We start from the raw sequence: 288,358 nt of genomic DNA on the forward strand, positions 1-288,358 counted from the left end.
TCAGCTTCAGCTGATAAGCCCCACTGTTCAAGACCATAGGAAATCACTGACTGAATTAAACTGTGGTATAAAAGCATGAGAACATCAAAAGAGACTGTTTGTTTCAACCTACGAAGTAAATATATATGTTTACTGAGCTTCAGTTTGACACTATCAACATGGAAACTCCAGGTAAGTTCATTATCAATATCAACACCCAAGAATTTAGTACAATTAACTTGATGTAAAGTTTCATTATTTAATCTTACCAAATAGCTTTTATCAATAGTTATATTTTTAGTAACAAAGTTGAGCATTTGAGATTTGGCAGAATTTAGCAGCAGACCATTTGAAGAACACCACTCCTCAATTTGATCAGTTACTTCATTAGCTTTGACAATTACTTCGGACATAGTTTCCGCAGATACCAAGATATTAGTGTTATCCGCAAAAATTATAATAATGGAAGCTTTCGAACAAAATTTCGGAAGATCGTTAATAAAAACCAAAAATAAAAGAGGTCCTTAAACAGAGCCTTGAGGTACCCCTCTTACTATACATTTACTTACAGAGTTAATTCCATTCACACAGACCAGTTGACTACGGCCAGGCAGGTAAGATCTAACCCAATTCAATGCAGGACCACGTATACCATAAAACTGCAAACTGCAAACCCGGAAAATAGCGACCCTGTACATGACCTCCGTAACTTGACTTTCCTGCCATAAATCGAGTGACAAAATCCCCGTAGAAGGGTACAAATCCTGCTGTACGACTGTTTTAGTCAGCATATTCAAGCAGGATGCCGTCCAAGCATTCAATCGCTCTCGGCGGAGCTGTAATTTATTACATCCAGGTATGCCATGACTCCCGACCCTACTACCGATACGCCGACGGATAAAAAGTGACGTCGCCAATTTAATAAAAGCTCGGGGAATGCTGTGATAAGGACACGTATTGCAAGATAAGCTTTTCCACGGTGGGTTATGTAGTGACACATCGCGGTGTCCGGATTGAACGTTGTATCTGGGAAAATTCACTGAATATTGGTGGATATTCCTTGAAAAATTATTTTTTTTGGCAACTGTCCGGGAAGAACCCACTTTCCGAACGCTTTTTCTCTGAAGAAGTAGCATTTTCCCTGTTTATTCCGGGAACTACGTGCTTTCCGGACTATATAGGCAGGAGAGAATGACATTGATGTGGACAATACGAAATGAGGAGTGCGAACTTTAACGGAGTTACTCGAAAAACAGTTCCTGAAAATGAATGAAAATAAGAGTAATCAACAAATAACAAAGTGTCGTGTTCCTCAAGGCACGATTTTAAGGCCTACAAATCATGACGGTGATCTATATTCATATGCATATGACACTGTATATGTAGTGAATGGAGATAACTGGGATGAGACCATATCAAAGGCTGAAGTGGGCATGTCAATATTGAAACATAACTTATTTCAAACAGCTTTTCAGTAAACCATTAATTATTGTTCCACCATCGTTATTCATAATAATATTATGTTAACTTATTTCTAAGCTTTCATCGACATCTATAATATGCCTGTTGTTGTCAACTTGTCTAACTAAACAATCAATCAATCAATCAAACAAGATATGCTTTATTGTCAGAAGAACATAATTCTCGTAGACAAAGCTATACAATGCGATATGGTCAAACAATTAGATTACATCTATGTAAAAAATCTCAATATCTGAATCCTAATACTAATATACATAAATTAAGATTAATATATGTTTTACAACTCTACAAATGATTTTTATATTCCTATATGGATACATGCTGAGATGTTTTATGAGCAGCCCACGCAGTAAACATACAGTTATTAAGATAATTAGTCAAAAGTGGAGGAAAAATATTCATTAAGGGTATAAGGTGAGATTTCAAACAGTAGTTTTTTGGACGATTTTCTGAAACGGTTAATGCATGCGCTGTCCTTTATAACTGTCGGAAGATGGTTGTAGATTTTAATCCCATTATAGATGATTGAATTCTTTATTAAATTGCTGGAGGGGATAGGTAGTCTGAAGAGAGAGCTTTGCCTCGATTCACGAAGATTCAGGGATCTATGTAAGGTATGTCTATTCTTGTGTATGAGGCTCACCGTCTCAAGTATATAAAATGATGTTACTGTTAATATTTTATGATGCTTAAATAATTCTCTACACGAGCATCTTCGATCCACTTTATATATATATACCTCAATGCTCTTTTTTGCAGAATAAACACACTATCAAATAAGTAGGTACTACAAACACCCCAGAAGGCGATTCCATATCTCATGTGGGATTCAATCAGAGCGAAATAAGCAGTTCTGGCCGTGGAACTACCCAAGTCATTGGAGATTATACGAACTGCGTAACAACCTGATGCAAGTTTTTTACACAAAGATTTTATGTGACATTCAAATTTCAATTTATTGTCAATTTCGAACCCAAGAAATTTCGTTTGTGATTTATTAGTTATTAGTTCATTTAACATTGGTATATCAGGAACACTGCAGCGGAAAGTGACTATGCTAGTTTTATTTAAGTTCAGAGCTAGAAAGTTTGAGTCACACCATTGTTTTATTTTGCACATATCCTTTTCTATTTTATTAAACAGTTGCTGTGGTGTTTTACTGTGCCACAGTACAGTGGTGTCATCCGCAAAGAGGGTAATTTTTGCTGAGATGTTCAATTTAGTGATGTCGTTAATACTGTCCTACAGTAAGAAAAGTAATGGGCCAATAACCGAGCCCTGAGGGACGCCATATTGTATGTGTCCTACTTCAGACTCCGTACCATGTCGAACGATTTGTTTGCGCTGTTCTAAATAAGCTTTTAGCCATTTCAAACTCCCATTTCTGACTCCATAGAATTCGAGTTTTTGCAGCAGAATACCGTGGTTCACACAATCAAACGCCTTCGAGAAATCGCAAAATACTGCAGCGGCACACTCACCTTTATTTATGTTATCATACATGTTCGATAAGAATGAGAAGAGGGCATCGTTGGTTCCCTTATTTGGTTGGAATCCGAATTGTTCTTCTGTTATTATATTTTTTGATAGTAAAAAGTTTTGTAGTCGATATTTCACTAGTTTTTCTATTAACTTCGCTAAACTGTTTATGAGCGATATTGGTCTATAGTTTGAAGGGTCGTTTATATTTCCGCCCTTATGTATAGGAATGATAACTGCATTTTTAATAAAGGGGGGAACTATCCCAGTTTTGAATGAGTGGTTGATTAGCACTATTAGAGCATCTAAGGCTGAATCTGGCAAATTCTGTATTACTCTTATTGAGATATCATCAATTCCCGAGGAGTTTTTGAGTTTAGTATTGTTGAGAATTTTTTTCAGTTCGGAAAGATTGGTGTCGTCCAAGTAAAACTCTTCTGTTATGCAGGTTCCGCTCATGTAATCTAAAGCAGAGTGAGGTACAGAAATTGAGTTAATTATCTCACGTGCTATGTTGCAATAATAAGTATTTAGGTCATTGGCGTCTATTGAAATTTCTTGATACTTTTTGTTTTTACCTCTCAATTCATTAATCACTTTCCAGCATTCTTTATTCATATTATTTGCACTGTCCATCCTACTAGTATAATGATTTGTTTTTGCTGCTTTGATGACATTTCGGTATATTTTACGGTATGCCAAGTAATACTTGTGGAAGAACGGTTCCTCAGTAAATTTATGAATCAGGTGCAAGGATCTCATATTTTTCGCCGCTATTTTGATGCCTTTGGTTATCCAAGTCTTTAATTTCTTTTTGCGTTTAATTTTTTGAATAGGGAATGCTTTTTCAAAGTTGTTGCGGAGTTTTTCATAAAATTCCAAGAATGCATCGTTATTACGTAATTTAATTGCCCAATCAGTTTTATTACAAAGCTGTTGAAATACATTATAGTTTTTTTTGCTATAGAGTCTTCCTAATTTTACCTTTTTATCTTCTACAGGAGGGTTATCATAAACTGAATGGCTGAATGGAATGGTTTTGTTGCAAAACATGATAGGTGACTGCTTCTTCTGGTCTTTCATATGTTTCCTATGTTTCATTGCAGAAGATCTTTTCATCTGTCCATATCATTTTGGCTTCCGAGTTCTCGGCTTTGTCCTTTGGATTTCCTAAAATGCTCTGTAGTATATGACTGGTTTTAAAAATCACTTTCATACCTAGGCCCTTGAAAATCTTTCAAAGTTCTTCGTGTATTGGTGATATAGATCTAAGATTCATCTTGGTTTTTGTAGTTTCTGAAAGTCGAAATTTCGTTCATTCTGCTCTTTCCTGTATCGTAATTTTTTCTTTCATAAACCTCTCATATGAGAGAGAAAACGTCAAGAGACGATGCACTAGAAAATTCTACCTAGTACAGTTTGCTGTCCACAGTGATGTGAACTGTTACGAATATACCTGTAAATGCTTGTTTTTTTCTAAATAGGTCGTAGTCTAGCTTTCCACATTGACTTCTCATTACCAAAACGTCAAGAAATGGAAGTCGTTTTCTCATTTTCTAACTCAAACGTAAATTTCATTGAAGATCTCCTTATTGAAAAACAAGTCTGTGGAAAAGTGAACATGATGAACAAATGGACGAACTGCGGAACTTGTTCAGTGACAAAAAAAAAATCAATCAGTGGAAAACGTTTATAAACAAGCTTCATCTACATATTCTGAACAGACGAAAATGAGTGTTTCCTTCACTTCTGTGAACAACAAAGTCGGCTAACAAATAACAAAAGTCGATTAACAAATAACGAAGGCAAACCTCCCACACCACACAAGTGCTCCTTTCCTTCCCCCTTGCGATTGAGAAAAGTAGGTTTCGTAAAGAAGTATCTGAAAGCTTCTCTAGCAGAATTTTGATTTGAATCAATTCATCACATCACACAACTTATATGAGATTCACCTGTGTTGATAAGCACTAATGTAATATGTAAACTGAGCTTGATATGAGTAATTCTGGGAAAAATATATGAAACTAACTATTTCGAAATTGAATATCAAAAACTTCAATTAGATTGGACAGACATTTATGCAGGATACCTCACGGAGTTCCCTTTCAATGACAATATTTTCCTCTTTTCCATTTCCAAAATAGATATTTCTCATGATATAACCATGCATTAGCGATTTGCTATGAGTAAATCAATCTCTTTGCTTCACGTGAGACGTTATCTGGAAAGTGGGCAATCATGAGAACTCTGCTTACACATTAAATCAAACACCGAGTTTACCCTCCAAACAGCATTTCAGAAAGGAATTCACGCTCGAGCAACATGTAAATTTGTAGGATCACCTATTTCAATTTCTTGAGTGCAGGCATATTGAAATTAGCCTACTTACTCATCCCATCAGGTTCATATCATTAGGCATAATGTATTCCGCTGCAAATAAGCCCGTGAAAGATGTATGTTTTCGTTTGAACCCCTACATCACTTTTGTTTTGCCACGATTCCGCTCGTTCTGGATATAAAACGGAGGAGCTCCTTCGGTTGGGATTCGGTACAAAAAAGTGTTTCGTGATTTGTGATTCCGTTTGCAGATGAAAGAGTCGCGTAATATGTTGGTGGTTCAGGTGAAGTGGATCAGGATTATAGATGAGTGGGATGCTCACTCGAATCTTTCAGAAGCTGAAGGAATCAAAAAGGAATGAGGAATTTGGTAGGACAACTGTCATTCAAGAGTACACGTGAATTCAATCTTTCATAGACTCATGTTAAGATACGATCTAGTGATTCAAAATTCCATAATCGAAGCATGATATACAGGGTCAGTCTGGAGAAGAATACATAGATATCTATATAGAAGAAATACGATACAGCAAAAAGTTCAAGGAATTTTTTGAATGAGGTGGGTATGGAATTGAATCAATTCTAACACCAAAAATAAATAATCGGTTTTCGAGCGGTCAACGGTGAAATGTTTATAAAAATCCACTGTGGTTTTTCGATAGACGCTTAGTTAGAGAAATAACCGCTTAGCTAATCGAAATATGATTTTCCTTGAACCACATCGTAAGTGTGGCATTTGACGAGAGCGACAGAAAATCAGCGACCATCTTAACTATGGCGGGGCTATAGGCTAATTAATTATCAAGGTGAAACAGAAACTTCACATTCCTATTCTGACTTCAACAAAAAGCATTAAAATATACTGAACAATTCAAATGATTTGAATCCCCTCGAAATTAGCAATTGCTCGAATTTTCATATAAATATTAATATAAATAATAATTGGAATGTTCTTTTATTCGAATTTCTATACTTTGTACAAATAAGAATTTATCTGTGATTGTATTTATTTTCATTTGTGAAATTATAAAACAACGATATAGATAAAAATAACAATAAAAATTAATTGGCGCTCCGGGGCGACTTCATTGATTCCAGTGGCGCATTTGCTTTATCAGCTGCAGGAAAACCCGGAAAAACCTGCAGAACCGCATCATCTGAAGATCTTGATCTGCCAATGTCCTCTCTCTCATAAAACAAAATATAGGGTGTCTCCAGAGGCTCCAATATAATCAATACATCATCAGAACACTTCGCACTTCGTGACACGACTCTGGTCAAACTCAAACCAGAATTGAAATTTTTGAAATTTCGTTGTACAAAAAAAATTTATCAGCTTTTTAAGCAAATTATCATTGATTTTTAGAGTATTTACACCAATCAAGTTGTATTTGTGAGGTGTTACCATCATATCATCAGCAAAGGGACTCAAGAACTCACAGTTTTGAATATTTTATACCAACGAAAGGTGTCAAAAATATTCTACATCGTTTTTTGAAAACTGTCCATCTTTTGCAGTTACAAAATTTTTTGATGATCTTTCTCTGGATATGAGAAATGAAAAAAAAAACATTTTCATAGTCAAACTGAGATACTTTTTGATTAATGGTTGCTTTTACAGTACAGTAAAATATTTGAGCCAACATAAGGAGTGATAATGTAAGAGTTGCTAATGAATTTTGATATGTGATATATCATACATATGTAAATGTGTATTTGTATATATGTGTATGTATTTCAACTTCCATGTCTCATCACTATTCTGTGACCTATCGAAGGCATTCGATACGGTGTGCATAGAATTTCTTTTCAAAAAAATAGGACAATATAATTTCTCATCTAACATCATGAATTGAATCAAATCCTACATGACGGAAAGAACTATTTATGTCTCTTGTAATAATGTACTTTCTGATTCTCATGCCGTAAAACTTGGTATACCTCAAGGATCTGTTATCGGACCCCTACTCTTTCTCCTATATGTTAACGAAACGCCGCAACATATAACAACAGGTTATGTTACAATGTTAGCTGATGATACTACCATTACCGTATCAGGTTGAACTGTTGAACAACTTGCTTCCAACATGAAGACCGTGATCGATGATTTCAGCTCCTGGTGTCAGAGAAACAAATTAATCCTTAACACCTCGAAGTCAGTGGCTGTGAAATTTTACAGGAAATGGCGACCCCACAACGTTATCGAATTTGAAGACTTGCACACGTCCACAAAAATTAAATTCCTGGGTATTCATTTCGACGCCAACCTAAATTGGGCAAAACAAATCAATCATGTATGTGCAAATCTGAACAAAGCTTTTTATGCTATACGGCAGATGAAGCCCAGTTTAGATAAAGCAGGCTCACTAAATATCTACTACGCAATGGGTCACTCTCGACTCAGTTTAAATATCATGGCTTGGGGAAGAGCAAGAGACTTAAATAGAGTTTTTGTGGCTCAGAAAAGAATCCTTAGACTTATATTTAATTTGAATTTCAGGGATAGTTGTCGGCCTATTTTTATAGAAAAAAAGATTTTAACCCCCATATCCATTTATATTTTAAAATGTGTTTTGTTCGCAAGACATAACTTATCGGTTCTTGCGAAAAATGGATCTGAGCACGAACATAATACACGGCATGGAGCTTCTTTAAGAATTCCACAGCACAGAACCTCATTATATGAGAACTCCCCACGGTACAATGTAATCAGTTCTTACAATAAGTTACCAAATCAGCTGAAACGAATTGACGATGATAAGGTATTTCAAAACAAAATTTAAAATTTCTTACTTAGAAAGTGCTATTATAGTTACCAAGAGTTTATAAATAATAATTTGACTTACCATATGTACTTAATGTACCAACAAACGGTTAATGAACTATAATTATTATTATTATTAATTATATCCTGATCATATTCAGCGTGTCCAAGCACTTACGCTACGTGATTTACAACCACGTATCGAATTTGCTTCAAAGAAAAGTCGAACAACATCCGCTAATTTCATCGAGAATCCTCTTCACAGATAAGGCTAATTTTTCAAGAAATGGTATCATGAACTTCCATAACAACCACATCTGAGCGGAAGATAACCCACATGCAAAAACGCAAAGTAATTTCCAAGACAAACTCTCTTTTAATGTATGGGTAGGCATGATTGGGGATTATTCAATTGGGCCCTATTTTCTTCCCTTACGTTTGAATGGAGATGCTTACCTACAATTTTTGGAACAATTGCTTCCCTAACTTATGAAAGATATTCCCATTGGTCTCCGAAATTACTCTTGGTTCATGCACGATGGAGCTTCTGCTCATTTTAGTGTGATAGCAAGAAATTTTTTAGACGTAGCATATCCCTAACGATGCATAGGAAGAGAAGGCACTGAGCATTGGCCCCCGAGGTCACCGGACCTCAATCCCGTCGATTTTTTCTTCTGGGGACAACTCAAATCACTAGTTTATGCTAGCCCTATTGAAAACGAGGAAATGTTGAGGGATCGCATCATAGCTTGCTGCGAAACGATGAGAAACACTCCTGGCATTTTTCAACGGGTGCGAAATTCTTTGATGAGTAGAGCAGAAGCTTTTATTGCGGTTGAGGGATCGTCACCTTGAACAGTTGTTGTAATAGTTGTTTCGTTCAATTTTTATATGTTTATTTTCCTAATAAATAACGTAGTACTTCTCCGAATTGCTTTGTTTACAAACTCCGATATGCAGCTCTTTCTAATTGAATAATTAAACCTGACAATTTTTTTTAATTTGGCTTGAATAAGCAATTCGATAATGCTAAGTTTAGAAGAAGTCTGTACGGGTATACTGCGTATAAAGTTTAATGAAAATAACTGAAATTGCAAAAAACTTATGACAGAAACCTACTATGTTTTGAAAAATATCAACAATCTGTATTTCGAAAACGAATCATTCTTCGTTGAACATTTTATAGGAAAAAGTTGTTTCTTCTGACGAGATCTACCACATACTTAATTTTTGTGATGTTTTCAGCAACTCCACTCAGCGCCCTAGGAGCTGAGTAATATGTATCGATATAAAAAATTGTAAATATCTCGAAAACGATCACCTACAGCGTTGTTGAGGAGGTATGTTTTCTTTACTTGGAAAAGGTGTGGGAATCAGGTTTTTTCATGAAAAGTACCAAAAGTTTACTGTCAATAAAGTTAGGGCAATTTTAAATGAAAAATGACAGCGTACGCAGTGCCCTCTAGATGTTACATGAAAATTAATACGAAATTATGATTTCCCACTTCAAAAAAACCCGGGGTAACGAATTTCATGCAAGTAACTCAGTTTTCATATTATATTCATATATATTCATCATAATATTATTCATATTATTAAAAAGTATCACACTTACTTTGCTATACCCCTCTGTCGTATATTAAATTTAATCTTCGTAGTAGGAGAAATGCCAGCCTCCTTCAAAGAATCAATTACAGTACCAATTTTTAAGTCTGGGGATAAAAAACTAATTAATAGACCTATAACACTCATAAACAATTTTGCAAAAATTTTGGAAAAATGTATAAAAAAAGAATGGTGCATTTCCTAGAAAATAGTAATTTTTTTTCTGAATGTCAATTTGGTTTCAGAGAAAACAGGTCCACTGAAAAAGCCATCTTTGAAGTAGTTAATATAGTTAACAATTCTTTTCAAAATCAAGACAAAACTATCACTGTTTTTTTAGATTTAGCTAAGGCCTTTGACACGGTGGATCACAATATACTTCTTCAGCGTTTCTATGATTCGGGTATAAGAGGAGTAGCATTAAACATCTTTGAGGATTATTTGTCTAATAGGATTCAGAGAGTTAAAATAAATGATTCAATTAGTGAACCTCTATTAATAACCAGGGGCGTACCTCAAGGAACGGTGCTTGGCCCTATCTCATTTCTAATATACATGAATAATATTTTTTCAGTGAGGGACTTCGAAGGTAATATAACTTCTTTTGCGGATGATACAGCATTAACTTTTGTCGGGACCACATGGGAAGAAGCTCATAGAAACGCGGAGGTAGGCATAAATATAATTTTCCACTGGCTAAGTAATAATTTATTGAGTGTTGACTTCAAAAAAAAAATAAATTTATTACATTCTCCTCTACAAAGAAGGATCAGCCCACTATTACAGAGATTAAAATCCATAAACTTACTTGCCAAAACGATAGACTCTCTTGCACTTGTCCCTTCATAGAAAAAACTGATACAATAAAATACTTAGGGGTCCTAGTGGATCAGTGCCTTCGTTGAAATGATCATATTGACTATACGGTGAAAAGATTACGTAAGCTCACTTACAAATTTTATCAACTCAGAAATATAGTCAGTAGAAAAATGTTGCTTACTGTATATGATGCCTTGGCCGAGTCCATTTTACGGTATTGTCTAATAATATGGGGCGGAATATTCAAATCTTCCTTACGTAATTTAGAAATGATCCAAAACTCACTCATAAAAATTATGTTCAAAAAGAATAAATTCTATAATACTCAAGCATTATATGAAGATAGTGGAATATATAGTGTAAGAAAACTGTATACTTTTCGTTGTATATTATGGACAGCCAATGTTACGAGTTCATTTGTTCAGAATATATATAATACTCGTTCACACACTTCTCAGATTGCAAAGGTTTCACGATGCCGACTTACTCACAGTCAAAAATTTATCACATACATTGGACCAAAACTCTACAATTCTTTACCACCGTCACTAAAATGAATCAGAAGTTATTATACTAAATTGAAAATTGAATTGAAAACATTTATCAATCACAACTACCACAGATTGGAAACAATACTGGATAGTTGACTAATTCTCCATACTGCAATCACTCAAAACAATGTCACAAGCTTTGTTTGAAGGTGATTGACAATGTTTCGTGATGAATTTCACTACTTCGGACTTCCATTGTCTATTATATAAAATGATTTGAAATCCCTGAAACAAGTAAAAAAGAATAATTAAAAAAGAATAGTTGAAAATAACAATTATATTAAGCAACAATAAACCTGAAATGAAATGATAGTAAAATAACCTACAAGTAAAAATATAATAATTGAATAAATAAAAATTAAAGGAATGCAAAAAGAAAATAATAAAAATAAAAAAGTGTAGAGATTCCAAGTCACGTTAGTTCACGACGTTTCGATTGTTGGTATCTACAATCGTCTTCGGGTGATGACGTTGAATACCCGGTACGGACCCGGAACCAGCGACTTATTCCGAGGATATGAGAAGACTATGGTCAAGCTTACAAAGGAAGAAACTCACCTCAGTTTTCTGTGCAGAGCCAGAGACAATAACATCATCCCCAAAGGTTTTCTACTGAAATCGCCAATCCCAGGAGAGAGAGCTAAACGCATATTGGAACGCGCCAGCCGAGCACTGATAAGGTCTCAAATCAATTATCACCGTTGGAAGAGGTCAACTTTGCTGCAGGATGCCACAGAACGATTCGAAGAAATAAGAAGAGAGACATTGGAAGATGATCATGGACCAATCTTTGCCAAGATTGAAAGGACGTGCTTGAAGATCCGCCAAGACATGGAGAATACCCACAATAGAAAGTGGGGGAAGTTAGTGAGGAAACAATGCCAAAATACAGACCGAAAACAGGACAACTATGAAGCCACCAACGTCATCAACATGAGTTCCCGCCCGCTCACGGGAATAGAGGAATCCTTGTTGAGGAAAGGCCTGAATTTTGCCATTACGCCAACATCTGTGCCCACTTTGGAGATAATTACTGCAGTGGAATCCACCAGTTCCCTCATTGACCAGACCGAGGCAGAAGAGTTCAGATGGAAAATTAGAGAACAGTTGGATCGAGAACCAGTTCCAACATCTAACATCAGCAAGGAAGAACGTAGAGCTCTGAACGGCCTACGTAGAGACAACACCATTAAGATCCTACCTGCAGATAAAGGAAACGCTACTGTGGTAATGGATACCGTTCTCTACGAACAGAAGATCGAAGAGGTTCTGCAGAAGAGACGATACACAAAGATCGTACGGGACCCAACTGCATCAATCGAAAGGAAGTTGTACCAGATTTTGAAAAAACACCAAGTCTATTTTTCGGACAAGGAAAGATCATGCCTAACACCGCACCACAGTAAGCCCCCTCACTTGTATGGTCTACCCAAAATCCACAAGAAGGACGTTCCGCTTAGACCGATCATCAGCTCCAGAGATTCGGCTACTCAAAACTTGTCTAGATTTTTACTTCCCTTAATACAACCATTACAAGGGAAAACATCGTCTTTTGTGAAGAATTCAAGACATTTTGTCGAACTACTAGGGTCAATTGAAGTCACACAGGAAGATCAACTAATTAGTTTCGACGTGGAAAGCCTTTACACCAACGTTCCGGTCGAAGAAGCACTCCAAATCATACAGAGAAAGCTATCCGAAGATGGGAACCTGAAAGAGAGAACGAATCTACCTATAGAAGTAATTATGGAATTACTACTGTGTACGAAACTGTTATTTCCAACTGAAGGACGAATTCTTTACACAAGATGAGGGACTGCCAATGGGATCGCCACTTTCACCAGTCATAGCCAACATATATATGGAGTGGTTTGAAACTCTGGCCATTGAAGAAGCCCACAAGAAACCTCGAGTCTGGTTGAGATATGTTGACGACACCTTCATAATACCCAGTCATCACCCGAAGACGATTGTAGATACCAACAATCGAAACTTCGTGAACTAACGTGACTTGGAATCAATGTCACAAGCTGTTGTTTCTGTTTCTTCTTTCGTTTTTGATGCTCTAGTTATGCTAAAAGACTGCTCATTATTTTGGTCGTCCTTCTAGGACTTTCCAGAACTATTTAGTAGGTTCATCTTAGTTTGTAAATGTATTGTTTGTATTGGATTCGTGGCTGTAACACAAGCTTGTCTTAGATAGCCACGATCCTTCATAGATGTAAGTTGTCACGGTTTATATTTTATATTAATCTGAATTGAATAAATTTTGATTTGATTTGATTTGATTTTGATTTGGCAAGAATATTTAAAAATAATTATTTTCAAAAAGCGAACAAAACCATTCAATTTCGACACCCCGTATCTCCGAAACGAAGTATTTTTGGACACAAAATCATATAGACTTTTTTTTCAATTGTCTCAGAAATGGCAACAATAGGTCTTCAAAACGAATAAAAAATTTCCATGGTATCTCACATACACTTTGTTTTATCCAAATCTTAATAAAGGAAGCGTTTGATGAAAGACCCTGTGTGAGACTTCAAAAACAGAGTCGTGATCATGAAGACATTGCGCTGTCGAAGGAACCACACTGTTTCTCTCCAGGATCCATCGCCTCGCAACAGGAGACCTTTGGCATTCACCCCAAGAAAATAAATTCGGAACTATAGCGATTGTTTGTTGACATTCGACATATTACATGCATTAGAGAAATTGATCGTTTGTTCTCTGTCCCAACTAACTTAAAATTGGTTATTGATGAGGAAAACTTTCGGCCGGTCCTATTTGGAACGTTGCTGTTTTTCGGGAAAGTTCTCTGCGAGAATTTCCAGTCTGCGAATGCGGCGTAGCGCTGTCGTACCGATAACAATATCGATATATTATTTTTATGGAGGTGTATGTAGGGCATTCGAGTTTGGGCCACATCACTGAACCGAAATTTAGGATTAGTCGATATTGATACCGCAGTCAATAAAGCCGTTTTGGTTATGGAAAAACGACTGGCGGCTCATAATATTTGTAATTCCGAGCAAGCGTTGTTTTTATTGAAAACTGCTGCCCGAAACGGGGTTAGTTTTTCAGAGCCTGATTGCATTGCTGAAAAAATGCCAATTTCTACAGCAACTGTTCGATATCCATCAGTATCAGTTTGAAATATGCATTTTTTGGGAAAGAAAGTTTTTGGCTTTCTACTACCTCCATCTTGATGCAAGAAACAAGGATTGATTAAATTAATCACTCCTAAAAATATAACCCCTTCAATTCAAATAAGATTCCTCTTGGCTGGGATTAAATCAAATAGGTGAATGAATGTCATTACGATGTCATCGATGACATAAGCAGATCAAGCTTATTCCGTGACATTGAAAAATCGTAATTCATGAATGAATCGTGTGTATTTTCTATAATGTTATCCAATTTAGTACTGAAGAGCCTTGGGGCTAGTGTCTTGAGGCGAAACATCGGTGTATACCAGTGAGGGTGACAGTGTTCCATGTAAGTGCAATTTATTACCATCCATTCAAATTAGAACTCATGTGAATGATATATGATTTTTATTCCACAACGAAATACGAACTGAGTAGAGAAAAGTATCTTCTGTATAATTCAGTGTTCATATAGAAGTATTTGTTTCGAAAGAAGTTTTTTCTTTCGTGTATTTCAATGTTTATATGAAAGTAGCTGTTTCATGAGGACTTTCTTTCAGTTTGTGTCTGAAAGTTACTTCTTTGCATGATCTACACATCCATGTATAGAGTTACTTATTTTAAAACGGATTACTTCCTTCCTTTCCTTGGAAGATTCCCTCATCCTTGTTTTTTGTATCAAGATGAAGTAGTAGAAAACCGAAAACTTTCTTTCCCTAAAATTAGTCACTCCTTAAAATATAACCCCTTCAATTCAAATGCATTTTTTATATTTGTGGAAAATTTCATTGACATAGGAAAATAGCCCAATTTGAACATTTTTTAAAGTTAAGTCACTTTGAAAAATTTTCATTTCGGTAATTTTTCAAGATGAAAATGCAGTGGATATCACGAGCCAACAGTGAATATTAACAATAAAGTTTGAATTGGAAAGGAAAAATTTTAGAAAAAAATTGGCTCTACATACCTTCTTCAATATGGGAAGATTTCGAAGTAGAAAAACCAACTGAAAGTTCCTTTCAGATACACAATAGAAAAAAAATTCCACGCAAAACAGTTACTTCCACATGAACATTCAATCACAGCAAAGAAAAAATCTTTTGAAAAAAAAACTTTCATGTGAACACTGAGCTAGCTACACAGAATACATTTTTTTCAACCAGTTTGTACTGTAACATTCGTTATTGAATTCAAACTGTTTAATTTTCGTGGGCAACGTACATTCGATTAGCGATTTAATTTTTTTATATTGGTACACTCATTTTGAACATATTTTCACAGTTTCAGCTGTTTGACATGTTGACTTTGTTGTTGAGAGGCATAAAAGTGTTTTTCGTGCTCGGCTATTTTCTGCTACAGATGAAAATTGATCTGAGGAATTGCATCAAATCGACAAATCATTATTAGAAAAATTGCTGAAGAAGTCGGCATATCGGTGGGCTCATGCCACGCAATTTATTCAATTATTTTGGGCATGAAGCATGTGGCAGCAAAGTTCAAAATCAAAATCAAAAATCAAATCATAAAATCTGTATTTCCGTGGACCTAGGAAAGGCTTGGAAAAAGTCACATAACTCAGTACAATTACAATGAGGTCACAATCATAAAACAACATAATTATAAGACATATTATATAACATTTAGACCATGAAATGATGAAAAATTATGAAAAAAATCATCAAGCGAATAAAATACTTATCCACATAATAGGTTTCGAACTTTTTGTTCAAAGAGCTTTACACTAGTTATTTTTTTAATGGATATTGGGAGCTTGTTGTACAGTTTTATTGACATGATATGAGGTCCATTAGTCACCTTGGCTAACTTATGACTAGGAATTAAAATGTTATAGTTTTTTCTCAGGGTGAAGCCCGAAAGAAGACATGTATCTTCGATGTTCTGAAACTTGGAGCAATTTGATTTAACGTAGATTACGCAAATAAAAATATACATGCAAGTAATAGTTAATATATTCAACTTTGCAAATAGTGGTTTTCAGGAATCGATTGGTTTTTTAAAACAAATTGTTCTAATCTTTTTCTGGAAAATTAAAAAGTCACTGATTCTATTGCAGTTGCCAAAACAAATAATACAGTAACTGAGGGCAGAGTAAACATATGCATAATAATAACTTTTAAGAATTTCAATAAACACAAAATTACGCAGATTCCATATAACGAAACAGTGTGTCGCTAATTTCTTCAGTATGAAATCAACATGATGATTCCAATTGAGTTGGGAATCAATAAAAAATCTCAAAAATTTTTTAAACTTTACCTGTTCAATACTTTTAATCTCAAACCTAACCAATACACTACAATCAGTTTCCTGAATTGTAAAGAGAATGGTGTTGGTTTTAAGATTATTTAGAATAAAGCCATTCTTAGAATAATAATTCTGCATGTTGGATACAGCATCATTTGCTCTTACTGACAATGTTTCACATTCCGAACCACTGACAGTAAAAGATGTGTCATCAGCAAATTGTATAGAGCACTATGGATGATTAATTTTTGAAAGGTCATTAACAAATAAAATAAATAGTGTAGGCCCCAAAACACTAACTTGGCGCACACCTGTAACAACATTTCGAGATTCAGAGAAAAATGACCCAGTCTGAAGCCTAACTTCAACAACCTGTGTGCGACCAGTTGAATAGGTTTCAATCCATTTCAGACTTGAACCACGGACGCCCATGTCAAACAGTTTATCAAGAAGAAGACCATGATGTATGGTATCAAACGCTCGTGTCAAGTCGAAAAGAACTCTAAGTGATATTTCACCGTTGTCGAAGTTTGATAGTACATGATTATGTAGAGAAAGGATGGCATCCTGGGTTGACAAGCCCACTTGAAACCCATATTGGTTGTCAGATACGATATTGTATTTATTTAAAAAGGATACAAGTCTGTTTCGATATGATTTTTCAAATATTTTCGAAAATGGAAATAGTAAAGCAATACCTCTGTAGTTCGGCATTACATGCTTATCGCTTTTTTTATAGACTGGGATGACCATTGCTTGCTTAAGCCTGGAAGGAAAAATACCTTCAGAGGAAGATAAATTGATTAGATAAATCAGAGGTTCCATTATTTTCGAAGCAGCCTTTAATAAAACATTGCCTAGCAATTCATCAATCCCACTGGAATTTTTCGAACATACGAATTTAATGATTTCCACGAGTTCAGTTTCATCTATTGGATAGAGGAAAAGACTCTCAGTTTTTACACAACGATTTTCAATGCCACCAGGTGCAGTATTTTTTACTAATGACTCCACTGAATCGACAAAATAACTACTAAATGCTTGAGATATACCGGGACCATCGTCAACAATTACACCATCGCCAATGTCGATACAGAATCGCTGATTTTGACCAAAAATCCGTCGAATGAGCATCGATCAGGAATGAGGTCAACGGCGATATAGATTTGCTCAAAATGGTCATAACTGGTGACGAATATGACGAATGTATTGTTACGACATCGAAATCTAAGTAAAATCGTCCACCAGATTTTGCCCTCTGCAACTTTTTTCTGATCCCACTTGTGGTGGACTCTGAACTTTTGTTTATAGACCACCACAAGAAGGGTGAAAAAAAACTGAGTATGCTGGCAAGAAAAATGAGAAGGGCGGAACATTGGACTAAGGAAAGAATGTGTCAGAGTGATATACAAAAGGGTAGCCAAGCCTGCAGTCATGTATGGGGTGCTAGTGTGGGGGAGCAGAGCGCATGACAAGACAAGAGACAGCTCAGCGTGGCCCAGAGGCCTTTTCTGATCGCCTCATGTGTCGGAGGCGCTTAGCATGATCTCGGGTTTCGCGCCACTTCACGACGAATTTAAAGCCAGATATCATGAATGGAGACCAAATAGGACAAGAAAAATTGAGGATTGGGTGGAAGGAATTGATACTTCCCTGGATGCAAGGGATGCTGCTGGAGGAAGTGGAGGACGAGGGTACACCCTAGGTGTACGTGGATGAATGGGCATGGGTTGGGCTTATGAAAGGAATGAGGGTGAATGGATACGAGGAAATGAACAAATCACCGGACAGGGCATCGTGAACAAGACAGAATTGATTTCAATAGAAAAAGTGATAGGTACATGGAGCATGAATGAGAGTATGAGAGTGGTCAGTAATTCTGCCATGACTGTGGAGGAGATGAATGCGATACGAGTTGAGAATAAAAGGGACATGATTCAGAGAACGACTGAAGCAAGGAGAGCATGGGACACGAACCCAAATTGTATGGCGTAGGGGACATCAGAGCGGCAACCTTGGCCAAAGAAGGCCCATGGAGAGGCAACTCGAAGCCTTACCTCGAAAGTGTTACTTGGAATGTGAGGAGAATGGATAGCAAGAATGAGGAGAGAAAAAGAATAAGAGAGTGCATCAAGGAAGAATGGCAGAGGGAATGGAAAAACAGAACGACTGGGCGGCTGTCATACAGATACTGTAAAACAGTCGGGTTTGAATCTCTGAATCTGTCGAGGAAGGCTGTCCAACTGTTCACGTAGCATGAAAACTTCCCTGGTTACCTAGCTAGGTTCAAGCTGGGACCGGAGGTTCAGTGCCACTGTGGTTGGGGGGAGTCTGAAACGGCAGAGCATGTGCTCGAGAGAAGAAGAGGAAGTTGAATGCCGCGAAGTGAAACAGCGATTTGAACAAGAAAACGGAGGGATGCAACTTAGGGGTGTGAATGGAAAGAATAAGGAATGGATTTGCGCCGCGAATGAATGGGCAGAGAGTGTTGTGGGGCATGAAAAGGAACAATGAGTGGCAAGCTGTTAGAAGAACCTGTGCGATGGTTCACGTCCCAGTTCTGGCATACTACTGAAACTTGGACTAGGTGTGTGAATCTAGATTGTGGATATTTCCTGAAGACTATTGTAGCAAGTAGTTTAATGTCTGTTTCTTTTTTTTTTGTCATTAACTAGTGTGTTTTAGGGGAATAGTCAGTTGATTTCATGTTAAAGGATGAATTGGATTTCATTTCGTTGGAAACTAAAGGAAAATGGGTGTTCTACTCCGCTGGTTTCATCCCTTCGTGTAGTCGGCGTTACGTGTCGATTGCATGAAGGAGGGTGAGTTCAGAGGAGTAAGGGTTTCCCTGATAGTGGTGGCGGTAAATAGAGGGAAGCTGCCTAGTTGTAAGGCTTTTGAGCCAGGTCAGGAAAGAGCGATGGCATGTTCCCACGATTGAAAAAAGAGAGAGCTCAAGGACATACCAGAAAGTACATATCAGAACTGCTTAGAGGATTGGAAAAAACGTTGGGGCAAGTGTATTGAATCTGAGGGAGACTCCTCCTTTTTGGCCAAAATTACGAACGTATCGCTTTTCGCAAGCGGTGCATAACTTCAATAAGATAACTTCATGTGGTAGGATTTCCTGATACACTACGCCAAGGTAATCGAAGTTGGAATCAATTCGATCTTTTGATGACGAAAACACACATTTTTTGACTTCATGTCACGGAAGAGACATGTTACCTTCGTAAGAGACATATATTCTGTAGAGATCGATTTTCGTGAAAAAAAAACTTTGTGATGGGAATCACATCCGCATGAATCTCTCACGTATTGTCATCGATACATGAGCAAATTGGTCTCTTCCGGTGACGTAAATTGGTGTTGGGCAAAAAATGTATGTTTTCTTGTTTCAAAAGTTCAAATAGGTACTGACTAGGCATTGACAACAAGTATTTTCTACCCAAAACTTCAGCGGATCAGGGTGGTTAAATGAATATATCAATGACATGCTCCAGGTTCAGATGAAAACACCTTATCCCTTACCTCTCATGTAGACCTGCGACATTGTAGGTACGTGTGGCAGATACCCAAAGGAAAAACAACAACAAATAACCCAGCTAATGCCGCGCAGAGAGTAAAAAAACCAATAAGTCGGTTTTGGGGCATTTGCCCCGTCATCAGTACCGGGTATGGTCTCTTCAGAACGGTGTGAACCGTCTGAGTATCACGACCAAACAAATATAATTCCAGCTAGTCATGAACTTTTTTGTCAGTTGATTCACTGGGATGTCTACTGCGCCACCTGCAGACAGAGCCAGCAAACAATTCCACAAAAATACTCCAGGGTGAAAGTCGGAATAACGGTCAATATTTTGGATAGGTCCAGGTCCAGGTGAAAACACCTTACCCCTTGCCTCTCATGTTGACCTACGCGGCATCAGCTGGGTTAGTTGTTGTTTTTTCGTTGAGTATCTGCCACACGGACCTACAAAGTCATAGGTAGGCATAGGTGTTTTTACCTGAACCTGGAGCATATCACATGCACCTATCCGAAATATCATTCACATATATCTATCTATCTATCTACTTTCATTCATTCGTTCTTTGTTATAAATTTTCATTCCGCTCATCAGATGAATCATTATTAGAATTCCGCTAAAAATCTCTCCAACCGATCTAACTCGGTCCCAAGAGGAAACGTGGAACTTGAAATGTGAGCCTCTTTCGATTGATTTCGCAACCCCCACCAGCCTCCCTCCCGCTTTACATGCAAATGTATATAGACTACCATGATCGATGTAGCACTAGCAATTACCAGCAGAGCGGTGAGAGCTTTCTGAGCCAAAGTCAGTCACCGAGCACGTCGTAATCAAGGGTATTTGTTGCACGTCAGCGAGCAGATCAAAGCTCATTGTAGCGGTTGCGGCTTTGGTGGAAGTTCGCTGCCCGGCCCGTTTTGAGTATTTCCGGAGATTCCCAGCACGTACGTGCCCAATCCCCGATGGCTTCGCTCGAGTCGGACACCCCGTGTGTGCCAAACAACGCTAGAACATTCACTTGACAAATCTAAAACAGCCCCTGCTTTTCCACTCGACAGAATATTTCAACGCAAATTTGTCTCTCCTGCGGCCTGGCTATATGTACGCTCTCGCTGTGATAAAATTTACAGTGGGTTGCCCCAGAGAAGGAACACTTAATATTTGATTTCAGTATACAGCGCTAGTCATGAATTGCATAGAGAGAACGCGCGAACTGTTCGGGTACCTGAGTTACTACTATTTTCCAGTTAATTTTTACACATTTTATATTAGCTTCACCTGTATGTATGTATGTTTGTATGTATGTATGTATGTATGTATGTATGTATGTATGCGTGATTGTTTGTATACATGTTTGTGTGTAACTTTCAAGATCGGGATCTGTATTGACAGAGTTATCAGAAAGATTGCTTAATCTATTCGCGGGCAGATGGCACTATTCAGATGGCACTGATTTGATATTAGTGTATTTACATATAGTAAAACCAATAATGATTGAGAGTAAAGCGCGTTGTCATATCTAAATTTTACGTTACCAGTTTATAGCAGAATCAAAATATAGTAAGCAGTAGAGTTATAGGTTATGGCAAATTATAGATAATACACATTACTAGTACGATTAAAAGGTATTATTTATGACAAAAATCAGTAATGAGCTTGTAATGAGTAATACTTATACATTTCCTGATTACTGATCAGTTAAAATTCATTATTTTCTGTATGATGTTAGATATTTATTACAACTAGTGGCAACGCTGTACGCAACGATATTTCTATCTTTGTCACTTTACCGTAACTTCCATCTCATCGTTGCAGTCCTCACTAATGTACTTGCAGCCATGAGCGTATCATTGGTTTGTGAATTATACAGCGTGAATTGTACGTTTTACAGTTAAGTTAGTCAGCAATCGACGTGTTGTGATAACAATTGGTGAAAATAATAGTGCTAATAAGTGTTTAAGCGTTACATAATTATATTTCTACACCGTTCTCAAACTACTCAAAAAATTGGAGACATGGTCGGGCCTTCCACGTCGAAAAAGGTAAAACGGTCGGAGTCTCGGTCAGTAAGAGAAAAACAAATTGTACTGCGAGTATTTCACTGTCTTGAAAGAGATCATCAGCCACCAAAAGATGACTTTGTGCATATGTGCTGTAATTCTACGTGTGTACCTCCGAATAACCAACCGGGCATTTCTACATCATTAAGTTCTACAATTACAAAAGATATATTAGTTGATATGTGCTCTGATTATACCTGTGTACCAAAATCATCGATTTACAAAATACTAAGAGAAGCAGAAATTCATGGGGACGTACAAACGCCAAAAACTAGTAGCGGACGAAAGAAAATCGCAATTGATGAAGAAGCCAAAACCAGTATACGCAGAACTATTCACAGTTTCTTTTTCAGAAATGAGCTGCCCACACTACAAACAGTTCTGGAGGCACTTAGCGATCATGAATTGGTCCCAAAAATGGGTAAAGAAACTTGTACACGAAATGAAATTTACGTACGGAAAAGTTGACAGGAAAAACATTCTCATTGAACGTCAAGAAATAATAGCATGGAGAAGAAACTATCTTAGAAAAATTGACGAATTTCGGAAGCTCAAAAAAAAATTGTATGTACTTCATGGACGAGACATGGGTTAACCAAGGACATACGGTCAAAAAAGTATGGCAGGATGGTAATATAACAAGTGCACGACAAGCCTTTATTGAAGGTTTGTCAGTTGGGTTAAAACAGCCATCTGGAAAAGGTAGTCGTCTGATAGTTACGCATATAGAAAGCGACAGTGGATTTTTACCAAATGGTGAATTAATATTTAAATCTAAGAAAACAGGCGTCTATCATGAAGAGATGAATGCGGAGGTGTTTGAAAAATGGTTTGAAGGCATCATTCAACTTGTGGAACCTTGGTCTGTCATCGTCATGGACAATGCCCCATACCATAGTCGACATTTAGAACCATTACCGAAACAATCATGGAAAAAAGCAGTAATTCAAGAATGGTTAATTAATAAGAACATCCAATATAACAAAGATAGTTTAAAGGCAGAACTACTTCAGCTAACAAAATTACACACAGACAAATATAAAAAATTCGCAGTGGATGAAATGGCGTTAAGTCGTGGAATTACAGTTTTAAGGTTACCACCATACCACTGCGAATTAAACCCAATAGAATTAATCTGGGCCCAAGTAAAAGGATATGTGGCACGAGAAAACAGAACATTTAAATTAGTGGACGTGCAACATCACCTACAAAAAGCTATTCGAACTGTTTCTGCAGAAGACTGGAAGAAATGCATGCAGCATGTTTTGAAAAAGGAGCAAAAAATGTGGGGCGTAGACAACCGTATTGAACACAATATTGAACCAATCATAATTCACTTTGATGATAGCGGTAGCAACAGTGACGAATCTGAGGTTGAAGATTAGACGAAAATTTGTACATTTACATTTATATTATATTCTATTATCAAAAATTTGTAATTTGTATTTTCTAGTACCCCTGACAATGAGTTTGAGTTATTCGAAAGCTTGAGAATAGTTATAAAGAGTTCACTTATCAATTGCTGCAACCCAATAGTGAAAAAAAGTTATTACTCCGTTTTCAAAAGGCCCACCTAATGACTACAACGATTAGGTAAATTACGATATTGCAAAGTTTTAATGAAATAAATAAAAAATGTGTATGAATATTTTAATTAATTGTACTAAGAATTTTTCTTTCATTCCTAACCCTCTCAAAAATTAATAAGCACGCCCCCGATTTGCTGTCAACTGGGCTTACTTCTACTCTCAATCATTATTGGTTTTAGTATACATAGAATAAAATAGCCTAGTGTTACTTGGCGGGAAACCGGCACGTAACACAATCGTTCAGTTTTATCAGAAGATGATTGTGTCATACGGTGTGAAAAGCTCTGAAAACGTCTATGAATATACCAACTATCGGTATTATTCCATAAAAAGCACTATACATGATTGAAGTTAGTTTATAAATGGCGTCCTCGGTGAACCTGCTTTTTCTAAAGCCGTACTGATATTCCGACCATATACTAAGTTTATTCAAAAAATTCTTCAGTCTAATTTTTAATAATCTTTCCAAAATCTTAGGAATACCAAAAAGTAGTCCGTGAAACGGATAATCATCACCAAAAACAGGCGGTGAAACTCCAAATAGTCCCGCAAAACAGTGGAGTAGCGAAGATGGGGGTACGGGGTCCGGATCTATCCTCGAAATTTTAAGATGTATTGAAAATTAATTGAGCATGGAGCAGGTGGGAGAAAGAAAAGTTTTCATTACTCTTTTCCACAAACATTAAATTATCATACATTGTTGGTTTTTCCTTTTGTTCAAATCATGAATTTAAAAAAGATCCCTTCGAAATATGAAGTTTTTTCGATTGAGAAAAGTGTTAAAATTTGTTCAAAACCTTCTATTCAGTAGCCTGTTTTTCAAAAATTTTCCTGGGGGAGTACCCTCGGACCCGGTGGAGGGTCGAATAAATCTACTCACTTTGGACCTGACCTAACCTAACCCCCGTACCCCCCGGTTTTGGACCCCCCCCGAAAGAAACTCCTGCCTACGCTACTGCCGCAGAAATTTCCCAAATTCGACTTTCACTCTACTCCTGTCTACGCTACTGCCGCAGAAATTTCCCAAATTCGACTTTCACTCTACTCATTCACACAACACGAAACAAAACCTACCCTGGAAAATATTCAAAAGAGCAGACTCGATCTGAGTATGCACCATCAGATCTAGATCACTCAAGTCAAATCACGTCCGTCTGTGATACAAGGCCCTCTAGATTCTAGAGCCGGGAATGGGGTATCAGCGCGAAAGCCTAAGACAACACATAAAGCCCTATTCAAGTCGGAGAGTAGACGGTATCGGGTACGGGATATAAAAATTTGCGAATGCAGAGCACAGATCAGATTGTTTCGTAGACGGAATATTTTCACTGGATACGAGTATGAGAGTTGATATCGCGAGGTGTGAAAGGCAACTGTAGTGAAGATATTTTAATTCATTTTTCAGTCTGAGATGTTCAGAATGAAATAATAATAATAATAATAATAATAAATTTCATTTACATTCAATTACATGGTTCAATATAAACATAAAAATATTTCAGAAAGGATGACAAAACGAAAAAATATATATACATATGAAAAATAATGAGAACAAGAATGCAAAATGGAGTGGGAAACAGTTTGAAGAAGTTCTAGTTCAGTCCCAGTTTATAAGTATTAATGAATATTATCTGTGGAAACATACAAAAGACTTTGGCTGAAAGACAGCAGGAGCCTCGAAAGGAAGGTAAGCCGTCACAACCAGTGCTTGCACTTCCCTACATCAGAGGATTATCGGAGAGGATAAGAAGAATTGATTCCAAGTACAACATCAGAACCTATACGACCTATAAATAGTCATCTCTCGGAGGAATCAGTCCAGTCATCACCCGAAGACGATTGTAGGTACTAACATGATTGTCGTGAACTAACGTGACTTGAAATCTCTCCACTTTTTAATTTCATTTTTCTTTTTTGATTTCTTTATTATTTTTTCAATTGTTCTATTTCCACTTGTTTTTCATTTGACTATTATTTCATTTCAGGTTTGCTTAATATAATTGTTATTTTCAGCTATTCATCTTCAATTCTTCTTTTTTGTTGTTTCAGGGATTTCTAATCATTTCATATAGTAGACAATGAGAGTCCAAACTAGTGGAATTCAGAGCTTAGAAATCCATCCTCTTCATGAGTAACTCGTGCATATAAAAATTACATTTTACATATCATAGCAACAAATTCTAACTTTACAGGAAAATTTAATTGCAATATTGAAAAATCAACAAAAAAACTGGAAAAACTCTGTTCCTGCATATTTCAAAATTCATGGTATGCCTCTGCTTCACCCCCTAATGTTGATTATTCAAGAACAGATGTAGGCTAGTGCCTCTTCTCGGCCTCTGTGTAGCTCAATCAAGTTCTTGCTGTTGGGTGTTTATGTATGATTACAATTGTTTCGCCCTGTGTTGGTCGAGTTAGTGGGCCTCTTGTCGTTATTTAGGCATTGCTGTTTTCGTGTATGGGTTGGGTTATCCTTGGTGAAGTTGTTCGGGTACAGCTGCAGCTGGCTCGTTCGTCGATTCGGGATCTGGTGAGTCGTGATGGATAGGTGGAACTATTTATTTCTGGTCTCTTCTTTCACCTGATCGCCAGCGGGAACTCGTCAATAATGTCATGGAACCACTCCGGGATATCCTCCAGAGCTCCTAGGAGCGTCACTTGGGAAAATAGGAGCTATTTCCTGAGGATTCTCCTCAGGAGGTGGCCAGCGTCTCAATTGCGGTGATGTTGCTTCTGATTGTTCTGGTGATGTACACAGTAAAAAGTATTTCTTTGGAAGGAAATCATAGGTTGCTTTAAAATTTTTATATCTATTGGAAAAACTATTACTTTATGCCAACATCGCCATGTTCCACCAGAAAATCACACTTTTTTCAACAAAGATATCAAATTTCTTGGCCTTTCAACGACATCATTCGTTTGATTATATCATTGCGAAGATGAACTATTTTGAATCCAGAAAGTATAATATCATCTCAAAATCCACCACCTATTTGAAGGGAAAAATAAACTGTTTCAAATGGAGAGTAATATCAACTTGATCTGAAAAAATAGTATTCGTTCGAATTCAATACTGTATCCCTTCAAATAACTCTATTCGTAAGAGTTTTGTGAATCTACATATAAAACTATATTATGATCGACTGGAAATAACAGGAATTTTGTATAGAATGAACAGGGTTTCTTTCAAAGAAGTATTTCATTCATTTCAGTTTGAAAAAACCTGTAGTGCTCTGGTCTTTCTATGACCCTCTTAAGTGAGAGGGGAGCGGGGAATTCCGTTGTAAGCATCGCGTACGCGCCAGTATGTGTTGGAAAGTGATGTTGGTGTGTTGCGATTTTGAGAAGGAAGTGTCTGTAGGCAGTGCAATTTCTTTCCGATTATTTTGTATCTACCATAGTGGAACAGATTTTACAAGACTAGGGTCTTGCACAGTTGAAAGATATTTTCATGGATGAGTATTATAATTGGAAAAAACTCCGTAAGTACCGCATTGTATACGTAGTACCGATTTGCCTTCATTTTGCAAAAATTATACCAATGCTCCGTAAGTTTTCACACATGCATTATTACATTTGCCGAGCTCTGTGAGTGTATATTAATTTAAACTGAAACATCCTCCACGTTGATTCAAATATGCCAATCTCTTGTTTTGAACATACATTTTATCTTGTTCCAAATAAGAGCATTTTTTCGAAATAAAATTTGATTTTCTCTTAGACCGAATTCATTTTTTATTGAAAGAGGTACTTATAGTTTCGACAATGAATTATAATAAAAAAATACCAAAATAGGCACCAATAGTATAAAAAGCTTCTATATGTGACAGCCACTTTCTGGTTTCAACATGTAAATGTTTGTTGAATTCCAAAACGTCTTTGCTTTCTGTAATCACTTTAGGAATATTTTTATGTTATTCATTGGGAACAAATTGAATATACCCTACTCAGCTTGGAATTATTTGATAGATTTCCTTTAGGAATGGAAGAAATACGTAGAAATATCACCAAACTCACTAGAGATGAAATATGAATTTCCAAAAACGTGAAAAGAGTGAATGCTGTTATTTAAATAGCGAATCATATTTCTTTGATATGTTTGAATCATCATGAGTTACATTTTTTCAATGAAACATTTTATATTTTTCATTGATCCCCTAATAATACTCACACGACACTTCGAATTCCTATAACGGTTCCGAAAGTATTATTTGAAAGGTAGTTTTTCTGTATAGACTTCTGTCCACTTCAGAGGGATTTGAAGTACGTCGTTTGAATTGATTATTTATTTCTGATCAAATAATGTTTAAGCACCTTCTAACTTGCTAGGAATCGTATGTTGAATAATAAGACCTCAGACAAGTTTAAAATTGTGATGGTTGTCATTTGCATGCGAACAACAATTGGTTTGGTTAACAGAATAAACACACTTAAACAGTGTTTTCTTGAAGAAATTTTTTTTTTGATCAAGTGGCTACTGTTTTCATATTTTTACTTTTCTATATATTTGAAATAGTGACGAAAGATGATGTGCTGAGTTCTTCTTTCGTTTCAGAATCCAAGTGATGTTCCGGCAAAAGCAGAATACAGAACTTGATCGACGATAGTGATTTTCATAAGGTTATTTACCAGAATGGCATCTAGTTTTAATGATGGTTATTAAGACACGAGCATTAACCGGGATACGAAACGAGCCGAAGGCGAGTTTTGTATGGTATATGCGAGTGTATTAATAACCATTACATGAGAGTTGCATACGCTATTTTTTCTAAACCCGATAAATAATGAAAAACTATAAATATTATATTTGTAATGAACACATTTACAGTAATTAACTCATATTTTTAAAAAAAAAAACACAAACTTAATGGTATCATTATGGATATATGAAAACTAATTTCTAATTATAATTATATTGAATATAACAACTGTAATTAATCTGATCTTTTAAAAATATTGAAGTCGATGGTATTCCTTCTATATCGCTGTTTTCAGACATTTTGATGATATAGGTAGGTAATATGAAAACTGATTTTGACAAATAAAGCAATTAGTTACTTAGGTTAGAATCTAGGACAAACAAAGGAACAGGATTCTTGATTGAAAAATTATGGGTTTCTATTGGTTGATAATCTGTATCGTTATGAAACGGATTATGGTCATATAAGTGTATTGTTAGAGTACGGGTGTAGAAAAAATTACTAATAAATTAATTCATTTTCTTGTCTGAGTTGTAATGTTGTTTATAGGCTTCGATTTCATTTTATTTGTCAAGAATATGTCTCTTTTTCATATATGTTTTCTTATTGAATATTTATTTATGTTATTTGTATAACTGTATGATCTCTCAAAAGTGTGCAGTTGGAATACGATATTTAAGCAAAGATAAGCAAAGAAAATTTAGTTCTCTATTAGGTTTTGCATGCTTTTTCAGGATGATATTTATTGATCATAATTGCAAATCATAATTGCAATTTATGATTTGCAATTATGATTTGCATAATATATAATGTATTATTTAGTGTCTTTCCTTATCACTTATAGCTGTTCATATCACAGATGAGATACTTTGGATTCAAGTAACTGAATACATCCAAATGAGAGGGACAGTTTATAAATAGAAGCATAAGTTCATATGTGATGAAGTAAATAAGTTTATTTGATTTATACAATCAGAATGTTTCAATGAAAAATGCTTCTCTTCAAAGGATAACAATTGATTTCTCATATGGAGACATTCAAATAATGTTCCAAGTAAACTTATCATTTTTTCAAAACCCAAAACAGTTTTGCTTCGAAATTAATTCTGCTCAGACTGAAGAATGCATACTCACTTCTCTTGAGCTAATGTAATTATTTCTATTGAAATGTATGCACAATATTGGTGAAATATTTTTTTTACTTAAAAGAAGCGTTTATTCGGTCCATTGAAAATAATGATTCAAATTCAACTTGAGAGAATATATTTCTCAGTTTAAAAAAATATTTCTTCATGAATATAGGAGAGCAACATTTTTTAAATCGAGATAATGTTCTTCACTTCGAGATTTTTATTTTTACTCAGAGTTCCTGAAATCTCAAATTCATAGGGGTTAGTTTTGTGATCGTATCCTATCAAATGGTCTAGATATCAACAAAGTTCATTCAAAATCTTCTACTTGAGTTTTGAAATCCAAACTTTTCACCCCAGAAATGACTGAAAGGCGTTTGCGAGTAGGCAAATTGAGACCTTGGTGTAGTCATATCTTCTTGAAAATGGCTGCAGAGTCGAAACCGAAACGTCGAGCAACAGAAAACACTAGATGCGGTTCAACCCACGTATATGACAAAGCACATTATGTCAGTTTATTCTCTGCAGATATCTAAAGAGTCATTTTCGAAAAAATCCATCATATAGAGAATTTAACACGACACAAATGAGCAGCGAGACTGTAAAAACAACAATTTTATTGTAGTTCAAATTGTTCCATATTTCACGGCAGCTGATGAATTCTAAAAATTATATGTGCTCAACGATTTCTTGAAATGTATTAAACGACTCTGGCAACAGTTTCATCTTGTTTTTACGACAACAATTCCTTTCGTGAGACGTTTCGAAACAACCATTTACCATTTCAAACTGCACAGCTACAAATCACGTCCCAATCCAACACGCATCCTTGTGCTTGAAACTCGTGACAGTATGTGGAGTATCAACAAATACGTGCAATCCAGAGATGCACTTACACCATTTCTGAATGTGAACGGCCTTCTATTTGGAGAAGATTTGTAAACAAGCAATCAATTTATTCTTGCTGTCTAGTTTCATGGATTATATAAATCAATCCTACAGTGAAATGTTGCGTGAATGTTTACGGGGGTTGAAATAAAGGTATTTGCTAAGCATATGAAATAACAAGTATCATGAAAAATGTTTTCCTAGTTCATACACTCAAAACAGAAGCTTCTCCAACAGCTTTAATTTTCCATTAGTTCGGACTTCCATTGTCTACTATATAAAATGATTTGAAATCCCTGAAACAAGTAAAAAAGAATAATTGAAAAAGGATAGCTGAAAATAACAATTATATTAAGCAACAATAAACCTGAAATGAAATGATAGTGAAATAACCTACAAGTAAAAATATAATAATTGAATAAATAAAAATTAAAGGAATGAAAAAAGAAAATAATAAAAAAGTGTAGAGATTCCAAGTCACGTCAAGTCACGCCAAGACATGGAGAATACCCACAACCGAAAGTGGGGGAAGTTAGTGAGGAAACAATGCCCAAATACAGACCGAAAACAGGACAACTATGAAGCCACCAACGTCATCAACATGAGTTACCGCCCGCTCACGGGAATAGAGGAATCCTTGTTGGGGAAAGGCCTGAATTTTGCCATTACGCCAACATCTGTGCCCACTTTGGAGATAATTACTGCAGTGGAATCCACCAGTTCCCTTATTGACCAGACCAAGACAGAAGAGTTCAGATGGAAAATTAGAGAACAGTTGGATCGAGAACCAGTTCCAACATCTGACCAGTTCCAACATCAGCAAGGAAGAACGTAGAGCTCTGAACGGCCTACGTAGAGACAACACCATCAAGATCCTACCTGCAGATAAAGAAAACGCTACTGTGGTAATGGATACCGTTCTCTACGAACAGAAGATCGAAGAGGTTCTGCAGAAGGGACGATACACAAAGATCGTACGGGACCCCACTGCATCAATCGAAAGGAAGTTGTACCAGATTTTGAAAAAACACCAAGTCTATTTTTCGGACAAGGAAAGATCATGGCTAACACCGCACCACGGTAAGCCCCCTCACTTGTATGGTCTACCCAAAATCCACAAGAAGGACGTTCCGCTTAGACCGATCATCAGCTCCAGAGATTCGGTTACTCAAAACTTGTCTAGATTTTTACTTCCCTTAATACAACCATTACAAGGAAAAACATCGTTTTTTGTGAAGAATTCAAGGCATATTGTCGAACTACTAGGATCAATTGAGGTTACACAGGAAGATCAACTAATTAGTTTCGACGTGGAAAGCCTTTACACCAACGTTCCGGTCGAAGAAGCACTCCAAATCATACAGAGAAAGCTATCCGAAGACGGGAACCTGAAAGAGGGAACGAATCTACCTATAGAAGTAATTATGGAATTACTAGGATGCTGTGTACGGAACTGTTATTTCCAACTGAAGGACGAATTCTTTACACAAGATGAGGGACTGCCAATGGGATCGCCACTTTCACCAGTCATAGCCAACATATATATGGAGTGGTTTGAAACTCTGGCCATTGAAGAAGCCCACAAGAAACCTCGAGTCTGGTTGAGATATGTTGACGACACCTTCATAAAATGGAACCATGGGAATACTGAACTAGACGCCTTCCTGAAACACATCAACAGCGTGAGACCATCCATCACTTTCACAATGGAGAAGGAAATCCACAACGAATTGCCATTCTTAGACGTTTTGGTGAAGAGGACCGACACTAAGTGGGAAACATCTTTATACCGAAAACCCACTCATACGGGACAGTATCTGAACCACGGAGGAATCAGTCCAGTCATCACCCGAAGACGATTGTAGATACCAACAATCGAAACGTCGTGAACTAACGTGACTTGGAATCTCTACAATTTTTTATTATTTTCTTTTTTCATTCCTTTAATTTTTATTTATTCAATTATTATATTTTTACTTGTAGGTTATTTCACTATCATTTCATTTCAGGTTTATTGTTGCTTAATATAATTGTTATTTTCAGCTATCCTTTTATAATTATTCTTTTTTACTTGTTTCAGGGATTTCAAATCATTTTATATAGTAGACAATGGAAGTTCGAACTAATGAAATTCATCACGAAACATTGTCAATCACCTTCAAACAGAAGCTTCAATTTTGTCTTTAGTTGATTTTGAGAAGAACTTTGTTTTGACAATGACGGGCTGGTCAGACAGGCGCCCTTCACCCAAAAGCTTGTGGTATCCAGCTTTAACAATGTCAATAACAGGTGCCTTCACCTCAAAATGGTCTTTGTACTGCAGCCTCGTCTGTTCACTAACGAGTGTCCACAGTTTGTCCAGATTCATTGCTGGGGACCCTTTGGAGTGTCGCCCCAAATGGTAGTTACACATACCAGGCTTTCCAAAGTATCCAGGATGGTACTTGTCAATGTTTATCCTGTGGTGATGCATACCACCAGCATTATCACAACCTCCGGGTTGCTTGCGGTGCTTACAAATACGATCATGTCCATGGCTTACGTGTTCCCTTAGTTTTCTTGTCTTTTTTTTGCGGGGCGACATTTTGGTAAAGAAAAATAATGTAGATACCCATTGCAATTGAATCAATGAAATATAGCAACTTGCATAATTTCATCCTGAGAAGGAAACAATATTTTCTCTAATCTATGAACTATTTTATTGTTTCTGCATTGCGATAAATTTTCGAAGAACTCGTTGAAATACAGCGATTTTATACAAGCTTCGAACATCAAGCATCTCAAGCATCAAACCACCAATATAGAAGTTGGTGAGGATGTCGGCAAATCGTTTGGCTTATGCCATACAATTTTTTTTGGAAATTGTGGATATGAAGCATGTGGCAGCAAAATTCGTTTCAAAATTGCTGAACCGTCGCATGAGCATCTCTCAAGAATTATTGAATGACGTCAACAGCGATCTAGATTTGCATAAAAGGTTCATAACTGGTAACTAATCATGTGTATATGGTCATGACATCAAAACCAAAATCCCAATGGAAGGGCCCAGGATAGCCAATACCAAAAAACGTACGCCAAAAACGTACGATCCAATGACAAGGTTTTGCTCACTGTTTTCTTCGTTTACCATAGCGTAGTGTACCAGAAGTGTTTGCCAAATAGTCGTACCGCCAATAAGAATATTTATTGTGGAGGTATGCGCCTCTTGTGAGAAACAATACGAAAGAAACGTCCAGTATTATGGAAAAACAATAAATGACTGAGCTGAGGTTTCTTCTAACTCTAGAATTTTTCCTATTAGAATAACTTGTCAATCAGCAGTAGACTTGAAAGCTATTTAGGAACATCAACTCAGCATGGCTTGTGAAGTGAAGTGTAGCAGCTGATTAGTATGAAACAGGAAAATACTGGAAAACTAACTGGTTTTGCAGATAAAGCAGCTGGTTGAAATGAATTTGGAAACCAGAGTTCAGGATGAAGCAGTGGTTCGACCAAGAATTATTGACAATCAAAAAATCTGTTAAAATCAACCTGGAGCAAATCTACCGGCAACAAATGAACAATACTCAAACTTGAGTTCAATAGAAAGGAATACAGTTTGATGACGATTCATCATACCCTCACAGAGAAAAATTTGAATATTCAGGGGTTATAAACGATGCACACTTGCTAAGGGATGCCCATATTCAATCCTGGGCCGAAAAGTCCCGGTCCTGGAAAAGGAAGCGCGTTTTTATTTGTTCAAAATTGGGGTCGTTTTTCTGCAATTTTGGCCTTCCAATGCCACAATAACGCTATATGATATTCACTTTTAATGGTATTTCACTTCTCAAGATAGTCGATGGTAGTTTGGTGTGCCTGAGGCGTCAGAAATCTCTTCTTGAGGCATCAGAAAAAAATTCCAAAAATCCACTGCCTTCAAACCCGGAAAATAGTGACACTGAAAATCACGGTCATGAAATCCTTAACCATTTCGATGAGATTATATATGTACCTCTGACGAGGATCCAGTAGTCGCGTTTCTTCTAACAGGAACATTCATCAGGTCCATTATTTATTGTCCTCATTGTTTTTTCAAATCTCAATGTTTTTCAGGTGTGTGGCTGTTACAGATCCCTAGAATAGGACACCATATCGTAATCGTGATTCCACCAGTGCATAGTATAGTATTCTGAGATTAGTGAAGCCTTATATATTTCTGAAATAATTGAATTTGAATACTAGTGATCTCGAAGTTTTTGTGATTTCGTTAATAAGAGTGTCCATCGTAGATGCACATCAATAGTGACTCCTATAGACATTTGAGTTCATTTTTAGCCTTTATTTTGATGTTTCGATAAGAAGCATTCATGTATAGTGCTCGGAAATTGGAAAGATTGCTCTTACAACTGGAGATAGGCATGAAATTCGTTTTAAGTAGTTGACAGTTTGTTTTTCATTTCGAAACCAAACAAATATTTCAATTAGGTCCTTTTCTGTATGCTTAAATCTTTTTTCATTCAATTGTTATAAATACATCAGACACGACAGGAGTAACAGTAATCGCATTGCGGACTTTTTAGCCAAAGAAGCGGCTGGACTAAGAATTTTAGAATCCAGTGACACCTACGACGTGATCATTCCAACAATTGCGGATAGCCAAATGTTACAGGACAGGACAGGATGGACGATGACCTAGGAGGACAACTCTTCGGGAGGATGTACAATGGGTCATATATGGCCTAAGTGCTGTGGACCTACACTGACCCTCCCTGCACCACAGATACAGAAACATATCTTGTGGTCTGTTCAAATATATTACGTCACATTGCACGACATTTTCATCTGGAACTGTTCGTTGCAAATGGAAGAAATTATTGTAATGCAGTTTTTCATTTCGACATATCAATTTTCACAGACATAATTTTATATACTAGTTTCAAATTTCCAGCAGATGACTAAATAATCTTCAAATCTACATTTCCCTATCGACTGTAATAATGTTTCACGCACGTGCGTACAAGATTACGAGGATATTCAAAAAGGCAATTCCAGTGCAACCTAGCAAACTTTAACATTGTTATTCAAAGCCTATTTAACTCATAAAATTTCCTTGTGCCCCGAGGAAAAAGATGAAGTACCTGGAGAAGGAAGCAATGATGGCGATAACATCTTATGGCGGAAATTATTTAATTTCCGAACTTTCACTGTGCCACTTGTTCAGAGAGGAATCGTCTAATTTGAGCATGGCAATTAATGAATCCAATATTACTGCGAAGAGGAAGCAATATCATGTGCTACTTATGGGAAATTTACATAATGGCAAATCAGACTCTCGCCAGCTTTCTGGAATATAAAATTTTTGATGAGATTACCCAGGTCAATACAAAAAATTCATTCATATCTCCCTTTTTCTTGGTAACCTATATGATGATATAATTATGTAGGATGATTCCTAATGTTTTTGGTTTTTCAAATTGGTCAAAATGGAAATTTTCAAACACAGATTTCCGAAAAGACATTAAATGTAATCTGGTCGGTAATTCTAGATTCCAAACTGACCTGGAACCAATACTTGGTCAGAATAAAGAGGAAAGCGGAGGTAGCACTGATCCTCGCCAGACGCACCAATGGAAAAACATGGGGGCTGAAACCAGGCATGGTATATTGGCTATATATGATGATGGTTAAACCCATGATAACATACGCATCACTGGTCTGGTGGCCAAAGATGAAGCAGGCGACTGCTATCAACAAACTAGGCAAGGTGCAAAGACTTGCATGTTTGGGAATGACGTGAGCAATAGAAACCACCGCAACAGCTGCATTGTAGACTTGAAAACAGATCGGACCGAACAGAAATTTCGGAACATGTGGAGGAGCACATATTGAATATGTGCTCCTTCCTCCACATGTTCCGAAGACACCGAAGTACACCTTCACCACGAACTTCACGGCCAAAATCATAAGCCGTGAAGACCATTACTCATCCCGAAAACATGAAACATACCGAGCGGATAGAAATTTAAACTACAGTTATCCACTGGAACTATACACATCCTTCTTTCAGGTGAAAGTGTATGCTATCTTGCAGTGTGCAAGGCTTATTAAATTTAGACCTCGAAGAAATGAGCGGATCAATATTTAAACAGAGAGCAAGAGCGCACTAGGGGCTCTGACAAACCCGAAGGGGTGACATCAAAACTGGTCTGGGAATGCCATGAAGAACTGAATGAACTTGCAAACAGGAACAAATTAAGTTTGTACTGGGTGCCAGAACATTCAGGAATCACAGGTAATGATAAAGCTGATAAATGCGCTAGACACGGATCATCAACTTCATATATAGGTCCTGAACTAGCTCTGGGGGTACCAAAATCATTGGTACGAAACCAGATTGGGACATGGACCATAAAGAAGCACAGAGAGTACTAAACAAAAGTACCTGGTAACAAACACAGTAGAACCTCCATTAGGGAACCGTCCGAGAAAAGAATCGAAAAACTACTTCAATATAGTAGGGAACGGCTCAGAATAATCACAGGGTCACTAACCGGCCATTGTCCGCTCAGAGGACACCTGAATAAAATGGGTCTCTACAACGGAGACCCCAGCTGCAGATTATGCAATGGAGGGATAGAAACAGCATAGAAACAGCTCTACACATCTTATGTGAATGAGAGGCACTGAATCACAGAAGGCAGGCAATATATGGACGTAAGAAACTACGTCCAGAAGAATATGACGAACATCAAATACGGAACCTGTACAAACTAGTACAGGGAACGAGACTGATGGAATGGGTGTCATGAGAAGATGGGAGAATAAACGCAATAAGTCCAAGAGGCTGCAGTGTTTTCTGAAGACTTGGACTAAATGGACAAGTCAGACAGCTCCCAAGGGACCAAAAAAAATCTGGTCGGTATTAGGTCTGTCACACTCTGGTTTTAGCTGTCTCTGATGATATTCACCTTTCACCTACCGAAATAGCATAACGTGATATTTCAATAGTCCCATATATTGATAGTTATATTCTAATAACACATCGTAGTGTAACTTTCACCAAACAGCTAACAAAACCACATTACATGTTTCGCTATACAACAGAGTCTTTGAAAGTTTTCATTCTGACTAAAGTCTACCTATTTATTGCTAATTTCCCAAAAATTTGAATAATACGACTTACAAACCTAATTGATGAATGATAATCCTACTCGAATTGAGGTGAAAACTGATCAAAAATTCAAACAACATCGAATTAAATTCTACCAAATCATTGAATAGGCAAATAATATACTATTTACCAATTTCCATATAGAAAAACATATTCAGAATCGGAAAAGAATCTAATACCATTTGATCATGCAGTAAGTTCATCATTGATTTTCAAGCGTTTCAAAAAAACTGTTTTTTCAAAAAAAACTACTCCTATATTCTTTTATTCTTTAGGAAAACGTCCTCCCCATTTGACCGATATGACGTTTTGGTCAAGAAGCGCAAGTTAACTTCTGTACTCCTGATCTACCCGACACTGAATTTCCGTCTTTATTTTTCATCACAAATCTTCTTAAGTATCATTTGGGTGGTAAGTCACATCCAAGTCTGTCATTTTGAAATGATGAGAGATGTTGGTGGTGTGTTCATCAAAGTATAACGCTTCATGACCATTATCAACAGTCTTCTCAGGTCTATGCAACAGCTGAACGCTTGTGCTCTTGTATCCTGGCGTTAATGCTACGTTTGGTAGTTACGATGTAAACTGAGCCGCAGGACCAGAAACTCTCTTTTGTCTTTGGTCGAACTGATAGTATTGCTTTGTTGATTTGTTAACTTGTGACATTTGACGTTAGTTTCCCAATCAATTTGCCATAACCCAAACCACTCGAAACTGTTCAAGATAACCTGTCATGGTCAGCTCACATTGATATCAAAAATCATGGAGAAAGTCGTAAATCACCATATCCTCAAATATTTGGAAGACTTCAACATCTTGAGCGATCATCAATATGGCTTTGGGAAACAAAGATCAACAGGCGACCTTCTATCGTATGTCACCCATATTTGGGATAACGCAATCGAGTAACATGGAGAATCAAGAGCTGTTGCACTTGACATTTCTAAAGCCTTTGACCGTGTGTGGCACGAGGGGTTGTGGCCAAACTTCGATGTTATGGTTTGTGTGATCATTTTTGTGTATGGTTCTTCAGCTTCCTGAAAAAACGTTCCCTGCAAGTCTCCGTCGATGGATATCTCTCGAATAGTTCCACCATTAACGCTGGTGTTCCCCAGGGATCCATATTGTCTCCAACCCTCTTTTTATTGTATATCAAAGACTTATTGGAAATAACCGAGGATCCAATGTATTGTTTTTCTGACGACAGCACACTTGTCTTGTCATTTTATTTGGATTCCAGGATATCGGCTGAGGATGCACATCTTCACTGACAGCAGGAGGTTGCATATCTCCAGTGACATATTTATATGTCACTGGAGATATGCAACAGATATAGAACAAACTGCAAATTTGTGGTTTGTTCATCGATTTTTCTAGAGCATTTGACTGTGTGGATCACTATGTACTAATCCAGAAAATGCATCACTATGGGGTTCATGGAGTTGCCCAAGATTGGATGAGGTCATACCTAGAGAACAGGTCCCAAACAGTGAGAATTCAAGGTATTCACAGTCAGTCCTTGGCCTGCAAGCAAGGAGTTCCACAGGGGTCTATACTCGGACCACTGCTTTTTCTCATTCATGCGAACGACTTGATACAATACCTAAATAGTCTTTTAAAGGTACATATAGTTGCATATGCAGACGATACAAATGTTCTGCTCACTGATTGTAATACATTAGCACTAGCAAAATCAACAGAATCCATATATGAGAAAATAATGGAATGGGCTGAAAAAAAATCATTCAACACTAAATATCAGCAAAACAGCATTAGTCTAATTCACAATGCAGAACACCACCGAAACTCTCAAAATACATGAAAATAGCCAACTAGAGGTAACATCCAAACCAGAAACAAAAATGCTAGGTCTGATTCTAGATCATAAACTGAATTGGTGTCCTCATATAGATTCACTATGTGATAAACTATGAAAGAACTGTTATGCACTGAGATTTATGTCGAATCATTGTGGAAGAAAGGTGCTCCTAAGTCTGTACTATGCAACTATTGACTGTCACTTGCGCTATGGAATCTTGAATTGAGGTATGAGCTCCTCGGCTGAAAGGGTATTTATATTACAAAAGCGCGCGGTCAGAATAATTGCTAGTTTAGGATGGCGACACTCATGTCGAAGCTCATTCAAAACAAGACCACCCATACGCAACTAAAACTAGAGGGTTTTTGATAGCGAATCCTCACCGAACCTCCCTCTATCAAAAGAGTCACCTATACCTTGGACCCAAATTGTATAACAAGCTAGATGTTTCTATTAAGGCTTCAATAAACATCTGCATTTTTGAAAGACAACTGAAAAAATATCTTATCGAAAGAAACTGCTACACCGTTGACGAGTTTCATTAGTTACTCTCGATGAAAAAAAGTGTTAATGACCTTCATATGTACAGTTTATTTTCTCCGGTGTTTTGTTGTTTTATATTTATATACTTATATATGTTTTTAGTTATACATTGACGTCTTCCTTGTTACGGTATGTAAATGTTTATTGTAATGCTTTCATACTGTTCGACAAGTGGAATATCAATGTCACAAAAACCCAGGCATCGATATTCTCCAAGAAGATAAATGTCTCCAAACCGGATATAATAATGTACCGTCAGACAATTCCGCTTTCTGCTCCGATAAGTTTGTTGGGAGTTGAAATGGACAACATTATGTTTTGGCACAATCATGTCACGGGAATTGCAAAGGCTGCTGTAGGCTGGTTCTGCCGAACCAGAAAACTGTAGACACCTCAGCAAATGTTGATGTTTTATAAAGCTCAGATCAGACCTTTGGAGTAAAACCTACACTTTTCGTATACTTTCATGAAACATTTTTGGAAATCCCTTAGGCGAAACAATAGCATCTCAGATCTTTCGAAGTACACAGTCATGATACTAAAAACCGCAAATACTTCATGAAATCCAGATTTAGCCTCTACAAATGTTGTAATAACTTCGTCAATCTGAATCTCAACATTAATTTACATAAAGGCATGGAATTCCTTGTATTTTATCAATTCGGACTTCCATTGTCTAATATAATATAAATCAATTTGATAACCATGAAAAAAAATCAAAAAGATTAACCTAAAATAACAATTTCATCAAACAAAAAACTGAAATTATGAAGAACATAAAACAACAACCAAACAAATGAAAATTGAAATATTAATGAATGCTGGAAGAATTGAAAAATTAAAAATATCATCAACAAAAAATGAAAAAAATTAAAATTGAAAGATTTCAAACCAAGTTACGTCATAACGTCTCGATTGTTAGTACCCACAATCGTGAATACAACAGTTATCACCCGAAGACGGGTGATAACTGTTGACTTTGTAATTTCAGTTTTTTGTTTAATAAAATTGATATTTTAGGTTAATATTTTTATTTTTTTCAGGGTTATAAAATCAATTTTCATTATATCAGATAATGGAAGTCCGAACTGATGAAATACACCACAAAACATTGTCAACCACCTTCAAACAAATGGAATACCTTGACTTGAAACCTTTCAAGAAGAAGCTCCAGCAATATCTTCTGTGCCATTGATTTCATTGATGAGTTTCTTGTAACATCTTCCATGAATTTGATTTCTTCTAATTTCCCATTGCTCAGGTGAACACATCGATGGATCCAAGTTTAATCCATAATACACTCCAGATATATGTAATACTAGATGAACAAGACAATTCGTCACGTGTGTTCAGGTTTTTCTGCCTGACTTTTCGTTCACGACTGCGGTGAACATAACGTGGCAACAAACAAATTACTCTAGTTATTCAGATATCAAACTCTTGGATCAGTCTGCCATCAAATTTTATAACTCACCCAAAGATACTTCTTCAATTCAAACCAGAAAAAATGTTTCCGAAATACTGATATTTCCCACCGAAACGGTACATGAAATTCAAATGTCATACCGAACTTCCATATCCTTCTTTTGAAGTCTGGCCCGAAGAATATACGTCTAACGAGAAAAAAGGTATAATCCTGGAGTCTCCAGAGCATTGCCTCGACTTCCGAGAAACACAAAGCTGTAACGGAAAACAGTATTAACATTTCAGTCCTTTGTGTCCCAGCGAAAATATAAGCCCAGCTTAAAGGATGAAATGAAATTAGAACACCGATTGGTCTTTTGCCGTGCTGGAACCGAACAAATGAGGGTTGCATTCGTTCTTTATCACCTCTACGGGCTGCTACAGATCTAATTTCTATTCGAGTGCTTCGGCTTTCTGAAGGAGAGACTCTGTTACTGAATTCCGATGAAGATGGGACACTAGTGCCAAGATTGTCTCGGCCTGGAATGGATCACTTTAAACACAATAAATACAATAATACAGTTATTCTTAAGATACTGAGCATTAACATCGGAAATTAGGTGAATTGAATGATCACCATTGAAGGAAGAGTATCCAAGTGGTGGAGTGAGTAGTTTTTCCTACTCACTTAATCAACTGCTATGTGGAACGGTGATTCGAGCCCAAAGCCCAGACGATCGGTTTTCACTGCCGATCGTCCAACCAGTGGGATTTCAGATCGCTCAGTTTCGACTTCTGAGGGTTTTCGTCATTAACAAGACATATAGTCAAAGAAAATTCAAACTTTTGCCAGAATTATGGCATATATATGCCATAATATACAGCGTGACTCACGATCGATGATAGGTTAGACGTTTCTGGAAAACGCAAAGCATGATTTTTCTGAAAATTCCACCACTCATATTTCCTTACCTGTTCTATCGATCTCAAATATGTTAAGCATTGCGGCATTGCCACTTCTATCAAAAAGTCCTAGCAATTATATTTTTTTTTAATGGAACACCCCATTTATTAATACATTTTTGAAATCGTTTTAGTATTTTAATACTCTTTTGTCAATAATGTCCTATACCTATCTCTATTTGTTTTCGAGACAAGATGATATACATGTCCCTATACCTAAATCGTCAAGTTTTCTTAATAAAGCCGTTTTTGTAAAAAAATAGTTATTCACGTTTTACAAGTGTTGAAAGTGGCATTTTATTTTGTGAGTGGGGATTATTGCAAAACGAGCATCAGCAAGTGGAGCAAACTCACGAGCAAAATAAAATCACTTTCAACAAATGTATCATACAAATTTTTTTGTATAACGTTACTGCTGATAATAAAAAAAATTATAGGGTCCATGAGATTTGAACACACGATCTTTGGATTACAAGGCTTATGTTACAACTATATACGCCAACTCACGTTATTTTAAGGAGGATTATTGGTTAGTCATGAAGGACTTTCTACAGTTGGACTGAATACTACTTCGTCATCGTCAGTAACTTCACAGGAATTTAATATTACCAATATCACGAACTGCATGTGTGAACTACTCTAAATGATTTTTTGGTAGGTGTTCTGATTGAAGTGTTTCTATCAAAGAGATTTTCAATAACAGCTGTACAAAAAATAATTTTTAAAGAATTTGATTTCTAGGTAGCCGTGGAAATATCAAGCTTATGACAGTTTGGTGACTTTTATAAGTAATTGATAAATGGTTATTGACGATGTTTCAAAAAATCGCCAAAAATGAAGGCTAATATTGATTATTCAAACGAAGTTCTTATGAAATTATTTATTATACACGGACAGTGTGATCAAATCATTGCCAGAACTTGTAGAAAATCCAACCAAATGTATCCTGAATTAACACCAATGAACGAGAGGAAGTTTGTAAGATTACAAAATGATTTCCTTAACTATAGCTCCATGTTAAAAGCGCCTTCAACATTACCAAAATCTGTTACTTCAAATGAGGACAATACTGTTAACGTTTTGGCATATTTTTATGCATATCCAGAAGCTTCCATTCGCAGTGCAGAAAAAGATTTAGGTGTATCACATGCATCAGTACAACGAATTTTGAAAAATCACGGAATGCATCCGTATACATTTACCAAAGTTCAAGCTCTAAAAGCAGAAGACTTCGAACGTAGAATGCATTTTTGTGAATCCCTTCTGATTCATACACAGGAAGATCGAGAATTTTTGTCAAAAATAATTTGGAGCGACGAATCAAAATTTACGAGGAATGGTATTTTCAAAAAAAGGAATAAACATTTTTGGGCTGATCATAATCCTCATGTCACAAAAGAAATGGGTTTTCAAGAAAAGTTTGACCTGGATGTTTTCTGTATTCTGAAGAACAATAAAATTAGCTCTTTGATTTATGAAGACACACTGAATGCAGAGAGATATCTCCAAATATTAAGGACGACTGTAACCGATTGTCTTGAAAATTTGCCTTTAGAGGAATATAGGAATTCGTGGTTTCAACTGGAAGGAGCGCCAGCTCATTCCACCCAGGAAGTTTCCAGGAAACTTGACGAACTCTTCCACGATCGTTGGTTCAGGCGTTTAGGGCCGTGGGATTGGCCACCGAGATCACCAGATCTCACGCCACTTAACTTTTTTTATGAGGTGTTTTGAAAGGAAGGGTATACAGTACTCCAGTGCCTACGAAAGAAGAATTGCAACGGCGAATAGTGCGCAGTATTGAAGATCTGGTTCCCCAGGAAATTGAAAAAGCAACCACAATTCATGTACAGAAAAACATTTTAGAGTGTTTGGAAAGTAATGGACAATATTTTCAGCATTTTTTGTGAAAATGTGATATTTTGTTTACAATTTTGTTATTTTTAATCATCCTATTCTGTTATTGTCTGTACTTTCACATATTTTAGCCCACAAAATCTTACTTTTTACCTAGGAATGACTGATTTTTGGTACAGTTGTTCCCTGGAAACTTTGAGCCATAGTTAAAGAAATTATTTTGTAACCTTACAAACTTCCTCTCGTTCATTGGTGTTAATTCAGGATACATTTGGTTGAATTTTTCCCACGTTCTGACAATGATTTGATCACTTTGTTCATGTGTATAATAAATAATTTCATAAGAACTTCGTTTGAATAATCGATATTTGCATTCGTTTTGGAAGATGATTCGAAACACCGTCGATAACTCTTTGTAAAATACTTATAAAAGTAACCGCACTGCTATAAGCTTGATAATTCCACTGCTACCTAAATCCAAATTCTAAAAAAAATAATGTTTCTAGAAGAAGCGACTTTATTGAGAAAACTTGACGATTTAGGTATAGGAACATGACATATCATCTTGAAGCATTTTTCACCATCTTTCAATTTACCGAGTAATATACAGGGGGTTTCATTAAAAAAAATGAACTTTTGCCTACTTGTATGCACAATGGAAATAGTAGTAATTTTAGAACGCCCTGTATGATATGGAGTCGATTTCTTGTTGTTATTTATATATTTCGAATTTGTCCAAACTATCATCAAAATATCAACTTTTCATGAATTGAGGGTACTATGTACTCAATTTCAAATAAGGCTATGTCTTAGACCATATTTAGCACAATTTATTTTTTATCTCGAAAACAGATAGAGATAGGTATAGGAAATTATCAACAAAAAATTATTAAAATACCAGAGCGATTCCAAAAATGTATCAATATACGGGGTATTCCATTTAATAAAAAAAAATGCAAGGACTTTTTGATGGAAGTAGCAACGCCGCAATGCTGAAAATATTTTAGATCGATAGAACAGGTGAAGAAATGTGAGAGGTGAAATTTTCAGAAAAATCATCCTTTGCGTTTTCTAGAAACGTCTAAACTACCATCGACCGTGAGTCACGCTGTATAAGGAAATTTTTGGATAAGAGAGGGCAACATAAGTGTTTGGACCATTAAAATTACATTAATGTCATGCTGATATTCAATGTGGTTATTTTGAAAACCATTTTGAGAAGAAAAGTGTAAAAGGACCCGAAGATATACATATATATATATATATATATATATATATATATATATATATATATATATATATATATATATATATATATATATATATATATCCAGAATATTCCATGACCTACCGAAGTCGGTCCTATTTCCCACTCCTCTAACATTAGAGATTTGTTGTTTTCCACCTCCTTTGTGCCCTGTTTTTCCTTCCGTGAAAAGCCAACATCTAATTCAACACTTTAAATTTTCGATATCAGAAAATCGAATGGAAATGGCGACGCGCCGCCCGATTTTCTATCGAAAGCGGTTTTGTCAATTTAATGACGTCATTTTACAAGGGACTTACCAAGACACCCTAACCCTTAACAGAGGTGATATTTTCCCTAGGCGGTATCGTAAATATATTCCGAGGTTGATAAAGGCAGAGCCGCGTTTGTGTGATTTGTGGATCATGAGGCTAGAAGAACAATGGAATTGTTTCAATATATGCGGGAGTGGAGTGGAATAGATGAAGCCAGAGGCAAATGAATCAGTATTTGGATAAAGTGAGAGGAAATCAGAAAATTATTTCGACGATGTAACGTTCAATATCTTCACATCATGATATTGAAATATAAAAAGCGATGAGGAATTTAGAAATATTCCACGTTTAAGTTTGATCAATATGGTGTTCCTCAGGATTATTTTCCGAAACAGTCATTTCATTTGAATACAGGTGTTCAGAGAAATAATTTGAGTACATCTGAGGGCAATCTTTTTGTGAATATGACGATTGACTTCTTCACTGTATTTGACAATGATTTCGATCACCCATTTAGAACAACATCATCATCAACATAATCAACAATCATCAACAGATTTGATATCATGAAGGAGATAAATGAATGGAATATTGAAAACCTCAGACTGAAACAATGAGATAGATCAGTTGGGAAAACCATCCACAATATCTGTCAGTTGAAATTATCAGAATGCACCAAATGCTTCACGAAGAACTGATGTGATGTAAGTTATTCCTGTTGGTAAAGGGAATACTACCTTCAATTTGGATATCGACCAGATCGACAAAGATATTCTACAAAAGGAGCAATACATGGAGCTAAAACATCCCACTATATCGAGATCAAATTTTCTGGTTATGAAAAGGAAGGTCATACCAGATACTACACATCAGCAAGCCTCCCCTTTTGTGACCTACGCGTGATTCACGACGAAGTTGTTCGATTCAGATCGATCATCAGTTGAAGAAATTTAGCCATTCATAGTTTCTTGAAAGTTCTCCTTCCTACCATTCAACCACTGCAGAAAAAATATTTATGTAAAATTTCAGTTACTGAGTTATTGAAGAACGACATTGTCCGATCTTCTTTAACGTATAGCTGCCGTAGTCATAGCTGGCGGGAAGTCCCTTTCTCGAAATGTGCAGTAGATGTGTGTGGGAATACGTTATCAGTCTATTTCAAAAGAGTGTAGAGTAATAAATCATGAAGTGTCATAAAATTTGCCTGAATTTCGTTGTCGTCCATGGGCGTAGGCAAATCTTAGGATTATTAAACTTAATAATTAAAGTAAATTAAAAATTACAGACATAGATAATAATAAAAGGCCATTTTTGGGAAGTAATTTGGTCTAAAACTAAGTACCTACATGTATTTAGGTAAGTAAAATTTCTTAAAAAAAGATTAAGATTAATTTTAGTGGTTCTTGTAAACTTATTTAATATGCAATTTGGGTTCATATACTTGAGCATGATTTCTCAAAAAAGGGTTAACACTTAGTTCCGAGGTGCCATGTCATTATAATAATCCCTTTTTGACCCTGCCCACCAATCATGCAATACCTATTAAACCCAGGTAATTAAGAAAAAGGGTTTAAATATATTGTAATGGTGTCTTAAACATTCGAGTTATAATAGTAATTGTTACTACACCAATTAAACGTACAGTGATATTGTGATATAGAAATAGTGAAAAAGTTATAAAATGGGGACATTTACTCCAAAGAAAAGAAGTGTAAAAAATTCTCCGCTATCTGTTTGCGAAAAAGTTATAATTTTAAATGTATATGATTGCATAAAACACGATCACCCTAGTTTGTCTGTGCAAGAAAGTGTTGAGCGATGTGCCCGAATGACTGGAATTGGACAGTCCACGATTTTTAAATTATTGGAAGACCAATAAAAATCTTAGATGAAGACACCAAATGTGACATTCGAAGAAAAGTTCATTCGTTTTATTTTAAAAAGGAAATACCCACTCTTGAAAAAATATTTATCGAGATAAGCCAAGATAACGATATTCCTTTGATATCCAGAAAACTTTTATGGAAAACTTTAAAAAGTATGAATTTTGCCTGGGAAAAGCACAATCGAAAGGCACTATTACTGGAAAGTGATGAAATTGTTTGCTGGAGACGAAAATATTTGACAACTATAAAGCAGTACCGCAGAGAGCAAAAGAAAATTTTTTATCTTGATGAGACGTGGATAAACGAAGGTTATATAGTCAAAAAATGTGGCAAGATAAAAATATAACAAGTTCTCGCCAAGCTTTCATAGAAGGCCTTTCGACGGGTATTAAAGTGCCTTCGGGAAAAGGGAAGAGGCTTATAATTGCTCACATTGGAAGCGAAGACGGAGAAATGTTAAAATTTCTTTCAGCTGATTCGGTCGTGGTTATGGATAATGCAAGCTACCATTCAAGGCGCTTAGAGAAGGTACCAACTTCAGCTTGGAGAAAGCAAGAAATTATTAACTGGCTGTCAAAAAAAGGTATTCAGTTTGAGACGAATTCAGTAAAGGAGGAACTACTAGCCATAGTAAAACAACATAAATCTCGCTTCATGAAATATGCCGTAGAAGATGTAGCAGAAAAGTATAAAGTAACTGTGCTGCGCCTACCGCCATATCATTGCGAATTAAATCCTATAGAACTTATATGGGCACAAGTTAAAGGATATGTTGCAAGGCACAATACCACATTTAAAATGAAAGATGTCAAGGTATTGTTTGATCAAGCCATTATGGAAATCACATCAGAAAACTGGCAAAAAGCAATCCAGCATGTTTTAGAAGAGGAAGATAAAATGTGGGAACTGGACAACTTGGTCGATCAGGTGGTTGACCCTATAATTAGAACACCAGGGGATGATGACAGTTCTTCGGATGAAGACTATACTGATGTAGAATAATTTAATTGAATTGTAAATATACTGTAGCGGGATAAGCAATCTGGACAGAGACCAGTGTATCAGTGACAGTGACACTTTTGCTTAGGTTAGGGTTTAGAATTAAGGGTAGTCTGAATAATTATTTTCTCGGAAGGTTCTCGAAAATTGTACCTAGTAATCTCTAGAACATTCAATTAGGGTATAAATAGAGTGTTGTTAAACGTTAAGGGAAGTTCACAGTTTTAGTATTGTTCAAGTGTCAAATTGTAATAACGTATCCAGTAAAGTTCTTGTCGTTTTTGTGAATAAATTGATTTAAAGTCCCCACAAGTGTTTCAATACGTAAAGTTCGTTCGTGTGTGTTTGTGAGTATTTCCCGATTTCGGTTCGTATATATTTTATTGTTACATTTTATATTTTTTCAATAACACTGTTCTGCTGTATTAAATTTTTATTTCCTTTAATATAATTTTTATGAATGCATATTCTTTTGGCAATTATCCCACTAGCGCGCCTCTGGCTCAGTATTTATCCGTCGATAACAATGGACAAATCCCTTAAAACAGGGTGATACCTACCTGCTCTTTATGAAACGACATAATTTTGCAATGCGGACTAGGGAAGTGACAGAATTTATTGACGGATCACCCTGTAGCGCTTTTGAATACTTAATGAGATTTTATTACTCTACACTCTTTTGAAATAGACTATAGATTATTTGAGCCATAAAAGTTTTCATTATTTCTAATACTTTCTTCGTCAGACACCGATCCAAATCTTACGCAGATACGATTTCTCCCCCGAGCATGATTTAATCCGGTAGCTGTAGGAAGTCTGAAAATCAACAGTGATTTTAAAAAATGCACCCACTTTGGATCATACAAAAGAAGATTTCGAAGCCAGAACGGGGTTACTGATAAAGGTGATTATTGAATTTTTTGTATCCTGCGTCTGAAAGAGATATTCCCAACATGCACAAAATTATCTTCAAGATGATGGACTACCAACAAAAACTCTGATCCACCAAACCCTCCTAATAGCTTCAACCGAACTAACTGAAAATGGTTGACCACTGAACTAACTAACTGAACTTATGATGGTTGTTCACCGTACCATAATTTTAATATTTTTTTTTTAACTTCAACTTAGTTGACTTCATAAAGTTTCACTAGCTTTGTCGATAAACATTTCTTGGACAATAAAGCATGATTGATTGACTTGTGTCTGACTCTCAATACAGTTCATGTAATCAATATTGGAAATTTTCAAAATACATAATAACTGGCTATTTACTTGAAGTGTTGTATTGTGCTAAGTAAATACAAACTGTTAACTGTTATCTTTTTATGTCCTATTTTGTTACATATACATATATTCAGTACCTACTTGAAATTTTATATTATTGTATAGTTTATAGTTTAATATGACTAAGTAGCAATAGCTCATATAAGTATTTTGTGTGTTTGTTTTTTTTTAATTGACTAATTCAACCAAGCTTTGTCAATAAGATATGAATCTTCAGACAACAAAGCATATTTTGATTGATTTGATTAACTGATTGAACTGCAAACCCTTGCTTGGTTGTATACTGGCACCCAGGACATATATACAGGGGTGGATTGACCAGAGGTAAGATGTTACTTTATATTGCATTACCATTATATTTTATCAAATATACCATCTGTCATCTTCACAGAATTTCGTGCATGAAGAATATCTTGACGCTCATTACAGTTACCCCCCTCATTCATCGTATTCATTTGCCCAGCATACCTCTACAACTCTGCTCTGATTGCTCTTTGAGCAATCAAACATACTTGCTACCCCAGTCGACGAAGCAGACGAAAACTACACTACACAGACGGAAACTAAACACCTTTCACAATGGTCAATAGTAGGGAGAATGTTCATTCATTACAAATGATAGTGAAGTTGATTTCAGTTCAAACTAACAATTGGGGGTTAACACTCTTTGTTTGAAGGTGGTTGACAATGTTTGTTTCGTGGTGTATTTCATCAGTTCGAACTTCCATTGTCTATTATAATATAAATTGATTTGAAATCCCTGGAAAAAATTGAAAAGTATAAAAAGATTAACCGAAAATAACAATTTTATTAAACGAAAACTGAAAATTACAAAAAAATAACATACAAGCTACAACCAAAAATTAATAAAAAAATTTAAATTATGATAAAAGCTGGAAATCGAAAAATTAAAAATTATCATCAAACAAAAATGAAAAATTTAAATTGAAATATTCCAAACCAAGTTACGTCACGACGTTTCGATCGTTAGTATCCACAATCGTCTTCGGGTGATAACTGGGATTTCAAATCAATTTATATTATATCAAACAATGGAAGTCCGGACTGATGAAATTAACACTCTTTGTTGTATCAAGAGATTATTTCGGTTGTTTTGGCAGTTTTTCAATTTTCATGAGTCTACGTCCAATTCAATTGGAATAGGCTTCATTTGAATCAGTGCTGGCGAAATTAATACGAAGCAATTAATTCCGCCAGTCTTAATATTGTGGGCTCGGATTCCGACGAAGTCGATGGAGGCCGTTTCCGCCTGCTGATTGAGTTATCGAAGTGAGGGGAGTCTGACGGGTGGGGCAGTAGTCATCCAATCCGTTTAAGACTCTTCTGTGACGGTTTTGTCTAGCTGAAAAAATTTATAGTGAATCACACTAACCGCTGACCTCTGAACGTCTACTGTTATTGTAGAGGATCCTCTTTTCATCACATGTGGCGATCCGATCTGAAGAAGGATCGATTTGGTTGTGCGAAAACAAAAAAGAACATAATTCGAAACGTGACAATTTCTGTTGATCGTCTAAATCGTGGGACACCTTTTTCGAGATCTTTGACCTCTTCAATACGTTTTGAGACATCAAAAACCACTCAAAAGCTGACGCCATCCCGCTCACCGTTTGTGATAGGTCAGTCTCCACCAGGGTCCTCAAATCTTCGTCCTGGATAACTATAGGTCGACCACTTTGGGGCTCATCTTCGAGGCTAAAACCTCTGGAACGGAATTTTGAAACCAACAATGCGATCGTTGCCAAATGATTGGTTAATTTTTTGGCAGCGCTATGGTTCCATTTTTATTCGTAGAGAAGAATTGGTCGAAAATCGACCAACGTCATCATATTGTAATGAGCTGAGAAGAGGCAAAAATTGAATTTTGAATTCAAATGAACAGGAATAATGTATAGAGGATAAAATTCTTTATCGATCAGTAATACCACATTACAATTAAACTAATATTTATTGATATAAGGACCTACGAAAACACATAACATTTAAACCCCATGTATTTTATTAAATATTCTCATTGACTCATCATAACGGCCTACTAGGCCATTCATTCTTGAACATGTTACTTCTCCCACAATCAAATGTATTTATTCTTCACAAGACCCGTCCCTTTCAGACTCCACTAATGAGCGTTCATGTTATAATAACTCCACTTCGTGTATTTCAAATCTGAACAACACAATGCTTTTCAGTTTTTTGAGCCCTGATATTCCTTTATTTTTTGGAAACTCCGTCGTCATGAAAAAACTCAATTATGAGATTTCACCATACTACTCGTAATTAGGTGAAGTTACTTTTATTGTACTGTCACAGTTTTCAATAGATATATTCAAAGTTAAGCATCGTGAAACTCATGATATCAACACGGATTGAGAAATAGGTACAAACCTTCAGAAAAAGCTGTTAAAATTTCATTATATTCTGTACACATGAGTTTGTGCTAAGAGTGACACTACTTTTGTTATTATTAAAACAATGAATCAAAAACAATTTTGTATTTCAATTTAACACTGCATTTCGATGGCAAAAAATACCATTCAAGCAAAGCAATGGCTTGAAAAGTGTTATAAGGACTCCACTCTATCAAAAACAACAATTAAACGTTGGTTTGTTGACATCAAAGGTGGTCGTAGCGACACCGATGATGTAGAATGGAGTGGACGTCCAAATGAGGCATTAGAAAATCACAAAATCATTTTGAATAATCGGAAAGTGGAGTTGCACTGACACCTGTCGGATATTGTAACGAAAATTTCGTTCCATTTCTAATATTCAATATTTTGCATCGAAGTAATGCCGGGACAGTAGTCACTCCCTCTTTCAATTTCGAGTGAATACCGCTTGCGCGGAAAAAGATCGGAGAAATCGATGGATATCGAGGAATTTTGCTTCCGACGAGAGAAGAGAGGAAGGGTAGCGACCGTGAACGTGAACAGGTGTGCGGAAAAAGTGGGTAGAAGGCATTTTTCTGGTAAAAGACCTAATTATCTGATTTATCTTTTATTAATTTGTGCAGAAAGTAGATTGAATTGAACTGAACGTTAAGATAGCTCGTTGAGTAAATTATTTTGATTTACAGTTTCCAATTTTCGGTTTTTTTCCGAGACCACGAGGATTGAGGTTAAAATCCAAATTTCCGTTTATTTAAAGAATCATTGGAAGGAATCAAATTTCAGTGCTAATTACTTTTTAGGAAGATTCCATTGGAGAATATCGATAAGATATTTTTGGTTATTCACTGAAATTTGGTAACTTTCAAGGTTCAACTTTTCAAATCTATCGAAACCGTGTCTACTCAGAATCACAACACAACAAAGTTTTTGTTTCGGGGTTGAAATTAGATGATTTTAATGTATTTCCACGTGTTAAAACCGAAAGTGACCATAAAAATTATATATTAGCTCTTGTTTTCAAGATATAGTATCATTATATTATATATATATATATATATATATATATATATATATATATATATATATATATATATATATATATATATATATATATATATATATATATATGAGTTTTCAACAAATGAAATATTTCATCACCAACAGTTGGTACACATGTTTGTTTACATAACACCCCTCTCATCAGCTGTTCTTAAGTAGTAAGTCAATTGTACGCACGTGGTTGCTATTGAAATTATCGTGTGAAGTTGATTTTTAAATTAATTTAAGTGCTGATCTGAAATGCCTCGAAAGTGTGTGAATTCTGTCGATAGCTTTTGCTATATATGTGGTGAAATAACATTTAAGGCTCAGAAACGTAAAATGACACCTATCGTTAAGACAGCCTATGAACATTATTTTGGTGTGAAAGTTGGGGACCAAGATAAATCATGGGCTCCTCATATATGTTGTAATTCTTGTTCCGTCATATTGCGAGAGTGGCTGAAAAATAAAAACCGGGCAATGGCTTTTGCAGTACCTATGGTTTGGCGTGAGCCTACCAATCATTCAGACGACTGTTATTTCTGCTCAACTCCTCCCATTTAGCAAGGTTTATCTATGAAGAAAAGAGGAACGGTTAAATACCCTAATCTCCCATCTGCTCTTCGGCCTGTACCACACTCAGACAATTTGCCAGTCCCTTCTCCACCCCAAAACTATGAAATTTTAGAGGAAGGTGATGAAGACTGTTTAGAAGGAGTAACCCATCCTTCTACATCCTATGACCCTGATTTTGAGGTAAGCGATAGGTCTAGTGATCCGCACAGAATTAGTCAAGCAGAGTTGAGTGACCTTATAAGAGATCTTCGCTTGTCTAAGGAAAAGGCTGAGCTTCTTTCATTTGTCAAAACACTAAGAATAATGTTTTTTTTTATTAATTTTGTACTTAAAATATTCTTAAAGAAACATAACAATATTGTTTTATGTACTTTCACTTTTCACGTATAGTATAACTACTCTTTAAGATTAAGTACTGTGTATCTCAAAAACCAGAGCTAATAAAAATTTTTCATTGTTATTTTCGTTTTTATTACCCCAAAATTAGTAGATATTGACTAATTTAGTGTAGGAAATATTCAAAAAATATTTTTTTGTTTTGTTGTGATACCTTTTTCTGATAATAATATCATTGTTCCGGGTACTGATCCTTAGTTAGGAGGTCTGAATGGCGACTGGAGGACAAGTACGGTGCTGACTGCAGGTACAGCCGGACAAGGAGCCAACAGGGGAATTCTTCAGGTGAGCATTTATTTTCTCTTCATTTGTTCATTGTTAATGATATCTCTGTGAGAAATAAATGCGAACCTGAGAGAGTTGTTCTTTGTTCTTCCGAGCTGTGCAGTAGTTAGCATTGTAATTTCTTCTCTCGGAAATTCAATCTCTGGTCTGTACAACTCATTGCTCAGGTCTACCAGATAGTATCTTTGGCCTTTACCATTTGTATCTGCCACCCCTGTCAGCGTTGAAGGTAGCTCTATCTGAATCCAAAGTTATCTGACAAAATTTTATTTAGGAATTGTCACCCATAATTTATCTTCCTTTGCATTCAGAATTATTTGAATCGCTTATCTTATTATCTTATCGCTTTTTCATTATTTCTTACTCTTGAATTTGCATTGCATATCCTTACGATATCCTCACAAATTATCAAAGATATTTTTTCATTATATTTAGATTCATTTAGATTTTCAATAAAGTTCATAGGGAATTCATTTAATTATCAATTTTATTGCCTGCCACTTGTAGTGGAAGTTAATATTCTCCATTTCCTTAGGAGAATCCTGGCTGTTCTAGTTTAATTTTTTCAATTTATTTTATTATTAACCTTTACTTGGTTTTGAAAGTAAAATTTTGTTTAATAAAATTCAGAATATACCCTAAGGTTCTAAGGATATCCTTCGTTCCCTGAACTATTGTTTTTTTTTCAATTCTGATTCATTCCGTTTGTTTCGCATAACCTTGAGGAAGCCAAATACTGGGTAGAGGATTGGTGTTACCAGGAGGTCCCCTTGCTGATAATTTATAATCGAAGAGGCTCAGTTAACCAGAACCAACCATTGTCCTGCTTTATAGAGACCATTGAGTCGTCCTCGTCGTCAAGGTACTGTTAGCCAGTCGATTCCAGCCCAACAGCATTTCGCTAGGACCAGCATCGTCAAACCACCCACCCAGGTATTATCCAACCAGGACCATCTTTGAATCAGATTGACAACTTGTAAATATTCTGAATTTAAATAGCCTTCAGCTTTACAAATTTTTGGTTGTGACTAGCCTTCAGCTTATTGTTGTTTCTTTTTATTAGTAATTAAAGTTGTTAATTGTTCCTGCTGGTTTATTCTGCCTTCTCCGCCAAGATAGAGAATTTCTTTGGTAGTAATTATCTTTATTTAATTTTCATTTGCTACCTGGCGCCCATTTATCGAGCCGGTCAAGTCAACTTTGTTATATTGGTAGTAGTCAGTTTCAATTTGCCTTCGACTATTACCAATCATAGTTGAAACTTACTCACACCCTCCCCGTAACAATCTGAGCAGCCTATAAGCACATAAGTGATAACTTCCATATTTCAAGGTTCAACTTTTCAAATCTATCGAAACCGTGTCTACTCAAAATACCCTCCCCGTAACAATCTGAGCAGCCTATAAGCACATAAGTGATAACTTCCATATTTTTAACTTTGAGTTTTCACCTTTGAACGTTTAAAATTTGGAGGGTTACAATATAATCCAACGCCCTTCGTAGTATTAGCCAGGGACGTAGTTGTTTTCTGAGAGGTGTCAGCCCATTACAGTGTAGGAAATGTAAACTGGTCTGAACGAATTGCTCCTTTAGATGATTTGTATTTAAATGTTGGAGAGGCACTGGAATGATTGTGTGACTCTTGATGGAGATAACGTTGATGAATCAAGCCAATTTTGTACAAAGAAACATATTTTCCTTCTCAGACCCGGTACATTCCAACCAACTCGTCCAAATATGTCGATTCTAGTACTTTCGATATTTCAATAATTTATTTTCTTCTAGTTTCCAAATCTGTTAACTCTCTTTGACACAATAGAATTCTTCAAAACTTGATATTGCTATATTGTAATTTCAATATCCAATTGAAATCATGTGACGTATCGTCTTCCAATCCTGTACAATCGCACAAGCGACTAGAACATTCCGTAACATGGTATTAAATTCCAGGGACAAGCTACATGTCAGAACGAGTCAACACGCCTCGACCCTCATTGTGCTCTATCGAACAACTTACTAGGTGCAATCTCCAATTATTGGCTTCATAGAGACTCGTCGGTGTCCATGTTATTCAGGTCGGAATAGTTGTCCCTTACTTTGCTCAAATGGACCGTGGTCAGTTTGCAAGGATAGTCATTCGTTGGAGTTTATGGGATCGTTAGTCACTGAGAAACAGTGCATTTGGTGTATCAGTTGAAAGTTTTGGATGAATTGGTTTTATTTGTGGTAGTTGGCACAACTGCAAACTGCAAATTATTGATGTAAGTGAAGCAGAAACTCCTCATATTTAACAAAAATATGGGACAGAGTCGGTCCAAGATTAACATTAGCATCCCACATTGAAAATTGATAATGGAACTTTATTTGTCGTTTGAACTGGAAAATGATCATTCTCAGTAAAGATTATCATTTCAGCAGAAAACTTTTTGGATTTTTACATCTCCATCGGTGAAAAAAATTTGGAAACTAACAAAAAAGGAAAGATACAAAATAAGAAGATACAGAAGAAATTAATCTATTCACTTTTTCTCTATCTATTACTCTCTCACTCCGTCCCCACTCTGAATTCTGTTGCCATGACGCCATCACAGCTGATCACAGAGACTCGTTCGTGATGAAGATGATGATTAATTAATCAATTAATTGATGAATGTAGCCGTTACTACGTGGTAGTAGCCGTCCTTCTAGGACGAAACTGCAGTAACGTTAGTTACAAATAAAAGTTGTAAAAAACATAGACTTCTTCGATTGACGACTTGTTAATTTTGTAGAAATTCATGTTCACTGAGAATACACTACAAATACACACTTTTGTCTATTTTCCACTATATTTCTTTATTGTTGACCGGTTTTGGCTATTACACTATGGTGGGAATGGTGTAATAGCCGAAACCGGTCAACAATAAAGAAATATAGTGGAAAATAGACAAAAGTGTGTTTTTGTAATGTATCCTCAGTGAAAGAACATAGAAAGTTGAATTTTTCTTTTCTTCATCAATTAATCAATTGATTATGAGAAATTAAATATCTTTGAGCATTTTTTTAAAATTATTTTCTGATAAATACAAGTATTCTACTCAAAAAATATATACTTATTTGCATGCTATTTCCTGAGCTTTTCAATTAATTAAGTATAATGAAAAAAAAATTGAAAAAAATATTGTTTTTGTCAGATTAAGCGAACCCCTCTAGATAATCGTCAGATTATGAGACAGCACGTCTAAAACATAAAGATGAACCATATATATCTCAATCTGACGCGCTTGAGTATTTCAAAACGGCGAATTTTCTTTGCACATTATAATATTGGCCGCGAGTTTGCGTCAGATGGAAACCGTCACATTATTGAATGAGAGTTTTTTTTTGTTGCACTCAACACCCCCTTAGAAAATCTGACGCGCTCAATTAATTTTTTTTTTACACTGTCAACCCTTACGTATAACCACCCACATCATGCAAACGATTAGATTAACATACCAAAATTATTAAAAATACGTAGGACATTGATGCTATCAATATCTGACGCGTCCGAGTATGTCCTTGCAACAGTATTTTCTTACATATTTGAAAATCTATAGCCGTTTCCCCCACCGATGAAAAGTTATATATTATATAACATTTTTTCCTCTTATCATCTAAGCTTTGCAACCTGATATGTCAATGACGCTCGAGTAAATCCCCATTTTGCATCGTGGGCTCCCCTGCTATAATTGATGCTACTGTACTTGACTATATTGTGTTTCACCTGATATAATCTTTTTTATCAGAGAAATTAGTACCTGATTGTCAACTGCTATTTGTTTAATCATCTTCAGTTCATCTTGGAAGTTCTTTTCTAGTAAAGGGATTCCAAAAGCTCTGTGTATCATTGACCCAAACGCGGATAACTTATGTGAGAGTGGACTGAAAGAGTCAAAGGGAATTAATTGTACAGTCTGTGAACGTGTTTTCCCGGTAAATATTGAATTGATAACCATTATTAACTCTTGAAATATTCAAATTCAAGAAGTTACTGTGAACTTAATTTTGTTATGCAGTTCAAAAATTGATTATTTTGTCTGTTTGAACCATCAAAACCAACCAGTATGTCATCAACATATCTGAACCAAAAAATGGTGAGACCATAGAGGGACACCTATTTTGCAGGTAGAAACTATTATTATATTCGAAAAAAAAATTGTTTCAAACATGTATCAAGGAGATTGCAAAATTCGGTAGTTATATATGTTAGGAAACATGTTTTTCACGTTGAAACGATACTAGTTTTTTTTGATATTCCGATTTGATAATTTGTCAGCTTAGTCTACTGAATTTAGAACTGTTTGTGAAGGATTGAGTTCTGTAAAGTCTCTGAATCTTGAATTCAAAAATTTTCAGACTTTCTGATTCGAACATCTATATATGATACGCGGGTCTGGCTGGATGTCCTTCTTTGTGGAGTTTGATCAAGCCATACAACTCTGGAAGCTAGGAGCTCATGCATATCATCTTTTTTATATCCCATGATGTGAGAAACAGCATTGTTGATTCCTCCATGACCATCTTAGCCTACTGGGAATACATTTTGGTGAGATCATTTCTTAAAATGGGGCATCTAATGTATCCACCACTTCTTGCATTTTCTAAAAGTATTCTTTTTCTTCTATACATACTATGGTGTTTCCTTCATCTGCTTTGATGAAAATGAGTTTTTTACGGGTTATTTTTTCCGTTAAGTCCTTCAGCGTGTCTTTGATATTCCTGCAATAGCTGTGTTATTGAGTATTCTTGATGATTTCTGCTACTTTGTGTTTGAGAAGAAGTGGGTTCTCCAGTTTTCTGGCGTTGTTTGAGATAGCTAGTTCAGCTTGTACCCCTATGATGTCTTTCATGTTCCTGTTGTCTGGGAGAGCAAATTTTGGCCCGTTTTCTAGCAATTCTCTCTCTTCATCATTGAAATCGGGATTAGTTAGGTTGACAAATCTTGGGTAGAATTTCTGATCCGAATATTGAATGTATTGTTCTTTCATCGTTGGCTTTCGTTTATTGAGGAGCACCGCTATCCATTTTTCAGCTCATCATATTTCTCTTTCGATAATTTACTAATTTCTTGTTTAATCTTGTCCTCCAGCCAATCAAATTCCACGTTATGGTGTACGTGTCTTAACTCGTCTTGGACTAATTTCAGGTGAAGTTTTAAGTTGTCTCGCGCTCTATAGATACTTTTAATTTTTTCCTTCAATCATATTTCTCAAATTTTTGATTGTAGCCTGAATGTCGTTACGTTTTCGATGCAGAACTTGAATTTTATGTAGTTGGGTATGATCTTCTTTTTCACACACTCCTTATCAAACATCAGGTTCAAAAATACCATAATGTATTTCATTTGTAGTCTATAATACATTGTCATCAGTGTTGCAGGACTGGCTGATCTGATATGTGTGATTGATGAAGTTATTTTATTTTTTTCAGCAAAATGCAATATTTGATCATCCAAGATTCTGGAAACGCGAAACCTAGTCCTTTCCACGGAATGTTGAAAAGTTTTCAATTGCTCCAATGTCCTCCTTCTTTGCAGTGAAATATAAAAACGTACCACCAACTCCCTTTCCCCGTCAAAAAAACCCCCAACCTCGGAACGAAGCTCGTAAATTCCACCGAGAGGACACTGTACAACTCCGGCGATAAGATTCGCTAAGGTCCCTTCCGAGTTCAAAACATTAAAACTAGGATTACAAAGTTAAATAATAGCTATGCAGATAAAAGAGCATACAGTTCCAAAGTCCGGAATAAAAAAGCTGCCGTATTCATAAGTTATCGCCATCCATAAAAATCCTGCGGAGCGATTAATGTTCCTTGGCGCTTCCGTGCTACAGCATTAAACATTCGCCCTCTTGAGCAGATGCATTAATCAGACCGAAGGTTCAATTATCTACCTGCACCGACGACTAAAAACAACGAATTGTTTGTTTGTTTATTCATTACTCCGGCAGAACGGGTTCGCCAAATGAAGGCAGCAGGAATATGGGCGGGAAAGTGCAGACTGGATGGGATGAAGACCAAAGTTCAAAGTCGACATGACTAAGGCATTCATTTTCATTATTGCGTTTGATAATTAATAAATCTTCTGTGATCAATACATGAGTAAGTAGACGCTGTGGTGACAAAAACAAAAGAATGATCAAGTGACAGATGTGACAGTTTGGCTGGGAAAGTATCAAAGATGGTGGATTCCACTTGAACCCGCGAGGTTTTATCTGTTTAAAATCTGTTTTTCCGTTAACCAGGTGTCGCACCCCTACGAACGACAACCCTCAGAAGTCTAAACTTGTGCGAGCTGAAAATTAACGAGGTCCTACCTTTTAACGTGTGATTCCTAACCCGGGTTGGACGGTAGCGAGTGAAGATCGATCGTTCAGACTAGGGCTTGAACCACCGACCAACACGACAGTCAATTCGAGTGAGTGAACAAAGCACCCACGCCGAACCGCTTGGCTACCGACCTGTTCAAACTCCAAAAATATAAATAGAACTATGAAAGGACCTATACAGAATCCACCAGGAGTCCTAGTCTCTTCAAAAGATGTTCCATACAATAATGTTCAGAAATTAGGCATGTTAAAAACAACTATTCCGTATATCGAAAACCCACTCACACAGGACAGTATCTGAACCAGAAATCTAACCACCATCAATCGACTAAGAGAGGAATCATCAAGACTCTACTAGACCGTGCCGTCAGGCTCTGTAATACAAAGGCAGGTCCCGAAAGGGAACTAGGCATATCAAAAACGACCTTCAACGAAATGGTTACAACAGAGTGATAGAAGAACAGGCTTCAGCTAGAAGACAGCAAGAGCTCCATAAGGAGCCTCCACAACCAGTACTTGTACTTCCCTACATCAGAGGATTATCGGAAAGGATACGAAGCATTGGGTCCAAGTATAACATCAGGACCTGCTTCAGATCTGGGATCACTATCCGTAGCAGTCTCACGAAAACCAGGCCATCAAACGCGGACTGCGATTCCAAGAATTGCATTTACCGGAGAATCATACATCGGTGAAACTAAGAGGTCATTGAAAGTTCGCATTGCTGAGCACAAAAAACACACACAGCAAGGAGAAACCAGCAAATCCGAAATAGCAGAGCATGTTTGGACTCATCAACATAATATCAAGTGGGCTCAAGCTGAAATCATTCACAAAGAGGAACACTGGTTTAGGAGAAAATTCAAAGAAGTCGCGTATATGTTGTCCAACAACGCATTTAGTCAAGCTAGCGTAGAGATACGTAACACATGGAAACCTCTAATCAAACGAAAAACGACCAACTCCCGCCAAACGGTCATCTCCCGCTAAAACCAATGAAGCAGAGAAAGAGAAGAGGGGATAGGTGAAAGCACTCGAATGGCCTGTGAATAGTCGTATCTCGGAGGAATAAGTTCATTTATCACCCGAAGATGATTGTGGATACTAACAATCGTAACGTCGTGACATAACTTGGTTTGGAATATTTAATTTTTATTTTTCATTTTTTGTTAATAATAATTTTTAATTTTCAGCTTTTATTAATATTTCAATTTTTATTTTTTTGGTTGTTGTTTGGTTGTATATTATTTCCTTGTAATTTCAGTTTTTTTGTTCAAATAAAATTGTTATTTTCGAATGAAAAGAGAAATGAAAATTTTTATGATTTTTACCACTTTTATTTGTAACTCACGTTACTACAGTTTCGTCCCATAAGGACATTCTCGTACTTATACAATAATCTAACAATGATTAATTACATTCGCCAATATATATCATCCCTGTAGGTACTAATAGAAATAGAGGTACTTGACTTGATTTCGATATTCAGTTTTTTTCAGATATTTCCGGAAGTACTTAAAATTTTTCAAGTTTCAAAACCGTATTTTATCGAGCACAATAAAACTTTGCTCCAATTAAAGCTTCGACGTATCTTTTGTAGTTTAGGAGATCCCAATGGTGGAGGTCTAATTTGAATTACCCTGTATAACTCATATTCCACGAAGTTATTTGGACTGATGAAAATGCAAGTTTTTTCATTCGATGAACATTTTGTTTTTCGATCGATGGATTGGAATATTTGAAAGTAGAATATTTTATTTTTCCAAGATTAAAGAAAACAAAAAACAATAAATGAAATATCAAAAGTTGTTTTGTGATCATATCAAAAATATCATCACTGAACTACAGATGAAAACTATCATTTAGATTTATTTTGAGACGGCTCATACATTTTATGTGTTCATGACTGTCAACCGAAAGACTTTGTGTAGAATGTTTGTAATATGAATATTATGTTAATTCTGAAATATTCAATGACATACTGCTTAAGTTCACACCAGATGAAACCTTTTTTCAATAGATTTAGCCGTTACTCCATAGTAGTTTCATAATAATTTTTAATTTTCAGCTTTTATTAATATTTCAATTTTTATTTTTTTGGTTGTTGTTTGGTTGTATATTATTTCCTTGTAATTTCAGTTTTTTTGTTCAAATAAAATTGTTATTTTCGAATGAAAAGAGAAATGAAAATTTTTATGATTTTTACCACTTTTATTTGTAACTCACGTTACTGCAGTTCCGTCCCATAAGGACATTCTCGTACTTATACAATAATCTAACAATGATTAATTACATTCGCCAATATATATCATCCCTGTAGGTACTAATAGAAATAGAGGTACTTGACTTGATTGAGTACCTGAATTTACAGTTCACAATGCGAATGTGCCAATTTTAAAACCGCAAATCGATTTAATTTACTCTCCGGTTTTTAAATTGGCACATCCGGATCGTGAACTGTGAATTCAGGTACTCAATCAAGTCAAGTACCTCTATTTCTATTAGTACCTACATGGATAGTATTCTTCAATGGCCATTGAAGAAGCCTCTGGCCATTGAAGAAGCCCACAAGAAACCTCGAGTCTGGTTGAGATATTTTGACGACACCTTCATAATATGGAACCATGGGAACACTGAACTAGACGGACTACACCAGAGGATTATCGGAGAGGATACGAAAAATTGGTTTCAAGTACAACATCAGAACCTACTTCAGATCCGGTAACACTATCCGTAGCAGCCTCACGAAAACCAGGCCACCAAACGCGGAATGCGATTCCAAGAATTGCATTTACCGGATATCCTGTGAGCACGGTTTAATAGAGTCTTGATGATTCCTCTTTTTGTCGATTGATGGTGGTTGGATTCGTGGTTCAGATACTGTCCCGTATGAGTGGGTTTTCGGTTTACAGATGTTTCCCACTTAGTGTCGGTCCTCTTCACCAAAACGTCTAAGAATGGCAATTCATTGTGGATTTCCTTCTCCATTGTGAAAGTGATGGAAGGTCTCTCCATCACTTTCACAACCACCATCAATCGACAAAAAAAGAATCATCAAGACTCTATTAGACCGTGCTTTTGGGCTCTGTAATACAACGGAAGGTCTCGATAAGGGACTAGACATCATCAAAAATGATCTTCAGCGGAATGGATACTCCAAAGCGATGGTAGAAAAGACTTTGGCTAAAAGACAGCAGGAGCCTCGCAAGGAAGAAAAGCCGTCACAACCAGTGCTTGCACTTCCCTACATCAGAGGATTATCGGAGAGGATAAGAAGAATTGGTTCCAAGTACAACATTAGAACCTGTTTCAGATCCGGTAACACTATCCGTAGCAGCCTCACGAAAACCAGGCCCCCAAACGCGGACTGCGATTCCAAGAATTGCATTTACCGGATACCCTGTGAGTGCGGAAAATCCTATATTGGTGAAACTAAGAGGCCATTGAATGTTCGCATTGCCGAGCACAAGAAGCACACACATCGAGGAGAAACCAGCAAATCAGGAATAGCAGACCATGTTTGGACCCATCAACACAACATCGAGTGGTCCCAAGCTGAGATCTTGCACAGAGAGGAACATTGGTTCAGGAGAAAATTTAAGGAAGCCGCATACATGTTGTCCAACAACGTATTCAGCCAGGCCAGCGTAGATATACGAAACATATGGAAACCCATCATCAAACAAAAAATGACCAACTCCCGCCAGAACGGTCATCTCTCACGGAATCAGTGAAGCGGAAAATGGAAAGTAGAGAAAGTGAAAGTATTTCAACGACCTATAAAATAGTCATCTCTCGGAGGAATCAGTCCAGTCATCACCCGAAGACGATTGTAGATACCAACAATCGAAACGTCGTGAACTAACGTGACTTGGAATCTCTACACTTTTTATATTTTTATTATTTTCTTTTTTCATTCCTTTAATTTTTATTTATTCAATTATTATATTTTTACTTGTAGGTTATTTCACTATCATTTCATTTCAGGTTTATTGTTGCTCAATATAATTGTTATTTTCAACTATTCTTTTTAATTATTCTTTTTTACTTGTTTCAGGGATTTCAAATCATTTTATATAGTAGACAATGGAAGTCCGAACTAGTGAAATTCATCACGAAATATTGTCAATCACCTTCAAACAAACGTATAAATATTCATCTCTCAGAGGAATCAGACCAGTCATCACCCGAAGACGATTGTAGATACTAACAATCGAAACGTCGTGAACTAACGTGACTCTCTCTCAATTTTTCATTTTCTTTTTTCATTTCTTTATTTTCATTAATTTTTGTTCAATTGTTCTATTTTACTTGTATTTCATTTCACTATTATTTCATTTCAGGTTTATTTTGCCTAATATAATTTTTATTTTCAACTATTCTTTTTAATTATTCTTTTTTACTTGTTTCAGGGATTTCAAATCATTTTATATAGTAGACAATGGAAGTCCGAACTAGTGAAATTCATCACGAAATATTGTCAATCACCTTCAAACAAACGTATAAATATTCATCTCTCAGAGGAATCAGACCAGTCATCACCCGAAGACGATTGTAGATACTAACAATCGAAACGTCGTGAACTAACGTGACTCTCTCTCAATTTTTCATTTCTTTATTTTTATTAATTTTTGTTCAATTGTTCTATTTTACTTGTATTTCATTTCACTATTATTTCATTTCAGGTTTATTTTGCCTAATATAATTGTTATTTTCAGTTATTCATTTTTAATTCTTCTTTTTTAGTTGTTTCAGGGATTTCAAATCATTTTATATAGTAGACAATGGAAGTCCGAACTAGTGAAATTCACTTATTTGTTACTTTGTCCTACCCCATAACTGATAGATTCAATTAGTTTGATAAGTGGACTAATGTAACCAAAAACGATCCACACATGACAACTTTTCCTGCCATTTTTGGTTCGGAAAAAGAAATATATCTGGTCGAGTAGCCATTGTGCAGAAATTCCCCTTTGGCTGTATCGCATTACACCACTCAAAGTTGTTTCTTTTAAAGTTGGGAACTCACAATTCATTCGATATTTATCATTTCCTTTCTCAGAAACATATTTTACAGCAGTTGGCAAAATACTTCCTAAGTTTAACTCGTGACCCCATTTTTTGCCCTCGAGATCGCACATCATTTTTATGTGAGAAGGAAACATTACCCAAATATGTAAGGATATTCCGAGAAAGTTCTGCTCCCTCCGCAGGGAGCGTGTTTCGAGCGACGTGACTGCACACTGGATGGTGGTTGAAGCGAAAATCAATTGAATCAATAATGGGATTCGCGGAGTGTTCTGAGATCTTCAAAAGAAGACGGGAATTGAAAATTGGAGGAAGCGGAATATTAAATATGTGTCTTTTCAAATATATGTCACTGAAATGATGTGTATTTGCAAAACATCTTTCACATGGTGGTTCTGTAAGATATCTGCAGCGAACACTGTAGGGGAAATGAACAGGCAGAAGGTAACAAATAAAACCATTACCATTTTCTCTGACAGCCAGGCGGCAATTAAAGCGCTCAGCCCATTTCAACTCTTCTTAAGCCTGATGGGAAGCTGCCTGAGCTCAAGAAGCTGAGTACCCAAAATAGGTTCACTCTAGCTTGGGTACCATGACATGAGGGTCACAAAGGCGATGAGGAGGTCGATGTTCTAGCCCGTGAAGAGCATCCAAGGCTATGATCAGCCCCGAACTCTTCTGCGGGGTAGCGAAAGCATGTATAAATATATCCATAAATTCATGCATGGAAGCCGAATCGATAGATTGGTGGAATAAGCGCCCAGTAATGAGGCAGGCAAAGAGTTCATTAACAAACCTCCGCCCAGATTTCAAAAAGATCTACTTAACCACAACAGTGAGGTTGTAAGGGTAGTGGTGGGTCTACTGACGCTGCATATCCGGCTCAGGAAATATATGAATAACATGGATCTGATAGAAAGAACCCAAGATGCGGGAAAAAAACCAGAGGCTGCCAGCTATATGAAGGAGTCAGTGTCAAAGCTATGGAGCTCATCAAAGGGATAAAGCTAGACAATGAGCTCTAACAACCAAGGAGCTTCACAATAGATCTTAAGAGGTTGCAGTGAATCAGTATGTGGGCTAGCTCCCCGACAATATAATCTAAGACACCTGCAGATAGACCAAAATAGTTGGAAAAAAATACATTCGTGATGAGATGATCACAGGAACGATTCATAAATTATGTTTACTACATATTTTTGCGGGGACTACCTACCACTTCTTTGTATGAAGATGTAGAAGTAGAAAGCCAAAACCTTTCTTTCTCCAAAATTATTCTCTCCAAAGATCATACCCCTTTAAGTTCACACACAGTTCACTACAAGCGTTAAAGTTAAATATCTTTACTGAAATCCTGAGAAGCAAAGGCAAACAATCTGACTGCAAGAAAAATTCCCTTGAACAGAATGAAATGAAAACTACTGCCGCTAACATAAAACCGTCGCTTTGCGGCTGTAATATGTTTATAAATTACTTCAACCGCCTCACTTCTATACATAGATATAATACTGTCTGTCTCGATAGACGACTTCCTCCCTCCGGAGCCACAAAGTCAGGGAAATTTATTTTCCGCGCGCACTGAGAGATATCTTCTCATTCTTAACGAAGTTTTTCTAGAATTCAGTCTGAAATGCAAATGATACGCGAATTTATGTTGCTAATCGAGATGTGAGCCATATTTTGGAATATGAAAAATATTCGGGAGATGGAAGCCTCAATTATTATTCTGTGATACGATATGAAACAGTTGTGTTTGATAATGGAGTTTGGAAATATATTCTTTGGCGACTTTGTTATTGGTGAAATCATCGACGTCAAACTTTTTTCTACAGTAAAAAATGACTCACCATTATAAGTGATGACCTAAATTCAGATATCATGAACTATCTATAGAAACTTTGAGAAATGATGTAGATCATTCGAAAATTCAACTCCTATGAATGAGGATAAAACAGTAGATCCATTCCGAAACTGAATCATATTGAAATATCATTTTGACAATCCTCCATTCAGAAATCAGCAGTCTTCATCGAAAAAAGTTACATACATTGAAAATATTTTCATGAAGCAGCTCAGATTCATGGCATCTGTATCTGTATAGGAAGATATATGGAAGATCTAGACGCATACTTAAATAGTTTACATAAACAAAACCTTGAAATATATGTAGGGGATATAAATATCGATATTTTAAAAAAAGGATCAAACAATAGCAATAATTATTTAAATATCATGAATTCAAATGGTTACATATCCTACTTAAACAAACCAATGAGAGTTACAAAAGACATAAAATCTACAATGGACCATATTTTCGCCAAAATACAGAACAACTCAAAAAATGAAATTGAAATTGAGCCTATCATATTTCTAACAGACATGACAGACCATTATACACCTTGTTTATACTTTCACCTACCTGGATATGAAATCACAGAAGAGAAAAGCGCTACCAAAACAAGTTACATAAACTATGAGAAATTAAAAAATCTTTCAGAGGGAGAAAAATGAGAAAACGTTCTTCAATCAAACGAGTCGTCACAATCCTCATACCAACTCTTTATTGATGAATTAAATGAAACGAGTATAAAAAATTCGGACGGTTATCAATGATATAACAGGGCAGAATTAAAACAAATATATTCAATAAATTTTTCACAGACTTGGGTATAAATATGTCTGAAAAAATACAAACTAGTAATATGAAACAAAACTTTCCTGAACGTGACAAAATTGACCCAACCATTTTTTTCGAACCGGTAACGAAAAACGAAGTTATTATTCATCTATCAAAACTAAAAAATAAATGTTCCACGGGCCCAGATAAACTCTTTCTATAAAAACTATACATGAGTACACACTACACCCATCAATCCATAGAATCAATTCATTCCAAAACAATGGAAAGAATCACTCATCACTCCGATTTTCAAGACAGGTAACCGTGGTCAAATAAATAACTACAGGCCAATATCCGTCATCAACAATGTAGCAAAAATCTTTGAACAAGTAGTTAAGAAAGATTGACGGAATTTTTGTGCAGACATAACGTCATTACTGACAGGCAGTATGGTTTCATCCAAAATTCAAACACCAAAAACGCAGTAGTTGATTTTCTGGAGCAAACAGTCGAGGCCCTGGACAAATCATCGAAATACATAGCAGTTTTCCTAGACCTCGCTAAGGCCTTTGACACAGTATCACACGAAATTCTACTAAACAAATTGAGTCACTACGGCATTCGTGGTCTCCCACAAATTCTTATGTCCAATTATTCAACAAATAGAGTCCAGAGAATGAAAATTGGAAATGAGGTTAGTACGGAGTCAATAGTGACAATCGGGGTGCCTCAAGGAACAGTGTTGGGCCCAATACTATTTCTTGTGTACATGAACAATATGGCAAAAACAGATGGTCAAGGACACCTTATTTGTTATGCTGACGACACAGCCTTCATCTGCGCGGGAAAAAATTGTGAGGATGTTAAACACACCACGAAAACAAATTTACAGAATATATATGCATGGTTGAATTTGAATAAGCTCATCCTAAATATTGATGAGACTAAATTTGTTGCCTTTACACCAACGGTCATTAGTCAATCACTTAATTTGTCTCTGAAACTACACTCTATAAACTGTCACAAAAATGTATGTGGGTGTTCTACTATTAAAAAAGTATCAACAATTAAATATTTATGGGTGATCCTAGACCAACATATACGATGGTCTGATCATATTATGCATGTGAACAAACGCCTCAGAATACTTATACACGGTTTCTATTCTCTAAGAGACATCCTCTCCAGAAAACACCTCATGATGCTCTTACTGCATCGCAATTGGAGCTTTCAACAACACACTGAACATTATACAAACAACACAAAACACACAATTAAAAATTATCCTGAAAAAAAAAATAAACGTTTTTCCACCGATAAGCTATATCAGGAAGCTAATATACTGAATGTTAAACTATTATACACTCATTAATGTTTGAAGAGAATGTTCATAAATCAAGAGAAATTCAACCAGAAAAATTTTAAGATAAATAGGTCTACCACAAACATGAATGTTAATGTCCAATACTTAAAAAAAAACATTAACACAAAGAACTTTCTTTTTTTTCGGTCCCAAATTTTTCAATGCCTTATTCTTGAATATTTTCATGGAAAACAACGGTTGTTATACTCAGCAGACAATTCTCTCTCCGGAAATGCAGTTATTTCTCTATCGATATTAAGGATTCCCTACTACATAAGGAAACGAATATGCCATAAAGACATAAAATCAAGAATAGAGTTACTTCAACTTCTGAAACATCATACAATACATGAAAGAAACATGACAGATTTTCAAAATACAAGATATCCAGTAGATAACAATCAAGAAAATAGAAACGTTCGACATTCTGAACAATATAATTGAAATCAATGTGATGAGTTTATTAACAATGAAGAAATTAAAAATTTCGAATCATACACCGTATTTTCTTCTTCAAATTCAGAAAATCAATTGAAAATATTATGTGACACTGGATCTGATATTGATGTCATCAGTGAAAAAGTAAAAATATTGAACTTACCATATTTCAATACTGATGTTAATATCAGGAGTTTACCTGGCATAACGAAATATTATCATAAAACGATATTTGATTTGAAAATCATAGTCGAAGACATTCAAATTGATCCTATCATTGTGGAACATTTGTCATTTGACATATTATTGGGCAAAATTACATTGAGAAAACTCGAAAATTAAAAAATTGAAACCATATAGATTTTCTTTGAAGAAACGAGCCTGGGTCAAGGATAAAATCAAAGACATGCTAAATCATCGTATCATAAAAAAATCCACTTCACCTTGCGTTATCAAAACAAAGAAGGATGAAAATTATAGATTGAGTATTGATTTTCGACAAATTAATATTTGTAAATGAATTAGATCCTTTTCCACTTAGAATGATAAATGATTTGATGGAAAAATTTGGTGGTTGTAAATATTTCACTATAATAGATTTGAAAGATGCGTTTTGGAATGTGAGCCTTACAGAAAATAGCAGAGTTTACAGCATTTGTAACGGAAGAGGGACATTATGAATTTCTCAGGTTACCATTCGGATGGAAAAATTCAAGTGCAACATTTCAGAGAGTCATTCAGGATTTATTGGACGGAAATGTAGTAGTATATATCGATGATATTATTTGTGGAGGTTACATTTTGAAAGAATGTAAAAATATTATTTTGAAAATTTTGAGAAAATTTGATGAAAATATACTTTCTGATATTTGATTCTTGAAGTCTGGTCAATATATCTGTCGTTTGTAGTACAATCCTATATAGAAAGATATTGCTTGTATCAAATCAAACAATGCTTTCATTATGACACGATGTGAATTATCGATGCGGTGCTGCATCATTTTGCTGGAAGTATGGACTCATATTGCTCTCAATAATAAATTACCAATAACAATCAAACGTTTAATAGTAAATTGGGTTTTATTTCCGCTATCGAATCGATTTCGATTATGGTCGACATGGTTTGGATGTGTGATACTACACAAAAGCTGTTTGAACTGGGTTGGAATTATGCAGTTTATGTCTTTGGCACGATTTGAATCAACATCGGTCCTAGTGCAACTAGTAAATTCAATTTCAGCGGTGATCTTTACAACACATCACAAAGAGCTTGATAGGTACTTCAAGAGAAAACGAAATTTTCTGTATTCAACGAGATATAGATTTTCAGAAGCAGATGAAGTTTATTTTAATCATCAAGTTCGATCGAAATGTTGAAGAAACTCAATTGCTAAATTGTCGACGTATCCAATCGATCTCAAGGTCACTTGAAGATGTTCCAGTTCACCCTTTGGATGCTCTGATCCTCATATTCTCCGAGCCCGTTCCGTTAGAGTGGAGATGGTACACTTTGTGGGTTGGTCCAGCACCGCATCGTCAGATTAGTACATCTAGGATTGCTTTCCGCTGATCCCATTCAGTCTTCATGGTAAACTTGATGTTTAAGTGTTGAGAGTTCAAGTAGTCTAGGAAAAGGTTCAGAGCGTCCCTTCCATGTTTCCAGATGACGGAGGTTTCATCCACGTAACGTCGCATGACGAAAGGATGCATGAAGTAATTCACTGGGCTGGAAAGACTTTCCATCGCCATGTCATCTAGTTGTCCATAGGAGTTTCCCCTCCCGACAAAATCGCTTGGAAACAAGTAGGCTGGCCCCCTCAGAGAGTCTTCCAGTGGTAAACAAGGACACCACATCGAAGCGGACCAGAATATTCGTCGGCTTCAGAATTATGTTTCTAATTTCACCAACGGAGTTTGTCAAATTCTTGACGAAGGAGATTGTCTTTCCAACATGAATCTGGAGGAGCGAGCATCTGAAGGTTCAGAAAACGGGATAGTATTCACCAAATAATCATCTGGATACTTCATCGCTTGGAAACAAGTAGGCTGGCCCCCTCAGAGAGTCTTCCAGTGGTAAACAAGGACACCACATCGAAGCGGACCAGAATATTCGTCGGCTTCAGAATTATGTTTCTAATTTCACCAACGGAGTTTGTCAAATTCTTGACGAAGGAGATTGTCTTTCCAACATGAATCTGGAGGAGCGAGGCTGGATACTCCGCCAGATAGTAGGCACTGTCTATTGGTCTCAGTGGTATGTTAGTTTTGTGTACTTTCGGAAAACCGTGGAGTCTGGGTGGAACGGCTTCAGTTCTGAGATAGGTTCTCTGTATGGTTTCCGACTGCGAGAAAAAAATTAATGGGTTTGTTAACGTTCCTCAACCTTGATTGACCATCTAACCATCTTGACCATCTGATCAATAATTTCTACTTCCTTCCCAACTCCCAGCCATATTCATTGGACAGTCAATACATAGGAAGCTCCTAGTATTTCTTTTTTTAAATTCGATATTTGCATCGATTGTACACGATAAAAACAATCCTCCATGACATAAAATCGTCGGAATACCCCCTCGATAGAAAACATCCCCATAAAGCACATAGACAACCACCACAGTTTCCGCCTAGCTCGAGAAAAAACCCATGCATCTTTCATGACAGTGTTCTCTTTTACTTTGTTTCAGAGTTAATCTATTCGAAAAAAAGAACACACCGAGAATGACACGGCTGCACCGACATGCCAAAAGAACGCCATTGTAAAACGGCGTTGGATCTTTATAAACGTCTGAAGAAATGATTTATTACTGCGAGGGTTTCGGAGAACGAGATCGTAATGGATACTTTTATTATTCTGACGAGGCTATTATGGAGTCACAATATAGGGCAATATAATCAATCATCCCAAATTTGAGAGTCGGTTTTGAGCATCATTCGAACATCGCACCCACTCATCGTAAGATACTTATCGACTCGGTTGTGAGTGTTTCTCGAATCGATTTGATTTATCGCTGGTCTGCGGGTGATTGAATGTTATTTGAATTTTCAAGTCCTCTTGAATCTCACTGAAACTGAAGACTGTTACACAATATTTTGGAAGCTGCTGGTCGAATATTTCATTTGAAATCAGCAATTATAAGTTCATACAGTGCACAATCAAATTCATTTCATCAGTTCGGACTCCCATAATCTACTATAATATAAATTGATTTTAAATCCCTGAAAAAAATTTTGTTTAATTCAGAAGATTACCCGAATATACTAATTTTATCAAACAAAAAACTGAAAATTACAAAAAATAACATACAAGCAACTACCAAAGAAATTAAAGAATTGAAATAATAATAGAAGCTGAAAATGAATTAAAAAATATCATTAACAAAAAATGAAAAATAAAAATAAAAAATATGAATTAAAAATTGAAAGATTCCAAACCAAGTTACGTAACGACGTTTCGATTGTTAGTATCCACAATCGTCTTTTCATTCTTTGTTAATGATATTTTTTAATTTTTTTCAGCTTTTATCAATAATTCAATTTTTTTATTTTTTCGGTAGTTGCTTGTATTTGTGATGTACTGTTTGGAACCTTTGGTGTAGTAATGAATATTACTGGAGTTTTTTCCCAACACCAAATCGTTATTTTTACACCTCGACACGTGTTTCGATCACCAAGTGATCATCTTCAAGAGGAAGATAAAACTAAAAACTACTCAAAACTAAAGCTACTTATACTAATCAGGTACATCATACAGGTAGGTAATCAGTAATACCACCCATACAAGTGTACCACCCTAAATTATTTATACAATTGGCCTTTCTATCATTTACAATATGTCCTTATGTATGTTTAAATGTTACAGCTATATATAGAACAATTTTCAGCTATATAAAATTAGTTTCACAATATTGCCTATCTAAATGTATTTACAATGTGTCTTTTTGTAGTAATCAGTAAACCCAACAATATTATATCAACAAGCTATAAAGTATGCTATTTGGTATTGGTCCGTTATCGCTATTCATAATATTATTATGTTTACTTATTTCTACACTCTCATATGCATCTAGTTGCCTGTTGTTGTTAACTTGTCTAACTAATCTTAAAGAACTGAAGTCTATGGATAGGTTTTGTTGCAAAATATGATGGGCGACTGCTGATTTTTCAGGTCTTCCATATTTTAAGTGTGCTATGTGTTTCTTATATCTCACTTCAATAGATCTTTTTGTCTGTCCATAGTATTTTGCATCGCAGTCCTTACATTCAATTCCGTAGATTCCAGACTTTTCCGAATTCTCAACTTTGTCTTTTGGACTTCCCAAAAGGCTCTGCAGTGTATGACTTGTTCTAAAAACCATCTTCATACCTAGTTCCTAGAAAATCTTTCCAAAGTTCTTTGTATATTGGTGGTATGGAACTGAGATGTATTTATCTTGGATTTGTCCTTTCTTCTTTTTACCAATTATATCATCTACAATACCCTCGGGAAACGTTTGTGACTGCTATTTCCTGTATTGTACGTTTTTCTTTTGTGAACCTATCATGTGTTAGAGGGAAAGTCAAAAGACGATGCACTAAAAAATTCAACCCAGCACGTTTGTACTGTCCACAGTGATGTGAACTGTCAGGAATATACCTGTACGTGCTTGTTTCTTCTCTAAATATATCGTATTCTAACCCTCCATTTTTGCTCCTCATTACCAAAACGTCAAGAAATGGTAGTTGTCCCTTATTTTCTACTTCATACGTGAATTTTATTAATGGACATCTATTATTTAAAAAGGAAACAAAGCCCTCGATATTTGATTTTTTGGTATCGAATACCGCGAAAATATCATCCACATACCTTAGCCAAATCCTAGGATAATACTTTGACTTTTCTTTAGTTTCCATTTCGAATTTGCTCATGAACAGGTCTGCCAGGTAGGGGGACAAGGGATTTCCCATAGCCGTTCCTTCTTGTTGTTCATAAAAGCAACCTTCTACCTGGAAACGATTTTGTTTCATACACAAATTGGTGACAGAAACGAGTTCATCGACTTCGTTGTTATTGAAATTATTTTTCTCCAGTAGTTCCCTGAGGTATTGCAAGGTCTGTGGAATTGGGACGCTAGGAAATAATGAACTAACATCAAAAGAAATCAAAATCTCACCTTGCAGAACCATGTTTTTTGTATGTTTTATGAACTCTAAAGAGTTTTTGGCATCTCGCCTTCCGAGAAAGTTCTTGAGGATATCGTTGCTAGTGTTGAAAGTTCGATTCAATATATGCCCGATTCCTCGAAGGGACTAGTTCGAGAAAAGGTCAGGAATCAAATCTCTAATAACATGATAACAGATAAACGGAAGCATTCAATAAACAACGAGAAAAACCAAAAAAAACTTATCAAACGATTGAAAGACAAGAACGTTTTTTACTTGAAAGCCGACAAAGGTAACAAAGTAGTAATTCTGGATAAATCGGACTACTACGAAAGGGTCAATACTCTCATTACCAACGGACCGTATGCGAAATTGTCCAGAAACCCGTTACCAAAGATGATTACAGAAGTAAAAGACGTCCTAAAGAAATGCGACAACATACTTACCCCTCAACTGAAACGGAAGTTACAAGTTTCCAACCCAACAGTGTCGTAACTATATTGCCTCCCAAAAATCCATAAACCGGGAAAATCAATGCGCCCCATCGCGTCAGCTATTGGAGCTCCTATCTACCAAATAGCGAAGTGGCTCACTAAGGAATTTGAAACCTTGTCTATTGCGGAACCAGGTTTTAGAATAAAAAACTCTTTAGAGTTCATACAACATACAAAAAACATGGTTCTGCAAGAAGGTGAGATTTTGGTTTCTTTTGATATTAGTTCATTATTTCCTAGCGTCCCAATTCCACAGACCTTGCAATACCTCAGGAAACTACTAGAGAAAAATAATTTCAATAACAACGAAATCGATGAATTCGTTTCTCTTACCAATTTGTGTATGAAACAAAATCGTTTCCAGGTAGAAGGTTGCTTTTATGAACAACAGGAAGGAACGGCTATGGGAAATCCCTTATCCCCCTACTTGGCAGACCTGTTCATGAGCAGATTCGAAATGGAAACTAAAGAAAAGTCAAAGTATTTTCCTAGGATTTGGCTAAGGTATGTGGATGATATTTTCGCGGTATTCGATACCAAAAAATCAAATATCGAGGACTTTGTTTCCTTTTTAAATAATAGATGTCCATCAAGAAAATTCACGTATGAAGTAGAAACTACCATTTCTTGACAAAGTCAAGTCAAAGTCTGTTCCACCATCACTAACCATTTCGTTGAAGATCATTTTTGATGATGCCTGCTTCTTATTCGTGACCTTCCTTTGTATTACAGAACCCGAAAGCACGGTCTTCCAGAGTCTTGATGATTCCTTTCTCAGTCGATTGATGGTGGTTGGATTCCTGGTTCAGATACTGCCCTGTGTGGGTGGCTCTTTGGTATATAGTGTCGGTCCTCTTCACCAATAGGTCTAAGAATGATAATTTGGTTTGGACTTCCTTCTCCATTGTGGAAATGATGGAAGGTCTTACGTTGTTGATGTGCTTTAGGAAGGTGTCTAGTTCTGTATTTCCATGATTCTATATAATGAACCACAATAATAATGCACAATAATAATGAAACATTCATTAATACAAAAATTGTATATCAAAACTAATAAATCCAGTATATCGCCTACTTTCTCCATCATTCAAAGGATAACACGCCGTGATAAATTTTCATTGGAAACCCTTAATCGTTGTAATTAAAGTAACACGAAAAGGTTTATAAATTTAGGATCCAACGACAACGGCTCGGAAAAATTATGGCCTCGGGCGAGCTTTGCACAAGCTCTCGACAAACCCACTGTCACTTCAATACCGCACCACTAAATCAAAGGGCTGTTTCGACCGACCTTTCTCCAAAATAAACACATTTCCGAACGTTTTACTTCGCATACCATGACGTCGAATAATGAATACGGCCATTTATTTGGAATCGCAAAGTTTTCTCAACTATCGCCCGTTTACGTCCACCTGAATATACCTCGATGGAGGGATGCATATTTCATCGTAACGCGGGGGTTTGTAGATCAATGGAAACAGTTCTGTACGGGGGGAGTCAATGAGTTTTCGAGAGTTGATTTTCGTGACCCATTACTTGATGAAAATTTTTAATACTATATATTTTATTTTCAACAGGAGTATCTAGTTGCAGGGAATGCTATTATTACAGAGTATATATGAAATAAATATTAAAAATAATGAAATATAGAAACGTATAAAAGTGAATGCTAAAACAACGTATATATAAAATATTCGTATACGTAGAATTTCAGAAGAGAAATGAAAAATTGAGTATATTACACAAAAAGTTACAAATCATGCAATGTAGCAGTACTGACACAAATGTTATTTATAGTATTATTAAAAGTGATTGTGAATACATGATACCAAGGCGTTCAGAGAATCGAAATGAATATCGCAATGTTCACAGAGTTTATTGAAGCTACTGCACATAAAATTCCATGGTGATCGTAGCATAACAGTTGTGCGTGATGCTTCGCAATAGAATGTCGACCTACACTTCTTGGTACTAAAAAATTGATCTCGGGTGAGAGAACCGTAATGCCAATATTGTTGTTTAGTAATTTATGCAGGAATTTCATGCCAAGGATAACTTTCCTATTTTCCAAAGACGTCATACCAAATCGTGTCAACAAAATGTTATGATCGATGCCTCTCGTGGGGTATTGCCAATCAACTTTCAGACATATTTCAGGAACTTTCTTTGCACGCTCTTAATTGATGTTTTTTAGCAGTCGTAAACTAGATTCCATAACACAGAGCCATACTCTAACTTAGATCTGGCATACGCAAAATATATCAATTTTAAGGTGGCAATACTTTTGAAGTTTTTGCCATTTCTGTAAATGAATTCAAGTATCCTATTCGTATCAGCAGTCACAGTCCTTACATGTGTTGCAAATCTTAATTTACTGTCGTATGTTATACCAAGATATTTTTTCTCATGTACGCCAGTGATTATAGTACTGTTGATTGAATAATCGTACATTAAAGTTCGCTTTGTCGTTGTGAATGATATCATTTTACATTTGGGTACGTTCAGTTGTAAACGATTATTATCACACCAAAGTTTGATTACATCTAATTCATTTTGTACAGATTGGTAGTCAATAATGTCGTCGATTTTATAATATAGTTTCAGGTCGCCTGCAAAGAGTAGGCTAGGAATATTGTTAGAGGTTGCCAAGTCATTGATAAAGATGAAAAATAAAAGAGGTCCAAGATTGGAACATTGTGGTACCCCAGATGTAACTACGTACTGGGCCGATTTGAAAAATGCATATTCGATGAATTATTTTCTGTTAACTAGATATGATTCAATTAGAGTTAGCAGTTGGTTAGAGAGTCTCAATTTTGTCAATTTTTATATGATGATAATTGTACAAGTTTCTACCTATAAATATGATTCAAGAGAGGTTCCACTACATGATTGTTCCATCAATTGAACTGGTTTCTCAAACTCATTCTACAAAGTGTTCTATACAGGCGGTTTTTTCTAGCTGATCCCACTTTTGATATCTCTAAAACGGTAAAGCCTACAAGGTAGGTTGGAGTCACAAAAGTTTTCTGTTGTGGAGAACTAGAAAGATCTCTTTCCAGATCGAGAATAGCAGGTGTTGTTTTTGAAATATCCACCAAAAACTAGAATTGTCAAATATAGTTTCATGGCTCTACCGTCTCCTTTTCGCATGATATAAAAAAGGGCAGAGAAACTTCCAACCACAAAAATTAGTTGGCGCGCCGGGGCGGCTTGGTTGATTTCAGTGGCGCATTTACTTTTTCAGCTGCAGGAGAACCCAGAAAAACCTGCAGCGCCACCAGCTTCAACGCCAGAACAACAGGGAACAATGACTGCATGAAGCTTGAAGATTATAATAGTGATCTGCTAGATAGAAGTGTTCATCTATTTCGTACTTTCGTAAGAGTTACTATTAGATTGACTGGTGCCTCAGTTATACTTGTTTTCCTATAATAGTCAATTGGTTTGGCGCATATTTGGCAATACAGTTGATCATCAAAGCTTGTCAACAAGCTTTGCACGGACTGGTTATTAGTCATATTAGGAAACGGTAGTTGAAGTTTCAGAAAATCACATACATTTTTGCTACCTCTTGAACATTCACTACAAAGTGACCAAGTGAGGATATTTTCAGCAAAAGATCTACAAACACAAGATGAGATAGAATGTTCATACAAAAAATAATAATAATATTCATCAAGAGAACTTTGACAAATATTCATATATCTAGCAACACATTTTCACACACAGTTTTCAATGTTTATGTAATGATGAAAATGTTGATATTAAAATTTGGCGAATGAACTGGTGATAGTTATTTAATATTATGGCGGAAGCAAAGGTATTTTCGTTTCACGTTACAAAATTTAATATTTACTATTTTCAAGAGATTATATTGAAGAAAACAATTGAAAAAAAAACACACAATTCCAATAGGTTGAGCCTGTTGCAAGGAACGTTTTTGTCAAATGCAGCAAAGCTGATGCAAAAAGCAAACGGTGCATTCCAGTTTAAAGAAGCTACTCAGAATTGGTCATTCGGTATTATATGACCTAGCTTGCTATTTTCTCATTCTAGTACGAAAATAATAGTATTGCCCGGGTGGAAATGACTGGCTCTCAATTTTACGGAGACAAGGGTGTGGTTTGACTTTTGATTTTTACAGGAATTCAATGAGAATATTGAAAAGGGGCCCCCAAATTCACCCGTTTCATCTGGACGCCTTTGGACTGGGTATTACAGAAATATTGTACTTTGTTTTCAATAATCGTCATTGTAGAATAACTCTTTTGCATTCAAACTCAATAAAACCACTTAATAAAGCAGGGTCATCTGTTGTTTTAGTAGAAACAAAAATAGGAATACATAGAACAATAATTGCCAATACACCAATAATACTCACTTGTGAACAAAATGTCTTTTTGGTTAAGTGTATTTATTCCATGTTCACTAGTAAGTATACTTGATGTGTTAGCAAGTATTGTTTTTTATATTCAAACGATAACGAAAAATTAGAAACATCCAGTGAAAAGAGAGTTATGGCAATCTGATGAAAAAATGAAAATTTGTGAATTCCATAAATGGATATTAAGTATTTATATGGGATTTCTGTATAGAGTCTTTCAACAAGGACCTATGAACTTTGATAATCGATAACGGTCATCTTGTTGAAAGTACATTCACTGTCATTTATTTCGTCTGTTTTATCGAATCACCGCAGATGGATATAACATTCAACGACACTTCCAAATGATGATATTGTTCATCGAAAATGGGTGTTCTGTTCAGTCAACGTATCTCACACTTCGATCATTTCATCCAATGTATATTATTTTATAGTGTATAGTTTACGAGAACATAACTCGCATAATTATTACAAGTAGCGATAGCTACTAAGTGTGAATTTATTCATAATCCAGTCATTTAAGCTTAAATTAGGTAAGAATCTCGGAATTCGAGATACCCAGCTGTAAGTCTGTAAATACTTGTATATTGACACCCTAAAAGTTGTCTCAAAACCTACATATGGTAGGGTGTGAGCAACTATTAAATTTCAAGGTCAAAGGTCACAAAAATCGGTTTTTTGCGCTTTTTTTGGAAATATCTCATTTCCTATGGGTTTTTTGCTATTTGTATTCATTATCAATATTGTAGAATACAAAATTCTCTACAAATTTTGTTCGAAAAAATTGTTTATACGGTGAACCGTTTTCGAGATAGAGGGCGGAGAGCGCGCGGTCACAGCATCACTTCAGGTCATCCGGTGCCTCCGGTCGAAAACGCGCCATATATAGTTGATGAACTATCGATAAATCAATGATTATAAATATTTGTCAATTTTCATTAACTATTATATTATATTTCATCATTTTCTTCATGCATTAAATCTATATCTATTCAATAATACTGATAACCGTTTACTAAAATTAAAAAATAATTAAGAGAAAAACATTAAGTGGCTGTGACACAACTTCTAACTTTTTAAAAAGGGAAAAAAATCATTTTTAAAGGTTTTTGAGGAACTGACAAATTTGGATGAACTAGCTGCAGCATTTGAGGCCCAGAGATCATTAGAGAGTGGAACTCAAACCTTATTGGCAGTCTATAATACTCCGAAATCTGTGAAAAGTCTCGATCATCTTCGTTATATGCATTACGTCAAGTCTACAAAACTCAATAAACCTGTGCAGCTTTCAAATATTCCACCAACAAGTGCAGCTGCTTATCAACATTTCAACCGTGTATATTATCAAGTTCAAACTTGGTTAGGACATGATTTGGAACCCCAGGTATGGGGTTGGGCAATGCGAAACGATTTTCTGGAGCCTATCATGACAATTTTACCACCTGCTCTAGAAGATTTGCTGAATACAATTTTCTGCAACTGCAAGAGTGGTTGTGGTTCGCGATGCGGGTGCAGGAAAGCGGGCTTGCAATACTCTTTAGCTTGTGGCCAATGTAATGGGCAAGCTTGTCTCAATGCTCTACCATATCAGAGCGACATTAACGAAGATGGAACCTTTGACCCCGAAATCATGGAAGAACTTGAGACAAATGTCGTTGAAGACGATAATGAAGACCAGTTTGAAATTTACCAGCAGCCAGAAGACGACCATGAAGAAGAAGATGATTGAAATTATAAATTGTAGTTTTTGTACCCTCTATTCCATTTCTTTACTTTCAATAAAAATAAATGTATTCAATGATATTTTTCAATAAAAAGATTAATTCATAATTTATTTGTTTTTTTTTGCATCATGTAAGAAGTTATGAATATTAATTAGGTTAAAATTCAAATATAATTCCTATATTTTCATTAACAATTCTGCAATTACATGGGCAGGTAAGTGTTGTTAAATAAATTAATACTGAATAAAAAGTGGATAAGTTAGGAAAAAATCATAAAATATAATATAATAGTTAATAAAAATTGACAAATATTTATAATCATTGATTTATCGATAGTTCATCAATTATATATGGCGCGTTTTCGACCGAAGGCACCGGTTGACCTGAAGTGATGCTGTGACCGCGTGCTCTCCGCCCTCTATCTCGAAAACGGTTCACCGTATAAAAAATTTTTTTAAACAAAATTTGTAGAGAATTTTGTATTCTACAATATAGATGCCGAATACAAATAGCAAAATACCCATAGGAAATGAGATATTTCCAAGAAATGCGCAAAAAACTGATTTTTGTGACCTTTGACCTTGAAATTTGATAGTTGCTTACAACTACCATATGTTGGTTTTGAGACAACTTTTAAGGTGTCAATATACAAGTATTCACAGACTTACAGCTGGGTATCTCGAATTCCGAGGTGAACTTACTATAATGACTGGACTATCAGTTATTATTTTAACCAAGCTTTGTCAATAATATGTTGAAGTTCAGACAATGAAGCATATTTTGACTTTGGCTTTATGTAAAACTTTTTCCAAGTGAGCATTCCAGTTGAATTTTTTATCAAGGACAATGCCAAGATATTTCACACCCGTTCCAAATGGAATGTCCTTACCATTAGGGAAAAGTGGTGTAAGATCGTCCAATTTTCTCCTCTTGGTGAAAAGGAATATCACATTTCTGCTGGGGTTGACAGAAATCTGCTCCCTCAGGCACCAACTGTGAACAACGTCCTTCGTATTTCGGAGGATATTACAAGCTACCCGTTCCGACGTGGACCTTACCAATATGACAAGGTCATCTGCATAAGCTTGTAGATCTACTTCTCTTCTGTCGAATTCATCAAGCAGACTCTCCATTAGGAGCAACCACAAAAGAGGAGATAGTACCTCATCTTGAGGGCAGCCTCTGGTGATCCTGAACATAATGGCCTCGCTTTGAAGAGTCGTAGTTGAAGTTCTATGCAGTTCTACCAGCATGGCATAGATCCAGCCAGTTATGGTTGATTCTATACCTCTCCTAGCCAGAGATGATCCAATAGGATGAATGGGTATGTGAACAAATAACGTCGATGGAGGTCAATGCTAACCAACTTATTCTGGCCTGAATCGAGAGATCTGAACATCAACGACATGTGGTTCCAACAGGACGGCGCTATGTGCCACACAGATCATGCCACATTCAATATTCTGCACGATTTGGGGGCATGGTCATCTCCCGTAGAGGTGATGTGAACTGGCCACCGATTTCGTGCGATTCGACGCCGTTAGACTTTTTCTTGTCGTGTTTCCTCTAGTCTCAGGTATATGCTAATAAGCTGAAAACAACATCGGTCCTCGAAGCCATCATAACCTATACCTTCGGTCAAATTCAGCCTGATTTATGCCCTAGAGTCATGGAAAATTTAACGTTCCCGATGTGCTTCATTCGGAGAATCCGTGGGCGACATTTGAATGCTGTTATATACCACTCATAATGGCATCAATAGGTCTTTCGAACGAATAAAATTGTCGACAATACCTCACACACACACTTTGTTTTATTTAAATTTCAAGATAGGAATCGCTTAATGAAAGACCCTATAGAAAATCTCCTGAACAACAATTATTTTCATTATTTTGCGCAGACTTCAGAATCATTCCGCCCACTTGCTCCCAAAAATGAATTTCATCAGATTTTCTCAGCACGTCGTTTGAACTCCCATCACAAATACAGACGAATAGCTTTGTGGGGCACATCCTGTGTGGCAGAGGAATGAAAATAAATGCAAAACGAGGCGCGCCACGGCAAAAAGACGCTTCTGGCGGTCTTGTTTTGTAATTAAAATTTGCTACCCTTGCTGCGAAACCACTCATTATTCAATGTTGTTTTATTCAACTTCTCATTGTCATATCAACGCTGAGTGGTCCTTCTCTTGTTATTCCGCCATTCGCGTGTATTTTCAAAGATCATGGCTCGTTCTTTGATTCAGCGATATATAAATTGAACCGACATTTGTAAGTGATAGAAAAAGGTGGGTGGTTGAGCATCATAAAAATGTGAAGAGCTTTTTCGGCTTATATATATATATATATATATATATATATATATATATATATATATATATATATATATATATATATATATATATTTTATGTGACAGGCAATATCTGATTTGTTGAAGGAGATACACAAAAATGTTTCATACAAAAGTTTTAGGAGTTCATGAGAGCTTTATTTTGATATAATTTTTAAATATACAGGGTGTTTGGTGTAGGTGCTACAGACCAAAATTCCATTTTTCCATCATTACATTACATCATTACATATTCAGATGCTACGTTGAATTCCGATATCATTTCATGTTTGGTTTTTGAAATTCGGTTACGACGTTGTTGAGTTATTGCACTTTTCCTTAAATATAAAGTTTCAAAAAAACTTATTTACTCGTACACGAATCCAGTCTATATCTTTTATTAAATTGAACTAGACTACTACTGAATACAAACCATTATTCTCACCTCTACGATACGATATCGATATCAGTTGAATATAATATTGAAATTCTTGAGAATGTGACTAACTTGAGGGTGAATTGCTTTATATTGCACAATTTCATCAAGTAGCTTATGCTTGTTGATGCCATAGTAACAAATGTTGTTGAATTGTATCTACTAGTCAGTTCGATTCAGTGATTCTTTGCAAAACAGTAGCTGTGTTCTTTGTGCGAAAACTCCAGTATGCCTTTCGCGTTTAGTCCAAGTGATTGCATTGATATGTTATTAATTTTTGGGGAATGTCAGAAAAACTGCCGTCAAGCACAAAGTCTATACCAAGAACGTTTTCCAGACAGACCCATTCCATCACGAATGACTTTTTCGGGAGTTGTAGAAAAACTGCGAACTGGGTCATTTCCTTCTACTATAAAGCATCGTCATCATATGAGATCTGTTAGAACTGAAGATTTAGAGATCAATGTGTTGGCTTATATTATTATTCATCCACATGTTTCTATCCGTACTCTTGCAGAAGAAGTCGGTGTGAGTAAATCTAATGTACAGAGAATTCTGAAAGAAAATAAATACCACCCATTCAAAATTCAGTTGGTACAAGGTTTGAAACCCACGGACTTTGAACGACGACTTGAATTCATTGCTTGTATTCAGGTAATATTACATGAAAGTCTTAACATATTCAGTCAAACTTTGTGGAGCGATGAATCGCGATTCCACAATAATAGAGTTGTGAATCGACATAACAGTCACTATTGGTCCCAAGAAAATCCCCACTGGGTCTGCGAAAGTAATTTTAAAACTACTTGGGGTATTAATGTATGGTGTGGATTGTTCAATGGCCGCATCATAGGACCATACTTTTTCAATGAAAATCTCAATGGATTGCGATATTTACATTTTCTAGAAAATGATTTGATCCAGTTGATGGAAGATATTCCCATAGCAGAACGACAAGGAATTTGGTGGCAACAAGATGGTGCTCCTCCTCACAATTCACAGGTTGTTACTGAATATCTGGATAGAACGTACCCAAATAGATGGATGGATGTAAATCTTTGCCGCCAAAATTTTTAAGATAATTCTGAAGATAATTTTATGTACAATACTAATAGTTTTATTATTAGAAACACACAAATAGGCAATTACGCTTAGGTATGTTTTACTCAGAGAGCAAATCTAACCCCATTTCGTAAAAAAATTGTAATATTTTTTTTGAACATGCAATACTTGAATAAAACTTGACTTTATATATAAAGAACCACTCATGGAATTCAATGAAAGAAACATAATCTGGAAATTACTGATAATGAATAGTGATATATCAGAAATCTGTTCATCATAATTACACAGGCGTTCTCTACAAGTGGTTGAAACTTGCCGCAAATCACAAAAAGATTCGATAAAATTGAAACACTCACTTGCAGAACACTGATAGAACTTGTATTGTTTTTGCGCCTTTTCTTTCGACCCGTTGTGAATGACCGCTCTTACCATTTCAATGAATGCCTGTCTGAATTCGATTCTATGTCTTTTCTGAGATCCCTTTTTCAGTTGAAATTTTCACGTTGAACCGATGGAACTCGCAAGAAATGCCACCTGCGGATTATCCGTAGCTACTAAACTCTGTGAGTCAATAAGTTTTAATTTACAGGAGGTTGTTTGCTATCCGAAACGAATATTTTTTCACTGGTTCATCTCCTCATCACAGATACCTGAGGAAAAACGTTGGTAGAAGGTATGAAAATAATATCAATAAATATAGTTCAAAAAACTAAGAAAACACGCTTTTAAAGAACATCGAAGTGAAAAGTTGAAAATATTTTTTTAAATGAGCCTAAAACAATAATGAACGAAAAATAATAGTATTATTGTGAAAAAAGCGTAAGCGCCCACGCTTATTTTTGTATATTTTTGGCATATTTTTTGTATATCAAGCGCCCGTCGCTTTTTTTCAGAATAATACCTGTATTTTCCGTTCGTTATTTATTTGAGATTATTTAAAAAAAATATTTCAACTTTCTAGTTCGATGTTCTTCAAAAGCGTGGTTTTTAGTTTCTTAAACTCTATTAATTTTTCATTTTTTAGTTTCGTATGCAATAAAAACGTTTTTGTACTCTTTTTAAACCGTATATTGTATGGAAAAATGACCATTGAAATTTTCCGATTCCGAAGAGAGAGCCTGAAAATCAGCTACCAACCCCCAGGCATCAGGCGCGCAAAGGAGGATTAATAAAAAAATACTTTTTTCAAATGAAGAAATACATGTGAAATGACGTCGAGTTATATCAAGGAGCTAACTCGGGACTATACAAACTTGTTTTGTCTACAAACTTTGTTAAATTTTATTTTTTATTGTTATATTTCATCTATTAGATCTGTGAACTGAGTTTTGCTCGAATTGGGTTTCTAGGTATTTGTGTTTTTGAATTGTTTCTTTTCTTTTATTCTTTGAAGTGCTATACATACCAGATTTTTCAACGAGCTTTGTCAATATGATTGTATTTTCTTGGACAATAAAGTATATGTCTATCTGTATCTATAAACTTGATAGTGGGTTAAAACCCGAAACCGATCGTGAATATAAAACAACTAGTGGACATGAGACAAAAGTGTTTTTATCCATTTCATTTAAGTTTATCATTTGTACAACTTTTGTCTGATATTTCGAGAGTTTGAAATTTCATTCCTGTACTATATGTACAACTCTGTAACTCCTTCGAATCAAAGAGACCCAACTCAAATATATGCAGAAAACGTCACTGCTGAACCAAACTCACCCAACTATACTGCGAGGCACCCCTCGGGTAATGCATATGATTACAAACAATTATTAGCTTTGACATGTCTATTTACATGCGAGTTTCACATTAAAACTCTGTTATGCTGATTGCAATAACGTAATGTTCAAATTCAGAGGGGGCTTTATCTAAATGGTTTCTCTGCTACAGTAAGAGTTGTTTATGGAAAGTTGGAGACTTCGGTACTTCCCACTCATTTGGTTAATAGTTGATGTGTCTGGTATTTCGAGTTGAAGTGAGTTCTGAGCAAAACTCATGTATAGCTTGTCAAATCTAGGAAACGACTTGTAACAATCACCACCTGCGTACACTACTGACGGAAAACGCATTAGGGTGGAAAAGGATGAAATCTAACGTGCGACTTGGTGCGCCTATTTGGGTTTCAGACTGTCATGAGAGTAGAGTTGCCGTCTGCTATAGCAATAAAGGTGGATAGTTTTTTAATTGATGGTCAATTAATAGTTCAGCATGATAATGCGGTATTTACGTGATTGAATTTAAATGAGTTTGTTTTTTAGCAGTCTGTACTGCATTTGCTTTCACGTTTACTTGGAATAGGTAGAAAGGTAGAAATAGGGGGGTAGTTGCTGATCGCGGGGGATGAAGTTTTCGTTGGAACGCCCTGTATATTTCCACGAGAATTAGAAAGTTATCAACAGCATTTGAGAAAACATTACACAATTGGATATTAGATATTACTAAAGAAATTGAAAATTTGCTAAAAATAAACTAATTCACTATAACAGATAATTCATTTCACCCTTATTCATAATTAAACACTATTTTTGATGAATTTCTTCATTTCAATTTATTCTTTTTTTTTTCTCATCAGTAACATTTATATTCATTACTTTTTTCGTTATTCATATTAACAGTTGACCAAATCTTCATTCTTCAACTAACCCAGTCAAACACAAGTGATTACAATGTGTACAAATATTATGTTGATTTATTGAAATACAACTATAAAAATGAAAACAATAATAAAAATTAATTGGCGCTTCAGGGCGACTTCATTGATTCCAGTGGCGCTGGAAAACCCGGAAAAACCTGCAGCACCACATCATCTGAAGATCTTGATCTGCCAATGTCCTCTCTCTCATAAAACAAAATGTAGGGTGTCTCCAGAGGCTGGTCTGCTGAATTGATATGTTCATCTATTTCGAACCTTCCAAAGAGTTTCTTGCTTCCTTCAGAGGTTGAGTCTTGTTTGAAGGTCATCAGTGTTATTATTAGATTGACTGGTGCCTCAGCTATACTTGTTTCCTTATAATAGTCAGTTAGTTTGGCGCATGTTTGGCAAAACAGTCGATCATCACCTGTTAAAAATTCTATTTTCAGATTGTTTAACAATAAGCTTCGCACGGACTGGTTATTAGTCATATTAGGAATAGCTAGATGAAGTTTCAGAAAATCACATAAGTTTTCGCTACCTCTTTAACATTCACGAAAAAGTAAACAAGTGAGGATTTTTCCAGCAAAAGATATTTAGAAAAGTTGTTCAGCAAAAAAAATGAAAAACATCTAGATTTAAATTCATGGCCATCTAAGTGAAGTTCAATTTCTGAAAACCATTTTTTGAATGAGAACTACGAAAAAAATTTGCTAAAACGATAAATAGACGACATCCTGTATTAGACCGTTTATTTTCAAAGCCTTAAATATTACGAATTACACAACTATGGTGTTGAACACGGTCAATTTTTTTGAAGAGTAAAATAATTTTTGAAGTTTATGGTGCAAAAGTTATTTTTATTTTTTGTCAACACCGAAAATTACCCAAAATTGTACAGTATTGTAACAACAATTCAATATTCAATAATATCAAATCACAAAACATCAAAATAAAATAAGTATTTTGGAACAAACTCATTGATTTTTTAGAGATTATTTTGAAGAATTATTTTTGACAAGAAAAACTACCGAAATTCAACGAGTTTGTTTCGAAATACCTATTTTATTTTGATGTTTTGTGATTTGATATTACGGAATATAAAGTTTTAGTTACAGTACTGTATAATTTTGAATAATTTTCGGTGTTAACAAGAAATAAAAATAACTCTGCACCAAAAATTTTGAAAATTATTTTACTTTTCAAACAAATTGACCGTGGTTAGTACCATAGTTGTGTGATCTGTAATATCACAGGCTTTCAAAGTAAACCCTTTCATACAGGATGCTATCTATTTATCGTTTTAGCAAGTGTTTTTTTTTGTAGTGCCCATTAAAAAAAATGGGTAAAACGAAATAGAATTTCACTTAGATGGCCATTTTTTCAAATCTGGATAATTTTTTGAGGCTGAACAAATTTTTTGAATCATATTTCTCGAAATTTTCCAAAATAAGAGTTTTTACATTTGTCTCAAAATCAAATATTTGAAGGCTCCTCGTATATTGAGTGTATTTTACTGTATTTTGTAGGTGCATGTTCAGTTTTAGGTGATGCACAAACTTTTACCAGGAAAAACTTTCTGTCGAAAAATACTTAATAAAGAAGTTTCTCATATAGTGCCATACTTTGGGGATTACCCTGTATAGAGAAAATAGAAGATAAAATATGACTTGGTTGCAAATATTCATCGATGACATCAAAAAAACGTAGAAACGTCACTTGAAAGTAGTGTATTCATGATTCGAAACTTTTCCATGCCAATACAAATTAAATCAAATCAAAATATACTTTATTGTCGAAGATGAAATCTCATTGACAAAGTGTTACTATTCTAAGAAATAAAAGATACACAACTTGAAAGATATTGTCAAAGATGAAATATTATTGTCAAAAGTGTTATTATTTTAAAGAATATAAGTTATACAAATTGAAAGTAATATTTGAACATTTGGTGATTTCAGCATTATGGGGTGAAAGTCAGGAAGTAATAATATAAATGCAACATATTGAAATAAATAATAACACAAAGCCACTAAAAACGAGGTGATTAACAATAGATATAAACAATTGAAACAAACATATAAGAAGATGGTGGAACACTCTAAAACTGATTATAATAATGAAAGAATTTGTAGAACAGGCAACGTATTGTTATAGACAGTCAGATCATCACAAATCAAACAGGAATATGTGACGAATTTCTGAAAGTTTTTATGAATATACAAAGTATTGACCCCAATTTCTATGAGGTAAAATTAGAACATTTCTCAAGCATTACTTTCTTCATGACTCCAACAACTCCACTTGAGATAAAAGAGACAATACATAAAGTGTGTTTCTAAAGAAGCCGCTGGAATTGATGAGATAAATGGTAAGTGCTTGAGAGCTGTTAGTGACGCAGTATGATATCCTTTGTGTCACATAATCAATGAATCATTCAGTACAGGAAAATATCCTGAAAAACAAAAAGTTTCAAAGTCAGTACCGATATATAAGAGAAAAGGTTCCAAGGAAGACATCAACAACTACAGGAATGTATGCTTACAAAGTCAACTAGCAAAAATAATCGATTATTGCTTCAGTTACCGTCTGAGAAATTAATAAATTAATAATAATAAGAAAATAATAATTAATTGAAAGGATCTCAACATGGATTTCGGGCTGGAAAATCTACAGAATCAGCTATGAACGAATTATGTAATGTATTGGAGTTCCTGGAGTAGCGAATAGATTTACAAAATAGAAGTCAGATTGTCATGATGAATTCATTCAAATCAAAGCCAACCAATGTTTCTATGGGTGTACCACAAGGGTCAATACTTGGTCCACTGCTTTTTATCATATTTATTAATGACATGATTTTGTCATGTGGTTCCCCGCAAAAAACCATAATTTATGCCGACGATACAAATCATATGACGTCACAAGATAATCTGGACAAAAGCATTCATCTGAGCAATGTATGCGCTGGGGAATTCTTTCAATGGTACCTGAATAATGGATTGATTTTAAATGCTTCAAAAACATTCTTCATGGTTTTTCGACAAAAAAATATCAGCAGTGACGCAAGCCCTCTTGTTAAAATAAAACATTAGTCAATTGAGCAAGTATCAAACATAAAATTTCTGGGTGTAACAATTGATGAGAAACTGACATGGAGAACTCATATCGAAAATCTGGTAGGGAAATTGAGGAGTATGAATTTTATTATCAGACAACTGAAGGACACTGTGTCTATAGTGGTTCTGAGAATGGCATATCATGGTCTAGTGTCGTCGGCACTCACATATGGCTTGATCTTCTGGGGTATTTCAACACATATTGATAAAGTATTAATTGCTCAGAGGAAAATCATAAGATGCATGATGGGAGTTCGAAATAATGTATGTTGTGAAGCTTATTTCAAGTCACTGTCAATTCTAACTTTACCATCACTTTATATCTATCTTCTAATTATGAATATTAGAAAAGAGCAAGATAGCTACATGAGAAGTAGTGAAATTCACCAACACCAAACACGGAATAAAAATGACATTCGCTTACCATTCTCTAGGCTTAGTGTGGGACATAATTCTCCAAAATACCGAGGAATTCTATGTTATGACCGTTTCAATAGGATCTTTGGTGAAATAAAAAATTTTAATACCTTCAAAACAACATTATTCAATTACCTTAATGAATAGAGGAGTACCTCACTGTTTGATGCACTGTCTGTGAGTTTTTCCTATTTTCTTGTGAGCTCTATAATGTTTTTATAAGTTGTTATACTATAATATGTTTTGACTAGTCTGATAAGTTTTGTGCCATTGTGTAAAAAACTTCAATGATGAATAAATTATCTGTATCTGTAATAATAATGAGTATTCTCATGCAACACATAATTGTGAGTATGAGAATATAAAAACTATAAAGCATAAAAATATAAAAGTAAATGCATAGAAAATTACAGTATCAACTTCGTAAACATTTTCAACTATACAGTTCAGAGCTAAATGTAAACATTAAACAAAAAGTTAAAAACGTCACATAGTTTAAATACCAGTACAAGGTACTGAGGCACAGTAATTAAAATCAATTGATTTCTTCGAAATCAGAAGCTTTTTTACAGACTTTCCAAATTTATTGGTACATGTTATGCCTTTTAATCTCAATTGGTAAATGGTATACAACTGCCAATAGTTCTTCATTCACAACCAAAAACTTCTTGTGAACAGTAACAGAATCACCAGAAATTAGAGCCCCTCTCGTGCTCTCAATGCAGCCGAAGCTAGCGCCTGCGCACTACGTGCCTCCTCCAGCTCAACCTCGTTCAGCGTGACTCTCGGTCCAGCGCTTCTTGTCTCCACTGACGACGGTGGTCCGACGCGGCTCGACGCCCTCGATAAACGCTGCCGACGCCGCTTTCATCGAGACCGTTTTGCGCACTTTTGAGGTTAGCGTTTGAAAGTTTTTCGCAGTGGTGTTCGGGTCGAGTTGCCGCTCAAAAATGAAGTGTTTGTGGACTTAGAGGGAGCCTGCAGGTGACAGACATGTTTTCGGAGTTTTTCCTCGTTTTTTGGTTGATACTTCTGGGAGAAGGTGAGTGGCGGAGGGAAGGGAATTGTACGTTTTTATGAGAATGTAAACCACGATGAAAATTAACATTCTCTTGTCCCATGAGGAGATAATGCCACGCAAAATAGTCACACAGAATGATCGTGAAATCCGGGTTTTCAGAGTCGTATACTTCTACCTTCATTTTGAAAAGCTACTCTTCACCAACACAGTAGCTTCTTCAACAGTGATTTGAATAGTACAAGTTGCTTCATATGTTGATATTCATTCACCACAGGTAACTACAATTGATACTACCTCCATCAAATTACCTAAGCCACTACAACTTTTTTAACACAGGTCTGAAATGAAAAAATTGTAGGATATTTAACTAGTTATTTTAACAGTATTTTGTGTGCAGATTACGGAGAAAATAGTAAATAAATTCCATCACCTATAGATAAGTCACAAATTTCACCTGAAATTTCCTTATCATATGGGTTTTTAGGTTCGATATGGGTTAGATGTTTCTGTATTATACAGGGTGATTCAAAAGTACTTTGACAAACTTCAGGAGGTGATTCCTCACAATATTCTAATATGAATTGTCCGAATAAATAAATGTCCGGAAACGTTTCGTTTCCAAGATACAGGATGTTGAAATTTTATTTTCGTTTCTTTCAAATAACTTTTGAAATACTGAACTTAATCAAACGAAACTTGGTAATAGGAGGTTTTTGAGGTGTCGAATTCGAACCTGATGTTCTTATTGCTCTTACTCGTAGGGGGCGCCACCTACACGTCTTTATCTTTTTTGAAGATTCATAACTTTTTTGGGCGTACTTCTAGCACATTTTTCAGTAAAAAAATCGATTCCTCTATCATATCTACGCAAATAAGCTACCCTTGTTACTAGTCGCTGTAAGCAACCATTTTCTAAATATTTGGACTTGAAAACTTCAAGTCGATCATTTGATAATCGATGCATGTTGAAGTTATTACGAATATTTTGCATTTTTCACAAGAATGCTTTGGAAATAAATTTGACGTTTGTGAGTAGTTTTGGTAAATTACATATTTTGTGACAGTTAGACGTTTTGTTGAAGTTTCCGTAAGTGGAAGTAGAAAACACTTATTTTGAAAAAATGGATTATTTAAACAATAGAGCTCATTTAGCCGATATGCATTTTGTTTATGGCCTTGCGGATGGCAATGCGCGCGAAGCAAGACGTATTTACCAGGAGCAATTTCCTAATCGAGTACTGCCTTCAGCTCCAACATTTGCTAGTCTCCACCGTCGTTTGGCAGAAACAGGTAGCTTTAAGAGGGCAGCTCATATTATTGGACGACCACGAGCAGTCCGAACCCCAGAGTTGGAAAAAGCTGTTTTGAACGCTCTCGAGGAGAATCCAGAAACAAGCACAAGAGTAATTGCTGAAGCTGTCAATTCTACTCAGTCCACAGTTTGGAGAATTATCCACGATCAACAGTTTTATCCATACCATATTCAAAGGGTACAAGCTCTTTTGCCACGAGACTTTTCCCAACGCATTACTATGTGTCAATGGTTTTTGAGAAAATTGGCTGGAAATCCTCAATATTTAAGATCTGTTCTCTTCACGGACGAGGCAAACTTCTCCCGAAATGCTATCACAAACTTTCATAACAACCATGTTTGGGCTCTCGAAAATCCGCACGCAGTTAGTGAAAGGCATTATCAGTATCAATTTTCTGTAAATGTATTGGCGGCAATAATTGATAATTACTTGATAGGTCCTTTCTTTCTTTCGCTCCGACTGAATGGCGCAACTTACAGACACTTTTTAGAAAATGAATTGCCGGGACTTCTTCAGAATGTACCATTAGAAATTCGTATTCGCATGTGGTTTATGCAGGATGGGGCTCCGGCCTATTTTAGCGTTGTAGCCAGGGAATTCTTTAACACAGTCTATCCAAATCGATGGATCGGTAGGGGTGTAGAAGAACCTAACCAGGCGTGGGCACCAAGGTCCCCAGATCTAAACGCGATAGATTTTTATTACTGGGGACATTTGAAGTCACTAGTTTATAAGACTCCAATAGTGAACGAGGAAGATCTAAGAAACCGAATAGTAGACTCCTGTGAAACAATAAGAAACACACCAATAATTTTTGAGCGGGTACAAGATTCAATGACTAGACGACTGACTGCCTGTATCTTCGCTGAAGGTGGACACTTCCAACAATTTATCTGAATACAATTTGGTTTCGTTTATTTTAGTTTATTCTACATATTCAAAATTTCCTGAAATAAAATGTTGACATTTCTTGCAAATTTTATTAAAACAAATACTGATAATGCACCCTTGATACAAAAATAACTATTTCGCTTAAGGATGTCATGAAGGAACGTACCCAACAGTAATTACCTCTTCAAACGAGTAAAACGTCAAATTCATCTCCAAAGCATTCTTGTGAAAAAAGCAAAATATTCGTAATAACTTCAACATGCATCGATTATCAAAAAATCGACTTGAAGTTTTCAAGTCCAAATATTCAGAAAACGGTTGCTTACAGCGACTAGTAACAAGGGTAGCTTATTTACGTAGATATGATAGAGAAATCGATTTTTTTTACTGAAAAATGTGCTAGAAGTACGCCCAAAAAAGTTATGAATCTTTTAAAAAGAAAAAGACGTGTAGGTGGCGCCCCCTACGAGTAAGAGCAATAAGAACATCAGGTTCGAATTAGACACCTCAAAAACCTCCTATTACCAAGTTTCGTTTAATTGAGTTCAGTATTTCAAAAGTTATTTAAAAAAAAAACGAAAATAAAAATAAAACTTCAATATCCTGTATCTTGGAAACGAAGCGTTTCCGGACATTTATTCATTTGAACAATTCATATTAGAATATTGTGAGGAATCACCTCCTGAAGTTTGTCAAAGTACTTTTGAATCACCCTGTAGAGTGGTAAATTGAGTCTGAATTGTGGAGCGTTTATGATGAAAAAGTTACTACACAATGTGAGTGTTGGAAATTATGATATACAGTGAATAATCATTATAGGGATAAAAAATGTAAATATACGAATACACATAAATAAAACAATATATAAACCATTACATATAATATATAAATAAATCATTACAGATACTTAAGCATCTAAAATACTGAAAGTTAAAATACATTATCGTAATATTCCTTTAAGTCGTAGTAGGCTTTTCACAGAAGCACTCCTTCAACTAATTTTCTTTTTTTTTAAATTTACTATTTCCCTATAGCACATTGGAAGGTGGTTGTATATCTTCTTGCTCCCATATATAAAAGTGGTTTGCAGCGGTCTTGTGATTCGTGTTGTCATCCGTAAAGAGTGTGAACTTTCCTTTATTGTCAATGGTTACCAGATCATTCACATGAAGTACAAAAAGGACCCAGAACCGAACCTTGTGGTACACCTGATGAACTATTCTCAATATGCGATGTATTTCCTTGGAGTTTTACTAACTGCTTCCTGCCTGTTAGATAACTGTAAAGCATGTTATATGACAATCCTCTAAAGCCATAGCACTGAAGTTTAAATGGTAGTGTTTCATGGTTCACGCAAATAGTTCTTGTTGGTCTGAATATTGGTTTTACGTCGTGATCATCTGAAATTCTTCTAAATCCGGTCTGTAATATTTCCAACATAGGAAAGGAAAAATTTTTCAATGACTAGCCTAGCTGAGGTTACTTTTACATTCTCTCTCCTTCGCTATACGGATTTCCTTTGAAGGCATCATTTGGTGATACAAGTATAGTTCCCCAGAAAGACCCTCAGGTTCATAGATATGTGGTGCACTCTCAAACAACGTTTCAACTAACTCCCTCTCATGTTGTGGCTGGTGGTTATAACTTTTTTCAGGTGTGTACGTGTATTAGTTTCTTGTACACTCTGTTGGTCATTGTACCATCTACACATCTGTTGACAAGAACATCCAAGGAGGCTAGAGGCTCTTAGGTTCCTCGTCCCACTGTGAATTGTATGTTTGGGTCTAAAGACTTCAGACATAATACAAAATGGTAGTGTCTCTTCATCATCTTGCCTTACCACGAATATGTCACCAACATAACGCAGCCGGTTGCTCTAAGGCCCGTTGTTTAAAAATTTTTATGAAAAAATTTGCCACTGCCGGACTTAAAGGACTGCCCATTGTGGTACCACCCGATACGTTATAAAAAACACCATTCTTCTGGAAATAAATTGACGATGAACAATGAGCGAAGAGGGCAGTTAAATCAGTAATTTCCTTCGAGGAATAAACTCTCGTCAATATTAATTCAAAACGAACCCTCACTGACTTGATGAAATTCCTTCCATTTATTGAAGTGACCGATCTGTCCCTTCATCACTTGTCTTTTAATTTGCTGCCTGCCCGATGTTCCCTGTTTATGTATGAAACATAATTTCAAGCGTCTTGGGAATTTATCCGGATTCATACATTTATTTATGAGAATCCGCCTGGGACATCCCTTCGGATACAGACACCCTGCAAATTGCCTGCACTTACTCACCCGTTTCTGGTTTCATTTCTTCCTGTAAACTGCCACTTCGACAAAGTTCATATGTAGTTGTCAACTTGGGTTTGCAGGAACTTTTGCTGGGGAAAAAGGAGTATATTGATAAACTGACGGATGTTTTTTTCGCGAATCATATTAGTCGCAGCATTCACAATTGGTTTCCAATGATAGTTAAGTTTCGAAAACCAAATGAGAAATGTTTTCAAGAATCAATCCAATTTGAATTATAATTTCTCCGTCATTCATTCATTCCTTCCCATTCGGAATATCAGAAAAACACTTAATTTTGAAGGTGATTGACAATGTTTCATGAACGTATTCTAAAAACACTTTATTGTGTGATTTTCACTAGATAGTTTTACAAAAACGCAACACGTGTTTCGCCATACAATGGCTTCTTCGGGCATGTCTTAATAACTAATTCTACACATTTAATGATATATATATATATACCATATTCTACAATTTGAAGTACCTGAATTTCAAGTACCTGATTTTTTACCTAAGTTTGTAATGAATTAAATTACCTGAGCTCATGTTCCATTTTCCACGTTTGAAAAAATATTCAGTAACGGAGAGTTACTCAATTCTAATTGATCATTCAGTAAATTACCCGAATTCCTGAATCTATTGATTTCTGAACATTCTAGGAGATTGAGTTTCAAACTCTTCTCTTCTGAATGTAACACATCGTATTCATGATTGAACTCATGCCCTTCTGCTGAAAGGTGGTTTGCAATTGTGTGGAACAAAACTACTTCTATGTTTTTAATTCTTTGGCAAAATGTTCTTCCTTTTTGGCCAATATACAGTTTTGAACAAGAGCCACAAGTCAGCTTATATAGTGTCACCGATAAAGTCCGCATCAAATGGGAAACTTTTTTATTTATCGTTTTATGTGAAATTTGATTTCGGCAGTAGATTTTGCTTAAGAAATGATGTCAAATGGCGTCTACAAAATAGGTCACGTGATTTCCTTAACCTGTCAAAATTGACATTTAAAAAAAGAAACATCGAAAAATGACATTATTCTTTAAAATATCCAAAGATATCAGAGGATAAAAACATTTTCTTTTGTAATTTTATACCCACACACCAAGTTTCAAACCCATAATAAGTATTTTATATTTTCACTATTTTTCCGCATTCCTGCTTTTTCTACTTATCAAAATTTAAGCACACCTGTACTAAATCATTTATTTTAACTAAACTCGTCACCGAATTTCTTTTTTTTTTATATATAATAATATTTTAAGAGCCTCTTTGATGTTGAAAACAAATTTTGAAAAATAAAAGTTGTCAAACTTGATGCAAAGTTCATCTAGTTTCAACGGGGCTTTCCAAAATATACAGTACTTGAGTATTTTTATGAGCAAATGGCCTCACAATATGAATTAGAACAAAACGGAACATTAGGAAACATCATTTCGTGATGTGACCTATTTTGTAGACGCCATTTGACATCATTTCTCAAGTAAAATCTACTGCCAAAATCGAATTTCACATAAAACGATAAATAAAAAAGTTTCCCATTTGATGCGGACTTTATCGGTGACACTGTATATTCCTGATCTATCCGACACCGAAGTTTTGTCTTTATTGTTTTTAATACATTTACTTAGATGATTATTCGTTCTGTAAGCTACGTTTACGTCTTCTTTCTTGAAAAAACGGGCAATATTTCTGGTTGGTTCACCCACATATGCCAATGTCCTATAACTGACGTTATCGCATTTCGAATATGGGTAGACCAGGTCCATGGCTTGCTTTTGTAGTGTTTTGGAAAAAATGTTTCATGATGAATTTCACCAGTTCAAACTCCCATTGTCTGATACAAGTGAAAATAGAACAATTGAGAGATTCCAAGCCAAGTTACTTCACGACGTTTCGATTGTTAGTATCGACAATCGTCTTCGGGTGATGACTGGACTGATTCCTCCAAGAGATGACTATTTATGGGTCATTCGAGTACTTTCACTTATCCCCGCTTTCCTTTTTCTGCTTCACTTGTTTGGTGGGAGGTGACCTTTTGGCGAGAGTTGGCCATTTTTTGCAAGATGATGGGTTTCCATATGTTGCGTATATCTACTCTAGCTTGATACAATACGTTGTTGAACAACATGTATGTGGCTTCTTTGAATTTCCTCCTAAACCAATATTTCTCCCTGTGGATGATCAAAGATTGGGACCTCTCGATGTAATGTTGATGGGTTCAAACATGCTCTGCTATTCCTGATTTGCTGGTTTCTTCTCCCTGATGTGTGTGTTTTTTATGTTCGGCAATGCGAACATTCAATGGCCTCCTATTTTCACCAATATAGGATTTTCCGCACTCACAGGGTATCCGGTAAATGCAATTCTTGGAATCGCAGTCCGCGTTTTTTATTCCTTTCAGGGTTTTCAAATCAATTTATATCATATCAGACAACGGAAGTCGAAACTAATGAAATTCACACTCAATTTTGTTTGGAGATCCGTAGAAATTGAGTAGAAAATGTACGTTCATCATTATGGGTCTGATCGTTGCCTATTTGTCTGTGCGTGTATCACTGATGTATTATTGGAAGCTTCACATTTTTGTGTTTGATTCATTTGAATTGGTTCATAAATGACAAAAATATATCAGTTTGAAAAATCATGTCAAGCATTTGTTGAAAAACGTTACTATAGAGATACTTGTTACGGTACCATGTAATTCTGAATAAAATACCAACACAAGTTTGATATTTCAGTGTATTTATTCTACTATTACACAAAATATATACCAATAATTGAAATGCATCCAATATTGATAATGATTACAATTACTTCGTACAATAAATTCGTAGTAATCACCCTGTATGAATATTCATTCTTTCAGTTGAGCATTTTTTGTTATCAAATTCCATGTTCTTCAGGGTAATCAGATAAGATTGTGGAATATCATTGACTTTAGGTCGATGATGGTCACTATCTTGCACTGATGAGTGGCTAATAAACCCGAAACTGGCCTGCAAGTGTGCCGTTTCAGAATTGAAGGTCGACTCTTTCAGTTGTATTGCCAATTGCATATGCAGAAAATTTTCTGTGAAGATTCCTGCACTGACGCCTGTCGCATATAATCCAACGCCCTTCGTGGTATTAGCCAGGGGAGTAGTTGTTTTATGATTGGCGTCAGTCCATTAAACCTACTGTGTAGGTATATTGAGACTGGCTTGAACGTTCAAAGTTGATTTGCTTCAGGTTCATTTATTACTGTCTTGTTTATGAATGAAATAGGCCCATCATTTTTTAAATCGAGGAAGGCGATGATAGCTGAATATATTCAGTGTGTATTTGTTTGTGTTCGACATTCAATCAAAAGTATTTCTCATCTGGTGAACAGACAAAAACTCTTTTCTTTCCAAATCTTGTTCTATCGGTCAAGATATTTGTGAATTAGAAAACCCCGTGAATTAGAACTCATAATTTCGAAAAACTCATCATTGTGATGCTATAAATAATTTTCAAAATGTTATTTCGACGTTTCTTTCATGTTCAGAAAAATATGTTTATCGGACTGAATTCTACAAATCAAGGAAGGTGTCACATAACATATTCAAGAATGTTGCAGACGTATATTTGCTACCCAAAATATTGCGACTTATTAGGGTTCATTAATCAAAAAATACACCAACCCCTAGTAATTACCGTTGATAAACAGCCTCTTGGAGTAAATTAAAAATTGCACGCCCTCCAACTTACGGAAACTTCTGACATAACGAGATTCTGAAGATTTGTTCCCTCGTATTTTCCAGAAAGTCTGGAAAGATACAGGTACAACAAAGGATAAATCCCAGTAATCTCATAATTACTCGTCGTCATATCATCTTGGCTTCTCGAAGCATCTCATTAGGCTGAGTTAATATCTTCGAAAACAATGTAATAAAAACGGAATTAGGAAGAGCTGCTCATGCGGTAGAGAGAATTTTAATAAGACGATCTCGGTTTACCGCTCCTAAGTTTCGACACGAAAATGAAGAGGTGGTTGTATTTTTTCCAGGAGGATGAACGTGAAAGGAATAGGTAGATTATTATGTGTTTATATTCATGTAGGTCAGTTTTGCCAGGCTACTATTCTTGGATTTAGTGTATAATAAAAACCGTAGTTAGTTCTAGATGTACGTCATGCGGATTACTTAACTGATAACGCGGACTCGGTCTTCTTGAAAGAGGGATACATAGGAATTCATTCGTTATAGAACAGTGAATCAAAGAAGTCATGAGTGAGTTCTGTCTGTAGAGTAGGGAGGAAGAGTGTAATCCCACAGTATTTGGGCCACTTGTGACCCATTGTACATCCTCCCGAGGAGTTGTCCTCCTTGGTCACCTTTCCAGGAAGGTGAACAGGTCACCTTATACTGGCAGGTGTAGGCCAAGACTCGCTGAACACATACTCTCTTTGGCAACCTTGAGGTGTTTCACGGTAATCTCCGCGAAGGTTTTGGAAGGTGCAGCTTCTTCAACCTTCTTGGGGTTCCCTCCGTGGAGATGCAGAAGTAAGAGAGCTTTCCTGCAGGGGCAGCCGGTTCCTTGCCTCAATTCAAGGCGGAGCTCTCAACGCCTGCCGCAGGAAGTGCCCTTGCTGTTGAAGGTGGAGTCGGGGAGGAGGGGGGTGCACTTATAGTTGCTGCCACTCCTGCATCTTTCGCTCTCTCTCTCTCCTTTTGGCCTCGGCGCCACAAATGCGCTTACGCCTCAGCTTTTGTATTACATCAAGAGGTGATCTGCTATGTTCAGCCTCATTCCAAGCTGGAGATATGGGTGGACATTTCTGTTCATCCCCAGCCACCGCCTTAGATTGAGGTGAGCACTTCTGTCCAGCCTCGGGATTGGTTTTTGGTTTGGTTATTTCTATTTTTGTGCTTGTTTCATTCATGTGTGTTCCCACGAGTAGCAAGGAAAGAGTTGGTCACCTCTAACAAAGCCCCGCATTACCAGAGGAAGGCTGATCACAATGAGGTTTCGTCCAGTTCCCCAAGGAATCGTTCGTGACCGCATATCACCCTGCAGCCATTCAGCTGTCGACACGATTCCTTTCACCTTAGGTTGGGTAGGCTTGGCCACGGTAGCATGTTCTGCGAAAGCTTTTGGAGAGTTTTAGTTCCCCACACCCTACTCTCATCCAACATATATTTACAAAATCATAGAGGCCAACAAAATTGCTAGAAAAATCAAAATTCTTCTTCGCTATATTCGGATGAGGTGGAATCATCATCGGGTTGAATAACGATCGTATTCATGGAACTTTGCACATAATATTTGTTCTCTTCTTTTATAACGTGGGCCACACAGTTCTTCCACATATCACAATTACCTACTTCATGCACCACTTGCCTTATATTGTTAAGCACTACAGCATTCAAAGTCGGTGACTGATTACATTTCCGCAAGCTTTCTTTCGTTGTGGCCCAAACCATTTCAATTGGATTGAAAACACAATAGTATGTAGGCAAACGTAAGAGAATATGACCACGTGTTTCACACATCGAATCAATAATATACTCTTTTTGGAAATTACGTTGTTTTATGGTCACCAGTAATACCTTTTTCGTTGGGATCTTTTCGGGTATTTCCATGTCATGATTTCGCATGAAATTAACAATATCTGCTTTTTTAGTGTTATTGTTTGGTATTGTAGTCAATAACCAAAAATGATACGAAGCGTTAACCATAACAATAACCGAGTTCGGAGGATTATTTGGGAGAAGCTGCTCACTGAAACAGGTTTCGAATAAAGCCGCAGTCATATCTTCGTGGTAACCAGCAGACAAATTTTTTATATTTTTGGCCGACGGAAGCAAAGCGTTAGTTACGAATCCACTTTCATTCCCGGCATGCAAAATTATAACAAGTTTTCCCCTTGAAGAAGGTGTGTTCAAAGCACAATACTTGGTTTCGTTTACCCAGCCATATTTGACAACATCATGGGTGTCAAACCAAGTTTCGTCGAGGTAGATTATATGTCTGCTGGATTCTCGGTAGCTTTTCATTCGCCTCAAATATTCTTGTCGGAGTTGAACAATGCGTGTCGATTCCATTATAACCATCCGATTGTTGAATTTTTCATATTTGAAACCACAAGACAATAAGACACCTCATAGAGTTTTTAAAGATTTGTATTTGTAATCGAGATAGTCGAGTAATTTAAACCAAATCATTTCCAAGGTTGGTACTTAATTTTTTTGGTATACACCATAAATTGTTCGCCGAATCACATCTTTTATAGCACCATCAACGTTTGCGAATTTGTTGTTCCTTTGTTTTTGTTTCATTGCATGGTCAATGACATCCCCTATTTTAATGACTCGAAGAACTGCCGAACGAGATAGTTTCGTTAACTCGCATATTCTATTCACAATAGCATTCACTGTGAAGTGTGACAGTTTTCCTTCTTCAAGCATTCATGAATATTAAAAATTACTCGCTGAACTTGAACATGCAAGTCCTTATTTTCAAATTCCGGATCCCTGTCGGTTGACACAGATTCCTCTCAAGTAATGTTATCATTTGTTTCAAACGGTCTCCAGAAAGCCATATTGATGAAAGTGCCCAAAAACACTAAGATTTTCACAAAAATGGGTTTGAACAATGAGATTGGAACCTTTGCTGTGAAAGTTGAAAACTATTTCTAGAGATCAATTACCCTAACACCAAACTGATATTTTTGCACTCGACGCGCGTTTCGCTAACAAGGTTAGCATCTTCAGGAGAAGCAAATTAATACTGAATCTAAAGACAAGGGTTAGCTGTTTATATACCTGAAGTTTTTTGGTCCTATGTGAACTTTGTTTGTCAAATGATGATTATCCTAATTGATTTTTCGGTAATTAACTAGTGGAACCACTACCTGCAAATTAATTTGTCCGCTTTTTAATCTATTGTTGACTTAACAAACCAAGTCCGCATCGGATCAAAAAACTTTAGGTATATAAACAGCTAACCCTTGTCTTTAGTTTCAGTATCAATTTGCTTCTCCTGAAGATGCTAACCTTGTTAGTTATTATTAACCTTGTTATGTTATTATCTGGAGCTAATGAGCTTCCGACATGCTTAATAAGATCTATTGAGAGGTTTGAATTTTTTCATCTTTATACACAAAATGTAGGAATCTTTTCCTATTTGGGACGGGTACAATTAATCAAAAAGGCATACTTTGCTTATGTTTATGTTCATGTTTATGTTCATGTTCAGGTCTTAAATTTATTTTATGATGATTTTTTTCATTCGACTGTGATATCCAGGATTGCATGAGAAACTGATAAATTATTTCCAGCAAGATACATTCCTTCATAATGAGCTAACTTCATTCATTAAAACTGATTCTTGAAAACTATTGAATAATATTCCACTTGTTCGATATGTAGAACTGAAACTTCATCCAATGTTCCACTTGTTCGATATGTAGAACTGAAACTTCATCCAAAGTTCTCATTTATTATGATTAGTGACAGTAAAGTTATCATATCTATGGAATATAACATATGAAACGTGTTTCTTGAAACATGTCATAATTTTTCACCCAGTTTGACCCACGTGTATACAGTTAGAGCTTTTCTCATAAATTTCAAACTCATGTCTTCAGAATCATCTACATTTACTTCAATAAGACTTATACTGCCAAAAAGTGAATTTGCTATATGGTGTTTCAGAATCTTACGAATACAGTTAGAGTTATGAAATATCTGTAAAGATTTTGCGGTTGGAGTTGCTGATTGAATCATCTGGGTCTATGTGTGGCAATTAAAAAACATTTCGAAAAAGTATTCGGGATAATTGAGAATCGAAGTTCAACTTTTGTGATTTCTCAGTAAGGGCCAAATAAGGGAATCATTGTTGAATTCCATACTATTTTTTATACAGGTCAACATAACGTTTCCTAATGTTTATCTTTATTCAACTTCATGGATCACATGAAGTTGAATAATCACGGTACGTGATGGAATTACCCTTTTCAGGGTCAATCAGTTGTTCTTTCAGTTGAAAATGTTCAAACCCTCCCATTTTATCTCCCTGTTAATATCAAATGTCAACAACTTTGAATTCCATTGAATTTTGTGGTAAAATTATCACTGCTCTGATAATCAAAACAGGACAATTGAAAATCAATTCAATAGAGTAACCGGAATTCATTATTTATTGTCCACTCTTGAATTCATAGAAATATCGGTGATGAATGAACTTTCGAAAATACAACACGTTCTATAAAAATGAAACGAACTCCATGAGCTCAAAAATCCCACTAATGATAGTATTGTTCAGAGCTACCCCTGGATCAATAAAATAAATTTGCCTATTATGAAGAAGGAATTCGATGAACTGCATTCGAATCACGAGAATCAAGTAACTGTTTTGGCTGGTCGGATCATTTTTGTGTATGGCTCTCCAGCTTCCTAAAAAAACGTTCCCTGCAAGTGGTCGTCGATGAGTATCTCTCGATTACTTTTACCATCAACGCTGGTATTCCTCAGGGATCCATATTGTCTCTAACCCTCTTTTCATAGGGGTTAAAATGGACACCAATATGTCTAGGCACAATTGGCTAGAATTGCAAAGGTTGCTTCTCGAAAACTTGAAACACTGTTTCGAACCAGAAAAATGTACTCACCTCAGCAACTTCTGATGCTTTATAAAGCTCAGATCAGACCTTCTTTGTAGTATTGTTCGTAAGTATGGAGCTCCGCCCCAAAGCATACCCTGAAGCTGCTGGATGCCATCCAGAAAAGAGTCATCCACCTGACTGGAAACACGAACATCACTCACTTGCAACCTTGAGAGTCTGGAGCATTGGAGAAAGATCAGGGATCTGTCTCTCTTCTATAGATACTTTCACGGAAGGATTTCAAGCACATTTGATTCCTCCAAGAGCGGTTCATATCAGAAATACGCGACGGACTGTGGCTGCTCATCCTTAGTATACCTACTAGATCTTCACTGTTCAAGATTTAATCTCCACCGATTCAAATCCAATGTGAATCGCTACTTTTGCACAGGCACTGTCTTCAGGACGCCTCAAGGATTTTCTTGTAGTGTTGGTGTTTTGTCCTTTGAAAAAATTAGTGAAGATTATGAATGCAAAAGCGATGTTGAACAGTCAATGAATAAAGACGTTCAACGTTGTTAATTGTGTAGTCGAATAATAATAGAACTTGGAAAACTCTGAAATTTCAAAAACAACTTGAGAAATATCAACAAATTAAAAATTCACGGGTTATATTACCCAGGTTCTGTTTTGCATATTATGGAAATTGAGATGAATATTTCAAATTCTCAGAATACATAGACGGGCATTGAAATGGTCCACTTGTTGATCTGAGAGGATATGAATATTCATCGAAGTAAAGAAAGTTGAATTTTTTATAAAATACTGTCCAGTGTCGTACTGACAAATATTCAGACAATATCGACTTCGACTTTATTCATCTTTGTAAAGTACAGCAAAAGATACAATATTTACAGGAGTGATGAATAAATCACAATACCACTGAGGAGTATACCCCTGTATGTGGTTGAAATAAAAAATACATAGGTAAAAAATACAAAATACAATTAAACAAAAAATTTAAATTCACATACACAATAAGATATACATACACATACACATAATATTAAATAATGCATGAAACATTGCATAAAACATTTCTAAAATTAGGTATATACAGCAAGAAAATAACATTTTGATTTGTAGAAAGAATCAGATGTGTTTTCTACAATGACAATTTGATTTTCAATTACGAACATAGTTATATTTTGCAGTATCTGTAAACACAGACGGTCTTCCACGGCTCCTCTTTGCAGAGTTTTTTTTTTCAGAAAAGAAGTGAAGCGGATACCAATATAAAACTTACCATGGTCAGTATTATTGAGTCTCAATAAGTTTATGGATTTGTTTTCTATCAATTGTTCTTAGGAAATTTATAAGTTCTATTTTGAATTGTTTTAACACCGTTATTGTTTTCAAGATTCCCGGAATGAAATTGTAAATTTTGGGAGCTAAGTAATGATAACCTTTTTGTCCTATTGCTTTATTCATTCGTGGAACGATGTACTCATTTTTTTTTCTTCTAGAATGGGAGTGAGTTGTCACATTCGTTTCGATTCCATTAATGTGATGTCTAATACATACTTGTTTGAGATAAAGCTGTCTAATATCTAGCATTTTTGTTTCTGAGTAGAGAGAGTCACTTGAGTATCAAGGTCCTTTATCACAAATCATTCGGAGAAATTTTCTTTGAGACACTTCAAGTATATTAAGGTAAGTTCGCGATACACCCCCCCACCCGATTATTCCATGATTCAAGTGCGTTTCCACCAAACTTTGGTAGACAATTATTTTTTGTTTGTAAGCAAGGTACGATTTGATTTGTTTGAATCGAAATAGAATACAACGCAACTTTTTAGCAAGATATGAAATATGTTCGTCCCATCTTAGGTGTGGGTCAAGGATTATTCCCAGATATTTTAGTTTGTTTTCAGGTCGAATCGAAATATCTTGCTGTATTTTCAAGATATAATTGGGCAGAGATGCTTCTCGACTACTGAATGGTAAGTAAAACGTTTTTTCAAAATTTATGGACAAAAGTCTACTATCGAGCCAATCTTTTAAATTATTCAAGTCATTTTCAGTTTTTGTTTTCAAGTCATGCCAGTTGTCAGCAGTATATATAATGACTGTGTCATCTGCAAAGCTGAGTATTTTCCCTTCTTTTTCTTGCAAAAATAGATTATTTAAATATATCGAGAATAATAAGGGTCCCATTACTGTTCCTTGAGGAACTCCACAGGTAATTATTCTTTCTGAGCTTATATCGCTTTCAATTCTAACTTTTTGTTTTCTATGAGTTAAGTAGCTTTCGAGTAAATTATATGCCATTCCCCTTACACCGATTTCATGTAATGTTTCAAGTAGTATATGATGGTCAACTGTATCGAAAGCTTTCCTCAGATCGAGAAAAACTCCTATTACTGGTAAGTCATTATCTACACATTCATAAATGATGTTTGTCAGCTTCAGGATGGCATCTTGTGTGGATTTTTTCTCTCTGAAGCCAAATTGGGATGATGATAGAAGATTATATTTGTTTGAAAAACTATTGAGTCGCATTTTCATTATTTTTCTATTATTTTGGTCAAATATGTAATGAGAGATATTGGTCTGTAGTTCGTGATTTTTTGTTTGTCTCCACTTTTGTGTATTGGAGTAACAATTGATATTTTGAAAGCTTTAGGTAAATAGCCTAATTCGAATGATTTATTTATGATGCTTGTTAGTGGTTTGCTTATGTATTTTGAGAGTAACTTTAATGTTTCTCCTTTTATCCCATCATATCCAGGTGCTTTTTTATTTTTCAATTGATGAATGATATTTTCGACTTATCTTTCACTTGTTGGCTCAAAAAATATGGAATTTACTGTTATGTTTTTTTTACTTCTATAGTTTTGCTTTTTAATAATTTTTTATGATAAATTCTCTCCTACACCTACAAAAAAATCGTTGAATAATATAGCTTCGAATTTAGTTTCCGTAATCAAATCGCCGTCTTCATTTTCAATTTCACCTATTTTTCTGCAATTTGGTATTTTTAGAATTTCGTTAACTGTATTCGAAAGTCTAGTAGAGGCATTATTCTCTTCTATGCGTTTTTTAAAATATTTTATTTTCGCTTGATTAATTGATTGTTCAACTTTTTTCTTAATATCCATGTATTCATTTTTCAAAATTTCGTTGTTTGGATCAAGTTTCCATTTGCGGTACATATTATTCTTTTTATTAACAATTTTGATGAGTGATTTTGTGAGTGATATGAACAATTTTTTTCCTCCATTCCGATTGCAGCAAGTTGTTTTCAATATCACTGATGGACACACTAACATACAGAAACGTATATCATTTTGAAACACGTTTATTTTGAACTCGTTTATGTTCAGATACGTAATGAAATTCACGTATCAGTACGGATGAACGATTCTAAAAATAATCCCTTTGTGAATACATGAATCAGTATCGCTGTTAAATTAATTGAAATATGAATATATCTGAAAAGAATAATGAGCACAGGATTCGTTTTAATCGTATCCAACAATCGATTGGTATTTTGTATTGAAAAATTGGAAATGCGTATCTCTCATTCCTCATAATGCTGGCATCGGCAAAGTCATTTGATCTCAGTTCGAGAATTGGATTGTAATTTCAGTTCATACAACCAAAATTTTAATAATTTGATACTCACCACTTTCATATTTGAAGAGATAGGAGTGATGAAAGTTTGCTCTATACATAAATACGATGAAATTTCGTTAAAATATGAGTTTGTAGGAAGATGAATCGTTATTCAAAGTTACTAAAAAAACTGTTGGAAAGTTGGAGACAGATGTTTTCACTTTCCAGAAGTCAACATTTCTAAGTCAAAATTTTTTATGAATCTCTGTTCAGATTTTGCATTCAGTAGCATTTTCATGAATATCTTCTTTATTTCTTTTGTTTAAATATTTGGGAAACTATCCATCTCAGATGAATATCGAAATGAAACGTTCCTAAATTCATCAGCTATTTTGTGAATTGCCAAATCATTATTATTATTGTGAATCAGGTGCATATTGCTAGTTGAGAAAACAACTCTTTTTCGTGGATACTTGAATAATACACCTCACTCATTACAACAAATTTCAACATGCCTCGTTTTGAATTCTCACACAAAAATTTTGCAGTGTGAATTTAATACGAATTTCAAATTTGTTAAAGTATATGAAATTGAAACGAATACTTCTAAATAGTTTCAAGAGCATTTGAAAAAATTAAAACCCGTTGATTTTTGCACATCTTCACATACAAAAAATCAATATTGAATTTTCAGTGACTATTCTCACTATAATAATAAAAATAATATGAATCTTTTCTTCAAAATAATCATTTTTAAAGAATGGTTACTTGGAATTCAGTTTAAAATTTCAAAATACGATGTCGTTTCTCTCCATACGATTCGTTACTTGTTGATAAGCAATTGATTTGCAGATGAATGTGAAAATCGCTCAGATGCAGAATTCACTTTTTTATGGAATATTTTTCATGAAATAGATCACAAACCACAGCTACTGTTGTACCACAGTGATACAATTTGAGACTCTTGATACTATTATTCTATTTCTTATATACTTACTGTTGTAGATCATGCCCTAAAGGAAATAACGCCGGCCGCCACTGGCATCCATAAACCAATTGTGACGTAGCCAAGAGCGCGTGAATGTTCGATGTTCGCTGCCGTTCTAGATGTAACGGGAATAATGTTACCGGCTTAGATGGAATTCCGATTTTAATGTTCCAGGGCCTTCGATTGCCATCCACTCGCCCATCGAGATAGTCAGGTGGAAGTGAAAGTGCGGTACGCGGAGCGATCTAATGCGATAGACATTCGAATAATAGTTGAATTTTTTTTCGAAGTGTTTGTTGTATCTGAAGTGAAATAAAGTCGAGTTTGATAATTGTTCAGAGTAGTCAATCATTGGTTAACTCACGGGGAAAGAATGTAATACTCATGAACTGAATTATGCGTATCTACTGAGATACTGAAGTTTTGCGTATGTCTTGGAACAAAATACTCCTGTAATTGAATGATTCATTCATGTTTCAGGAGCAGGTTCTTGTTTAGGATTCATGTATAAGAACTAAAATCGTACAAGAAGTATGTATTTTTTGCACTAGTGCCAAAAGCAAATTAACTCATGCTATGCTGTTGCCCGCTTGTACTACACATTGCAAAAGAATGAAATGTCCCAAAACTGCATATTTGAGCATATTTCCAGGCTTTTTGACACACGTGTTTCATATAAGTTGAAAACGACCATCATACTTACAGGAAAAATCGAAGAAACTCAAGCATTGATCTTATGTTCGCACTATCCCATGTTGAAAGCTACACTTTCAACCAATATGAATATGAATATTTGACGTATTGACATATTTACTTGTGTATGAGGTTGGATTGTTCCAATATCTCAGAATACAATTCAATAGCTTAAATTTCCGCTTGGAATACAGTCGCATACGTTCCTGGGCAAGCTGATATCTCTGTCCTCGGTCTGCTACTGAAAACACCTCCACCGAAACCGGAAGGTCCATCTTCGAACCAAAAACTATCAGCTCTTGAAATTTCCTTATCCCAGAGGATTCAGTCCTCTCTACTCGGAAACAGTACTTTATAAGATAGTTCGTAGTTGTCAGTCGGAGGCATAAAGTCGAAGGTCATTTCCACAATGCTGTGACTTTCGATGTGCACATCGTTGTGGCGATGTGCACAGTCCATCGCCTCTCTCTCTAGGAAAATGTGGACACGGATCTCCATGGCCGCTGACGATGTGGTACTGATGGCACCTCTGATGGCCCAGACAAGCCTGTCTCTGTGAGCCAGAGACCTTCGCCTGGGCCGTTTCCTCTAAAGCCTTCGGACACTAGGCAATTGCACTATGAGTGATCATTGGTCTGACAATCATCACATAAATTCAATAGATTTGTTCAGAACGTAACCTCAATTTTCAACACAAATCCTTTGACAGGTCCATACGGACAGTCAGGCTTTGTGTGAAACTTTCTCCAAGTAAACGTTCCAGGTGAGTTTTTTATCAAGGACAAAGCCAAGATATTTCACCTCCATTCCAGATGGAATGACCCCACCATTGAGGTGAAGTGGCGTTAGATCGTATAATTTTATCTTTCTGGTGGAGGGGATTATCACTGTTTTGCTAGGATTGACAAACATCTGTTCCCTCAGGCACCAACTGTGAACAACATACAACGTGCTTTGAAGGATATTACAAACTACCCTTACCGACGTGGACCTTACTAAGACATTGCCAGTTCCTAAAGAAACTGAGATAGCGAGTCAGATTTTGAACAGATATCCTGGGAATTGAACCTAGTAGCAGTACTGTAAACTTGAACACAATTCGTTGTAAGCAAATGCTACTTTATATTGAATACTTGTAGAAAAGTTACCGATATATTGGCTCTGATGATGATAGATATTCATAAAATAAGTTCTTAGCTACAAAATGCTCTTCAATGAGTAATATTATATATGTTTACTATTGAAAAGCACAGAGAAAACTGTCAAGTTTTCCAGCTCTAACTGGAGAAAATCCACGTCAGTCACTTTTATTGAATTGAACGGACATGGTGCATATCGCCAATTCATATTAAACTCTTTACATCTGTATCGTGTTACTAGATGTAAAAACATAGCGACTTATTCATGGGTTCGGTGCCACTCAACAAATTGAAATACCAGACAAACATTGAAGTGTCCCTGAGGTATTTCAATTTTCACACGAACTGACAATAAACGTTTTTTGTAACATTTTTCTCTAGATTAAATAGAAAAGGGTTCGTATTGATGAATCCCTCAAGGGAAGGGAAGGGATATCATGTGCATTTATAACATGATAAAACACGCATCTATCAGAATTGGTGATGATGAAGGAATTGCAAAATTGAAAAATAGTTAAAATGACAGTGCTATTCTATAAAAAAATAAGTGTCCTGTGTCTGAACTGTTTAGTCTGAATTTTGGCTTTTGGCTTTCATCTATAAAACAGGACTTACTTTCGTTAGAATCCGACCCAAAGTACCTTGCAAATATTGTTTTCTCCAAATGTGAATTCTGTTGAAGCCAAAAAAATATCTACAAGTCATTTTTGATCTGAATTCAGTGAAAGTTGATCTTTTGGTACCAAATTCGATTGTATACGAGTAGAAACAGTCAGCAGATCAAAGGAATCCAGCTTCTGATAAACTGGTGAAAGTTGGACTCTGCGATCACTTCGTCAGATACGACACAAACTCGATTTGTGAGTCAGTTGTACCTGGTGACATATCAGATTCAGCCATGCCAAGCCCTTCCGCGGCTAGTTTGTATGGATCATCGCCTTGATTCTTCCTTTTTCTGATGCAGATTTTGCTCTCGCTGCTCAAGAGCTTGATGAAAGGTAGATTTATGATATCATCGCCTTGATTCTTTCTTTTTCTTATGCAGATTCTGCTCTTGCTGCTCAAAAGTTTGGTGAATGGAAGATTCATAAAATACATTGCTCTTGAGGACACAACAAGTTATTTTCAGGCTTCTGTATCGACAGCATCGAGGACTGGAGGTCTGATAATCTCTTGATCTTGATTCCACAGAGGTAGAACAGTTGATATCATTAAGTCTATGCCTGTTTCTTTAATGAAATCAGAATTGGATGCTGAGTTCACAGAGATCCATGGTCCAACAATTCACACGAATAGCCAGGAAATAGAGAACCATTACAGTGGTAGTTCGTATTATCAGGAAAAGATCTGTACGTCCAGGAGATCTGGCACCTCGAAGGATCTGTAAGTGGGCTCAGAGTCGTACATCCTTTCGACACGAATGCACACACCCCAATATGGGATCGTCATTTAGGAACACTCATTTCTCCTCCACCTGGCAGAGAAATCTCAACACTTCCACTGCAGATCGGTGGTTCAGGATATCCAGCAGCTTCAGGGTATGCTTGGGAGCGAAGCTTCATACATGGGAATGATATTCCAAAGAAGGTCTCATCTGATCTTTATAAAGCATCAAAAGTTACTGAGGTGTGTATAGTTTCTTTGATTCGGAACTGTGTTCCACGATTTTGAGAAGCATCCTTTGTAATTCCAGTGACATGATTGTACCAAAACATATTGATGTCCATTTCAAACCTCGACAAACTTATCGAAGCAGAAAGCGGAATTGTCTGTCCTGACATTATTATATCCGGTTCGAAGACATGTACCTTTTTGGAGAAAACCGATGTATGAGTTTCTATGGCATTGAATTGAACCTGGTTACTTGTACCTCTTGGGTTGTATGGCCCGCTTTAATGCTCCTCTGCTATACGGATTTCCTTTGATGGCATTTTTTGGTATACGAGTATCACAGAAAGACTATCAGGTTCATAGATACGTGGTGTCATCTCAACCAAATTTTCAACTAACTCCCTCTTATGTTATGGCTGGTGGTTAGAATTTTTTCTGGTGTGTATATGTGTGTGGGTTTCCGGTACACTCTGTGGCCCAATGTTCCACTTTCACCAATTGATCCAAGGAGCAATTTCAGTGACATGATTGTGCCAAGACATATTGATATCCATTTCAACTCCCAACAAACTTATCGAATCAGAACGCGGAATTGTCTGTCCTGACATTATAAGTGAAACCATTGAGTGTGCTAGACATGGATCGTCACCTTCACATAAGGAAGTTCTATCAGCAAAGAGGTGTAAAATTCAGGAAACGGACCGATGAGCAATGGAAAGACCACTAATAGAAAACCTGGAAAAGTACATTTGAAAATCTCCCCGGAAGACCATGTTCGAGAAAACCGAAGAGTAGCTTTAACAAAGCTTCAACAGAGCTTTGGTAGTTTCACTACCCCCAAATATTTTATTGATATTTTTCGATAGATACCGGACTCCTGCGCAGTTTTTTTCCCACTCCTTTCCATACTTTGATATACTTCAGTTATTTTTTTCTCATACACCTTGTTTTTCTTCTCAACGGTATTACCACCATCACTTCTTTTTCTTATGTGCAACGATCGAAATTCGTTCTGTATTACATTTATAGTGCCTCATAGAGTAAATTCAACATAATTCGTTATTGATCATTCCATTATTCATGTTAACTAATTATAATAGTAAACAAATGGATGAATGAATAAACTGACATTTGTTATTGTGTTTGACGATGTGAAAATGTTTTCGAATCCATTTTCCTGGAACGCCTCTGCATCGTGCATGTTCATAGCACACAATAACATAATGGCGATATTTCACGGTGATACATCATTCGCATGTTTAATTAAATTTCACCGGAGTGGATGAAAAGCTTATACAATTGCAGGTTTTACGGTTTTTCTAGTACACGTCTAGTCGTTCTATTTCGAGCATGATCCAAACGAGAACACAAAACGCAGTTTTATCACCTTCAATAACAGCGTGATTCGGTTGAACGTAGCATTTAGTTATGAAAAGACCAAATAGGTTTACGAGTACACGTCGATTCATATATGTCTAGTTGTTGCCCGTGGCTTGGCCTGCGTAGAATTAGATTTGTCACATTTAGTTTCGTTGCAGACCATTTCAAACAAATAGTTACAATATTTTTTCGACCCAAAACTCCAGGTTTCCAACTGCAAAACTGAAAAAATTCAATGTTTCAACCTCTATGTTTTCCCCTTGGGGGTGGATTCCAGGAGTCTAGATCCACTGATGATGCAATTGAATCATTGACTACAAAAATATATCAAACGCTTCAAAAAAGTCACCCCTCTCTGTGCATATTCGTGGATTTAGCAAAAGCTTTTGACACAGTGTGTCACCTGAAACTCCTAAAAACCTTTGAAAGTGCAGGGTTGAGAGGCAATATATTATATAAACTGATGGAATGTTATCTAGAAAGAAGAAAGCAATGCGTAAAAAATGACGGCATACTCAGTCACCTTGAAACTGTGGAATTCAGAGTCTCACAAGGTACAGTACTAGGCCCCATTTTATTCAACATATACCTAAATGATTTATACAATGTTGATACAGAAGGCCACATAATCAACGTCGCGGATGACACCGCAATCTTCTATTCTGGTGAAAATTGGCAACAGTTGTTTGGCAGAGTCGAGAAAAATTTTCTCAAAATGAAACAATGGTTTGACTCCAAATTACTCACGATTGATTTCGATAAGACAAAATGTCTTCCGTTTTCAATCACCAAAACCAATTTTCCGGATAATTCACATCTATCAATCACCGACAATAAAAACACCTTCACTATACCCATAATCAAAAACATAAAATACTTGGGAGTCTACTTAGATAGTCACATGAAATGGGACACTCACATAAAAAAGCTCACTTTCAAATTGAGAAGCCTCATAGCAAAGTTTAAACATATCAAGAGATTTCTTGACAAAAGATACTTGAGAATTGTATACTTCGCACTGGTGGAATCACAAATGAGGTACGGAATAATAGCTCGGTGAAGTGCCTACAATAATCAAATAAACGGACTCGACGTACTTCAAAAATGGATACTGAAGATAATATACTCGAAAAATCGATTACATTTCAGTGATGGAACAATCATCAGTGGATAGGGTACAAAATTCTCCACTGCACAATATATGATACGACTGCATCAGCATCAGCATAGTAGTATATGTCACGCAGTATATGTCGCGCAGTATATGTCACATAGTATATGTCACACAGTATATGTCACGCGGTATATGTCACGACATAGTAGAACAGCATCAGTATCAGTATCATCATCAGTAACAGCATCAAAATAGTAGAATAGCATCAGTATACAGAGTACAATATTTTCTACCACGCAGTAGAACAGAATCAGAATCAGCATAGTAGTATATGACACGCAGTATATGTCACGCAGTATATGTCACGACATAGTAGAACAGCACCAGTATCAGTATCAGCATCTGTAACAGCATCAGTGACAGCATCAGAATAGTAGAACTGCATCATTATCATCATAGTAGTATATGTCACGCAGTATATGTCATGACATAGTAGAACAGTATCAGTTTCAGCATCAGTAACAGCATCAACATACAAGAACAGCATCAGGATATTGAATACAAAATTCTCTACTACGCTGTATATCTGTATATGATACGATATAATAGAACGGCATCAGTATCAGCATAGTAGTATATGTCACGCACTATATGTCATGCGGTATATGTCATCCAGTATATGTCACGGACTATATGTCACGCAGTATATGTCACGACATAGTAGAACAGTACCAGTATCTGCATCAGTGACAGCATCAACATAGTAGAACAGCATCAGTATATAGAGTACAACATTCTCTACCGCGCTGTATATGATACGACATAGTAGAACAGCATCAGTATCAGTATTCAGCATCAGTAACAGCATCAGCATAGTAGAACAGCATCAGTATATAGGGTACAAAATTCTCTACCGCACAGTATATGATACGTCAGCATCTGCATAGTAGTATGTGTCAAGCGGTATATGTCATGCAGTATATGTCATGCAGTATGTGTCATGTAGTATATGTCACATAGTATATGTCACACAGTATATGTCACGCAGTATATGTCGTGACATAGTGGAACAGCACCAGTATCAGCATCAGTAACAGCATCAGCATAGTAGAACAGCATCAGTATATAGAATACAAAATCATCTACCGCTATGTCATGACATAGTAAAACAAATATTTATTGAGATGTTTCATTGAAACGGACAAAACTTTCGAAACAATCTGATCATCATGAATACTTCAAAAATGAACAGTGTTAATTATTTTAAAAAAAGGTTGATTGGGTAGCAGGATCAATTTTTTCCTTAAAAAAAACGATTGTTTTTTTGCCAAAGTTTCGAATTTAATAAAATTCTTCAGGTCTCAACGGTTTCATGTCGTTTTGTGTTGGTGTTGTCGCGAAAATTTTGGTTGTTGCAATGCTTTTTATTTTTTTTTAAATATGTATCTAATATGTCTGATGGTTTTCAAAATAGTAATATTATCAACCCGACAAAACTACTTTCAGAGCCCTGAAGAAAAATTTATTCAAATTCGAAACGGCGGCAAGAAAACAATTGTTGTTTTTTGGAGAAAAAATTGATTCCGTTACTCAACCAACCTTTTTTCAGAAAAATTATTGAATCACTAAACTGATTAACTGAATATTAATCATCCATACTAAATATCGAATACATGCACAAACACAAAGTTGTTCTTGAAATAATCTAATCAAAATATTCTTGAACAGGCATATGCGTGGATTGCTTGACGTCGAAGCAACCGATCGGTACCTCTACAACATCCAATATAGCTGCAACAAATTAATGAACTGATCGGCGGCTTCATGCAACAAAATCACATCGAATATCACAGGCCCTTCATGAATTTTGATACGATCGCCTAATTAATCATGCATCACGTGAAATAAAGTTGATACGCGGTAACACAATAGCATTCGGTAATGGCATGTTATTTCGCGTTCATGGAAGCCACAATACCGATTGGCTATCAAAAATTGACAGCATGGAAAAGTCCACACAGGATTTTCCTTTATCGAGTACAACAATCGATCGAGTTACGTTGGCAAGTCGAATGTATCCCAAAAATTTTGATACATATTTTTGTTTAACACACATTTTCAGCTTCACCTGCATGTATGTATCTTTTTTTGTTCGCTTCTTTGTAATTCTCAAGCTCGGGATCTGTATTTGGCATAATTATCGACATTTTTGCTTGATCTATTCGCGGACAGATGGCGCCGTACGTGACCTCCTTGATATAGTGACATTGTTACTTGATCTATTCGCGGGCAGATGGCACTGTACGTAACTTCCTTGATATAATTCGAACTCACTTTACATGTATATCTTCATCTGAGAAAAGTATTTTTTTATCAGCGCCTGCTGCGCAAAAGAGGGTTACAAATAAGGTTACGATGTTCTTTGAAAGAGTGTCTTCCAGTTTTTCAAACTATATTTATTATTCGAGAAGTTTTTCTTTTCCATGATGTTCTCGCAGTGAAATGGTGACCGATTGTTCAGCCAATGAGAAGTTCGTTAAAATAATTCATTGCGCTAGATTATTTTGTATTGTTCGTTAATTTTTTTCAAATCTTCTGGCCTCACTGTGCTTTTTCTGAAGTTTCATGGCATCTTTCTCAACATCATTGTTTTCAAAATGATTTGTTCGGGTTTTTCAAAGGATTTTTATTATTTTCTTCTGAACTTCACCTCCTAAACTTAGTTCAGTTTCTCTGCTGGACCTAACATCTGTAAAAAACATGATGAAGAGTCTCTTTTCCTTCGCTGTATTATTAACAATTGTATAATCGATCACAATTTACAACAAAATGTTCTTGAATTTTTTTTATTCAAGCCTCAACCGTTAGGGTTTATTGGCTTCACAGTAATTCACATGATAACTGTTTAAAATCTGTTTTTCCGTTAACCAGCTGTCGCACCTCTACGAACGACGACCCTCAGAAGTCGAAACTTGTGCGAGCTGAGGATTAACGAGGTCTTACCTTTTAACGTGTGATTCCTAACACGGGTTGGATGATAGCAAGTGAAGATCTATCTTTCAGACTAGGGCTTGAACCACCGACCAACACGGCAGTCAATTCGAGTGAGTGAACAAATCACTCACGCCGAACCGCTTGGCTACCGACCGATATGTTTTTTTATATTACATTGACTACATGAAGTGAATAGGTAACTCATATTTTTCGTAGAAATTTGATGTCTTTCAGAAATTTTATTAGTTTATTGTTTCACTGATTGTTCAGTAACACTTATTTTAGATCTTCTGTCATTTCATTTGCTCATCTCTTATCTGCATATAGCTAGACACACGCTTCTTCAGTGTGCATGTACTGGCGGAATCAAAAAACTATAGATCTGTAATCTAATTTAGATCTGATCAACGTCTTGTAAATGTGATTCAAAGTGGAAAAGTCTGCTCTTCATTCTGTGTGGGGGACCGATTTCATTATATCAAGACCAGCTTGACATGAAGGACGGAGATTATGCGAGATGAAATTGAACTTGTACGCCTTGTTGGAGCTGATGCTCTTTCGGCAAGAGAAGCTGCCAGACAATTTCATAACAGACATTCTGATAAACTTTTGAACTAGAAGATGAAGAGAAAAGGTAAGAATTTTTGGGCTTTTGGGCTCAAAGAGAATATTTGAATGATTGTGTAAACTTCTTCAAAACAATTTTGTTTAGTGATGAAGCTGAGCACACTAGAAATAGAGTATTCTCGGCCCAGAATTCAAAGTAGGGGTCTGCGGATATTCCTAGTTGGTTTATAAACGCAAGAAGGCAATATTAAATAGATGTGTATGTGTGGAATAATCTATGATAAGATTATCGTTAAATTTTTCTTCAAAAGTATTCTGAATGGAATTATATTTTTCCAGAAATGAATTTTGCCACGCAATATAGTAGAGGACCACGATCAGATGGATCTTTTGTACATAGAGCAGCTTGTATGAGCCTGTGGGTGGAGAATGAATAGTTTCATTTATCTATCCCAAATTTCATACCGATAGCATGCGTGTACTTCATAATTATCATCATTAATATTATTATCATTGTCATTATCATTATCATCATTGTCATATTTTTGATGCTTCCTCATCCAAATCATTGCCAAATTAATTTATTTTCTTTTGGTGTCGCCAATTTTAACGTTTGTGTTAACATGGTTAGAAAATAATTTTCATCAACGATTTCATTTTGCAGTTTTCAGGCTTCGATACTGAAACCCCTTTTTGTTTGACTTTTCCTTCCACCTCAACGAAACTGTCCACACCTCCGAACGTTTCATTAGTTTGCAATTGTGCCAAATCACGAATCAAATTAAAATATTCCATTCCGCCATAAATTAATTGTCGTTTCTCTGATTGTACTTTTAATTGCTCCTCACAGCGTTTTAAGTGACAATTCCGGCCCTAATGACGTGTTACTGGCGCATTTAATTAAAGAGGACAGCTAATGGGCCAATGAGAGTGAGACGTAAATTGGAAAAAGTAAATAAAATGGGATCTGATATAAGGCTAGGCAGAAGATTGAAATTCGTCAAGAGAGTCATTTTGTAGTCGTTAATGAGTAAAGGAGATTGAATACAGTTCCATTTTGGTGTGAACGATAAGATTTTATAGACTTTCTCAATGATTTGTGATATTCGGCTGAATTTTCGATTCGGTTGACAGAATGCATAATTGGGACAGGGTTACTTTTTGGGACTGCATCGGTAGATATTACAAAAACCTAACCTAAAATTAACCTAACTAAAAAAATATGAACATTTTATAGTATAGAAATGACTGAAAATTTCATTAGTTCGGTCTTCCATTGTCTCATATTATATAAAATGATTTGAAATCCCTCAAAGAACTGACAAAAATCTGATGGAATGATAGTGAAATAAAATACAAGCAAAAATAAAACAATTGAACAAAAAATAAAGGATAAAAAAAAAGTCAAGAAATTCCAAGCCAAGTTACTTCACCAACTACCAAATACCAGGAACTACCAGCCCAGGAACTTTTGGTATGAGGAACGGAAAAAAATTATCAACTTTTTGTACCCCAGTACCACTGCTAAGTTCATTTTATTCTCCTGTTCATACCACATATCGCTCACCGAATACAATAGTGGCACAACTCAAAAAGTGTAGTTTGTGGGAAATGAAGAAAATAAATTAGGTGAAATATATTTCATCTATCATCTACGACTACGATATATATTTGTTTTTTTTCATTCGGTGTTGTATTGAACACACTACTAACTAGTTATTTTAATATCAGAGTCTCCAATAAAAATTTGTCTTCTTATGAATTTGAAAGAAAGTTCTTTATTGCTCAAACAATTTTCGAGGTGATACAACTCTGCTCACTGCAATAAATAGTGGCACAACTCAAAAATTATCGGCTTTTTGGATGTAAAAATAAAAATAATAATATTCGCATTGTGTAGTCATTGAAATAATAGCCTGTAAATACTTCACTTTGAACTTTTCTATTGTTAGTATTGAAAAACTCAAATAATAAGTAGGCAAATCATTGCCATCACCAATGGAAGTTTATAGAAGAAATAGTACCAACTGATATACATTTATTGCGTACCTACAACAAACTAAAAATACATTTTTACAACGTTTTATATTGAGTGCACTCATTCATAATTTAAACCATTGAAAAACTGTCTATGACAAGTAGGTATTGTTCCAGCATGTACCATAGATTGTAGATCGTCAAATTTTTTTTTTGAAATATTTTGAGGTTCTTGATAGGCCTTCTGCAACTTCACAGTCTGTACTGGCTTCAATGATTTTCTTGTTTTTTTTTTCGTTAATGTTAACAGAGTTGAAATGTGCTTGCTTGTATGATGTCTTAAACAGAAATTCGTGCGGATTTGTTTTCTCAACTTCAATGACACAGATATCATTAAAGTTGAATTTCTTACCATCCTTGTCAATACTGAAATTGACAGAAGTTTCATCAGTTAATTAAAGAGTGACAACAATCACCCTCATTTTGTGTGTGTCCCAAACCTAAAAACTTGTGACAAATAGATTTGATTTTAAAGTGGGTAACTGCGTAAAGATATGCAATTATAATGTATTTGTTTTTCCCCTGTCCACCACAATTATCGGAGTAGAAAGTTATTTCAAGATTTTCATCGTCAGTAGAAGCAGCTGCTTCTTCTAGATATTTGAGTAAACAGGAACCTATTTCAGTTGCTCCCTTCTTACCCTCTCCCTCGTGCCAAAGATAACTATGAACTTCGTCCAATCCTTTTGTCTGAAGGCTGCATACATTGAAGTTATAAGTAGATAATTTACTTTTATAGTAGAATGTGGAAATTTCTCCCTTTGGTGTTGGTAATGCAGCCTGCAGATCAAAGCAAGCAACAATGTGTAACTTATCAATACATTTCTTATCATTATATTTTTCAATTCTGCTTGACTCCTTTTCTTCAAGATGAGTTTGGTATTTGAGTTCAAGTTTCATTTTTTCATCGCCTATCAAATTTTTGTATACCTCACAGGTCTCACATAAATCTTTTTTTGGTTTGAAGAACTCAAGATTAAATTCATAGTTAAATATCTCTCTGTACGTGGAAAATTTTGCAGGTGTTCTATTTTGTGCTTCACATTAGGACCTATAATCTCTGTGTAACTGTGCTAGTGTTTTCCTCCTTCTATGTAAGATTTTGAAGAATTAGCACGTGTATAGTGGCTCTCCATCACAGGTATACTAGAAATATGTGAACGAACACCTGTCTTAATATCTTCGGGAACTGTGAGATGGTTGAGGTGTTTTCCTCTCCTGTCATTTTCAATGAAACCATCTTTAGATTTACTGAGAACGGTTCGGATACATCGAATAGAAATGTCCAGAGTTGCTATGAAAAAAGTCTTACAAACCCTCATTTTTCCGTTGTCTTTTTCCAAAAAAAAAGAATGATTATTTTGACGATTCGTTCCTTCCTTCAAAACGGGATATCTGTATCTCGGCGTAAGTATTTCAATAGAATTCATAATAAAAAATCTTTGTTTGTTGATATCCCCTAAATCCCAAAATTCTTCAAATATTTTCAGACGTTCATTTTCTGTAAATTTACTGGAACATTTCAGTCTGCAAGTTTCTCCACAAAGAGACCGTAGGTGTCGCGCACTAACTATATTATTTTTCTTTGATTTATATTCTTGCCCATAGTTTCGTAGGAACTTCCTTTTATTTCTTTTCCATTGTGACGGATTTGCTCGTCTCTTTCTACTTATAATTTTTTTTTCGACTTCGTTTTCTTTTTCCATTTCAGCTTGGTTGTCGACTTCTTCAGCCGAGGTAGAACTCGAATCACTAGTTGATTCTGAGGACAACAAATAATCTTTGTCGGCATCCGAATCATCAAACTGTGATGAAACGCTATCGTCACTCGCATCATATGCTGATAATAATCGTGAACCACTTGGTTGGTCCAACAAAGATTCATCATTAAATGCAACAGGTGTCTCCTCATACGTAGAAGTGGATGCAGCATTATTGTGGACTCTCCATGAGCCACTGTCATTTTTTTCTAATCTACAAAAATTGTTTAATAAAATCAATGTGCATTGTAATAATGTCATTAACTTGCCTTATTCCAACCTTGGCTAGTATTTGGGCACCTCTGCCATTAACTCTATTCTTTGGCTCCATAATAAATCAGCTTCCTATGACCAATTTCGATTTATATCATTTGGGTCCAACTCACAATTGATTTGCAGAAGAATGCAATACTGACCCAAATCAAAATGTGTCACTAATGCACAAACATTTTCTATACATACGCCTTGGTCCCTGGCGGCATACTGAAAATGAGCCAGTATTGCATCACAATATATTAGAGTAATGGTAACGGTCTATAGCGACACTTCTGCCACCTCCGGCATATTTTTGCATTTTGAGTTATGCCGGTATTGTTGTAGGTAGGTAGGTGGTGTAATTTTCAATTCCCGCACAACGATATCTCAAAATCGATATTTTTTTAGTTGTGTCACTATTGCATTCGGTGAGCGATATGTACGATGTTCTCTCAACTTGACACTCTTTTTGTTCATTTTCACTACGTCTTCCATTATCCTCCTCCCTATTCGTTTCTCCTTCTTCAATTTTTTGGTGCTTCAGTTGTATGACCAACATAAATTGATCTCTTTCTTTTGTTTCCAGGTTTTCTCGTTCTCCTTCTCATTATCATAATTGTGTTTTTCTTCTGTTTTCGACTTCAAGATCACCCTCTTCTTAGAGATTCATCATACTCAGATATTTCGTGGGTTTACATACGTATATACTTGGAGAGAAACCCAGGAAATCATTTTTATTGAAACCACAAAGAAAAATTGACATCGACCTGCTACTCCGAAATGATATTGCATCATCCTGCATGAGTAATAAATTTCCCGACTCCATTTGTTAGGAGCAAACATGCAATGCGATTCATATAGCGCGAAAACACAAAGGAAAACTCTAAAATTAATATGAAAATGGGACTCATTAATTTAATAGTAGCAGCAAGTTTTGTTGAATACAACACAAAAGGGGATTCTAAATTAAATTGGTCTAGGGATGTTCATGTGTTTACAGGGTCGCGAAGGATTAGCGATATTTATATTTTTTCAGTGGTAGGACAATTTTTGTTTGAAATATCCTACCAAAAAAAATAGTGATATGCGTTTTTTACGATGAGTTGCTTGATCAATATATTCTTATATATGTTACCGGCCAAACCCGATTTTAGGCCAAACGAGTTTTACCTAGGCTAAACTAGTTTTACCTAGGCTAAACTAGTTTTTCCTATATACGATCGGATAAACCGGTACAGACTGGGGGAAACGGGTCTGTCCTAAGGATGATAGGAGAAACTAATATAACCTAGGAGGAACTCGTTGGGCCTAATATGAATAAGTACACTTCAGGATAAACTAGTTTGGCCTAGGATGAACTGGTTGGGCCTTTTATGAATAGGTACGCTTCAAGATAAACTAGTTTGGCTTATGTTTGAAGGTGATTGACAATGTTTCGTGATGAATTTCACTAGTTCGGACTTCCATTGTCTATTATATAAAATGATTTGAAATCCCTGAAACAAGTAAAAAAAGAATAATTAAAAAAGAATAGTTGAAAATAACAATTATATTAAGCAACAATAAACCTGAAATGAAATGATAGTAAAATAACCTACAAGTAAAAATATAATAATTGAATAAATAAAAATTAAAGGAATGCAAAAAGGAAATAATAAAAATAAAAAAGTGTAGAGATTCCAAGTCACGTTAGTTCACGACGTTTCGATTGTTGGTATCTACAATCGTCTTCGGGTGATGACTGGACTGATTCCTCCGAGAGATGACTATTTTATAGGTCGTTGAAATACTTTCACTTTCTCTACTTTCCATTTTCCGCTTCACTGATTCCGTGAGAGATGACCGATTTGGCGGGAGTTGGTCATTTCTCGTTTGATGATGGGTTTCCATATGTTTCGTATATCTACGCTGGCTTGGCTGAATACGTTGTTGGACAACATGTATGCGGCTTCCTTAAATTTTCTCCAGAGAGGAACATTGGTTCAGGAGAAAATTTAAGGAAGCCGCATACATGTTGTCCAACAACGTATTCAGCCAGGCCAGCGTAGATATACGAAACATATGGAAACCCATCATCAAACGAGAAATGACCAACTCCCGCCAAATCGGTCATCTCTCACGGAATCAGTGAAGCGGAAAATGGAAAGTAGAGAAAGTGAAAGTATTTCAACGACCTATAAAATAGTCATCTCTCGGAGGAATCAGTCCAGTCATCACCCGAATTCGATTGTAGATACCAACAATCGAAACGTCGTGAACTAACGTGACTTGGAATCTCTACACTTTTTTATTTTTATTATTTTCTTTTTGCATTCCTTTAATTTTTATTTATTCAATTATTATATTTTTACTTGTAGGTTATTTTACTATCATTTCATTTCAGGTTTATTGTTGCTTAATATAATTGTTATTTTAGTTTGGCTTAGTCTATTCTATGCTAGCAGGGAATAATAAAATACCAGAAATACGAGTAATAAAATCAAGATGTGTGTATTAATTAGATCAAAATCAAATTCACTTATTTTTGCACGGTGTACTCTGATGGCATTTAGAATTGCAGAGCACCATTTTTTTTGCATTTGCACTTGTTTGTCAAACATTTTTTTACGCAGCTGCATCTTACGAAACCTTGGCCTGAACCAACTGAATGTTTAGTGGCTCCAGTCCACAGAGATATTTCAGTATCTTGGTCAACATCACCTACGTTTAAAAATTTCTGAATGCAAATATCGAATTCAGTTCTGAAAGAAAAAAACAAATCAAAACTAATATTTTTCAATCACCAGAAAAATATGGTAATGTCGACATTGAAGTATAAGTCTGTTTAAAATAAGTATTATTGTGAGCAAAAAATCTGTACCTGCAATATAATTTCTGCAATACACCATGTTTGGTGCCAACTTTATAAAGGTCCTCATTGTTTTTCCGAAGAATGACCCCAATAATGTTTCTGAGGTCACCTCTGCCTTTGTCTACGTCTGGAATTGGTATACTTACATTGTCTCCAATGTTGGCAGGTGGATGGAATTTGTCGGAAGAAGCTTTCATTTTTTTTGCTCGTTTTTTAAGATTTTTTGCCGCTGTTATTCTAGCATCTTTAATGTTCTGTTTAACAATTTTCACAACGCCGCCATCTCCATCTTCACTATGGTTACTATTTGAATCATCTTCGATAACTTTTCTGAGGTCGTCCTCATCCTGAAGATCATTTATTATTTCTTACGGTAACGATGAAGCCGAAAGTCCTACTCTAGGCTCTATCCCGAATAAGGCCTTGTAAGGCGATTATTTCATTCCTGAGTGAAAGGCACGGTTTTTCATGAACTGGACATATCTTAAATCCTTCGACCATTTCGTTGAATTGTTGTCCTTCAGCCAAGAACTTATCATGTTCTCTAAATCTTTATTAGCGCGTTCAACGGAACCCTGACTTTGACTGTGCCTTGGTTTTCCATGCACAATTTTAAGTTCTGGCCAGAAAGTTGCGAGCTCATTAATCACATTATTGACAAATTCTCTACCATTGTCAGATTGGAGAATGCATGGTGCTCCTATGGTTAGAAATATATCATTCAGGTAGTAGGCCACTTCTGCCGCTCTCTTAGATGTTAACGCACGCAGAAAACAAATTTTGTTAAATGGTCTTGGTAAACCATAATAAATTTGAATTGTTCATCAGGTTGTGTCTGAAAATCGATCAAATCCACCTGGCATCTGCTATTCATTTCAGAGTGAAGAATCGGCTTTGAAACTAGTCCTCTCTTCTTTTTTGTCTTCTTTTGTTGACATACATCACACATTGATAAATAGAGGCTCATCATTCCTTTTGTGATATTAGCATATTTTTTTTGATATCTCGGCTAACATTCTGTCACGTCCTCCATGTCCAACCGCCACATAAGCTGCGTCAATCACATCATAAAGCTCATCAGCCTGTAGATAGTATTTTATATTCCCTTCCCTCCGTGCTATTAGTTTTTTTACACCTCCTATTTTTAGCACACCAAATCGTTTGAGTCGTCTTTGTTGTAAAGGTGTCCTTTTTTTCGACTTTTCAGCATCTTCCAGTTGTTCAACCAGTTCCGAATATTTATTTGATAACAACACATTATAATGAGAAGACTTTTTCTTTTCACTTTCCACAATTTCTGCCACAAACTTTTCTCTCCACTTTTTTTGATCTGCTTCTCTACTAGATGTAGAAGGCTCATCCATGAAAACATAAAACAAAATCGAAAAAATATACTTTCATCTTTTCAAAACACGAGTATCAACTAACACGTCCTCAATTCAAAGCAGAATGAGCGTAACTGGGCAAGCGACGACGTGACAAATACGATCGGGGGATCCCCGAATGCACAGGTCTCGACACGTACCTACTCGCTTAATTTGTCCCTGTTAGCATAGAATGGACTAGGCCAAACTAGTTTATCCTGAAGTGTACCAATTCATATAAGGCCCAACCAGTTCATCCTAGGTCAAACTAGTTTATCCTGAAGTGTACTTATTCATATTAGGCCCAACCAGTTCCTCCTAGGTTAGGTTAGGTTAGGTTAGGTTAGGTTACCGGGTTTGGCCGGTAACATATACATTCCGACAAAAGAATTTTTTTTCGTCAAACAGCATTCTAGTGTTCTCAAAAATATTTTTGGTTGGCTTTTTTCATTTTGTATCAATGAAAGAACAAAATATCTCCTTAATATTTTTTCATAGATCGGAGACACTCTGTTTTTCCATGTCTTCTAAGTAACCTTAAAATACTTCAGCAACATGAACTTTTTCTTCCCATTGTAAATGCATTTTAACAATTTTGAACTGTTGGAAATGAAATAATAGCGAAATAAAATACAAGTAAAAATGAAACAATTGAAAATAAAAATCAAGAAACACAAAATGAAAATAAAGATAAAAATGAAAAGTTAAGAGATTTCAAGCCAAGATAGTTCACGACGTTTCGATTGATAGTATCCACAATCGTCTTCGGGTGATGACTGGACTGATTCCTCCGAGAGATGACTATTTATGGGTCGTTCGAGTATTTTCACTTACCCCCGCTTTCCATTTTTTCCGCTTCACTGGTTCAATGGGAGATGACCGTTTGGCGGGAGTTGGCCATTTTTCGCTTGATGATGAGTTTCCATATGTTGCGTATTTCTACGCTGGCTTGGCTGAATACGTTGTTGGACAACATGTATGCGGCTTCCTTGAATTTCCTCCTAAACCAATGTTCCTCTCTGTGTAAGATTTCAGCTCAGGACCACTCGATGTTGTGTTGATGGGTCCAAACATGGTCTGATATTCCTGATTTGCTGGTTTCCCCTCGCTATGTGTGTTTCTTTTGCTCGGCAATGCGAACATTCAATGGCCTCTTAGTTTCACCAATGTAGGATTTTTCCTCTTGGAATCGCAGTCCGCGTTTGGTGGCCTGATTTTCGTGATGCTGCTACGGATAGTGTTACCAGATCTGAAGCAGGTTATGATTTACTTGGAACCAACTCTGCTTATCCTCTCCGATAATACTCGGATGTAGGGAAGTGCAAGCACTGGTTGTGACGGCTTCTCTTCCTTGCTAGGATCCTGCTGTATTTCAGCCAAAATCTTTTCTATTATCGCTTGGGAGTAGCCATTCCAATGAAGATTATTTTTGATGATGTCTAGATCCTTTTCGAGACCTTTCATTGTGGAACAGAGCCCGAAAGCACGGTCTTATAGAGTCTTGATGATTCCTCTTTTAGTTGATTGATGGTGGTTGGATTCGTGGTTCAGATAATGTCCCGTGTGAGTGGGTTTTCGGTATACAGATGTTTTCCACTTAGTGTTGATCCTCTTCACCAAAATGTCTAAGAATGATAATTCTTTGTGGATTTTCTTTTCCATTGTGAAAGTGATGGATGGTCTCATGTTGTTGATGTGTTTCAGGAAGGCGTCTAGTTCAGTATTCCCATGGTTCCATATTATGAAGGTGTCGTCAACATGTCTCAACCAGCCTCGAGGTTTCTTGTGGGCTTCTTCAATGGCGAGAGTTTCAAACCACTCCATATATATGTTGGCAATGACTGGTGAAAGTGGCGATCCCATTGGCAGTCCCTCATCTTGTGTAAAGAATTCATCCTTCAGTTGGAAATAACAATTTCGAACACAGCATTCTAGTAATTCCATAATAACTTCTATAGGTAGATTCGTTCTGTCTTTCAGGTTCCTGTCTTCGGATAGCTTTCTCTGTATGATTTGGAGTGCTTCTTCGACCGGAACGTTGGTGTAAAGGCTTTCCACGTCGAAACTAATTAGTTGATCTTCCTGTGTGATCTCAATTGACCCTAGTAGTTCGACAAAATGCCTTGAATTCTTCACAAAAGACGATGTTTTTTCTTGTAATGGTTGTATTAGGGAAAGTAAAAATCTAGATAAGTTTTGAATAGACGAATCTCTGGAGCAATAACTCTTTTAATATGAATGTGTTTGTTTTATAGTTGTATTTTATAAATGTATCTGATATGTACTGACTTGTCCAATTGCTTCTTTTAGGCTCATTTTAATGAATCAATTAAATATCATTATTATCATTATCATTTGCAATAGTTCACTACTCGGTAGTGATTTACATTTCTCCCTGGTTTGAGACGAAAGACAACAATTCTATGAATTTCCCGTTTAATCTACTTGGTCACGTCCATGACTATAAACCAAAGGCAAAACGATAACCGGCCATTCCTCTCAACCACTCGTCCCAAAACTCCCTTCAGGGTATCTTCTCGTATGCAAATTCGCTACAAATAAACCCTTCAATCGTCCGTATTCCCAAATATAAAATTTGGCCGTAATTTCCGGATAAACTGCAGTATATATGAGCAGTAAACATAAAATAAACATGAACGTCCAGAACTTCTCACCATTCAGTGCGATAAAAATACTCTGAGGGAGATATAGAAAAGATAATATTACTTTGGAAGGCACCGGGAGTGTTTTCAAAGACAGACATATTGGTTATTGGAGTTTTCAGACTTGGTTACTGCTTGACGATGGAGTAGTGACCAAACTAGTAGGGATATGATATTTTTATTTTTTCTGTCGCAATGAAGTGTTTCTTACTCGGAAACTGGGGCAGATCTCGGGTTTTTGTTATGATCCAAGTGCGATTTTTGCTTCAAGAAAATTCACCACATTTTTATTATAATTAGAATATTATGAATACATAGACCCGAGACTTGATGGAAATTATTAACACTTTCCATGATAACAATTATGGAATTTTCAGAATTATTATTATTCAAAACACCACCAACTATTAAAAATTCATTTATATATTTATAGAAATAAGGGTGTTTTCTGAATAATTTCAAAAATATATTCTAGTTTGAAATAAATCTCAAAATGAATTATTGAAAGAGCTAGGTAATATTTTACCTAACTAGCGTATTAATTCAAGATAGATAGATAGATAGATAGATAGATAGATAGATAGATCCGTGATACTTCTTAGAAAAGGAGATAAAAATATAGAAAATCCTTCATCGTATAGACCCATTTGCGTATTAGTTTTACGAATATTTGCTATTGAATCGGCTAAATGAAGAAATAACACGAACCGGTGGCTTATCAGAACAGCAATTCGGATCCAGAAAAGGGCGACAAACTGTAGACGCAGTCAACGTCGTATTAAGAATTGCAAATGACGCGTCAGTGAATGGTAATATATGTGCGACAATAACCCTTGATGTGAAAAATGCCTTCATGGCAGCTGATATTAGAAACGTTGAGAAGCAGAGGAATTAAAGAAAGCCTTATAGTTATCATAGCATCTTATCTATCTGAAAGAGAAATTATCCTGGAAACAACTGAGGATAGGAAGTTAGTACGCATAAATAGTGGAGTCCCCCAGGGGTCAGTGTTAGGACCAACATTGTGGAATCTGCTATATGATGAGCTCTTCACGATCGAAATTCCAGATAGAGTTAACTTAGTGGGCTTTGCAGACGACGTTGCATTGGTAGTAACAGCAAAAAAAGAAGAACTTCTGATGAATCAGGCAAATAGGGCGCTATTGCGCGTATCAAGATGGATGAAATCCAAGCGTTTACAACTCGCTCCCCAAAAAACGGAAGCTGTCCTACTAACCAGAAAGAGAAAGCTGAAAACAATAAAATTTGACGTCGAAGGGATAATAATTTCCCCCAGTAAGTCTATTAAATATCTCGGGGTATGGATCGATACCAAGCTGACATTTACAGATCATGTGAACAAAAGCATTCTCAAGGCAGAAAAAACCGTCAATGCATTATCAAACCTAATGCCAAATGTTGGTGGCCCTAAGGCATCGAAGAGGAGACTCTTGTCAAGTGTAGTCCATTCTCAGATTTTGTATGGTGCGCCGTGTTGGTATACAGTAGCCCAAAACAGGAAACTGGTACAAAGACTGAGAGCTATCCAACGAAAAATGACAACCAGGATCTGTAGTGCCTATAGGACAATATCGGCTAATGCAGCATGCGTAATCGCGGGCGTACCGCCGATAGAACTGCAAATAGTCGAGAGACAGGAAAGGTATGCAGGCATATCTGCAACAGAGGCCAAAGAAAACCTCACGCGCAACTGGAAAGCGCTATGGAACAATGAACCATATGGAAGATGGACTTATAGACTGATTCCCGATATCGATACTTGGGTAAATCGACCATATGGTGAAGTTGACTATTTCCTCACACAAGCCCTGTCAGGACATGGCTGTTTTCGTAAATACCTACACGACCGTAAGAGATCCGAGACCGCAACATGCACCTACTGTCCCGAAGACGACGATGCTGCACACACCCTGTTCGTATGTGCAAGATGGGAGGACACTCGCACTGCATACCAGCAAGGAACTGGGCGTATATTCACGCCACAAAACATGATGGAAGATCTATCATCAGGAGAACACACTTGGGGTCGTAGCTATAAAACGATAAGATCCATTATTGAAATTAAGGAGAGAGAAAGCAGACCATAAGTTGTAATGCACAAAAATTGACACTACTAGTTTTTCTGAACTGAGCAACGGCCCGCGTATTGAAGTAATGCGAAAGCGGTTCCGGTACGTGGTGCTTGGAGAGAGGAGGGGTTTTAGTCGGTGAGAATCCGACACTCCCGGCTTCACCGGGGTCTTATGCAAGATTTCCCCTCCTCACAAAAAAAAAAAAAAAAAAAGATAGATAGATAGATAGATAGTTAAATCTGAAGTTTTCACGGATAGGACTATGCTGAACTGTTTTTCCGGGTATTTGATCCGTGTATGTGATATTATCTTCAATTTCACCGACGTTTCGACAAAATCTCATTTGTCATTATCTAGGTGTGCTGTTTCGTGTTCAGAAGTTAGTTGACCCTGCTCGACTAGGTAGTAGAGCGTTTATGGACACTCCATCTCTGAACACGTAACGAATACCATTTTACCAGTATAGTAAGAAGTGAGTCAAGCAGGGTCAACTAACTTCTGAACACGTAACAGCACACCTAGATAATGACAAATGAGATTTTGTCGAAACGTCGGTGAAATTAAAGATAATATCACATACACGGATCAAATACCCGGAAAAACCAGTTCAGCATAGATAGATAGATAGATAGATATATGAACACTAAGGAATGCCATAAAAAAATCAAAAAGGGACTGCTGGAAAAACCTATGTGAAGAAGTAGATAGAGACATTTGGGGCGATGGGTATAAGATAACGATGAAGGGGATGCTGGGATTTCCTCCCAAACTAAATTTAAATATTGATAAGATGAAGGAAGTAACAGACCACTTGTTTCCCATCCATGAGGAAGTCCGTTTCACCTGTGATAAGGACGAGAGTTTCATTAATTTTACGAAGGAAGAACTGCTTAATGCTTCCATGAAACTGAAAACCAACAAGGCCCCTGGGCCAACAAATATCCCGTTGGAAATAATTAGAGCAGTGGCCCTACAAAACCCGAATGAGCTACAATGAGCTAGCGAAGCAAGGAAACTTTCCAATTTAATGGAAGAAAGCTAAGCTTGTGCTTTTGAGAAAAGGCAACAAACCCCTAGATAATCCTTCGTCATATAGACCAATATGCTTACTTGATTCAGAAGGTAAACTATATGAGCAACTCCTGCTTACACGACTCAATGAAGAACTAATACGTACCGGAGGACTGTCAGATCAGCAGTTTGTATTTCGAAAAGGAAGACAAACTGTAGACGCGATCAATATGGTAGTGAATATTACACAAGGAGCTGCCGCTCAACAAGAACTATGTGCGTTAATCACTCTAGACGTAAAAAATGCCTTCAATAGTGCATCGTGGCGGGTGATACTGGAGTCACTTAGGATTAGGGGAATTAATGAGAGCATGATTACTATAATGGCATCCTATCTATCAGAAAGAGAGATTCTTCTGGAAACAAAAGAAGTGATAAAACTTGTTAGCATCACTAGCGGCGTGCCTCAAGGCTCAGTTCTTGGCCCTACTTTGTGGAATATATTATATGATGTTCTATATTCTATAAAAATGCCCGAAAGAGTTGAATTGGTCGGCTTTGCTGATGATGTGGCAATGATCGTTGCAGAAAAAAGAGAAGAACTTTTAATAAACACTGCAAACAGAGCACTTATGCTGGTGGCAGACTGAATGGAGAGTAACCGAAGCAGTATTGCTTTCTAAAAGGAGAAACTTTTGATCTCTGCAAGGCACAGAGATAGTACTGAGCAAAGCTGTTAAGTATCTTGGGGTATGGCTTGACACGAAGCTCACCTTTGCCGAACACGTAACCCAAAGTATCCTCAAGGCAGAAAGAACAGTTTTTGCGCTGGCCATACCGATGCCCAATGTTGGGGGTCGTAGGTCCTCCAAGAGGAAGATTTTGTCTGGAGTAGTACACTCCCAGATTTTATACGATTCACCATCATGGCACACAGTAACGCAAAACAAAAAATTGGTACAAAAACTCACCGGCCTACAGAAGAAATTAACAGTTAGAATATGTAGTGCATATATAACTATATCTGCAGAAGCAGCATGTGTTATTGCTGGAATTCCACCAATAGAGCTCCAAGTCATCGAAAGAAAAGAGAAATATGCAGGCATTTCAAAGGGAACCGCTAGAGAAAATGTGATAAATAATTGGCAACAAAAATGGGATAGCGGTCAATACGGTAGATGGACACACCGATTAATACCTGTGATAGAGAGTTGGTTGAATCGAACCTACGGAGAAGTGGACTATTACCTCACCCAGGCACTGTCGTGACACGGTTGTTTCCGTAGGTACCTATATAACCGTAGGAGAGCCGAATCTCCAGATTGTCTTTACTGCAATGCAGACGACGACGTAGAACACACCCTTTTTGTCTGTGTAAGATGGAAAAATGCGAGACTTCTGTATGCACGTGAAACAAACACCATATTGAATGCCAAAAATATGATGGAAAGTCTCTTACGTGGGAGACTTGGAACAAAACCTATATGACGATAAGATAAATCATCAAAACTAAAGAAAGAGAGAGCAGGTGACGAGAAATAAGCTCAAGGAAACTTGAGAGACCAAATGTGATAGCTGCTAAAAGTTCGTGATAATAACTGTGATATTTTCTTTAAATGTATATGTAAACGTCCTATAGTTCTTGAATTAACTTTTAGTGTTTCGCACAAACACTGTCTAGGGCATACGTATCGAAGTAATGCGAGAGCGGTTTCCGGTACGTATTGCTGAGCAACGGGGGAGGGGTTCTGGTCGGTAGGAATCCGGCACAGAGTCTACGAAGATTTCCCCTCCTCCTTAAAAAAAAAAAGATGATAGATAGATGGATAGATAGATAGATGGATAGATAGATAGATAGATAGATATATAGATATATAGACAGATAGATAGATAGATAGATAGAATATCGAAGATAAGAGAAAATGTACAAATATGTTATCAATAAAAAAATAATTGATATAAATCGTAACATACATCGTGGTATACTAGAATTTGTATGCAAAATACTCTTCCAAACTGTAGAAGCTCTTTCCCAAAACAAGGTTCTTTACTGATTTTCTGACTTCTTTAAGTTCATTAATTGATGTAATATGTTTTGGTAGATGATTATTTATTTGTCCACTTTTATAGATTTGAGGCTGCCTGGTCAAAGATGATGTAGGCAGTAGAAGGGCAAGTTTTTTATCGCTACGCGTAGACCTTTCTGTGCGGCTTTCAAACTTTTCTTTATGTTTGTGAAGTAAGCAGACATTCTCTAGAATCAATATTTCAAATATTCTTAACATTTTATTCCTATAGAAAAGTGGCCTATATGAGTCAAGCATCTTCAATTTCAATATTATTCACAAAACTCTTTTCTGGATAACGAATATACGCTGTATCAAAATCTGGCTGCCTGAGCCCTAGAAAGAAATTCCATACCGGAGATGACTCTTCATAAGAGAATAGTTTGCATTTATTGAAATTTCTGGGGAAGCAATCAGAAGATTATTTATTTTTTCAAGCAGTAATTTGCGTATTGCGTATAATTGAAAGAGTCGAAGGGAATTGTACAGTCTGTGAACGTGTTTTCCCGATATATATTGAATTGAAAACCATTATTGACTCATATTCAGTCCACTCTCACATAAGTTATCCGCGTTTGGGTCGATGGTACACAGAGCTTCCGCAATGCCTCTACCTGAAAAGAATTTCCAAGATGAACTAAAAATAATTAAGGAAATTGTAGTAAACAATCAGGTAATCATTTCTCTAATAGAAAAGATAATATCAGGTGAAACTCAAAACACAATGAGTAAATTATACCCAACTGCCGAGAACACAATATAGTCAAGTATGATAGCATCAACTACTCAGATAAACTTTCAGAAAATATTTAAAATTATTTTTCTGAATACAAAATATCAACAGCTTTCATAAGTAATAATAATTTAGGTAGAACTCTGTTTGATGCAAAACGGGATAGAATGAAGAAATCATATATATATAGAATGGAGTGAAACGATTTCACCAAGATATCAAGAAGATGAAAAAGATACCAGCGAAGATGGAGCGGAGCATCTCAATGATGGCAGACTACCTACTGTTGGACCCTCAAGAAAGACCTTCCAGATGCTTCCTACAAATGAAAATATACCAAAATGAGTCTCACTGTGAAAAATAAATGTGTTAAGCACTCCAAATCATACAGAGAAAGCTATCCGAAGACAGAAACCTAAAAGAGAGAACGAATGTACCTATAGAAGTAATCATGGAATTTCTAGGATGCTGTGTACGTAACTGTTATTTCCAACTGAAGGACGAATTCTTTACACAAGATGAGGGACTGCCAATGGGTTCGCCACTTTCACCAGTCATAGCCAGCATATATATGGAGTGGTTTGAAACTCTAGTCATTGAAGAAGCCCACAAGAAACCGCGAGTCTGGTTGAGATATGTTGACGACACCTTCATAATATGTAACCATGGGAATACTGAACTAGACGCCTTCCTTAAATACATCAATAGCGTGAGACCTTCCATCACGTTCACAATGGAGAAGGAAATCCACAACGAATTGCCATCAATCGACTAAAAGAGGAATCATCGAGACTCTATTAAACCGTGCTTTTGGGCTCTGTAATACGAAGGAAGGTCTCGAGAAGGAATTAGACATCATCAAAAATGATCTTCAATGGAATGGCTACTCCAAAGCGATGGTAGAAAAGAATTTGGCTAGAAGACAGCAGGAGCCTCAGAAGAAAGAGAAGCCGTCACAACCAGTGCTTGCACTTCCCTACATCAGAGGATTATCGGAGAGGATAAGAAGAATTGGTTCCAAGTACAACATCAGAACCTGCTTCAGATCCGGTAACACTATCCGTAGCAGCCTCACGAAAACCAGGCCACCAAACGCGGACTGCGATTCCAAGAATTGCATTTACCGGATACTCTGTGAGTGCGGAAAATCCTATATCGGTGAAACTAAGAGGCCATTGAATGTTCGCATTGCCGAGCACAAGAAACACACACAGCGAGGGGAAACCAGCAAATCAGGAATAGCAGACCATGTTTGGACCCATCAACACAACATCGAGTGGTCCCAATCTGAGATCTTGCACAGACAGGAACATTGGTTTAGGAGAAAATTCAAGGAAGCCGCATACATGTTTGTCCAACAACGTATTCAGCCAAGCCAGCGTAGAAATACGCAACATATGGAAACACATCATCAAGCGAAAAATGGACAGCTCCCGCCAAAACGGTCATCTCCCACGGAACCAGTGAAGCAGAAAATGGAAAGCGGGGATAAGTGAAAGTACTCAAACGACCTATAAATAGTTATCTCTCTGAGGAATCAGGCCAGTCATCACCCGAAGACGATTGTAGATACTAACAATCGAAACGTCGTAAACTAACGTGACTTGGAATCTCTTCAGTTTTTTTTTTTATTTTCTTCCTTTTTTCATTTCTTTATTTTTATTTATTCAATTGTTCTATTTTTACATGTATTTTATTTCACTATTATTTCATTTCAGGTTTATTTTGGTTAATATAATTATTATTTTCAGCTATTTCATTTTTAATTCTTCTTTTTTAGTTGTTTCAGGGATTTCATATCATTTTATATAGTAGACAATGGAAGTCCGAACTAGTGAAATTCAAGTGTGTTAAGTGCTTAGTACTGAACGTATTTTCACGTGTTTTGACAAAATGAAAGTCATTTTCGGATGCAGCAAACCCAAAAACGAAAGCATTACGAAAAAAACACACAGCTCTCAATATTTTTTTCGTCGACTTGTGAATTATATGATAATTGGAAATTCGAGCATCGGAGCAATCGGAAATCCGACTAGAAAGTCTAGCATCTTTTCAATAACACCGATAAAAATAATGACTTTATGATGTTTACGACAGAATTAACGGTTGCACTTAAAATCCGGGCTGCAATTCCGGGGCAACTTTGATACATCTGCTATCTACGGTTATAGTTATTTACGTAAGCATATACCGCGATGTAAACTGCAGGAAAGCCGTGTAGGTGTGCATCTGAGAGATTTATGAAACGTTTTGAATAACGGCCTTTTTATTTACTCAGCTCTAGCGGAATGTAATGGAATGTAACAGCTAGGGTGGAATTGCGGTTTTATGGGAATATCAATTTAGGTTTATTCAGGTTGGCAAGGAAGAGCTGCCGTGCATTACGCGATGCGATAGCCTGTAGAAAATTGCAACCAACTTGGGTTACTCGAATAACATGAATGTAATGTTATCCATAACGGTGCTTATGAGGTGATAGGCAGGTGTCTCATGCCGAAAAGTCCGCCATTCAGAATGATAGTGTTCCATGTGAGTGAAATTTCATGTGGTGACACTTTCATGTTTTATTTAGTTTGAAACACTTAAAATGGAGACACCCCTGAATTTCAGTCATTTTTGAAAGCGGAGATTTGATTTTTGGTACAGGCGAAGACCTTCTTGGTCCGCACTTTTCGCAATACTCAATCGGAGATACAGCCTCAAAGCCAGGCTATGAACTAAATAGTGATAACATTAAAGATACCTCCCATATATTGTTGCAGCCTCTTTCTGAATTGATAAATGTAGTATTCACAAGTAGTATTTTTCCTGACGGATTTAAGCTATCAAAAGTTATTCCTCTGTTTAAAAACGGAGGCATTTCTCCTGTTAACAAGTATCACCCAAACAATTGACAAGATTATAAAACAACGTCTTCACGCAAATTTTGTAAAATATAACTTATTCATCTCAGTTTGGTTTTCGTAAGTACCGCCGTACAGCAGAGGCAGTTCTCAATGTGGTGAATGAAGGAGTCGACAATCTCGAGCAAGGTAACCACACAGCTATTACGCTCTGCGACGTCTCTACGACGTTCGACTGCGTCTCTCACGACATATTTTCAGAAAACTATATTACTATGGCGTCAGGGGAGTATCTCTATCCCTCATATCATATCCCACATTTGTTGAGTAGATACCTAGCAATCAGTAGCAATAATTGCATTTCGAACATAAAAACTCGTCAAACATGGTGTTCCGCAAGGATCAGTATTAGGACCACTTCTATTCATAATTTACGTGACATTAGTAACTTCATGCATCTATGTAAATCTGTTTTGTTTGCCGATGACACTACGTTTATTTACTCTGACAAAAATTATATTGAACTATCTAGAATATCACAGCAAGTCGTTGAGAAGGCGGAAAGTTGGTTCGTGACAGGACGACTCAAACTGAATACAGACAAGACGCAACAGTTACAATTCAAATCAATTTCTGCCGCTACATCAAGTGCAAACAGTATTGAATTACTTGGGTTAGTTGTCGATAGTAATCTCACTTGGACCTGTCATATTGACCAATTGAGTAAAAATTATCTAGAACTATTTTTTCATTGCGTCAGTTGAGAAATATAACTAGTTTCAATACACTGAAAATAACATATTTCTCCCTCTTCCATTCTCACATTAGCTATGGTGTTATACTCTGGGACACCTCGACTGGGGCTGTGAAAATTTCTAAATCACAGAAAAAACTCTCAGGATAATTACTAATTCTGGATATAGGGATCATTATCTACCTATGTTTTTGAAATTGAGAATAATGCCGTTACCCACATTATTTTTGTACAACGTTCTCATAGAGATTCATAAAAAATCAGACCTTCACGACTATGCTACCAGACATTGTAACAAATTTCGGACAAACCGCTATCGTTTGAGTTAAATCACAAAAGAACACACTGATTTTAAACCTCTACAACTATCTTTCCGATAGTTTCCAAATTCTTTGTATGTCCAAATTCGAAAAAACAATACAAAATCATCTTTAAATATTCATAATGTCAACATACATACTCAATTTTGTTCTTATATTTTTGTATTTGTGTTTCTCGTTTGTTTTTATAATATTTTGATTGTTAACAAATTACTTTCACGCTATTTTTTATCTTGCTACAAACATTTTATTATGTAACGTGGTGAAATAAATTATCTTATCTTATCTACCGCGATCCTAAGAAAAACACAATTTCTATATATTTTGCTTCGCATTGGAGATCAATTTCGACCCTACATACCGAATTTCAATCCAAAATTCGAGCTTCGAATTTTTGAAGTGATAACTTCTTATGGGAGAATAAACCGTTTCGTTACGTAACGCGTAACGGCGCCAGTCTATCTGGATATCCTTTCTCCTCACTGCAACCCACAGCGCTAGCCATATTTCTTCTGTTATGTTCATATTCGAGTCCAATTTTCAATTGATGGTTCCGAATAAAAAACTCCGGCGCATGAATTGGGCTGAATTTGAACGATGGCATGGGGTTTGTTGACTTCGAAGACCGCTGTGGTTTGTAGTTTATTTGCTATACCTGCGACTCAAGAAAACCACACATGAAAAAGTCTAACGGGTTTAAATCGCATGATCCCGGTGGCAGTTTCACAGATCACCTACACGTGAGATAACCATACCCTCAAGTTGCTTGAGCAAAATATCCAAAGTAGCATGAACTGCGTGACACGTAGCGCCGTCCTAGTGAAGCTACATGTCGTTGGTGTCCACATCATACAATTCAATCCAAAAGAAGTTGGTAATCATTGACCTATAGTGCTCGCCGTTGACAGTGATGGTCTGTTCTCAAAGAAATATAGACCGCTGATGCCGCCAGCCCAAAATCCGCAACAAACAATAACTCTTTAGGAATGCATTGGACGCTCTCATATGGATTGGTATCGTCCCAAATTTGATCATTTTGTTTGTTCAGGTACCCATTTATCCAGGAATGTGCTCCGGCGCTGAAGATGATTTTCCGATGATCGTTGTCTATGATCGTTTACCTTCAGTTCCTGGGTCAGTTGAATTTTGTAATGGGTGCAAGCCCAAGTTCTGCTCTGCGAAAGGCCACGTTCTTGTGAGCTTCGCTAAATCGACTGCTTCGTAATCTACTGGACACTCTACGATCGTTCGACCGTTCGATGATTTTTCGATGATCGTTATCTATGGTCGTTTACCTTCAGTCATGAATGGGTCAGGGGTAATAAATAATGCCTTTGGCTTCATTGTCATAGCCCAAAGGCCTTACAACTGGCATCTTCCCTCTGTCTAGCGCTACCACTGTCAAGGGAACTCCTACTCCTCCGAACTTCCCCTCGCGTACCTCCGGCGCATAACTTCGGCCGTAGGGAGGGACAAATCAGCGGGGTAGGTAGACCCATTTTCTTCATTTCCCGATCAATAAACTACAATAAACAACAATTCCTTCTTTTAACCGTAGTTGAGAAAGAAACAAATATAAGTAAAGAAGAAAATGAATGAATCAACATAATAGAATCTTCCCCAACATGTACCTCAATGAACAGAACATGAACAATGGCACATTCTTCGGAGCTTTCCACAATTTGACAGATTCATGTCCTTCCCTGACTAGGAAGACCACGTAAACCCCCCCAAAAAAGTCCTTTCTATTCCTGTAAGCTGGTAACTTTCCAGCTTACAGCACACTGTTCTGTGTTACACCACACTGTTCTCCCATTCATTCGCGAATCGTATCCATTTCACCATCTGCCTTTCCATCCTCTCCTTCCACTCGTTTGCCACTATTGATCACGTGCTGTGCCGTTTCAGGCTCTCCATAGTTATTAGGGCAGGAAATCTCCGAACCCAGGTTGAATTGTGCCAAGTATCCCGGAAAATTCCCATGCCCCGGTAGCAGCTAGATAGCCTTCCGCGACAGATTGAATGATTCATATCCGACTGTTCTACAAAATCTGTAGAACAGTCACCCAGTCGTGACATTCTCCCATTCCCTTTGATATTCTCGCTTGGGTCAGTTCAATTTTTTATTCGGTGCAGGCCTAAGTTAGGTTAGGTCTAAAGTGAGTGGGTCCATTTGACCCTCCATCGCAATCCACAAGGGTTTATTGTGACTCACACCTATTCACACTCGACCCAATAAACCCAGCTTCTTAACAAAACCGGTTAGTTTATATGGTGATGAGTCTTTCATGTCAGATGGTGAGAGTATGGCTCTGCCGAACTTTTGAAACCTGATTCGGTTCCCAGCGGGGCAGGCACAAAGTATATGCTCTGCTGTTTCATCATTTTCCAAACAGAGACGGCATATGTACTGTAGTCCATTAACTGTTTGGTATCAAGCTTCGCAGGGTGAATAAACGCTATCGAGTGGGCCAATCCTGGAAGATTCTGCCAGAAGTCCATGAATCTTCTTGCCATCCAGGTATTCAATGTTTGTTTGGCAAAGCCTAAAGCGATGCCGAAGACAGATTCTAGTTCGATGAAGCTACTTGCAGCACCCACTTTTGCAAGGGAGTCAGCAGCCTCATTGTCTTACAAACCAGTTTGATCAGGAATCTAGACCAGAGATAATCTGTTAAGTCTTCCTATCGAGGAGAGTGGTTTTTGGCAATTTTCTTCCAATTGAGACGTTGCTTGGTAGGATCCAACGCCGCTGGACTGTTCAAGAATAATTTTATTGACTTGTGTATGAGGTTTGATTTTTACAATCTCTCCGCACACAATTCAATAGCGTAAATTTCCGCTTGAAATACAGTCGCATAAGTTCCTAGGCAGGTAGATAACTCTGTCCTGGGACTACGACTGAAAACACCTGCACCAGAACCGGAAGGTGTTTTTGATCCATCTGTGAAGCAACAACCACTGCTATCTGCAGGCCTAAGTCACCACGCAAAATTCACTAAGTAGTGGTCTGCGAACTGCCGAGTTCTTGTGAGCGACGCGAAATCGACTGTGTCGCTTTATCCTGTACAACGGCGGTGTTTTCGGTAGATCTTGCGTTTTGTCGATGTAAGTACTGATGTTGTTTGACCGTTCACTGAACCAGTGGAGTCAAATATATCCACCACATTGTGGATAATCCTTAAAGCGACCGTAAAATGGACGAAGCGCGCGGTACGTTTCCAGAACAGAACACCCATTTTGATAAAACAATTTCACCATGTGCACGGTCTGTTGAATACTGTACCCGTCTATGGTGATCTGACAGAACAGACTGAATCAATGACAACTAATTTCACAGATGTAGCTTCAACAAGATGTCCGTTATCAAATTCCAAAGTTCGGAAGTCACTATTGGACAACCCTATATCATTATTTCTTCAGTTTTCCATCAAAATTTGAATTACTCACCTCCACCACCGGTCTCCAGTCCCCCAGAAACCTTTATTCACACAAAAAGAACTGTTCGGCTCCTACTCTCTTTATCACCAGTGCAAATTCAATTCTCCGAACTCGCGTCTATGTAATACGTGTCTCTCGGGTGGTTTTTCCGATATAGCCGTGAAAACACCCGCGGAGAGTAGAAACCTTCTGGGGTTTCGTTTCACATACTTTGAGGAGCACACTAACGGGGGGTGTTAACGCGACAGCCGAAACGACATGTTTCACGCTAGTCATTTTGGAAGCGAAAAAGTATTGTCAAATATGCGATGAATTGGTGTGCAGGAATGAGTGAATTTCATATTACTTTTCTGTTCGAGTGATATGTTTCCGGAAGTGACATCCACTTTGGAATTTATTTGGTGGTGAAGTGTAGTTTCAAATCCAAAACAGCTGTCATGAAATAGTTATATTTGTAGGTTAGGGTAACTCAATCAAATAACAAACTATACTCCAATGTCAATAGGAGAGCATTATCGAAAATACTGTGAATAGCAAGAATTATCTTAACCTCACTAATATGGTTAAACCTCTGAAGAAGCTAGCCACTCGCGCCAGCGAAATGTCAGGAAATAATTTCAAAAATCCACGGCTTTCAAACTCAAAAAGCAATGACACTGAAAACCTCAGCCGTGAAAGTCTAAACCTTTTCCCTGCAGCTGAACCTTTTTCCTGTAGCTACTCGTGATCCATTATGGAGCATGAAATAACCAAAACCCCGATCCTGAGACTACAGAGAAAATGGAATTCGACAGAACGACCCTAACTGTCCCTCCTGTAAGGATCCAGAGTAGGGGCTGCTCCAGCAGTGAAGACCAAGGTGGATCATACGACTTCAAAGGTCCTTCCTGATACATCGGATAAAGAGCCGGAGCTCATCCTCAGTCCTCCAGTCCATGAACAAACCTAGACAGATATCAGCGAGGAAGTGATCTATCGCTTTCTCAAAACACGGGTGATACTTTATAAATCTGCATTGCACCAAATTAATGAGCAGCAGCAGCAGTATCTGCATCCGAAGACGGAACAATCTCCCCCTGAAAAGATCCTGCAAGTAAACTCAGTCTATAGAGGTGATTGATGTCGACTGAATGACCCCAACTATCCCTTTTGTAACTAAAGATCACGGGGAAGAGCTACTCGTTCTCTTATGAGTTGAGTTTGCAGAGGAGATGGTGGTTGGTCGAATGATCCCAACTACCCTTTCTGTAAGATCTAATCAATATCAGAGGCTTCTCAGTTCTCCAGCTCTTGAATAAACTTCAGAGGCTAGGTGGTGCAGATAGGAAGCAACTTATCGCCTATTAAAGAGCAGGATATTTCATGAATCTGCTTCGCACCGTATTCTTGAGACGGAGCAATCTTCCTCCAAGCAAATCCTGCTAGCAACCTGAGCCTATAGAGAAGATGGAAGTCGATCTAATCACCCCAACTGTCTTTTCTGTAACAAAACATCAGGGGCAAAAGCTTCTCAGTTCTTCAACATCTAGGGTGAGATTACAGAGAAGAGAAGGGTTGATCAGAGGACTACAATTGTTTTTCCTGTAACAAAGGATGAAGAGAAAGAGCTACTCGTTTTCTGACTTGAGTTGAGTTTTCAGAGAAGATTATTCAAACAATCCCAAGTGTGCTTTCTCTGTAACATTGAATCAAGAGCACTCGCTTCTCAATTCTCCAGCTCTTGAACAAACCTAGGAGGCCAGCGGTTTAGACCTTTTCCAAAACAGAATCTGCCTTGCACCAAACTTTCGAGCAGCAGAAACATAATCTGCATCAGGAGAGGAAATAAGTTTCCATTGATCAGATCCTACAAGTAGACTGAGACAAAAAGGAGATGAACGTCGACTAAATGATCTGAACTCCCCTTTCTGTAAGGATCAAGAGAAAGAGCTACTCGTTCTCCGGCTCTTGAGTTGAGTTTGCAGAAAATGTGCAGGTTGGTCGAACGATCCCAACTATCCTTCCTGTAGCATCAAGTCGATGTCAAAAGCTTCCCAGTTCCCAAGAACTTGAACAAAAATAGGAAGCTAGGTAATGCAGACAGGAAGCAACTTATCTTCTCTTCAAGAACAGATTATTTCATGAATCTGACTCGCATCACATCTTCGAGTGGCAGAAGCACAATCTGCATCAGAACAGGAAATCTTCTTTTTCTGAGCAGGTTCTGCAAATAACCTGGGTCAGCAAAAAAATTAGACGTCGACTGAATGATTTAAAACGCCTCTTTGTAACGAAGCATCAAGAGAAAGACCTTTTCAGTTCCCCAGCTTTTGAGTCGACTAAAAAAGAAAGCATTCAGTACTATGATCTGAAACCTTGGAGGAGAATTTCTAGGAAATGAAGAGAAGCGCGTACTCTCTGTTGGACCTACCGCGAGAAGGATCAGGTTTTCAGGTCTTCAGTGCCCTACTGTTGCTAGCTGACTGGAAAGATCACTCACCAAATAAATGAGTCAACTTCAATGATATACTGGATTCATTTGGTGGAACTTGAATAGTTGTGGGCCACAATAAACTATCGCTGATTGCAGTGTAGGGTCAAAGAGGCTTAATTACTTCTCACCTACTCTACCCCGTTACAAACAAGATGGATGAATTCAAATATCATTTCAAATATTTCTAATAAGAGCACTGATTTTCACAAGGGAAGCCGCACAGTGTACGAAATTTGTCCCTCCCACATGTGAGTCGAACCCTGTACGAAAAAGTAACAGCTGTTATCCATATATGATGGATCGGTATATATAACTTCGTCCCCTGCAACAACGCTACTTGTGTAATCAATCTACAAGGGTAAAGCAAATATTCTCATCCACCTGGCCCATTTCCGGGAGATATGTGATCCACCCCGATGGAACTGCATATAATTTGCATATGAGATCAATTTGCCGAATTAATTGATTTCCAATGGAAATCAATTTGCGCTCGACAGTGACATCGTTCAACAAACTGTTTGTTCTCCGTTGAAAGAAAATGGCGTTGTGGTTGAAACTCGATTATTTTCCAGCCGAGAAACTATTTTGGGTTGATTACGTAGTTGCAAATTAAATAAAATACTGAATAGAGTTTGTTCTGCATGTTGTTGATGATTAGGAAAACAGGAAGTACAATTACTGGCAGGATTTGAGTGGGTCATGAACTCACACATAGGGTGATAGTTGTTTTCAAAGTGTAGTTTCTTTTACTGTCGAGAAGATCACCGATTTCAATATAGTAAAAGACTTTTTCTCTTTTATGAATAATATCGATACGATGGCATCTGCTTGAAGTAATGAAACCAAGTTTGTACTCGAATTTATGATTTGAAACTAGGAACTCCGCCTTCAAACTTGTACTATGCTTCAAATTTGACGTTGACATAGAAGAGAAGTCAATATTTCATACTATTCATTGGTTTATTTCTCCATCGAATATTGAATACAAGTTCAGATTTTCAATTCAGCAGATTTTAACAATGTACCTCACAATATACCATCATCTGTAACAATCATGGGAAGAGAGAATTTCGAATTTTTCCCTGCAATCGACCAAACATAACAATGAATTGATACTCGTGATGCACTGTTTGGAACCTTCGGTATATAAATGAATGATACTGGAGTTTTATTTTTTCCCAACACCAAACCGTTATTTTAACACCTTGACACGTGTTCCGATCACCAAGTGATCATCTTCAAGAGGAAGATCAGACCTACCGTGAGCCATATCAGGTTTTTCTGGCTAAAATTACGTGACACAATCATGAACAACCTTTTTTTTGTTGGTGGTGTTTTGTAGTATTCTCCTATTGCTATTACGCGTGATTTTTTAAGAGGTATAGAATTTGATTTTCAACAACAAAAACATTTGAAAAAATTCATGAAATTTTTATTGAAATCGATAGAACGATCAATATGATTTAATGTTTGAAGATGATTTCATGCAAATTTTGTCCCAGGCTCCGCTTTAGATGGCCCAAGCGCAAGGTCCAATATTGACACACTCTCTCTTGCATATCGACCGGTATTTCACATATAAATGCTTCAATACTGGCTTCCAGAGCATCAGTCGTTGCGGGTTTATCCCTGTAGACAAAAGCCTTAACATGACACCACAAGAAAAAATCCAATAGCGTTGAATCACACTATCTAGGCGGCCAATTGACGGCCGCCTAGAAGAAGGCGGATCTTGATTGGGTCATTGTTTCGCGTGCCTTGTGGAATGTGGCACCGTCTTGTTGAAACCACATATCAGGCATGTCCAATTCTTTCATTTTCGTTCCGGCCATTGTCCTCTTTGAAGAAGAACGGCCCGATGATGCCACCGACCCATAATCCACACCAAACACTGACTTTTTCGGGATGCATCGGTAGCTCTTGCAATGCTTATGGCTAGTCTCCACTCCAGATGCGGCAATTTTGCTTGTTAACGTATCCATCCAACCAGAAATGAGCCTCGTCGCTGAACACAATTTATTGATAATCTTTGCCGCCCATTCACTAAATGTTAGGCGTTGTGGGAGGTCGTGTGGCTTCAATTCTTGCACCAGCTGTATCTTATAAGGTGTCACGCCCAAATTCTTTCGCAAAATATTCCACGTAGTGAAGTAACAGAGGCCCAATTGCTGCGAACGGCGGCGAATCGACATTTCACGGTCATCACGAACACTGGCGGGTACAGCCGCAATATTTTCTTCGGTCCTCACTCTACTTATGCGTGTGGGTGGTTTAATGTCCGATAATATAAACTAGGTTCGAAATTTAGACACAAGCTTTCAAATAGCTCCCTCAGTAGACCGATGAAACTGCCCATAAATTGGAAAAAGTGCATAATGCACTTCCTTCAGCGAGCATGGATTTTGATACTGAAACTAAAAATTTGCAAGAGTTGTTCATTCGTAAGTCGATTCATGGTCAAATTATGGACCCAACTGAACAAGTTTGACAATGACACAAGACACGATTCTCGCGTGATCTGTCAAAAACAGTGTTGCCAAAAAGATACCCTAAAAACAAATGTTGACGCGTTCCAAAATTTCTTCATAGCCTCAGTATCAACTGACGCAATCAGAGAGGCTCATTTTAATTGGAAAGCACTGTTTATATGCTATTGGTACTCATCCTACTACAACAAATACTCATCTATTCCACATCGAAATCTCCCAGTCCTGGCTATAATTCAGGACAAGACTGCTGCACAATTTCTATATTTCATCCCGGATGAAATATGCCTTCCTATTGCAATTAATAAATTTTCCTGTTTATTCTCTTATCGACCATCCTGGCCCGAAATTTATTGGAGCTCGTTAACAAGATAAACGATTCTCCACAATAAATAAGGACTAAATACCTAGGTAATTTTTTGCTCGAGTAGCAATGTTGATTTCGAAATCGGACGAAAAATTAGAGTGGCGTATTTTTGGGCAGTGATTTTAAGAGATTGCGAGAGTGTTCATCTTCAATCAATGACCGGTGTTTTACACAGTGTGGCAGAAGTGGAGAAACTTGTACGACTCAAGGCCTAATGAGGACTCACCTCTTAACTAGAATGATTTTTCTGCAGATCAAGAATATCAGTGATTGTTTTTGAAATATTTGCCAAAAACTATAATGATCATATTTCGATTCCTGCCTCTGCCGCCTCTATTTCGAATTATACATATTGTTTTCAATCTTATGTAAACTAATTTGCAATGCGACGTTACGTTCATTGGATTCCATCATCACCTTCAGTTATTCAGATACAGAACTCAAGTTTTTTCATATATTTTTGTAGTCTTTGTAATAACGAATTCAGCTATGTATATAGCCCGTATTTGCAAATTGTTTTGATTGTAACAAATATGAAACACTATTGAAAGTTCTTCTGCCTTTTTCATATCATTCGAAATTGGGGCTGTGGAAACCACAAACGAAATTCAACAATTTCAGTGTTTGGCAGATATTTCAAAAACAATCACTGATTTTCTCGACCGATTTTGGAATTTCAACATTATTGACGCCTGAATTGCGCTTCCAAATTGTGCAACTTGTTTTAGCATGATCTCTTCCACTTCGTTCTTTTTTTCATTATTGTTCTTCCATTTATCCGTTTCATCTCATTTCCTCTTCTTCATGGTTTTCTTTAACCATGGTTTTGTTCAACCATTCTTCCTGTCACCAGTTTTACGTCTATAAAATATTATAGCTACAATCATCCATGACTGAATTAAACTGACTTTTTCTGTCACTCTTCAAGGTTGAATCGATGATTTTGGAACTTTGGAACTGACATCCTCTCTCTAAAATGGTTTTGAGTACTATTGCTCATAATATAATCTGCAGATGTAATTATTCTGATGTAATTATTGTAATGTGATATTAGTGCCAAAATTTTCCTTTAATCTGATATAAATTTAATGTTTTAGGAATGTGAGTTGAATGAAATTTTTTTCCACTTCAAATTGCTCAGTCTTTGGTTTGAATTTTGAATCTTCTAATATAAATAATTTTTAGATTTGTATGTTTTTATATTTGAACAAAATTAGAGAATATTTGTATTTAAATGATGTTCATGTTAGATGTTTGAACGGAGATTCATTTGGTTTGTTATTAAATCGTTTAGATTCACATCCTTTTATATTTAAACAGATCTGGTGAACATTCGTATTTTAGATGATTATTCACGTTTAATTTTTGGACAAAGATTTCAAGCCACGTGCGGATTCATTTTCTTGTGGTTTATTTCTGTTTTGTTCATTTTATGATTGGTAGAATTAAGATATGTAATGAAATAGTACGAATGAAACATTATTATATTATTATTATTATTATTCATACGATTGCCTTCAGTATCATTCATTTCAGCACATGCATTTACCGTAGTTATTGGATTTTCACATGTTTTACCTGAATCTTGATGATGATTTACCATCTCACAAATTCAATAAAAAAAGTTGTTGGGGAGGTTTCAACATTTGTAGAAACTTCATGTTCACCTCGTAGTTACTGCCTTAATCTAAAATATTTTTTTTTAAGATATTGTTTATAAGGAACCTAATATATTGAGTAATTTTCATCATTGAAATAAAATTTAAAGATCCTATAGAAGACCAAAATCTAGCCCATTCTTCAGAGCTCTCTTCCTAAATATTATCTTTTTCCACAGTCCTTTACAATGTAATCTATCGAGATGAATTATTATTTTGTCCTTTCTCCACATATATGAAGTTTTCCCTCGAAATTTTTCATATTCTGAAACATGGAAATTCCTGGGAAGGTCAATAAAATCTGTGATTTCTTCTCAAAAACTACTGTCTTTCGATATTTATTGACGTCTCCAACTGATCCAGAAATGTTTATCAACCAAGCGTTCCACATTACTCGAAACTCACAATAATCAGTGCATATCAAGAAAAAAAAAGGAAACTTCATCCGTCACCAGCGAACAATTAATCCTTGGAAACAGCGTCTTTGTTTCAACTGAACTTGATGCAATTCTTGGACAGTAAAACGAAATTAAGTGCTTGGCTTGCCTTCATTCCACGAAAATAACTAATTGGATTGCTCACTTCAGTGCTAGTTTCTCAAAAGATATGCACAAAGAGAACTTTAGATTCCATTGTCTTGGTAGTTTTTTCAAACTGAAGAGACCTAATATTTTAACGAGGAGTAAATGGAGAAATATAACTCGAAATACAGCATTCTATTCAAATATGTCAAATCTGAACAAATTTTCCAAATTCCTAGTTTTAAGTGAACATAACTTTCAGATGTTCCTTTCACAGATATTGAATCTACCGAATAAGGTTCTTCGTTGCTGAATATTACATTTTATTTAGGAAAAATACAGTAATCGAGATGACTGATCGAATTATCCTCGAGATTACCAAATTGGGACACAAAATAATGTTATGGTAATTTATTAGATCACTCAGTAAATAAAAATATTATCGAGTGAGTTTGTTTCAAGATTGTCTACTAAGAGATTGTGGAAGAAATGTTCCTTTCGAATTCATCACATCTCAATTTTCAAGTCAAAATATATAAATCAACTTCACAATTACATCACGAATAAATAAACCTGGAATTATTTAGGTTTATTCATTTGTGATGCACGGTTATCTTCCAGAACTTTCAGTTGGGCTTGAATCGACATATATCAAGTACCTACATCAATGACTGAATAGACAAATGTCAATGTTGAACAAAGATCCCTGAGAATGTCTATTTCAAAGCTAAAAGTCGACATCATCATGCATAATTATCCTTCAAAACTCTTAATTAGGCATGAATCGAAATATATCGAAAAATATCAATGTTAAACAAAGTTCCGTGAGTATGTCTACTCCAAAGCTAAGAATCCACATCATCATTCATAATTATCCTCCAAAACTCTTGATTAGGCATGAATCGACATATATCAAAAATTATCAATGTTAACCAATGATCTGTGAGTATGTCTATTTCAAAGCTGAGCATCGATATCATCATGCATAGAATCATCCTCCAAAACCTTTAATTAGACATGAATCAACATATATCGAAAAATATTAATATTGAACAAAGATCCGTGAATATGTCTATTTCAAAGCTGAGCGTCCACATCATCATGCAAAATTACCTCCAAAACTTTTAATTAGACACGAATCGACATATATCAAGTACATCAACGACTTAATCAACAAATGTCAATGTTGAATGAAGATCCCTGAGTATGTCTATTTCAAAGCCAAGCTTCGACATCATCATGCATAATTATCCTCCAAAACTCTCAAGTAGGCATGAATCGACATATATCAATCACATCAACGACTGAATCTACAAATGTCAATGTTGAACAAAGATCCCTGAGTATTTATTCAAAAAAAAATCTGTTTTTGAATCTGTTTTTCGGTTAATCAGCTGTCAAAGATAAGAATCGACATCATTATGCATAATTACCTCTAAAACTTTTAATTAGACATGAATCGATATATCAAGTACATCAACGACTGAATCAACACATGTCAATGTTGAACAAAGATCCCTGAGTATTTATTTAAAAAAAAATCTGTTTTAAAATCTGTTTTTCCATTAATCAGCTGTCAAAGCTGTCAAAGATAAGAATCGACATCATCATGCATAATTACCTCCAAAACTTTTAATTAGACATGAATCGACATTTATCAAGTACATCAACGACTTAATCAACAAATGTCAGTGTTGAACAAAGATTCCTGAGTATGTATATTCCAAAGCTAAGCATCGACGTCATCATGCATAATTATCCTCCAAAACTTGTAATTAAGCACGAATCGACATAAATGGAAAAATATTAATGTTGAACAAAGATCGGTGCGTATGTCTATTTCAAAGCTGAGCATCAACATCATTATGAATAATTATCCTTCAAAACTCTCAAGTAGGCATGAATCGACACATATCAAGTACATCAACGACTGAATCAACAAATGTCAATGTTGAACAATGACCCCTGAGTATGTCTATTTCAAAGCTTAGAATAGACATCATCATGCATAAATATCCTCCAAAACTCTTAAGTAGGCATGAATCGACATCTAGCAAGTACATCAACAACTGAATCGACAAATGTCAATGTTGAACAAAGATCCCTGAGTATGTCTATTTCAAAGCTGAACATTGACATCGTTATGCATAATTATCCTCCAAAACTCTCAAATAGGCATGAATCGACATATATATCAAGTACATCAATGATTGAATCAACAAATGTCGATGTTGAACAATAATCCCTGAGTATAGGTACTTTCAAGGCACTGTTTGGAACCTTTGGTGAAGTAATGAATATTACTGGAGTTTTTTCCAACACCAAATCGTTATTTTCAACACCTCGACACATGTTTCAATCACCAAGTGATCATCTTCAAGATCAAGATTGAACTATGAAAGTATTAGCTGATTTGTGGTTTTTACCAAAAAATTCAAATTGGCCAAACGGGGAGAACCTTTTAACAAAGAATGGAAGAACATAAATGAAAGTAGTATTCCAATGTGAGGACTAACTCCTTTTTGAAAACCATTTTTACAGAAAAGCATTAATTTTGAAAAGTTACTGAATGACGAAATGTAATTAAGTTCATCCCACGTTCTGAATCTGTTTCATAATGTGGAAAAATGTGTAATTAGTTGGTGATATTTTCTTTCATGGTGTTTGAAATTCTCAATTAGTTTTTCCGTGAACTCGGGTGGAATTATTAGAAAAATTGTAAATAAATAGAAGGTGATATTATTTCAACTGAGGCACTGATCACTTGGAATTTAGACAGTATGAAAAGGTTTGAAAAAGCAATTGTGAAGCAAAACGCGTGTTGAGGATTTGTAAACTGTCCAGTGACAATTTCATAATAGAGGGACACTTGAATGAGTTATGAATTTTCATCAAGTATCGACCAATTCCATCATATACTGTTCAATTGTGGAAATTTCTATGTTCAGAGCAGCGATAACTTCTACTCCTTCCAAAAACAGATATTCACTGCGTAATATCTCCGGGAACTGCAAAACCCCTATCAGGACGCAAGATGGCAAATCTTAATCCCTGTTTTTCCTCGGTAATTTATGAATATGACCCAAGCCCCCAAAACTTAACGCTTGATTAGTGCTACATTATTAAATGCTATTAGCAGAAAATCTCCATTTCCTGAGTAAGCCCCGTCCAAGCGAGTTATTTGCATATGAAAATTTCAAGTGACCAGTTTAGTTGTATCTGTTTTGCTTGAATTAGCTTAATAGCCAGAGGACAGTCCGGAATGCTAATTTACTCAAATTCGAGGCTGAACGGCAACAAAGTCTGACCGAAACAAGGGAGTTAGGATTAGGTATAATGCAGCCACAACGAGTAAGGGTGCAGGGGATTTGTGGTTACCGTAGCGGTGTGATGATATATCGCTAGGGAGAGAACTCTGCTCATATTAAAAAATTCCGCAGACGTAGGAGAATAACATGCCGGCAGCGAATTGACTTGTAATGCAAAATATATGGTTTCATGAAGAAAAGGTGGCAGTCTGAATCACTGAAAAACATTTTCATGTACATTTTATATTGTCGTTGATTCCAACATAAACCTGATCAAAAATTTGATACAGTTAATAATTGAAAATATAAAGATCAAATAGAAATCAGCAGAACTCAGTCATATGTATATGTGTCCTCACTATTTTATTATATTGGACTTGGACTAGGATGGCTGGGTCTGCGGCATGCGATGGCTAACGTGTTGTACAAACTACACCAGAAGAGTTCAGCTTCTTAATGAAGCCTATCGTTTTTTTTAAGGTGGTTGACAATGTTTCATGGTGTATTTCATCAGTTCGGACTTCCATTGTCTAATATAATAGAAATTGATTTGAAATCCCTGAAAAAAATAAAAAGATTAACCAAAAATAACAATTTTATCATTAACAAAAATGAAGAATAAAAATAAAAATTAAAAGATTCCAAACCAAGTTACGTCACGACGTTTCGATTGTTAGTATTCACAATCGTCTTCGGATGATAACTGGACTCATTCCTCCAAGATCTGACTATTTATAGGTCATTCGGGTGCTTTCATCTATCTCCTCTTTTCTCTTTCCGCTTCATGACATCGGGAGATGACCGGTTGGCGGGAGTTGGTCGTTTTTCACTTGATAAGAGGTTTCCATATGTTACGTATCTCTACGCTAGCTTGACCAAATGCGTTTTTAGACAACATATACGCGGCTTCCTTGAATTTTCCTCTAAACCAGTGTTCCTCTTTGTGGATGGTTTCAGCTTGAACCCATTTGATATTATGTTGATGAGTCCAAACATGCTCTGCTATTCTGGAATTACTGGTTTCTCCTCGCTGTGAGTGTTTTTTGTGCTCAGCAATGCGAACTTTCAATGGCCTCTTAGTTTCACCGATGTATGATTCTCCGCACTCGCAGGGTATCCGGTAAATGCAATTCTTGGAATCGCAGTCCGCGTTTGGTGGCCTGGTTTTCGTGAGGCTGCTACGGATAGTGTTCCCAGATCTGTAGCAGGTCCTGATGTTATACTTGGACCCAATCCTTCTTATCCTCTCCGATAATCCTCTTATGTAGGGAAGTATAAGTACTGGTTGTGGCAGCTTCTCTTCCTTGTGGAGCTCTTGCTGTCTTCTAGCTAAAGCCTGTTCTACCATCACTGTGGAGTAACCATTCCGTTGAAGGTCATTTTTGATGATACCTATTTCTTTTTCGAGTCCTTCCTTTGTATTACAGAGCCCAAAAGCACGGTCTGGTAGAGTCTTGATGATTCCTCTCTTAGTCGATTGATGGTGGTTGGATTTCTGGTTCAGATACTGTCCTGTGTGAGTGGGTTTTCGATATACAGATGTGTTTCCCATTTAGTGTCGGTCCTCTTCACCAATACGTCTAAGAAAGGCAATCCGTTGTAGACTTCCTTCCCCATCGTGAAAGTGATGGAAGGAATTACGTTGTTGATGTGCTTCAGGAAAATGTCTAGTTCTGCATTCCCATGAAGGTGTCGTCTACGTATCTCAACCAGACTCGGGGTTTCTTGTGGGCTTCTTCAATGGCCAGAGTTTGATAGGCGTCAGTCCAATAAACCTACTGTGTAGGTATATCGAGACTGGCTTGAACGTTTAAAGTTCATTTGCTTCAGATTCGATCATGGAATTACTAGGATGCTGTGTACGAAACTGCTACTTCCAACTGAAGGACGAATTTTTTACGGAAGATGAGGGACTGCCAATGGGACCGCTACTTTCACCTGTTATAGCCAATTTATGGATACTTATATTGGATGGATATTTATGTGGATACTAACAATCAAAACGTCGTGACGTAACTTGGTTTGGAATCTTTTAATTATCATTTTTATTTTTCATTTTTGTTAATAATATTTTTTAATTTTCAGCCTTCAATAATATTTCAATTTTTATTTTCTGGTTGTAGCTTGTATGTTATTTCCTTGTAATATCAGTTTTTTGTTATTTTCGGTTAATCTTTTTAATTTTTCAGGGATTTCGAATCAATTTATATTATATTAGACAAGGGAAGTCCGAACTGATGAAAAATGACTATCGTTTTGTTTGGTGAAAGACCTTTCAGGTTCGATGACATGAGTGAAACACTGGTTAACATTATTCAGACCGCAGCAATGACAGCGATGTGCATAGCTGTTTCATCATCTTCCAAACAGGATTAGGTAAGTTAGGTTAGGTCAAGAGTGTGGGTCTATTTGACCCTCCACCCGCAAGGGTTTATTATGTCACACCTATTCGCTCTCGACCAAATGAACCGAGCTCCTTAACAAAGCTGCTCAGTTTATTTAGTGAGTAATTTCTCTTGTCAAATGGTAAGAGTGCGACTCTGTCAAACTCTGGAAACCTGATTAGGTTCGCAGCGGTGTAAGCACAATGTATGTTCCCTGCTGCTCCATCATTTTCCAAATAGAGGCAACGCAACAACTGTTTGCTTTCAAGTTTCGAAGGGTGAATGAACGCCTTGGAGTGAGCCGATCCTGGAAGATTTTTTCAAGATTCCATAAATTTTCTTGCCATCCAGGTGTTCGAAGTTTGTTTGGCGAAGCCGAAAGTGATGCCAATGACAGGTTTGGGTCCGATGAAGCTGCTTGCAGCACCCTCTTTTGCAAGGGAGTCAGCAGCCCCTTTGCCTGCCATGCCAGTATGACCAGCAATTCAGACCAGAGGCAATTCGTTTAGTCTTTCTATTGAGGAGAATTGGTATTTGGTAATTTGGTACCAATTTGGACGTTGCCCAATAGAAGCCAAAAGCATTCAACGCCATTTGGTTGTCAGAATATTTTTATTGACTTGTGTATGTGGTTGTATTCTACCAATCTCATCGAAATACAGTCGCATAGATTCCTAGGCAGGTTGATATCCCGGTCCTGGGTCTGCAGAAGATCCTTAAAGTATTTTTGTCAACAAGTATCCAAATAGGTATGTTACGCTGGAAATTATCCAAATCTCTTTATATAATGATCCAGACTCAGCTCATTCATTCCGAAATGAATGAAGAAGTCCACATAGAAGATGTTATGATACTCATGAACCAGACAAAGCTCAGTAATCGTTATATGAGAAATTTGATTGGAATCAATAGAGTTTTCCATCAGTAAAAAGCGTTTGCTGACTTTGCCAGTATAGTTCTGGTCATAATGATCGTGTATCTCCTCTTGAAAACTTGGAACTCGGATATTCAGTAAAATCTAACAAAATACTGATGACGGACAGGGAACGTTCTTGGGTTCAGTTACAGATAAAACAAAAAACCATATTAAATTGAGTGTTAAATATTCAAGTATGTAACCCTCCTTTCTTGAATACTTAACACTCAATTTAATATGGTTTTTTGTTTTATCTTCCAGCTGTCAATTACTGAAATATATTACCCACCTTCACTGATTAAAAAAGAATTTTACTGAAGATGCCTCTGGCCAGAGGCGAAACGTTCAATTGAAGTCTTTCTTTTCGTATATTTCAATTTAACATGTGCCCACTCGCATTTCACTCCTTGTTCTGAGTATTTTATCACCATAAGGATTATTTTCACAACGTTTCGGCAACGTCTCATTTGCCATCTTCTGGTGATATCTGGTTGAAAAAACCAGATATATTTATGCATATGAATATGTATATAAATTCATTTGTTTAAAAAAACAAATTTTAGTTATATTAATGAATTACATGAGTTTTCGGTATATTAATACATAAAGAGATCATAACTAGATACTAGATAAATGAAACCCCACGTGCAATCTATGATTTTTGTGGGTAACTAGTTTATTCTACACCAACATTGTATGTAACTTGTGTAATGTATATTTGTATATTTTTTCAGTGTGAATGAACGTTATGAAAATAAACGTGAAGCTAGGTTTCAGTCCATTTGAACCGCTCAAAATATCCGTTTTTTATTAGCAATAAGGCAACTTCATTACATTCCAGAATTGTGGGGTCAGGAATCTATACCAAATAAGCTATTATGATATTTATCATTCAGAGAAAAATGCACTAGTTGTTATGTTTGAAACTTTGATTAGAATTAGTAAGTATTTTTGTCGAGGGACAATAACAACCCTCGAAGGATGAGCTCTTGGTGACTTTGCCACTATTGTTTTCCTCATTATACCAGTAGTCGTGTATACCTGTTTAAAATCTGTTTTTCCATTAATCAGCTGTCACCCCTATACGAACGACAACTCTCAGAAATTGAGGAACTTGTGCGAGCTAAGGACTAACGGGTATTACCTTTTAACTTGTGATTTCTAACACGGTTGCAGAATCATCCCAGCCTCAACCAGATAAATTCTCTCAGGAAAAATATTTGGTCGAGGCGGGAATCGAACCCACGGCCTTCCAATCGTGAGTCGGGCGCACTACCACCGCGGCCAATTCCACAACCTGTTTTTATTATAGGGTTCACCAGCAGCGTTCGTCGATACCTCTTCTCCTGGACGTTTTATCAAGTGTGTCATCAACTTGATTTTGAATATTCAATCACTTCTCATCAGATTTGCAACCGTCGAATCATCCCATAATCCATTCTATCAAAGTTCGGAAGTTCAGCTCGATCCTATTAGTCCTCTGTGATCTTGTTCACGCCTGGTATACGATACCATATACCTTGCACCGGAGTTAATTGTCACCAAGAGAGTTATATTAATAGTTCCACTTGATCTGGCGTAATAAACAAACATTCCCTTGATTTATGGTCGCTTGAATATATTCCAACTCCACTATTCCCAATCACTGTGGATTAATGTGCTTTTGACATCTGAACGTGATGTCATTACGTCGTAAATTTATGCTCAGCCTCGTCCTCAATCAGTAAATTGTAACGCGGTGCTTTTTCAGGAGTTGTCTGAAAAATTCGTTCGACGGATGGGCCGATTATCGAACATTTCAACGGGGAAAATTAACTTTGGAGCACAGTCAGATTTCCAGGACAGTGCAGAGTTATGGGAAGCATCCGTTCTGTTAGCTGGATTGAAATTGAAACGGATATGTTTGATTTAGTGCAGAAATTTTTTTAGATTTGGTAGATTTTCCTCTGAACATAATAGAGAGACATAAAGTTTTGCAGACGTAAATCTGAGGAATCTGGACGAATATGGTATTGGGGGATGATGAGGAAACTGCAATTTTGGTAAATAATCGATTTCTTCAAGACAAAATCCAAGCAGTACTATAGAAAAATCTTTAAGGCGCTCTAAGACCGGTGCCTGTACAATTATAGCGATTTACGTTGGATTTGAATCGCTGGGAGCTTATTCCACATAAACACAGATCTCCAGATGGAAGAGGAGTTCTCAAACGGTGAACTTGGAGCACTGAGTGTACTGAGTTGAACTTCGAAAGGATAAGCAGTCACAGTCCGTCCCATATTTCTGATATATACCGCTCTTGGTAGAATCCAACTCCCGTGGAAGTATCTATGGAAGAGGGATGAATCTCAAACCTTTCTTCGATGTTCCAGACTATCAAGGTTGTGATATTCGTGCCTCCGATCAGGCGGATGGCTCTTTTCTAGGTATGCACAGGGGCGAAGCTCCCTATATGAGAACAATACTTCAAAAGAAGTCTGGTCTGAGCTTTGTAAAGCATCAAAATTTGCTGAAGTTTTCTGGTTCGGAACAGTGTTCCAAGCTTTTGAGAAGCAGCCTTTGCATTTTCAGTGACATGATTGTACCAAAACATATTGGTGTTCATTTTTATCCCCAACAAACTTATCGAAGCAGAAAGCGGAACTGTCTGTCCTGACATTTTCATAGGTGGTTTGGAGACATTTATCTTTTTGGGAAAACTGATGCCTGGGTTTTTGTGACATTGAATGGAACCTGGTTAGTTTCACCCCGATACAAAATTACCTCTAGATCCTCATTAAGATATGCAACCTGATGATATCTGTGATATCTAACACACTGTGTTTAAATAAAATTCAAAAGTAGGGCACGCTTAATGTAAGGCCCTATATGTATGTTGCAGTATCAACAAAAATGTTCACAGTAGACTTGTGAAAATGTTCTAGATATTCCTATTGTTTTTGTTTCCGTTCAGTTTTATTATTGCTTTTATTCACATTTCATGACGATATAGAAGCTGTGAAGTTTTATTTATTCATTTTGTCATTCAAGGTTTACAATTTCCATAAACTCCACAATGCCTGCCAGTTCGCTGCCCCTTCGTCAAAATATTTGATGAAGTCAAATATTTAGGATTGGTTCAAAATAATCCACTACTTAGTTTTTTATAATTCATCGAACACACTTTTCTCATATTTTCATCAGTGATACCCCATTTTGGTGACGTTATTATCTGAAAAAATACATTTTGAATTGACAACAAAACTCTGCACGTATATAATCCACCGTACCATAGACATATCTTTTCGTTATCACATTAGCTTTTCCAGTTTCAGAAAGACCTTGATCCGTAATTTATATAGTGCATTTATTTAATGTCCCCCCTTTTATTTTTCGACCGAGACAACTCATAAATTGAAATTTGTGATAATGAAATTAATGCATGAATATTTTATTTTGAAGTGAAATTGACAGATGAAACTGGGAAAAAAAATTAAATGGAAAAGGAGGTCTTGTGATACATCATTTTGAAGCTCCTGATGAATACTTCACAACCCTAGAATATATTGTTGAAATCTTCAACTACTACAAAATGGCGGAACTTCAAATGATTGCCTGAAGACAAACACATCAATATCGATATTTCTAGAAATATTTCCCGAAATAACCCGATAAGGTTTGTTAAGTCATTTTGTGTTTATGACACGGAACATATGTACCAAATATGCCAAAGATGTCTAGAAAATTATCTCAGTTATTATTAAAAAACTGATTATTTTTGAAAACTTTGCCACCCTGTATCTCAAAAGTTAAGGCGTTTAGGACATACGTCCGTAGGAAGATTTTTTCTTAAAATGGGTCTAAGAATTACCTCCTTGAATATTAGCATGTGTTTAAGGAACACCCTGTATAGAAACACAACATGTGGTGAAACAATAGTTGTAAGATTTTGTGTTGGAAATCATGGGAACTTGTTCAGTTCGAACAGAAACAACTGATGGTATTTTGCATAACCCGTCAGCGATCAACATTGCCCTATGTATGATTTCAGAGCAGTGTTAACCAACTAAGCTGACATGAACATGTGTGGTAGGCAGCTCAAACCAGTTGATATTGCAATTCTCCTGATAGCTTTTGAATTATGTACACATATCACGTCAATGTTTGTATTATATGTGGCTACGTGGGTAAACTAATTGTAATTGAATATGACGGAGCAAACTCCAGACAATGTAATGCGAAAATGTCATCAACTGAAAAATATTATATTCATGAATATATTTGTTGATAAAATTACATTACGTACGATGAATCATTGTAACTATTCTACAAGAAGTGAAAAATTCCTAACAAGAAGTATGAATTTATAAATAATGGAGAAAGAGCAACCTATTATGTGAACAGCTTTTTCCAAAATCTAACCATCCAAGTCGTGCGTATCCAGACAGTGAGCATTTCAGGTATCATTTCAAAGTCAAAATCATTTCATCATTTTTGATACATGAATGTATATATGACACGTCATATTTTACAAAAATGTTGATATAATATCACTTATATCATTAACGACACATGTTACACAAAAATATTATTTTTATTTGAATTGATGGGATTATATTTTTTAGGAATGATTGATTTTTGGGAAAGAAAGTTTTTGGCTTTCTACTACTCCATCTTGATACAAAAAAAGAAAGATGAGGGAATCTTCCAAAGAAAGGAAGGAAGTAACTCTATACATGGATGTGTAGTTCATATAGACTTTCTTTCAGACACAAACTGAAAGAAATTCCTCCTGAAACAGCTACTTTCATATAAACATTGAATTACACGAAAGAAAAAATTCTTTCGAAACAAATACTTCTATATGAACATTGAATTATACAGAAGATACTTTTCTTTACTCAGTTTGTATTTCAAACATTCGTTGTGGAATAAAAATCAGATGTCATTCACATGAGTTTTACTTTAAAAGAATAGTAACAAATTGCACTTACATAGAACACTGTACACCAGTGAGGATAATTTTTATTCCACAACGAATGTTTGAAATAGAGAAATTGAGTAGAGAAAAGAATCTTCTGTATAATTCAGTGTTCATATAGAAGTATTTGTATCGAAAGAATTTTTTCTTTCGTATAATTCAATGCTTATATGAAAGTAGCTGTTTCAGGCCGACTTTCTTGTGTCTTGTGTCTGAAAGTTACCTCTTTGCATGGTCTAAACATCCATGTACAGAGTTACTTCCTTCCTTTTTTTGGAAGATTCCCCGATCCTTCTTTTTTTGTATCAAGATGGAGTAGTAGAAAGTCAAAAACTTTTTTCCCAAAAATGTATCACTCCTAAAAAATATAACCCCTTCAATTCAAATAAAATTCCTCTTGGCTGGGATTAAATTAAATAGGTGAATGAATGTCATCACGATGTCATCGATGACATAAGCAGATCAAGCTTATTCCGTGACATTAAAAATCGTAATTCATGAATGAAGTGTGTGTATTTTCTATGATATTATTCAATTTGGTACTGAAGAGCCTTAGGGCAAGTGTCTCAAGGCGAAAAATCGGTGTATACTAGTGAGGATGGCAGTGTTCTATGTAAGTGCAATTTGTTACTATTCATTTAAAGTAGAACTCATGTGAATGATATCTGATTTTTATTCCACAACGAATGTTCTAAATACAAACTGAGTAGAGAAAAGTATCTTCTGTATAATTCAGTGTTCATATAGAAGTATTTGTTTCGAAAGAATTTTTTCTTTCGTATAATTCAATGTTTATATGAAAGTAACTGGTTCAGGAGGACTTTTTTTCAGTTTGTGTCTGAAAGTTACTTCTTTGCATGATCTACACATCCATGTATAGAGTTACTTCCTTCCTTTCTTTGGAAAATTCCCTAATTTTTTTTGTATCAAGATGGAGTAGCAGAAAGCCAAAAACTTTCTTTCCCAAAAATTATTTTTATATTCTGTCAGGGAGTGAAAACAACTTGTTACCAGAATATCTTTGACTTTTTTCTTGAATTTGAGAAAATTTGTTTCACTTCTAATGCTCTGTGGTAATAAGTTGAAATATTTTGCCCCGGCGTAAAGTGACAAACCTTTGAACTCATTACGGTTAATTTTTTCCTGATGGAAGTCGTTTCTCCGTCTAGTTCAATGAGAGTGAATTTCCTCATTTCTTGTTAATAAATAGGAATGTATATCAACGTAACTTATATTAAGCATAGAATACTCTAGACCATAGTATATATCCAAGAGATGATGTCTTGAAAAATTTTATTTCATTGTTAGAAAGGCAAAATACGTTTCAGGGAAGTGCACAAGTATTCGAATTATATATATTCTGTTGTTTCGAAACCCAGATTCATTTGAAGAGGTCGCTGATACTCACTTGAAAACTGAATAGATATTGTTTCATCTTTATTATTTATCAAATGATTGTTTCTACACCAGCATTCAAATTCATTGATTACTACTTTCGTTCTATTTTCAATTTCATTTAGATCTGCGGACGTCACAATGATTGTTGTGTCAGCGGCATACATTCAATCTCTTTTATGTTTTGAAGTGGTTCATTAACATAAAGTACAAATAATAGTGGTCCAAGCACCCCTCCCTGTGGGGTCCCCAGATTCATATCAAATTGATCCGAATAATTGTCTTTGAATTTAACGACTATTTTCCTTTTACTCACATAAGGTTCAAACCACTGATTGATTGACCCTCTTAGCCCCATTTAATAGATCTTTCCACTTAAATACTTCGGGTTGATTGTTTCAAATGCTCGGCATAGATAAAAAAATAAACCAACTATATAGTATCCTTTCTTTATGCCATCAAAAATATATTGGATCATATCAGTTGATGATGTTTCGGTTGAATTTTTTTTGTAAATCCGTGTTTGCAAAAACTTCAAATGGAATTATTTTGTTGCAACAAGCTTACCGTTCTGTTCCAAACTGCTTTTTCCATTATTTCCGAGATGGAGCTCAGAACTCATATACCACGAGATTTTCCATAGCTGTGGGATTCCCTTTTTTATAAACTGGTAGTTGGTTTGGAAAAATACCTTCCTCTACTGATTTTTTCACCAAGTTAGCACAACTTCCAAATACTTCCATAGGAATCTCGTCAACACTTGCTGTCGTTTTGTTTACAAAAGTCATTATTATAGTTTCCATTTCCGAGTTACTGAAACTTCAGTTTCATGGCCTTGAAACTTAAGAGTTTCATGGTCCAAAATGGGGGTGGCTGAAATGGTTGTAAATGCGTATCTACTATACATCCCTAGGGTCACAGGCAGAACTGAAACTTTTGGGGATATACAACATCAGAACGGTTTTTAAACTCGCCAAGAAGATTCATCAAAACCCCAGGTCGGCTGGAGACGGAAGGGGTTCACTATCAGCAGTAGGGGTATATCGATTACCGTGCAATTAAAAAAACACCTGTTTTTATGTTAACCAGCTGTCGCACCCCTACGAACGACAACCCTCAGAAGTCGAAACTGGTGCGAGCTAAGGATCAACGAGGTATACATCGAAACCATCAAAAGATCCATGGAAACAAAGCTGGAAAAGCAGAGCCGGCTGTAAGGAAGCACGCACTCAGTGAAAAAAACTACAGGATTCGGCAGGACTTTAGTATTTGGGATAACGCCCACCAGGGGGAGTGGCATATCAATCGAAAGGGGACGATGAGAGGAACACAATGGTTTGGGTTTCATCGCGAGGAAATGACAAAAAATATTTTTTATTCATATTATTCTATTACATATATTTTGGTTTGAACTGACTTTTTATACATTCAATGAGTTCTAAGAAGGGATCCATCTTATTGTGACGGACTTCCCGACGCCAGAGATATTCGCACATGTGCATGGCCAGGTCATCAGCACTGTAACCACGCTCTTCCAAATCGTGTTTCAACCATTTCCAACTTCCTTCTATTGTCTGAGTGTGTGCACCGGTTTGTTGATCGACGAACCGTCCTTTGCCTTTCTTACTGTGGTTAACGGTTTTGTGGACATATCCTTCATTGGAGAGGGATAGATAAGGTTTCCACCCGTCGGTGTGAATTTCAGTGCCCGGAGCCACGTGCTTCTTGATCAGAGGTATCAGAACATCAGCGGTCCTTTTGTTTTCAGGGCAGATCTCTAATCTATAGCCACCCTCTCTATCGATCATTCCGAGTATCCAATGGCCTTCTCTTTCACGACCTCGGTTGTACGTTCTTTTTCCAACTTTGGTTTCATCGATCTCTACTATATGACCGACACCTCCGATCTGGCCTTTTTTGTAGACCTCGTTCAAGGCCACCATACAGACTTCTCGACAATAGCTGTATCAATCAGCTACAGTGGCACTCGATGTGTCGTAGTCACGGATATTACTCTCTTTGATGGCTTTCTCGTAATCCATTTCATTGGCGAAGCAGTATATCAATGTCACGGCCTTTTCGATAGGCATCGACAAGTGCTCGAAGAATGTCTCGGCTGATGCGCTTTGGTTTATTATGTGCTTCAGACACCGCCATCGACCTAAACCATGATCTGCCTCCCACATCATCTTCTTCGTTCGACAACTGCGACATATTCTGTCTTTTATCGGCGGAAGCAATTCTTGATCTCTTAACCATTGAAGACAAGTTTCCCTGTCTTTAACGACTTCGTTCGCCAATCGTATCAGATTCATCTGGAATGAGATTCACATTACTATCATATATATACTTCACCGTTGTGTTCTGTTGTTTGTGTTGTTCGTGTTGTGTGCGCTAAATAGCCTGCCCCAACCGGGATTCGAACCTGGTACCTCAGCCTCGACAAGCAAGAGCGCTACCACTGCGCTAATGAGACTGAGGTGACAGACAAAAATTAAAACTTGTATTTGAATTTTCAGTTAGGTTAGGTTAGGTTAGGTTGGGTTGGGTTAGGTTAGGTTAGGTTAGGTTAGGTTAGGTTAGTTCATGTCAGAAAATTTTGAAATTTTTTAAATTTTTTTCCTCTTATTTCCTCGCGATAAAACCCATACCATTGTGTTCTTCTCATCGTCCCCTTTCGACTGATATGCCACTCCCCCTGGTGGGCGTTATCCCAAATACTAAAGTGCAGCCCAGGATTCTGTTTGAGAAAACGAAACTTATTGCCCTCAACCACAGTACCATGACTGACTGGTACTGAAGGCAATATAGATCCACAAACACTCAGATAATTTCAACAGAAACGAAGAAGATATGAAAATAAACAGAATATGGAATTCCATTTTAAGAAGTTCAGGAACAGCAAACAACATGACGACAGGTGGTAAAGGGTGGAAGGATGTTATTGACATTTTACCTAATCCAAGACCAGATATTACCACTCTAAACTATCTGAGTCAACATAAGTACGCTTTACGCAGCCGTAAAATTAAGTCAACGGAGATAAACTCAGGATGTATAAACCACTGGAGAAGCTAGCCACTCGCACCAGTGAAATGTCAAGAAGAAATTCCGAAAAATTGACGGCCTTCAAACCCGTGAAATTGTGACACCGATAAACACACTACATTCGTTAATAACGCTATTACTTTCGCATCGAACATCCTACAAGAAATAATAAGCAATTTGTAATTCAAAACTCGAGCCATCTTCTATCTGAATCCGTCAATCTCTTCCATCATGTTTATCGAGCGTTCTTATCATAGTAATATATTCCGGTTCCCTCATTCGTTTTTATATGAGATGCGAAGGAGTTAACTCAACTTCCCATAACTTCTCTCGCAGAACTCATACGCTTTTTGCCGCAAGATTCGGAAGTGAATTTATGTTGCTTTCCCAGGATCAATACGAAAATCCCTTTCACATTTTTTTTTTGGTTTGTTCAGAGTCGCAAATAGAAAAGAAATCGTACTCATAAAAACAACATACAAACAAGAAGATATATGTGAGTATTTGAAAAGTTTCATTTCGCGACCCTGGAAGATGTTTGCCAATGGAGCTTTGGGGTTTAGAATGGTATGAATTTCAATTGACGGACGTTCTGGAACTATTTTTTTTTATGCTCATGTCATCCCAACTAGCCGATTTGTATTTTTTAGAGTTTTTCTAATTTCCATAACATATGATGGCATGAAAAAAACGTCTCTGAAACTGATTTGTCTTTAAGAAAAGTCAAGGGATTAATATTGGAAATTATGTGCCACAGTGCAGTATTATTTGTTATTAAAATCAGATTTTAGGTCAGTTTTCGTAGGAGCAATAATCTTTTTTTCCCTGAGGTCATTGATGATTGCCCAGGTTTCTTTTTGTTTGTTTGCAGACCTTTCTATTTTTTTCTTATAATGAAGATGTTTTGCAGTCCTTATAGTTCTTCTATAAATGTTTTTGTACCTATTATATAGGGAGTTGAAGCCTTCATTATATTTCCGAATTAAATATAGTCACTTCGAAAGATGAGTATACAGTTGGTTGTGTTGATTTTCGTGACTCACAAGTGACCTCGGGAAAATTTGTTTTCAGTTGGGCTGACATATCTTGGAGTGTGGTTACGGGATCCACTCTACATACATGCAAGTAAACAAATTTCGAGAAGAACTCAAAAGAAACTCATTTCACCACGTTATCATTTTGATACTATGGAACCACTTTCAAACGAATGTGATGGAGAAGTTATCCACACAATTGCATATGCAGATGACATAGTTATCTTGCAGACGGACACATTTCCGAACACACTGTGCGATAGAGAGCAGAATGAGCTCAAATCAATAGAAATATTGTGTGAGAAACACTCACTGACGATCAATCCCAAGAAGACTGAGATGGTCGTTTTCACCAGGAAAAAAAGTTTATCGGGCTTAAAATCTCCCAAAATCTTCAAAAGCAAACTAAACTTCTCTGAAGAGGTGGTACTATCCTCGACAGGAAGCTAACATGGAACTCCCACCTACAAAGTAGAGCAAAAAAAAAGATATGTGGCTTATGAGCAATGACGGAGGACAGTGGGACGCGCATGAGGTCTTTCACCCCTTGTGGTTACCTGGGTCCCGATGCAATGGCTCAGAACGAGAGCCATCGCAACGGGACCGAAAGTTCTACAAGCAACAGCCATCCAAAAATCATAACAAATACAGCAACTGGCTTGCTTGAACATCACAGGAGCCATGAGAACAACACCAACCGCGGCAATGGAATTGATTAATTCCATTGCCGCGGTCTGACCCCTCTGGACCTGTACGTTAAGGAGGTTGCGTCAATGGCCATGTTACGGCTGGTGTAAACCTTGAAGTAGGAATGGGTCAATTGAGGCTGAACTTATGGCAAGAAGTGCTTACTGCCTAACCTCTGCTGCAGACAACCAATGATGCAGTTGAAGCCAGGATTGTGTTCAATAAATCCTACAAAATACAAATAAAACAGTCAGAGTCAGATGCTACAAATGCAATACTCATATATACAGACGGCTCAAAAACCAAAGAAGGCTCAGGATGTGGGGGTACTCTAGATCACTAAGCCTAAGGATTGAGTCGTGGTCCAAACAGAACTGACTGGTAACTCAATCGCCAGAAAAGAAATAACCAGAAAATGAATTTCTAGCAAAACATAACAATTTGCACTGTTAGCAGACAAGCCCTATCAGCCTTGAATAGACAACGTGTTACCTCAGGGCTGGTACTAGAGTGCCACCAAGATTTAGCCAAAGGTAGATAACATTATCCTGAGGTGGGATGGAGGGCACGACAGGTGTGAAGATAATCGCATTGCCGACTCTTTAGTCAAGGAAGCGGCTGGACTAAGAATTTTAGAACCCACTGGCACTTATGACTTGATGACTCCGGCAATTGCGGAACTAGCCAAACGTCACACCCATGCTCAACCCTGAAGATATGGGATGGAATCAAAGGATGCAATCTTGCCGAGATCACCATGGGCGACCCTAGGAAGCTGGCGCCGAAGAAATATCTGGCGATGACCAGGAAAAATCTACGATTAACAGTAGGATTTCGGACTGGCCACTGCCAACTGAGGAAACTCCTCCATAATATGGGGATAGTGGACAAACGTCTATGCAGGATGTGAACAGGAAGATGTAACTGTCAGGCATGTCCTATGCAAATGTCCGGAGTTATCGTCAATGAGAGAGTGTGTGTTCGACGAGTCTTGGCCCACACCTGCTGATATAAAGAGATGTCTCCCAAAGACCTATCCACCTCCTTGGAAAGGACAGGATGGACGATGACCTAGGAGAACAACTCCTTGGGAGGATGTACTATGGGTCACATGTGGCCTAAGTCCTGTGGATCTTCACTCACCCTCCCTACTCTACAGATACAGATCCACACTGTACATCATTACATCACGTTCATGACTGAAAGTAAGAAGCCTTTGAATTTTTCAATTTCATTCTCAACTTCACGTAATGAATAAAACGCGAATTTATAAGTTGTACTCAACTTCAATATTCTAAAACAAAAACACTCAGTATTCAGAATTCCATCCAAGTTCATAGACATCAAAATTGATACGATCACAGGATATAGAAATATAAAACAAATTCCAAATACGCAAACTTTGCACAGATTGCATAATGAACAATTTACTTCTGTAAGGCGTATAAATCTTCACAAATATTAAGCGAGATGAAGATCATGAGCAGACAGTATTGATAAATTCATTCAGTATCTATTGAACTTCAAGAAAAGGTTCCAGCAATGCAGCACATCTTCTCCTCTTCGATCCTGCCGGGTGGCAGTATAATGTAAGTTTTTGGTGATTTCTTGTATTTTTGATTAACATTTTAGTGTAAGTTCATTCCTGAAGTATTTTCCCGTTTCGTTTCAATGAATTTTCAATTAAGTTTCCAAATGAGTTTTTTCTTATTTGGATGGATGATGAATGGGTGAGAGAGCGAATAAAATCCTCTCGTTAATAAGCCAAGCGAGTACTGAGTTGCGATAATGTGAAATGTATTCTCTTCATTTGTGAGGAATCACACGTTGAAAGGTAAGACCTCGTTAGCCCTTAGCTCGCACAAGAGTCGTCGTTCTTAGGGGTGCGACAGCTGGTTAACGGAGAAAACAGATTTTAAACAGAAACAGAACAGTTACAGGGTTCTTTCAAATCTTGTTTTTAGAGCCTGGAATGCCTTTCCATCTGGTTGTCTTCTTTCAGGGAACTTCTCTTTGTAAATCTTAGATGCAAGGAGGCAGTTTTCGTCACTTCACCCCAAAGCATAGTCCATTTGCACCTATCTTCCAATACATAATAATGAAAATGATTCAGTCTACACGCGAAAGGATCTTCAATACATGGCGTTGTTGACAAATTCCGAGATTGATTTTTTGATATCAGTCATGGAAAACTGGGTTTTCGAACCCAGGTTTTTCTGAAATAACTTGGCAGTGCCGCAATGGAAATTCAAAACCAAAAGTTTACAGATAGCTGAAAAAATATTAAATCAAATGACGTATTCATATAATGGGTGTTCAATTCACCCAGTATGCGAGAAAATAATTTTAGAGGATGGAATTTATCTATATGACTGCGGAAAAAAAATTGAGCAATTCGAAAAGTTTTTCCTGATACCCCTGTACTTTCATTATATCCAATATAATTTTCAATATGTCTTTTAATCTGTTTGTATGAGCAATTCGTTTCTTCTTTTTTATTGTTAATTTAAATTTGATGTTATTATATTATGAGGGCATTTGTAATGCATATTTTTATGATGTATTTCGTTGTTTATTTATGTGAACTTGGAGAAGTAAAGAAATAGTACTAATTTTGAAATCAAATGTGAGGTTTCTGGAGAAAACAAACATCAATTTTTGTTATCGAAAATGAATTGAACCAAAATATATGATTGATATTTCAGCTATTCTTTCTAATTTTCATTAGTTCTTTCATAGATTCCGAATCATATCAGACACCAAATCTTATTATCCACACCTTTGGATAACCTGATCAATCATCTCAACAATAATGCATTTGCAGACGCACAATTGCATCAGATGACATATGATGATTTATGTTGAATCTTCAGTTCACCCTACTTCAACACCTGTCTTAAATTTCAATCCGCCTCAACCTTACCTTTGCACAGCTCAAGTTGATGATTTTCAGATTAATACTTCACGAGATTCGACAATATCTACACATGCACGTTATTTACTCTCTTCAGTTCATACTAAATTACAATTCGTCCTAACCTTACCTTGACACAACTCAAGTTGATAATTTTCAAGTTAATACTTCACGAGATTTCACAATATTGTTTATCAAATGCTCGTTATTTAATCTTCTCACTCCACAATACTTCAGCACCTGTCTTAAATAGATTACAACATCACGGCTTTTGGCCGTTCACACACACACACAGACCCTACTTTTTAATATGGAACAGGTAGTTTGGGAAATTATTCAACCCACACGAGGGTGGCGATGACTGAATTTCATCTTTAATGCCAGATAGTATTGGGTCGAGCGCGCAGAGTTATTTTATTTTTATTTCCAATACAGTGGATCGTGCGACATCTGAATGGTGTATGAAATCTTGTGGATCTGGGGAAATCTGGCAACAGTGTCTTATGGAGGTTCCCATGTTGGGACAAAAATTTGCAAAACGGAGCTTGGCTTTTTACCCCAAAATTACATGGTATTTCCCATAAGGCGGTGTTGCCATTTGCCCCGTAATCTCTCAGTTCCTCTACTGTCTACACTCACTGTCGATCAATTCTAAGAAGACTGAGATGGTCCTTTTCACCAGGAAAAGAAGTTTATCGGGCTTAAAACCTCCCTGAACTTCTCTGAAGAGGAGAAATACCTTGGTACTTTCTTCGAAAGAAAGTTAACATGGAACTATCCCCTACAGACTAGAGCAAAATAAAGCATATGAAAGCATAAGATGTACTCCATTTTACGATTTTCCGTCGTAATCAAAATGACTGAAAGACATTTCAATATCGGTTCTTATCGATCCACCTTTTCACCAACATCAATTGCCTGGAATCTTCTATTTCCAATCAATATTCCCGACTGCACTGAAAAAAATCCATCAGTAACAAACATGAATAATATTCTTTCCAACCTTCGAAAAGATGTACTTGCTCCAATATTCTCAGAACGTGTCTGTACCTTTTCTCAAATCAAATTATCTTCAAGAAAATGATTTCCTCCTCTCGAGAGAAAAACTGCGGAAAATTTCACCCGCAAAATTAAGTGCAAACACAAACATGAAATTGCAAACGAAAGCAAACGATTGATTGGTTCGCTTGCCGAGGGTCCGTCGAATTTGCCTTTCCGAGGATATTCCGGCGTTATTAAAATTAATCACACTTTCGGAGAACCATTCTAAATAAATATGTCTCTTCCATTTCACAGGATTCTCCATTAACAAATAATAACGCGATGATTTTTTCTCGGGAGTTTTATTGGGGGCTTCATGAAGTTTGTGAAGAGTCTTATTTGAGTTTATTCATGATAATGAAAGCAGGGTTATATTTGTTCCTGATGATTTGGTGAAATAAGTTGAAACAAGTTTGAACAGCAGATTTTTTTCAATTGTGAGAGAAGTCATACTGAAACTTCGTATGTATGATGAGCGATTATTGTGAAAAATTATGTGACTTGGTGAATCAAAAAACGAAATTCTAATTTTTGATATCGAGAAGTATATAAATTGATTTTCTTCATTGAAGCTACGTATGTAATACAATATAATAAATCAAGAATGGGGCTAATTTCATACTCTTTATGTGAAATCATTGAAAATTCATTTACCTGATTGATCTTTTCCAAGCCCCATCGGCAAAATTCAACACGGTTTTCAAAGTCTCTTCACCCTAACTCTTGCATCAATTGCATCTGTTAAGGATGAAAATTGCTTGCTCGTATCATTTGAGACAGGCTGGTTCAAGAAAATCCTAATTCCCTGGTCAGGTCTTGGATACTCACATCGGGATTTTCTAGAAGGCGAAGAGCAATATTGTCAAATATGGAAAGTAATCATGAAATAATTCAAATTCATTTAAGTCAATACATGAATTGAAAGATGTTCCAACCACAACTTCAGTATTCTTAAACAAGAACACTCAGTATTCAGAATTCCATCTTTTAATATTCCAAGTTCATAGACATCAAAATTGATACGATCACAGGATATAGAAATATAAAACAATTTCCAAATATGCAAACTTTGCAAAGATTGCATAATGAGCATTTTACTTTAGTAAAGCATATAAATCTTCATAAATATTGAGGGAGATAAAGATTATGAACAGACAGTATTGATAAATTCATTCAGTATCTATTGAACTTCAAGAAAAGGTGCCAGCAATGCATCACATCCCCTTTTCTTGTATCCTGCTGGGTGTCAGTATAATGTAAGTTTTTGGTGATTTATTGTATTTTTGATTTACATTTGGTGTAAGTTTATTCCTGAAGTATTTTCCCCTATTTCGTTACAATGAACATTCAATAAAGTTTTCAAATGAGTTTTTTCATTATTTGGATGAATGATGAATGGGTGGAACAGCGAATAAAATCCTCTCGTTAATAAGCCAAGCGAGTACTTTGTTGCGACAATGTGAAACGTATTATCTTCATTTGTTAGGAATCACACGTTAAATGGTAAGATCTCGTTAATCCTTAGCTCGCACAAGTTTCGCACAGAAGTTGTCGTTCTTAGGGGTGCGACAGCTAGTTAACGGAAAAAACAGATTTTAAATAGAAACAGAACAGTTACAGGGCAGACACGTTTGAAGTTCTCGATATTACCAGTTCTTTCAAATCTTGTTTTTAGAGCCTGAAATGCCCTTCTATTTGGTTATCTTCTTTCCGGGAACTCCTCTTTGTAAATCTTAGATGCAAGGAGGCAGTTTTCATCTCTTTCCCCCAAAGCATAGTCCATTTGCACCTATCTTCCAATACAAAATTCATAATGAAAATGATTCAGTCTACACATGAAAGAAACTTCAACACATGGCGTTATTGACAAATTCCGAGATTGATTTTTTGATGTCAGTCATGGATAACTGGGTTTTCAAACCCAGGTTTCTCTGGAATAATTTGGCAGTGCTGCAATGGAAATTTGAAAACCAATATTTCTCAGATAGCTAAAGAAAATTGAATCAAATGACGTATTCATGAAATGGGTATTCAATTCAAAAAAATATATCTTTGGTTGGCCACGCTTAGCTAAATCACCCAGTATACGAGAAAATGATTTTAGAGGATAGTAGTTATCTATATGACTGCGGAAAGAATTGAGCAATTCGAAAAATTGTTTTTTCTGATAGCAATGGACCGAGGGAATCTTATTGACTCACCCTGTACTTTTAATATATCCAATGCAGTTTTTAATATGCCTTTCAATCTGTATATATGAGCAATTCGTTTCGCCTTTTCTTTTTATTGTTAATTTTAATTTAATGTTAGTATATTATGAGGACATTTGTAATGCATATTTTTATGACGTATCTGACGCATTTCTATGTTTATTTGTGTGAACTTGGAGAAGTAAAGAAATAGTACTAATTTCGGAATCAAATGTGAGGTTTTTGGAGGAAAAAAACATCAGTTTTCGTTATCAAAAATGAATTAAACCAAAAAAGCCAATTTGTAACATTTGACAAAATAATAGTTCATTATTGGGGTTTTCGAATACAATTTAGAGATTAAGTTAAATTATCACATAACAAATTCAAGTAAAGTAAGAATCATAAATGATAAAAAGTATAAAAAAATCAAACCGTGGATTACCTTAGGTCTCATCACATCTATTAAACGCAGGGATCTTATGAAAAAAAAAACTAATTAAAAACCACACTGTCGAAAACGAGAGAAACTACAGAGAATTTCGAAATAAACTCAATGCTTTAATTAAAAAAACAAAAAATGAATTTTATCAGCACAAAATAGAGGAAGCTGGAAAAGACAATAAAAAAATATGGAATGTCATAAATGATAGGACAGGAGAAACTTGGGAGGAAGTAAAAGAAACTACTGAAACTGACTTGCAAAAAATACACGACTGGCTAAACTTAAACAAACTCACCCTAAATATTGAAAAAACAAAATTTCTCACATTTACGCCAACAGTCACTACCCAACCAAAAAATATTCTGATACAATTACACATCACAAACTGTCATAAGATCGATTGCACATGTTCCATAGTAAAAAAAGTGGAAAAAATCAAATATTTAGGAGTAGTCTTAGATCAATGCACGCGCTGGTCAGATCACATCACAAATGTTAATAACCGTTTAAGAGTCTTGATGCACAGTTTCTATATCCTGAGAGACGTACTTACCAGAAGAAATCTCCTTTTACTTTACAATTCCCTAGCTGAATCTGTAATGACCTAGTGTATTACAGCATGGGGTGGGGCCTTCAATACTACACTTGATTCTCTGCAAAAAACACAAAATATTCTTCTAAGAATTATTCTAAAAAAAATAAACGCTATTCCACTGACATGCTATACCAAGAATCACAGGTCTTGAATATAAAACTGTTATTTACTCACCAGTGTTTAAAAAGAATGTAGACACGAAACATCTAACCAGAGAAAAACTGGAATAACCTGATCCACTAGTAATTTGAATCTCAGTATACAACTTTTCAGAAAATCTTTAACGCAAAGATCTTTCTTTTTCTTCGGCCCTAAATTCTTCAACTGCATTCCGATTGAATTGAAATGTTTTCGAAAACCAGAACAATTCAAAAAATAAACAAAGAAATATATTCTACAATTTTCAAACAAATTTTATAATATAATGAATAATAATTTAATATGAACCTTACCTTTAAAAACTATCTGTTCTCCTCTGTAACTGACCCTGCTTGAAACGGTTTGGAATCCTCACCATTTGCAACTTATATTATATAATTAATTGTTATTTTTTTAAAAAAGAAAAAAAATTCATTGAATCTATCATGTTATTTTTTCTACTAAATTTTTTCTCTACTCACTGCTTAGTTATTATCATAAAATGTACACTTTTTTAGAAAGTCTATAGATCTAGTACATGGCAGAACAGATAAACATATCTAGGCCAAGTTACTGGATCTGAGACTTTTGAAAAACACGATATACTACATGTAAATATATAAACTGTACTTCAATATATCAATATCAATATCAATATCAATATCAATATCAATATCAATATCAATATCAATATCAATATCAATATCAATATCAATATCAATATCAATATCAATATCAATATCAATATCAATATCAATATCAATATCAATATCAATATCAATATCAATATCAATATTCAAAAAAAATCTACAATCGAATATTTAACAGTCAACTGAACGTAACTTAAATGATTCTAGAGCCTCAGAAATCATAATCTTTCAAATTTTCTGTGGCATTTGTTTTGCAAATACAACGTTTACCATTTGTTTCAGAAATCCAATGTTTGAAGGACGTAGAAATAGAAATCGAACCGACAATAGTGCAGAGAGGTGGTACTAGCACGTTAAGATGCAGTTATGATCTTCAAGGATCGCCTCTGTATACAGTCAAATGGTACCGAGGTACCTCCGAATTCTACAGGTACACTCCAAAGGAGCATCCGAGTACGAAAACTTTTTCATTCAATGGAGTGAATGTTGATGTGAGTATAAAATTTTTGAAAATTTTCAGTAAGACGTCATCTGTACCAAGGAGAGAGATATACATGCAAGTAATTGATATATTGAAACATTCATCTCTCCCAAAACACCTACACCGCAGGTTCTGATAAATGCTTGTCGGAAATTACTACTTTCTTGGCTAATACCACGCTGAACATTGAATTGAATCCGTTTGACATTTATGCAAGGTACCCCATAGAGGTTAGTTTTGCAGATGTTTCGCGTTGAAACAGAAGCAAGATCATGCAGAAATCAGTCGAATAGATTACCTACAGACAGGTTTCGAGGTATATTACCTCTCGAAAGTGCAGGAAAAATCCCACCCAAACAGCAATGTGTTTGGTACTTGATCAATTTCAAAGTGGTACCACTGCATGTATGGTTTGGACCAGTTGCAGAAAGTTATAGTGATCTCATCAGCAACTGATAACCATACAGTAACCATGATTCAAGTTGTTAGTTTTGTAAGCAATATTTACAACTTTTCTGTGTAGAAAATTTTAAATAGTTGTTGTGAGTTGGCCTAAGTAGGATAAGGTTCTATAACTTCTATTCTCATTTCTTTGAATAAGGTAAACTTCCTTCAAAATTGGTTGAATACTCTTTTGATAATAGACAATATATTAGACTGCTATCGTCATCATTGTTGACGACTATTCGTTTTATTATGTTCTGTTCTCTATTGAAATTCGCACCTGACAGGAGAACATTCATCAGTCTGTGGATCATACTGTTGAATGCTGCTACTTTGTTAATCACATCAACTGCAGTCTTCGCTTCTGAACCAATTTATTAATAGGCAATGAAACATACCCTGGAGTATTAGAAACTGATATTGAAATGTTCAATGATACAAAAGAATGGTAAGTTTGAAGGTGATTGACAATGTTTCATGATGAATTTCACTAGTTCGGACTTCCATTGTCTAATATATAAAATGATTTGGAATCCCTAAAACAACTGAAAAAGAAGAATTGAAAATAAATTGCTGTAAATAACAATTATATTGAGCAAGAAAACCTGAACTGAAATAATAGTGAAATAAAATACGAGTAAAAATAAAACAATTGAACAAAAATGGGAATAAAGAACTACAAAATGAAAATAGAGATGAAAATAAAAAAGTTAGGAGATTTCAAGCCAAGATAGTTCACGACGTTTCGACTGTTAATATCCACAGTCGTCTTCGGGTGATGACTGGACTGATTCCTCCGAAAGATGACTATTTATGGGTCGTTCGAGTACTTTCACTTATCCCCCGCTTTCCATTTTGTCCACTTCACTGGTTCAGTGGGAAATGACCGTTTGGCGGAAGTTGGCCATTTTTCGCTCGATGATGGGTTTTCATATGTTGCGTATTTCTACGCTGGCTTGGCTGAATACATTGTTGGACAACATGTATGCAGCTTCCTTGAATACAACCATTACAAGGAAAAACAATTAGTTTCGACGTGGAAAACCTTTACATCAACGTTCCGGTAGAAGAAGCATTCCAAATCATACAGAGGAAGCTATCCAAAGACGGGAACCTGAAAGATAAAACGAATCTACCTGAAGAAGTAATTATGGAATTACTAGGATGATGTGTACGAAATTGTTATTTCCAACTGGAGGGCGAATTCTTTATACAAGATGAGGGACTGCCAATGGGATCGCCACTTTCACCAGTCATAGCCAACATTTATATGAAGTGGCCATTGAAGAAGCCCACAAGAAACCTCGAGTCTGGTTGAGATATGTTGACGACACATTCATAATAGGGAACTATAGGAAAACTGAACTAGACGCCTTCCTTAAATACATCAATAGCGTGAGACCTTCCATCACGTTCACAATGGAGAAGGAAATCCACAACGAATTGCCATTCTTAGATGTTTTGGTGATAGGACCGACACTAAGTGGCAAACATCTGTATACCGAAAACCACTCACACGGGACAGTATCTGAACCACGAATCCAACCACCATTAATCAACTGAAAGAGGAATCATCAAGACTCTATTAGACCGTGCTTTTGGGCTTTGTTATACGAAGGAAGGTCTCGAGAAGGAACTAGACATCATCAAAAATGATCTTCAACGGAATGGCTACTCCAAAGCGATGGCAGAAAAGATTTTGGCTGAAAGATAGCAAGAGCCTAGCAAGGAAGAGAAGCCGTCACAATCAGTGCTTGCACTTCCCTACATCAGAGGATTATCGGAGAGAATAAGAAGAATTGGTTCCAAGTACAACATCAAAACCTGCTTCAGATCCGGTAACACTATCCGTAGCAGCCCCACGAAAACCAGACCATCAAACGCGGACTGCGATTCCAAGAATTGCATTAACCGGATACACTGTGAGTGCGGAAAGTCCTATATTGGTAAAACTGAGAGGCCATTGAATGTTCGCGTTGCCGAGTACAAGAAACACACACAGCGAGGGAAAACCAGACCATGTTTGGACCCATCAACATAACATCGAGTGGTCCCAAGCTGAGATCTTACACAGAGAGGAACATTGGTTTAGGAGAAAATTCAAGGAAGCCGCATACATGTTGTCCAATAACGTTATTGAAATGTTCAATGATATATAGAACCAATCAATTACAGAAAGAACGACTTACAAATTTGAATATTGAAAATATTAAAATAAAATATTCAGAAGACATCAAGTTTCTGGGAATACATATTGATAAATTTTTGAAATGGAACAGACAATTGAGCAAAATTTCATATGGACTGAGGGTGGTTTACAAATATCTTAACGAAGAATCGGTAAAAATTTCATACTTTGTCAATTTTGAGTCTGTATCTATGGAATAATATTTGTAGGACGCAATAATAATAATAATAAAAAAATATTTATAATTCAGGAAAGAGCTATCAGGATGATGGAAAATTTGAAGTATAATCAATCATGTAGATATGATTTCAATAATAATGAAACAGTGACGATAAACGCGCTTTATATTTATGAATACCTAATATTTCTATTGAAAAATAGACATCTGTACTTTAACAATATTAATCAACATTCATATGGCACAAGAAGAAATGATTTCGCGCTCCCCATACATATGTTGACTATAACTCAAATAAAAATTCCTCATTACGTGTCAGTGGAGCTGTATAATCTGTTTAAAATCTGTTTTTCCGTTAACCAGCACCCTACGATAATAATAAATTGCCTAATCGAATCAAGGATTTGAGGAGCATCAATGAGTCTGAGACAGAAATAAAAAAGGTCAATAGATTTAGAACCTTATAGTGTTGGTGATCATTTCACCAAACGAAATTTTATAAGTATATGTGGTGGTTGTATGGCTGTAGAATCGCCAAAATTTTATTTTTTTTGACATCATTTCATTCTATGTTGTCTGTGTAGGTACATGCTGAAAAAGTCGTCATATTTTTCGAATGAAGATTACCATCATTATTATTATATCATCATCATTAGTATTAAGAATTCGTTGACATTTCCCCACAGTGTTTCTTTCTCAATCTATTTCTCAACTTCTCCTAACAAAAAAGTTACTGAAGCTATAGCCAGAATTATCCTTCTTTCCTTTCAGCTGCTCCACTCCAACGAGCACCAGGTGGTCCTGCGTGACGTCGGATTCAATCTTTCTGGAAAGTTCAGCTGCGAAGTGACCGCAGATGCTCCTCCCTTCTCCACGAAAACCGCTTCGGAGGACATGCTGGTCGTCGGTGAGTATCAGTTATTAGCTGGGAACTTATATTACGGAGCTCGCGAAACACATTGCTCTAATTGAAGTTATTGGTCGCGGAGTTGTGGCAGACGTCCAACGGCTCCGGGCGAGTCTAGGATTTGGAATAATGGAGTTTGATTTGTTTTGGATCGAATGTGGTGCGGTTTTGATCGTTTTGTATGCTGAAAGCAATTTACGGGCTGGGTTTGCTTCGGGTGGTTTGGAGAGTTTATTGGATTTAGCGCTGCTCATAGGTGTATTTCTGTTGAAAGAGAAGCTTGAAGCAGGTTTTCCACAAATCATTCTCGCTATGAACTATTTCTCTTTGTTTTTAAAAGGCATTCTTTGTTTTTTCCATTACTTCATTTCATTTTCCATATTTACATGTGAATGAATCATCGTACTTGAAAAGTGCGTCTTTGAACTCGCACCAGTATTTTGCAGACTTATCAAAATCAAAAAATTAAAAAATCTTTATTTCCGTAGACCTAGGGAGGCTTGGAAAAAGTCATATAACTCAGTACAATTACAATGAGGTCACAATCATAAAACAACATAATTATAAGACATATTATATAACATTTAGACCATAAAAGGGATACAAAAATTAAAATTTAAAACTCCAAATCAGACTGAAAAAATTCATCAAGCTAATGAAATACCTTTTCACATAATAGTTTCCGAACTTTTTGTTTAAAGAGCTTTACACTAGTTATTTTCTAAATGGATATTGGGAGCTTGTTGTACAGTTTTATTGACATGATATGAGGTCCATTAGTCACCTTGGCTAACTTATGACTAGGAATTAAAATGTTATAGTTTTTTCTCAGGGTGAAGCCCGAAAGAAGACATGTATCATCTCTGTTCTGAAACTTGGAGCAATTTGATTTAACGTAGATTACGCAATTAAGAATATACATGCAAGTAACAGTTAATATATTCAACTTTGCAAATAGTGGTTTACAGGAATCGAGTGGTTTTTTAAAACAAATTGTTCTAATAATCTTTTTCTGGAAAATTAATAAGTCACTGATTTTATTGCAGTTGCCAAAACAAATAATACAGTAATTGAGGGCAGTAACTTTTAAGAATTTCAATAGACACAAAATTACGCAGATTCCATATAACGAAACAGTGTGTCGCTAATTTCTTCAGTATGAAATCAACATGATGATTCCAATTGAGTTGGGAATCAATAAAAACTCCTAAAAATTTTCTATACTTTACCTGTTCAATACTTTTAATCTCAGACCTAACCAATACACTACAATCAGTTTCCTGAATTTTAAAGAGAATGGTGTTGGTTTCAAGATTATTTAGAATCAAGCCATTCTTGGAACAATAATTTTGCATGTTGGATACAGCATCATTTGCTCTTACCGACAATGTTTCACATTCCGAACCACTGACAGTAAAAGATGTGTCATCAGCAAATTGTATAGAGCACTGTGAATGCTTAATTTTTGGAAGGTCATTAACAAATAAAATAAATAGTGTAGGCCCCAAAACACTACATTGGGGCACACCTGTAACAACGTTTCGAGATTCAGAGAAAAATGACCCAGTCTGAAGCCTAACTTCAACAACCTGTGTACGACCAGTTAAATAGGTTTCAATCCATTTCAGACTTGGACCACGGACGCCCATGTCAAACAGTTTATCAAGAAGAAGACCATGATATAAGGTATCAAACGCTCGTGTCAAGTCGAAAAGAACACTAAGTGATTTTTCACCGTTGTCGAAGTTTGATAATACATGATTATGTAGAGAAAGGATGGCATCCTTGGTTGACAAGCCCACTTGAAACCGATATTGGTTGTCAGATACGATATTGTATTCATTTAAAAAGGACACAAGTCTGTTTTGATATGATTTTTCAAATATTTTCGAAAATGGAGATAGTAAAGCAATACCTCTGTAGTTCGACATTACATGCTTATCGCTTTTTTATGGACAGGGACGACCATTGCTTGCTTAAGCCGGGAAGGAAAAATACCTTCAGAGAAAGATAAATTGATTAGATAAATCAGAGGTTCCATTATTTTCGAAGCAGCCTTTAATAAAACTTTGCCTGGCAATTCATCAACCCCACTGGAATTTTTCGAACATGCGAATTTAATTATTTCCACGAGTTCAGTTTCATCTATTGGATAGAGGAAAAGACTCTCAGTTTTTACACAACGATTTTCAATGCCACCAGGTACAGTATTTTTTACTAATGACTCCACTTAATCGACAAAATAACTACTAAATGCTTGAGATATACCAGGACCATCGTCAACAAGTACACCATCGCCAATGTCAAAATAGCTGGGTAAACATTTAGATGAATCGTTGATAATAGTATTTTTCCTGATGATAGACCAGGCAGCTTTAGATTTATGTTGAGCCTCGAGGAATTAATTATTGAAGTATTGAATTTTTGAGAGCACAATTTTTTGTCTATGATTTTTTAAGAGTTGCTTATATTGACCCAACAAATGTACATTGGTTTGGCTCTTGTTCAAATTATAAATATCTCTGAGTAATATACCTCCTTCAATGATATCCTTAGTAATCCATGGTTTGTGTCTACTTGAATTTTGATTTTGTTCAATTTTTTGAAACTGTTAGGAAAGGATATATCAAAAGTTTGAAGAAAAACATCATAAAAATGGGAAAATTTAGTATCGAAGTCAAATTCAGTGAAGTATAGAAAATTCCAATTTTCATCCGATAATGAATTAATGAAATGGAGGATATTATATCATTAAAATTTCTCTTCAAAAAATAATGGTATTTATCAGCGGCGACGCTGTCTCCTTGTAACCTTGTATATTCGAAGATACATTGTTTTAAACCATATGCTGAAAGTAGATTACGAAGTATTTTTGCCTCACTGTCATGTACTTCATCATGAAAATTGAAGTTAAAGTCACCACAAATAATATTAATCGACTTAGAATTTTTATAACTGAGTGTTTCAAGAAATGATTCCATTTTTGTGAGAAACGTTTTACTATCAGTAGCCGGTGACCTGTAAAAGCAACTTATGAATAATCGAAGGTCAGAGACCTCAAAAGCTGCATATTCTAAAACATCTTGACATTTTTGAATTTTAGTACGTTTTATCATGAAATCATGTCCTACGAACCTATCTTACGAAAAAAGGGGTTTCTCTTCCTGTTGAAAGATTGCTCGCGTTCAGCCTATTGTCAAAATGAGCAAGAACAATCTTTCAATCATCTATAGACCAGTCGCTTCGCTATCGATAATATTAAAAATCATAAAGAAATCCTTGAATCACCATATCCTCAAATATTTGGAAGGATCCAACATCTTGAACCCATATTGGAATAACGCAATCGAAAAACACGGTTAGTGTTATACGGTTAGCAGTATATATATATATATATATATATATATATATATATATATATATATATATATATATACTGCTTTAGTCCTCTCTCAATTCTGAACAGATTATAGAAAAATAAATTTCGTGTTCCTTTCTCGATCAGTCAGCTATTCCCTGGTTCGACAACATTATCAAATGTTTCCTTCCACGTTCACCTCTCGAGCGTTCTCATCAAAAGTTTTTACGTCGCTGGGGCCATAATATCGGTTCCGTTTTCCGCAAAGCATATCGCAATAAAAAATAATATCCAGAATTGCCCCACAAACTACTTTACCCCGACAAACCAATAACTTCGCTCAGATGGCGAAACTTTCGTGTATCTGATAAATTTTATATTTTGTACAATATTATCGAAAGTTATGCTTTTTGTTGGCACAGATAAAAGTTTTCCGAGACTGAAACTGAACATTTCAATGAATAGTGACTTCAAATTTTCAATTTTGATGAATTCTGGCCTTGAAACTTCATCAAATTTCGATTTGAACTCAAAACTTATCTAAATTTCGATTCAAAACTGCGATTTTTTGTCAGTTTCGACTTCAGACTCGAAATTTATTCAAATTTTGACTCTGAACTCAAAATTTAGGTGATCTTCGACTTCAACTACAAAACTTCATTGAAATTCCTCTGAATTCGCCAATCAGGGCTAGGCAAAAACTTTATCAAATCCTGAGAAATCAGTTTTAATTCTGACAGAATCATTTCACCTATGTTACCTTGGCAAAGGTGTACCTATTCAAATTGCGCTTATTTCGATTGAATTGAATGACTATTCACTAAGATATTACACTCCAAAATAGAGTCATGAAAACGGAAAAACTTTCCTCATCGAACTTTGAAATTTTTTGAATTCCAGTTTTGCACTCGAAATTTCATTGAATTTCGATTATGAAATTGGAATATTTTTGAAATACGTCTTCAAATTCGAGGAATTTTTAAATTCCGACTTTGGTCTCGAAACTTCGAATTTTTACTTCAAATCATGGATTTCGATAAATTTTCACATTCAATTATTGTACACTTCAAACTGGGAATAGAAATCCGACTTTGATCTGGGAATCTCATTGAATTTCGACTATGAATTTGGAGTATTTTTGAAATACGACTTCAAACTCGGAGACTTTTCAAATTCCGACTTTGGACTCAAAACTTTGAATTTTGACTTCAAATCAGGAATATTGATGAATTTTGACTTTTATTCAAAGTCCACTTCGAACTGAGAATAGAAATCCGAATTTGATCTGGAAATTTCATTGGATTTCGATTATGAATTCGGAGTATTTTCGAAATACGACTTCAAATACGGAGACTTTTTAAATTCCGACTTTAGACTCGAAACTTTAAATTTTGACTTCAATTCAAGAATTTTGATAAATTTTGACTTTCATTCAAAGTCCACTTCGAACTGGGAATAGAAATCCGACTTTGATCTGGAAATTTCATTGAATTTCGACTACGAATTCGGAGTCTTTTTGAAATACGACTTGAAATTCGGAGACTTTTTAAATTCCAACTTTGGACTCGAAACTTTGAGTTTTGACTTCAAATCAGGAATTTTGATAAATTTTGACTTTCATTCAATGTCGACTTCAAACTGAGAATAGAAATCCGACTTTGATCTGAGAATTTCATTGAATTTCGACTATGAAATTGGAGTCTTTTTGAAATACGACTTGAAATTCGGAGACTTTTTAAATTCCAACTTTGGACTCGAAACTTTGAATTTTGACTTCAAATCAGGAATTTTGATAAATTTTGACTTTCATTCAATGTCCACTTCAAACTGGGAATAGAAATCCGACTTTGATCTGGAAATTTCATTGAATTTCGACTACGAATTCGGAGTCTTTTTGAAATACGACTTGAAATTCGGAGACTTTTTAAATTCCAACTTTGGACTCGAAACTTTAAGTTTTGACTTCAAATCAGGAATTTTGATAAATTTTGACTTTCATTCAATGTCGACTTCAAACTGAGAATAAAAATCCGACTTTGATCTGAGAATTTCATTGAATTTCGACTATGAAATTGGAGTCTTTTTGAAATACGACTTGAAATTCGGAGACTTTTTAAATTCCAACTTTGGACTCGAAACTTTGAATTTTGACTTCAAATCAGGAATTTTGATAAATTTTGACTTTCATTCAATGTCCACTTCAAACTGGGAATAGAAATTCGACTTTGATCTGGGAATTTCATTGAATTTCGACTGTCAATTTGGAGTATTTCTGAAATTCGAACTGAAATTCGAAGACTCTTTAAATTCCGACTTTGGACTCGAAACTTTGAATTTTGACTCCAAATCAGGAATTTTGATAAATTTTTTGACGTTCATTCAGAGTCCACTTCAAACTGAGAATAGAAATCCGACTTTGATCTGGGAATTTTTACTTCAAATCAGGACTTTCCTTCAATGTCCACTTCAAACTGGGAATAGAAATCCGACATTGATTTGTGAATTTTGTTGAATTCTGTTTATTTGTTTAAAATATATTTTTTCGTTAATCAGCTGTCGCCCCCATACGAACGACAACTCTCAGAAGTTGAGAAACTCATGCGAGCTTGAACTAATGAGGTCTTACCTTTCAACGTGTGATTCCTAACACGTTCGTCTTTAAACTGTGAATTTCATCAATTTCGTTTGATAATTGAATAGAACTGGCCTATAATTGATGGAAATCCATATTCAAACTAATAATAATTGATGAAAATCCATATTCAAACTAATTGATACAATTCATTTTTTGATTTTCACTATAAAGGGTTTTATAAAAACCCAACTATATACCAAAACACGCGTCGACAGTTTTTGTAAAACCCTTATAGTGAAAATCATACAATATACTGTATTAATCAATTTCAAGTTTGTTAAATGTTCATCATCGAATGTTTTCTTCTACATTCACCTCTCAAGCATTCTCATCAAAAGTTTATCTCAATATCGGTCCCGTTCTCCGCGAAGCATATCGCAATAAAAAATAATATCCAGAATTTCCCCAAAACTACTTTATCCCGACCGACCAATAACTTCGCTCAGATGGCGAAACTTTCGTGTATCTAATAAATTTTCTATTTTGTTACAGTATTACCGAACGATTCGCCTAGTCTTGGCACGGACAAAAGTTTTTACGATATCGGTGATGTATTGAGAGCAAATTGCAGCTCGCCACCATCGAGACCACCGGCCAACCTCACGTTCGTTTTAAATAATATCGTGGTGAGTATGTGTTTGAAAAGTTTTGGTATCGAAATGGGTATATTTTTCACATGATCAATAAATACTTTTCATTATGTTTACTATATATACGGATGAACACCCGGAAAAACTATATATATATATATATATATATATATATATATATATATATATACTGGAAAATAATTCCATGAAAATAAAAAAATTAATAGATAGGTCATTAACTCTTACATTGCCTACTGTCAACTTTTTCCATCAATTAGATTACTCGAATATCGAAGATTGATAGTGCAAGGCTTGACGAATTATTCACAATTGTTCAAGGGAACGAAAAGAAAATCTTCCGAACAAAATTCTACCATGAACGCACCACCAAGACGCCGTAAGACTAACTATTCCGTAGTAAACGATGTAAGGTTAGCCAATAAAGGTGTTCATTGGAAAATATATGTTCAAACTAGAGGTAGATGTGAAGTATAAGTGCAAACGCAAGCGAAACATAAGTGCAAACACCTATTGGTGGCAAAGTTTTTATGTCAGTGTCGGTGAATTGACCAATCAACCGACAACTGCGGTAGCAGAAATTCGGGAAGCTAACCTGAAATGCCATCGAAAAACGAATCCACATGTTTCTAGAAATGATATGAAATCTAGAAAGGTTAATACAGTCGAGCTTACTAATTTCGTCATTCAATAATCATTTCTGATTATATATAAAAACCCCAATAATAAAAATATATATATATAATAAGAAGAGAGGAGTCGCTGGATGTAAAGAGAACCTGCTCATCGATAGATGTGTAACGCAGGACTCGATACAATATAAGCGTAACCTCTCTATGGCCTGGATCGATTACCGTAAGGCATTTGATACAATTTCTCATGAGCTCATCTTGCATTTGCTCAGATGCCTTGCGGTACCCGACAACATAGTGAGATGTATTGAACAACTGATACCACCATAACATCTGGTCAAGCAAGAGTTCAAACAGGGTGGGTCACTTTCAGAAGGGGTGTATTTCAGGGTGATTCCCTCAACCCCCTTCAATTCTGCATCTCACTATTGCCATTATCCGTTGCGCTCAGAAATACTCGAGGGTACAACTGTGGCACCCCCGAAAACCGGAGGCACAAGGTCACCCATCTGTTTTATATGGATGATCTAAAACTTTATGCCTCTGGAGAGAAGGATCTCCATCAGTCCTTGAGGGTGGTGGAAGAGTACACGCATGCTATCGGTATGAAATTCGGGATAGACAAATGTGCAATGGTTCATCTCAAAAGAGGACGATGCGGGGACTACGGAGAGGATGTGCAGCTCGTAGATGGAAGCATCCTACACCTTCTGGATGCCGGAGAGACGTATACTTACTTCGGGGTGGAACAACGCCACTCACAAGAGGTAACAGCAGTGAAAAACTCTCTCCGCGGCAAGTATCAGCACAAACTTCGACAGATCTGGTCATCGGAACTGTCGTGGAAGAAAAAAGTTGCTGCAACAAATATGCTTGCCGTTCCAATCTCACTCTACTCGTTTGGAGTAGTGAAGTGGACTCGGGAGGAGCTGTATCAACGTAAAGACCCGAAGAATGATGCATCTCTATAGGAGTTTGCATCCCAAATCGTCCGTTCCACGGTTGTACTTCCCCCGACAACAGGGAGGTCGTGGACTTTTGAGTTTGGAGTGTCTACATGACAGAATGGTACTGGATACAGCCTGTAAAGTCGTCAGGAGTTCGGATCCCCTTCTCTGAATGGCTCGTGATCATGAGAGAGCTGGAATTGGAAATTTTCCTCCTCAGGGCAGCTGCCCGAGCAGCTGATGAACTCGGTATAATTTTCGACTCTGAACGAGGTGACTACAACTCTATCACCGAGTTGGAACCCGTTCAGCAAAAAGCTCAAATAAAAGCCGCAGAGATCACCTTACTTCTGCGGAGACACAAGGATAAGCCAATGCATGAGGTCTTCTTCAATAACATTGGAGACCTTGGCTTATCAAAGCGCCTGACGTTCGCTTTTCTAAGGTCGAGTGGGCTAAAGTCGGAAACTGAGGGGTTCATCATGGCTTGCCAGGATGGTGTCTTTAACACCTCAGTCTACCGCAGTCGCGTGATGGGTATAGAGGTTCCTGACACAAGGTGCAGGGCCTGCCGCGAGGCGCCCGAGACCTTAATGCACTTGCTATCAGCATGTCCAGCATATGCGGTCTCGGCCTATATCCATCGACAAAACGCGGCCCTAAGAGTGCTATATTACCATCTACGGCACTCTTACGGTATTGACGAGACACCGGTATTGCCCTACGCTCCGGGGGATATTGAATCTGTTGTGGGGAACGAGAAGTGCCGAATTTATTGGAACTATTCGTTCCTCAGCCTCAGGCTCATACAAGCTAATAAGCCTGATGTAGTCCTTCTCGACCACCAGACCAAAACGATATTTGTCGTGGAGTTTTCAGCTCCTGGCGAGACGAATATCGTCAGAAAAGAGGAGGAAAAACGGATAAAATATCGAGATTTTCTCTTCGAACTCCGCAGACTCTATCCAGATCACTCTGTCAAGATGGTTGTTCTGATTATTGGAGTCCTTGGTGGAATGATGTCCTCTCTACTCTCCAATCTTAAAATCATACCGGCTTGCCGCACTGAGGCAGAAATCTTAGCCGCACAGATGCAGAAGGCTGTCATTCTTGGCTCACTTCGCTTGCTCAGGGCACATGCTTCTCGGACCCAATGATCACTTACCCCACGATGTGGGGAGTGGTCATTGGTTGATAATGCTGGCGCGCCCTCCCTAATGTATCGGGGCTTCGGGGGATAGGGCCTGACCAGCGCACACTCCGGTGAAAAAAAAATATATATAATAAATATTTCGTTCATATAGGTGAGTGCGAAACTAGGGATTCAAATAAAAGGATGATAATTGAAAATACTTCTGAATACTACTCTCTCACATGTATATACAATCGATCGCTTCAAAAACACTTCATCAACTTTCTTTGAGAGCTACTGATAATTCCTCTTCCATATTTTCTGTTTTCCTGTCACTGTCGTCATTTAAAACAATAATGAATTCATTTCCATCATTTATATGGAAGTGTCAATATCCATATATTCTTTTTCAACTAAAATTACTCTTTTAATACTTTTCTGTCAGTCTCCTACGGTAATATTACATAATTTTTGGGAAAGAAAGTTTTTGGCTTTCTACTACTCCATCTTGATACAAAAAAAGAAGGATGAGGGAGTCTTCTAAAGAAAGGAAAGAAGTAACTCTTACATACTTCTTCTTTAATCAGCTCTATCACCTTCTCATCAAATTTCATTTGCAGGCATGTTAGGCATACACATTTTCGAACCATCAGTTCGACCTTTCGTAACTGTATCGTGAGTATCATACCAAGTTTCGTCCAAATAGAAAATTTGCCGTTATTCTTGTCTATATTCAATTATTCGTTCTGAGTATTTGTTACGCAATACCACTATTCGTCTGCTTTTCATAACTACTTGACGTTTGTTCATTATCTTGAATCTAAATCCTAGTTTTGTCACAGCAGTTCACGTTATGGCCATATGATTTCAGTTTCAGGAATCTTGTTGCTTTTATAATAGTAGTGTAATGTTTTTTTCAATGATTTTATTGAATGATGACAGATAAAACAGTTCTAGAATATTTAGAAAACACATTTTCTTGCAGCCTTTCGAGTTTGGTTTTTTTTGATACCTTGGGAGCTGTCTGACTTGTCCATTTATTCCAAGTCTCCAGAAAACACTGCAGTCTCTTGGGCTTATTGCATTTATTCTCCCATCTTCTCAGGATGTACTAGTTTGTACAGGTTTCGTGTTGGATATTCGTCATATTCTTCTGGACGTAATTTCGTACGACCATATATTGCCTGCCTCCTGTGATTCAGTGCCTCACATTCGCATAAGATGTGAAGAGCTGTTTCTATCCCTTCGTTGCATAATCTGCAGCTGAGGTCTCCGTTGTACAGCCCTATTTTATTCAGGTGTCCTCTAAGCGGACAATGACCGGCAAGTAACCCTGTAATTATTCTGAGCTGATCCCTACTATATTGAAGTCGCTTTTCGGTTCTTTTCTCGGACGGTTCCCCAATGAAGGTTCTACTGTGTTTGTTGCCAGGTACTTTTGTCCAGTACTCTGTGTGCTTCTTATTGGTCCATGTCCTAATCTGGTTTCGTACCAGTGATTTTGATACCCCCAGAGCTGGTTCAGGACCTATATATGAAGTTGATGATCTGCGTCTAGCGCATTCATCAGCTTTATCATTACCTGTGATTCCTGAATGCCCTGGCACCCAGTACAAAGTTAATTTGTTCCTGTTTGCAAGTTCATAGCATTCCCAGACCAGTTCTTGAGTTTGGTAAGCTCAGGCCAACGGTTTGTGCGACTACCTCATTGATTTATTTTGTCGTTTGATAATACCGTAGGGAAAATAAAACTGGATGAAGATATCGTTTTCATAAGTTATCATAACAAAGTTTTCATTTTCATTTGTTTTCGAGGTGTTCCTCATTAATGTTCACGAAGTGTTCTCAGTCTCTTGGAACTGATGATTTCAATAGTGAAGGTTATTCTGTTGAAGCTACTTTCACAGCAATCATCCCAGAGGTACTTGATATATTGCACGATAAATAAAAAATCAATTGTTGAAGCGATCTGTATCTGTAGAGTAGGAAGGGGGAGTGTAGACCCATAAAACTTTGGCCACATGTGACCCATTGTAAATCCTCCCTTGAAGTTGTCCTCCTAGGTCATCGCCCATTCTGTTTTTTCCAGGAAGGTGAACAGGTCATTAGGATACATCTCTTTTATATCGGCTGGTGAAGGCCAAGACTCGCCGAACACACACTCTCTTTGGCAACCTTGAGGTGTCTCACAGCGGCCTTCGTGAAGGTTTTGCGAAGGTGCAGCGACATTACTGTCGTTGCGCGGCTTCTCCAACCTTCTTGGGGTTCCCACCGTGGAGGAACTCAAGTAAGGGCGCTTTCCTGCAGGGGCAGCCGATTCCTTGCCTCTATTCACGGCGGAGCTCTTTGCAGCCGCCGCAGGAAGTGGCGGCCTTGCTGTTGGAGGTGGAATGGGAGAGGAGGTGGGTGCACTTATAGTTGCTGCCAATTGTGCCTCTATCGCTCTCTTTCTCCTTTTAGCATCGGCGCCGCAAATGCGCTTACGCTTTGGTCTTTGTATTATATCACGAGGTGATCTTCCATGTCCAGCCTCATTTCGAGCGGTAAATTGGGGTGGACATTTCTGTTTGTCTCCAGCCACCGTCATAGATTGAGGTGAGCATTTCTGTCCAACATCGGGATTGTTTTTTGTTGTTTCTGTGTCTATTTTTGTGTTTGTTTCGTTCATGTGTGTTTTCACGAGTAGCAGGGGAAGAGTTGGTCACTCTGGCAGAGCCCCGCGTTACCAGAGGAAGACTGATTACAATGAGGTTTCGCCCGGTTCCCCAAGGGAATCGTTCGTAACAGCATATCACCCTGCGGCCATTCATCTGTCGGCATGATTCCTTACACCTCAGCTTGATCCAGACCCACAAACTGGAATTCTGGTAGATTGGAAGTACTACGGTTGAGAAATCTGTTGTTTTTGTGTTTATACTCCAAATAATCACGCTTTTTGGCATAATGTTGGAAAACTTACCCAAAGCCAATGGCTGATGCTGATAAAATAATATGGAAGTCAGAAAAATCTTGCTTAACTCAAGAAAGTCACCCTGTACAGTTGAGAAGAAGTGAATCCAATGAATTTCGAAGTGAGAGGACAATTTCTGATCCGATTTGGAAGTGCATTCACTCGTCTCTCCCCAAGCGAACTTCCTAGGATCGTTAGCTTGCATTGCGTTTTCAATCCAGTTTCGGAAACTAGAACTTTCCTTCAGAAAGTTGCACCCCAATACCGTGATCGATATTATCCCCAATTAGTATATTCTGATCAAAACTTGATGGAGTTTTCAGCTTTCCCATAATTCTATTTCTCAGGACCTAAGTTGGGGAATATCAGCACTCGTTGGCCTGGTTTCGTTTCACTTCTACAATAAGAAAAATCCACTTCGAGAATTGTAAAGAAGTTTATACTATTCCAAGAACGCGATTGTTGGAAGTTCATCGATAATTCAGGTGGAAGTAAGGAGAAAAGGAAACTACTTCAACTATAAAGTGTAATGCAACTTCAAGATCTTTCTGATTAGATATAACGTAGCAAATTTATCATTTCATACAATTTGTGTCAATTATTGGCAACATTTTATGTTTTTCGATGGAAATATTTCAGGAATCAATAAATTGAATGGATTATGATAAATTGATTAAGGCTTTCGCCGTCAAGATTTTCAGTGTTATGATCTTCGTTCGGGTTTTGAAGGCCGTTGTGGTTTGGAACTGTATCCTAACATTTCGCCAGCAATAGTGGCTGGCTCCTCCAGCCTCACGTTGGAAAAATAACCTCGTACGTCGAAGATTCAACAGACTTTGTGGGAAAAATTAGGAGTATAACCGTAGAGGCAAGTGATATTCTGGTCAGTATCGACGTTGTGTCCTTGTTCATCAATGTCTCGCTGGAAGATTCTTCGAGAGAGATAGCCAACCTGTTCCTCAGTGATACTGTCGTACTCTTCAAGGCTTGCCTCACCGGAAGTTACTTCCAATGGAAAGAAGATTTCTATGAGCAATTAGACGGCGTAGCGATGGGAAGTCCACTCAGTCCAGTAATAGCCAACTTCGTCATAGAGAAATTTGAGAAGAAGGCTATCGACGCTTTTGATTTCAAACACAGCATTTGGCTACAATGCGTGGATAACACTTTCATTATCTGGAGACATAGGAGGGACAGACTAAACCTATTTCTAGACCACATAAATGCTCAACACCCTAGCATCAAATTCACCATGGAAACTGAACAGAAACAACCAATAGCTTTTCTAGATATACTTGTCGAAAGGCATGGCACAAGACTGACATATAAAGTGTACCGAAAACTAACACACACTAACAGATATCTGCATGCACTTTCGAATCATCACCCAAGTCAAAAGCGGGGAATCATCAACACCCTGATGAAACGTGCCCGTAGAACAGTGGTCGCCAACCTATCGATCGCGAGCTACCGGTAGCTCGCGGAGGCAATTCTGGTAGCTCTCACAACGATTTTAATTTGAGAAATACAAACTGCAAAAATCAGAGAAGCTTCCGAAAATTCCACAAAACAATCTAATTGTCATAATATTAAACATAAACAGCGGCAATGTTGCGGTGAGCGATCTGCCGCTGACGCCATCAAGCTAGAATCGGCTAGAACCGACCAGCCGGACCAGCGCGTTAGTGTTTGAGAACGATCTGGATTGCTTTGAACGAGATAAATACGCACGGCGCAGCGACATTGCGCTTAGTTTGAAACTGAACGCGTAACCAACGTCCAGCGGTTGGGTTAGTAGAGAACAACAAAAATAATATTATGGCAAGCAGTTGTAAGAAGGTAAAGACATACCACTTTCATTCGGAATGGGAAGAACAATACTTTTTTACAAAAGTCAAAGATGAAAATGTGTATTTGTTATGTAATACTTCGGTCTCCGTTGCTAAAAAAGAAAATATTGAGAGACATCATAAAACTGTACATTCTAATTTTGAAAAATCATTCCCACTACATTCTGCCGCCAGAAAGGAGAAACTGAAACAGTTAAAAAAGCAGGTAATTGGACAACAATCAATATTTTCAAGAACAGTCGACAAAAATAAGGCTGCAACTGAAGCATCGTACCGTGTGTCCCAGATAATTGCACAAAAAAAGAAACCTTATGGAGACGGGAAAATGATAAAACAGGCGTTTTTAGAACCTGCTGATTCGTTATTTGCCAACTTTAGAAATAAAGACGAGATAGTTTCAGCTATACAATCTTTGCAACTTTCTGCTAATACAGTGATGAGACGTGTAGAAGTAATGAGCAATGATATTTTTTTACAGTTAAGAACTGACTTAGATAACTGTGTTTATTTTTCACTTCAACTGGATGAATCAACAGATGTCGTTGACACTGCCCAGATGGCCGTGTTCGTCAGGATGGTTTTTAGTGATTTTACGATTAAAGGAGATCTTTTGAAGTTCATTCCACTGAAAGGACACACTACTGGACACGAGTTGTTTTCTCATTCAAAAAATATTATTTTTTCCGAGAAAATTTCAATATCAAAAATGGTAGGCTTGACAACCGATGGCGCTCCAGCTATGGTGGGTTGTGATAAGGGTCTGGTGGCGTTATGTCGTAAAGATGAAACTTTTCCGCAATTTCTCTGTTACCACTGCATTATCCATCAGCAAGCATTATGTGAAAATTTCCTGAAACTAAACAACGTTATGAAACTGGTGGTAAAAATTGTGGACAAGAGTAGAGCTCAAGCGTTACAAAGAAGATTATTCAGAACCTTGGCCGATGAAGTTGACTGTCAATACGGGGACCTACTTCTTCACTCTGAAGTCCGATGGTTAAGTAGAGGACGGGTGCTGAAACGTTTTAATGATGTCCTATCTGGCATAGTTCAATTTTTCAAACAACGCGATGAACCGACTCCGGAACTAGAAAATTCAATCTGGCTTAGAGATTTTCATTTTCTCGTGGACATTACAGAGAAATTAAACGAACTCAATTTGCAGCTTCAGGGGAGAGACAAAGAACTAGCGGAAATGATTTCTGATATAAAAGCATTTATTAAAAAGATGGAGTTTTGGGAAAAAAACCTAATTAACAGCGATGCAAGAATTTCCTATTCTTTCAGAAAAAATATCTCAAAATCCATCAGAACCCTATGACAACAAATATCATGTAGAAATAATTTCTACTCTGAAGAATAACTTCAAGAATCGTTTTTAGGATTTTAATGAAATGGCTTTAGTAGCGCAGTTTGTTGTTTCACCCTTTATGGAAATTGATATCCAACAATTTGCAACTTGTGTTATGCAGAACTTTGGCAAAGACATCGCTGCAACAGAAATGGAAGTCATTGAGTTTCAAAATGATTTAGCCTTAAAATCGTTAGTCTCAAGTACTGAATGTATCTGGCCTATTGTAAGTAAAGACAAATATTCAGTTCTATGCCGTGTTGCCTTGAAAAGGAAAGCATTATTCAGTTCAACCTATTTGTGTGAATCTTCTTTTTCCAATATGAAGTTTATTAAGAACAAATATCGCAATCGACTTACAGATGAACATTTGGATAATTGTATTCGAATGGCTGCATCAAATTATACTGCAAACATTAAAAAAATTATCGATGAGTCTGAGTGTCAGCCTTCTCATTGAACGTGCTTTTTTATTTTTCAATATTTATGTTCATGATAGTGCGTTACTTTTTTGTTGTTATTATTAACTATTTTTAAATAATACGGGACATGCCGTTGTGGCTGGATAAAAGTTTGTGTTAATTTTTCAAACACCTTCGTTTGATAGGTAGGAATGTAGCTATGAACAAGTACGTACTAGTAATATTAGTTATTTTGTTATTAGTTTATTATTAGTACCTATGTATTATGTATTACCAGTTAAATAGTAAAATAAATACATATAATGATAAATTAACTGTGGATTATTTCATTTACTACGTTGCGTTACGTGGCTTCCGTGTGGGTAGCTCGCTGTTTATTCCAAAATTAACAAAGTAGCTCAACACATTGAAGAGGTTGGCGACCACTGCCGTAGAATATGTGAACCAGAACACCTACAAAAAGAAATGGAACATCTTCAAGAGGCTTTGAGATCGAATGGATACAGTGTAACCAAGATCAACAATGTCATGAAACTGAAGGCAAAATAGGGAGGAAACTCAAACGATTGCACGTGCGTTTCTACCGTACATCCCCAGGGTTACAGATAGAATCGGAAAACTTCTAGGGAAGCATAACATAAAAACAGTGTTCAAGCCCACCGGTAAAATACAGCAAAGCCTGAGATCTGCGAAAGATAAAAGAGATCCACTATCAGCTGCGGGGGTGTACCATATACCATGCACCTGCGGAAAAGTTTATATCGGTATCACCAAAAGATCCATGGGTACAAGGCCAAACAGCAAAATCAGCACTAGATGAGATGATTCGACATGATGAAATATTCCAATTGTGAAAGTTATGAATCAGAATGGCTCAAAAACTAATTCTTGAGGCACCTCTGTTGAATTTTGGTTTCAAAAACCAAGCCAACTTGTTTAGTTGGTGATGTGGTGGAGACGGAAGTGGATGATACGCAAGTGAAGCATCGATACTATCGAAAATTCACTCAGAAAATATCATTTGAAGTCTATTTCACTTATAATAGATTCTATTGAGGGCTCATGATATCCATAAACTTGACAAGGGGTGATAATTACCATATTCAATATACCAACATCAAATACCTTGCTGAAAATGTACTGTCCAGTACATGCCTTAATGGAAAAGTCCGTATGTTGAGGAATGCTTTTCATTTGGGACAAATAAGCTGTCGCTGGGGGATGCACAAAAAACTGAAAACATTCGTTTGTGATGAGAACGTATGTGGTTATGCAAATATGGTACATGCATATTCATGGTCATGAATTGGACAGAAATATCGAACATTCGTGGAATTTCATTTGATGTCGATGAGATTTTGGAATATTGATAGAAGACTGAATAAACATGTTGTCAATTCGATGACTTGCTATTTTTGATAATCTTTTTCAAATATCAGCTTTGATTTTCAAAGTGTTTGGAAAGTGATTCTCCCGCCATCTTTCCCCTATCAAAAGAGTGTGGAAGTAATGGAAAAATACAGAAAGAAAAATTAGAATTCGTTGACAAAATATTTGTCTTATATCAAGAACATTGGTCTCTGAAAATAGCTTCTCACTGGGATATCTTATGTTCTTCTTCAACATTACTCTCAGAATCCATTATTGTATGATACTCAAATTATGTATAATATTTTCTGTTACACCTCCCCAACCTGAGATTCCGTAAGAAACCTGAGATTGCACAAGTGCATAGTACAGTTTTTTTTAGTTTTTCATGTCCAAGAATTCCACTAAGTACCTCTTAATTTATTTCTCACCTGCTAGATATATAAATGCCACCTCAAGTGTCTATCAATTATTCTTCTAAATATTCCCAGTGATCTTTTTCTTCTATTCGTGAGTTGACTCCAATGTCCAGGGTTCCCAAGTTTGGGAGGTGATTTGGGTGAGATGTGAAAGGCAAATAATATGTTTTTTGTGTATTGACTGTTAGTTTGTTGAACCAGTCACATATACTACTCAGGTCTTGTTCTGTTGTTGTTTTCAAATCTGTCCATGTTTCCTTCGTAGATTATTGCCATATCATCTTATATAAACATGCCTTCCTTATCATCTCACTTTTATCATAATGAGGTTTGCATATTTTTGTGAAACAAAAATTGAAAATGAAACGCATTATTTTTTTCTGGCCAACACTTATTTTCTTGATACCTACACTACATCTCCAGGAGAGTATATTCCAGGAATTATGCCAATAAAGAAGAGCATAGTACATATTTAAAAGTTGAAAAGCACTATAGAAAGACTTTCCACCGAATTCGTTAATATTCGAATCACAGGTTATGTTACCATTAATGGATGATTCAAGATATTTGTTCCTACGGGCCCCTTTGATGTCGTCGGGATATTCTACAACTCAAAAATCATCAATTCATCTTTTATGGTTTAAATAAAACTACATTGAAACTGTTTCATTCTTATTTATCATCAGACCATTTCTAAAATATCAATTTGTAAATTCGGAGCACTACAATTTGGTTTCTCTCGAAGTTACCTTTGCAAATTAGCATCCGCTGAAAGAGTTAGATCATACCCTACAGTTCGTAGTCTAGTTCACATGTACTTTTTTTGTAACATTTTTCAGCCGTGTTCAAAAATTACGACCAAGGTGTCATTCGATTCGTATTTTTGCCTAAAAAGTTTAAAGGAAGGTCCGAAAACGGTTTCTTAATTTTAATATCTAGTTGCAAAAAACGATTGTTACTTAACAAACGCATTTTTTGGCAACAAAGAATTTTTTTTCTAAAAATCATGATTTTTTTCAATTTACGTAATGCAAAAAACAAAACAATGCAAACAATGTATTTGTTTATAGTAAATTTATTGACAATAGCTGTAAAAAAATTAAAAAAATTAATAATCAGTTTTTAGCCATGAGACATTGGAATAATAAAAAATTAGGAAAAAAAATTTTTGTAATGTATTTTTTATAAAATTATAATTTTCAATTGTCAATAAAAAATAGAACATAACAATTTTTTTATTTTGCCAACAGTAATCTATTTTTTTGCATATTAAGGATAACTTCACCGAAGAAAAAAAATGCCAGAGTTTTAGTTTAATAATTATAGGAATTTTTATATAAACTTTTAATTCAGAAAAAATTATCAATTAACAAATTTATAATTAACGTTAAAATTGGAATAAAAATTTTTTGACTGCGGATTATTGTTTATTGATGTATCCCAACATTACATGGTCGGTCGGTCGGTCGGTCGGTAGCCAAGCGGTTCGGCGTGGGTGCTTTGTTCACTCACTCGAATTGAATGCCGTGTTGGTCGGTGGTTCAAGCCCTAGTCTGAACGATCGATCTTCAATTGCTATCGTCCAACCCGTGTTAGGAATCACACGTTAAAAGGTAAGACCTTGTTAATCCTTAGCTCGCACAAATTTCGACTTCTGAGGGTTTTCGTTCGTAGGGGTGCGACAGCTGGTTAACGGAAAAACAGATTTTGAACAGACAGATCTCATGAATTTTTTCATTCCTTAATATTCACATTTAATATGTTAATTACAAATTTGTTAATTGATAACTTTTTCTGAATTGAAAGTTTATATAAAAATCCCTATAATTATTAAACTAAAACCCTGGCATTTTTTTCCTTTGGTGAAGTTATCCTTAATAGGCAAAAAATAGATTACCGTTGCCAAAATAAAAAAATTGTTATTTTCTATTTTTTTATTAACAATTCAAAATTATAATTTTTCAAAAAATACATTACAATTTTTTTTATTTTTCATTGTTTCAATGTCTCATGGCTGAAAACTGATTATTAATTTTGTTTTAAATTTTTTACAGCTATTGTTGATAAATTTATTATAAACAAATACATTGTTTATAAGCAATTCGAAATTTTTTTTTTTTGCATTATGTTAATTGAAAAAAATCATGATTTTCAGAAAAAAAATGGTTTCTTAAAAAAAATTTTGTTGCTAAAAAATGCGTTTGTTAATTAACAATCGTTTTTTGCAACTAAACATTAAAACTAAGGAACCGTTTTTTTTTATCATATATTCTATTGTTCTTTGTAGTTTTGAAAAAAATTTATTTTATTTTTTTAATAAGCCAAAAAACCAACACCGGGGTTTTGTCTCAGTCTTGTTTGACTGAACGAACTGCCCAACAAGCTGAAGTACTTTCTTTCTAAAAAACCAAATCCATATTTCTCCAACTTCAGAAGGCCCTCAGCAAGTCGATTTTTGTCTTGGATTGGAATCGCGATGCTTCTGGCAAAGGATTTTGATTATATGGTCCATTATTGTGTTCAATGGTATACCGTATTACTTGCTAGCTTTATAAGCATTAATACGTCCGACTTTAATCTTCCCAATAGCTTTTTCTAGCGATTCTCTCGAATAATCACCCCTGTTGGTTTTCCTAACATAATTGTGGACCATGGCAACCCTAGAATAAAAACAATAATCAATCACAAAATATCAAAATAGTTAATAAACAAAAAATATCCGAATGAAGTACCTATCAAAATTCCCCGCCACGTTGGTCAGTTGATAATGATAAAATCAAACTAATATGTCATTTCCATCATACATTCTTTCTCTCTCCTACTAATGCATATGAAATTGAGGATTATATTATGAAAACCACCAAGAAAACAGCTGAAGGTATTGATCACATTTCTGGAAAACCGTTGAGATATGTCAGAGAACATATAAAAGAGCCACTAGCACACTTAATCAATGAAACGTTCGTTACAGGTCAATACCCAACAAATTTGAAAACCTCCAAATCAGTACCTATATACAGAGTGACCCATTTGAAAGCGGGCCACCTCTCTAAAACTGTTATTTATTATCCGATTCAGAAATTTTTTTTTTTCAATAGATAGAGCGTCAATAGTTCTATTAGAGTGCTGTGAAGTCGAAATATAAATAAAATTTTCAAGGCCTACTTCGAATTTTTTTCAAGGTCAAAAATCCAAAAAACATACTAGCGATTTTTTTATATGAAATTTGACGACGCCACTGGATTTGTGATGCTTTCAAATGGTTGTGACTGAAATTTCAAGATGAAATATGTTTTTTTAACAGAAATATAGCATAAGTAAAATTTTTATCACTTTATCTAAATATTTCGAATTGTCGTCATATTAAATCACAATATTATTAATAATATCGTTTAAAATGCTCTTTCACGTCGTTAGCAGTCGAGCTTGTAAACAGCAGTTATTCAAAATGGTGTCAAATTATGTTTCTTTCAAACAGAACTCCATAAAGTATAGAAGATAGTTATGTCCATCAAAACACTGCAGTTTTTTTGTCATCAGAGAAATGAAATATACATCTTTACATCAAATAGTAATCAATATTCAATAATCAATAATAACCAATACTGATGAAATAAATGAACTACAACAAAAAAATGGATTGAGATGAGAGTGCCCAGACATTAATTTCCGTACTTTGTAACTAATTTCCGATTTAATTCGATACGTTTATTCTACCATTTTCTAATGCTAACTAATCATAAGATTCGATCAAAATTCGATCATTGGTTTGGGGTAACATTTATGCAAGCCTGGTCTTATTCTTTCACGCAGTTCCTCTTTGGTGGTTGTCAGTTATTCCGAATATCTACATATCTTGGTTTCATTCAAACATGTTTGGGATGCCACATTTCGAAAATATTATTTTTATTAGAAGGCTTTGAAAGTTAAGTTGCCGTGGAGATGACAAGTCATTAAAATAAAAGACGAAAAGACACAAATTTGTCAGTATTAATAGTGAAGTTTATAACTCTTCAAGTACCTACACTAATAAAGAAGTATGGCAGATAATTTGACTTTGCAGGAGAAAATTGAAATAGTAAAACTTCGTGGTAACAACGACAGATCCGAAAGGGAAGTATGTAGAATTTTCAATAACATGCATCCGGAGCGTCGAAGTATTAGCAGAGCTACAGTTGGAAGAGTAAACAAAATTTTCAATCAGTATGGAGCTGTTAGTAAACATATCCTGAAGAATATTAATACTGTACAAAGGCAGAGACGAAATAATTCTGAACGAATTCGAAATTATTTTAATAATAATCCGAAAACAAGTGTGAGAATTGCAAGTTTGGACATCAACTTACCGCGTGAAACAATAAGGAGAAATCTTAGGAAATATAATAATATGAAGCCCTTTAAACCAAAGTTTCTTCACACCTTAGAAGAAGGCGATAATGAAAAGAGGATGGAGTATAGTTTATGGGCTCAAGGAGAATATCTAAATAACAGGAATTTTCTGAAAAAAATTTTGTTCAGTGACGAGGCAACATTCACAACCAATGGAACAGTTAATTCTCAAAATTCAAGGTACTGGACGGAAGAAAATCCACATTGGATAATAAATTGCAGAAGACAGTACTCCCAAAAAATAAATGTTTGGTGCGGAATATTACATACCAGAATAATTGGCCCCTTTTTTTTTGAAAACAATTTGAATGGTCAAATTTTTTTGAATTTTTTGAAAAACGAGTTTTCCAACGCTATGGATGAACTTCCACTAGCAGAAGAGGCCCATATTCTATTTCAATTAGATGGCTGTTCCATCCACAATAGCAGGATTGTTAGAGATTGGCTGGAAGAAAATTTTCCTAATCGGTGGATAGGGCGAAATAGTTCACTGATTGAGTTTCCCCCCAGATCCCCGGACTTGACTCCACTTGATTTTTTTTTATGGGGCACCGTTAAGGAAAAAGTATACAAAACTCGCCCAACGAGCAAAGAGGAACTGCGTGAAAGAATAAGACAGGCTTGCAGAGATATCACCCCAAATCAATTATTGAATGTTTTGGTTAACATTAGAAAACGATATGATAAATGTATCGAATTGAATGGAGATTTGGTGGAACAGTCCAAAATTTAATGTGTGGGCATTGTCATGTTAATACATTCTTTTGTAGTGGTTCATTTATGGTTTTAATATTGATAATTATATTATGATATAAAGATGTGTATTTCTATTCTTTGACAACAAACTGCAGTGTGCTAATAAAGATAACTATATCGCACATAAAGTTGTTATGTTCTGAAGAAGTATTTCAAACCATATTATTTACAAAATTGTTATTTAATATACAACTATTTGAATTATTTTGACAGTGATTGGTATATTTTACTTATGCCATATTTCTGTTAAAAAACATTATTTTATCTTGAAATTTCAGTCACAACCATTTGAAAGCATCACAAATCCAGTGGCGTCGTCAAATTTCATATAAAAAAATCGCTAGTATGTTTTTTGGATTTTTGACCTTGAAAAAAATTCGAAGTAGGCCTTGAAAATTTTATTTATATTTCGACTTCACAGCACTCTAATAGAACTATTGACGCTCTATCTATTGAAAAAAAAAACTTCTGAATCGGATAATAAATAACAGTTTTAGAGAGGTGGCCCGCTTTCAAATGGGTCACTCTGTATAATAATAAAGGATCCAAATATGACGTTAATAGTTATAGAAACATCTGCTTACAAAGTCAGTTATCAAAAATTCTCGACTTTGCTCTCAATTGCTGCCTCAGCAAATTTTAAGAACACCATAATTTAGTGTTGAACTATCAACACGGTTTCAAGCAAAATAAATCAACATCAACAGCAGTAGCAGAACTTTGTGAAAACATTTATACCTATTTAAACAACAAATAAAACACAATAGCTCTATACTTCGACTTAAGCAGAGCATTTGATACTGTGAGTCATGATACTTTGATAGAAGAATTATATCGAATAGGAGTTGCGAATGACTGGATTACAGCATATTTGAAAGATAAAAAACAGATTGCAGTATTGAATAATAATGAATCAAAAGAAAAAACGATTGATATGGATGTTTTACAGGGTTCTATAATGGCCCCAGTACTCTTCATCATTTCCATGAATGATATGATCAACTCATGTCCAAGTGCCCAAAATATATTTATGTATGCCGACGATACCAATTTTCTTATATCAGAAAAATCACAATGTGATATGGTACTCAGAGCCAATACTGTAGCGAATGAATTCTATAACTGGTGTACTTACAATGGTCTAGTGGTGCATTTGGAAAAAACATGCTTCATGCAGTTTCTAACGAAAAATCTGAATTGGAATTCTAGTTCAGCAATAAGAGTAAATCATAGTTACATTGAGCAGATTGATGTTACTCGCTTTCTGAAAGTTATAGTGGATAATAAAATTACATGGAAAAATCATATAAACGAAATAACCACCAAGCTGAGTAAAATCTGTTTTGTAGTAAAACAACTAAAAAATACTGTATCAACTGAAACTCTGAAATTGGCATACTATGGATTGGTTCAATCAACACTCAGTTATGGCATAATGTTTTGGAGTAGCTCAAGCTATCTAAATCAAATATTTATAATCCAAAAAAAATCATCATAAGTATGATTGGAGTCAAGCCTAACACATCTCGTAAATCAATTTTACCAATGATAGGTATTCTCACAGAGTATTTACTATATATATTTCAAAATACTCTGAATATTAAAACACAAGAGAATTACATTGTTTTTATACTTCTTCTCGTGCAGTTTTTTGTATGTAGACTAAATACCAAATTTAAATCATATTTTGTGACGAGTCCAATAAGTTATACATTCAGTACTCCTTTTGTGATAACTTCAGTGACGAATAAAGTTCTATTCTTTTCTATTCTATAGTGGAAATCATACAGTAAACTGTATTAATTAGTTTCAATATGGATTTTAATCAAGTATCGGTCAGTTTTATTTAATGAATTGTATGAGTATCCACTGAGATATTATAGTTCAAAGTAGAATAATAAAAACAGACAAAAAGTACGAAACAACTAAACCATTTCTCCTGAGAATTCATTTAGTTGATGAAGATACTCTGAAACATGCCAAAAAAATGTAAAAACCTCAATGAAAAATCAATGAATTAATAAATACCGTTGTGCTACTGATTTATCTGTTCTGATCATGAATATTCATTTCACAAAATATTCAAAATTCTGGAAATTTCATTTACGGCTTGGTCCGCATGTCAAATAACCCAAATCTCGTCAACATAAAGCAATTTCTCTTGCCGATCTCGAGTTGAGCTTGGCATATAAAGTTTAATTATGTTATGAAGGTTGATAATAACGAGATAAAATATAAATGGGGTTAATCCTTTCATTCATGCCAGAAATGCTTTTAATTATACTTTTTGCCGTTGCTAGGAACATTGTTTGAATTCTGACTGGCAGTTTTTGACTTTTGTTATGGACTTCAGGGGGGTTTTCGCTCGTAGATTCGTTTTAATCATTTGCTCCGGAACAATATTTTTTTGTGCTCAACCACATCAAATTTCATTTCGATATAACTTGTTTATATCGAAAGAGGAAACTTTTCCAATTATTTATCTTTGTCATTTCTGATGTGAAACAGCAACTCCATCATTGAAGGAAAAGGAAATAATCGTTGAATATTTTCAAACTGAAAAAAAGTTTCTATAATGTATATCGATCAATCATCATTGGTTTTCACTTTAGGCTTTGCAACATACAAAGTGGTCCAACGAAAAGCATGCACCTTGCTTTTCTCCTTTTTTTGTAACTTGACGCAAAAATACTCGGACAGGTCAATTTTGCTTTTGAGGGGGACACATTTTAGATGTATTTTTCTACAATCCCCTAGCGAGGGTGAGTAACAACCCTAAAATGTTAAATGGAAAGAGGGGTCGAGTGATATATCATTTGAAAGGGCACAAAATTATCTTTCCAATGATACCTAATTTGTTGTGTTTCACTCATACATGTAGGTATTATGAAGAAAAACAACTACAACCCAGTACATTGAAATGTGTAATTGACTTAGTAGAATCCTACTTCAGCAAGTGCTTAAAATGTGACCCATTTGCTTCCATACAATAATACAGATTTTGTTCAAATCTATTCCTAACATTCTGTAGCATATCAGGTGTTATACTTCTGCACTCTGCTGTAATTCGTTGGCGAAGATCTTCTATGGACTCGGGCTGCTTAGCAAAACATTTATTTTTCAAGTGTCCCCAAAGGAAACAGTCTAGAGGCGATAAATCAGGTGACCTGGCGGGCCATTCGATGGGGCCTCTCCTTCCAATCCACCGTCCAGGAAACCGGTCATCTAAAAACTCTCTTGCCGGAGCAACATAGTGAGGAGGTGCTCCATCTTGCTGGAAATGAAGCCGATCATCATTATGATTTTGGTAATTTTCAATTATTTCTGTTATGAGAGGATCAATTGTATCTTCAAGCATGTTCAGGTAGACCTCACCAGTTAAATTCCCAGGAATAAAAAGTGGCCCTACGATATGACTACCTAATATGCCACACCAGACATTGATTTTTTGAGGGTACTGGGTATGGTCCTCTCGGAATAAGTGTGGGTTACTGTCATCCCAGTAACGGCAATTTACAGCTCCATTCAAAAAAATGTACTCACATCGGAAAAGCACGTGTTGAATGATAGGTGCGGATCATCAATTAGTAGCTGGCTCAGTTGTTCACAAAATTGCAGCCTTCTATCATGATCATCTTCATTGAGTTCCTGTACTGATTTAATTTTGTACAGATGAAATTTATAGGCTTTTAATATCCGTATTATGGACGAAAGCGAGACACCTGAGGCTGTAGCAAGCTGACGGGTACTTTGAGTATGATCCAATTCAACGTGTTCCAGAACAGCGACTTCCACTGCTTCATTTCTGATCGGTTTCCGTGGCTGGTGTTTCACATTACAGACAGATCCGGTATCGACAAACTTTTGGACTAACTTGGCAACGTACGAATTATTCACATTTTTCCCGGGATTACTGTTATTAAAGAGGCGAGCAGTGAGTTTAGCACAACTATTATGTTTATAATAAAGTTTAACAATTTCAACTCGTTCAGGAATGGAATAAACCATTTTTACAGTGGATTTGAAATAATTTCAAAAGCAACCGAACTGAATCAATGAACGTTTTCTCAAATTCTTTTTGTACACGTATCTGCTGTTGTTATTTGAACCAAAAAACGCACGAGAGAAATTGAGGAATGTAGTAGTGATAAAAATGCCGTTTTTTTCCGCATTTTCATCAACACCAAAAATATCGAGTAAATGTTCTTGCTTTTTTCATAACTATTCAAGTAAATACAACAAATCAGGTATCATTGGAAAGATAATTTTGTGCCCTTTCAAATATATACCACTTGACCCCACTTTCCATTTAAAATTTTAGGGTTGTTTCTCACCCTCGCTAGGGGGTTGAAGGCACAGGTAGAAATATACATCTGAAATGTTCCCCCTCAAAATCAAAATTGACCTGTCTGAGCATTTTTGCGTTAAGTTACAAAAAAAGGAGAAAAGCAAGGTGCATACTTTTCGTTGGACCACTCGATATATCATCAATACTGTTCCACAGTGCTTTCGATTTGTTTCTACTTTTATGCGTTTCATTTTGAGAATGAACTACTGTAGCCTTCTGTTTTGAATTTCTCAGTGAACATTCAAAATTATCATATTTTTTCATCAAATCATTTTATCGTTTGATGATATAACTAGCCGGATATAATCCGTTTCTTTCTGATTCTTATGAGTTCTTTTTTTTATCCGTCCAATGGGCCTGTGGTTGATTATTTTTTCATGAAATATGGAGTTTTTTGTGCTGATTGTGATCAAAAAAATATCCAGTACGATTTATGCTGCATTCAGATCTTTTTCCGTTCAAATATAATGTATTTGTTATTGAAAAATGAGAATTATTTATAATCATTCATTAAGTAATAAGTTATGAACCTCAAATGAGCTGATTTCGATCGTGACAACCAGTTGATTTCAAATAATATTTAATCTGCGCTCGCGCTGTCCTCTATCTCAAAAAGGATTCAACGACTTAAAAAATGTTTGAAACGAAAGTTATACAGAATTTTATTCTCTACAATATCAATGATGTATATAATTGGCATAAAACCCATTGGAAACGAGATATTGGCAAAAAAACTTGCAAAAAGTCGGTTTTTTGACTTTTGACCCCCAATTTTTGAAGTTGCGGCCGTCGAATCATATGTGAATTTTGAGAATACTCTCATGATGCCAAAATACAAAGTTTATACAAATTTACAGCTGGCTATGTCAACTTTCCGAAATACAGGCCTAAATCGACCTAAAATGACTGGACAACCAAAGTAATATCAGTATTATGGGATGCGCAAGTGGGCCAATAGCTTCATTGATGATCTTATCGCACACATTGCTGACTCAGACGGATTGTTATTTGCTGATGACCTCTAGCTATATCCTGTGATTGAATCGTATATGTTGATTGTCTGAAACTTCAAGATGCTGTGAACCATTGGACCAATTCGTGTAGAAATAACTGCTTGGAACTGAATCTTGACAAGTGTATAGTCATGTGTTTCAATCGTTCTCAGGCACCAATCACATTTGGATACTGCATAAACTCTTTGTCCTTGAACCAAGTTGATGGAGTTGAAGATAAATGATAAAAAGTTGTCATTCTCATCTTATATTTATAAAATAACCTCAAAATCACTCAAACTTTTTGGATATGTAAGTAGGATCTCTAGAGGTAGGTAGAATTGGCAAGCACAATGCAAATTCTGTATTGCTTATCAATTAGGTCACATATATTCAGTGGGCATACTTGAAGACTGGCTGTAAATCAAATTAACTGAAAGAACAATTCATTCAGGCCAATTTCACTAGTTCGGACTTCCATTGTCTATTATATAAAATGATTTGAAATCCCTGAAACAAGTAAAAAAGAATAATTAAAAAAGAATAGTTGAAAATAACAATTATATTAAGCAACAATAAACCTGAAATGAAATGATAGTAAAATAACCTACAAGTAAAAATATAATAATTGAATAAATAAAAATTAGAGGAATGCAAAAAAAAAATAATAAAAAATAAAAAAGTGTAGAGATTCCAAGTCACGTTAGTTCACGACGTTTCGATTGTTGGTATCTACAATCGTCTTCGGGTGATGACGATGAAGACGATTGTAGATACCAACAATCGAAACGTCGTGAACTAACGTGACTTGGAATCTCTACACTTTTTTATTTTTTTATTATTTTCTTTTTGCATTCCTTTAATTTTTATTTATTCAATTATTATATTTTTACTTGTAGGTTATTTTACTATCATTTCATTTCAGGTTTATTGTTGCTTAATATAATTGTTATTTTCAACTATTCTTTTTTAATTATTCTTTTTTACTTGTTTCAGGGATTTCAAATCATTTTATATAATAGACAATGGAAGTCCGAACTAGTGAAATTCATCACGAAACATTGTCAATCACCTTCAAACAAATCATTCAGGCCAGTTTTAACTCATCTACACTGTAGGTTAATGGACCGACACCTATCAGTAAATAACTATTTCCCCTGGCGAATACCACGAAGGCAGCTGGGTTATACCCCACAAGCGTCAATGCAGGAATCTTTACAGAAGTATTTCCTACATATGCTGTTGGCGATACAATTGCTGGAATCGATTTTCAATTATAGGAACGGGCACTCTTGCAGACCGGGTTAGTTGACCTCTCATCAGTGCAAAGTAGTGGCCATCATTAACCTAAAGTTGATGGTATTCCACAATTGAAAATAGAATTTCTTTTAGCCAAATATGGATTCAATAGTCCAATGCCAAGAATGTTAAAGAAAGCTAATGCATCAGAACTTAATTTTTTTCCTCACTCCTTGGAGGTCTTCAAAAAGTCTGCAGTCAATTATGTATGTTGTCTATAGATTTATTCTTTTTATGTTTGTTAGTTTTCAGTGCTAGTATTGGTTTTAATTGTTTCATTCAGCATTTAGTTTTCACGTTGTTTCTTTATTTTATGTATTCCAATATTCGTACGAATTTTGTAACTGATTCTGGATCAAAGTATATTATTTGTGCATATACATTTTCACTTAGGGTTTTCTGGATTATATCGAATGAATAAATGTAAATCGACTATCTTGAAAAGGGAGAAACCATAAAAAGCGTTGTTGAAGCGTTCGAAGAAAGGAATCACAAAAAAAACAGCCCGATTTGAAGAAAAATTGGTGAAATTGCATGAAATGGGCTTCTAATTGCTTCGGTATCCACCGTATTCTGCAGAACTGGTGTCTGGGAGATTTATTTCTGCTCTCAGACCTCAACAGAATGCTCGCTGGAAAAAAAATCAGCAATGAAGCAAAACTGATATCTATTTTGAGGCTAAAGACAAATATTACTATGAAAATTATATAGAAAAATTGTTTGACTGATATGACCGTTGTATTGCCCTCAAATTTCATCGGACAATGTTTATTCTATGTTAGCCTACGAACCTTTCAGTCCAACTGTATGTCTCTTTTCAGTTCATTAATCAAGAGATAGTAAACACACTTTTCTTGTCAATGGAAAAATTACGAAAGTAATGGACAGAACAAAAACTACGCTGTCTGGTGATGACAAATTCTTTGATCATAATTAATATTCGTGGTTTGAATCCTCTGTCCATAAAGGGTGACAAAAAAGATTTTTGTAATCTCTCAACAGTGAAAACAATGACAAAAGCTCGTAGTAATAAATAATTCCACAGGAGACATCTAGTGAGCAGGAGCTGAACTCATTGTAGATTTCTCCAACTTGCTACAATGTACCAATGAAAAAATTCAACATAGCGATACAACAGATTTGCTTAAAATAACGGATGACATGTTGGCAGCAACAGATACAGGAGACATCTCGTTATTGATCTTACTGGACTACAGAAAAGCATTCGACTCACTGAACATGCGATGTTCCGCAAGGATCTATACTTGAGCCCTTACTTTTTAGTTTATATACCTCAAATATACTGACTAAGATCAATCTCTGTAAGTATCATGCTTAGGCTGATGATACCCAACTTTTTATGTATCATTCAAACCAGAATTACTCAATGAAGCTGTTGCTGACATCAACACTGAACTTCAAGACATTCATGATTCTTCTGTGAAACACAAACGGCAACTCAATCCTAATAAAACGCTGCTCCGTATGTTTGTTCCCAAGTTATTATGCAAAAGGTATTTGCCTCAAGTAAGCTATGGTGCAACTGAAGTCTCGCATAAAATGCAGAAATTCTAGTCATTCTGTGAGCATTATGGATTACCCCTTGTTGTAGCATTAGTCTTGATTATTAGAATGAAAATTTTTTTTTTGATTATCGGTCCGATCATATTGTTTATTCAATATGAATCGGACCGACCGAATTCCGATAATTTTCCCCCTTGCTACTTTCTCTAGCGTCTCGAATTTTTATTCGCAGTTAAAACTTCTGAAAAGCAATGTTGCCAAATAATCAAACAAAAATTATTCATTCTAATAATAAAGACTAATGCTACAACATCCCTCTTTTATTCCTTTTATTCTTTTCTTTCTATTACTACTTAGGCTTTATAATTTTTTGTACATTATATGTTTCATGAATACTTTAAATTTTGTATATTGTAAAGGAGTTCAATGGAAGAGCAGGATTCGGCGTGTTGCACACGCTTGTCTCCTGAATTCCGCTCCGAGATTTTACCAAACCCATTGTATTTTCCTTTGTGTACCTTCTTTTTTTTTACCTTTATAAATAAAAGAAATTATTATTATTTCCTTGCCAAACACCATTTTTAGGGCGGAACGGCTTCATATATTATGTATGTTCGCCAATCACAGCACGTAACATATAAAGTTTTCTCTGTTCATTCATAATTCAATAAATTTCAAATACACTTCCAACGTGGGACACATTTTTGCCCCTGCAATTCTCCCTCCCAGCACTCAGAGATCAAAAAATATATCCATTAATCCAAGTTACATCCAACATCCCCATCAATCCAACTCATATTTATTTTTCTTTGTTTCAGGTATGCGCGAAGTGTAACACAATCAAGACGCCCGTAGGGGAATTATTCGAGAGCGAATTGTCCCTCGGATTGCCCCTATTCGAGTCCCATTTCCACAATGGACGACTGACGCTGAAGTGCGTAGCCAAAATTGGAGATTTATTTCAACAGGACACCGAGATTACTTTCGACAATGCCAGAGATCCCGTCCCAGCCAGAGGTGAGATTAACTTTGCTTGTAGGCAGGGAGCTGGACCATGTTTTGGTGCAAGTAGCAGCTGAGGAGAAAATAAGGGATAATGAAATTCACACATATTTGAAATGTTTTATTTATATTGACAAGTCACGTACTTTGTGCGTTTGTGGTTCTTGTACTATATGTCATCATACACTTCAACAAAGAATATTACAGTCATATCAATCAATATTGCTGATGTGGGCAACTTTCACAAAGACATACATACATACTGATTTCAATATTACTGGAGTTTTTTCCCAACACCAAATCGTTATTTTTACGCCTCGACACGTGTTTCGATCACCAAGTGATCATCTTCAAGAGGAAGATGAAACTAACAACTACTCAAAACTAAAGCTACTTATACTAATCAGGTACACCATACAGGTAGATAATCAGTAATACCACCCATACAAGTGTACCACCCTAAATTAATTTTACAATTGGCCTTTCTATTATTTTACAGTATGTCCTTATGTATGTTTAAATGTTACAGCTATGTATAGAACAATTTTCAGCTATATAAAATTAGTTTCACAATATTACCTATCTAAATATATTTAAAATGTTTCTTTATGTAGTAATCAGTAAACCCAACAATATTATTTCAACAAGCTATATAGTATGCTATTTGGTATTGGTCCGTTATCGTTATTCATAATATTATGTTTATTTATTTTTACACTCTCATAGGCATCTAGTTGCCTGTTGTTAACTTGTCTAACTAATCTTAAAGAACTGAAGTCTATGGAATGGTTTTGTTGCAAAATATGATGGGCGACTGCTGATTTTTCAGGTCTTCCATATTTTAAGACAAAAAGATCTGTTAAAGTGAGATATAAGGAACACATAGCACACTTAAAATATGGAAGACCTGAAAAACCAGCAGTCGCCCATCATAATTTGCAACAAAACCATTCCATAGACTTCAGTTCTTTAAGATTAGTTAGACAAATTAACAACAATAGGCAACTAGAAGCCTATGAGAGTGTAGAAATGAGTAAACATAATAATATTATGAATAACGATAACGGACCAATACCAAATAGCATACTATATAGCTTGTTGAAATAATATTGTTGGGTTTACTGATTACTACAAAAAGACACATTGTGAATATATTCAGATAGGCAATATTGTGAAACTGATTTTATATAGCTGAAAATTGTTTTATATATAACATTTAAACATACATAAGTGCGACAAAAAAATTAGGCTAGACTGCATAATTTTAAATGTTTGAAATCTCTGAAAGAACAAATTAAATTGAAATGAATTTAAAAATGTATCAATTATATCAAGCAATAGAACGTGAAATGGAATTACAATGAGAATACATAACTAGACACCTTTCTGGAAACTAGGCATAATCAAAGAAATCTTCAACGGAATGGGTAGAAGACAACAAAAGCTTTACAAGGAAGAGAAACAGTGACAACCAGAGGATTGACTGGAATGATAAAAAAATTGGGTCTGATCCGAAAACATTGAAACTCTGCATTGCCGAGCACAAGAGAACCCAGTAAATCGGGAATAGCAGAGCATGTTTGGGCTCATCAACATAACATCAAATGATGTCAAGCTGAGATCATCTACAGGGAGGAACACTGGTGTAAGAGGGAGTTCAAAGGAGCTGCTTATAGATTTTCCAACGACGCATTTAGCCAAGCTAGTGTAAAGATTCGCAACATATGGAAAGCATATGGAAACACATGGAAACTTCCGCTAAGCTGGTGAAGCAAAGAGAGGAACGATAAGATGACTTGGTTTCAACTTTTTTTAAATTTTTCATTTCATTTTTAATTGTTCTATTTTTATTGTAATTTCATTTCACATTTTATTGCTCAATAAAACTGATAGTTTGTCCGAACTAGTGAAACTCATATTTTAAATGTATTTCTTCACAAACTTCTCTGAGCAATAGATATAGGTTTTTCTTGTACGTCCATATATTGCCTGCCTCCTGTGATTCAGTGCCTCACATTCGCATAAGATGTGTAGAGCTGTTTCTATCCCTTCATTGCATAATCTGCAGCTGAGGTCTCTGTTATACAGCCCCATTTTATTCAGGTGTCTTCTGAGCGGAAAATGACCGGTTAGTAACCCTGTAATTATTTTGAGCCGATCCCTACTATATTGAAGTAGTTCTTCGGTTCTTTTCTCGGACGATTCTCTAATGAAGTTTCTACTGTGTTTGTTGCCAGGTACTTTTGTCCAGTACTCTGTGTGCTTCTCATTGGTCCACGTTCTAATCTGGTTTCTTACCAATGATTTTGGTACCCCCAGAGCTGGTTCAGGACCTATATATGAAGTTGATGATCCGTGTCTAGCGCATTCATCAGCTTTATCATTACCTGTGATTCCTGAATGCCCTGGCACCCAGTACAAAGTTAATTTGTTCCTGTTTGCAAATTCATTCAGTTCTTTATGGCATTTCCATTCCAGTTTTGATGTCACCATCGGATTTGTCAAAACCTCTAATGCGCTCTTGCTGTCTGTTAAAATTATGATCCGCCCATTTCTTTGAGGTCTCAATTCAATAAGCCTTACTGCACATTGTAAGATAACAAACACTTCCGCCTGAAAGACGGATGTGTATAGTCTTAGCGGATAACTGTAGCTCCCCTTTCATGTTTGGTCATCGATCCATCTGTATACCAGGTGTTTTTTTCAAACATGTTTTCGGAATGACTAATGGTCGTCCACTCTTCACGGCTTATGATTTTAGCCGTGAAGTTTGTGTTAAAGGCGTACTTCGGTGTCATGTGGTCCGTGAACATATTCAATATGTGCTTCTCCACTCGTTCTGTTTGGTCCGATCTTTTGTACTTCGGTGAGTTTTCCAGTCTGAATTGGCCCATCCTGGCCTCCTCCATTATCATAAAATGTGAAGGAGGTAGATTCAGGAGTGTCTCCAATACATCTGTTAGGGTAGTTCTCACTGCTCCCATCACTCCCAAAGATGCAAGTCTTTGCACCTTGCCTAGCGGTCGCCTGCTTCATCTTTGGCTACCAGGCCAAAGATGCGTATGTTATCATGGGTTTAACCACCATCATGTATAGCCAATATACCATGTCTGGTTTTAGACCCCATGTTTTTCCATAGGTGTGTCTGGCGAGCATCAGTGCTACATCTGCTTTCCATTTTATCCAGTCCAAGTGTTGGTTCCAGGTCAGTTTGGAATCCAGAATTACTCCCAGATATTTAACCTCCCCCGACACTTGTATTTCTTCACCTCAAAGTTTTAGAGGTTCGAGTCCCTCTGTTTTAGTCCTCTTGGTGAATGCTACTATGGTCGATTTGGATGGGTTTATGTTATGCCCTTCTTCTTTTATAGTTTAATGATTATATGATTTGAAAGCTGCATAGTACGCTCCTATTTACAGATGTTTTTTGATAGCTGAATTAGTTATTACAGTGGTATTCAAACAAATCGATGATGGAATATAATGACTAAAACGTTGCATTGCAAATTGGTTCAGATCATATATAAAACAGTATTGAAAATTTCGCTGCCTTTCTATATCATTCAAAATGTAGGCGATATAGCCAAAAATCGAAATTTGACAATTCCGACAAGTTTTCTGAAATAGAAAACTTTTTGACTAACCAATTTAACCGAACTTCTAGGTCTTACCATTTTCAAAATAGCAATAGTGGGGTAAGCTATAAAAACTATAACAATCAAAATTGTTCGGTTTATTCGACTATTCACCGGCCTAAAACTGCCTCGATAGAGTAGGAGGCTTTCTTTTTTATCAGTTTTTCTTCGCTCCCGTGTTTATGAGAGGTGCGATGGCCCACTAATTTTTATCGCACCACCCTCTCGAAAACGTTTTCCAACTACGAGGGGTGCTTCTATCTAGCAGACCTTCATTGGGGTTAATTGGAAAGTCCGGTTTGATCGAAATTGCTTTTTATTAGGTTTTTAGCTTGGTACTACAGAAGGTTTGCCAATTTATTAGATTATGTTGTTTCCTAAGTAGGTATGCATTTCGAAAGGAATTGAGTTAGGAAATTGAAGTATACGCATAGAATGAGTTATGTGATGGAAGTGCCAATAAACTCGATGAATATTAGTGGAAACGTATCATTTTTAGGATAGATTACAAAACTAGAGCACCCGTTTCAGTACACAACAGTTTCTTCATCCTAACTGAATTTTACCTACTTTATACAGTGTCATCCCAGTGTCGGTGTCATATTGAAGGTTTTTCAACAAAAAGTTATGCTTGATAGAAGTTTGTGCATCCCCTAAAACTAAACATGCACCAACGAAATACAGTAAAGCACACGTAATTTACGAGGAGCCTTCAAATATTTGATTTTGAGACAGGAGTAAAGTAGTCTTATTTTGAAAAATCTCGGAAATCAGCATTGAAAAATACATCTAGATTTGTCATCTAGTCATGGCCATCAAAGTGGAGTTTTATTTTTTAACCATTTTTTTCAAATGGGTAGTACGAAAAATGAAAATTCGCAAAAACGATAAATAGACAGCATCCTGCATACGACGGTTCATTTCAAAAGCCTGCAATATTACAAATCACACAACTATGGTAATAAACATGGTCAAGTTTTTTGAAAAGTAAAATAGTTTTCAAAGTTTTTGGTTCAAAGTTATTTTTATTTTTTGTTAACACCGAAAATTACTCAAAAATGTACAGTATTTTATTTATTTTATTTTTTTTTATTTATTTTATTTATTTTTATTATTTATGTTATACTTGTATTTTCAGAATGTGATTGTTATAACTGTATTATGTATATTAGGATTCCTATATTAATGAATGCTCTTATTATTATTGATATCTTATTATAAATCACAAAACATTAAAATAAAATAGGTATTTTGAAACAAACTCATTGATTTTCTGGAGATTATTTTGGAGGATTATTTTGATGTTGAACATAATCTTAAATAAGTTTCGAATCATTTTTCATTTTTCAGTTTACGTTGCTATCGACGGGTGATTCATTTTTTGTTTTCTCAAACAATTATTTATTTTCCACGTTTCAGTTTGACTTCCTATTTCAAACCCAATTGTATTAAAATGAAATACATACGCATGCGCAGACAGTGTGGTTGTCTCACTTGCAATCACACAGGGACTGTGTGAGAAAATTATTTTTCAATCCTGGCGATCCTGATCAGGATAATGAGATGACGTCATGAAACAAAAATGTGTTGACGTAATCACACCACGTGACTGAGTGGTCTGTCTTGTTGAGGGATACACCTGGTCGTCTGTCTGCCTGAAATCCAAATCTCTCGTCATGATATTCTGGATGCAGGCATGCACTCTGATTAGCTGGTGAGCTGCGTGACAATTTGGTACACTCTGATTGATTCACCGCCTAACTAGCTGGGTGACAGGACACCACGTGACAATTTGGTGCATTCTGGTTGCCTGGGTGTTCTGTCTGCCCTGTCTGGCAAGCTGAGAGGCAACCTAACTGGTGTGATGACGTCACAGTCTGCCTGAATTAGGGCAAATCTCCCGCCACGATGATCTGAGATGCAGCTGGTGAGCTGCGTGACAATTTGGTATGCTCTTATTGGTTCACCGCCTAACTAGCTGGGTGACAGGACACCACGTGACGATTTGATGCATTCTGGTTGCCTGGGTGGTCTGTCTGCCCTGTCTGGCGAGCTGAGAGGCAACCTGGCTGGTGTGATGACGTCACAGTCTGCCTTAATTAGGGCAAATCTCCCGCCACGATGATCTGAGATGCAGAAGCGTGCACTCTGATTAGCTGGCAAGCTGCGTAACAATTTGGTACACTTTTATTGGTCCACCGCCTAACTAGCTGGGTGACAGGACACCACGTGACAATTTGGTGCATTCTGGTTGCCTGTGTGGTCTGTCTGCGCTGTCTGGTGAGCTGAGAGGCAACCTGGCTGGTGTGATGACGTCACAGTCTACCTAAATTAGGGCATATCTGTCCGATGACTGACTAAAAGCGAGCCACGATGGTTAAACCTCTGAAAAAGCTAGCCACTCGCGCCAGCAAAACGTCAGGAAGAAATCCAAAAATCCACGGCTTTCAAACTCGAAAAACAGTGACACTGAACATGGTCATCAACGCAACTTCCTTAACGTACAGGTCACCCACTGTTGAAGATCTACCTATATGTAGTTTCAAGAGGTTTACCAAAAATTTCCTAACGACACATTGTTTTTCTGTCAACATCAACTCACATGTTAGAATCTGAATCACTTCAATTGTGGCCTTTAATTACTATATTATTTTTTCAATTTTGATAATATTCTGTTTCCTTCATATACATTTACGTCACCACTGAAGATAGTGGTGTTATTTTTATTTCATTTGTAAAATATTTGAAATGTTTGTTGATTGTTTGTATGTTTGAATAGCTCAAAAATTAATGTTTTGACTTGCTACAAATGTATTTTTTTACATAACGTAGTTAAATAAACTATCTATCTCTATCTAATATCATTGTCAATAAAAAATTTTCAGAAGGCGAGTATGAAAATATAACAAAACTTATATTAATGTGGTTTCCATCAGTATGAAAGAAGAAACCTATCGAGTTTTTTCATATTTGTAAGTTTCCAAAATCTTTGTTATGAATTCAATAGACACTCGAGTATTTATGTTCCTTCTGCGTCCTTTCTGGACGATTCAGAAATTCTGCTACAGTATTACAAAGATATACCGTCGTATTTTTTGCAAATCATTTTTAGAAATTTCCTCTTTATGACAACCACCTCTCCCTGAACTATTTTTTTTTGTTGCAGTGACAGCAAACAACTTCAGCTCAGCCAATTCCACCAGCAAAATCGTTTCCATGATTCTTCTTCTCATGTTCACGTCGATGTTCTGAACAAGTGATTGTTTTAATTGAATAACCAATTACTATAAAAATAAAGATACTTGTGATGATATATTTGCTGCAAATAGTTAGATATAAACGAAACTTTTGTATTATTTAAATGAGATATTCCATTATTTGTAAATCGATTGTGAGGAGAAATTTGAATAAAAGTTATTTATGATGTGCGACTGAGTTATTGATGGAAAACCCCATCATTCCTTCTACAACTGCAGAAGAGTGATTGGGAGCTCAACTTACGAAAAAAGTTGGATGAAGAAACTCACGGAGAATGTAACAAAAATTGAAAAAATGAAATTCTAAAGGGAGTCGCGATATGAGTTAATTACATTTTGGGTTTGAATACTCTTGAAGAACGAATTTGTTATTGAAATTTTTCAATTTTTCAATTCAGAAAATAATGCGCCTATGTTTTAAACTTAAATGATTCAATCACAGTCATTCATGCTGGGAAATAACAAAAATGAAGCATCGTGGCAAAAAAAAAACAGAAAATAGTTGATTCCCATTTTTTTATTTTTTTTTATTGACAATTGAATTTTTTTTTTAGAAAATTATGTTTATTGAAACAACGATAAAAATAAAATAAAAACAACAATAAAAATTAATTGGCGCTCCGGGGCGACTTCATTGATTCCAGTGGCGTATTTGCTTTTTCAGCTGCAGGAAAACCCGGAAAAACCTGCAGCACCACATCATCTGAAGATCTTGATCTAACAATGTCCTCTCTCTTATAAAAAACAAAATGTAGGGTGTCTCCAGAGGCTCCAATAAATTCAATGCATCGCCAGAACACTTCGTGACACGACTATCATCAAACTTAAACCAGTCCGTTTCTTCTTTGACCAAGGCGTAATAATGACCAAATTCAACGCCAGAACCACAGTGAACAATGACTGCATGAATATTATTCAGATAAATGAAAATAGCAGAAGTGTTCTTTTTTTACAGAGTGAGCCAAATTGGACACATTTAAAGGGAATCTCCTGTTTTCAAGCTAGATAGATGAAAACTAATGGCTGTGTATGCGTGTTAAATTTTTTGACAAACTTAATAGTGAAAACCGCATATCGATATCTAGAGAGTTTTTCAATAAGGGCGGGTAGATGTTTAAAAAAAAATCTGTTCAAAATCTGTTTTTCCGTTAACCAGCTGTCGCACCCCTACGACCGACAACCTTCAATAGTCGAAACTTGTGCGAGCTAAGGATTAACGAGGTCTTACCTTTAAACGTGTGATTCCTAACACGGGTTGGACGATAGCAAGTGATAGCAGAATAGGGCTTGAACCACCGATCAACACGGCAGTCAATTCGAGTGAGTGAACAAAGCAGTAACGCCGAACCGCTTGGCTACCGACCTACCATATTGAAATGGAATAAAACAAGCTGTGTGTGAGGTATTAACAAAATTATTTTTCAATTTGAAAGGCGCCTGTATGCCATTAAGTGTGGAATATGACATCATTCAAATGCCCGCCTCGGCTTCTTACGGTGCCACGGATCCGAGTGGTCCAATTTTCAATGACTCTTCCTCATAGATTCGGCTGAATTTGAGCGATGGCCTGTGTTATGTTCACCTTTAGGGCATCAATCGATTGTGGTTTATTTGCTTAGACCTGCGACTTCAAGACACCCCACAGAAAAAAGTCTAGCAGGGTCAAATCGTATGACCTTGTTGGCCAATTCACATCACCCCTGCGAGAGGTAACCTTAACCTCAAATCGTTCATGCAAAATGTCAATCGTGGCGTTTGCTGTTTGGCACGTAGTGCCGTCCTGCTGGAACCACATGTCGTCTAGGTCCATATGGTTCAATTTGGGCCATAAGAAATTAGTTATCATCGTTCTGTAGCGCTCGTTGTTGACGGTGACCTCCTCACTAACGTCGTTTTCAAAAAAGTAGGGACCAATTACGCCGCCGGCCCAAAATCCACACCAAACGGTAACTTTTTGAGGATGCATTATCACCTGGTGAACCTCGCGTGGGTTGGTGTCGGCCCATATACGGCAATTTTGATTGTTAACACAGCCATTCATCGAAAAAAGCGCCTCGTCACTAAAGATGATTTTTCGGCCAAAATTAGGGTCCTCTTCCAAACGATTCGAAGCTTAGTCAGCGAATAAACGACGTTGTCTATGGTCATGAACTTTGAGCTCCTGGGTCAGTTGGATCTTGTACGGGTGTAGGCCCAAGTCCCAACGTAAAATTCGACAAGTTGAAGTCTGCGAAAGGGCGAGTTCTTGTGCACGGCGAGGAATAGACTGCCTTGAGTTCTGCTGTACACTTTCACGTACCGCGGCGATGTTCTCGGTCGATCTTGCGTTCCTTGAACGTATGGGTATTGGCTGATTGTTTACTGAACCGGTCGTCTCAAATTTGGCCACCAAACGTTGAAGAGTTGACTGTGAAGGGCCACCACGTCTACCGAAAAATGGGCGCAATGCGCGCAACATTTGCGTTAACGAATACTCATTTTGATAATAAAGTTTTATCATTTGAACGTGCTGTTCAATCTTGTAACTTGCCATGATGATTTGGCATAAACAACTGAATAATAAAATAAAAATTTGACAGATGTCACCAAAACAAAATGGCCGCCACGGGGCGCCAAAATCTACTCCCGCCAATTGAAAAACCCTTTATAATCGTTTCTGAGTTACAGTTTTCTCGAAAATGTGCATTTTCGAAAAGTTGTTACTTTTTTCCTAAAGAATTTTTTTGTTTCTATGAAAATATTGCCAGAGCACAGTTTTACGAAGAATTCAATGGTGTGGAAAACCATTTATGGTTATATGAGATATCAATAGTTATCGATACAAAAATAATTTTTTACAATATTTCAATAGCGCTCAAGATCGCCTTTCTTAAAATGTAGCACACTTTATGTATTGCTAGAGTCATCTTTGAAATACAGAGCTTTGAAATTTTTACATGTAGACTTTGAAATGCACACTTTGGTCAAGTAGGCTTTGTACGACGCGGCTATAAAACAGAGAAAGAAATTGTTCAGTAGTAGCTATCAAATGTTAAGAAAACTTTCCAGATCAGTAATTGAAACGCGTGGTTTCAATAAAATTGATAACAATTCATATCATAATTACTACTAATGAATGAAACATCGACAATAATAATAATAATCGTCGTCAGGAATTCGGATCTCCTTCTCCATGAGAGAGCAGGAATTGGATAATTACTCTTTAGGGCAGCTGTCCGAGCAGCTGATGAACTTGGCTTAGTTTTCGACACTGAACGAGGTGACCACAACTCTATCACCGAGTTGGAACCCGTTCATCAAGGAACTCAGATAAAAGCAGCAGAGATCTGCGGAAACTCAAGGATAAGCCAATGCATGGGGTCTTCTTCAAGGAGACATTGGCTTATCAAAGCGCCTGACTTTTGCTTTCATCAGTTCGAGTGGTCTGAAGTCGGAAACTGAGAGGTTCATCATGGCTTGCCAGAATGGTGTCTTCAACACCTCAGTCTACCGCAGTAGCGTGATGGGTGTAGAAGTTCCTGACACGAGGTGTAGGGCCTGCCGCGAGGCGTCCGAGGCCATAATGCACTTGCTATCAGCATGTCCAGCATATGCGATCTCGGCCTATATTCATCGACATAACGCGACCCTCAGAGTGCTATGTTACCATGTACGGCACTTTTACAGTATTTACGAGACACCGGTGTTGCCCTACGTTACAAGCTAATAAGCCTAATGTAGTCCTTCTCGATCAACAGAGCAAGACGATAGTTGTCGTGGAGTTTTCAGCTCCTGGCGAGACGAATATCGTCCAAAAAGAGAAGGAAACACGAATAAAATATTGAGATTTTCTCTTCGAACTCCGCAGACTATCCAGACCACTCTGTCAAGTTGGTGGTTCTGATTATTGGAGTCCTTAGTGGAATTATGCCCTCTCCACTCTCGAATCTTGAAATCATACCGGCTTGTTGCACTGAGGAAGAAATCTTAGCCGGACAGATGCAGAAGGCTTTCATTCTTGGTTCACTGCGCTTGCTTAAGGCACATCAATAATCACTTATCCCACGATGTGGGGAATGGTTGTTGGTTGATAATGCTGGCGCGCCCTTCCGAATGTATCGGGGCTTCGGGGGATAGGGCCTGACCAGCGCATACTTCGGTAAAATATATAAAAATAATAATAAAGAATAAACAATGAAATATATTTCTTCAGAGAAGGTGGTAACTTCCAATGGAACGATTGGACTTTGGTTTTGATGCCATAACCATATACCCAAGACGCTTTAGGGCATCGCTGTTGCACAAAATTTAGCAATTTTGGAACGAACTCCGCTGCCACACGCTTCATGCCCAAAATTTCCGAAAAAATGTAACCTGAATAAATATGTGAATAGTACATCCAACGACTTTATTATTTGTGTATCAATACCGTAGATTGCTAAGGAGAGTGATGTGATGACTGCTACCTAGAACCTTCCGTATTATTTTCAATGGAACTGTTTATTTTTTTTCATTTTTCATTTAATTTCATTCATACATCTATATAGTTTATGGGTGGTGGAAACTCTGGAACTGATCATCGGTCTTAAAGGAACATCTTTCTTCTGGATCCATACAGGTGAGGGGTATTACTGTCATGGATTGTGGGTGATAACCTCTCCATTTCCAAAAAGTATCGTTAATATTTGTTAGGAGTCTGGTACACCTATTATTCGAATAATTGATAGATCAAATCAAATAACAATTTCATTCTCTCCAAAAGAACTCCATATCGGATTTGACAGGTCAATACGTCACTTCGATCGAAGAAATAATTATTAGTATCGACTAAGGTATGATTTCCATAGCTTTTGATATCATCACAAACAAATTATATGCAATAGGTATTAGAGGGACATTTCTTGCATGGGTAATATCATATATAAAGTTCAGGAAATTATATGTGACATGGGATGATACGAACTGTGTTACAGTCAACGTAGACATTGGAGTTCCACAGGGCTCAGTTTTGGGATCACTGATTTTTCTGATTTAAATCAATGATTTACCTCAATACCTAAGTTCAAAATCAATATCAGTTTTTGCCGATGATACTGCAGTCTTATAGAAGGAGCTGATAATCCTGCGGGACTACAGTTGAAACTGAACAAAATAAGTCGTAAACCCACAAAATGGTGTCACACAAATAAACTTATAGTCAATGCCGACAAAACGGTGTTAGTTGAATTCTTCAACCGAAGACACTAAGAGCCTATTCAGGTTGATATAAATAATGTCACTATCTATCCGTCGCAAACCACAAAATTTTTAGGACTTCATATAGATCAGTGGTCGCCAACCTCTTCAATGTGTTGAGCTACTTTGTTAATTTTGGAATAAACAGCGAGCTACCCACACGGAAGCCACGTAACGCAACGTAAATGAAATAATCCACAGTTAATTTATCATTATATGTATTTATTTTACTATTTAACTGGTAATACATAATACATAGGTACTAATAATAAACTAATAACAAAATAACTAATATTACTAGTACGTACTTGTTCATAGCTACATTCCTACCTATCAAACGAAGGTGTTTGAAAAATAAACACAAACTTTTATCCAGCCACAACGACATGTTACGTATGATTTAAAAATAGTTAATAATAACAACAAAAAAGTAACGCACTATCATGAACATAAACATTGAAAAATAAAAAAGCACGTTCAATGAGAAGGCTGACACTCATACTCATCGATAATTTTGTTAATGTTTGCAGTATAATTTGATGCAGCCATTCGAATACAATTATCCAAATGTTCATCTGTAAGTCGATTGCGATATTTGTTCCTAATAAACTTCATATTGGGAAAAGAAGATTCACACAAATAGTTTGAACTGAATAATGCTTTCACTTTCAAGGCAACACGGCATAGAACTGAATATTTGTTTTTACTTACAATAGGCCAGATACATTCATTACTTGAGACCAACGATTTTAAAGCTAAATCATTTTGAAACTCAATGACTTCCATTTCTGTTGCAGCGATGTCTTCGCCAAAGTTCTGCATAACACAAGTTGCAAACTGTTGGATATCAATTTCCATAAAGGGTGAAACAACAAACTGCGCTACTAAGCCATTTCATTGAAATTCTTAAAACGATTTTTGAAGTTATTCTTCAGGGTAGAAATTATTTCTACATGATATTTGTTGTCATAGGGTTCTAATGGATTTTGAGATATTTTTTCTGAAAGAATAGGAAAATGCTTGGTATCGCTGTTAATTAGGTTTTGTTCCCAAAACTCCAGCTTTTCGATAAATGCTTTTATATCAGAAATCATTTCCGCTAGTTCTTTGTCTCTTCCCTGAAGCTGCAAATTAAGTTCGTTTAATTTCTCTGTAATGTCCACGAGAAAACCAAAATCTCTAAGCCAGATTGAATTTTCTAGTTCCGGAGTCGGTTCATCGCGTTGTTTGAAAAATTGAACTATGCCAGATAGGACATCATTAAAACGTTTCAGCACCCGTTCTCTACTTAACCATCGGACTTCAGAGTGAAGGAGTAGGTCCTCGTATTGACAGTCAACTTCATCGGCCAAGGTTCTGAATAATCTTCTTTGTAACGCTTGAGCTCTAATCTTGTTCACAATTTTCACCACCAGTTTCATAACGTTGTTTAGTTTCAGGAAATTTCCACCTAATGCTTGCTGATGGATAATGCAGTTGTAAATCAGAAAACAAGTCATGTCCAGTAGTGTGTCCTTTCAGTGGAATGAACTTCAAAAGATCTTCTTTAATCGTAAAATCACTAAAAACCATCCTGACGAACACGGCCATCTGGGCAGTGTCAACGACATCTGTTGATTCATCCAGTTGAAGTGAAAAATAAACACAGTTATCTAAGTCAGTTCTTAACTGTAAAAAAATATCATTGCTCATTACTTCTACACGTCTCATCACTGTATTAGCAGAAAGTTGCATAGATTTTATAGCTGAAACTATCTCGTCTTTATTTCTAAAGTTGGCAAATAACGAATCAGCAGCTTCTGAAAACGCCTGTTTTATCATAAGGTTTCTTTTTTTGTGCAATTATCTGGGACACACTTTACGATGCTTCAGTTGCAGCCTTATTTTTGTCGACTGTTCTTAAAAATATTGATTGTTGTCTAATTAACTGCTTTTTTAACTGTTTCAGTTTCTCCTTTCTGGCGGCAGAATGTAGTGGGAATGATTTTTCAAAATTAGAATATACAGTTTGATGATGTCTCTCAATATTTCCTTTTTTAGCAACGGAGACCGAAGTATTACATAACAAACACACATTTTCATCTTCAACTTCTGTAAAAAAGTATTGTTCTTCCCATTCCGAATGAAAGTGGTATGTCTTTACCTTCTTACAACTGCTTGCCATAATATTATTTTTGTTGTTCTCTACTAACCCAACCGCTGGCCGTTGGTTACGCGTTCAGTTTTGAACTAAGCGCAATGTCGCCGCGCCGTGCGTATTTATCCCGTTCAAAGCAATCCAGATCGTTCTCGAACACTAACGCGCTGGTCCGGCTGGTCAGTTCTAGCCGATTTTAGCTTCATGGCGTCAGCGGCAGATCGCTCACCGCAACGTCGCCGCTGTTTATGTTTAATATTATGACAATTAGATTTTTTTGTGGAATTTTCGGAAGCTTCTCTGATTTTTGTAGTTTGTATTTTTTAAATATAAATCGTTGTGAGAGCTACCAGAAATGCCTCCGCGAGCTACCGGTAGCTCGCGATCGACAGGTTGGCGACCACTGATATAGATTCTGGGCTGAGTTGACAAGTTCACATAAATTCTGTTTGCAAGAAAATCAACACCAGTTTTCATGCATTGGTACGACTTGAAAAGGTTATAAATGGAGAGCATTTGTTGAACATTGTCTATGCGATTGTTTATTCAGTACTATCTTACAATGTGCTTTTGTGGGGAGAAGGGATTAACATCAGTCGAGCATCAATATCTCAAAAAAGAATAATACGTATGTTGTATGGTCTTCGACACACAGATTCCTGTAGACCCATTTTTAGGGAAACAAAAATTTTAACACTACCACCTATATACATTTATAATTGTCTATTTTTTGTAAAGAAGGAGGAGTCTGTGTTTGAAACCAATTCAAAGTGTCACAGTTACCCAACAATAATGTACTATAATCTCTATGTTATTTATCAACTCCGTATTATACATCTACATGTTTTTCTTACTTGACAATTTCTATATCATTGTAAAATAATCATTTCAAAGGATCAAAAACATTATTATCACTATATGTTTTGTATTCAACTTATGTATTCCACTTTTTTTTACGGTTTTACTTGAAAAATTAATAATTGATGATGCTTCTTGACATGATGCTTGTTTTCTAAAACAACTTTCATTTCACTTATTCATCAGAAATGACATGAATCGATTGCAAGACATCCCACTCCTGCCTCCGAATAGAGTCCCTGCACGTCAATGGCAAAGATGTATTTCTCATCTGAAACCATTTAACTAGGTGAGTGACGTAGAAGATGAATAACATTTAAAGTGGAATATTCACTCCAGTGGACAATAAGAGATTCTTTTGTTCTTGGAATGGAAATGCTGTTTGAATTACAATGCCGGTTGGGAATGAGAAAACTTGCATAACGATGATGGAAGCAGTTGAGTTCACTTGGAGAGTGGAAAAACAAATGAAAGCCTTCTTTTTTGTATAGATGGTTGATGCGAGTGATTGTTCTCTATATAAATGAATTTGGAATAATGTGTTTCTGTGACTAGGGTGTGATTCCTTTATTATATTTTGCATTCAACTTTTGTATTTCACGTTTTTTTGGTTCCAGTTAGAAAATGGATATTTGAAATGTAGGTCAACGATTCACTTCGACTCGGATATGTGAATTTCCAACAAGAAATGATCACCTGATAGACGTTCTTTAGCTTAAGGTCCCAAATATTGATACCAAACAGTTAACAGTTGTTGGACTATAGTAGGGATGAACTACGATGTCGAACAGGCCTTCTCACATGTCACTGTCATTTGAATCACCATATTCAGAGACTCGGACTGTCGAAAAACAGTGTGTGTCGCCTCTGTTTGGGAAATGATGGAACAGCAGAGCACATACTTTGTGCCTACCCCGCTGGGGACCGAAACAGGTTTTCAGAGTTCAGCAGAGCCGTACTCTTACCATCTTACCTAAAAGACCACTCACCATACAAATCAATCGGCTTCGTTAAGAAGCTGGGTTTATTTGGAAGAGTGTGAATAGATGTAAGCCACAATAAACCCTTCCGGGTTGCTGTGGAGGGTCGAATAGACTCACTCTTTTTGGAATTAACCTAACCTAACCCACGTACTTCTCTTTTCTTTTCAATACCTCGTAAAGGAAAACTGAATGAGCGAATAATTGTAGAGAAACCATTGACACATTCATTGACATTATTATTTGCTACGTCTAGAAAAATAATGTTTCTTATTGGTAGAAACTCATGAAACCCAAGGATTGAATGTGTGTGCAGAAAATATTTTTTCATTTTGAATAATTTCATATTTGTCAATCTATATTCTATATCCTATATTCTACATTCTATATTCTATATTCTATATTCTATATTCTATATTCTATATTCTATATTCTATATTCTATATTCTATATTCTATATTCTATATTCTATATTCTATATTTTATATTCTATATTCTATATTCTATATTCTATATTCTATATTCTATATTCTATGTTCTATATTCTATGTTCTATATTCTATATTCTATATTCTATATTTTATATTCTATATTCTATATTCTTCATTCTATATTCTATATTATATATTCTATATTCTATATTCTATATTCTATATTCTATATTCTATATTCTATATTCTTTATTCTATATTCTATATTCTATATTCTATATCCTATATCCTATATACTATATTCAATATTATATATTCTACATTCTATATTCATTATTATATATTCTATTTTCTATATTATTTATTCTATATTCTATAAAGAAATTATATATTTACTAGCAACAAAACTAAATTCTATTAAAACAACGATAAAAATAAAATAAAAACAACAATAAAAATTAATTGGCGCTCCGGGGCGACTTCATTGATTCCAGTGGCGCATTTGCTTTTTCAGCTGCAGGAAAACCGGGAAAAACCTGCAGCACCACATCATCTTAATATCTTGATCTAACAATGTCCTCTCTTCTATAAAACAAAATGTAGGGTGTCTCCAGAGGCTCCAATAAATTCAATGCATCGCCAGAACACTTTGTGGCACGACTATCGTCAAACTTAAACCAGTCTGTTTCTTCTTTGACCAAGGCGTAATAATGACCAAATTCAACGCCAGAACCACAGTGAACAATAACTGCATAAATATTATAATAGTGGTCTGCAAGGTTGAAATGTTCATCTATTTCGAACCTTCCAAAGAGTTTCTTGCTTCCGTTAGAGGTTGAGTCTTGTTTGAAAATCATCAGTGTTATTATTAGATTGTCTGCTGCCTCAGCTATACTTGTTTCCTTATAGCAGTCAGTTAGTTTGGCGCATGTTTGACAATACAGTCGATCATCACCTGTTAAAAATTCCATTTTCAGATGATTAAACAATAAGCTTTGCACGGACTGGTTATTAGTCATATTAGGAAAAGCTAGATGAAGTTCCAGAAATTGACATAGGTTTTTGATACTTCTTGAACACTTACCACAAAATAAACAAGTGAGGATTTTTCCAACAAAAGATTTACAAACACAAGACGAGATGAGCTGTACGGAATCATTCAGTCCAGAGCGATCAGGAGTATTGATTTTGATATATTCCACATTCTATATTCTATATTCTATATTCTATATTCTATATTCTATATTAAATATTCTATATTCTATATTAAATATTCGATATTATATATTCTATATAATATATTATATATTCTATATAATATATTCTATATAATATATTATATATTCTATATTATATATTCTATATTCTATATCATATATTCTATATTCTATATTATATATTATATATTATATATTATATATAATATATTCTATATTATATATATTTTATTTTCTATATTCTATATTCTATATTCTATATTCTATATTCTATATTCTATTCAAAATATCCTTCACGCCTGAAAAGTAACCTATAATAATGAGATATTGCTGAAATTCATGAATCGTTCATGTCTTCATCTTTTCATTTCATCAACTTATACCTGCCACTTCATTAAATGGGCCACCCAAAATGGCATCTAACGTTTCGGCCTCCTATACCATCTATGAATTGTTGACGTCATCAATGGAATGATAGAAAACTGAGTAACTCATGTCTGGGTTGTAACAGGGAGGTGTTGTAAACCCATGCTTTTAAATTATTAACGTAGTCAAAGTGAAAGTATAGCGTACTAGACGGGGCGGGGCCTACCAAGTAATGAAAAATTTTACAATTCCATTGGTACTTATTGACAACATTCCGATTACTACAAACAGCTGCAGACATTCAGTTTGCTGGGTGTGACACAATCAGAAACGATCCTGGTGTTTTTGAAAGATTTCGGAGTCGATGGGGAAAAGATTGGATTTTTGTATCCGAGCGGAGGGTAGTCATTTTCAACAGTTCTTCTAGATTAAGGAACATTACATGTAATTTTTGGAAAGAAATCGTTATTGTCGAATTTTTTTCGCTGCGTATCTTTGGAACAAAGCGCCCTACCAAAAGTCATCAGACGACAAAATATCGTCAAGAATAGACCCTTTCATTTTTGCCGCATGTTCGATAAACACCCTGTATACTCAATGTAAGTTATGGGAAACTAACGAAGAATGAAGAAAGGTATCAATTTCAAAATAAACACCATACAATATAAAAAAATGTTATAAATCATTCCATCTTGTAATGTTATCCGAATTGGTGCTGATGAGGCGATAAGTCAAATGTGTTGATCCGAAACATCGAAGTCCGCTTTCAGGATGGCAGAGTTCCACGCGGTTGAAATTTTTATCGAGTTTTCAATACAAATTGAATATAAAAGGGTAATTTTTTGTATAATTCAATGTTCATATAGAATCAGTTATTCAAAAAGCGCTCCTTTCGTGTAATTCAATGTTCAGAGAAGTTGTTTCGTGAAGTTTTTTCTAGTTTGTATCCGGAAGCAACTTTTATGCATAATCTACACATCTTTGTACAAAATTCATATTGAAATTAATTGTTTTCCTCCTTATTTTAAAAGTTTTCCGCATTTGTTGTTCAAAGATGGAAAAGTAAAAAGCCAAATAATTTTTTTATCAGAAAGAAAATATATCCCTCTCAATCTGAAATGTTGTATGAAGCGATTCTCTCAGAAATTATTAATCTCCTTCTTGGAATCCTTCATTTTTAATTCAGCAAACAACGAAATACAAACCTGGAACTAACATATCGACGGCTAGAGCAGAAACATATCGTACTTCCAACACAAAATATCACTTTCGTTCTTGTTAGGCGGTTATAGATGAATATTTGAATATTCCTGACGCAGAAATATGACCAATCATTTCCACAGTGGCATAAATTTTTTGTAGCTCGTATCCGAAATGATATTTCATCGGAGAAATCTCGGACACAAAAATATGGAAGAAGCGACGCAATATGCGGTACTGCAGGAAAAACCAGAATCTGGATCATTTTTCACATTTCCCGCACCATACCTGATATAAACTAGTTTCTAACTGTGGAAGTTTTTCGGTGAGTATATTTTATTTTATATGAGCGATTGTCCGAATGCTTTTTACATTGGAAGCATTCTGTTGGTAATGTATAAATTTTACTGTGTAACTATAGGCCTGTATCACTTATCTCAAACATAACCAATTTACAATATACTCTCATCGCGAACAAGGTATAGATTTCTGTGTAATCCATATGATTTATATCAGTATATGCAACAATAAACATATCATTATTATATTATAAAGTTTTTCCTGCAATTTCGCTAGCTTTCTCAGCGTCTTTTACATCCTGAGTTAATCTGTTTGAATCTGTTTAAAATCTGTTTTTCCATTAATCAGCTGTCGCCCCCATACGAAAGACAACTTTCAGAAGTTGAGAAACTTGTGCGAGCTAAGGACTGACGAGGTCTCACCTTTTAACGTGTGATTCCTTTTGGTCACCTCTGATGACCAAAAAATATTCCGGAAATTGTGTGACAAAAGGTAAGTCAATTGAAAGTTGACGAAGCTGAAGTTCCTTTTTGAAAGAATTCGTGTTAGGCCTTTAATTCTTAATTTCACATCAATGATTCATTCAGTAAACATTTCATGTATGGAGACGACTTGTGGAATTGGCCGCGGTGGTAGTGCGCCCGACTCACGATCGGAAGATCGTGGGTTCGATTCCCGCCTCGACCAGATATTTTTCTCAAGAGAATTTATCTGGTTGAAGCGAGGATGATTCTGCAACCATGTTAGGAATCACACGTTAAAAGGTAAGACCTCGTTAGTCCTTAGCTCGCACAAGTTTCTCAACTTCTGAGAGTTGTCGTTCGTATGGGGGCGACAGCTGATTAACGGGAAAACAGATTTCAAACAGATTTAAACAGATAGGTAGGTTGGTCCAAAGCCGTCCAATCAAATCCTACTTTTCAACAAAGTGAATGTATTCCTACTCAATACATTTCACGATGTGTTGGTCCCCTGTGAGATATATTTCAAGCACTGACTCATATTGATATAACCAGCGACATATCTCAGGTGTCGACGTTATTTAGTTCAGAGTATCGGGGACTGGAGCGAGGCTAACCTTTCATATTTCAATGTCACGGAAAGTGAACTCTCAATGAATGTTTTTTTTTTATTTAAAAGGAAAAACACCGCATCGACCACTAGGGTTATCAGCTGTTACAGTAGGTACATCAAATTTTGTTAGAGATGCCAAAAAACTAAAAAGGGAAGTAAAGTTCGTACCATCCAATGCATTGGTGAGGTCGCTTGGTAATCCGAAAAATTGTCTTTCTCCATTGAAAGCTGGGCAATCAGAGATGAAATGTTCAACACTCATCGTCACACTGCAGGTATCACAAATGCGAAGCTCTTCATGCTTTAGGAGATGTAGATGGGTAAATTTCGTATGTCCAATTCTCAGGCGTGTAAGTAAAACTTGCTGTTTGCGGGTGAGAGCTCGGTAATTTTGAGTGACTAGATTCGGATTAATGGCTCTGAGTTCATTATTATATAGGGATTACCACCTTTGCCTCCTGCTTTGACAATTATTCATTTCAAATAATGGTGGACGAGCGGGTTTGATGTCGTCGAGTAGAACTACATTTTTATCAAGACTCGTTGCTCCGATCGACTTTCCACACGAGTACTTTTATTCATAAAATTGTCCAAGTAACCTTATTTTGTTGAAATTTGAAATTTGAAAGGGTATCGTATTTGGGAAAGTTGAGGAGATAGGTATTTCAGGGAGTAATTGGTAATGTCCAGGGAGGGATAATTTTCAAGTCAAGAGGAAGAATATTTGGATGTTGTTTGTTTGTTTGAATGTTTCATTGAGAACAAATTGAACACTAAGCACCTTGAAATCATCATACTCGTGATTTGATGATCACGTCAGATCACTAACTAAAACATCTATTTTCGGGTTGCTAACAGGTTAAAATCACCTCTAGAGAATTAAGTTATATTTGAAAACAAGAAACTTATTGTCACCGATCAGCGTAGCAGAGTGATACGAGAGCCAATAGAGTTCCACAAACATACGGATAGTTTCGACAGAAAAGAGGAAGCTGTGAACCGAATATGGAATTCCATTTCAAGAAGTTCAAAAATAGCAAACAGCCTGACGGCATGTAGAAAAGGGTCCGAGAATGTTATTGATAATTTACCTAATCCAGATACAAGTAATAGCACACCAGACTATCCGAGTCAACATGAATACGCTTTACGCAGCCCTAGTATTCAGTCATCGAAGATGACCACCACATCATCTGGAGATATTGGTGCTTCCCTCAGAGGTTGACTCATGTTTGAAGATCATCAGTCTTATTATTAGATTGAATGGTGTCTCAGCTGTACTTGTTGTCTCACAATAGTCACTTAGTTTGGCGCATTTTGGCGATATAGTTGATCATCACCCGTTGAAAGTTCCATTTTCAGAGGATTTAACAATAAGCTTTGTACGCACTTATTATCGGTCATATTAGGAAGCGCTAGCTGAAGTTCCAGAAAGTCGAAAACGTTTTTGCTATTTTTCGAACATGTAATACAAAGTGAACTGGTGATAATTTCGTCAGCAAAAGATCTACAAACACAAAACGGGATAGACTGTACGGAATCATTCAATCCAGAGCTGTCAGGTTTATTGAATCTGTTATTTTCCTGCCCATGAAAAGTATTCAAAAGAACCCCAAGAATTCGGAATAATCCTTTTGTTGTTCTAACGAGTATCTAGTGGACTTCAGAGACTAGGAAATCGGTTGGTGGAAAAGATGATACATTCTCACTAAACTGCATCTTCATGAACAGGTGTTCGATTTTGGTGAATGAGTAGGAAACATTATCATTCTCGTTGATAGTAGAAACCTCGTTCCCGAAATTTTCCCTCATGAAAAATACTTGTAAAATGCTATTCATGTAGAAACTGTTTTCTAAATTATTTGATTCAATTGTAACATGATGATTCAATATTATCGGCTTTCACGACTATCGATACTGATCTACCTATGTACTCGTATCTATAAGTGACCTTTCTGGATATTAGCTACCAAATACCTGTGTGTTCAGAGCGTACAACCCCTGTTCTCATTTTCTCCAGTCTTCCAGACTCGTTCGTGGTATTAGTTATACGTCTGAACATGCGAAAACCCAATTTGTTTCACATTTTTTTTAAATGAAATTGCCGTTCATCATCACTCTTGTTTTTTGTACAAGATGACGTGATGAGCGTAGAATTACAAAATACTACAAACTGTCGCCGCTGACTGGATATATGGTGGTGGTCAAGTGGGTAACATAAATTCTGTGAGCGTGTTCTGGAGTAGAGGGTAGACAATATTTTTTCATCCTGTGGGAACAAATCAGATGGAACAAACGAGGTGAACATGACTTCAGGAACGATAGAAAGTTATCATTAAGGTGTATAGAAATTTGGCGAAGATTTTTCAACAGGTTTCGTGACAGATGATAAAGCCCAATCGGTACAGTATATCAATTGATTTCAGTTTCAAAGTTCTTGAAATTCTGATCAAGATTTTTTATACGAATGGAAACAAACTCTGCTTTATTTCTTGTGATATGTTAAAAACATGCATTGAACTCGCAGTTCAAGAGATTTGGAACTCTGTTTTCTTTTTCTGATATTCCTATGTTCTACTTCATATTTTGCTTGAACTACAATTACAAAAGTTCTTCAAATAAAACCAATACAGAGCCAGTTTAACACACTCTCACACACTAGCACTCTGGTGCGTCTTACATACCATCGATATTTTCGTTCTTCGCCTCAAAACAACAAGAAAGCTGCAAACACCACAAAAGCCACAAAAAACTAGGCATCGGCTTTCTCCCAAAACGATAAATGCCTCCGAACCGGATATAATAATGACGGCGATTAAAGTGGTCACCAATGTGTCTTGGCAGAATCATGTCGCTCGAATTGCAAAGGCTGCTTCTCAAAAACTTGGAACACTGTTTCGAATTAGAAAACTGAACACAATTCAGCAATTTCTGATGCTTTATAAAGCTCAGATTAGACCTTCTTTGGAGTATTGTTTTCATGTATGGAACTCCCTCCCCAAACATACCCTGAAGGGCCTCCATCCAAAAAAGGGCCATCCGCCTGGTTTTAGACGCGAACATCACTTGCAGCCTTGATAGTCTGGAACATCGAAGAAAGATTGGAGATATGTCCCTGTGGCTGCTCATTTGTTTAAGGTTGAACTTAGTACACCTCGAACTATACTGTTTGAAAACTCTTTCATTTGGAGAACTGCATTTATGTGAAATAATCTTGCTGACAACGTTTTTCCGAATGGATTCAATCTCCAACGATTCAAATCCAATGGGAATCGCTACATTCACACTGCCCCGCTCTCAGAGTTCATTAAGGATTATCCTATAGTACTTGTGTTTTGACCTTGAAAAATCTGATTACAAACATTTCTAATTCCAATGGGAAATGTTCCTCCTGATGAAAATCAAGTAGTTTTCATGAAAGAGCTCTAAAACAACGCACTTTAAACTTGTCATTCCAACCTTTTTCTTTAAAAAATTATTTAAATACTTAAAAAATATTGCATTCAACATTCAAAGGGATTCGTTTCTATTTCACCATTTGGCAACATCGGTTATAGCTAATAAAGGACAATGAATCTGTTACCTGTATGAGACAAACAAAGATGACATATTTCAGAGGCCTGCTGTTCTGTTTACTTATGTTCCGAATTCCGAGACATTCTGTGATATATGACATTTTGTGCACCTAACCTATCTTCCTCTATATAAATAAATAACAAAACAACTGTTGTTTATGTGTCTTGTGGAGGTGGTTTTGAACTATAATTTATATTTTGCCTTAGTTGTTGATTGATAAAGACAATTTTCCTTTTTTAAAGTAGAATATCTAGGTACGTATAAATTATCTCAACTTGATATAGGCGCTGTTGCCAATATGTGAATCAGCAAATCCCTTCAAAAATTAAAACCAACATCTGAAACATCAATTTGAATACTTTTCGAAGTGAATTAGAAAAACTCATGAATTGAACTCAACTTTATTTTGTTCAAACTTGCATTTGCTGTAATAACCCAAACTGAGGAACATTCCCCATTGAAGTGGAAAGAAATATCGATTCATCTGTGTAAATTTGCAACCCAACAGGCAACTTTGTAACCCAATACGCAAAACAGATACTTGAAATCTTTCACTCATATTGACTATTACATTTTCTGAATTTTGGGAGCAATGGAAAAAGTTTTGTGAACTGCACATACAATTGCAGCTGATTTTTTCCGTATTTGAAAAGATTCACAAACTCTATGCTGATTGATATTAAATTGAATTGATACTAGAAGCACCAATTATTTCCTTCAGTAACACTAAATGTGTCACTAAACGACGTTTAACAGAATGGTTCATACTTAATGCAATGATTATAGCTAGAGATGTTTTTTTCTTAAAATCCATAATCGATACAGACACAGTCTGTGTTATTTCTACGACACTCGAAACATAATAATGATGAAACAATAATGTCAGTAATAATGAGCATGTAAGGTGCGGAAAATAATGACAGGGAATGACGTGGCAATATTTAGTAATGATGTTTCTGTGATGACCTGTTGGTATGACATTTTACTGAACGTGTAAAATACCTATTACCAGTGAAAATTCTTGGAGGTCTGCGATCATTCAAGACGATTTTGTGGGCTACAGCCTTAGCACAATCTTCTTTTGAACGTTGGACATTAGAAGTTTTATATCACGTTCTGATGAGCTACCTCAATTTGAGCCCAGATTAATTATATCGGGTTTAACTCGCAATGGTAAGGAGGAAGTCTCAAAATTGTGATGCCTTCAGCACGAGCTATTGTTTCCACCACATGCTGGCGATATCTGTCACGATGCTGTTTGATGACACTCATGAGCTTGGCCTTAACCATATCCTCGGAAAATGGAATTCCCTTTTGTCCTAACCAACTCTGCATGTCTGCTTTTCTGGTGGTCATAGTTGGTAGCTGTTCTACTAATCGGCTGTGATAAGAAGCGTTATCCATTACTATAATCTATCTAATATCTAATACTATGATCCTACGTTTTTTTTGATAAAAAAATCAGTGCAGTATCGTCTAAAAAGCCACTCTCGCTACCTATATGGGCGACAATTAGTCGTTGCCCTTTACCCGTTGGTCCGCGTAACCCTGTTGATAAACCGTCTACAAATGCTTGACGATAACTAGTTACAGTAGTATCTTGCCAGATCTTAGATACTGTGTGACCAGCATTCACCCACGTTTCGTCCAAATAATAAATCTTTTTGTAAGCAGAATGCATTTCTCTAATAGAGCGAAGATATCTTCGTCGCCATGAGACTATATCTTCTCTTTCTATTGAGACAGATTCACGGAATCGTTTGGCATTTATTAATTTTAAATATCCTTTTATTATTTTCCTCAACTGCGTTCAATTATCGACACGGAGATTCCCGTTAAAAATGAACACTGGGCTACAGCTTCCACTGTACGGAGTGTTTTTTTGTGATTTTCGTACACTCTACAGACAATCTGTTTTTCTGCTAACGACATAAACTTCCGCTTTCTTTGTACATTACTTTGGACCTGCTACGGCATCCATCTTGATACTATAAAAATTTTAAAATTCGATCATATTATTCAGCTATTTGTCAGTTGCTTACTTACCTCGAAAACTATTTTAAAGTTGATGTATTTTGAAAAACACTTTATTGTGAGATTTTCACTAGAACAAATTAACAAATCCGCAACACGTGTTTCGCTGCACAGTAGCTTTTTCAAGCGTGTTGACTAACAAACTGAATTCTACATACATTGTTATTTATATATACTTTTCGAAATATTACTATCTACCTAGAAACTGATAATATTGTACGAACAAATTATTGACAGTCATACTTGCGTTAAACGAACATTTATACCTGTGTATAATGACTAGATCAACTGATTATCTCACAATAAAGTGTGAATGTGATGAAAATCTATGATGATGTATTTTGAAAAACAAGTATCGGCCAACTCTATCTTATATTTCAAAGTTAATAAATATAAGAGTCTGTTTAATAAATATAATAAAATATATTCAATAAATACAAAACAAAGTCACCTTCACAAGAAACAGAACACACTACGCCTATGCAGATAAGGACGTTTGATAATGAAGAAACCGAGTGACTAGTTATGGCATTTTAAGGACGCAAATATAATAGATCTGCGAAGTGTTGATCAGTTTACCGATGTTTCAAAGTATTTAACGAACTGGTTCACCTATTCGCTCGTACATCCTATCGATATGCAGAAGCTATCTTGTTACGGGGGGCAAATTTTATGGAATCATCTTTTTCCTCAATTATTTACAATGGCGAGCATAGACAATAAAAATGACCCCGGTAAGAATTTTGTTCTAACATTTAACATTGTTGCCGTTAGCTCTCAGTTCAATATGTATATGAGTTACCTTCAATTGAAAATTGTTATACTATAGCGCTATCTATGTGTTAGGCCCGAAATTTTTCAGCGCAGATAGTATTCTGGTACAAAAGTATGGACTTCATTTCACACGGTGTTGTTGCTTTCTCGAAATATTTCCATTTGAATGTGAGTTATGACTTTTTGTATCTTTAAAAATGTGTGTCATCAAAAATGAGCGCAGCAGTGACACGCGTCTTAAAGTTTCGCCATCGATGCATTAACCCTTACGCATTTTGAACTTTGTCCGACATATGTTTTGCATTCAACAGAACCTTATACTCGATAAATCTGGTGGATTTCATCACGTCCACCTCAGTTCCAGAACAAATCGAAAACTTTCCACAAAGAGCTCTTTACGTACAAAGCTTTTAGTCGTCATTGAGTTTTTCCCTGATAACTCCAAAACTTCATTAGACTGTCCCGAAACATACCTGATGAAGCGATCCGATAATGGATGGGACCGTGTTTGTAGCATGTGCGGGAAAAAGTTTGAGTGAAACCGAAATTTTCACTGATTTGGAATGGCGATTGTCTAGACGTGATGAGTATCTGTTTAAGTGTGAAGACAATAGTAGAATAGACACCGTTATTCAATTTTCTTATCAATGGATTCAAGGAGAACTTGTGAAATGTGGCGATTACAGTAATGATAATAATAATTTATTCATCAATAAATTGCAATACATAAATGAAAATCAATTCGGCTTCCAAAACAATAAAAACACCCATGACGCAATTTTCAGTTTTCTGTATGAGGTATATGCAAATACACAGATCGGAAATGTCTAGGGCTATTTTTAAAAATGGCAATATTTTTTTTTTAGATCGCTTTAGGGAAAAAAAAGTTGACGGGTGATTATTAAACGAATGTAACTTACAACAAAATTTATTAAACGGTCAAAAATACTGAGTGCGCATATAAGCAAAACTAAAAAAAATATGGCTCTTCTTTGGCACCCCGAAAAAAAATCATAATTCAAAAAAAATTGGAATCAGTACAAAGTATGGCCTCCACGCTGGTTTATTACGGCCCTTCATCTATCGTGCATCGACAAAATGAGATTGTCAATGTCTTGTTGAGGTACATTTGCCCATTCAGCGATTAAAAGCTCTCTCAATTGAAACGTTGTGTGAATGTTCCCCATATGCGGAGTAATTCTTCGTTGAAGCATGTCCCACACATGCTCGATGGGATTCAGGTCCGGTGATTGTGCTGGCCATGGCAATACATCAACTCCTTAGTTGGTGAGCCAGACAGTCACTAGACGCGCGGCATGTGGACGAGCATTATCGTGCATTAGGTGGAAGTTTTCACCAACAGCACCAGCAAACGGACGGACGATAGGTAGAAGAATGGTGTCGAGGTACTGTCGAGCTGTGAGGGAGCGATTTGGAAAAACGAGATCGGTTCTGCCGCCGATCATGATTCCGCCCCATAGCATTACTGTACCACCTCTGTATGTGTGGACTTCCTAGACGTGTCTCAAACGTTCATTATTTCCAGGTCGTCTCCACAGTCTTACTCGACGAGAATCTGGATGAAATCCAAATCTGGATTCGTCTGTAAACAAAACTGTGACCCAATCATTTGCATCCCAGTTTTGATGTTCTTGACACCACTCTAATCTTCTACCGCGATTGCCTCTCGACAAAGGTGGACATCTAAGTGGCCTTCTGTTGTGGAGATCTGCTTCATGCAGTCGATTTCTGACAGTATCACGACCAATGGTTACCTGGTGCGTCTGCTGCAACACGTTAACCAACTCAGGTGCTGTGATTGTCGGTTGTCTTCTTGCGCTTAAGACCAAAAATCGGTCTTGAACTGCAGTTGTAGCGCGTCCTCGCCCTGGATGTTGTTCGGCTGGACTGCCAGTTTCACGGAAACGCAGCCACAATCGACTGATAATACTTTGGGAGACCCCCAAACGAAGAGCTACATCATTTTGTCGCATGCCACCTTGAAGAAGCCCTACAGCTCTATTCATCTCAGCCAATGGTAAGTGATGGCGTTCCATGTTAAAGCACAATATTTCCAGTTTAATTGCTGAGCAAGAACTGCATAGAATGTACAAACTCGACGCTTTCAGATTATTCATTTCAGCCGAAAACCTACAGTTTGTAAAAAACTTGATAAAAGATCAGTTACCGTTTTTGCAGGCTTTGTTCAACCCTTAGAAATCTACAGGGTGGTCGAGTGTACCAATTTAATCGAAATTAAACGACCTCATGCATTTATTTTTATGATATTTAGTATGTTAGCTAGACTTTTCCGATGTGTGTATTAACATTGGAGATGTAGCCGCAGCAGTCTTCTGCGATTTTGCGAAAGCGTTCGACTGTGTTAACCACAATTTACTCCTGCATAAGTTGCATTATTGTGGTTGTAGAGGAAAAACGCTCGAGTGGTTTCAGTCATATTTAACGGGACGAAGTCAGATGGTGAGGACAAACGAACTATCAAAAAAACTAGAAATCAATTCGGGTGTACCACAAGGTTCAGTACTAGGCCCGATCCTCTTTCTTGTATATATTAATGACTTATTAACTATAGATGTATCTGGCAAACTAACTCTTTTTGCAGACGGTACCACAATTTTGTGGCATAGTGTATCAGTGGATAATCTTCATGAAAACATAGCCAGAGACATTTTAATTATAAAGTCTTGGTGTGATTCAAATTTATTATCATTCAACATCAGCAAAACAAATATAATCTCTTTCAAATGTAATCTTGACAATTTACCCTTAGCTAACGGAACTATCGAAAATAAAGATTACGCTAGGTTTCTAGGACTCTATATAGACAAAGATCTGAAATTCGGAAACCACATAAAAAAACTGAGGGCTACAGTTACCTCGTGGTGCTATGCACTGAGAGTTATATCTAGAGAACTCGGAAGCTCTACAACAAGAACTACATGCTATGTTGGAGACGCACCTGAGATACGGTATACCTTTTTGGGGGGTGTGTAGTTCGCACCTTCTTAATTCTATTCCAAAATTACAAAAAAGAGCAATCAGACACATATACAAGATGAATCCACGTGAATCATGCAAGCTTATATTTAAAGAAAATCGAATATTAACAGTGGTAGCACTCTTTATTTTGGAAACTGTGTGTCTCGTTAGAAAACATATACTTATTGCGATATAACAACAATTATTTCCATTACAACACCCGCATGAGTAACAAAAATAACCTGAAACTGCCTATCCCTTCCTCCGCATTAATCGAGGATAATTTTTTTATAACGGTGTTAAAATGTACAATCACCTGCCTGAATGCCTCAAAGAAGCAAATCTGAACATTGAATATTTCCGAAAAGACATCAAAGGAGTTTTAATCAGCAGGCCCTATTATAGCTTGCAGGAATTTTACGATGATCATCTCTAATTGAAATTTCTTGTTTATTTCCTTTATAGTACGTATTCGTACATGTGCGAGTGTATTTTCGCATACATTTATTTATTTATTCTGTACTATATGTTTTTATGTACCTATGACAAAAATCTTACTGAGAAAGATTTGTTAATGTTGTTTTTAGTTTTGATGTTTTTTGTGAGTCTATATTTTTAAATGTATTTTATATCTTAGCTATGTAAACTTTGTCAATAAGAATACCTTCTTGAGACAATAAAGTATATAAAGTAAGTGAAGTAATAAATATGAACACGAGTATATGGAGTGCAATATACCTTGATGAATAGACACACTTCCATTGAGGGTAAAACTCTGTGTGTGGGTAAATTACAGAACAATAACAATCACAAAATAGAACAATTATGATGATTAAAAACAATATGTGTGAAAAATATTAGGATACAGATATCGAATAAAATAAAATTAACATTTATGTTTCACTAAAAACACTAAAATAAATTAGGACAAAAATAGTCATTGAATAAAATAAACACCTGTAAACTTCTGAATAAGAAAATTAAATTAACATCAATAATTCACAATTTTGTATAAATGAAAACTACAGACAATTAGTACAATAAAGTATCAAAGAATAAAATACACTCAATATAAAATAAACACTACAAACATCTGAAAGTTCAATCTGTATATAAACGAAATCATTCAACATTTTCTTTTTTTTACTCTCCTATAATTTTACGTATATCATTTCTTTATATTTCTGTTAAGAATGTTTTCAAATATTTCTTAAATTTTTTGAGAGAGGGTTCCATTTTCAAAGTGCCCGGCAGGTAATTGTACAATTTCGGGGCTATGTAATTGAAACTTATTTGTCCGGCTATTTAGTTAATTTTTGGAATAACATACCTATTTTTCCGTCTTGTACTGTAGGAATGGGTAAGTACTTTCAATTTTTCTTTGTTCAAATATTGTTTAATACATACTTGTACATCTGATTTCTTCATTCTATCCCGTTTGGGTTTTGCATTGAACTAACTTGATGTCAATATATATGTATATTGTGATTTTTGAATATAATAATGAAATGGGATAAATACAATTCTTCCTTAATATAAAACTTCCATAATATTTCATCTCAGCAACCACTCTTTGCCGTCAGACATTTTCAAAATGAAACTTTACCGGATAATAAGTCCTCATTTGATAAAATACTATTTCATAACCACGCATTACTCTCCATATTCTCGGTTTCCTTCACTTTGTGAAATGAAACGGTATCATTAAAGCATCATAGCTCATCGACTTCATTCCTGTCAAAATGAGGGTTTTTGTATGAGAAATGGTGCTTCCGGCTACGGAGTAGTATCCGCATCAAAATATATTACAGCAACCAGTTTTCTCCTAATTAGGCAAATTGGGTTGGCGAGAAATAAATTGCCGATATTTTGATTGCCATTTGCTGGAAACTGTTTCGTATATTTAATATTTGATAACGCGTTTGGTGAATATTCTTGAAGGCAAATATTACACGCTGTATTTCTAGTTTTAAACTGTCATCTAACAACTTACTAAAATTTTTGTTCAATGAATTCAGTTCATTATGAGGACATCTAAGTTTGCCTCATATTTTTTTTTATTTTCATTTTTATCAGACAAATTTAAATAAAACTAGGCTTTCCCTGCACATTTTCGTCGATCTATCTGAGGCATTCGACACTATCTGTCACGAGAAATCCTTGAAATGTCTAGAAAAAATTGGATTCCATGAAATCGCATAAGAACTCTTCAAAAACTACCTGAGAAACAGACAAAACGAAGTCATGGTTGGAGAGTCAGTGAGCTCAATCATAGCAATGGAATACAGGGTGTCATAATGGACAGTCCACTGCTTTTCAATATACAGTGTGTCCGCAAAGTATGGAATAACTTCGATATTTCCAAAACCAAAGGTCGCTTCACAAAAACCTGAAACACGTCTATTTTTAATTTTATTATTCTACATTTTACAATAAAATTTCATTATACAGAGTGATCCATATTAATGTGATGACGTCATCGGTATTTTTTTTAAATGCAACACCCTGTATTTGGTGTTAGTTTTATATAATCCGTAACGGGCTGATTCCGATAAGATATGATACTTGGGGTCTAATGGACAGAATTTGAAAGATGTGCACTTAGAAAATACATCTTATTGATATCCATAAAAGTATAAATTAAATAATCATTATATATTTCTTTGTAATGATTAATTCAACAATGGGAAATACTTATGATGATTGGCTATGGAGACAAATCGCGAACTCAGATGGAAGTGTGTAACTTATTTAATGAAAAATATTCAGAAAGACGCATAACGCAGTCAGCAGTAAGTAAGATTGAAAAGAAATTTCGAAAAACTGGTACAGTACACAAAGTATCAGAATTAGAAAAATGGCATCCCTTCAAAATCAAACTTCTACAGGAATTAAACGAGGATGATCCAGAAAAATAAAATTTTGTGAAGCCATGATGGATAACTGTCACCGAGACCGTCTCCTCGTAAAAAATATATTTTTTTCTGATGAAGCCACTTTTACATTAAATGTCATAATTGTATGTACTGGGCCAAAGAAAACCCCCACTGGATGCGTGAGCATCATACACAATACGCGCAAAAGGTAAATGTATGGGCTGGCATTGTAAGAAACAGGATCATCGGACCCTACTTTTTCGACGGTACTTTAAACGGGCCAACCTACCTTCAGTTTTTAAGGAGATATCTTGTACCTCTTCCAATCAATTTATTCCCCAGTAAAATTAATCCTGGAAGTTTTGATAAAAATTTTCAACAGGATGGTTCGCCTACACATTATGCGGCAGATGTTCGAAGGTATCTCGACCAAATGTTCACGAACCAATGGATTGGTAGACGTGGACATATTGAATGGCCAGCCAGGTCGCCAGACTCAAATCCGTTGGAATACTTTATGTGGGGCTATCTGAAGAATGTTGTTTATAAAACGAAACCAGAAAATATTCAAGAATTGAAAGATTGTTGTTTTAAATGCCACCTCAATACCTAAAACAAGTCATACACTTCAGAGCCTTTTGGAAAGTGCAAAAGACAAAGTCGAGAATTATGAAAAGTCTGGAATTTACGAAATTGAATGTAAGGACTGCGATGCAAAATATTATGGACCCCAAGTTTCACCTTTTCGGAATCAGGTCATTACGAAAATACAGGGTGTTGCATTTAAAAAAATTACCGATGACGTCATCACATCAGTATGGATCACCCTGTACAATCAAATGTTATTGTGAAATGTAGAATATTAAAATTAAAAATCGACGTGTTTCAGGTTTTTGTAAAACGACCTTTGGTTTTGGAAATGTCGAATTCATTCCATATTTTGCGGACACACTGTACATATGCACAAATGATATCTTCAATCTTGATGTATCTGGTGGCATTGTGAGGTTTCATCATCAGTAGTTTTTATAATCACATGGACTGAACTGAAAACCATCGTCAAAAACAACTTTTTGAATATCATTGAATGGTTTGCTACTAAAACTCTCACGATGAATTCAGATAAAACTCTACATGTACCTTTTGCACAGTATTCCAAAAATCTGTCGGTGTAGGAATCTTTGAAAATAATATCCTCTTAAATCCATATCCAGTCTAAATGGATCCACAAATATGCGGTTGGCTCTTGTTGTTGACCGCGTGCGTATGTGTTGTTTCCTATTTTTGGAAAACAAGTGTTGCCCATCTTTGAACTTGGCTGCACCGCGCTGATGAGGCCAATAACCAGAAACACGTGTCCGCGGTTTGCTCTTTTTTTGGAGTGTTGTGTCGACGAACTGTTTCATTTTTCATTTATATCATACACATTCGATAGCATCTATATCTTTGTTCATACCCTGGGCCCGGATGTCTCGCAGATGATGAGGCCAATAGCCGGAAACATTTGTCCGCGGTTTGCTCCTTTTTTGGACTGTCCTTCATTTTCAATGTTTTAATATTAACATCCATTCACAAAAAGGATTTGAAGCTTCAATAACTTCTAATTATTATATGCGAGGGCTTTCGATGGCAGACTGTGTTATCACCTTCATGGCTCTACTCAAACTGAATATTTTATCTTCTTGTTTGTTCTTTTATACGGCAGTATAAAAGAGTTGCCCGACGTTTCGAGCAACTCACGTCTTGTGGTTCATCAAGTGGTTTTTATCAACATGGCAGTGCTTCTGCTAACAACACAGACCGTTTGTTTTCACAGCCACCTCACTCGCCTGATCTCATTGTAACGAAATTCTCCATTTGAGGAAATATAAAAACTGAATTGAAATGTTTCATGAAATATCTGCGGTATTCAGTGGCCTCCTGTATTTCCCCACCCTTTCCACGTCAACCAGAAACACATCAGCAGGCATTATAACTGACGACAAGTCAACCAAGTATAATCTAATGTCGAGCATATTATGATGTCAGTTGGCGGTGGCGGTGGCAAACTTTCCGACTGAATTGATTAATTCAAGTAGTTTGATTAAGCACGTGACATGAACTTGGACGTGGACTAATGTCTTTGCCTCAGGAGCCAGCTGTTACGGTTCACCCCAGGAGATGGGGACCGTCGCCGGGATGAAGTGAATTCAAAGATTTCATACACACTGTCTCCTTCCTCTTTTGTTCGAAAACTAGGATCGAGAGTTTACTAATGAAGTTTACCAAGGGAATGAAATGAAATGTTTCGTGTAATACGAGGTCTGATCAACAAAGAAGGGGAATTTTTATTTTCCTCAAAAAATAATCAGTTATTTGTTTCCTCCAAAGTAGTCCCCCTCAGAAATAATACACAATTGCCACTGTTTTTTACAATCTTCAAAGCGTTTCTGATATGCACTTTTTTATATGACTTTGAGCTCTATAAGCATTATTTTGTCAATCTTTGAAAAAGTCCGCTTGCGTCGGACCTAAACTAGGCAATTTCCCGAAAAATCGACAAACACACAAAACACTTCTAACGTTGATGTTCCTCACCAACAAACTAAACATGCTGTAAACATGTCTGAGAATCGAGACATTCCAGAAGTTTTCCACAACGTAGCATTGTTGGACCTCTTCTCTTTTCGATTTATGCGAAGAAACTTTCAAATTATTTGAATTTTCTGATTGATTCGGAAAGATTCACTAAGAAATCTGGTCATCCATGACTGAATTAATGTTGTTTTCTAGCTCCTCCGCAGTATTTCCGGACACTGTTATTGATAGTGTCATCTGCGAATAGGATAATGAAATTTTGTTTTATATACTTCGGAAGATCATTTATATAGATAGAGAAACGCAGTGGGCCTAAAATGAACCCCTGTGGTAACCCAAGAATAAAATCTTGAATATCAGATACTGCATTAATCACAGTCACTACCATTTTCCTATCTTCCATACTAGATTTTGTCCATTCCAGAAGGAACCCTCAAATGCCAATGTTATATAACTTACTCACTATTTACTGAATCAGTCGCCTTAGCCAAGTCAAATAATATTGAAACTACGTACTTCCCTTTATCAATTTCATTATAAATAAACTCAAATTTTGTTGCAATAGCAGACTCAACTGATTTAGCTTTTCTAAAACCATGTTGATGATCGATTAGAATCTTGTATATTTCGAGAAACGCAATAATTCTATTTGCTACTATTTTTTCAATAAGTTCTCAGTAATGTCATTTGGCGATAGTTATCTATATCTTCATGTGAACCCTTTTTGAGAATGGGAATAACTTTGGCTGTTTTGAAGACGTCTTCCATTATAGAGTGATTAATAAGATTCAATAGAATTTCAGATATAGATGGAACGACATATTTCAGAACTTTTATTGTTTTATCGTCTAGGCCACTCGATTTTTTATTTTTCAGTTGGGACATATTTGAGTGGTGGTTGAAGTTTTAGTTAGTTGTATGGTTGTAGTAAAGTGGAATAGAGTGAGGTTTTACTTTTCTACAGAGTAGTAAATTATTTTTAAACCCACGAGGAAAACGTAGCAATACTTCCTAGTTCCTTTCTTTTCAATTCTAAAAGTACGAAGGAAGTTGGGTTAGATTAGGTTAGGTTAGAAGTGAGTGGGTCTATTCGACCCTCCACCGCAACCCGCAAGGGTTTATCGTGGCTCAAACCTATTCACACTCGGGCAAATAATCCTAGCTTTTCAACGAATCCGGCAAATATGGCCAGGAATTCAGACCAGAGACAATCTGTCAAGTCATCCTATCGAGGAAAGTTTTTTATGGCAATTTGCGACTGAGAAAACACTCGCAGCAGAACCTGGAAATGTTTTTGATCGATCTGTGAACCAACAACTATCTGCTCTTATTATTTCCTTCTTCCGGGGGATAAAGTCCTCTCTACTCGGGAACAGTATTTCATAAGGCAGTTCGTAGTTGACAGTTGGAGGCATTTGGTTTACCCCATGGTTGTGAGGGATGGAAAACGCAACCTCTAAAATTTATTTCCAGTGTAACTTTTTGTCTTATCATTTGCTCACCATTTAAAAATTTATTTCCGATAACCTGTTTCATTCTAAACAAAAAATGTCTCTTGGGTTTTTTGCCAAAAATGAACCAGTTTGCAGCAAAAAATTATTGTACGAACAACTACAGAGATACATCGTCATAAATGCGAACTGGATTCATTGTTATTTTGTAGTTAGTACCTGCATTAAACGATTGAAGGGTAATAAACAAAACTAATTCATTAATAACAAAACACACAACATGTAGAAATCATGGTAAATGTTCAATATGTCTACTTTCAGACATTACGCATGCGTCTAGACGTTAGCGCATTGAGCCACGTATTCGCTCAAATATTCCTGGAGTCTCTCTGAATACCCTGCACGCATCGATGATGCTGTTTCTTAAGTCCTCTACATCGCGAACAAGAGTACGATAAACCAAATGCTGTAAATGGCCCCAAATAGAGAAATCGAGAGGATTGAGATTCGGGTATCGAGCGGGCCAGTTCTGTGGTCTTTCTCGACCTATCCACTGATTTGCATGTTTCAGTTGAATGCTGACAAAAATGGGCGGGAGCCCCATCATGCATAAAAAACATATCCCTTCTGACGCCCAAAGGAACTTCCTCCAGCAGTACTTCTCTTAAAAATTGAACGTATGCCTGACCATTTAATCGAGGAGGTAGAATATGAGGCCCAATTGAATCAACCCCAATAACTTCGAGCCACACGTTAAGAGAAAACTGTTTTTGATGAATAGTTTCGACAATAGCGTGAGGGTTTTCATCAGCCCATATGTGGTTATTATGAAAATTAATAATCTCGTCCCGAGAAAAACTTCATTCGTCTGTGAATTCTATCGTTTTCAGAAAGTCACAATTTGTTCTAATAATTTCCAGCATCCAATTGAAATATTCAAGACGGTTCGGAAAGTCTCGCGGTAACAGTGCCTGTACTCTTTGTAGATGGTAAGGGTATAAGAGTTGTTCCTTTAAAATTCGAAATACCGTCATATGATCAACATTTAGCTGTAAAGCAATCTTTCTAGTACTGGTAGTAGGTTGTTCTTCAATCAAATTAAGTACTGCTTCCTCAAGGTGTGGTTTTATTTATTTATTTATTTTATTTATTCTAAATTCGGGACACATACAGGTAAAAGAACCCAAACAAGTATCCACTAAAATACAGATTGTGCTAACAAAACTGGCGTTCAACAGGTAAATGATCTAAATGCTTAATCTAAAACATAAATGATTAAAAATTGAATATTTTCCTTATGATACTTTTATACATTTGTAAGGACATGGAGAAAACGTCCAAATTGGAACAGTATCTGTTGAATGAGTCTGTAATTCTATTTATTGGAGAGTTTTTCCCCACATTGGTGTTATATGTGGAAGAAGCTAATATTTATTCCTTATGTTTCTCTGGGGTACATGAAAGGACATCATTGCTATCAACTCAGGCGAGTCAATAAGATTCGTTAAAATTTTATAGCCAAACACTAGATCCGAAGTGATTCTCCGTTGTTCTAGAGGCTGAATGTTATAATAGTTACGGATTTGATTAATACTGTGAGTTACATAGACATTAGTGATTCGGTAATGAAGATGTCTAACAAACCTATTTTGCAGTCGTTCTAAACGCAATTTGAATGTATTAGCAAGGATTCCATATAATGCTAGCGAAATTCAACTTGCTATAAACAAATGCATAATAGATAGTTTTAATAGCGGCTTCGTTGTTGAAGTCTCTGCACATTTTATTGAAGAAACCTAGTGTTCTGTTGCTTCTATTTATGACATATTCAACATGGCGATTGAAATTCAATTTTGTGTCAAAGTATACTCCAAGGTCCTTGATATATTCTACTCTATTTAATGCAATACTATTCAACAAATACTGAAACAATATGGGTGAATGATTTCTATAAAACGAAATACATGTTCATTTTTCCACGTTGAGTTTCAGCTTATTCATATCACAATATATTACAAATCTAGCCAGGTCTTTCTGAATTTTTAAACAGTCTCTTATGGAGGTAATTTTTTTAAATATTTTCAAGTCGCCCGCATAAACAAAATATTAGAATAAAGGAAACAAGACTGTATGTCATTTATGAATACTAAAAACAACAGTGGACCCAGGTGTGAGCCCTGAGGTACCCCTGAGGTAACCACGAAGGGTCGACTTGAATCCATTGATGCTAACAAGTTGACTACTTCTCGATGGCGATGGCGATGGCGTACTTCTCGATGGCGACCACAATCCTGCGTTCTTTTGTCGAATGAACCATATTCTTGTAATCGTCGATGAAGTCGAGCAAATATTCTATGTGAAGGATGCTGCGTTGAGGATACATTTCAGCAAATCTTCTAGAAGCTTCTAACCCATTCCCATGCGACAGACCGTAAACGTAATGCATATCAGCCATTTCCTCATTCGTTTATGCCATTAAGAACAGAACAACAACACACAATTAGTATCAATTCAGTTTCGAAAATTCACACAATTCAATTCACAATTCAACAAATCCAATGGATTCGTTTGGGACACAAACGCCAAGTATTACCACAAATCTTTCGACATGTCCATAAGGAGAGTCTAGCTTTGTGTATCACTTTTTTCAAGTGAGCGTTCCAGGTGAGTTTTTCATCGAGGACAATGCCAAGATATTTCACGTCTGTTTCAAATGGAAAGTGGCAATAAATCGTCTAATTTTCTTCTCCTGGTGCGGGGGGATTATCACAGTTTCGCTGGGGTTGACAAAAAGTTAAATACAAGTATGAATCAATTGAACTGCAACAAGGAAATTTACCAGAAGCACACAGCTTAAGCTTTCACTAATTACAAACTAGTTTCATATTTTAATCTCAGGGATTGTCCGTTCAGTTCATCGCAACTTTCTCCCAACTTCAGCAGCAAACAAGAAGCCAGCTATAACGAGAGTTTCCGAAAACCTCAAAAAGTTAACGATGACATTGTTATGTCGCTAATTCCAGAAGTGTCATTTGAAAGTCGCCGAGATAATTTTATTCCACACTGCCTCGTTATCCAATCAGCATAACTGGATTAAAGACAAGGCAATTGCCAAGAACACGGTAAAAACAATGTTCTTTGAAAGATATTCTCCAGAATACCCAAACAGACAACCTTAATTTCATACGTAATGCAAAAGGAATATCGCGAGAGTCTGTAATTTCTGCACTACACTCAGTGATAATCAAATTGAGGAAGAACAAATTAGGGAGAGTTTCCTTTATGTGTGGGAGTATTGGGAGAAAGCAGAGGATCTGTAAACGAGGTTGGTTAATGAATCAGGAATGAAAACTTTTAGGGTGTTATGGGTATAATGAACCTTATGATGAGTGTCACCACTGTTTCGTGTTTCGTTTTACATTCTCAGGCGTGTTAAAACTGATCAAATTCTACATAATCAGAGTTCGGTGCAATAATTTGAGTCATATGACCTTCTAACTTGCGAATGCGGAATTGTTCCTCACATTCAAGAAAATATTCCAAAGGGTTGTTATTTTGTGGAAAATGTTCTTCTCGTTTGACCAATATGAAGTTTCAGGCAAGAACCACAAGTCAACTCTTATACTGATACATCTGACTGAAACTGGTGATTAGCTCGTTGGACAGACAAGCAGAAAAATATTTTTTCCAGTTAATACATACATTACAACGGTTATATGAGTTCACACTATGCACTTTAAATTTACGGGTTAGTTGAGCCAAATATCGCATAGATGTTTCAAATTCCTTTCTCAAGTATCCTTTGATATTATAAAAAAGCATGTTTGTGTAGCAAATTTTTGGAAAACATTTCAATTTTTTTACTGGGCATATTCTTGAAATTCGGTCGTAGAATTATAATTTGGTAGCTCAAATTATTCTTTGTCATATGCATATCTACGTCAGAAGAATACGTCAAAATATTAATTTTTTGTCCCCCGTGCATGTCTGTCCCTCGATGCGTGTGTTTCTTGTCCTCGAACATTCAATGCGGAGCATTCAATGGCCTCTTAGTTTCACCAATATAGGATTTTCTGCACTAACAGGGTATCCGGTGAATCCAGTTCTTGGAATCGCAGTCCGTCTTTGGTAGCCTAGTTTTCGTGAGGCTGCTAGGAATAGTGTTACCGGATCTGAAGCAGGTTCTGATGTTGTACTTGGAACCAATTCTTCTTATCCTCTCCGATAATTTTCTGATGTAGGGAAGTGCAAGCCGTCACAACGGCTTCTCTTCCTTGCGAGGCTCCTGCTGTCTTTCAGCCAAAGTATGTTCTACCATCGCTTCGGAGTAGCCATTCCGTTCGAGATCATTTTTGATGATGTCTAGTTTCTTCTCGAGACCTTCCTTCGTATTACAGAGTCCGAAAGAACGGTCTGATAGAGTCTTGATGATTCCTCTTTCAGTCGATTGATGGTGTTTGGATTCATGGTTCAAATACCATCTCGTGTGAGTGGGTTTTTGGTATACAGATGTTTTCCACTTAGTGTCGGTCCTCTTCACCAATACGAGTAGATGGGCTATATGAGTTCTGGCCCATTCCTTATGGAGATTCATATGGGAAAACGGTTAAGGTTCATTCTGACATTTTTGGTTTCTTTCAAGGTCACGCGTACAGCAGTGTTATCGCGGTTTGGAAGATAACGATTCGAGCGCGTTTGGAATGAGAACAAATACATCATTATTTTCCACGCTGACATATTTGAGACACCCCGTACATGTTTTTTTTCCCTAAACGATGGGACACCCTGTATGACAGCTATGTTTTTTTTCTATTACGTTGGCAACCATGTTTTTTTCTTTAACGCCCGTGGCCATGTTTTTTTCTTCAATCCGATGTTTCGTTCATTATTAATATTGAACCGTTATTTTTGTAATTCCACCGCGCCCTTATCTATCAAATGAATCTACTCGATGCTCATTCCATCCTTCTATGCGTCGATCACGTCGCACACGTCTCTTTCCCACTCGCTACCGTAATTACGTCGCCTACAATGCCCGTTACATTGCCGCCATGTTTTTTTTCTTTAACGCTAGCAACCATGTTTTTTTCTTTGATACCTTGTATTTGTTCTCATTCCAAACGCGCTCGAATCGTTGTCTTCCAAACCACGATAACGCTGCTCGATTCTCTGCCGTACGCGTGACCTTGAAAGGAACCAAAAACGCCAGAATGGACCTTAGGCGTTTTCCCATGTAAATCTTCATAAGGAAAGGGCCAGAACTGGTGGTGGACTTCCTTTCTCATTGTGGAAGTGATGATGGAAGGTCTTATGCTGTTGATGTGTTTCAGGAAGGCGTATAGTTCAGTATTCCCATGGTTCCATATTATGAGGGTGTCATCAACGTATCTCAACCAGACACGGGGTTTCTTGTAGGCTTCTTCAATAGCCAGAGTTTCAAACCACTCCATGTATATATGTTGGCTATGACTGGTGGAAGTGGCGATCCCATTGGCAGTCCCTCATCTCGTGTAAAGAATTCGTCCTTCAGTTGAAAACAACAGTTTCGTACACAGCATCCTAGTAATACCATGATTACTTCTATAGGTGAATTCGTTCTATTTTTCAGGTCCCCGTCTTGGAGTGCTTTTTCGACCGGAACATTGGTGTAAAAGCTTTTCACGTCGAAACTGATTAGTTGATCTTGCTATTCGACTCAAATTGCCCCCAGTAGTGCGACAAAATGCCTTGAATTCTTCACAAAAGATGATGTTTTTTGTATGTATTATGGGGAAGTAAAAATCTAGACAAGTTTTGAGTATCCAAATCTCTGAAGCTGATGATCGATCTTAGCGAAACGTCCTTCTTATGGATTCCATACAAGTGAAGGGGCTCACTGTGGTGCAGTGTCAGCGATGATCTCTCCTTTTCCGAAAAATAGACTTGGTGTCTCTTCAAAATCTGGCACAACTTCCTTTCAATTGATGCAGTAGGGTCCCGTACGATCTTCGTGTGTTGTTCTTTCTGAAGAACCTTTTCGATCTTCTGTTCGAAGAGAACAGTATCCATCACCACTTGTGGATTTTCTCCACCATCTCTGGAGTCAGTCATTTGGTCGACCACTACGATGCTCGTTTCGACAGCTCATACGGCCACGTTCAAACTCTATATTTTACTGTTGTAAACGAAGAAGTAGACTCACATAGAGTAGAATCCAGTTCATCTTTTATATTGGTAGGGCGTAGGCCTTTCACATAGAACTAAAAAAACCCTGTGAAGCTGCTCTATGCCAACTAAGTTCTTGGTTCAATCAAATCACTCTCTATTTTAATGCAGACAAAACTAACCTTGTGAAATTCCATAGTCATCAGAGGGAATTGGTAGATGCAGATATAATTTTAAATAATACACATCTGCCTATAAATAATAGCTATAAATTCTTAGGATTATTTGTTGGTTCACATTTTGATTGGAATGAACATTGCAATCTCCTGATTTCCAAACTTTCATCCCTCCACAATATGTTCAGTTGTTTTGACACAGCATCTATTAATAAATTCATACCACACACAAGTAGAGAGTCGACTAAGGTATGGTATTGGCTTATGGAGAGACTCTACACTGTCGAATCACGTCCTCGTATCACAGGAAAAAATCATTAGGTGTATTGCTGGTGTGAAAAAAGATTATTCTTGTAGAGAAATTTTTGAAAGATTTGAAATTCTGACCTGAACAGGCCTCTACATATTCGAAATTTGTATTTGTGTTCACAAATAAGGATTTGTTTTTCATAAATGAAGATTTCCACGAATACAACACACGTCGTAAGGATGATTTACGATTACCACTGTCTAAACGCAATATTTCCTATGAAGCTCCAGCTCGAATCAACGCAAATATTTTCTACAACTTACCTTCCTCTATCGAAAGCTCAAAACATGAACCTATTTTCAAAAAAGACTCAAAGGATACCTGGTTGAGAAATGTTTACACTCTTTGAATGAATACTATTAACTTGAACTTTTATTTAATGCCAATCTGTTTTTCATGTAAGTCAATATTCTGTGTACTATGTATATGCATATTTATTATGTGAACATGTTTTTCATAGTATTATGTATTCCTTAATGTATTGTTATTTTCCTTGTGTACATTCCATCATCTAAATCCAGACCGTACGTACTACCATGCCGTTGATTTGACTTGATTTGATTTTACTTGACTTGACTTGACTTGACTTGACTTGACCTGACTTGACTTGGCCTGACTTGACTTGACTTGGCCTGACTTGACTTGACTTGGCCTGACTTGACTTGACTTGGCCTAACTTGACTTGGCCTGACTTGACTTGGCCTGACTTGACTTGGCCTGACTTGACTTGGCCTGACTTGACTTGGCCTGACTTGACTTGACTTGGCCTGACTTGACTTGGCCTGACTTGACTTGACTTGGCCTGACTTGACTTGACTTGGCCTGACTTGACTTGACCTGACTTGACTTAGCCTGACTTGGCTTGACTTGGCCTGACTTGACTTGGCCTGACTTGACTTGGCCTGACTTGACTTGGCCTGACTTGACTTGGCCTGACTTGTCTTGGCCTGACTTGACTTGGCCTGACTTGACTTGACTTGACCTGACCTGACTTAACTTGACTTAAATTCACCAGAAAAGTTCGAGAGTGATGGCTGCCAAACGACACAGCGTCTTCAAATTTGAAATGTATACTTCATAGATCATGTACTTTCTAATACCTACAGTGATATTTTTCAAACTACCGCTATTTCTAGGTCAGGCCAGATACTTCTGGATCCACCAACGTACTAGATATGAAAACCTCCGTTCGAAACGTTATCTGTGAAGTTTTCGGCTAACAAACAATTACTACGTACATAATCATTGGCCTAACAACATCACCTGAATTCAGTGGCTCTGGTTTTCCTCAAGAAGCTTTTCCAAGAAAATGTTTTGCAACTTTCCATCAGAAATCGTTGATGTGTATATCTACAAGTAAAAGTGTACCCTGTTTGATGTGAGGAATTAGTCCACCTCATCTATTAGCAACATCAAAATATAGATTGCTACGTTTTTGACCGCTTCTGTATACAAGTTAACCCCGGCGTCGTCGGAAAATCCCCTCGGAGATTAAACAATTAAGATAAAACATCGTAAATTTGAAGTTGAAAACAAGAAGTCACGAATTCCGACAATAAGCTGCCAAGTAGAAAGAAAGAAGACATCCCCACCATTAAACTGAATTGGAAGAGAAACGTGCCCTGACGACTGCTCCAAATTCTCATGCTTCGTGAGACTCACTTGAATTCGATTCTGTTGATCAAAAAGGACAAACATTGTGCGAATCATTAGCCGGAGCGTGGCGCTTCTCCTTCCGGAATAACAGGGATGAGTCCGTGTGAGGATATTAAACCGATAAATGTCATTTGGCTGGATATAATTTTGATTGAAACAGTGACAATTATTTGGTTGGTACTGATTTCCATAATTCCATGATACATATCTTTTATCTGTGTTCATATAGAAGTATTTGTTTCGAAAGAATTTTTTTCTTTCGTGTAATTCAATGTTTATATGAAAGTAGTTGTTTCAGGAGGAATTTCAGATGGAATAAGAAGTAGAAAGCCAAAAACTTTCTTTCCCAAATCTTTTAAGACTTGTGTGCTTACGACCTAGCGATGGTGGTAATTGTTTGAAAAATATCACTTTATTATGTGTTTTTTTCGTTAACCAGCTATCGCAGTGATTCCTAACACAGGTTGGACGATAGCAAGTGAAAATAGAGCGTTCAGCCTGGGGCTTGAACCATCGACTCACATATCGACCGATTAACTGATTGAACAAAGCACCTACGTCGAACCGCTCGGCTACCGACTGACCTAGGAAGTACAGAATATATAAAGCATGAAAGTTTTTGGCTTTCTACTACTCCATCTTGATACAAAAATAGGATTAGGGAATCTTCCAAAGAAAGAAAGGAAGTAATCAATTTGAAAATAAGTAACTTTATACACTGAAAGTAGTTGTTTCATGAGGACTTCCTTTCAGTTTGTGTCTGAAAGTTACTTCTTTGCATGATCTACACATCCATGTATAGAGTTACTTATTTTCAAATTGATTACTTCCTTCCTTTCTTCGGAAGATTCCCTCATCCTTTTTTTGTATCAAGATGGAGTAGTAGAAAGCCAAAAACTTTCTTTCCCAAAAGTTAATCACTTCTAAAAATGTAACCCCTTCAATTCAAATAAGATTCCTCTTCTGCCTTACGAGCTGCCAAGACGAGCATCGCAGTGGTCGACCAAATAAGGTGATCATTCCAGAAACAGTGAAGAAAAATCTCACTGATTGATCATTAACTGAAAGTGTGCGAGCTAGTAGACTTAGTGGGAATTTCAAAAAGTGCGGTGTATCGAATAAAACTTGGACCTGAGGAAGCTTTGTGCAAGATGGGTGCCGCGTTTGCTCACACTCGAGCAAAAACAGTGTCGTGAAGATGTTTCAGTTGAGTTTTTAGCGAAGTTTCACAGCAACACGGAATTCTTGCGTCATTTTATAGCGATGGATGAAACGTGGGTCCTTTACTTCACATCCGTGGGCTAATTTTGATTGACTATCCTGAAAAGGTACTGCACCAGCAGTCAGGGCCGTAGCGAAAAGAAAAACCAAGGGGGGAAGGAATCCACATTTTCCCAACTCCACCAGCAAAATTTCCCAACTTTCGAAGAAATGAAAGCCGAGGGATTAATTACTACTATAATATATTAATTTTCTTAGCTATCTGAAGATTGGCTGAATGCTTATGCCCGTTAGGTTATGTACAAACAAAAATGAATTTTGCTAATTATAAAAATGATACTGGGAATTATTTTACTTTGGACCAAGGTCCTTGGTCTTCCACCATATCCTAAATGTATAGGAATATTCAATACAAATGAATGGAAACAACACTTGAATAATATTCTGCTTATTGTTTTTTACTATTATTTTTCTATCTTAACGGCCCAAAATTTCCCTACTTTTCCAAGTCGAATGAACAGCGAAAGGTTGAAAATTTTGTAAAATTGTCACTTCAACTGTAAAACTGTTCTCTTACTTGGGAGAAATTTAATTTTTTTGAAGTTTTCAAACAACTCAGAATTACAAAGTATGGGATCTCCAAGTTATGCATGTTGGGAAATCCCAACCTTGTCCTGGTTCTTTCCCTTTCCTCTTCCTTTCTTTTCTCTAGTTTTTTTAATTTTTATTAATTTTTTTACTATTATTTTTTTCTATCTTCATTTCCCAACTTTTTCCCAAGGCGAAAAAGGGAGGCTCTCCCCTATAGCGATGGCCCTGCCAGCAGTGTTTTGATGAAACACAAAGCACAAATCCATCATCACAGTGACCAAAATTAACGAATTGAATTGAGGCTCCCTGAATTACTTTCTGTTCCCAAACTAAACAAAATGACTAATTGGTCAAAAATCACTTAGATGTTTCTATTAAGGACTCAATGGATATTTGCATATTCAAAAAAAATTGAGGAAATATTTCATTGAAAGAAACAGCTACACCGTTGACAAGTCCTGATAGCTACTCTCGATAAATAATTTTTAATCATCCTTAAATGTACAGATCAGCATCTGTCATGTTTTGTTGTTTCATATCAAATCTTTTTTACTTTAGTCATACATAGATACTTTCCTTGTTAGTGTATGTCAATCCTTATCGTAATGATTTCATACTGTTCATCAAGTGAAATAAATATTATTATTGATGAATATGAAAATCACTACGCCACGGATTCTGTTATATAATAGTTTCAGAGAGACTTTCGATATACAACTGAATATTGGAACATTTTATTTTAATCAAGTCATAATCTCATTTTCAACATTTCTATCATTTATGACTTTCAATCCAGTCAAGAAATTTTGAAACTCTGGTGTAAACTGTAGGATATTCTTTCTGCGCACAATCATGGCCCCTGGACACGATTCCATACTGCACCCCATCAACGATTAGGGGTCCACCAGAATCACCCTGGAACAAAATCATTTCAAATCATCATCAAATGAAAAATAATAATTCTTTGCAAAAATTTCAAGAAGGCACGGATATGTTTTGATGCAGTGGAATGCATGCACAACCAAATGATCTTTCCATCTTTCGGAAAACAATCCACAGTTTCAACATGAACTATGACACATTACATACAGGGAGGGGAAAACAAAATTAAGTAATAGCTAACTTGTTTTCACCCCCTCGCCACCAGCCACCCCTCAAACGGCAACCCCCTACTTGTGATACCTTATCTGGAAGCCCTTAAGGGGCTTCATAACATAAAGTCGATGATTTCCGATAATTGAAAATCGAATTCCGTCAGAGTATCATTCCTCGAACTGAGCTGAAGCATACAACAAACAACAGGTTTGTCGTCGCCCCATCTGCCTGTGAACAAGGTAACCAACTGCAAATCCAAACAGCCCGCGAACGGTCTGCAATTGTATTGCCAACAGCATGTGCAGGAATAACTACACTGTCACCTACCGGATATAATCCAACGCCCTTCGTGGTATTAACCAGGGGAGTAGTTGTTTTTTGATAGGTGGCAGTCCATTAACCTACTGTGTAGGAAGTTGATACTGGCCTGAACGAATTGTTCTTAGATAATTTGATTTATAGCCAGTCTTCAAGTATGCCCACATATGTGAAAGAATTCATTAATTGTCTGTTTCTGTAGTTGTAATATCAAATTGTTATATTTTTTTCAAAATCTAACTATTTTGCCTGAATTGATAATTTGTCTAACCATTTATCTATCTAATTTATTGTATCATAATAGTTTTCACCAAAATTAACCATTTAGCTAATTCAGTTCTGTAATCACCTATCGTTATATGAAATATGTTGTGGTTGTATCAGTCAAACTGATGAAGCCCCCGTGTAGCGAAACTCATCTTGAAAATTCTATAATCATCATCATGGATAGTACAAAATCAATTGTTGTCCATTGTCAAATGAATGGAGATCGTATCCACAATGAGGAAAGTGATTATTGATAAGTAATACTACGAGTGATATTTGAATTATACTCACGTGACAAGCTCCCTTTTGTCCATTCCTATATCCAGCACAAAACTCAATGTCAGTGTCTACAAATATACCTATAGTTTTATTGTCGTAATCTTCCAAACACTCTGCATCATCAAAAACGCTCACGTCTAACTTTCGTAGATCATTTGTTATGCTCCCGTCCTGTGGAAAAACGATCGTCAATTCACATGTCACATTCTTCAAGAAACTATTATAAATTATATTCTCAACTGGGATTTTCACTTAATTTTGTTAGGTTTTCAAAAAAAGGTTCACGTGCTTGTTTTGACTGTATCCAGTATTGAAAAAGCCATCGAAAGTAACTTTTCCACTTTTATACAACGATTTACTTAGGAGGAAAATTCATAGCAAAACACTGCAAAAAAACGAGAACGTTTACTTCCACAACTATACGGGGTGCTTCCTAATTGTTATGAAGGAACTTTTGCAATGTTAGTTTCAATTATAAGAAATTCATCAATAGAGATATTCTAAAGTTCTTTGAGACTGAAGATGAACAGTTATCTGATGGTTGGTTCATTATATGAGTTCAGAAATTTCTAGGCTTTTCTATTCTCCGCGTTGGACCAATATAAAAGATGATACAAGAACAACAAGTTCTTGCACAGTAATGTATTCATCGTATGGCAATTCCTACACAGTAGTTATGAAATATCATAAATATCCTTACACTTATTTGGTTGGAATTTGCAACAGTTATTTGAAGTAATGAGGCGCTTATTTACGTCCAGCTAAAAATTTCGAGCGAAAAAAATGCCACTGACCTTTTTTGATGGTTTTTATTTTTAAATTAGGCAACTAAAAATATAACTTTTTTGTCCTTGTGTTTTCTTCATATCAAGCTTTATTTTCGGGAAAAAATACTTTCAAAAACTATCCATGGACAACAAAAAATGAAAACCAACAATTTCGACCTTAAAGTAAATGAGCAAAATGTCCACCTTCTGATAAAATAAACAACTGCAATCGATTCGTCATTGATTGTCTTACACGTTCAAAACTACCTGGAGGTTGACATTGCAGTTGTCAGTTATTCGATTCCTCAGGTCATTCACATCTAGTACAGGAGTTTCATGAACAAGAGTCTCAAAATGAGCCCGTAACTAGATTCATATCAGAACTGTGAGTAGGTCAATTTTGTGGTCCTGCTCGTCCAGTCCAGTGATTAGGGTAGGTGATCTCGAGATGCTGACGAGAAAGAACATTGAAACGAAGCCACATGTTGCCTCTCACAAGTACCGGCACTTCTAACAAAATGGGTGAATTATCTCGCAAAAAGTCCGTGTAGGATTCACCTGTTAATCTTGCTGATAGAAAAGTCGGGCCAAGCAGGTAGTCATCAATCATCACTACCCAAATGTTCAGCAGAATGTGTTGCTGACTTTGTGAAACGTCATTGTGAAAGTCGATGCTATCATCTTGGGAAAAACTTGCTTCGTCGGTAAATAATATTTGGTAAAAAATTATTATTGTGTGCCATCGTATGAATCAACCACTTGCAAAACATTATTTTTGGGTGAAAATCCCGAGGTAGTAGATCTTGGATCCGCTGTATGTAATATGGGTATAGTAGGTTTCTTTTTAGAACTGTCTCTACGGTTTATGACCTAACTGGTACCATTTGAACGATCTTCTATCGCATCAAGTATAACTTCTTCTAGTTCAGGCGTTGTTACAGTTTCTAGTCTTCCACCACCAGCATTTTTATCAAAAATCCCAGTTCTTAATGTTCCAGCACGTGGAATTACTCTGTTAAGATATCTGTCCTGGTGAATTATTTCGCATTTCCATCATATACTTATCCATAAAAAAGTGAATATCAGCCATTTCAGCGTTAGTAAAATCATTCATGATGAAATATCTGCTAATTGACAACTACGACTCTCACTGACATGACTAGACTTTCACTGACAGTTGGTTAGCTGGTTTATAAAGGTGTTCATGAAATGCAACAGTAGCTTCAATTTTTATAATTGAAAACGGAACTAGATATGAAGAAAATACAAGTGATGAAAAAGTTAAAATAAAAACTACAGCATCAAATGAGTGGCGTATTTTACCCAATTTTGTTGGCTTTGCTACCTACTGAAACTCCACTAAACCTAATAATTCCAATCTAGTTAGGGCTAAATACACAGTATCTTAGAAATGAAGCACCAACGAATTCATCAATGATCTTCATAAGAAAATAGAATTTCAAATCTTACTCCGCTATCGCCCCAACCAACCACAATGCCCGTTTTGTTGACTGGTGTACCATCACTAGCTTTGGGTAGCTGGACCGGTCGAGCAATTTCACTGAACGGAATGGGTGTTTCCAGCTGAAAAATATGAAAATATGATTTGAGTATGATATTCAAAAGCATCCTTGAAAGCAAACATGCAAAAATGTTTATGCTCAGAGTCTGACTCGCCCAAAATGTTGAAAGTATATCCTAGGACCATTACAGAAAAATATAAAAGACATTTGGAACAGTTGATATTCGGGCTTCTCATTATTAAGATGGCTGCCAACTTCAGCTGGTTCATTTGTCTGTGTATAAACTGCAGCATGAAACTTGCTTTTTAATTTTAGGGAAGGGTGGAAGGTTGATAGTCAACTACACTGGAAGTGATGACGAATTTGTTCAAGAGGCACTGGCTTTTGAATTCAAAAAAAATTGAGAATGCCACAAGAATATCGATGGAAAATCTTCCGAAAAGTGGTTTGAAAATATCTTACCGAAACTCAATAACAACTATATTGTTTTGAAAGGGTTATATTTTTAAGAGTGATTAATTTTTTGGGAAATTTTTTTTTGTATCAGATGGAGTAGTAGAAAGCCAAAAACTTCCTTTCCCAAAAAACTATATTGTTGTATTATATAATGCTTCGTATCATTCTAAAGTCTATCCAAATCCAAGATAGAGTAAAACAAAACAAAACCGAAGCGTGATGTTCACGTGATCGCCCAGTGTCAGATGGAAAGGGCAGCGTTCATTGGTGAACTCGCCTTTTTGGTACGAGTTCGGTACCAGCACAGGGTTGTAATCAGTCGTTTGGGTGTTTGTGTGGCGTGCGTTATAGTATATTGTTTAAAATTGTTTTCCAAGATGTCCAGTACAGACACTGCTGATGATACTGTGAGCTATCCTCTGAGTCCATCCAGGAAACGATCCAAAAAAAGACATTGGAGTGTTGAGATGAAATAAGTGATTTTAAATGTGTTCAAGAAAGAGATGGAAGAAATTGAGACATCGACTGTCGACGAAGTTAGATCGAAAGTTTCCGATAAAATTGGAGTGTGTTGCGCTTCGATTTACAACGATTCACGGGAATATAAACAAAATCATACATTTTCCAAACTGAATACAAATCAGAATCGTCAAACCATTATAAAATCAATAGATGATGCTGATAAACATGCAATCAGGAGGAAAGTGCATGAGTACTTTTTCAGAAATGAAATACCCACGATAGACAAGGTACTCACAGAAATAAATGAAGATGTTTTATTCCCAAGTTTTAAGCGGTCAACATTCCATAAAGTATTGAAACATTTCAATTTTGTATGGAAAAAACGAGGGCGCAATAGTTTATTATTGGATAGAGAGGAAATTGTGTTATGGAGGAGAGAGTATTAGACCAAAATTAAATATTATAGGGAACAACAGAGAACAATTCATTATATGGATGGAACCTGGGTTAATGCTGGCCATACTACCCCTAAATTATGGGTCGATGAACTGTGACCTCATGTAGGAGGGCCTTTCTAGATGGACTATCCACCGGATTAACAAATCCATCAGGTAAGCTCATATTTATACTAAGACCAGCTTCAATCTCAATATATAAAAAGTAACCCTCGTATTTGTTTTATTCACGTACATACCTCTTGATAATTTCAGGTAAAGGAAAACGGCTTATTATTTGTCACATCAGCAATGAGAATGGGTTTGTTGCTGAAGGGCTGTGGTGTTTCAAGTCGAAGAAAACTGAAGATTATCACGAAGAAATGAACGGTGAATCTCTAGAACAGTGGTTTTCCAAAGTTCTACCCCATCTGGAGGATAATGCTGAGATTGTAATGGACAATGCACCTTATCATTCGCGACGGTTAGAGAAGATTCCGACAACGTCTTCAAAGAAGGTTGAAATCCAAAATTGGCTGCGATCAAAGAATATTAGCTTTGAAGACTCAATGCTAAGAGTACAGCTACCAAAAATTGTCAAGGAGCGCAAGCTTGAATATCAAAAATATATAGTCGATGAGATGGCAGCAGGCCAAAACAAAATTGTCCTTCGCTTGCCTCCATACCACTGCGAGCTCAATCCCATCGAGTTGATATGTGCGGATGTGAAGAATTTTGTAGCTCAGCATAACACCACGTTCAAATTTGCAGATCTCAAAGTACTTTTTGATGAGGCTTTGAAAAGAGTCACAGCGGAGAAATGGGAGAAGTGTGTTCGGATTGTGATATCGGAAGTCGAGACAGAGATGTGGAAGCTTGATAACATAATAGAGGCACAAATCGAGCCACTATTAGTTGAATAATTTTGATTAATATTCCTTTTGATTTTACATAAAATAAAAATTATCAATAAAGAAATAATTACGTCTCTTTTCATATAATGCTTGAGTGCGCTGTGAAAAATCCAATGAAAATCTTTTTATATTACTCATTTCATCTGCATTTTTCCCGTTAAACTGCAAAACTTGTGCATTTCACTCGTTATTATAAAAAAAATTCCTAAGTATGATATAGCATTTGCGATCAACGAGATGTTGGTTCTGAATACGACCCTGGCCAATTCTTGGGATTTTCAATATCACGTGCGTAGGGCATGTCAATGTTTACATCCACTCTATCTTGAATTTGAATTTGCTATAGGAAGCCAGAAAAATGTCAGCTGCAGCATCAAGGTAATCTGATATTGAACAGTGACTGCATTCTAAATGTATTAAATTGAAGAGACATTACTGAAAGTATAGTTTTTTGCAATAGTTGATGAGCACAGAAAAATATGATAAATATTGATGGAATGGCTTGGGAATAAAATAAAATCGTTTTAAAGCTACAACCATATTACTGCAAACTTAATCCCATTGAGTTAATTTGGGCTGATATGAGAAATTTTATTAAGGAGCATAATACTACATTTAAATTTGCTGACATGAAAACATCTTCAATATTATAATTGCTACCAACACGTCAGATTAACGAAGAAAATAGTTCGATGCAGCAAAAAGTGGAGCAAAAAATGTGGAAATTAAACAATATTATCGAGCAACAAATTGTACAATTTGTGACAAATGTGAAGGATAGTGACACGTCTTCTGCTGAACTAGAATGGCAACTCGATATAAATATTTGTATTTTTTTTCACTTCGAAGAACAAAGTTGCTATTCTCGTATTTATTTTCAAAAACTTAATCATCAATTTTTAACCCAAGTAATTGAATAAATTCATAGCGACCAACACACACTTTCACATGTCATAGAATCTTCAAAACTGTTCAAAAATAATGTACCGCACTCAGTGGTATATACAACTTCATAAACATACTGATGAAAGTCTTGACAAACATTTTGATTTTTATTTTTGATTTTATACCAACAGATTATTCATGATATATGGTCTTTTGCGAATGATTTCTTTATATACCCTTTTGTTGAGCTGAAATAAAAATTTGTTTTGTTATGGAGCCCGTCATTCAAGTGGAGTAATTTTTATATTTTTAGGGTAGTTGTTATGCATATTTCTCAAAACACAAACAAATTCATGAAAAAAAACTAAAGACATTTTTCATTTCCTTATGGATTCTGCAGTGTTGTTTCCCTGCCGGTGATGCCATTCCTCTACCTACCTAGTTACTGAAGTCGGCTGTGGTCATTAAGATTCATTTCTTATTGTTTTTTCAAGGACAAAGAAAGTAGAATTCATTTAGAAAAACGTTCTCAGAAAGTTTATTCCACATAAACGCACTTCTCCATATGAAAGAGTTCTTAAACAGTGAAGTTCAAGGTGTACTGAGTTGAACCTCAAAACGATGAACAGCCACAGTCCGTCGCGTATTTCAAGTGTGCCGAGCATCGAAAGTTGCTGAAGTGTATCATTATTTTTCCTCACCTTCAATAAACCGATATCGTAGTGAAGGGGAGACATATCCTTAAACTTCTCGTGTCGAATATACTTGATTATATGAATTTTATCGCCCTTGTACATGTTTGAGTTTCCATATCGGATGTATGAGTCGTCTGTTATCACCCTGAAATATACAGAAGTATTAGAAATTGATTATCGAGGGGAGTCAGTTATCACGTTTCAAATACTGTTTTCAACCATATCCCTCTACCGCCCGTTTTTTTTCAAGGGAAGAAAAATTCGAAACTAATTTTTTTTTATTAAAAGATTAATTTCTTGAAGTCCTGAGTATACAAAAAAGTTTTCACCCCCCTTACAAGTTTGTGGGGGGTACGTTACTTGAAAGTAACACTGAGCGTTAATGGGTATGGAATAGCATGAAACAGTTCGAGTTAGGTGTTATACATAAATGTACATTACACTTTACACAATACATTTTAGGTGACCCGTTACAGTGTGGATATTTACATCTTCCCCTTTTTTCAGTAAAAGTTGGCCAATGACCAATTTGATCCTTACGAGTATCTTCCGTTGGCATTGTAGCTACTTTTCCTCTTTTCTTTTTATTATCTATTTCTTTCTCAACAATAAATGAATTTGGTCTTCCTCGTTTTTTCGAATCAACTTGTGCTCCACTGGAGCAAAGAGTACTGGCTAGATCAATCTTGAATTGAAGTAATGACATCTGTTCTTTTTGTGATATATTGCATCTTTTGCAATCTCGTCGATATAAAAGCCAAGCGTTCACTACGCACAGGTCCATGAGGTGAAAATATATTTTGTGGTACCATTTTTTACTCCGAATTGAAGTTCTATAGAGAGTAATGAGGGAATCAACCAAGTCAACTCCTCTCATGAATTGATTGTAAATGCAGACAGCTTGTGGGCACAAAACATCAATTTTGGAGTTGGTCTTTTTATCCCATCTCTTCACTCCTTTAGTGGGATGAATGCCAACAAAGCTACTCAGTAAATGAACTGGCTTATTATCATACCATTTTATGGCCCTTAGATCAACTCCATCTATTCATGCTCTTTTTTCTTCCATAGTTCCCCTTCCTTTCTTCTTCATATCTTCATCAGAAGAAAATGAACAACCTGCCAAACGATTATAGCGAACAGTTCCCAAACTTGGGATTCCCAATTTGAATAATTCTACTTGAAGCTTGATACTATTGAGCCAATTATCATAATATAATTTATGGTACATGTTTCTGGGGATTATTTTTGCCAATCGCATTACTACATTACCACTTACACCCACATCTACTAGTGTTTGATCAAGTTCTTCTTTGCCAGCATATAATTCCCAGTTGTATACAACACCATCAGAACCACACAAGACAAATGCTTTATATCCCCACTTTCTGGGCTTAGCCTTCATATATTGCTTCAAACAATGTCTACCTTTGAAAGGAATCATCTGTTCATCAACACTAAGCTTTTCGGTCATCGGAATATTATTGAAATTTTTCACAAGTTTGTTGATAAATGGACGCAATTTGAATAATTTATCATTATTATTATCCTGCAGCAAATCATTATTATTGAAATGGAGTTTTGATTTTATTTGTTCCCAACGATTACGAGACATTGTTTCAGTTACTTTTGTTACATGACACTCTTTTTGCCAAAACATGCGAGTTTGTGGTAGGCCATAAACTGACATGCAGAATGTTATTCCAATAAACCTCTCTAGCTCCTCCACGGTCATCGAAAGTGGTTTATTGGGATCGCACTGGCAAGAAAACAGATTACTCTGTTCAACTATGAATTCTAATAGTTCACCATTGACAAATTTTCTAAAATAATGCATAGGAGTATAGGGAACATCGGGAGCCAGTGGTAATTCTCCTTTCCATGGTGCAATGGATTGTATTGTTTGTGTTTTTTTTCTGCTTTCCACAGTACTGTAATCTTTTTGGGACCTTTTCCCCTTTTCAATTGGTTTGATACATCATTGAGAGGCAAATCGTCTTCGTCAGCTTGATTATTTTCATCTTCAGCAGGAGAAATATAATGAGCTAGGGGGGTATCATCTTCAGAAGACCAATCATATTGATGGCCAGGGTCATCCAAAATATTTCCTATTGGAATATGTTCATCACTACTATCATCTAACATGGAGTCTTCAGAATTCTCAGCATTTCGTATAATTCTAGTTAGTATTTCTGGATAATTATCTTTTGCGTTTCTTCCATAAAAAGTGATAGGGTTCATTGCTGAAAATATCAATGTCAATTCATATTGGTCCACTGTGACTTTGAAGTAACATACCTGTTTCTGGGTAAATTCCTAACTATTCATCTTATATCAATGATTATTATAATGGTAAACTGATTTTGAGGCATCAACTTCTACCACACGTATTTTTATTACACCTTTCACACAGTAATTTACAGTAGTTTAGGCCATATAAACCTTCACTAATGAAGCAGCCATGATACAATTGTCAATGTGTCAAATCTCATCATTATTTCAATTAATATCTTATAGATGGCGGTAAAATATAGAAGTGAAATCGTCTATATGTTACTCTGGAGTAACAATGAGCTTTCATTGGACTTTGAGATGGAAATGAAGACAAATCATGATAAAATATAGTACGTTACTCTGAAGTAACACAGGGCCATAGAGGGATATTAGAGAAAATAAGTCGAGACATACAGTGACAATTGGAAAACTTACAATGGCTATATCTGAGCAACCAAATACAATGTAAGAAATCGCTGAGAAAAACTTCCATAATTGGGAGTGAGAAACGAAATGATGTAATAGTTAACTCGTTCCCACTTACCTCGTTGTCCAGTCATGTCAACTCTATATTCTTGAAGGGCAACCCCCTTCTTGTGATACCTCATCTAAAAGCTCTTCAATGGTACCCTACAATGCTGCATTCGATGTAGTAAGTTCTGGTTCATTGAATAAAACACTAATTATTTAAATTGAAATTTGATTTTTTCAATTAATAATTTGAAAAATGTATTTGAAAGAAATTTATTACATTCTCAACAGGATGGAAAAACTTCTCATTATGTAGTTTTAGTTACACAATGGTAAGATAATAATTATTTTCTTATTAGTCAGTGGGCTATGCTTGAAAACAGGCAGTAAACAAATCTAAAGAAATGAACATCAAATGTATTGGAAATTGCATATGCATGAAATTTTCTGTGAAGATTCCTGCACTGACGACTGCCACCGTTCGTGGTATTAGCCAGTGGAGTAGTTGTTTTCTGATAGGCGTCAGTCAATTCAACCTACTGTGTGGGTATATCCGAGACTGGCTTGAACATCTGAAGTTCATTTATTCAGACTGGATAATAAGTATGCTAATCAATGGATAAGAAGAATAGGTCCTATTCAATGGTTTCCTATATCTATGGACCAATCTCTTCCTGATTTTTTCCTATGGGACAACCTCAAATCTGTTGTTTTTAAGAAGCAACCTGACTCAATACAGCAATTGAAGGCAAGTATAATCCAAGAATGCCAAGCTATTTCCAGAGAAACATTTGCCAATGTACGTCAAGAGTTTGGAAATAGACTCTATTGTTGTCTTGAAGAAGATGGAAATCAATTTGAACATTTTCTAAATCAATAAAGAATTTTTTTTTAATGAATCAAAAACTACTACATCGAATGTAGCTTTGTAAGATACCTAACTTTGGGAAGCATTTTGAGGAGCTTTCATATTAGGTATCCCAAGTAGGAGGTTGTCATTCAAGGCTATAAAGTAGGGGTAGCTGGGGACGAGAGGGTAAGTGAAAACAAGTCAGCTATCATATCTTTATTTTCCCCCTCCCTATTATGGAAGTTATTTTCAGTGGTTTCATAGATTTAATTTGGTTGCTCAGACACAGCCAATATAAGATTCAATAAGATGCAATAAAACTCCAAAGTTACTTTATGTTTACTGCAAAGTTGATGCCAGTATGGAAAAAATTAAAATTGGTTGAAAATGTTCCTTTTTCCTGACGCACACGCAGTTGTTTTTTTGAGGCCGATTATATTCTTTTTTTTTCTGCTGCGTGTAGGCTAACTCATATCGAGTTTGGTAGATGTATAATTCAAACCACTTACCTATAGAGACAGTGTCCCGCTGTCAATATAGTATATTCATCAAGAATCGAACCACCACAAGCAAAACCATCCCAGTCATATACTTCTACCTGAAATATAATTCAATGAAACATGTGGCTGGGCCTATTTTTAAAAGTCAAGCGACTTTTTATCTGAAAATTTGTATTTACAAGAAGTTGACCGACTCATATAGAACCCCCTGTATTTGGTGGTTTCAACTTCTTTTCCAATACTAATGTGACTCAATGCAGACTCATCTGTACGGAGGCTATTCGAAAAATGAGGAGAATGTTCAAATTTTGAGGGCACGTACATTCGACTAGAGATTTTTAATTTTCTCATGTTGGTATAGTCGTCTCGAACGTATGTCCACATCTTTAGTTATTTAGCATATTCAGTTTGTTGGTGAGAGGCATAAAATTCAAAAGTGTTTCGCGAATTTCTGCTATCGAAAAAAAAGAATCAGAGAATTTATATGAAATCTTGTGTCAAAAATTAAATTAAGTGCTCAAAACACTTGCAATATTATACGGTGATTGTAATCTGAGTCAGAAACATGTTTACAAGTGGTACAAGCTTTTCATAGAAGATCGAGGAGATGTCAATGAGTCAATAACTGATGAAAATGTTGGGAAAGTGAAGAAAATTGTTATGGAGAATCGTCGAACCACTATTAGAGAAGTTGCTAAGGATGTCAGCATATCAATTGGCTCATGCCATGCAATTTTATTGAAAATTTTGGGCATGAAGCGTGTGGCAGCAAAGATAGAAATTGATGAATAAATGAATATTTTTTTAAGAAAAATTAAAACTCACCTAATTTTTTGAACAGACAGCGTATCTAAGATGTACAACTTTTGAGATAATTAGTGGATGAGAATAGAATTGTCAAATTTTTCACAGCTTCTTTTATTCCTGCATTCGTAAAATTTCATATATTCAAGAAAAACAGGCCGTTTTCTCTAGCTAATCTAACTATTGCTATTTCGGAAACGATGAGATTTATGAAATGGCTGGAATTGGAAGAAAGTTTTCAGGAACTAGAATACCTAATATCTTTCATTTTTGAAATTTTCGTCGAAAACTAGCACTGTCGAATCTTGTTTTTTATCTCAAAAGCCTCCATTTTGAATGATATAGAGAAAAGTCAGGAGAACTCCCAAAATTGTTATGATCTGATATAAACCAATTTGCAATGTGACGTTCCGTTCATTGGATTTCATTAACAACTTCACCAGATCAAATACGGATCGCTAGTTTTCTTATTTAATCAATTTTTTTTAGCCGCTGATATAAAAACAAACTCAGTTATGAATTGGAGGAGTTATATTTTTACGAGTGATTAATTTTTTGGAAAGAAAGTTTTTAGCTTTCTCCTACTCCATCTTGATACAAAAAAGGGGATGAGGGAATCTTCCAAACATTAGTATATACCAGTGAGGGTGACAGTGTTCCATGTAAGTGCAATTTATTACCATTCATTCAAAGTAGAACTCATGTGAATGATATCTGATTTTCATTCCACAACGAATGTTTGAAATACAAACTGAGTAGAGAAAAGTATCATCTGTATAATTCAGTGTTCATCTAGAAGTATTGGTTTCGAAAGAATTTTTTTCTTTCGTTTAATTCAATGTTTATATGAAAGTAGCTGTTTCAGGAGAAGTTTCTTTCAGTTTTTGTCTGAAAGTTACTTCTTTGCATTATCTACACATCCATGTATAGAGTTACTTATTTTCAACTTGATTACTTCCTTCCTTTCTTTGGAAGATTCTCTCATCCTTTTTTTGTATCAGAAACCCAAAAACTCAGTTATGTATTGCAGTACATGTGTTATATTGAAAAAATAAAGTTTATGATGAAATCTAATGAATGAAACGTCGTATTGCAAAATGGTTCATATCAGATTATCAGTATATCAGCTGTATTGAAAATTCTTCCTTTTTTATATCATTCGAAATGGGGCAGTAGAGCCACAAAATGAAATTCGATAATTCCAGTTCTTGTCAAATATTTGAAAAAATAATTGATATACTCGATCTGAAAATAGCTATTTATGGTACCAGTGTCAAATGTTTTATTTTGTGAGTGAAAAAGTTTTCGAAACGAGCGTAGTGAGTTGAGCAATTTTACAATCAAAATAAAACTCACTTTTAACACAAGTTACACATACAAAGTTTTTTGTACAAAGTTTTTTGTTGCTAACAACAAAACGTTGTTGTTACCGGAGCCAAAAGAATATACAGGTTACTGATTCAGAAGGTCTTTTGCTTCTTTGCTAGCAGAATCAGGAGCAAATATAATGGATATTAAGAAGCACGGATGATGGAAGTCTACAACAGTAGCTGAGGGTTACATCGATCAAGCTATTCCTTATAAAAAAGCTTTTGCTGAAAGAATAATCTCAACAGCTAGCTCCAGCGTTACAGCATCCTCCTCTTCAATTCTAGAATTAAATGTTAATGCCCATGAAATTGTCAACTCAGATAGTTCATATATATTACAAGGCTTTTCAACATCGCGAGGATATCAGCAGTTGTTCTAATTGTATTTCTCATATAAATGTTCATAAATAATAATAATAAATCAATTAATGTATATAATACATTTGTAACAGATTTAATTGTAACTATAGCTATTGTTTCTAATAAAACTTTCTTGAAAATTAATAATTATGTTTTGTTTATTGCTGTTTGGTGTAAAAAAATCGTGTTAAAAATATTTTCAACACGCTACTTTATAAACATCATCTTTCGATACTCTTGACAACCATTAAAAATGTCACTTTTGATGACAGTTGTACAAAAATGATTATTCCAGTTTCCCAAAATAGGGAACTTTTCTCCCATTCAACTAACCTGGTAGGTTTTACCGCTTCCGAAGTAGCTATAGTGGGATTAGCTATTATAAAAACACGGCCTGTATGATTGCCGTACGAGTAATATCAGCAATAAGTGGAAAAAACCGTGAACAATGGTTTCAAAACACTTTTAATGTTAGTATGCATAGCATTGCTCTAACCTTGAGAAAAATGGTGAATTGAAAACCAAAAAGAAGTTCAATTTGAAATGACTTACTATATACGGAAAATTTTTTATATCAGCTGGGTCTCCTCCAATTATTCCTAGATTCCTGGCATCTGCAATGGAAAACGGTATATGCTTTGAATTCCCATCTTACATACATAAATGGTTTCTATTCTTGAATGAAATTATTTGAACGAAAATTAGATTCATGAATCATTTTCAATCTTGAAGGTCACCGTGAAGTTTCCTCACGAAATCAAAGTGATCTCTATTCGAAGTTATTAGATAACTATTCAGCACAATGTACGCGACTATCATAGACGTGATGAAATTTTCAACTGATATGGATAAACTCAAACGAAAGCGAGTAGTTCCTACAAACTTGTCAAATGAAAAATATATTGAAGAACTGAAATTATTCAACGGATTTTTTCATTCACTTACTGACTATTGTCACCAGCAGAACCGAAAAGAGTGGGTACCACATTTTGTTTGAAGCACTTTCTTAGTACAGGTTACTTTATATATACTCTGTCTCTATGGGATATTATCTAAACCGCCACTTGAATGTAGTGATCACTTATTGATAGCTAATTGATATCTGAATCCATGATGATTTTTGTCTGACGCAATTCACAGGCCAACAAAAAACATATTTGTGAAAGCTTTTTGAAGAAATTCACCTGAATTTCATGTATTTTTGTATGCTGAAACCGTATTTCATAACAGTTTTTTTATCACTCTCCAATTTTTCGCACTATGATATCGATTTATTACTTGACAAAAAAAATAGGCAAAATTTTATATATTATACAAATTTAGTAAATCACAGTTTTACAAATACTTTATATTTTCGCATACAATCATATTTGATTACTCAAATTATCGTATAAAATGCTTTCATTATAGTATTTTTTTTATTCCCCTTCCTTTTCTCCATAAAATTTCTTGCGTAGCTTTTTCACCTGAGAATAACATTTTGTTATTCTCTGTGAAGTGTCTGTCTGTCTGTGAAGTAGGACAAGTGAGTGTAGGCCTACAGCACTTAGGCCACTTGTGACCCATTGTACATCCTCCCGAGGAGTTTCCTCCTAGGTCATCGTCCATCCTGCCATTCCAGGAAGGTGGACAGGTCACTAGGATCCATCTCCTTTATATCGGCAGGTGTTAGCCAAGACTCGCCGAACACACACTCATTTATTGACGATAACACCAGGCACTCACATATGACATGCCTGACAGTTCCATCTTCCTGTTTACACATCCTGCATAGAGGTGTTCCCACTAGCCTCATATTATGAAGGTGTTTTCTAAGTTGACAGTGACCAGTCATAAAACCTACTGTCAAGCGTAGATTTTTCCTGGTCATCGCCAGATATTTCTTCGGCTCCAGCTTCCCAGAATCGCCCAGGGTGATCCTCTCAAGATTGCATCCTTTGGTTTCATCCCATCTCTTTAGAGATTGATCACGGGGGTAACATTTGGCTAGTTCCGCAATTGTCGAAGTCATCAGGCCGTAGGTGCCACTGAATCCTTAAATTCTTAGTCCAGCCGCTTCCTATGCAAAAGAGTCAGCAATACGATTATCTTCATCCCTGTCATGCCCTTCAACCCACCTCAGGATAATGTTATTATTTACCGAGGCTCTGGCTGAATTTTAGTGATACTAGCCCTGAGGTAACACGTTGTCTGTTCAAGGCTAATATGGCTTATCTGCAAGCAGTGCAGATTGTTATGTTTTTGCCAGAAATTCCTTTCCTGGTTATTTCTTTTGTGGCGATTGAGATACCAGCCAGTTCTGTTTGAACCACGCTGACATGTTTCCCATTCCCCACTCAATCCTCAGGCGCAATGATCTGGATTAAACTCCAAATCCTGAGTCTTCTTTGGTTCTGGAGCCGTCTATATACAGGGTGTTACTAAATAAGTGTGAAACATAGAAACAAAATAGGATCTTTCATATAAAGAAATTTCATTGGAGCATCCCTTGTTAAGATACAGCCCCTTAAAGGGGGTACTTAAAATTTGTATAACAATTTTTTCACAGGCACTAAAAAATTTACAATATTGAAATTAACCTGACGTTTTGTACTACCAATAAACACTCAGCCAGAAATTTATTTGGTTTACCTCATGGCTGTAAGGGGTGGAAAACAAACGCAACCCATAAAATTTATTTCCAATGTAACATTTTGTCTTATTATTTATTTACTATTTAAAAATTTATTTCCGATAGCCTGTTTGATTCTAAACAAAAAATGTCTCTCGAGTTTTTTGACCAAAATAAACCAGTTCGCAGCAAAAAATTATTTTACGAACAACTACAGAGATATATCTTCATAAATGCGAAAATATGAAACTAATCTCTGACATTAAAAATAAAATAAATACAACAATAAAAATTAATTGGCGCTCCGGGGCGACTTCATTGATTCCAGTGGCGCATTTGCTTTTTCAGCTGCAGGAAAACCCGGAAAAACCTGCAGCACCACATCATCTGAAGATCTTGATCTAACAATGTCCTCTCTCTCATAAAACAAAATGTAGGTTGTCTCCAGAGGCTCCAATAAATTCAATGCATCGCCAAAACACTTCGTGACACGACTATCGTCAAACTTAAACCAGTCCGTTTCTTCTTTGACCAAGGCGTAATAATGACCACATTCAACGCCAGAACCACAGTGAACAATGACTGCATGAATATTATAACAGTGGTCTGCTAGGTTGAAATGTTCATCTATTTAGAACCTTCCAAAGAGTTTCTTGCTTCCGTTAGAGGTTGAGTCTTGTTTGAATATCATCAATGTTATTATTAGATTGACTGGTGCCTCAGCTATACTTGTTTCCTTATAACAGTCAGTTATTTTGGCGCATGTTTGACAATACAGTTGATTATCACCTGTTAAAAATTCCATTTTCAGATGATTTAACAATAAGCTTTGCACGGACTGGTAATTAGTCGTATTAGGAAAAGCTAGATGAAGTTCCAGAAATTCACATAAGTTTTCAGTACTTCTTGAACATTTACCACAAAGTAAACAAGTGAGGATTTTTCCAGCAAAAGATTTACAAACACAAGACGAGATGGGTTGTACGGAATCATTCAGTCCAGAGCGGCTGGGAGTATTGATTTTGCTATTGTTTTGCTCACGAAGAGTATTCAACAAGAACCCCAAGAATTCGGAACAATCCTCTTGTTGTCCTAACGAGTATCTAGTGGACTTCAAAGACCCCAGGAAATCGGTTGGAGGAACAGATGATACCTTCTTATGAAACTGCAGCTGAATGAACAGTTGTTTGAGTTTGATGAATAAGCAGGAAACATTCTCGTTCTCGTTCATCATTAAAACTTCGTTCTTGAAATTCTTCGTCATGAACAACACTTGTAAAATGCTATTCATGTAACAAGTGTTTCCTAAACTGATCTATCTAGTAGGTCGCTATTGGCGAAAGTGACAATTAAATCGGTATGACGCTGTCAGTTTGTGAATTTTCGAAATTGAATTGATACTAATTGTGTGTTGTTGTTCTGTTCTTAATTTGTTACTTTAATAATTCACTTGTTATTAAAATGGCATAAACAAATGAGGAAATGGCTGATATGCATAACGTTCACGGTCTGTCGCAGGGAAATGGTTTAGACGCTTCTAGAAGATATGCTGAAATGTATCCTCAACGGCAGCATCCTTCTCATAGAATATTTGCTCGACTTCATCAACGATTACAAGAATATGGTTCATTCGACAAAAGAACGCAGGATTGTGGTCGCCATCGAGAAGTACGAATACCACAGCTTGAGAAAGCAGTACTTAATTTGATTGAAGAACAACCTACTAACAGTACTAGAAAGATTGCTTTCCAGCTAAATGTTGATCATATGACGGAATTTCGAATTTTAAAGGAACAACTCTTATACCCTTACCATCTGCAACGAGTACAGGCACTGTTACCGCTTGACTTTCCGAACCGTCTTGAATTTTGCAATTGGATGCTGGAAATGATTAGAAGAAATTGTGACTTTCTGAAGACGATGGAATTCACAGACGAATGTAGTTTCTCTCGGGACAAGATTATTAATTTTCATAATTACCACATATGGGTTGATGAAAACCCTCACGCTATTGTCGAAACTAACCATCTTAACGTGTGGCTCGGAGTTATTGGGGATGATTTAATTGGGCCTCATTTTCTACCTCCTCGATTAAATGGTGAGGCATACGTTCAATTTTTAAGAGAAGTGCATCCAGTACTGCTGAAGGAAGTTGCTTTGGGCGTCAGAAGGGATATGTTTTTTAGGCATGATGGGCTTTCGCCCATTCTAGTCAAGTAGCACGTTAACATTCAACTGAAACATATACAAATCAGTGGATAGGTCGAGGAGGACCACAGAACTGGCCCACTCGATCCTCGGATCTTAATCCGGTTTATCTTACTCCTGTTCGCGATGTAGAGGACTCAATAAACCGCATCATCGATGCGTGCAGGGTAATCAGAGAGACTCCAGGAATATTTGAGCGAATACGTGGCTCAATTCGCCGACGTCTAGACGCATGCGTAGTGTCTGAAGGTAGACATATTGAACATTAACTATGATTTCTACATGTTGTGTGTTTTGTTATTGATAAATTAGTTCTGTTCATTACCCTTTAATCGTTTAATGCAGGTACTGACTACAAAATAACAATAAATCCAGTTCGCATTCATGACGATGTATCTCTGAAGTTGTTCGTGAAATAATTATTTGCTGCGAACTGGTTCATTTTGGGTCAACAGACCCAGAAGACATTTTTTGTTTAGAATGAAACTGGCTATCGGAAATGAATTTTCAAATGGTACACAAATAATAAGACAAAAAGTTACATTGGAAATAAATTTTAGGGGTTGCGTTTTCTACCCCTTACAACCATGGGGTAAACCAAATGAATTACTGGCTGAGTGTCTTTTTGTTAGTACAAAACGTCAGGTTAATTTCAATATTGTAATTTTTTCAGTGCTTGTGAAAAAAATTGTTATACAATTTTTATGTACCCCCTTTAAGGGGCTGTATCTTAACAAGGGAAGCTCCAATGAAATTTCTTTATAGGAAAAATCCTATCTTTTTTTCGATGAGGAATCACCTCCTTAAATGTTTTACACTCATTCAGTTACACCCTGTATATATGCGTATTGCATTTGTAGCATCTGATTTTCTGTTCTGTTTTATTCATATTCTGTAGGATTAATTAAACACAAGCCTATGGTCAATTGCATCACTGGCTGCTTGCAGCAGAGGTTGCGCAGTAACCGGTTCTTACCATAGGCTCAGCCTCAATTGACCTATTCCTACTTCGAGGTTCACACCAGCAGCAGTGCACAATCGTAATATGGCCAACAGTAATTACCCATCATTTTAATATTCCACCGTCCCTGGTATCACTTCTCCATCTCTTTTATGTCCCGATAAGACCATTTTTCTTGCTCTTCACTCACACCACCTATGTTTTTGGAAAAAAGTCAAGATGATTGTATATAAAGTGGACTTTGAGGCTCATCAAGCCACCAAGAGTTCAAAACTTGTTCATCATGTTAGCTACAATAAGGTTACAGTTCGAGTATTTGGCATTACTCAAAAACTTAGTCACAACTCATTCAAATGATATCCAAGCCTCCTTTCCTTTCCTGATCATCCATTCATTGTTGCTTCATCAATTTATGGATATCAGGCTCGACGAAAATTCATTCTTTCAATTTATCACACGTTAAAAGGTAAGACCTAGTTAGTCCTTAGCTCGCTGAAGTTTCTTAACTTCTGTGAGTTGTCGTTCATATGGGGGCGACAGCTGATTAACGGAAAAACAGATTTCAAACAGAAGATTTTTAAATTCAGCTTCTGATGAATGTGGAATTTTCGCAAATATTCAAAACAATCACCATCTTCAGGCAGAGCTTCAACGAATTGTTTCATCAAACCCAACTTTTCGTGCAGTGGAAATAAAAAAATCTTAAAAGCGCCTCAAGGATTTTCCAGTAGTGCTTGTGTTTTTTCCTTTAACAAAAAGAATATCTGTATACCTTATTTCAGAACTAAAAGTAGAAACACCTTTCACTGCCGACTGGCCAAAACCAATTTGTACCCCAATTCACCTATATTTAGCATTATTTGTAATAATTTCAATTCAATTTAAAATTTGTGTGATAGCAATTTTGATTCTCTAAAATATATTGTTGGAACTGTATATGAGTTTTTCGTGAAGGGTTTTGAATTTCTGGAATAGTAACCCTGAAAATGGTTTCTACTGTTGGGTAATAAAGGCTATTATTATGAGTAGTATCATCACTTTACTTTGCATAGACTAGATTGAAATAACACTCCGCTGTTTGAATTTCCAACCAACCATTGGAATGCCAACGTAGAACGAACAAGAGTTGAATTTTCCAGTAACTGGAAAATAGAAAACATGGAAACTATTCCATTTAATCCAGAACTTGAATCTACCAAGGCGAAAAAAGCTATTATATCATTCGCATATCGACTTTGGAATTCTAATTGGAATTCCAGAGCAGAATTTTAAAGGAACTGTAATTGGAATGGTAGTTATTTTGCAAAGCACGTGATTGGATTCAGAAGTTATTATTTTCTGGCTAGGAACTGTAAAATTTCCAGTGCACAAATTACCCTTGGGTTGGCTAAATAGTTAATTCACGTAAAATGATCAGTGACTTAGAAAGATTCATATTGAGCAGTTGTCCCAAAATATTGAGAGATTTCAATCTCCATAAAAAAATAAATCGATAAGGAATGTTTTCACTGTCGGTTAGACTGGGCCCGGAGGTTCCCTGCCCGTGTGAGTATGGGAAGCCGGAAGCGGCAGAGCATGTGATCGATAGATGTTTGATAGGGGATAGGATTGGATGGAGAGAATGGAAGGAGAGAATGGAGAGGGTGAATGGAGAAATGAGTCTAAGGGATGAAAACGGAAATAAGAGGGAATGGATACGATTTGCGAATGAATGGGCAGACAGTGTGGTGAGGGACGAAAGGGAATGATTTGGGCAAGTTACCAACTTACTGCAGAAAAAGGAAAGGTCACCTCTGGGTGGTGTGAACATCATCTTGGTTATGGTTGGACACAAGTCTGGGAATTGTATAAGAATCCGGCATATGACACAAGAATATGATGTGAGGGATAAAAAAAAAGAAAATGGGTGGGGAGATAAATTATAGTAATATGGACTTGGGTCACATTGGTTGGAAGAATTGTTTAGTTTCATTATTTTGATTTAGTAAGTTAGTGATAGGTAAATAGGAATTTCAAAATGTTTTGTATTATAAAATTATGTATTGTAAAATCATTATTGAAATAAAGAGATGGGTCTTCTACCCCGCTGATTCGTCCCGGCGCATTGGCGTCGCTCTGCGGCGGTGATGCGCTGGGGGGGGGAGAGTTCGGAGGAGTAGGGGTTCCCTTGATAGTGGTGGCGTTAGATAGAGGGAAGTTGCCAGTTGAAAGGCTTTCGGGCTAGGCCAACGAAGGCATAGGCATTGTTCATTGTCGGTTAATAAGGGTAAAAAATAATCTGAAGATTGTGGGAACTGAATTTCTGAAAAATGAGCCTAGGCAAATTGAGAGCAGTGTCGACACCTGGGGAGTAGGTAGATTAGGACGACGGCGTCAAGTCACAAAATTCTTACAGCCTATCAGTACCTGTAAAAAGTCGAAGCTGAAATGTCGAACAAGTGAAGTGACCAAACGCGGTTCAACCCAAACTCATTATACATATTTCTGACCGCGAAAACCTTTTCGAACATGAATATGATATGCCTAAGTTCTGGTGAAAATACCAAACCCCTCAATTTCGTAGGTAAGGTACGTATGGCAGATACACGACAAAGAAACAACAACTAACCCAGCTAATGCCGCGCAGAAAGCTGAAGGAAAATTATCTGACACCTGTACAACGTATTCCGTTAGGAAATTCGTCGCCAGTAACTTCCTTTACGTGAAAAACTGATTGAATCCATTTGGTGGAGACAACTACCTATATACCGGTTTCGGAGTACTAGCTGCTCGTCAGCACATGGAATGTCATTTTAGACGGAGTGAACCGTCTGAGTATCCCGACCAAACAAAATTAATTTCTGTCAGTCATGAACTTTATCTACAGTTAATTCCGTTTGAAAGATTCGTCGCCAGTAACTTCCTACATGTGAAAAGCTCAAAATTGATCCCATTTGGTGGAGACGACCACCTCTAGACCGGTTTCGGAGTACTAGCTGCTCGTCAGCACATGGAATGTCATTTTAGACGGAGTGAACCGTCTGAGTATCCCGACCAAACAAAATTAATTTCTGTCAGTCATGAACTTTATCTACAGTTAATTCCGTTTGAAAGATTCGTCGCCAGTAACTTCCTACATGTGAAAAGCTCAAAATTGATCCCATTTGGTGGAGACGACCACCTCTAGACCGGTTTCGGAGTACTAGCTGCTCGTCAGCACATGGAATGTCATTTTAGACGGAGTGAACCGTCTGAGTATCCCGACCAAACAAAATTAATTTCTGTCAGTCATGAACTTTATCTACAGTTAATTCCGTTTGAAAGATTCGTCGCCAGTAACTTCCTACATGTGAAAAGCTCAAAATTGATCCCATTTGGTGGAGACGACCACCTCTAGACCGGTTTCGGAGTACTAGCTGCTCGTCAGCACATGGAATGTCATTTTAGACGGAGTGAACCGTCTGAGTATCCCGACCAAACAAAATTAATTTCTGTCAGTCATGAACTTTATCTACAGTTAATTCCGTTTGAAAGATTCGTCGCCAGTAACTTCCTACATGTGAAAAGCTCAAAATTGATCCCATTTGGTGGAGACGACCACCTCTAGACCGGTTTTGGAGTACTAGCTGCTCGTCAGCACGTAGAATGTCATTTTAGACGGAGTGAACCGTCTGAGTATCCCGACCAAACAAAATTCATTTCTTTCAGTCATGAACTTTATCTACAGTTGATTCCGTTTGAAAGATTCGTCGCCAGTAACTTCCTACATGTGAAAATCTTAAAATTGATCCCATTTGGTGGAGACGACCACCTCTAGACCGGTTTCGGAGTACTAGCTGCTCGTCAGCACGTAGAATGTCATTTTAGACGGAGTGAACCGTCTGAGTATCCCGACCAAACAAAATTGATTTCTGTCAGTCATGAACTTTATCTACAGTTGATTCCGTTTGAAAGATTCGTCGCCAGTAACTTCCTACATGTGAAAATCTTAAAATTGATCCCATTTGGTGGAGACGACCACCTCTAGACCGGTTTCGGAGTACTAGCTGCTCGTCAGCACGTGGAATGTCATTTTAGACGGAGTGAACCGTCTGAGTATCCCGACCAAACAAAATTGATTTCTGTCAGTCATGAACTTTATCTACAGTTGATTCCGTTTGAAAGATTCGTCGCCAGTAACTTCCTACATGTGAAAAGCTTAAAATTGATCCCATTTGGTGGAGACGACCACCTCTAGACCGGTTTCGGAGTACTAGCTGCTCGTCAGCACGTAGAATGTCATTTTAGACGGAGTGAACCGTCTGAGTATCCCGACCAAACAAAATTCATTTCTTTCAGTCATGAACTTTATCTACAGTTGATTCCGTTTGAAAGATTCGTCGCCAGTAACTTCCTACATGTGAAAATCTTAAAATTGATCCCATTTGGTGGAGACGACCACCTCTAGACCGGTTTCGGAGTACTAGCTGCTCGTCAGCACGTGGAATGTCATTTTAGACGGAGTGAATCGTCTGAGTATCCCGACCAAACAAAATTGATTTCTGTCAGTCATGAACTTTATCTACAGTTGATTCCGTTTGAAAGAATAATTGTTTGGGGATCCAACAAGAATACAAATAGAATATTTGTTATACAAAAAAGAGTAATTAGAATAATCAATTACAAACATTATGAGGACTCTTCTCAAACAGTTTTTGAAATAATAACATCATGACTGTATATGCTCTGTATATTTTTGAATATTTGATGTATTTCTTTAAAAATAGAGAACTTTTTAATCTAAATGCTACAGAACACGAATATAACACTAGAAGGCATGACCTCATTTATCCATATCATACATTGAGACTAACTGAAAAATCTCCCTATTATATGACAATGAAATTTTACAACAAGTTACCAGTACTTGTTAGACATTCTGCTAGTAGCAGTCAATTTAAAAAAAAACATCAAAAAGATACTTGTAGATCTGGAACCCTATTGTGTTGGGGATTTTTTAAAACATCACTTTTGAAATATATCTAACTGTGTGTGACGTCATTTCATTACATGTTGTAATTATTTTTCACACAAATAATGGTGGCATCATATTTGTAGTATAGGAGAAAACTACGACGAGCTCATGATTTTTATTGAAGAACTAAACACCTCGATGGACTGTATTGTCTTAACAGAAACGTGGCATATTCCCGATCCGTCATTATTTGATATTTCGGGTTATACCACCATTTATAACAAAGGCAGTTACAACCAAAATGATGGGGCAATTATTTTCATTAAGAATGAGTTATATCAGTCGCATACTTTCATTGACTTGTGTGGTAGTAGTTTGATTAGGATGAAAATTAAATGTAACAATAGCACATCAGGTGATGTAGATAGTTTTTTAAATCAGCTGAATATAATAATGAGTGAAGAAATTGATTCTTTCGATTACAGTATTTTTCTAGGAGACATAAACATAGATATATTAACTAATAATGAAATATCAAAAAATTATTTAGATTTATTGAGTGAATATGGTTATTATTCTGCCTTTAATACACCAACAAGAAGTAAAAAAACCTCTGCAACATGTCTTAATCATATCTTTATCAAATGTAAAAATAATAACTATGATACAATTTTGCCCATTACAATAGATACAGCAATAGCAGATCATCACACAATATTACTTCAAATCGTATTAACAGGGAAAACTGAAAGTAAAAATCATAGTAAAAAATACTTTGAAAAAGTTAATGAATCAGTGTTAATTGAGTTGATCCAAAGAGTAAATTTTGAAGAAATATTCTCACGTCTAAACGACCCTGATTATAGAACAAATGAGTTTATCAGAATTATAGGTTAATATATTGAAAAATCAAAAAAATATACCAAGTTGAAACGTAGTGAACAAAAAAAGAAAAAATGGATAACGAAATCACTTATCAAAACTGTTAATAAAAAAAATGATAAGTACCGTGAGTGGAAACTTGATCCAAATAATGAAATATTGAAGATGGAGTACTTGGAAATGAAGAGAAAAATTGAATATTCAATTAAGGAAACAAAAAAGGGATATTATATAAAGCGCGTAGAGCAAGGAAAGAATGCATCTACCAAACTTTGGAAAACAGTTAATGAAATTCTGGAAATATCAAATCATAAACAAATATGTGAAATTGAAAATGAAAATGGTGACTTATTCTCTGACATCAAAGAAAAAAATGAATTGTTTAACCAATTTTGTATACGTATAGGGGAAGATTTATCAAAAAAGATTAGTAAAAATTCGAATTACAGGAGTGGAAAAAACGTAACAGTTAATTTTATTTTTTTGGAACCAACTAACGAAACAGAAGTTGAAAATATCATTCAACAATTGAAAAACAAGAAAACTCCGGGACATGATGGCATAAAAGGAGAAACGTTAAAACTACTTTCAAACTATATAAGTAAACCTGTCAATCGTAACTCCCATTCACAAAGGTGGAGACAAACAAAAAATAACAAATCACAGATCGATATCTCTTATCACATCCTTGAGTAAAATAATAGAAAAAATAATGAAAATCAGACTCACAAAATTTCTAAACACATATAACCTTCTATATCCATCTCAGTATGGATTTTGGAAAAAAATCCACCCAAGATGCCATTCATAAATTGATAAGTACCATCTATGATTGTGTAGATAAGAACGTACCAGTAATAGGAGTTTTTCTGGACCTGAAGAAAGCTTTCGATACCGTCGATCACCACTTACTCCTCGAAATCTTATATGATATTGGCATAAGAGGGAAAGCTTATGATCTACTTGCAGGTTACCTGACTAACAGGAAACAAAAAGTAAGAATAGAAAATGAACTGAGTACAGAAAGAGTTCCTCAAGGTACAGTACTCGGGCCCTTACTGTTCACAATTTATTTAAAATACTTGTTTTTACAGGAAAAAGACGGAACAATTCTCAATAACTTTTCAATCATGGAAAGACATATTAAAATCTTATGATCTCTCAATTAACATACTAGATGTTACTCGAAGGGCAACCCCAAA

General features: G+C 36.2%; 2 protein-coding genes across 2 annotated transcripts; one reads left to right on the forward strand and one right to left on the reverse strand.

Annotated features, from left to right (window-relative positions):
• Positions 1–92,796: 92,796 nt before the first annotated feature.
• Positions 92,797–220,845, forward strand: LOC111506880 (uncharacterized). The gene is made up of 6 exons (XM_074177482.1): positions 92,797–93,045; positions 177,885–178,093; positions 181,665–181,800; positions 188,286–188,419; positions 213,599–213,797; positions 220,584–220,845. The coding sequence occupies exons 1-6, from the start codon at positions 92,997–92,999 to the stop codon at positions 220,667–220,669; spliced, it is 813 nt and encodes a 270-aa protein (XP_074033583.1). The 5' UTR covers positions 92,797–92,996; the 3' UTR covers positions 220,670–220,845.
• Positions 220,846–261,555: 40,710 nt separating this feature from the next.
• On the reverse strand, positions 261,556–276,604 carry LOC111506881 (trypsin-3). Its single transcript, XM_074177483.1, has 7 exons — positions 276,507–276,604; positions 276,114–276,175; positions 273,037–273,125; positions 268,939–269,077; positions 265,034–265,147; positions 262,809–262,967; positions 261,556–261,752 (listed from the first exon to the last, which is right to left on the reverse strand). The coding sequence occupies exons 1-7, from the start codon at positions 276,547–276,549 to the stop codon at positions 261,612–261,614; spliced, it is 747 nt and encodes a 248-aa protein (XP_074033584.1). The 5' UTR covers positions 276,550–276,604; the 3' UTR covers positions 261,556–261,611.
• Positions 276,605–288,358: the final 11,754 nt, after the last annotated feature.

The sequence above is a fragment of the Leptinotarsa decemlineata genome, unplaced genomic scaffold, assembly GCF_025532065.1.
Source record: "Leptinotarsa decemlineata unplaced genomic scaffold, Ldec_3_MD MMD2_tig00002974_RagTag_RagTag, whole genome shotgun sequence".
NCBI lineage: Eukaryota > Metazoa > Arthropoda > Insecta > Coleoptera > Chrysomelidae > Leptinotarsa > Leptinotarsa decemlineata.

Coding starts and splice junctions, on each gene's coding strand:
- LOC111506881 (XM_074177483.1), bottom strand. CDS start 276,549: ATGTGGTACCCACTCTTTTCGGTTCTGCTGGTGACAATAGTCA. Junction 273,126..276,113: donor TAAAAAATTTTCCGTATATA/GTAAGTCATTTC, acceptor ATTATATTTCAG/GTAGAAGTATATGACTGGGA. Junction 269,078..273,036: donor GCGGGACACTGTCTCTATAG/GTAAGTGGTTTG, acceptor TGTATATTTCAG/GGTGATAACAGACGACTCAT.
- LOC111506880 (XM_074177482.1), top strand. CDS start 92,997: ATGTTTTCGGAGTTTTTCCTCGTTTTTTGGTTGATACTTCTGGGAGAA. Junction 93,046..177,884: donor GTTGATACTTCTGGGAGAAG/GTGAGTGGCGGA, acceptor CATTTGTTTCAG/AAATCCAATGTTTGAAGGAC. Junction 181,801..188,285: donor GGAGGACATGCTGGTCGTCG/GTGAGTATCAGT, acceptor ATTTTGTTACAG/TATTACCGAACGATTCGCCT.